Source organism: Coturnix japonica, chromosome 22 (assembly GCF_001577835.2).
Source record: "Coturnix japonica isolate 7356 chromosome 22, Coturnix japonica 2.1, whole genome shotgun sequence".
NCBI lineage: Eukaryota > Metazoa > Chordata > Aves > Galliformes > Phasianidae > Coturnix > Coturnix japonica.
The window spans coordinates 1,751,085-2,006,575 of record NC_029537.1 but is presented as its reverse complement, the minus strand read 5'-3'; the positions used below and the strand labels follow the sequence as shown (position 1 = coordinate 2,006,575).

General features: G+C 42.1%; 4 protein-coding genes and 1 long non-coding RNA gene across 18 annotated transcripts; 3 read left to right on the top strand and 2 right to left on the bottom strand.

The window, feature by feature from the left end:
* Positions 1 to 5,285: 5,285 nt before the first annotated feature.
* Positions 5,286 to 12,922, bottom strand: KCTD9 (potassium channel tetramerization domain containing 9). 2 transcript variants are annotated; one of them, XM_015882892.2, is made up of 12 exons: positions 12,826 to 12,922; positions 12,119 to 12,240; positions 11,321 to 11,364; positions 10,872 to 10,968; positions 10,350 to 10,408; positions 9,669 to 9,797; positions 9,083 to 9,150; positions 8,885 to 8,980; positions 8,477 to 8,626; positions 8,099 to 8,204; positions 7,734 to 7,867; positions 5,286 to 7,474 (listed from the first exon to the last, which is right to left on the bottom strand). In XM_015882892.2, the coding sequence occupies exons 1-12, from the start codon at positions 12,871 to 12,873 to the stop codon at positions 7,358 to 7,360; spliced, it is 1,170 nt and encodes a 389-aa protein (XP_015738378.1). In that variant the 5' UTR covers positions 12,874 to 12,922; the 3' UTR covers positions 5,286 to 7,357. The 2 variants fall into 2 exon arrangements, with proteins under 2 accessions (XP_015738378.1, XP_032304735.1); XM_032448844.1 differs by having other exon boundaries at positions 8,885 to 9,150.
* CDCA2 (cell division cycle associated 2) lies at positions 12,900 to 24,464 on the top strand. 6 transcript variants are annotated; one of them, XM_032448843.1, is made up of 14 exons: positions 12,900 to 13,004; positions 13,657 to 14,176; positions 14,405 to 14,535; positions 14,894 to 15,041; positions 15,153 to 15,388; positions 15,692 to 15,773; positions 16,273 to 16,496; positions 16,588 to 16,666; positions 17,246 to 17,301; positions 17,653 to 17,793; positions 18,520 to 18,694; positions 19,166 to 19,317; positions 19,747 to 20,628; positions 21,341 to 22,940. In XM_032448843.1, the coding sequence occupies exons 2-13, from the start codon at positions 13,837 to 13,839 to the stop codon at positions 20,590 to 20,592; spliced, it is 2,610 nt and encodes an 869-aa protein (XP_032304734.1). In that variant the 5' UTR covers positions 12,900 to 13,004; positions 13,657 to 13,836; the 3' UTR covers positions 20,593 to 20,628; positions 21,341 to 22,940. The 6 variants fall into 6 exon arrangements, with proteins under 6 accessions (XP_032304734.1, XP_015738377.1, XP_015738370.1 ...); XM_015882891.2 differs by lacking the exon at positions 12,900 to 13,004 and adding an exon at positions 13,051 to 13,152 and having other exon boundaries at positions 14,897 to 15,041; positions 21,341 to 24,464; XM_015882884.2 differs by lacking the exon at positions 12,900 to 13,004 and adding an exon at positions 13,051 to 13,152 and having other exon boundaries at positions 21,341 to 24,464.
* A 64,373-nt stretch (positions 24,465 to 88,837) lies between these two features.
* Positions 88,838 to 213,734, bottom strand: EBF2 (EBF transcription factor 2). Of its 4 annotated transcripts, none has more exons than XM_015883035.2 (16): positions 213,295 to 213,734; positions 199,818 to 199,974; positions 198,826 to 198,889; positions 198,520 to 198,575; positions 198,095 to 198,168; positions 193,447 to 193,515; positions 120,851 to 120,932; positions 111,240 to 111,357; positions 109,075 to 109,205; positions 108,437 to 108,563; positions 102,144 to 102,232; positions 101,577 to 101,642; positions 101,290 to 101,467; positions 100,737 to 100,922; positions 100,231 to 100,398; positions 88,838 to 92,482 (listed from the first exon to the last, which is right to left on the bottom strand). In XM_015883035.2, exons 1-16 carry the CDS (start codon positions 213,303 to 213,305, stop codon positions 92,451 to 92,453), a joined length of 1,608 nt encoding a protein of 535 aa, XP_015738521.1. In that variant the 5' UTR covers positions 213,306 to 213,734; the 3' UTR covers positions 88,838 to 92,450. The 4 variants fall into 4 exon arrangements, with proteins under 4 accessions (XP_015738521.1, XP_015738519.1, XP_015738520.1 ...); XM_015883033.2 differs by lacking the exon at positions 213,295 to 213,734 and adding an exon at positions 202,292 to 202,636; XM_015883034.2 differs by lacking the exon at positions 213,295 to 213,734 and adding an exon at positions 202,292 to 202,636 and having other exon boundaries at positions 88,838 to 92,382.
* LOC116654331 lies at positions 99,264 to 100,948 on the top strand. Its single transcript, XR_004309501.1, has 2 exons — positions 99,264 to 99,374; positions 100,263 to 100,948. It is a non-coding gene; the product is annotated as an uncharacterized LOC116654331 (long non-coding RNA).
* A 6,653-nt stretch (positions 213,735 to 220,387) lies between the features above and the next one.
* Positions 220,388 to 254,511, top strand: PPP2R2A (protein phosphatase 2 regulatory subunit Balpha). Of its 5 annotated transcripts, none has more exons than XM_015882970.2 (12): positions 220,388 to 220,440; positions 220,889 to 220,955; positions 222,877 to 222,940; positions 226,022 to 226,096; positions 244,803 to 244,900; positions 248,332 to 248,497; positions 248,856 to 248,968; positions 249,266 to 249,443; positions 249,710 to 249,874; positions 250,470 to 250,639; positions 251,174 to 251,265; positions 251,549 to 254,511. In XM_015882970.2, exons 1-12 carry the CDS (start codon positions 220,403 to 220,405, stop codon positions 251,826 to 251,828), a joined length of 1,506 nt encoding a protein of 501 aa, XP_015738456.1. In that variant the 5' UTR covers positions 220,388 to 220,402; the 3' UTR covers positions 251,829 to 254,511. The 5 variants fall into 5 exon arrangements, with proteins under 5 accessions (XP_015738456.1, XP_015738455.1, XP_015738458.1 ...); XM_015882969.1 differs by lacking the exon at positions 220,388 to 220,440 and adding an exon at positions 220,536 to 220,591; XM_015882972.2 differs by lacking the exons at positions 220,388 to 220,440; positions 220,889 to 220,955; positions 222,877 to 222,940 and adding an exon at positions 223,917 to 224,121.
* Positions 254,512 to 255,491: the final 980 nt, after the last annotated feature.

Here is a 255,491-nt window from a genome sequence, read left to right as displayed (position 1 = left end):
ATTTTATTCTTGGTTTGTTGTTGGCGTTGTGGATTTAAATCTTCTTTCTTCTGGCTTCTCCTTCGATCAGGCTTGCCTGTAAGCACACACCACATACTATTTTAAAAGAGAAGAAAGAACTTTGATGATGGAATTCTAAAGCCTGCTCAGATGCTAACGTATTCCTATTGAGGTCTCCGTTGGAAGGAGGATTAGAATGACATAAATCTGACCTGACGTGATCTCTCTGCCACCTGCTCATGGATCTGATAGTGCAGTATAATGTAACTGACACTTATAATAGCCCTTTTCATCCCAAAGTGCATGACCAGCTTTTACATCTGTTGAGGGGCCCATCGCCGCAGCAGCTCTTAGAGGGCAGCCCAGCAGCTGCAGAACACTCAGTTTTGGCATGAACTTACACAAAGCATCACTATGCAAAATGTCTCCGTCAACTTAAGCAGCTGGTTAAGATACCAAGGACAAGAAAGTTGTGCATGCAAAAGTGCTACAGAGTGGAACAGTTGTCCTGTTCCCATCTCTGTATACCTTAGTGCTTTCTGAATGGAAACACGAGTTCCTGTGTCACATCCTGATGGATCTGGTCTCGTATTTGTGCATCTATTGATAATGTTCCCTCGGAATTGAAAGCCCAAGGTGATTTGGGTAGAGGTGCTCAGTATATTCTTGTTTCCCTTTTATATCTCAGCTCAGTGTATCTCTGTGCTCACTACCAGCAGCTCCAGGAAGTGATGAAAGCAACCTGAAAAGTTGTTTCCATGGGCTGGTCTGTTTCCTGACACCTCCCCTCTGAGTGCATAATGCTCCCGTGTCAGCTTCAGCAATGCGTTAACATTGGAAAACCTACATCTGGAAAAGCTTTAATTTGTTTTCAGCATCATTAAACAGCTAGAAGTAAGAAGGCCACACATTTCAGGCTATACCACAGGAACAAGATATGCCAAGTAAGTGTTTGAGTGTGTATTTAGAGGTGAAAGTTACATTGTTGGGCTTCAGAAATTAATTGGAGAAGGAGTCTTTCAACTTTAGGACAACTCAGAGATATTTCCCAGTAAGTGAGGACCATCTGGGCAGGTCAAGGTGCTGCTGTATTGTTTGAAGAGCACTCTTCTGCTTGAGAGTGTTGTTTCTGTGGCAGATTGTGTGTATGTGAAGTCTCTGCTGTCACTGCATTAGAGCATCTAATGGAAAATACATTTCCCAGTCCTGGGACCTTGGGAGCAGCACTTCCATATGGCTCAATCCTTCAGCTGGCAAAGCAGTGCCTTTGAAGTTAAGCATCTGCGAATGCTGCCTACATTTGTACGAAGTACGTGCTTGACTTTATTTTGGTTTTAATTCAGTAAGTAATGACATAGTTACAGCAGGAGCATCAAGATTAATGTAGTCATATTCTTGGACATAACCAAGAGTGATGCAGAGCTGGGATTGCCACATGTGAACTAAGCTTTCCTGCCTCTTCTCCCCCACCAATCGCACCCATCCATCCCTTGCTTTCCCAGCTTGGACTGGTCTGAGATTTTCCCACAGCAATAAGAGAAAAACCACGTTACTTACCATGGTTTCCTTCAGATTGCTCAGCCTGGGATGCTGGTATGAGTCAGGGCATTCAGCCTCCTGCACTTCCCTTAGATTTTCCATTTCATTTGCAATCTGAATGGAGAATAAATGCAGCCTTCATGAAAATAGATAGTTCTCCTAAGGCAAATCTCCCCAGGTTAAAGGCAAAGTTTCCACTGCACGGTTGCATTTACCTTTTTCCTACATGCTACACATGTGCTGTAACAGCTGTAGAATGTTGGAACTGTAGTTACAAAGGAGTTCATGTGAAATATTAGAAAGCATAAGAAAAGCCATTGGTGGGCAGAACCTTTCCCATCTGCTTTGTGGTTTGAGTCCTTCAGAGAAACGCTTGCCATCGAATCCCGCACCAGCTGCCATTGCCACGTTCTCATGGAGATGGATGGATGTTACAAAGCAGCTGATCAGAAGAGCAGCTCAAACAAGGGACAGTGAAATCAGGTTTGACCTGGAATCAGACTTCTATCCTTCCTTTAGAGCAAACTACTGAAGCTTTCTGTCTGCTATGGAAGCACTGCTGTGTGTGCAAGGCTCTCAGTTGTCGCCATACCACCATTCCAGTTCCTACTTGATACAAGGTCTACACCTATATGTGTATAATACACGCACATGTGTTCAGAGACCCTGGTAAAGTCTGTCACCTCTAATGCTGCCATGTGGCTTTTTGCTTGTTTCTAGTACTGATAAGGGATCATAGCAAAAACAAGAGCTGCTTTACAGTCCTGAACCTACCTCTTGAAACGATTCCACCAGATTTTCAGCGTTCCTTTTCCCTCCTGGTTGCAGGCCATAAGACCAGTGTTGAGCCAAGCAGATTGCCACAGACATGGTAAACAGGAGAACACCAACCAAGATCTTCCCCGACTTCTCCATTCTGTGATGAGAGAACAAAGCATATATCTGACCCTGTGTCATCACAGCTCAATTTTTGTCTTACAGAATCGTCTCTGGCCTCCTGCACCCCGGTGGCACTGTGCCTACATGTGGGTCACAGCACCCTGTCAGGGCTTTAGGAACGCCTGGACCTCAAAGGTTCACTGAAAATCCCTGTTGATATATAACAGATGGGTTCAGTGTAGCCAGTTTCTATACTAAGCGCTCTTTGCAGTGCTTTCTAATGCAGGTTCCTTCCAATGCAAGCATCTGAAAGGACTGAAAAGGTGAAGTGGGTATGGTGTGCTGTTCAAGTACATTACCTGCTTGCTGAGAGAGGCTGCAGAATCGCTCCAACTCTTCCCTGCTGGAAAACGTCCTGTGAGTTGGTTTGTTGTCTCCCTTTATATCCAGCCAACCCCACCACCAAACCTTTCACAGCAGGTAACGCCACCTCATTCTATCCTACAGACTGCAATTTTGTTCTTAAAGTCGCTGTCATGTTCTAAAGAAGTAAAGCACATAATTGGAGCAGCTGGGTGTAGCTATTACCTACAGCTGTTTTCTCTTGGAGCCATAGAGGTTAAAGCTTTCCTTTTAAGAGGCTGTAAACCTGATGTTCAAACCTAACTGGCTGCTGTTGCCCCATGGAAAATACATGGTCTTTCAATGGCTTCTGGTTTTTTATAAGCAAAATGGGTTTGAATTTCTGAAGAGTGCTTTCCAGGAGTTGAAATAGATGAGGAATTCAGTTTATTCTCTGTATATCAGACCCAAAGGAAACAGACCTTCAGTGCGTAAACAAGAGGTTGGCACAAGCACGTGGCACTTTTATGCTCTTCTTTAAGCCCTTAATGCTTAAATAAAAATGGCTTTGTGTTCTGTGCTCTATAAAATGCAAAGCACTATTAAGTGGATCAAATAGACATGATTATGAGGTTGTGAGCATGCTGAGGAAGGGGCTCTCTTGCTTGAATAGGACCCTCTGTATATATGTATGTGGAGAATCCTATTCAGATGTGTATATGTATATACAGATAGGCATATGTATGGGCGTATGAAGTTAGGCATCAAAACACTTTTGGAGCTATTTTGTTCTTGAGAGGTTTTGAAGAGGTCATGGTAGACATCAGAAGTCAAAGTCAATAATTCTGATGGCAGAAATGTCTTTTTTTATCCACCTGGTCTGCACTGTTTTATGTGCAATTGGGTGTATCATGTTTAGTGGTCTTTAAACATCCTCTCTTCCTGCCCCCGTGATCTCTTCAAGATTAATGGATTAAATGTAATTTAATAATAGTTGAAGGAGGATTTAGTGACTTTAGCAAAGAGTAATTCTTCCTGCTGTAATGCTCCTACTCACAGCAAGAGGAGCCAGCAGTAGTTCAGCTGACAAACTGATCAAGCTGTGAAAATAGTGGGTTTCAGTAGGAGAAAAGTTACCTTAACGTAAGCAGATCACTTGGGAAGGGAGATTTTCTGTTTAATGACTGCTTCCTTCCATGCTCTGCATAGCAGAAAGGACACACAAGATTTTGCTTATCCTGAAAAATGGCATTTAAAGAAGGGAAGGGGCCTGTTTAGCCAGGTAATTGCACCTCTTATTAACCCACCATCTGAAGCCAAGTCTGCCAGCAGCTGTGCTTCTCAGTGGGTCTCCTTATTGCTGCTCCTGAAGCACATCAGAAGGAACCGCAGTGGTGAGCAAGCTGTTCTTGTTTTGTGTTCAACTCTGGGCCATGGTCCCAAGTTAAATTAAGGAGGTTGGAAGCTGGGGAGAAGAGACTACAACTGGTTCTGTTTGCCCACAAATACTTCTGTAGCCCCACATAATGGAAGCCAATGAAGGACTCTGATTGTGGCAGAGGTGGAGCCCACGTGGAAGGCTGATCCAAGGTCTGGGAGAGCTTCAGTCAGAAGAAATCAAAGAGTAGAGCTGGGTTTTGGACGTGACATCTCTTCAGTTGCAGCCACTGGTAAATATGGTTGGCACGGAGTCTCCAGAATTGCTCCTAGATGTCGACTTCCCATATGTCTTGTGTTTGTATTAGCAGTGTTCTATCATAGAGTTCATTAGACTGAAATCATCAGCCCTTTATTTAGACCAAAGTTGAGCACAGTGTTTTCATAAGGAAATGCTTTAGAATTCATTAAGTAACCTGGGCTAGCAGCATTTATTAGCAGCAGATCTGGAGGTTGGTGGCCCTGCCTGTGGGGTTGGAACTCAGTGATCCTTGGGACCTTTCCAACCCATTCTATCATTCTAAGTCAAGTGGGGCAGCATAGCTGCTTGCATTGCACGATGATGATCTCTGATGTGGAAAGCAGGTCAGAAACAGTACACGTATCTATGTAAACTGTGCTCAATGACTTCTGGCTCCAAGCATTTCATGGAGCAGATATGATGGGTGAGGAGAAAGCTGGTGAATGACAAGTTGAAATAAGATGAGAGAGGGCATGGTTAAAGAAGTTCTCAAGCAGAACGAATCAAGTATTGCAGAAACCCACCCCTCCTAAATCTCATTCTCTTGCTTTTCTAGCAGGTAAACTTTATTCTTGAGCATAAAAACCTTCTTCTGCTTTCTCCTATAGAGCACAAACTGCCTGTTCAAAAAGAGGGATGTCTAAACTTCTGTCTTCTCATAAAGTAAGTAACTAAGCATATACCAAGTAGTCCTTTGGAGAGAACACATACAAATCCAGGCTAAGGATTTCATGAAAGGCAAAAGTCAACTTTAGTTATAGTTTGTATACAAGGAACAGTGAATTTTATGCTCTGGCATCTTTTCTAACTTCTTGTCCTAAGTAAAATTCAAGTAAGACAAAGACACTTGTTTATTTCCCGCTTTTATTAATGCAGTTTGAATTAAGTTGGAACCTGCACGTTCTGAATGTGCCACTTCAGGCTATTCATACAGCACTGTCATAGCAAAAGAGGTACCTTAAAATCATCTGCAAATGAATGATGCCACGTGCCATGATTATTTAAAACATAGTGCTTCAGTGAAAGTTCAAATATATTTTATACACAGTGATTATGAAAATATATTTTCCCATACAATATTTTACTTCTAGCTACAAAATATGATAAAGAAAAATAATTCATCTGTTTCTCTAGCCCTAGGAATCATCATCTTCTGCAACATATACATCACTCTGTGAAAGTGATGAGGTGGGAGACAGGACTCTAAAAACCAAATCCCCTATGGATGTATTTGACCAAGGGGAGGGTGTTATCCTAGAGCCAGATTAAAGAGGCCAGGGAATCCAGAAAAGAAATCCCAATCCTGAACCACAGGGCTGTAGGATTTTGAGTCCTGGAAGTTCACATAGTATGCCTGAGTATCATCAAACCCAACTTGATAATAATCCCACACTTCTCCCCCAAACACATCACAAACTGTTCCTTAACTAACCTTTCTAGACTGATGGCAAAGCAGCATTTTCATAGCAACCACTGAGACGATAAATATGATTTCAGAGGATGGGAAGTTCTGCACTGCATCTAAGAAGGAACGCACCGAAGTAACTGGAACTCAAACCACTGCTAGCAGATCATGTTGTGTAAGTTATACGATACATCTGTTCTAAACTTCAGTAACAGCTCTATTTCTGTAGATTCAATGTTAGTTTTAACTTTGGGGTATTTTAAAGAAGCATCTGAGGTAAGAGTTCTTGATGTACCTTTTTTTGGTATAGTTTCTTCATGTGCTTTTTGATTGCGTATAAAACAAATGTTACATGAGAACTCAGCTTGATATTACAGTGGAAACAGCTTATGAGATGAAGTGCACCATCACCTTAAGAAATGCTGTCAGGATTTCTGCACTGCAGAAGTCATGTAGTTCCATATTTGCTCACATGTAAAGCAGCTGTGGAAAGGGCAGTCCACCACAAGTAAATAGGCTTTCACAGCCACTTTTAAGCAGGCCCAAAGTGGTATATGAGAGAGATCTGGCTGGGGAAAGGATTATACCCATGCGGTCAAGGATGCAGTGTACAACAGTATTTGCATAGTACGTGGAAGGGAAACAAGTGCCATTTATTCATATACTGGAGGCACGGCAGGGGAGAAAGGAGTGGATGCTGTGACAGGTGGATTGGATTTTCCTATGTACATTTAATTCCCCACCAAGAATGACTGAAAATCTACAGGTACTCCAGGCTGGGAATGAATAGGACATTTGAAAGCTTTCCTTAGCAGCTGTAATTGATAGTGCAATCATATACTAATTTAGAAAAGATGAAATAAGCAATCCCAGTTTTGAACAAGGATTGTTTTGTTATAACCAAATCTGCTGTGCATGCAGATCCCTTCAGTGGAAGAAGCTTCCACAGCACATTTTAAAAGGTAATAAAGCTGTTCTATACCTGAATCCTAACTACTACAAGGCAATATATTACCAATGATGACAGCTAACTACTGTTTTCAACCCAGAAGAGTATCTGAAAACATCCTGTGGACCTTATCTAAACAACATTTCCTTTAATGTACTGTGCATGAATGAAGAAACTAGTGTATTTACAGTTAGCCTAACTGTAAACCTGAACTTTGATGCTACTATACATGAATAACATTTTCTATTCATATTGCAGCTACAGATTTAATAAATAGAATTGCATATATTGTGCTTTATAAATTAAAATGAATTCCAAAGTGAGGCAATGCTTGTCAACAGAAAGCCACACACTTCCTCACTCTGTTCAGAGGTAGAAACAGCATCTATTTATCTATTTCTACCTCTTCAGTTAAAGCTCCCTCCCCAAGAAGCAATCAAAATAGCTTACTTAGGCACTACTGCAAATATAAGTTGTCTAATAACCAATACTTCTAACTTAAAAGGGGAGGACATGAAGAAAGTCACCATGTTTTGATTCCGTCCTCTGCAGCATATTCTTCTCCCTATCTGACGCTCTGAGACATGTGCAAAGGTGTCAGCATCTCTTCAAAAATAGCTCCTTTTACGTTAGATCCCCTCAAATTAGCTTCTTGTAGATCACAACCTGAAAGATCACAGTTCTAAAGAGTAAAAGAGATCAAGCGTTAGTTGAATACACACAGAACTTGGGGTTCAAAACCTTTAAATGCATTTATAGAAGCATACGTGGCTTCTGCATAACTTCAGTCTCTTTACTCTGTCATAATTAAACAACTACAACTAGAGTAAGACAGTGGTTGCTTTTCACAGTAACAACTGGATTTGGATTTGCTGAATGCCAGCAATCCCCAGAATTCAATCAGTTGACCATTTAGTATGTAAAAATGAATTACAACTCACTTCCAAATCAGTTCCTGCCAAAGTTGCTCCTCTAAGATTACAGTTCTTCAGTTTTGCATTTTTCAACGTTGCAACTCTGAGGTTAATTCCTGTCATTTGACTGCCTTCCATGTCAACACCTTTCAGGTTAGCACCTGGAACACAAAAGTACTGTTAGAAACATGGGATTCCAGAGGAATGCTTGTTCCGTGCTATGTAAATTGATATCTACGTGTAATGATTATACAGTTGCCATCATATATATGGCTTTTTTAATGTAAACATGAATTGCACAAAGCAGGGCTCAATCTTGTACATAACTTATGGATCTTAAAACGCATGTGGCTCAGTTTCCATGGAATACTTAATATACAAAAATCTCTTACCTTCCAAATTAGCTTTAATGCCTGATGGGTCTTCAAAATTGCACCCTTTTAGAGATGCTCCTTCTGCATTGGAACACAGCATCTTCACCCCTTGGAGGTTCGCACACTGATAGAAATAAATGCATCAGTAAAATTCATGCAAGTGCAGAACTGAATGATGCCAGTAGTCAGACTGTAGTCTTCATTTATGCTTAGGATGTGAATCTACTGAAGCATAACAGCCTTACTGTTTTGAGGCAGTGTAAGAACTCGACATCACTCCATTGGGAGAACAGGTAATTCCACACCCTCCTCCTCCCCTCTCCCCAACTTGCTCTAACTCCTCTTTCCTTAATATAACAGGTCAGCCCAAACCTTCCAAAGCCCATCAATTCTTACATCAAGTACCGATCCAGAGAGGTCAGCTCTTTCCAGGTTTGCACAGCATAAATTGGCATGGGCTAGGTTGCAGCGGCTTAGGTTAGCCATCTTGAAGTTGATATATCGAAGATCTAGTCGGGAAAGATCTGCTCCACTGAAATTGAGACCCTAAAACCAAAACCAACCCCAAAAGTTACAAAAGGCTCTGAATATAGAACACTTCAGAGCATTATTTCTGTCACACACGCAAAGATACATGCACACACAACAAAAGCACCTATTCTATTACATAAGACTAATGCAGATGCAAAGCTGTAAAGAACTGGCTTTAGTTATTCGCGTGCATCCTACATTTAAATAGAACAGCTTAACAAACTGATCTAAAAGCAGCCTGAATAGATCAAGGCAAAGTTAGCATTTCCACACCTGACATCGCAGCTCAGACTTGGTTGGGGTTGCCAGCAGGAATCGTACAAACTCTTTTCGAGATATAGGAGAGTGGTCCTCTGCTGGCTGTGAGTTCTGTTGAGAGAGTTGTTTACAAGCTAATACAGATAGGACTAAGTTATATATTGCCTGGAAGAGCAGGACATGCATATTCATGTATAAAAGCAAGCAAGTTACCTTAATAGCTATTTCTAGATGTTCAATTAATGAATCGATACCAAAAAACCTGGCTTCTTCCAAAACACCTAACAAAACAAAGCAGTTATTTGTTATTTACACAGAGCCATTAAACGAGATATCACTCTTCCCTTACTGGAGAAGGCAACATATAGCCATGCCAAGAACATAAGTTTCAGGTTAATCCAACCTTACTATCAGAGAACTGCCAATTCAACTGACTTTCCCTGTTTGTCATAACTCTCTTTTAGCTACAGTAACCAAGAGATAAACAGAGCACCTGCTGAACCTTAGGAAATGCCTATAAAATGCATGAGCTAATAGAACTGTCAGCCATTCCCATTACAATGTAATATAATGTGTAAGAGGAAAAGTCAGCTTACTTCCAGTTTAAAAGAAAAAAGAATTTCAAATATAAGTATTAAGAAATCAAATCCAGGACACTGATAATAAATTCACCATAGGAAAACATCAAACATTTAGATAAGCAGACATGAGCCCCAGTAATTCTATCACATTTACCTCAGGGCAAGGTTAGACTTTTAGAGAATATTAACTTAGGAGATGTTATACAGGTCATACCTACCTAGCAGATTGATACCATCATTTACAATGAGCTGTCCATGTCGCAAGTAGTTCAAAATAGGCTCAAAATACTCTGGGCTGCGATCAATTAGGAACGCTCCTCTGTGATCTTGCTTATTTCCCCAAGCATCTGTTGCCACAAAATACACTTAATTAAATCTGAAAGCATTTGCTTCAAGTTTCAGGTTGTTACCACCAAGGGGTTACAGGATTGAAACCTCCCACGTGAAAGGGCGTTTCTTAAAGAAAAGGAAGGAAAATAGGAGTGGAAGGGAAAATTCCCCTTACATCTAACCCCTTCCTGCTATAAATAGCTTAAACACATCTCATGACATGCCTAAGAACCATTACTAGAGTAAAAGCAGTATTAATCTGCCCTTGGTTGGTAAATACATCTCATTTGAAACAGAGTAAAATGCAACAGCCAGAAAAGTCTAAACTAGAAAAACAGACTCTATTATAAAGTATTAGCTCTGGATGGGAGTTTTAGTTTCAATGTGTGAGATAAACACTATATGAACAAAGGTTAAATAGACAACTAGAGAAAATGATCATAAGTAGTGCTTTGATGCTTTAACATACTTTTAATACTTCAACACATAAACAAGAGCTTTAACTTAATAATGCCTTTTACCTGTTTGGCTAATTTGTTAGCTTAAAGGGAGAGTTTTGAGATACTAACCTTTATCTTTAAACATGTGGGCCAGCATACTGTCAGGTTCTTTATTAACCAAAGTACTCCTAGAAAAGAAAGGCAGTGCAGTTTTATTTTTCAAGTGGAAAGTTTTGCTATAAGACCAATATGCTGGAAGGAATGCATTTCCTTGGCACACTGAAGGTAATTAACGGTGCATGATATGCATTCCAACTCTGTGCTAATTTGATTTCAGAGGAGATAAAGCACACTTCTGATCTAAGGTGTACCAAAAGTACTTCAAATAGAAAGCACTTCATTAGCTGAAATGTTCCAGGGATAAATGCAGACCTGCTCAGGCTTTTCACCACTGTCAGCACATATGTGAACTGTTTATGGTGGCAACAAATGCCTAATACTAAAAAAAGCTGCAAAAGATTTCCTACTCCACAGCAAAAGACTTTTCTTGTTCTTTCTCAAGAGCATCTAAAGTCTCAGTACCTGAACACAGCCCAGCTACTATAGCAACCTTACTGAAGGTAATTCCAGCTCAACTAGCCTCATTTTTACCGTGTGGTGGTGAAGTATCGACCTCCAACATTGAGTGTTAGCCAGTCTGTATGTGCCCCCGTTAGCTCTTCATGAGGTCTTGCATCAGTCTGAGGATCTACACAGGTGATGAGAAGACAGATGTTAGAATTGTGAACATTTCTGAATCCTCCATATGGTAACAGGTCAAAATTTACACTAAAGCAAAGCATAGAAGCATAGAATGGCTTGGGTTGGAGAGACCTCAAAGCCCACCCATCCCTTGCCACTGCCTCCCATCAAATCAGGGTGCCCAGGGTCTCATCCAGCCTGGCCTGGGGCACACACAGCTCCCCTGGACAGCAGTGTCAGGGCCTCACTACTCTCCTAACAGCTACCCTAATTATTCCTTCTTTTAGCATAAATCCATCCCCCCTTGTCCTGTTACTATCTGCCTAAGTAAACAGAAGGCTGAAGAGTTAAAGACTTACCAATGAACGGTTCCCCTTCACATACAAACAGAACATCATCATCCCTGGAAGGGGAGAGGGCAGAGGGAAGAAAAACAGGAAAAAATTGATTAAACAGCTATATGTTCATCTAAGTAACATTGGGATCCTCTCCTGATTAGTTTCAGGTATATGATAATCCGATTCCATTAGTTAGAATCAAGAATCTGATTGTTCTCTTAACTTCGCAGGTTCCAGATGACTGCAATTTTACCAGCTGCACTAGAAATGCTACCAATAGAGACTTGTATCAGCCAGGTAGGGATCACTTCTGATATTCAGCAGCTTTAATTTTATGAAATAGTTCCTTTTCTCCCCACTCTGAGGTGCTTTATGTTACATGAAGCCAAAACCATACCATAGTTTGTCTCCTTTTCAAAAATAATCTCTGGTTTTATGGTAATCACTTGTTATTCATAGAATGGCTTAGGAAGGGACCTTAAAGATCCCCAGTACCCCTGTTGTGGGCTGCTTGCCCCCCATCAGATTAGGCTGTCCAGGGCCCCACCCAGCAACATCCAACCTAGATCTCATCTTTTATTTTAAAGCCATTTCCTTCTGTCCTATTACAACATGTAAAAAGTCAGTCCCTCCTCTTGCTTGTAAACTCCCTTCCATTACTGAAAAGCTACAATGAGGTCTCCTTGGAGTCTTCTCCAAGCTAGACAAGCCAAACTCCTTCAGCCTTTCCTCACAGGAAAGATGGTCCTGCCCTTATTAAGAGCATTAACAAGCTATTAATCTCCATCCACGACTTGGCATTTATGGGATCAACCTTACCTAATCAAGGCAATATCATCGATGAGCCCACCTTTCCCATTGTAAACACTGGTTGCTTTGATCCCCAGCTTATTACTCGCCACAGACAGCAAATCTGACAGCGTGCCATATACAGCCACTACCTGCAAAGAGAAGGAAACCACATTAGGGCTGCTACCATCCCAGAGCAGCATTGGGCCTTAAAACCTGATATGCTTTTGCTATAGACATTGCTTCACAGCTTTGAGCAGAAAAAAAGGTTATTTATCAGCTACCCAACAGAAAGCACAGCACAGGAAGACCTCAGCACATCCCTAATGTGCTCAGGGCATGTTTCTATCAGCACAGCACCACTAAATGGGAGCTGAACTGCATTGAAGAGCAGTTATGCCTGTATGGGGTCTATGGGGCCCATATGGGGTTGTGGGGCCCATATGGGGTTGTGGGGCCTGTATGGGGTCTATGGGGCCCATATGGGGTTGTGGGGCCTGTATGGGGTCTATGGGGGCCTGTATGGGGGTCTATGGGTCCTATATGGCCTAGGCCCAGTGCTGCCCCATACACAGGCCTAGGCCTCAACCCGGCCCCTCAGACCCCACTACCCCAATCACGGCCACAGTAGGCAGCCCTCCAGTCCCAAAGCAAGCAGAGGAAAATAGAACAACCTCAGAAACTCACTTTCAGGTTCCCAAATCCGACCCACAGGCCTCAACCCCCCCACCCCTCACCTTCCCGTTCCGGGGACTGCCGTTAACGAACAGCGTGACCCGCCTCATACTGCCACCAAACCCGGAAGTCAGCGCTCTCTGAGCGACAGGAGCTATAACCAATCGCAGCCAAGCCGCTGGCCAATGAGAAACGCGCCTCGCAGGAGGGGCGGGGAAACAACGAGTGGGCGGAAGCAGAGGTACCAGCAGCCAATCAAAAACAGGAGTTGGGTGCTTAAAAGCAAACGCTGCTCGCGATTGGTGCGCGCTGTCACGTGGACGGCGACCGTTGCAATTCAAAATGGCGGCGCGGCGCGTAACGGTCATTGATGGCTCCGCGGTTCGAACGTGAGGGGAGAGCGGGGATGGCGGCTGAGGTGGGGGGGGGGGGGGTCTGTGGTAATGGCCCTTGTATGGCCCTTGTATGGCCCTTGTATGGCCCTTATTGCCTTAAACAGCCCGGTCCGTGGAACCTAACGCGTATTCTCGTGAGCTGCTGCTGTGGCCTGTTTCCCTGAGCTTTAATACCTGAGAGAAACCCAGTAATGCGAAAGATGTGAGAGACCTAAAGAACCCCCCCCCCCTTTCCCCTTCCCCTTTATACTATTCATACCTCAATTGCGTTTAAAACGGGCATTTAAACGCTAAATGTATATATTTACCACAAAATAAAAGCATAAGCCTGTGTTTCCTTACCCATAGCCAAGCTTCTGTGCTTCTCTTACCATAAGGCTTTCCCTATTCTTCCCCTTTCCCCCCTCCCCAAGTGGTTTTCTAGATCTGCAGTCATTTCATATCATTACAGGGCTGTTTTCCTTATCAAATGACTTAAAACTTGTCATTTTTTAACAGGGAGCTGTTGTTATTGGAGGCAAGTGAATAACTTTGTGCTTCTTCGGGCTTAAAACACGTTGTCATCAAAGGTTAGAGATGCTGTGCTGGAAGATGAAGGCAATGAGAGAAGAAATCTTGCAGTGACTGAAGAGATCCCCATTAGAAGAGTGGAAGGTTTGCAAAGTGACTGAGCCTGAAATGGCATCTGAGAAAGAGAACGTAAGCAATGGAACCAAAGGCCAAGAGCAGGAATTGTATCATGATGCTGAGAGCCATCAGTGGTCAGAATGTCCCTTAGATACTCCAAAAAGGGCTGTGGTTGGTGAAGCTGCCCAGCCTCTGAGCAGCAAAGAGAATGTTTCAGGTAGATCCGTGCCTTTGGGAGATGAGTGCTACTCAACGCCTGCAAGGCTCAAAGCAGAAGAAAAATCCTATTGCGAATTAGCAGAGAAACAGAGGAGAAAAAGTGTCGATTTTGCAACTGTAACAACTGCTGATTTTGGGATTACTCCAGAAAGCTTTGTTAATGGATCTACAGGTAAGGCAAGGCTGGAGTGATCAGAAAGGGTTGGACTGGATGATCTTGTAGGTCTTTCTGCTCATGCTGATTAATTGATTTTCTGACAGTTTTCTGAGCTGTAAAGCTATATGAGGTTGTTTCCAGAAATAACGCAAACCATTCTTTAAAGAAAAAACCCAAACCCCATTAAACCAGTGTTCTGCTGTACATCTTCATTGTTTTTTTTTCCTTCTCTCTCCATTTCAGCAAAGTCTCCAGCTGCTCTAAAGCTCAGACGAAGATCAGCCATTGGAGCAAGGGGGTCTCCAGAAAACAATACCCTCATTCAATACCTTGCCCAGCAGAAGAGCAACAGGCAAAAAGAAGCTTTAACACAGGTGAGGGTTGTTCTCAAGTGTCTAATGCATCATTTTAATTCCCTTAGGGATCAATATGTAAGTCTTCCATTTTAACACCTCCTGGCAGAAAGAGACTAGAAACCCAAGGGAAGGGGTCAGTAGAAGAAATAGCTTTGGCCTTAATTTTCTTGATTTTCCTTGGATGCTTTTGTTTTTAAATAGAGAGTTGAATGCTGGTTTTGTTTCTGTAGAGTCCAGAATCTCTTTTTTTGTCTATTTACACTTATAATAGCATTCCTTTATCTGCATTCACTGCACTTTATGCCAAAGATATAGATAACTAAAAAAAATTGCAGGTCATCTTGGAAAAAGCATCTGACACTGATTTTTCTATTAGCAGGCCAGTCCTTGTCAGTTTGCCAGGTCACTGAAGAGCAAAATGGATATCTTTCAAAGAACTTTTAAGTCAGTTCAAGAAGCTGAAGGGAAGACGGGCTTCTCTGGACTCTCACAAGCATCTACTGCTTTTCAGGAAGGTGGCTTTTGTAAGTTAATTGAGTTTAAATATTAGGTCTTCCCTTAAGCCAATAAATATGAAACACCACTAAAAATGTTTTCATTTCAGTCTTTAATTTTCATATGTTCTTGCCTTGAAGTTTTCAGCCCTGACTGTATCAGTAAAGAAGTCAGAAGTAATGTCATATCAGATCAAAGCAGGAAAAAGGTTAATTTTGCAGAAGAACTAATTGTGGGAATATATGATGAAAGTGAGCTGCCTGTCACACCACTACAAACAAGGAGTGCTTCATTAAGTGAATCCACACAGAGTGGCTCACAGCTGAGATCTGTCTTGAAGAAAACACCAGTGAAGCAACTGATGGACTGCATGAAGGTTGGTTGGTTAACTTCCATCACAGTAGAAATTGATTCATATTTTAAGATGCTTTCAGACTATTTGTATGCACTGAAGATGGTTATCGGCGGTTGTCTGTTTGTGTCATGGTTGGTTTGAAGCTTTCTTGTTATGAGAAGATCCATTTTTATGCTTTCAAGTTTTACTCAACAAATAGATTTGTTAAAGAGTTGCACTGATTGTAAACTTTGCTTTCAGAGGAAGTTATTTTCTCTTTCGATTTGAAAAAGGGCAGTCCTTAAATGAATGGTACTTAATAGATGCTATTATCACATTTGATAGGAATATTCACACAATGCTCTTCATGGAGGAGGAAGCGAATCTTTTACAGTCTCTGATCACATCTGTGAAGCACTGCAAACAGGTTTGATTCCCATTTTGTTGTGTTATTTTCTTCTGTTGTTCTATGAATTGAAGAGATTTGCGAGATCTAAAGGATATTATGGATTAGCCACCACTGAAATAGCTCTTAAGTGGTAACATACAGTGTGAAGTGGAAAATAAAGTTACCATGGGGAAAAAAATACGCTTCAGAGAATATTTAATACCAAAAATACTGATGTTGATACCAACATTACAAAAAATGGCTGTAATTCATTAGACATTACAGTTACCAGCTGCAAATTGAGAAGACCAGCTATCTCTCTAGACTTCTATTTTCTTTTTTTCTCATTTCTTGATACTATAGTATTGCTAAACTACCAATTCTTGTAGAATTGATGTGTAAAGGTTATATTTTGTTGTTTGGCTGGTGGGTGATTATTTAAGGGAATCTTAAGACCTGTAAAAAGGCCTTGAAAAGTCTCTGCTCTGTGAAAGCTCTGCTTGGAAGTCTGCTAAGCTGTCGGTGTATTTTATTGCAGTAGAGCAAAGTGAACAATACAGCCCCAAAAGGGCAAAGAAGAAAAAAGTGACTTTTGGTGAAGATCTCAGCCCGGAAATATTTGATAAAACTTTGCCTGCAAATACTCCAGTGCGCAAAGGATCAAAACCAATCTGCCGTTCAGGGTCAGAACATGACAGCCCTTTCACAAGGGCAGGGCTCACTGAAGAACCATTAGCTCAGCCGAATTTTGATTGCAGTGATGTAAGTTTTTGTTTCCTTTATAACTACAAAAACAGCTTCTTACAATCTGTGAGTGTTCAATGTATTAAGTTTTTTTTCATTTACCTTACAGGAATGTATTGAGCTTCCTCAGGAGCTACAGGAGGGCTCTGTTGTTGCAGAAAAGCTCTTACCTATTGAAAATACAAAAGGTATCCAGCTTGTGTTGTTGTCATTTAGGCAGTACATCTTGCTGTATCTGAAAATCGAGAGATGACACAATTGTGTTGGCTTTTTTTCTTTGTTCAACACAGGACATATTGCGCCCGACGTTAAATGCTCTTCCTTTCCTGTAAAGGTCATTGCAGTAGCTGCCAGTGTTTGCCTACTGTTCAGATTAACTAGATGTTATTTGAGCTTGTGTTTTTCCACACATGTGGCTGATCTAATCAGGCTTACTGCTTTAAATAACTGGGCTTACTATCTGGATTTTATGATATTGTGATTTGGATGGTTTTAAAATAGCAAGCAAAGCTATAAGAAAATAAAAAGGAGGATATTCATTTGTGTTTTTGTCTCTCAGAGAAAGCTTTGCAAGTGTTAATTAATTTGTTACTGTCTTTTATTTTCTTCTGATTTATTCTGTAATTTTTTTTATCTTGCCATGTTTGATAATCCTATGTGCATTCAGATCTAAACATGCTGTGCGTAGTGTTAAAATGCTGTGAATAATTTCCTCAAAATATGATTGACTTTTGCTGATCTAAACCAATATTCTTATTCATGTATAGAAGCAGAAACAGACAAATCAGACCTGGAAACTACTTGCTCCTCTACTAAAAGCAAGGTAAGATTATTTAATGGTTGGGTTTTGTTTTCTCTGCTCCTTCCAACAAGGATTTGTATGCTTCTTGAAGTGCATCAGAGCTTTTGCATCCTCAGATATGAGAATTATAGACATCAAGGTATATGGAAATAAATGTTAACTGTTGCAGGAACTTTCCCAACGAGTCTAGATATGAGAAGCTGGATATATATCCCTAGGCTTTCATTCATGGGATCAAGGGCTTCAGTCACTGACATGTAATTACAGAGGGATTCTTAGGGCTTTTGTACTGTGTTGCTTTTTTGAAAAAACAAACATGTACCTACACATAAACATTCACCCTAATAACTTAAAATTCCTATTCTTCAACAGTATGGCACCATTTCTGAGGGGACAGATTGTAGTATCTCAAGAGCAACTAGCACTAAGAATGCTAAAGACACTAAAAATCCAAGGAAAAATGGACCTCAGAGACCAAAGAGTGTGACTGTATCTGCTGCCAAAAAGAAGCAAGTAAGTGACAGCCCAGTGCAGCTGGTGAATACTACCCTTATTTCTTTGTCCCAGTATCTCACACAATTAGTCTTCTTTCTTGTATGTTTTCCCTGATTATTTTGCTGTTTATATTACAAATTTTCTACAGGATGTTTTTGTTTCCTGTTGCTGGCAATACTTTCCTCATCACGTCTGTCTCTTGTTTTCCTTGACTTACTATCACACCCATATTGTTAGGGCGGACTGGCAGGGCTTTCAATACATGTAGAGTAAAGAAGGTAGTTCAGAAGTGAAGGGCCCAACCCTTGAGACCTCAGGGACAGTTTATGGTTCTCTTGTCAACTGCACACAGCTGCTAATTCTTTGAACTTTCCACATTATATGTCAGTTTGCTTTAAGTGATGCTTTAAGTGAGGCCTCTGAAGTATTTGAGCTTTTTTGCATGTTGGAAAGGAAAGCACACAATCCTTTTCAAACTGGAAATATACAGTTTTAATCTGATAAACTCATTTGCTTGATTTCCTGGTTTGGTTAAGTTAAAAAACAGATCTCATTGGAGAAATAATTCTTTATATTGTAGTTTTTAGATTAACGTGAAGAGAACAGAACAAGCAGGACATAATTTGTAGGGAGATTATTATTTTCCATGAAATCCAATAATGGTGCAGATTACTTGTTGGAAAATACCACAAAGGATCCTTCTATTTGCATTGTGCTCTAATGTGGTCCTCTTGATTTCTTCAGAAAACAAAACATGCAACCTTTGGAAAAAGAAGAAAGAGAAAAGTGAAAAAGTCTTTATATGGGGAAAGAGAAACGGCTTCAAAGAAACCTCTTCTGAGTCCTATCCTTGAGATTCCAGAAGTTTTCTCTGGTGCCTCATCTCCAAATTCACCAAAGGAAATTGTACGTTTTCCAGGTAATGTGTTCTCTAGTTTCATTTTGCCTTAGTCATTCCTTTCCTTTTATTTCATAGTTATTTACTAAACTGTTGAGAGCTACCTTCAGTTCTGTGCACAGATGAAGAGCCCAGTATGCATTTTTCACTTTTAATGGCTTCTGGAATAGAATGAAGTAGAAGTAAATAACAGAGTCCAAGGTATCTAACAGATTATTAGCCTCTAGCTGCATAAATTTAACGCTTACAGGGCTCCAGTGGGAAGCTCACCACAAAAAAAGATTCTATACTTTCACTGGATACTGATAAATAGGAACATAATGTGCAGCAGCTTTCTGGGGAGATCTTTTTATAATGCTGGTAGTGTGGAATGCTTATTTAGTAGATTTCTGTTTGGTGAGTAAAATACCAGAAACTTTTTACTGTATTACTTCAGAAATTGATTTTGTACATTCACAACTGGTAACCATGTGTCATTCTTTGTATTTTTAGATCATTCCATACCCAGGGATGTTCCCAATGATGTTCAACAGGAGCAAGTGACTGAAAGGAGAGAGACAAACATCCCTGTTGTTGATGTGTATCCAAGCTCTGAAGACCTGGATATTGTGGAAGAAGGCAGTCTCAGCAATACAGTATTTCAGGTGATCTGAAGTCTGTTTCTGGTATTGATAATAAGGTTCCTGATCTACTTAATGTTAGTGCTAGAAAATAAGTCTTGTGCTTGGTTTTGTTATATTAAAAGGAAAAAAAAAAAAAAAGATTTTAGGGAAATGGGGAAAAAAAATTAAAAAATTAGCTGTTAAACACTGAAAGAGGATGCCCAGAGAGGTCATGGAATCTGCATCCTTGGAAGGAGTTATTCAGAAACTCAGCTGAGAAGGCCTCAAGCAGCATAAACTGCACCCTTCTTTGGAGCAGGTTCTTTCCAACATGTGGGGTTCTATGAATTTGGAATTTTTTTAGTTGTTTGGCTTTTAGTTTTGAGAGTGACTCAACTTAATGAGGAAATCTAGAGTGCTTGTTTAATTATCAGCTGTTTGAAACAAATTTTGTATGGGTTATTTTTGCAGTTTCCAAATGTTGCGCCAGACACAGATGATGTTCTTAATATATACGACTGTTTCCAACAAGCTGAAGAGACTGCATCATTAAAAGAGAAAACAGGAAGTGATTTCTTGATAGAACATGAGAAATTACAGGGAGATTTCCCAAGCAAGGAAGAGTGGCTAATAGGGCTGGAGTTACTGAACCAAAAGGACATTGATGGAAATGAGATGCTCCAAAGAACTGAGTGTCCGCCTACAAGGCCTTCAAGAAGGAGACCATCAAGAAGTAGGAGTGCTGTGTATATTCCTCCTATAGAAAAGTCTCATTTTGAAATGACTGGAGATGATCTTCAAGTTTCTTCTTTTGATATTGAAGAAATTTTATCTGCTCCTCAGCTAAAAAGTAACTCCTTAAAAAAGCCTTTGAGAAGAAAGTCAAGTATGTGTGGTGAAACAAGACGGGTGAGACGCAGCATGAGACTACAGAACAATGCTGAAACTGAAGGACTTGCATGGATTGAAGTAACCAATGAGATTCTGCAGAACCCTTCTCTGCTAGCACCTGCTTGTAAAACCAGGAGAAGAATAAGCACATTTGTCCCTACAGAATCTGAGAATATTCATCATAGAGAAGAAAATGTCATCCAGTTTGCAGAATCAGGGAAGGAGAACAGTGAATCTGTTCATGTTGCTGCTGGTCCTTGCAGAAGGAGGAGGAAAAGCACTTGTGAATCCATATCTCAAGAAACAAGAACTCGGTCTCAAAACAGGAAAAGGAGCATAACAAATTCGGTATATAGGAGAGACAGCAGTAACCAAGAATACTCAGAAGAAATGAATATACCTCTTCCAAACAGCATTACCACGTAGTGAGGTTTCAGCTACCTCTCTTTTTCTTAAGTGAAGGTCAGTATTAGATTCTTATATTCTCTCTTGTGAGTTCTATTTAGAAATAAGATATTAATTCTCTATTTTACTTAAATTCTTACCCACTATTTCCTTATTAGTATCCTGAGGAACTTAGAACTGATTTTGCTAGTTAAGATGAATAAAATGGTTGAATATCAGAGTTGCATGGAAGACCCAGCTTGGGCTCACAGTGTTGGTCCATAGGCAGTGATGGCAGGTAACCCAGGGATAGCTTTTTCTCCCATGATGAACTGCATTCTGACATAAGCTCTTCATTGTGGTCTACATCTTTGCTTATGTGTTTTCATACATTACCTTAATTCATACATTAGTCTAATCAAATAAAACATGAATTTCTATCAGTAGTTAAGCCACAAATGTTCTACAGTCTACCCTTCTAGCTTGAATTGTTTGACATGGTGATATTTCCCTTGTCATATATATATAAGGTCATTCCTTATAAATTATTTTTGAAACCTGTATTGCACATTTCAGAAATGCCATAAAAGAATTTAGATTTCAGGAAATAAGAAACAACCTCTGCCTCAAAGGGGAGGAGTGTAAGGCAGCAGAGCTGCTCAGTAGCTGACCTGTCATTTTAGTGTTTCAGTACTTTTGATTTGAACAGTGTAAAAATAAGAAGTGATGATTGTAGGTGCCTATTTAAGCAGTTGCTGTTGCTTTTATTTCTTATTCTGTTCTGTTTCAGCCCTGGTGAAATACCTGTGCCATCTTTCAGGAAATAGAGCTTCCTGCTGAAAGTGATCTCTTCTGTGACCTTGTTTTTACCGTAATTGAGATGGAATAAAATATTTCATGAACTTGGATGATTTTATAAAGCTTAAAAGCAAACGGAACAGTTTCATTTTTATGCATGTTTTACTTTTCTCTACAGACATCATCAGCTTTTCCTAAGAACTAAGGCAACTTGAAGGAAACTTCACTAATGAATTGCTGTTCGTTTTTTACTGCTATAGAAACATTACTGAAGTTGTCAAAACAGTCTCCTTATGTTTTATTTTGGGCTTTGTGTTTGTGTCACAATGCAATGCTTGGGCTTGGAATCGAGATGGCAACAGTTACTCGGGTTGTTTTGCTGTGATGGCAGGATGTTGGCTTACCAGGAGAGGGCACTCTGACATGAGTTTTGTGGTCATAGCTGAACTATTTAGAAGATATAATGTGTAAGTCTTTGAACAGATGCTGTGTGACATCAGAACTTAATAATAAGAGCTGCTACCATTTAACATTCAGAAATATCAAAACAACAACTAAACTAAGCACTGAAATTAGTCAGTACTAGAGAAGTGAAACACGCACTGTATGCAGGTATGACTTCGCATGTGGAAATCATATAGCACTTTAAAATACAGCAGAGATGTTAAGATCTACCTGTTAAATCACACGGTGAGGCAGAGGCAAACCTTTTGAGGCTGTGGATGTCAGAGATTGAATATCTGCCTTAAACAGACAGATCAAGCGTTGAGATATCCTGGAGGGAAAGGCAGTAAATTAGCGCGTGTGATACTAGAAAGCTTAATCTGCATAGAACCTGCTTTTCGTGGTGCTGCTGTCCTATGCATCATTCAGAGCAGCAGTGGAAGAGCATTTTCCCCTGAGGTTTCTTGGTTGAATGTGGTAAGTGCACTTCAGATGTGAAGCGTAAAGAAAATCAGAAGTAGAAGAGCCCAGGCTAAGGAGAAGAAAAACAAAGGTTGGATTTGCTTCCTGGCACTACTTGGTAAATAAAGAGTTGAATCCCATGTACTCAATGGCAGTTTGCCTGGCTTAGGTGAGGTTGGAACCTGCATAAAATAAGAGGTTACAGTAACTGGGTTTAGTCTGGAGAGGACTTGAGTGGAGACAAGTCTTCAGTTATGCAGAAGTTTGGTGGAGGTGAATGGTTGGTTCTTTGTAACTCTACCGAATGGTACAATAAATGTTTTATAATTGGGGAGCCGGGGTGAAATCTGGTTAAGCAGAAAGTAGAAGCTCCAGCACCAGAGATAGCAGATTGCCTTGGGAAGCCATGGAATCTTTATCACTGGAGGCTTTTAAGAACAGTTTAAACAAATATCAGTCTGAAATGACATACGATACTTCCTTGGGGTTAAGGATGGGGCCTGGACAGGCTCTCCCGGTCCCTTCTGGCTGTGTTTGCTGATTGTTAGAGATTAGGGTTACAAAGTGAATTGAGACTGGCTAACAGTGAAGGTCTGAGCTAGAATCTGTCATGGAATAGGGAGTAGGAGGTCTGCTGACACTGAGGGCTGTGTAGCAAGGGAATTAAGTAGGGAATTTAGGGAAGAGCACTTCAAGTAAGACTAACAAGATGGTCCCAGTATTTTAAACATTCAGCTCACATTGTGCAATTTGTTCTTAGGCAAAGCTTCTCAACAGACTCCAGCAATTGTGGAACCTACGAGTTGGTGGCTCATACTTTAGGTATGTTTTGTGCTGATTCAAGATATTTAAGTTTGTAGTTCTAGTTTTCAGCTGTTGCAGCACTACCTGGAGTAATTTTAGTGACGTTTTGCCCTGTGAGGTTAGTTTATTCACTTAATAGCACACACAGTTTTAGTAGTGACAGTCATTCAGAATCAATAGTGTGAGACTGAGCTGTTTTGGTTTAATCATTGAAGCAGCACTGAATACTAGGCTAGAATTAGAGTGGAATCTAAAGAAATCTATGGTGTTTGGCAGTCTCTTTCAGTTCTCAATTGTTCTCCCTGTTCTTCCGAAGGGAGGTTTCTTCTCTCTCTTAAGAGGGTTATTACAAAAGGCCATTTTCTGTTTCAGAGTATTAACCAGCCTTACATTTTGCACTGCATAGATATGAAATGTCTTCAAGTATGGTGACAGCCAGCACTGAGTGTATATTGCCAAGGAACTGTATTTAGCAGATTGCCACAAAACGATCATGGTCTGATTAACAGAGAACAAGTGGTAAGTCCTAGAAAGGCTGGTTGTCTTGCCAGTCCAATGTAATTATGATGTAACTAATAAGTAAGAGTTGTTATATTGGTTTTATTTACTCTGTCCTAGGAAGCACAGTCTTCATGTGTTTGTAGATAATCAGCTGACTATGCACTAGTACATCAATTTGTGTTATGTGAGTCGAGAATGCAAAGAACACATGTTTTCATAGAGTCATTTGAGTTAAAAGGGACCCTTAAAGGTCATTGAGTCCAACTCCCCTGCAATGCACAGGGACGTCTGCAGCTCCATCAGTGCTCAGAGCCCATCCCCTGACCTTGGGTGTCTCCAGGGTATCCACCACTTCTGTGAGTAACCTATGCCAGTGCCTCACTGCCTTTATTTAATACAAAACAAAAACAAATTTCCTTTAATCCATTCTAAATCTTCCCTCTTTCAGTTAGAAACCATTTCCCCTTGCCGTGTCACTGCAGACCCTGTAGTCTGTCCTCTCTTATGGCCCCTTTGGATACTGGAAGGCTGCTATCAGCTCTCCCCAGAGCCTTCTCTGCTCCATGCTGCACAGTCCCAGCTCTCAGCCTGTCCTCATAGGGGAGGTGTTTCATCCTTTCTTCAGAATATTTTAAAGTTAAAGAGTAAGCTCTTTAATATTATCCTTTCCTAGTCATTATTTTATGCCCGTATTTTGCCATATTTAAGATAAACATCAGTTACAAAAGTGAAGAGTGCTTTCAAGTTTTCTCATGTGTGATTGAACAGAATTAAAACCACTTTCACAACTTGATAGTTACCATAAGCAGGGAAAGTAAACAATGAGAACAACTTGTGCCATTTTTCTGATTTACTGGTAAGCTTCACTTTAAAGTAATTATAAATAAACCTTCACATCATTGGTTTATTTTTCTATACTTGCTTCTGACTGATTTGATAAAGTGGATATTGAAACACCTCCACGCTGCATATAAACGTTGCTATTTTATAGTCATTTAATTGTGATGACTGCGTGGTTCTTTAGAACTGTAAATTTCTGTGCTGTAGCTCTTCTTTCCAACTCCTCATCCTCTAGCACTCACTGTTCACTAAGAGCAGGGAGGTAATTAGCGATGAGCTGATCTGTGCACGAAGAAGCAAACAGAAAGGCATTGTTAGATCTGCATACAGGGAGATGGAGAGAGGAATTAAAAAATAAAGCTTAAGCACATAGGAACAGGAGTGGGCAGTGAAAGAAATTTCATCTTCAAGCTAACAGGTATGTATACAATGGAAATAGCTGTTTAAAAACAAACTGCGGTGCTTGGTTGAATATTCCTTCAGATTGCATGTTTCTAAGATTAGGAGGTAAATAGTGCAGATCACAGTTGTAACTTGCAGTAAGGTGAGGTCTAATTCTGCTGTGTCCCTGTGGAAAAGATGAAGTTGTTCCTTTAACTTATAGACAAGAAGGCTAATGTATTAGTTTTGTAATTAAGTCCTGTAAATTGTGCATAACAGAGCAATTAACTACTTTAACCAGGCTTTGCAGGGAGAAGAAGAAAAACCTATGTGCAGTGGGAATGAGGGTATGGAACATATTCCCTAACTCAAACCTGAAAAACCTGGTGTTAGTCTTGGGTTATTTCCAGTGACCCCTTGACTCCCATCTTCCTGCCCCCTGCACAGATTTGGAACTGGTCAGCCATTTTTGTTTTTGGAAGGGAGAGGAGACAGATATAATGAATGGCTTTTATTGTGCAATATTTCAAAACCTTTTTGACTGCATTCGGATGGGATGGAAAATGTTCTACCCTGTGCTGCAGCCAAAACAAACAAAACATATTCCCTAAACCTGGATGTGTGTTTCACTCAAACTGGCAGTAGTTAAAGCTCTACTCTTAAACAAGAATTCAGTTTGACAATTTTTAGGCCTTGTTCAGCTGAATGTAACAGCCAAAGAAAACACTTGGAAAAGAATTAAATAATACACATATTTACAGCTTGCAGGTGGCATTAATTTTTGCAGTTCATACTGTTTAGTTTTCTAGAATCCTTGTTGGTTGGGATATATTGTAAATGTTAAAAAATATTCTTGTCTCTTTTTTTTAAATGAGGGTTTAAAAAAAAAGAAAAGAAAGAAAATAGTCATTCTGAAGGAAAACACACTTTATGTAGCTCCCCGATGGGTGATAAATAGCTGTGATTCAAGGCTTTAAAAGTTTAGGGTCTACCAAGAAACTGAAAATTCTGCAAACATGAGACCCAGCAAACCAGCAGTAAAACCTCTTGACAGAAACCTGCTACGGACTGGCTTCCAACTCCACTAAAGTTTAGTTTAAATACCCTCTTTATGGTGGAGGCTTACTGCTGGTTTTTGGCACTGCCAGTCAGTTCAGTGAAGACCTTGCTGTGTGTTACTGAGATAATTCACGTTGTGCAATGTGTTTTACAGCTTGAGCAACCGTATTTATTATTAATAATAATAATTTCAAATTTAGACATCTATGCCCAGAGGCCTTTCAGGTATTGTAACAATGAAGAACTGAAAGCACAAACTATTAAAGCAGACACCATTCCTGGACAACACCTCCCTGCCAGCCCTGCAAACAAATCTTCCATTCTTAGCAATCCCACCCTCCAAGCAAAAATCCCTTTGAGCAAATAAAATACAAAACTCCAAAGGCTTTTAAGTAGACAAATGACCCTCATTTTCAAAATCATGATGATGAAATCATTGAAGATTACAAACAAGGTATCTCAAAGACTGGAGTTGCTAGAACTGATAGTGAGCATTCCTTGAAAGCCTTATTGATGTAGTAATTTAAATAAGCTCAGAATCAGAAGAATGAGCTTTTTGGTCCTTCTGAGGTCAGGGTTTGATTTTTATGCTGAGTTTCCATGCTTTATTTCTTTCACTTACTTGCCACTATTGTAGCATCAGGATGAAAAATATAGATCTAATATCACCGCTGCAGCAACTGAGTTGTACTGAAGGTACTTTTGAAGTCACACTTTGTTCTGCCATAAATAACTTGCCAATCTTATACAAATACTTGGACAAACAAATGTGCTCAGTGCCATGCCCAGAAGGGCAGTAATACTGAGTTTTGGTAGTAAATATTCATTAATGCAACTCTAAGTTAGTAAAGGAATTTGTATTTGAACTATGACTTGGAGATGTTCAGTGTCTTCATGTGTGCTGTTGAGAAGCATTAATCATTGATTAATGATTAATAAAAAGGTCCTTTCGCTCTCCCTTCAAGAAAAAAACTGAATACTTATGGCATGGTTGGCAAGGAAAGCTTTGTAAGGTTTATATAACCAGTAGGTAATGTACATATAGCTTAATGCTGAGCAGTACGTAATATAAGCTAGAGAATATAAACCTTAAATGTACTTTGGTCTCTTGCATCATTCCTCCTGCTTGCTTCTCACAGTAGATGAACATCTGTCATTCCTTGCTGAGTTTTCCTGTTTCACTGTGCTCTGCTGCCCCTGATTTGGAATGTGCCAAGTTGGTTTGCTGAGTGATGGTCCAAAAAGGAAAGCAATGCAGTTGGTAGCACAGAGAATATATGTATACACAAGATGCTGGCTGTTAAGCAAATGGAAGCATTGCTTCTAGCTAATGCCTGTAACATAGTGCCTCTGAGTAGAGCCACAAAAAGTTCAAGGCACAACCAGAGTTTGGGTGTTAAGTGCCTTGGGATTGCACTCTTGTATAGGAGTTAAAGCAAATGATAAGGCCACAGGCAGAATTAATTATGTGGTTTCACACTAACACACAAAACAGCCAAAGCTACAAATTGTTCCTCTTTTATTACATAGAAAACCTCTGCTCCTGAAAATGTCTTTTTTTCTTATTCCGTTAAGGATCAGCAAGAGTTAGACACTTGAGGTGGTAGTTGGAGAGAAGTCTTAAACTAAATCCTAAAACTTTCCATTTCCATATTTTTAGTGTGCTTTTCTCTGCTTTCAGTATTGACTGCAGAGCAAGTAGTATGACTGTGCCAAAAGCTGTTTAAACAATATTAAGATGTTTTCTTCAAACTTCTCCCTAGGAAGATACTCTTTTTCGAGAGGAATGTTTTCCCTAGAGCATTACATCATGAATTGGTTCAGTTCTTGGAGTAAGAAATTGGACCAAATGGTGGAGAAGGTCTCCAGGGGAAACATACTTATGCTGTTAAGTATTCCCACCAGAAAGCTTAGAAACCGCTTACATATTACCATTCTGTCCACATTTAGCCTTTCACCTTACTGCAGCTGAACAGAGGGGGTAGGGGGTGGTTAGGCTTTTTTAAAGAAACTTGAAACTTCTTTGTTTTTGTCATTACAGGATTTTATTTTTTTCCCCCTTATTGTATCTCGTGAACTGAACTCTGATAAGGGAACGTCTCGTTTTTGACTGCAGCGCTGGGTGAAGGAGCATTTGTCTCGTATGCAAACTGTTAACGAAATCTTAATTATGAAAGTTTTCTTTGGAATTAGTTTTTGTTTCAAGATTAAAATGAGTGGAACCTCTGAGAAGGGCCGGAGAATGGAGGGATGTGGGTGGATTTGTGGGAGGGCAGCCTTGCAAACAACGTCTGAGCTGCAACAGTTTTGTGTTACCTCTTGTGTATGGGATGGTTCTGCATCAAAGATGGAGGTGCTTGATACAGTTTCCTTTATCAAATGAAAATAGCATGAGGAGAAATGTGCTCCTTATATTAAGTCATGCAAGTCAATCAGTTCTACTCTGTAGAATTGTTCTTTTAAACCTGGCAAGCTTGCAGTTCTACAAAGGTCTGCATTTTGTTTTTCAGACAAATTAAGCATCCAAAATCCTACTCAAGGTGCAAGTTTGATTAGGAAACTTTCAATTTCTTCATCTTCAGTTCGTACAATTACATTTCAGGGCATGAAAATACATACTCATGTAATAAAACTCAGAAGCCAGATGTTACCAGAATAACTTCCTAAACAAACATGCCCCAGGGCAGGGCATGCTGGTGGTTCATCAGTGGCCCAAATGGTGCATGGAGCTGAGCTAGAAAGGAAAGCAATACTTCTGAGTCACGTTCCCATGGTTACTTGGGCAAAACATGTTCTGCTACCCCAGATTTGGCTGATGGACAAAAAGACAATTTTTGTATCCTGAGCCTTTTGTCAAACACCTTCAATCACTCCTTAGGAATCAAAAGGGAGCAAAAGCTTAATTAAATTTCTATCTTCCCTCTCAAATGATGTGATACCCTATAACTGGAAGGGGCTAAAGGGGAAGGTCAAGCCCTAGAAATGCTTTCTGTGTTCTCGTTTGATATCTGTGCTTTCTAAAAGACATTTTTTTCTCATTAAAACAAAACCCAACAGAATGGGCAGACTTGAGCTGTTCATAACAAGGAGGACCATTAAGCTGGTCCAGCTGCTGAGGGACTGGTAGTAAAACTGATGACTGGAAATTGGCATGGGATTGTAAAATTCTTCTGCCAAAATAGATTGGAATTACGTAATCATGTGCACACTAATTATTCTGTGAATATTATTGCTGGATTCCGGTTATGAAGTCATAGAGTAGATAATGGATGATTGGAAAAGGAGATAAACTGAAATCAATGGACACGCTTGGGTTGGCTGCAGCGTGCTCCAGGTGAGCATATATGAGCAATACTGTATTCTAATACAGAAAGGGTGTGATTTTAGCATCAGTGCTTTGCCTTGTTGTCCCAAATCTTGCTGTAAATTTAGATGACTCATTTCTGCCACATGATGAATGTAGCAAAGTTGATAACAGTGCATACTTCTGACAACAGCAATTCCCACTGCATCCAAGTAGCAGATGGGGGTATTTGGTTTGCGAGACTTATGCCATCTCTAGAGCAAGTGACAAGTCATGTTAGTGTTCTCTAGTGTGGGTGCTTCTCTGAAAGTAGATTTCAGTCCCTTGCACAGCATAAGCAGCTATGAGGTTGGAGAAGAGCTCCTGCATTTCCCCATAAAATCCTTGCAAGATAGAGATCCTACAAATGTTTCTAGTTGGAAATTATGTTCTTTTAAAGAATGTGTGTCCTTAGCAGTAATATTACCTCCAGTAATGACATTTAGGTTCTGCAGCACTTTAGTTTTAAGGCACAAACTCATTCCAATTCAACAACTGTCCTTTGCAGCAGATGCTTTTTTTCCATGTCTCCTGAATGTGCCTCGTAATGCGTCTCTTAACAATTCTGAACTGTTATGAATTTTTAGTAGGATGGTCACTTAATCTTCCTGCTGCTGTTAACAAGGAGTGAAAAGATACATTTACTTGTGCTTCCCTTCTCGGCCATTTTTTCACTGCAGAACAAACTTCTTAAAGCTGCTTGAACCAGATGATTTAGCAGTATGGCCAAATAGTCCCTGCTTGATTAAGATGGATGGTAGCTGTATTTGGAGCAATAGTAATTAAGACTCCCATGGCAAGCAAAGAAAAATAACAAATTAATAAGAGCTTATGGGGAAGCTCTTAAAATGAAAGGCATTCTTAAAATCCAGATCTCCTTTACACGAGTAAAATCTTATTAAAGCTCAAAGAGTTATTAAAAACCAAATGAATGTCACTGCATATTGTTTCTTTTTATCTTTCAATATTTGTACATTTTCCACTCTGTTTTACATGTATTAAGACTGTAGCAGAAGCACAAGACCTGAGGTTTTTCAATGCAAAATGGATGCTTTCAGTTGGATGGCAAGGTTTCTTTCAAATGAGATTAACTCTGTAGTGTATTTTAACTCTTGATCTGATACGTACTTGCATGGGACAAAATGTTCTTCTGTCTTAAGAACACTTCTACATTGCATTTTCTGCCTTGGTCAGGAATACCTTCACTGAAAATAAAGGCTGCCAGCTCTGCTCTGTCCTTGTGGTAAGTATTACAAGTGAATTCTTGACATTCTGGAGCTCTTTGATACCGGCCAGCTCACCTCATAGGTTTGTGCCTCAGTTTCTACATGTGTAAAATGAGATGTTCTCCACCTCTTGAAGGTGATGGAAAGTGTGCCAACCACTCAGGCACAACCAGTGAACTGTTGCTGCTTTTAACTATTTCTATACCAATCCTATCTGTGTGCACAGAGGTGAAGTAGTTAATATCTGATGGTCAGCAGCATTCATGTTATTGCTGTTCAGGTGTGACTGACAGGAAAAGCCCCAATGATTTAAGGGCGGTGCTGCTTTCAGAAGAGAGGTGGCTTGTTCAGCTTTTTAAAGTCCTTAAGATAATGTCTTTTATATCTATGATTGATTTATTTGATATTTATGCAGTTGGCAGTGGGATTTGAAATATAACATAAGCACTTCCTGAGATGTCAGTACTCCGATGTTAGTGGTCTGAACAAGGATGTAATTCATATCTGCAGGTGCTTACTCTGGTATCAAACACTTCAATAACATCATGCTTGTGGAATCCGGCACTCCCCAGTGTCCCATTTGTATCCTGATATGCCCACGTCTTTCCTATGTGTGTTTTTCTTTCTTAAGGAGCTCTCATTTCCTTCAATAGGATATGTTTTATTTCATCCTTTTTCCTGCATTTACTCATATTAATGTCACCGCATTCACTAGTAATAGCTCGGCTTGGAAATAACCCGTATATCCCTGAAAACACTGGGCCTGAAATTTAATGCCTGAGATACTTTATTAAGAAAGAATAGATGTTTAAGTGAAGGGAGGTAATCACTTCTTTTTGGACTCTGATTTGATCTAACTGGTTTAACGGTGCACCCAGCATGCCCAGCCTCATGGCTGTGCATTGGTTGTCCTGTTGGGCAGTGCATGAGAACCCTGGGCTTGAAAGCTTTCAGTCCATATTGTTTGAAATTGGATGCACAAAAATTAAACGCATAAAACCTTTTTTTATTCCCTGCCATTATCTTGACACAATCACAAGCACTTCTTTATTATTTTTATGGATGTGCTCATCAGCCATAGCTTTTCCCATCCCTATGGGAATTTCCCTGCCTTGAAAAGCTGAACTTCACAATATCTGGTAGGAACTGCATTTTTTTTTCCCAGCTGGTCAGCAGTGCAGCACCGGAGCCTCTTGTTAACAGTGTTCAACTTGGGGAATATTACCAGCCATAATCTGTTTGAACAGCTCACTTGGGCAACAACTTGTTCTTCATTGTAAACTCTCATAGGGGACTCATTTGGGGAATAGCAACGAACAGCAATGCTACAAAATGTAGGATCTTGCTTGCAATCCAAGCTACCCTCCTTACAAGGTGCACAGCCTGTATGTGTACATCTTACTGTAACGCCAACCTAAATTTAATGCTTGTTTGCAGCATGAAGCTAAACTTGTTATTAATCTTTAGCTGATGGAATAACCCCATGTTTAGAATGGGAAAAGACCTATTTGCTTTGATTGCCACAGCCCCTGTCTTGCAGTGTCACAGCTTTGTTGAAGCATCTTCATACTAAGCTATGTGCAGACTGGGTTGACTCGAGAGAATCCTTGCTTCATTGGGTTGACAGAAGACTGCATGCTTTGTTTTCATATTGCATTTCTAATATACATGAAGTTACAATGTATGAATTAATCCAGGAGAACTAAGCCCTGTAAGCAAGTTGCAGCTCTGTTAGGATTTTATGTCTGCCATTCATTGTTAACATTGGTAACAAAGTCAGTGCAGAGGAAGCAGCCAACTGGTTCCAAAATCCTTGGCTCCTACTTGAACAACTTCAACTTGAGCTACATAGCAGCTATGACCCAAAAGATAACTTCTCCAGCTTAATACAGTAGAAGATAATAGTGCAATTATGCTCAACGACAATATGAGTTGGTACAATGAGAGTGCCCTTATAAGATATGAGAAGCAAAATCTACTGGGGGTTATGAGATACGTAAAACCCTACAGATGGGGATTGGGAGAGGCATACAGTATGCATGTTATTTCATTCTCACAGTTTATAAATAGCAAAAATGCAATTTCCTGCTTTCATTCAGGGCAGCTGCAAGTCACTCTGGCCTGTGGAAAATAGCCTGCCCGACTCACGATTAAGCCCAAGTGCCACATGCATCTTACCTGCTTCAGCCAAAGCTGCACTTCAGCAAGCTGCTTGATCTCTCTATCTCAAATTTCCCCTTCCTTCACATCACCGTACTGCTTGGTTTTCCATTTCAAACATTCCTGCTTAGGAAATACATAAAGCTCTGCTACCAGCAGGTGGGGACAAGGAATACATAACATTTGCCCCATCGTGATGGAGGAAGAATCAAAACAGAGGAACTCATTTCATTTCCTCTCTTCAGCAAGAGGAAAAAGTCAGCACACCTCAAACATTCCTATTTTCCCCTTCCATTTACCCTCTTCTAACTCATTGTGGTTTTTTGCTGTTAGCTTGCAGGACTTCAGTTAATCTCTCGAGAAAAGCAAGCAAATATGATCTCTTGTTACTTTGTTGTTGTCTGTTCCATATAAATATACACACAAATATATAGCCTTTCAGATATCATAGAGTTTCCAAGTCTGGGATTGCTTTCCTTTCACAATTACTTGCTAAATGTGCTGAAGGCAAGCAAAGAAATAAACAAGTAGAGAAATCAGACTTTCATGACTGCCAAGGGCGTGCACTTCCTCTGTCAAGTGCTGCTCAAAAACCACACCTCAATACGGTCAATCTGTGCAAAGATTTAGCAGGCACAATGCACAGAGAGAAGGAAAACTGGGACATGCTGGCATGTCCCTCTCAGACATTTAGCAAGGTCAAAGAGCAATGCCTTATAAAGAAACATATACACGTGCATGGGAATCAATACCACAGTGATTAAATGACTGTGATGAACCCCAAATGGATTGCAAAAATATTCACAGCGCTCCCCTACACAACAGAAGTGACCGTAGCTCCAGATATGCTGAAGTTTAGAAAGCAAAATACCTCTTTCCTTGTACAAACGTTTGTGGGATCAGCCCAAACACACCTGTTTCACAAAGGAGGGGAACTGTTGAGCTGTGGGGCTGAGGAGCCACCTGTGGGGCTGATTGGGCACAGGTGCTGCTCATCAGCCCTAGTTATAACCTGCTTCCTCCTCAGCACAGGTCAGGCTGGCACTGGGTCTGCAGAGGGTAAGTTCTTTGCAAGGATTTTCTTCCTTGTTTTTGTCTTTTCTTTGGTTTTATGATCTAATAATTATAATTCTGATAGCTAAAAGTAGAAGCTGTTGTTCAGGGTGCTGTATGGGGGGTGTGCTGTTGCACCTATGCTCAGTGAATGGGGTTAAATGTTGCTTTGTGTTAAAGAAAAGTTGTAGATAACCTTGATAATGCTTGTCCTCCTCCTAGAATGGGTTCTCCTTAGTGGGTGCTGGAGTTTATTTGAGTGGTGTGGTTCTTTGTCTGATCTAACCCTAGTGCTTAATTGAATGTATTCGTTGAAGTGAGTTTCCTGATTAAAAAGCATCTGGAAAAAGGAACCTTGACTCTGGTAGTTGGGTCCTTTTCAGTTGGTTTTTCTAGGCTGTTTGGGCTCCTTTCCTTCTTGAAAGGTTGTAAAACACCTATGAAATTTCACTTAGCGTTCTGTGGAAGTTCTCACTATGAAATACTTATACCAGCTACAGTCTTGATGAACTTTGGTAGCACCTGACTGCAATCAGGAGAGCAGAGTATTGGTCTGTTTGCTCAGCGAAGGCAAAAGCAAAGCACAAAATTGGGTTTTGAAGCCCTCAGAGAGTGTATTTTTGCTTGTGCAGGATGTGCTACCTGTAAAATAACCGAAGGAAAGGCATGGCTTTAGTTTGGGGTTTAGTTTAAGAACTGCACTAATGAGGTTATTTCTTTGTGCCTTACTGGGTTTGTGATATGCTGAATTCAGGCGACCATCTTGTCTTCCTTTCTCCTTCTGTTCTGTAAGTCAACAGCTGCAAAAAGGGGTCTGGGTCTGTTATCTCTGATTAAAGACACCTGGGTGTATGCTGCCCTGATAGGGAGGGAAGCAGGTTGGTTCACATATTGCAGAGAACAAATGGGGGGGGAAGCCATTGCTAAGCAGTTACTTATATCTTGGAAGTCAAATAATTAAATAGAAAGTTCAGCACCAGGCTAATTCAATATTATGCAATTGTTAACTCTAAATATAGTCTGCAAACAGGCATTACTGTGTTCCTCTCAATTTTCTCTAAATGTAGGAAGCAGAAACCAATAAAAAAAAGGAAGCACCCTTTGTATAAAGAGAATAATTTAACTCCTTTGCTACACATTACTTAAGAAACCCCTAAAAGCCTGTGGATATCAACAGAGGGGAAGCAGAGAAGGCTTTATTTCCCAACTTGAAATCAAATGTAACTGTTCCCAGTAAATCATCTTGGAAGGCTTCAGTGCTGCTCCTAGACCTGTAGGGAAGGACTTTGAGTTTTTAGGTTCATCTATGTGGGTATAGGCAGCTCATACTTAAAGACTTTTGTATTCTTTGCAGCACCAAACACCCTGAGTAAGCTCTAACTTATATTGAATCTTATAGCAGTTGACTTCTTAACATTGCTCCTCTCTATGCTGCAATGTTTCAAACCAAAGTTGGTAGATATTTCCCTTAGGTTCACTTTATTTTCACACTGAGACATACAGGCATACACCTATGGTGGATTTTGGCAGGGTGGCTTTACCACAGTTCATACTGATGTAGAACAGTAGACACAAAATGAAACACTGAGCAGGAAGGCAGATCTAATTCTGTTCCTACCAGTGCTCTCTGTGCCATTAACAAGCATAATGTGATGCTCCTCAATGATAGCTATTTTAGTTTGGCTTCTAAAAGCTGTAGAGCTGTGTTGGTGTGATGCTTTGCTCAAACTAATTAGTTCTTATGCCTGGTAGGTATATTAGCCTGAGCAAGCTGCTGTGCTAGTGGGATTAAACTGCTTTCTGTATTGTCAGTCTACAGAACTAGTTCAGGTGTCTGTGGACAGTTGTTGTGTGATGCCACCTGGATATAACACTGATGGCACTGTGCAAGTTACTTCACCTTTTTGTTCATCTATTTTCCTTTTCACCCTTTCCCTACTTCATTCCTAGTCCTGTAACGACTTAAACACGTGCTTAGCTTTGTGCTCTACGTGTAACCCTATTGGTGTGCATAAATCTTGTGAGAATAGGACTCACACACGTGTTTTAGTGGATTTATTCAGTGTATAAACTCAAGCACATGGGTAAATGTTCATAGGATCTTGGATGCGGGGCAGGATTGTCTTTTACTGCGTGCCTGGATGGTGCAATTTACCCTAATGGAACAAACCCTGTATATAAATGAGTGCAAGGTGTCTGCCAGCACAAATCCAGTTGCCTGAGATTGCAAAGGTGGAAGTAATCTTTGAAGGTGGGGAGGGGCTGGGGGAGAATGAGAAGTTATTAAAAGCAGAAGAGATCTCAAGGAGCCCGACTTCGTTTCGTTCTTATGAAGAAGCTTTGAATACAATGGGGAAAAAGCGTTGGGAGTAATTATCCAAAATGGGTGGCATAAATCCGAGCAGAAAGTAATACATCAGTTTTAAAGCTACTCATTTCAAACTGTGAGTTAGATTTATTTGACCTGCATTTGGGAGCAAATATTAATGAAAGGGCGAAGGCAGCTTATGGCTCTTTCAGTTCTTTCATTTCCCACTAGATGTCTCCGGTGTAAAAACTAATTATGAATGTTCTTGATTTAATTTGGAAAAGAAAAAATTGGATGAGGGGTTTTTTTTATTATTATTTCTTTTTAAAGTCTTGTGTTATTGTGCAGTGTGCAGCTTAACCCTTGATCTTTCTTCAGTAACTACTTCAGCCTCAAGTATGACAAGAGGCCACTTAGAAATGATGCAGCTGATGGAATGCTTTATATAATAAAGACTTGTCCAAGTATAATGAGAATGAAACCTTTACTCCCACTGACTTTTTTGTTGGTGCCTGTAATGTGTAGCTTGTCTCTCAGCTCTAATTGTAGATATTTGGTAGTCTGTGAGGCTTCCCTTTTACAACTGTATGGCCTTGCTGTATTTGAACTGTTATCTCCTTTTGGTTTTCAAGAACAGCTTTGAGGAGAAATATTTGGGGTGAATCTGCAGAAACTGATCCTTTTGTCTCATTTGCTATTTGTTAAAATGAGTGGGGCTCTGAAGAGATAGAAACGTACCTCTATGTGACTCTCCCTGCAAAGCTGAAGCTCCAGCCTAGGAAAGAAATAGTAGAGTTCCTATTGACCTTATTCTGTTGCCTGCAGATGAGAAGTTGGAATTATGCCCAATGAGGAAATATTTGGGGTAACAGTGTTTTGTTTGGAATGGTAGAATCACTGATTTGTTCATACTTCATTTAAGAATATCATATATATATATATGTTTTATATATATAATATATATATATTTAATTTTAAATGGTGGATTTTGATGCTGCTTGGTGTTTTTAGCCCTCTGAACGTGTAGCTGCAGAGGACTGGAATGATTATTTGAAACAAGGAGCCATCTATCTCCAGACTTGATCTTTCCAAGGAAAGGGACTAGTCCCAAGTGTTGAAGTGACCACTGGCAAAGCCATTGCTGTAGACTTGCAGTTATACATGGCTTTGACACTGCATGCTTTCTCCTTATTCGTATTTTGAGTGCCAGAATCTGTTCAGATATTGGATTTTAGCCTTTAATGGTGAATTACATCTTTAGGGGTGAGCTTGCTGTACCTTGGAAATTCATTGTTGAAATGTTTTCATTAGCACAGAAGGTGCTGTAATTACTGGAGTTGTGTTATCCTTATATCCACTGTGTACAACAGAAGAAGATTTAGGCTGGGTTTACCTCTGCAAGAGTTCACGTTGGTTTCTTTCCTGCATCATTTCAGCCTTTAGTTACCCAGCAGTTCATTAATGTCAGAATCAGGGCAGGAGCTCAGATATCACCATGGCCCTTGCCAGGCCCTAGCAGGTTGGTGACAGCTCCTCTAATGGAATGCAGGGATGTACAAATTCAACAGCCATTTTACTGTCCTCTGCAGTCCCCTCTTATGCTTGGCTATGCTCTCCCAAGATAGACATGCCATTAAACACAGTGTAATCACTGGCACAGCAGGTGTATTGAGATACAGACATCTAGTAATGCTTTAAATAAAAGGCATGAGTAATAATAATAATATAAGAAAGCAAACAACAAAAAAAATCCCCCAGTGCTGCCAGTCACCATAAGAAAAGGTATCCACTGGGAAATTAATAATTGCCCTCTATGGACTACATAGCATATGCTGGCTGCAGCTTGCTGCCATTTTCATTTTAAAATGTTGAAGTTAAATTATAGCATTATAAGCCTACACACTTCAAAAACCTGTGCTTAAAGGTACACAAGCAACAAAAATCTAAACTGGGATGTCTTCATAGCACTAAGAAAAACATAAGACTTAGGGTGAATAGCAGTTGAAAACAGTGAACAAGTGATTCTTCTCCCCTTAAATGAGTCTCTCTAATAACAATGAACCACATTTCAATAGGGTTATTGATGTATCTCTTACTGCTTTATTTTGTCCTGCCCTTCGTGTTGCTGGGGTGTTTTGTCATGAGTGTTCTGCAGTTGGTTCTGTTTTAAACATCTTAAAAGTGATGGAGAATGGTTAGGAAGAACTTTGTTGTCTCATCTTAACTACTATGGAGGGAGATACAGAGCAGAAATAACACCACCAGCAGGGATCTGGCCTTGTTTTGCTTTTCTTTTCCCCCTGAAACTTGCTCCTTTTTTTCCACTTTTTCCAGTTGTTCTGCTGTTGTGTTTCAGATTGAGCTCTGCTCTTCGCTCTTGCATTTCAGTGTCATGGTAAGGTAGTCCCAGCACTCAGCACTTGCATGCTGTGCTGCTGGGAAACCAAAGGACTGTGTATGCATCTGTTCTCTCTATAGCACTTCACAGAATCCCTAAGCTTGACAGGAGTCTGTGGGCATTATTATAATTAGATAATAGAATAATTTCATATGCAATTGAAAGTGCTGCAGGGAAAGAAGAGGGGTATTTAGGAAAGTGGATTGTAATTACTTGAGCTGGAATTTGGCCAGGATACAGAGGTTAGTCTTGCAAAAAGTACCGAGGGACCTTCAATGAACACAACTAGTTAGGATCTCAGTTAGACTCCTGATTTAAAAGATGCAGCCCTCCCAGCCTGGTGCCCCCCTGTGTACTCACTTAAGACTGAATCAGAGCTACCACAAAAAGCCACAAGCAATTTATCATGATAAAGGTGAAAAGGAAATAGAGGTGACTGGGAATCATTATATTTTTTTCCCCTTTCTGCCCCTAATTGTCCTTGGCATTTATTTTTCCATTGCTGTGAAACAAAAAGTTTGATTCAATGTAAGGTAGTGTAGGAGGGAAACAAATGGTGCTGCAGGGAGCTGGGATTTTAAGTCTGGTGGTTAAAGCAATGATAATGTCTATTTAGAAACCTCAAAAAATTGGGTGCCCTTTTAAATGAAGGATGAGCACAAACCCTGTATGGCCTAATAGAAAAATCCCAGCATAAAATCTGAGCTTGAATCAAACCCAGCAGCCCAGTAATGATTCTGCTTTCAGACATGGGGAAGATGCTGGTATCATTGAGGGGGGGGGGAGGGGGTTCTGATTTGCCCTCTCTGGAAAGGACCCTTCTCATTTTCATCTTTACTGCAAGTCAAGAAGATATATACTCTCCAAATAATAGCAGTTTCCTTGTGCTGGAGTTATAGTGGCTTTGTGATACAATAAACAGCACCCTGTCATAAGTCTTGTATAAAAAATGGCCTGACATTTCTTTAAAAGTAAAGAGAAACACTGCTGCAGTGATGACCTCTATGCAAGGTCACAGATGTTTTGCATGGTGGGGGAAAACTATGGTTACATACTTATACATCAGGATATATTGCTTACTTTTCACAAAGCGTTTTCCTGAGAAATTACAGTACATTAAAAAAAGTCGGCTGAGCTCCACTCGGCCTTTTAGTGCTCCTTTTTTCAATGATACAAAGCAGAATAAATGTGGCTGGGTGGGTTTCTAATGTATCTCTCCCCCTTCACATCACTCACTTTGCACTTTAAAAAAGGAGGAAGGGGGGGAAGGAAAGGTCTTTAAATGCCTCGTGTCCCAAACTGGATGAAGTTTAGAAGAATAACAATAGAGCAGGTCTTGCAAAGGTTTTGAATGCAGTGTATGCTTGGAGAACTGCCTAAATGGATATTTATCAGGACATCTGCAGAAATTGCATTGGAGGTCTCGCCACAGTGGTTTACTTATTAGATTTCTTGTACTCGCCAGCATGTGGGAAGTCAACTGGTGGAACTTATGGCCATCATGCACTGCTAGAGCTCTGGTTTGCACAAACACCAGGTTAAAGTTTTTGAGGTTAATATCCTGCAGCAGTGCAAACTGACTTACCTGATTCAAGCGAGTTACTTCATTTGATGCTGATGGATCCGGTTGTGCGTTTGACCCCTGTATATATTGAATGCATCATCAACGAGGAACTCGCTATGGTCACAAAAAAGCATTTCCCTTAGGATGTTTTACTTTGTGGTCTGCTCCCTTGAGATGCTGTGCAGCTGGGTTCCTGCTCCTGTGTCAGCTTAGGCTGAGGGTGACAGAACTCCCTGAGCTCTGGGGGCAATGTGAAAACCTTGCTGATTTACCAGCTGAAAATGTTCCTGGACACTTTAATCACGTGGAAATACGTGTGCCAGGAATACAATCTATCCTGGCAAAGTGAGGAATCTGACTGATGAATTTAAGTTGAAATATCGGTGGCAATTCCCTTTTCAAACTGTGTAATCTTAAGCATTAGGGTAATTCAGAATCCTTGAAGGTTATTCTATATGCGGTGAGCTGAAAACTGCACTGGTTCAACAGCTGCTGTGTGAACACTTGGAGATCTCTGCAGTAAGACTAGGAACCAGATCTGAACTCAGGAGCCCTTCTTAGAAGTCAGAGCCTGGTTTGCCAAACAGACAACAGCATCTGAAAGCCAAATGAATATGGGGGAATGTTTGGGTTATTCTTCCAGCTCACTGTAGCAGTCTGGGCTCACAGTTCAAGTTCTCCCATGGAACATATGCAGCTGTAGGACCACAACACCATTGTTTTTTTGCTTCCAGTTCTCCAGCTGGTGCCTTTGGAGTAGATTCAGTGCCTCTTTATGAGTCTGCATTTGAGGAAGCGCAGTTTTGTATGTTAATTGAGGAGCATTTCTTACCCAAACAGCTCAGCACCTCAAGATGTATGACTGAGGATGCAGAAAACACAAAGACTTCTATTTCTTTTCTTCCTTCAACCACACATCAAAGCCAAGGGAGGAAACTGATTCAACAGACTTCATTTCATAGAGTAATGCCCTCTGTTAGCAGGGTTGAAAATGATCACCTCCATTGCTTGGGGACACGGTATAACGGGAAAACATTTTCCCTATTACTTCTATATTGTCCACTGGATGTTAATTTCCTTAACTGAACTTCTGTTGAAAAGACGATTGGTGTCAGATGTCAATACACTTAGTAGAGATCTGTGGGTGTTCAGTGTTTGGCTAATAGGTAGTGGTGCTGATCAGGTCATTTCAAATTAAGGTCTGTCTTTAATGGTACCATGCTGTGTGTTCCCAGCATGTCATTTGAGGGTAGTGAAGCACTCAGGAAGGGCTTCTCCAGTTTTTATGCTGGTAATCGGTGCCAGAAATGCTTTAGAAGTATCAAATAAACCACATGAGCTGATCCTGCTTAGTATTGCCAGGTAAAGAATTAGGGGCTGTGTGTGTTTGTATTCTGAGCGGAGCATGGAGTTGTAGAGCAGACGTTCCAGCAAAGATCACCAAAACTTTGCTAAATTACTGCTTTGAATTGCTGATGTTTCAGACTTGAGCATGGAACAGTGTTTGCTTCTGTAGGGAAACTGAGGCAGGCTTTTTCTGGATTGCATGGCAAGCGATGCAAATATATGAGCTGTTGTTATTGGCGGGCTGCTGAGCTCGTCCGATCTCATGATCTGAGCCAATATGTATAAATCTCAAAGGGTGGGATTAGGAATAACAACTCCTACAGGCAGAGTTCCCGGTTCCTTCTCTTGCTGTTCACTCTTGTGAACCTGTGACTCAAAAAGGGCTGCCAGGCATAAAAAGATCCTGTTTTACAGTGTTAGTCAATGTAGTCCCATGGTTTGGCATTGCATAAATCACACTGAGCACTTTCACCTCTGGGTAAACTGTAACGGGAGGGGAAGAGCCAGGAGGTAACTTGAGTCACAACTGTTAATGACAAAGGAAAACTTCTATCTGGTTTTCCAACATACATTAATTTAGTGCCTTCTCGTTGAGTGTTTGTCCCTTTACCACTGCTTGACCCATGAAATTGTAAAGCAGACCCTTTGTTTGCCATGCAGTGTAAGTGCTTAATCTGGTTTATCCTGCCTCATCCATTCCCCTTCTCTCTTTCAAACAAATTATGGGAAATCTCTACTTGATCCAAGCTGTTCTTTCACTGGATTTTTTCAGCCAACAACAAGAAAGCTCATTAGCTTTCAAGCAAACAGCTGAAGACATGGTGGGACTGGGGTTCGAAGGTTGTCTGAACTTCCTTGAGGAGGAGGATCCTCACTGCTCTGATTTTGGTTGAATGTTTTTAATCCACTAGATGGCAACAGACAGCTACTTACAGAGCTCTGTCATCACAGCAGGCACTCTCCAGTTTAGGCTCCTTCCTTTTATCTCGGTTACTTTATTTAAGGGTATAGAATACAGTGACCTTTGCTGCCTTGAACTCTATGGAGAAATGTCTGAGACATGTACAATGTGCTTCCTTTGTTTAAATAGGCACTGTCAAGGTGTTGTATGCTCTGTCATTCAAACCCCCCTGGGAAGCTCACCAGTAGAACAAATTTTCTTACAGGTATTTTATCCCCTTTGCACATGTAGGATTGTTTGGAAAGGTCTGTCATCTGATGTTTTGAGACAAAGATGCATTTCCAGCTCATCAGCAGTTTAAGATACGACCTTGGTGGATGCCTCTTTGTTCAGTCCCCACTTCCTACCTGCAAAACAGGATGAAAGTTTTGTGAAAACTCTTTAGGAGACCTGCACCATAATGTTGTTATACGAGCACCATTTCTGAGCAGATGTTGGGGTTTTAGCTTGTTTGTAAGCTTGCCTTTTTAGAAGGTTATATGCAAAGGGAGCGTAAAAACATGAATTCTGGAAAGATGTTGCAGGGTGGCGAAATGCCATAGTGGGTATTGAGGGATCAAAAGCATGAATGATATGAGAAATAGGTTCTCTGTAACTGCTCTGAAAGGTATTTATATACTGAGGGATGTACATCCTCCAAGCTGTTGTGCTTCTGTCTTCAGGTGGACTTCAGCACTGTCCTCTATAGAGCGAATGCTGCCTGTGCAATAGATCCTCTGTGTAGGCCTGAGGCCATTGCCTCTTATCCTCTACTCTACAGAAGTGTAGAATAGAAGCGATAAATTCTGCATATCATAGAATGGCTTGGGTTGGAAGGGACCCCAAGGGTCACCAAGTTCCAACCCTTATGCCACAGGCAGTGGTGGGAGGGAGGTATGAATCGTCTTGCTGTCAAAACGTCATTTACTTGTTTGAGTTTGTCCAGTCTGAAGAACTGTAGTGGTCAGAGAAAGTTATGAGGGACTCTCAAGCCTTTTAGCAATGATAGTCTGACTAGCTGGAGACCTGATGCTTCTCCAGGAGCTGCTTTGGAAGGGCTCACTCCAGACCTATGTGTATAGCACATCTTTTTTTCTATAGGGCTCTTGCTGGAAATCTAGAAGTGGATGAATATAGGTTTCTTGGCTTTTCTACCTCAGATATAATCCTTTATAGAGTTGTGACTGCTGGCTGAGTTAGGGAAGCCACCTCCTCTATCTCTAAAGAAGAATATTGTGCCTTCAGGGCCCTTAACAGATGGGTTCCAGCTTTACAACTGCACTGTCCTTGCAGAGTCTGTACATATGTTGCAATTAATGGAAGCTCACAGTAATGGTACGCTCTGAAACTGTACAGCTACACCGACATTATGAGCAAGTGTGATTTTTTTTTTTTATTTTTTTTTGGCACATACATCATCTTTTGTTGGGGTATAAAGACAAGATTCCAAGGTACCTTGAGAAAGGAAAATATGGTAACTTGTTTTCTAATGTTGTTAACCTTCCAGTTATATTGAATAGAGATAATTGTTGAGTAAGAAGCGTAGCTGCCATGCAAGTGCACAGACTGTGGCTGGAAAGTGCCACGATAGGACCAGAGCTGTACAAGTGTTGACTTCATAACCTAAACATAGAGTTTCACAGCTATGGTAAAGCTGTCCCCAATACAAAGAACTGCTCTGATAACTGCAAAATGGTTACCTTCCATTTAGCTCTGCACAAATGCTTTAAGGAAAAGAAATAAACTTGTTATGTATTTGACGCAATAATTGCTGCAAGACGAATGTGACTGTCATAAAAATACATAGAAAACATGTTAAGGTTTAGTTCCATTTTGTTTCTTTTATTCCAAATGCATGCAGCTTATAGATGAATAAGCACAGTGTATTCCTCAATAGAGCCTCATCTTTCTGTCTTAATGTGAGAAGAAATTCTTGGTTTCTTTGCTATTTTTTGAGTCTAAAGTAATTTGATTTCGCCTTTCTGTTGTATTCATGCCTGTTGCCTTCTGCTACAACTGACTCCAGGTACAAACTGCGCTTCTTTGGTGTAGTTCCAGGTGGTGGTGGTATTATAAATAGTGGTTGGAGGGACCCCAAAACTGAAGACAGGGGGTTGGTGGAGGGGGAAGCAACTATTCAACCCCCTTTTAAATAATTAAAAAGTACAAAGCAAGTGAGCAAAGGTATCAAAAGCAACCCCTTTCCATGTGGTGAACTCTCTGTAGCACTCGGTGTGAACGTGAGAACCTTAACTTGGCCCCCTGCACTGCCACACATATGGTCTCACACATAATAATGTGACATGCTGCACACTGAGAAAATATTTTGTTGAAAATATGAGTAAAGCAGCATCTTTGCTTTTCCTGGCTAATTAGTGGTGGGATATGTAGATGATTTGCTTTTCTTGGAGAGGTTTCATGTGGGGGGGGGGGAATTACCTTTGTGTTCAATATGGTAAATACAGATTTAATCCGGTCAGTTACTCAAAGGCTTTGTTTGCTTTGTTTTCTCCATGCTATTACCACCTTTGTCGGGACATGAATTATGTTCTTTGCATTTAAACAGCACGGTTACTAAGCTAGTTGTTGTCTTTTACCCTTATTTTCTGTTCTGCATCTTGTATTACAAGTGTTTTTCAGCAGGCTTGCTTAGCAATAATGCCTATTTCTAGGAAAAGAAAAGCAGTGATTTGTGAAGCCAAGAAATATACTGAATTTGAGGGTCTTTTCTTATGTTTGACATCACGTTTTGTGCTGTGAAGGTGTTTGGACTCTGAATTTAAGTGTCAGGCTCTTAGCTCAATACTAATGCACCTTTCTGGAGTCTAAGGTGGGGGATCCATGGGAAGGGTGTGGATGGCGTATTGGGTCCAACTGGTAGAGACTGTGAATGCTACCTAAGGTTCAGTAGCTCAGGAAATGCTTTGGTTGCTGAGCAGGGCAGTGACACTGTGTTCTAATAGCAATTGCACTCAGTACATCTTCTGATGCTGAGAATATGGCTGTGTCTTGAGGTCTGCCATGCTGTTTTAGGGTAGGGAGCAGGGGAGAAGCTTAGAAGGGTAGGGTGCCTTCACCTGCACAGAGCACCTTAAGATATGGAAAGCAAACTCTGTCGGTTGGGTCCAGATTTCTCCCCCATGTGCTGTATTGTCTACATGCACAGAAGGGGATTTGTTAGCATGATCATTTACCTAGGTAGCACTGAGAAGTGTGATATCGTGGAACATATGGGCTGCAATATCATGGCAGAATAGCCTGTGTGAAGGATGCAGCAGCTCAGAAAATATCCTTGCTTTTGACAGTTTAAATACATGCTGTTTATAACTGAGCGGAAGCAAAACACTTGGATTGCTATGGCTTGAAGAAAATGCTTCACTGTGTCTTGAATAGATCGCTCCCTTTTCCCCTCATTTCAGTGGCTACAAATACGAACAACAATGAAACACAGAAGTTTGTTACCCTAAAAATCATTGCTTTGGTGCAAGGGAGTAGTGATGATGATAATGAAGCTCATAGCCAAGTGAAGCTGATGAGGCACCCTTTGCTGATATGAATTTAGAGCCAACAGAAGGTCTGGTTCTGGAGGTGAGGAGCTTTTCTTTTACCATAATGCTTGTGAATGCAAGTGTACCTCACACCACAGGGTGAAGGCACTATCCTTGCACCGCAACATTCACAGCGATGCTGTGATCCAAATCCTGTTGCTTTGGAGGTTCTCCTGTTTATTTCAGTAGGGATTCGATTGCTGCTTTCTGAGCAACTAGCAAGAAACTTTCCAGCTTTAAGAGATGTGTTCTCAACTGTTTAAGGCTCTTATCCCCTATCACTGAAGTCAGTGGGCAGTGTGTATTTCCAGCGCTGCTCTGCCTGTTATTCAGCACCTATTAGCAAAGCCACAATGCAGCTGAAACAAACACTTTCTATTGTCACTTCTTTGGAGAATTTGCCTTCACATGCCTTTTGCATTATTGTTACCGACAAGCCTAAGACACTGTCTAATGTTAGTTCTGCTCATTGCTGCCAATTATAATCAGAGCTAGTCAAAATAAACAAATTAAACAAATAAACATGTCAAAACATCTCAGTCGTGGAGAAAATAAGCCAAGTCTGAACTCTATCAGTGCTGCAGTGTAACCAACGTGCTGCATATCGTAAAGCGTTCTATCGCGTTTTTCACCTTTTGTGGAGGAGAGGAAAGGAGAGGTGGGTCAGTTTAGAATTACAGTTCAGTTCTACCCTGCTAAGGAGTCTGCAACCGAAACCAAATGAAACCCAAATGTTCCCCTTCAGCTCCTTTGCCCAACATAATGATCATCTGCTGTATGTTTTAAATGGTTTTTTTAAGGATTTTTTTTTTTCCCTTTGAGTTGATTCTTTGCTGTCAGAGTGCCAAGATGCGAAATCATTGTGGTATATGGACAAGATGCAGGTGAAAATATACCAAACCTGAATATACGCTTTAATATGAAGCACGCTGATATAACGCCATCCAAAATGGTGAAGCGTGATGTGATTTTAAATTAGAAAGCACTCAGGTTGAGAAGAGAGATACACAAAATGCTTTTGTTGTGTGGAGGGGACATTTTGGCCTGGATTTGTTAAGAATCAGTGGGGTTTTATTTATTTATTTATTTTAGTGGTATGCTAACCTTAAAAACATGTTCTGAGGTTAAAGGGAAAAGCTGTCGCTTTAGACAGGTGGTTCTTGTAAAGAGGTGATCTTTTAAAGTGCAGTCTTAGCATGTCAAAGCTGACGTCTCGGCAGAGATAAAGCTATAATGCAGGTGATTGCAGGGACTCTCCTGTTGTCTGTCATAATGCTTTAAAATCTGTTTCAAAAGTTGCGTTTGGAAAGGGACTTGGTGTTTTAATACGAGACACATGCGCCAAGTATTTGTTTGGAGAAGTAGCGAGTTGGAAATGGATCCTTGAAGTGCAGGGCATGGAAACAGCGGGTTTGCAGATCTCAGCAGAGTCCTTGGTAGGGTTGGTAGCTTCATGCTGATAACCTGGTGGCTTCAGACCCACCAAATGCCATGGGTCTGAACAACTGCCTGTTGAAAATAGTTGTGACCCTACTGAGATCAGAGATAGCAGGCGTGACTTGGAGGGAGACGTCCTTAATGTAAAACTAAGAGGAGCGCCTCAACAAATGACCATTGGGATGGATGTGGCTGCTTTGTAGTCACATGCTCATCCAAAAGCAATGGTGGAAACACGCAGTGATGTTTTGCTCAGCTACAAAGCAAAACCCAAACAACTTCCTTGAGGTTGGTTCAGCCTTGAAGGGCAGTTTGAAGAGAGTGTGAGTTCCCCACAAAAATATATAGGGCTCTTAACTGCTGAGGTTCTTCCTTTTCACCCTCCCTTTTCTTCCCCCCACAATGTTTTTAATGCACATAGGGTCTGGGGAGAGGAAAGGAACAGTGTGCCTTTGAAATGTTGTTTGCTGAAGACAGTATATAGAATCTTGGTTATTAACAGCCTCTCACAAGACAGTTATTTTTGGAGTGGCCTCTGAGGAGGCAACCTCTTGGAATCGAACTCATTTATTCTGCGTTTCACTGTCCTGCCATTTCCTGCAGAGAGAGGGGAAAAGTGAAACCACATGTTTTGAGGAGCGAGCGTAGGAAACCCCACTGAAGACAAATGACTGCTCCTCTCCCCTGGCAATTAGTCAAAGCCGGGCTGCATGCCAGCCCAGGTGTTCCCGACTGTGTATAAATTTGCCAAAGAACAATGAAAATAGCATCTGATTGTGCTGACAGATTCTTCTGGTAATTTCCTGTTGTTTGGCATCTTCAGGTTACTTTCCCACAATTATGGATCCTGATGAAGTCCGGGGCCTTCAAATCCACTTTTTAACTGGAAACAAAGATAGTATGTGTGTGTATGTGTGTGCACACGCCTTGTTCTCTCAACCCCCCCAGCCTTTCCCCCTACATACCAGATGTTTTAATTTAATTTGCTTTGCAAAATACATATTTTAATGAGTCTGATTTAAGGGGGGGGGGAGGAGGAAAAAAAACTATTTGCACCTGCATCATATAGAATTTCTTGGCAGTCCCTCCGTGGCTTTTGCCAGGATTCATGCTCATTCTATCGCTTAAAACTACTACTTGGAAGGCTTTTCCTCTTGTGCCTTCCACTATCTTCTAAATCAGGGCTGCTCAAGAAACACTTGCTAATGGAACTCAGAGCCCTGAGATGGCCACGGGAGAGGCAGAGTGATTTGACAGCTCAGGATGCTGACAGCAAGGTGCTGTTAAAAGTGAGGGGCGTCTTCAGATGCCAGCCATTGTTTCTGGATCTGGGGGGAGCAATGGCTGTCCCTGAAGAGCTGCAAGTTTCATCATTTAGAAGGGGAGAGGAGAAGCAGAAGGGAAGGCAGACTGCAGAGATTTTAAACCTTCATACAATCCAGTCTGTCAGGAAGCTATAAATACTCGTTTGGGGTTTTTTAAGCAACTTGAATTTATATATATATATATATATATATATATATATATTTTTTTTTTTTTTTTCTTTGAGTTGGAACAGAGCCGGATGGGCACCAAGAGACACTTGCCCTGAGTCTGTTGTCTCATTTCTTCCCAGCATACGTTGCAAGGAGAGGGAAAGCAAAGTGTACAGGGGTGCATTGCTGCGATGCATGTGAGAAGGAGGGGGTGAATTCTGCCCAGCATTTCCTCCATCGTTCCCTGCTTTGGTGTAGTTATTCTTAGATGATCAGCTCAAAGTGCAACTCAGAGTTGTTCAGTATTTTGCACTTTGGTGATTTAATTTTACTTTATTTTTGTAGTGCAAGTGTGCAGTCCACAGAGAATTGATTTTGGTGATTTAGGATGAATAACTGTCCTTCCTTGGCTAGAGAACTTTCTACCTTTGTCTTGCCCTTAAAAAGTGGACTTTATTAATGGACTGTGTGAAGCAGAACCCAGATTAATCAACAACATCTTAACTCTTTAGAAAATATCAGTTTTCACTGAATGAACGTTTCTGCCAAGTATTTGCTTTCTCTGAAGGAAAAAGCCAATACAAATGCAATGGCAACAGACAAAGCTCAGATTCTTGTCCTGCTCTTTGGGAAGAGCAGGATATTCATTTCAGCAGGTGGAGGACCTTTTCTTTTTGCTTGAGGTAAGGGCAATGGCTAATAGGAATAGGCAAGGTTGAGGTGCTGTGGTTGTGTTTGCTATCCCCAAAGGTTCTCTACTTTTTGGCCACCAGTTTGAACCATTCCTCATGGAAACGACTTGTAAAGAGTGCTCTGTCTGTGCTGCCTGGCCCACCAGCTTTCTGTTAAACTCTTTGGCAGGGATCTGTATTTGTTCCAGAAGGTTTTTGGTTCGCATTCTGCTGACAGCCTTTGCAGGGACCATCGCAGTTCCCTCAGTGATAATGGCTGTTACCAATGGGTGTCCCATGTGGATTTCACTGAGCAGGTTAGGAAAAGGAGGGAAATAATGTTGTGAAACTCCCCCTTCACCCTCTGGTTTTCATCATAAAAAAAAATATCCTTTTCGGTGGAAATCTTCTCCCAGCTGGAGTGTCGCCTTCTGTTCAAATCCCTAAAATTAGACTGAGAGTCTTTCACTTAAGTAAATCTGTGCTGTCTGCTTGATGGTAATTATCCTTCCATAGCTGTGGCAAAGAGATGCAGGTTTGCAAAATTCTTTGAAGATGAAAATCTCTGTGCAGATCCTCTTGGTGCTCGCACGCAGCGGTAAGCAGGTAGAACACATGGGAAATGGGTTTGAAAAGCTTCTCCCCATAAGCAGAGATGTGGCTGCAGCAATGCATGAGCCACGCTGGGATTCCACCTTCCGGTGACTATTTCAGGTTTCTGGCTCTGGGGAGCTGCCAGCTCTACCTGCTCATCCTGATTCAAAGCCTACTGAAAGCAATTAGAAGCTTGTTGCTAATTAGCAATGAGATCTGAAGTGGCTCGTGCTGCCCAGGTCCTTCTGTCTGCAGGTCCCACCTTGGAGCACCTCCCTCCCATGTCTCCCAGCCCTCTGTTAGAAGCTGTGGTGGCTCTGAGGGCTTCTGTCCCTGGGAAGGCTGATCCCAATTAGTGGTCTCCCCATGTGCTTCTGTGAGATCAGGCAATAAATACTGCATGAATATGACATCTCTCTAATAGGACCTCGCTGTCTCCTAATCGATTTACAGTGAGTGAGTGACACAGAACCATCCAGCCTCCATAAATCAAGGCTGGTGTTCTAATTTCATACCGTTAATGGCATGTCAGGGGGCTCACTCCTGTCGGGCTGAGCATTGCTGGCATCGTGATTTGCAGTCTCTTGATAGTCCTATGGAGTGCTGGTAAGCTCTGCAACACGTCAGGTGTGGGAGGTCTGCCCTGTTGCTGGGACAGCTGTGCTGCTCCCACCAGCACTAGTGAGGCTCTGTATGTTTGTTTTGGGGGGGAAGTTCTTTATCTTTGCTCTGCATTTTCTCCTCTTTTTCTTTCTCTTTTTTTTCCCCCCCTTCTTCCTTTCTGTTTTGTACCCTTGGTGAGTCAGGGAGAGCTCAGATTGGATTACTGCCATTCTGATGAAGCAGTGGATAGAGGAGGTTGCTTTCTGTTCTGCATCTCCTGTAGAGCAGTTGCTTTTTGCACCCGCTGTTTCTTCTGCCTCAGTTTCCCCACTTTCTGTCTGGAGGATGTTTTTCAGGACAAGGATATTCACTCAGCACTTGTTCTGCTCTTGTATTGAGAACACATTCCATCTGAGACTTCAGTGCATCGTAGCTTATTTATTGTGTTCCAATGACTGTAAGATTCTGCCGACCTAATGAGAAGAGCTGGAATGTGGATCTGTTAGGATCTACTTCTGCTTCTTTAACAAACTTCCTATATGGCTCTAGGCAAGTCGTTATGCAGCTTTCTGCCTCAATTTCCCAATCTGTGACATAAGGACTTGGGCTCTGTCCTACAAACAGCTTTAAAATCTACAGAAGAGAGAGTTTTATTTATTTTTTTTTTTATGCCAGAGCTGAGCCCTGGTTTAGTAAAATTAAATGAAAGCATACATGTTTAGGACCTGTTCCTAGTCAGCCTCATTGGTTTCATTCTTTGGCTCTCAGCTCTAACAGTGGTGCATAATGGGTCATAAATTTGCCCCCCAGATTAACAACCCTAACAGAGTCCTTGTGAAAAGAAACCACTACAGCAGGTGGTTGGCAGGAGTTGAACCATAGACTTCGGCACCAATAGAGACTTCAGTGAATGGCGCTGAAGGCGTCGTTTTGTTAAGTGGCTGCGGAAGGGAACCCTTAAAGAATGCTTCAACCAACCCCAGCAGCTGAGGAGGTGACACGTCCTTTACAAGTATTTTACTTTCACCAACTGGGATTTTTATTCTCGTTATAAGGCGGTGAAAATGTTGCTTTCAGAATGTCCCAGGCTGCTCAAGGAATTTGATCACCCGGTTCCTAATAAAATGAATGCGACTGGAAGCCTAAACCCTTATGGATGCAGTAAAAATTAGTATTGGTGTTTTTGTTCTTTTTAGATAACAGCCTGGCTTAACTGGGAAATGGAGCTGATGGAGCTAAGTGGGGTCCTTTGCACACATAGACTTGCTGTTTTCAGAGAAGCCTCTTGGTATTAGATCATGCTTGCTGTGTAATTCTGAAAGGCATATCGGAGCTCCCCAGCAAATAGGTTGGGTAACAAAAGGTGCTGCTGCTTTTTAGTGAAGTATCTTAATAGAACCTTCATTTAAAATAATAATAATTAATTAAACTTAATATAAAATGCAGTGGAAAGATCAGACTCCTCTGCCTGTGTGTGTTAATGTTCTTCCCCTACCTTTCAACCTCAGGCCTATGACTTCTGAACACAAGCTCAAAAATTAATGTTTGGTTTTGGTTTTTCCAGCCAGTGTCTGTGTTTCTTCAAGTCAGTTATCATGTGTTGCGTGACAAATGAGCTTCTAGAACGCTGAAAGTTCTAAGAATGTTGTTTTTCTTTTTCACTGCATTCTGTCTAAGAGAATTCTCTGTTCTAAGAGAACTTTTGTTCTCTTAGCCTTGGATGGAAACCTCTTCTGCAGAAATCCATTCAGTGAGTTTCCTTAACTGAGCAGTATCTTTTAGGTGTGCCCCCTCTGATAGATATGTTCAGCCTTTGGCCAAGAGGGTCAATGTTCCCGTAAACTTGAATGGAAACTAATGGATGGGTTTGTTTTGGTCTTGTTTTGTATGCGCTGAACTCTTTTGTCTGCACTCCAGTCTGATCATAGACATCCTTTCACTACCTGGTTGTAGTATTGCATTGGTTTACTGCAGTGCTGGTTCTACCAGTACAAGTATTGGACCCCCACCAGTAAAACATGCACCATACCAATCCTGTAGAACTGAAGATCTTCAAACCCTTTCATAAGTACAGATGCTGGCCCTGTCGTGCTGGTGAAACTTGATGCTCGTTAATGATGCTCTAACTTCTTCGTTTTGCTCTTTGCTTCCATTGAGCTGACACGCTCTGCTCTGCTAAATGGGCTGAGCAGCACTGCTGTGTGCTGTCTGGCAGCTGCTGCTCATCACCCAAGTGGCAGCTGGACTTCACTTGAGCACAGAGGTTCCCTTATGTGCCGGTTCTGAAACACTTTGCGACTCCTTTAGGGATAAAAAAGATTGATGTTATTTTAATGGAAGATCTCAGAGCTCAGATTTTTTTTTTTTTCTTTTTTCCAAAGTGGGAAATAAAAAGTAAAATTCACTTTAGGTGAATCTTTTCCAGGCAGTCCAATCTGACATTTCTTAAAGGGAACTGGTTATCAGTCAAGCAGGTGTTTTTCAGTGTATTACAGTCTGGGTCCCTGAAAATCATCACTCATGACTGGAAATCTTATTCCTGTGTTTTAAATTTTCCTTCCCCCCCTCCCACCCTCCTTCAGTTTTTGAAGCTAAGCAGCCAAATGCTGGGAATTACTATTCTCTTGGAGACACGGAAGATTTTTAAATGGTTTTCATGTTTTTTGGAACAGCTGAAATTTGGCTGATCTCTTTTAGTAGGAATTCCGGGATTATTATTATTATTTCTTTCTCTTTACAGTTATGAAAAACAGGTTTGCTGTTCTGGGGGGAAGGGAGTAGGATGGCAGGATGAGGACGGTGAGGCTGGGTAGAGAAGATGAATTTATTCTGACTTTATCTTTATTTCAGCCTCCCGAGTTAAATTCAATGCTCTTTTACTGAGGCCAGCTGATTTTAATCATTTCAAGAGAACACTATTTATTAAGTGTCTGTTTCAGGCAGTGTCAAATCCTTCAGCTCCTTCTCTATTCTCCATTGTAAGCAAGAACATCGGTAGCCCAGGTGGGCTCTGAATAGCTTCAGAAAGTAGGTAGGTGAGAATCTATTTATTACTTACTGTAGATCTCAGTAGACAGGGACTCCAATTAAGGCAGGAAACTGACACACTTAGCCAACTCTTTCCAAGGAGAGGATGCAAAATGAGTGAATAAAAAATTAAGATAATCTAAACTTTTCCATGTTTTCTTAATGCAGTCTGGAACCATAATTCCTTTGTGATTCCTGTATGTCTTTCAGCATCTAAAGGGGCTGTAAGAAGGAAGGGGATGGGCTCTTTAGCAGAGTCTGTTGTGATAGGACATGGGGTAATGACTTCAAGTGGAAAGAGGGGAGATTTAGATTGGACCTAAGGAAGAAGCCTTTAACAATAAGGGTGGTGAGGTGTTGGAACTGTTTGCCCAGGGAGGTGGTGGTGCTCCATCCCTGGAGACACCCAAGGTCAGGCTGGATGGGGCTCTGGGCACCAATGGAGCTGTGGGTGTCCCTGTGTATTGCAGGGGAGTTGGACCAAATGGTCTTTAAGGGTCCTTTCCAACTCAAAAGATTCTATGAAGAAGCTTGTTTTGTAAAGCTTCAGCAAAGCACAGGTAATGATAAGTAATGGGGAAGTCCATGACCCTGCAGATAATCTTCAGGTTCATTTGGTATAGGACATTTTCTCCTTGTGCCTTGAGTAAATGAGCTTACTCTACCATAACTGCTACAAATGACACCTTTATAACTTAAGATCAACACATATTTACAGTATCTCATTTTTAGAACCACAAGTAGTTTGTAGTTATTTAACAACAGCTGTAATCAAATCTATTTCCCTCTGTCCAGAAAAGAAGCTTAAAATGTTGAAAGATAGATGACTTACTGCAGTAACAAATTATGGTCAATTTTACACAATTGAGGAGTTGCACACCTAATCCAGAGACAAAATGATAAGTCCTGCTTTCAGCCTGGAGAACTCTAATTCAACACAAGTATCATCCCAAGGTAGTTATTGAAACCTCATTTAGAAGGATTGATTGAAGTTGGCTTTTGGTGAAATATGTTATTGTTTATAGAACAGCAGATATAACTGGAATTTCAACATTTGGTGCATCTGCTTTCATGCCAAGACTGGTTGAATAGATTTTCTTTGTTTAGTGCTTGTTTCTATTGAAAATTTGATATTTTTTTTTCCATAACATTTCAACCCCTATTAAGTTACTTTGAAAACAATGCAGGAAAAAAAAGGGGGTGGGGGGAGGAAAAGAAAACCACCCATCATCAAAATTTCAAACTCTGGGTGCTTTCCAGCAAGCTGCTCTTGAATGAAAACACCATTCTGTCTTCAGTTAAATATTGGCTCTAATGTAAACATATTTGTGCATTTGGTTACACTGCAGAAATCTTTAACTGTAGGATGGGGGGGAGTGCAAAGGAAAGAATGATCATAATCATTAGCATTTATATTGCTGCTCAGTAGGAATATGTGATTGGTAAAATACAGAATGCAGCAGCTGGTAGTTGAGGAGGAAGCAAACTGAAGGTCTTTTCTGATTCTTCTTGTGGGAGACTTGCAGAACTTGGAATTATTTGCATTCCGCCTTAATGTTGGCTGAGCAATAGTGCAGTACAGAATGGTATGTATTTCTTCCTCTTAAATCCCTCCTCCAAGGAGAAATGTCTTCAATTAAAAGTAAATTTAAAGATAATGTTAAAAAAAAAAAATAAAAAATTGCTCCAAGTGCTTTCCCAGACCTGTTTTGGTGGTTTCTTTCTGCATCTGTTACTCAAATATACATTCTCTGTTTTGAAGATAAGTCTTGGACTTGGGATTTGAATGCTTTCCCAAGCTTTGAAATACCTAAAATTCAACTTTGAGTTTTTTTGCCATTAGCGGTATGCACTGATCTGGGAAATAAAGACAGAAAAAATCAGGAAAGCTGTAGAATCATAGTAACATACAATGGCTTGGGCTGGAAGGGACACCAATGGCCATAGAAAAAGCAGCATAAAATCAAAGAATGGTTTTCAAACAAATTCTGATGATTTTTGGAGACAACTTTTGATATTTGAAGTTGGTCTTGATATCATTGAGGATGCTTAAAAACACATCAGAAGTAATTTTTATAATTTGGGTAGAGTTTATCTTCATTGGAGTCATTTGAGCTACTACCATTGGGTTTGTACTGCAGCCACTTTGCTTTCTAGAATCAGGTGCAAACTGTTTTCAGGAATTCAGAGCACTTGCAATTCCCAACAGCTTCCCTAAGAGTTGAAAACAAGCCCAGTAATTTCCACTGGAAGGGTCCCCATCTGAAATCAGTTCGAGCACCACCTGCACGCTGAGGATCTGCTGGAACCCATGTAAGAGGGTCTAACGTTTGTATGCAACCTGTTTTGTCTTGTTTGAAGGGCTGGCTGGCCTGGTCCAGAAACACAGCAATCCATAAATTACTGGAACACATCATGTTGAGTGGACTTCATTGTTCACACGCATCTCCACTTGACATTTCTGCAACCTTGTGTCATCCTGTAGCATATCCTCTTCATATTAATAGCAATTTATCATTAATCCATCTGAATAATACTTTTTCTTTTTTCCAACAGAAAGAGACAGAAAACATCTGCATATTGAGTAATATTAGCTACAGTTTGTGTCTCAAGTGAGACTAACTGACAACACTCATTTATTATGACTGTGTAGGCTTAATTGGGTTGACGTAGGATTTGGACTTTGTGAAAAGAGAAGCAGTTTGAGGATCTTTTGAGAGAAAATATTTTTAGGGAGAGGAAAGAAATGGAGAAGGCTGGGGGAGGAAGGAATAAAAGGATAAATATGTAAAATAATGATGCTGAGATGTCCTGTTAAGGCCTAAACGTTTAGGAGGTGTTTTAATAATGGTGCTTAAATGAGAGATTAGTTATTAAGCCATATGGTTTGTATTACAGCTCTCATCTTTTGTTTCCTCCTTACGCTGTCAAGCATTAATGTGATTGTTTTGATTCTTAATGTCTTAATGCATCATTCCTCCCGATGCATTAGGCTAATAACTTTGGTCCTCTTAAGGGCAGTGTCGCCATTCATTACTCTTCCTGTTTTGGCTGACTGTAGAAGTTGAAATGAGGGGCTTAAAAACTATCTACATGTTCCAACATTGATGAAGCCAGCACATTGAGATCATTGAGAAAATCTGAAGTGCATTAAAGGCTGCTTATTTCCACTGTGCTGATGACATACGTGCAGTGCCTGAGCCTTCCCCTAAGGCAATTTCCAAGCTCTTCTGCTTTAAGTGAATGTGATTTGAGTTTGTTGTGCTAACTCTGGACCAGGCTCTGAGTAGCTCTATGTAAAACTTCAGCAAATGGTGCGTTGAAGCAGCTGCCCTTGTTTGGGAATGGGACTGTATCTGTATGCAGTCTTAAAACATGTCTTTTAGGTTGGCACAAGAATACCTAAGCAGAATGAATTGGGGTCTTTGGATTTAATGAAGTAACGTGTAATTTCTGGATATTCAAGAACAAATGGCTTCACTTTGGTCCACTGTGAAGACTTGGCCTTGAAGTGATAAAACTTCTTGCATTTATCAAAATGTTATTCTAATGGCAAAGCTTGATAAAGCTGAAGCATAACTTTACACTAATTGTGGTATATGTTATGTTTGATCAGGCTAAAGTAGCTCACTGGGCTGCACCACAGGTTGTTGTAGTGTAGTTATCCTGTTGGCCTGGTGACACCAGGTGAGGCAATATATCTCACACCAGTATTTATCTGAAAACATGCCTGCCTTCTGTCAAACATTGTGAAGTTTTGTAATGATATTGATTCCTTACAACTCTTACATGTGGACAATTTTGGCTTATTTTATTGAATGAAACTCAAAAGCTGATGTGGAGACAGCAGTAGTAAGCAGGGAGCTTGCTCAGATTGATTGGCTTCTTTTGTATGGATATCCTATGACTGTTTTCATCAACACACTCAGAGTGAACTATAATTTTTTTATTTTCAGTGTTCTATGCAAATTCATCATGAAAGGTTCTTTGTGTGTTCCAGATCTGAGCTACATCTATTTTTTATAATGGCCAACAGGAGAATTCAGTTCATATCCCATTGCTATACGCAGTTAAGTACATGAATTAATATTAAGATAAGTAGATATATTTTTTTTCACTCAAATGCCTGTGCCTATATATATATGTGTGTATGTATATATATACACATATATATATATGTATATATATATATAGGTAGAACATAAAGATAAAATAAACCCACACTAAATAGTTTGGGTGTTTGTATATACATTTTGGTGTCTGCTTTTCTTTCTTGGCAGAGTAGTTGAACTGGCAAGAGTATTATTTGCTCTTTATTTATTATTATTTGCTTGAACACAAATCATAAACAGTCCTAAAGAGTTGGGATAATTTTAATTCCTGTGGTTTTTGTTTTTCTCAGGGGCATTTTGACTGGTGTATTTTTTCCAATGGGGTTATTCAAATTCTCTCTTCTTAAAACATAACCTGTGATTTCAAATGGTGATAGCTTCACCTAATCTGAGCTCTGGTTCAGCCCATGTTCTGTCACAGAAATGATGCAGTGAATCATATGTGAAATCTGTAAATCACTTAGGAATCCAGTGGGATGAAAAGCGGTGCATGAATGTGAGATTATTGTCATTCCACGGTCACCCCAATTTATGCAGTAGAAATAGCAAATGCAGCAAGGTGGAAGGAAGATGAAAGGTGTGACGAGCTGTTCACAACATTAAAATGACCAGTGTCCGCTGGGGAGTCTGTTATGTATTCAACGTGTCACTGAAGCACTTGTGTGATAGGTTTGCGTTTGAGAAAGTGTCAATATGAAAGACAAGTAAACGATTTAAGTACAGGCTATACCCAGTAGTATTGTCACAGAGACTGGAATTTAAATACACAGCAGATCACACACGGTGGGAAGAGCCAGGACAGAAGCATTAGGGAGATGCAGCAAGTATGTGGGGGAAGTGTTTTCTGAGGGGAATTATCCAGATGGTTGGCTGTTAGTTTGGGTGGTGGTGTTGGTTTGTTTATTTTTTTCCTTCACAAGTTTCTGGAGTACCCATAGAAAAACTGGGTTTGTTAGATGCAGGAATGCAGCAAACTGCTAAAGGGACTGAAGATGAAGTAGTCAACCTGTTGAGTAGGAGTTGGGTCTTGGATGGATGCAACGCATTTGGCCCATCAGTTGGGTGTTCCAGTGGGTTCTTGTGCTTTAATTTTGCTCCACCAATGTTGATATTTCCTGTTGCTTGACAGAAAAAGGCTTTTTCATATAGGGCAGTGAAAGGTCTTGTAAGCTGGAGAACCCTGTGAGAGCAGGACTTAGTGCAACTTCTCTCCACCTGCATGATTTAAAACCTTCCTTCCCCAATGAGCGATGTTTCTCTGGATCAGATCCTAGATGTAGTTATTCAAAATCTGTGAAGCATGAGGGCAAAGAAATTATTAATTTTTGCCATAAGTGGAATAGTCTCTCCTTTCTGTTTTTTTCCCCAAATGAAAATAATCCAGCACATTATAATGCAATAGAAAAGTTGGCTCTGTTACCTCCAAAGTCGAGATTGGGAGCGAGGAAGTTATGTATCAGACAGCATTGACTTGTAATCAGCTCAGACTGCTCAGTATTGCAGGAAGGGAAGGGGAAAATCAGATTAAAGAGAGGAGAGGGTTAAGACAGCTCCAGAAGCACAAACTGAAGTGATAGTTTTCCAGGTGGGGATAAGGGCTTGATCTTCTCACCAGTCATCCTCACACAGTTCATCAGTTCTGCAGAGCGTGTCATTTCCCTAAAGCTCTGCACTCCTTTTCACCCACACAATTGAATCTTGCACAGGTGTGGGCAGCATGTATAGGCTTAAAGGCTTGTTTCCCCGAAAACATAGACTTGTCTGTTTAAATGAGTGCCTTCATCCTGTGAATCCTTGCTGTGTGTGAGACTTTGAGATAGTTTGCTCAAGACAATAGCATTAAGTCATCTCCCACACTGACTCTACATGGCTGAGGCCCTGGAGAGAAATGCTTCAGACTCTAGTGGCTGACGAATTAAACAACGAGGAATATATGCCAGCTCTTTCCATTTGCTTATTAATAGGTTCTGTGTCTCGCACTCCAAGGGGATTGTCCTTTCTTTTGAATTGCTAGCGGGGAGGCATTCAAGCATTCACTCAATGTAAATGGAGAAAAATGAAGAAAGAAAGGAGAGTGTTTCAGGAAAGAGTGGAGCATATCTTCAGAAATGCTAAGACTAGGGATCTGACTTTGCAGAAATACTGATACTCTTGTTTCCTGAAATTGGGTTCATGCGCTCAGCGCCTTTGAAAATCAAGCACTGATAGTCTGTGACTTGTGACTTTCTAACACCCCAACATCACAACAATTGCTTGAGATAGAAGATGATTCCAGATCTGTGTATTCATTGGGCTCTAAGGTTTGGGAAATGTCTGCAATATAATAACACTTATTTAGTTGAGCAAGCTCGGTGGGACGTTTTGTTGGGTTGTTTCCCCCAAAATGTTCAACAGTTGTATGTTCATAGAATCATAGAGTGTGGCCTCAGGTCTCCGGATGATTATTCCAACTTATTAGATAAATAGATAAACATTTAGTTTCTATTGGTTATAGCTGCAGACAAAATGTCTTTAAATCTTGAATTGCCAAGACCTGGTGTTGGCAAGTGCAGGGTTGGATCCTTTGTTTCCCATTGTGGGCTGGCACAAGACTCCTTGACAGGGTTTACAAGAAACCCTATGCAGATTTAGCCATGATGTGACAGCAGGATCATGCATAGAACTGAGCTGGGAATGTTTGAAGTGTTTTTGAGTGAGGGGTGTGATTTTTCTCTGGATATTCAAACAACTTTGTAGCACTGCTTTGCTCTCCTGTGTCTTTGTACCACTTGGTGACAGGCAATTGGTCCCATCTATTCATTTGCTGTGTTGGGCATCCGTGGGCTAAGCAAACACAAACTGGACAGACCACTCATATTGTTCTTCATATCCTACTGGTAAAATAGTGACATTCAACAAAGCAGGAAATCCAATGAGTTAATTAAGGAAGAATTGTCTATGATTTCTTCTTACCTTTTATTTCCACCCCCACCCCGTGCAAGTCTATGCAGTGGAGCAGCCTCTTGCCCCTTTGTGCCAGAATGATTAATGGTGGGACCACAATGAGGTCAATTAGCTGGGGTCGGCTTGAAGCTGAAAGGTGGAGTGTGTTTCTTTATTGAACGCTGCATTCACACTCTAAACCGTGACCTGGACTACAGTGATTTATTACAGGGGCAGTGTTTTGATCACTTACCTTCAGTACCTTACCTTGGCTTCAGAAATCAGGTTTTCACTGACAATTAAAATCTAGGTGAAGAGATCCATTCAAAAATCCCTCCAGGTAGAGGATGGGGAGAATGATGATGCTTTTTGGAACTCTCTGTAGAGAGATCAGATCACGTTCTGCCTCTGGAAGGAAAAATTTCAACCGTGGCTGAACTTTTACAGCCTTCCTCCTAACTGAGCTGAAATAGAGGAGCCAAATCTGTCCTAACAAGTTTTGAAGAGGTGCTTCAGAAAAGACTAACCCAGTATCTGTATGGTTATGTGGTAGAATGGGCAGGGAAACAGCCTATTATTTTTGGAGAGTTAAAAAAAAAACCAACACTCTCTTGTGCATATAGAAGGTATTTATTAATGAATAATGTTTGGCAGTTATGAGGCATCTTTCAACAGGATCTCGAATGTGCTATGTACACTACACTAAATGAACCTCACCTCTTGATGTAGTGAAACAAATCACTACTTTGTGCTTGTTGTAATGGTCAAACTATGTAGGTAGGTAGGTAGATAGATGCAAATGATGTAGTCTTTATGTATTTTTGATCATGAAAGCTGCTGAGCCTCCAGATTACCTTGAACAGAAGCTGCTTGTACCTTAACCTATGGCCATGCAGAACAAGTCCAAAAGCATACTTTGTCTGCAATTCATTCATTGTAATAATGAATCACAGTTTCTACCTTGTGCTTTAATCTCATTGCTTTGCAGCCAAGACGCAAGGGAGTCAAGCTTGTTTTGAGAAAGGGGGAAATGAGGCACCAGGTGAAGTGATTTTCTTTCTTTTTTTTTTTTTTTTGTAGCCTCATTAAGGTTTGGTTTCCATTTACTGCCTACTTATGATTCTCCAAACACTCAAGTACTTAATGCTCAAATACAGTATCTTTCAAAATGTCCTTGGCTGGCATTAGGTTGGGCATTCGGTCAAGGCTGCCTTTGCTGGAGCATGGAAACTTTTGTAAGTGTGGGCAGGATGAAAGCATAGAACTTAACACTACTCAGACAGAGACCCATTGTGCAAAATTTTGTGCAAAATTCTTCTGTAATTGTGTTGAAAACATCCTTAATATTTTTGCTGAAATGTTATATATATATATATATATATATATATATGTATGTATGTATTTTGCTGTGTTCCTTTTGTTTCCTTCAATCCCTTGCCCAAGTGTAATTATTAGACATGGAGAGCACCTGTTAGATAATCAGGCCATTCCCTCCCACTGATGTGGCAGCACTCCCAGCAGATTAATTTCCAGTGCATCATCCAGAGAGTTCTCAAATAGATCTTGCGACAGACAACAAGCTCTCATGGGAAAGGTATTCCATTTGTGTGGCATGGTAACTTTTCACAGCACACCGTAGTTTTGTCGGACTTCTGGTTGAAAAGGATGTGGGCATCTACTGCAGTGGATCTGAACCATTTTCTTTGTGGTCTCGTTCATTAATTATAATGAAGTGTTAGCATTTTCACGGGTCTGAAGTACCCATTGGTAAACCAATGCAGAACTACTCTTGTGTCACAGAATAGAACTAACAAGGTAATGTTAATAGCTTAAAGATGCCATTTCCTCCAGAATTTATCAAGAATGGTAGAATACCAGGCAAATTTAAGTGGGATCAAACTTGAGAGTAAAATCCTATCTATAAGCAAGCCATGCCTTTTTCTTAAGGCAAGTACAATAGCACTTTTCCCAGTATCTCCAAGATATTTAATTGTAAATTATTTCCTCTTTTAAACCTACCTTATTTTTTAAGGTAGGTTTAAACCTACCTTATTTTTTAAGGTATATTTTTAAGGCTTTTATTGTGATTGCAGAACTTTTAAAAATATTGTTATTTAAGAAAATAAAACTCTCAAACTTCACATTTTCACGTTTCCTTGTAGATTTTAGAGTAATTTATATAGCACCCTATTTTATTCCTGTAGACTGCTATTGACTCAGTGCCTATTAATTTTTACAAGACTTTCTCCATGAGGCTTTGTAAGGGAGAGACATATATTTAGTCCCTGGACTGGTAAATTTTAATGACAATTTTGCACGCTTGACTTAATTCCTATTTTTCATGTCCCAGTCGTGCATATCCCTCACCTTGTTCTTTTAGGGCTAGCTGCTTGTCTTTTGAGTCTGATCCAATAACTCACATAAGTATATAACTAGTCCCACAGATGTTAATGCAGAGTATTTTTCCAAGGCATGTTAGTCCCCAAATCCAACCAACTTTCAATGGGACTTGATTCCAAGCTGCCCTTTGCCTCCCATGTCAGCACAGTATCATGTCAGTATTTCGACACAGCCACTAAAAGACCTATAACACTGGGGAAGAAATCTCTTAGTGCTCATTCTGGAGTCCTGTGTTAAGTCCTACAGGATGCACAAGAAATAGAGCAAAAGGAAATAATTTTCTACTACTTCCCCCTACTAAAGAAAAGAAAAAAATAATTACTATCAAAATAATTACTATTAAAATAGTTATATTACTATTAAAATAGTTATATTACTATTAAAATAATTATATTACTATTAAAATAATAGTACTGCAATGGAAGACTGAATTCCTAATAACACATCAGGATGGAATTGAAGTGAAGCCCAAGTTGTTTTCATATCTCTGGTGTCATGAAGTGCTTGAGTATCAAAACACAGGCTTAGGGTCCCAGATCGGCTTCTGTAGTTGTTCTGTAAAAGTAACTGTGAGTTTCTATTTCTAAACACTCTTTGATGGTTTGCATGCTGAAATTCCCATTGGTTTCTGTTGTTGTAGGGCTGATGGACAGCAGCCCCAGTACCTGAATCTTCTTAGGATCTGACCAAGGTGCTTTCCTTCTGTTAATAGTATTATTGGAAACACTACTATAAACAGCAGTGTATGTGGATACATGTGATTTCATGGGAGCAAAACCAGCATCCTACTCTTGGAAATAAAAAGAAGACTACATAATGGTCAATATCATAATGAGTCTTCTATCTTGTAGCTTTCCTATCCAACTTCAGTGAGGATTGTCTCCTAGCCATCCAGTTCCATACAATTGCCTGCAAGTCTCATCCCTGGAATAACCTATGGAAATGATCTAATTCAAATCCTGTGGGTTTTAGAGGGGTGTTTGTATGCCTCCCTTTTGCTTTTCTCCCTGGTAATCTCCCTAAGTTTTATCCCAAAGGGAATGTGGTTGTATGTAAACCGTAGAGTCAGAGCAGGGAAATAAAAATAGGTTTAGGAATTTTCAGCAAGTATAAACTGGTTTTAACTTGCTTGAAGCCAAACAAACAAGCTGAAGATCTGCTGCTGTGTTCAGGAAGGAAAGCTTCTCCCTGTTGCACAGGAAAAAAATGATGCTTTGGCATTGCTGCTGATGGGTTTTGTTGCTTTTTGGTGGTGGTCCCCCTTTTCCAAGCAGGCTCAGTGTACCTCTGAATGTCTCTTCTGCCTTTGTCTGTGTGGGCATAGAAGCACTCCTAGGATAGCTTCTAGTGATCTCTGCATGTATACAGTGCTCTTGTTTTAATATTTAATCACTAATTGGTGTGATGATCCAGGGACAGACAAGGGAGCACTCTGACATCTGATCTCTTGAACTGATTACACGCACTTTGCACTACATGTTGTTTATCATGGTCAGGCTAATTTCCTTCACCGAGTGCTGATTTCTTACATGCAAAGAAATCTCAATTTAGGGCTTGTAAAGAGAATTTTTTTCCATTTCTGGAGGATTTCAGCGTGCATTTGGCTCTTGTTATCGACCAGATTTTCCAATAAAAGCAGGGTAAATTTGGTTGGATGAATTGAATCGAATATTCTTCTGTGCCTCCCCTCTCTCTTAAGGTTTGTTCTATATTCCCCATCTCTCTGCTTTTATTCATTCCCTTTCTGTCAGCTTTTTTCCTTCTGTTTTGTGGTAGATTCTTTAGATTTCAATGCTCCTTTCTATCTTAAAGGGAAAAAAAATCCACAACCAAATGCAAGCTGCCAATCGTAACACAAGAAGGTTTTCTTTCATTACGATGTTGATGATGATGATTATTATTATTATTTGGAAGAAGGTGGTGAAAAAGAGAGAATTTGTCATTACTGTATAATTTAAAATTGCACAGCCTACAGCCCACAAAACAGAGCATGTAATTACACACTTACTAGAGGTAACAGCAGTGCTGATAATTATTCTTTACACAGGAGAATCTCGCTGATATCCCAGAGTCGGAAAGTGGGAACTACAATATCTTTAATACCATCCTTAGAGACCCTCATAAGCAGAGGAGAAGTATGAGGAGGCACACAGGGTCCAGAGCAATATCTTCATCGCGCTGGAATGTCAGGGGCTTTAGTACAGCAGAAATCAATAGATTCAAGTACATTTATTTTTTTTTAAGGTACAATATATATATTTTTTTATGACCCTACCTAGAGAAAGTACAGCAAAGCAATGGCATGAAACAAACGTTTTTGAATGGGAGCTGTCTTGGTTAAGAAGAATAGGAAGGCTCAGATTTATTCATTTATTTATTTATTTCTAAAGCGTGTTTTGCCATGTGTTAACTGTTTCTGGGCTGCAACCTTAAACATTATTTTGGCATTAAATACCGAGTATGTTTATTTACCTCAATCATTCTTTTTTTTTTCCTTAAACACTGTTATCTCTCTGCCTCTGTCAGCATTTTTTATTATTTTTTTTCTTTGGTCTCCTTGATTTAAATAATTATAGCAGTTCAGATTTGATTTTCCATTCGGCATTTTGTTTGGAGATACTTAGTGTGAGCTAGAAAGCAATCTGATGGAGGGTTTTCTCCATCTCTGTTTTCTCAGTAGCTCATTTAAATGAGGTGTTATTTATGGGCCAAGTCTTGTTCCTTTTATTTATGCTAGGTGGTATTTGTTAGTAATTCAGTTGACTTTTAAGGAGTAAAATGATATTTAATATGGATGCGAACGGAGCAAAGTTTTCCTGTGGTTCTTCCATTTTACCTCCCAGATAATGCAGAACAGTGAGGTTTTAATCATCAATGGTAGTTATTCACATAAGGGAATTCCAAGTGAGCGTACTGTTGTACAGGTGCGTGTTATAAGAGATTTTCCATCTCTTATAATGATGGCACCAAATTTTCATGTGCTGTTGGGTCTCAATCAGACTGATAGTCTTAATGGAGTTGGAGGATCCACTGGGTTGCTCTAACTTAAGCCATCAAGTCAGGCCTGGTGCGGCTGCCCAGTGTGTCTTTGGGAGGCTCCCCTTGCTTCTGCATGGTCTCAGCTCTGCCCGATCAAATCTCTGCATTGGTGAGAATCTGGGTCATGGTCACAGGGAGTCAACGTGAGTAATAAAATACATGGAGCAGTTGAGGAGGAGTCAGGGGACATAAAGTTAATTAAAAAAAAATCTGTTCCTACCATCCCTTAATAACGAACTTAAAATGACATGAAGATCTCCAAAGTTGGTTTAAAAGGGAAACCAAATTTTACACTCCTCATCTTTAATGTAAACTGCCAGCCTTCACTTGTGTGAGAGCAGGGCTGTTTATTTTGTAAGGAACTTTCTATTATTCTTTATATTCCTTTTCCTGATCCTTTAATATGGGAGAAGTAGAATTCAAGATGAAAAATGGGCATATATCTCTTGTATGATGATGTTCCAGCTGTGCCTTCTGCTTGGGGGTTCTGAGTAAGCATCAGCATTTGGAAGTTGAGTTTGAGTTCAGGCTATGGATGCTCACATGCCAGTGCTAAGTCATTAACTGCTTTGTGCCTCAGTTTCTCCTTTGTGACCATCAATAATTTTGGTGTTGTTCACCATGAAAGTTTTGGGCTTTTTCTCTTAGAGAAAGAAACATAAATCAGATGCAAAGCGTCTCTAACCAGATCTGAATTCATAAATGATTTAACTGAACAAAACAACAGAGGAAGCCCAGCCTTGTAGCAATCAAGGCACAGATTTTAGTACTCTTCTTGAGGTTTATTAACGATGATAGATCTGAAATGAATCGGTGTAGGAACCTGGAGCTCTCTCTCTATATATGTGCTTTTATAAGTGTTGAACACCCACTGGAGTTGCTCAGATCTTGTATTCTTGGTCGTTGGCTACATTCCTTTGTTTCATAATTTGCAGGATGGGTCACAGATGAAAAGGTATTCATAGTTTCATAGTTTCGTGCGGGTTGGACTATGAGTATTGACTATGAGAGGTCTGGATGCAGCCTGTGGCTGTGCTACAGATCGCCAGGGTGACCTTGAGTAAATCACAAAGCCTCTTTGTGACTCAATACTTCATTTTCAGAACTCAGTAAATTATATTTGCTCTGATTTTTAATTTTTTTTTAAGCCAAGTTATTTAAAATACTCTGTGGGCTGTGTACATTTTTAATTTAACCTATGCCAGCATAGTGCTGAGCACAAAAGGAGAATAATTAGTAGCAGCTCACAGGTGATAAAATAATAATAATAATGGATTATTTCTCCCTCATCATTCTATAGCCTTTAAAAAAAAATCAGCTAAATTTTCGCTGCTCTACTTGTTAGAGGCCAAATTATTGTCATTAGCAAGGAAATTAAGCATCAAGGAATAGCATGGGATTCACTTATGTAACGCATAGGTCAGTGGAAGGGCCTTTTCTTCCTTTTGCTTAAAACACAAATGCAACTCTTAGTAACTCAAAATATATTTAGGTAAAATGTTGAAGCCTCTTTCAAGAAGGAGGGATGAGGGAGATTTTAAAGACAAGTACTTGCAACTCTTCCCATACAGAAGTCTTCTTGGGCACTTGGATTTGGTTTCTGTTATTGAGATCAGAGTCCCAATCTCACCTTTTCACTTGCTGATAAAGCATCACATAAGATGGGTTGGTGTCCACTTGGTTGGTGGGTGGTGCTCAGGACTGAGCGATGGGTGCATGTCCATGATGAGGATTGTGTGAGGTGTGCTCAGCCCCTCAATGGGAAACACCACTCTGGTTTTTGCCATGTGGAACTGCCCCCTCACTCTTGTTCTTCATCTCCTGGTGATGGAGCAAGAGATGGAGGCCAGAGGAGTATCACAGGCAGGAGCTGTGGCAGGTCTTTTGTCTTCACTGACTTCTTAGTGTTTCAGTCAGATAAACAGTTCCACCTTGGGTCTGTCCCTTGGTATTTATACCCACATCATCTCAGACTATCCTATCCTTCCTTCTTAGAGACTTCCATTGAAGTCAGTTGCTGAAAGTTAAGGTGCTCTTAACATTAAGGCATGTCTGCATTTATTGTGATAGCTCATCTGATGTTTCTCTTTGCTTTTTCAGCTGGAGTGTATTATTATGTTTTGTGATTCCCACGTTATATCCCTAATTATTATTATTTCACACTTCATAACATTTTGGTAACTAAAATGCTCTAGGGCCCAAAACTTGTCTATTACATTTTAGCCCAGAGGAAACTTTGCATCCAGTTCCAACTTCCATCCCCAAGTATGAATTTATATTGGAAATTCTGATGGATCCTGCTTGGGATTGGTGCAGCTCTGATAGAATATTGTAAAACACTGACTCTGTTACACATTGAGATGGGATATTTTCTCCCCCCTTCCTTCCTTTAGTGTAAATCTGTTTTCACCACAGGAGCACATGCTGTCTCTTCTGGCTACAACACTACTTACTAATTCATCAATTCATCTTTAATGAGGCCCCCTGCCAATGTTTAAATAGCATTCGGAACAAAGAAAAAGGCAACATTTCCAAAACAGCTGCTTCTCTCCTATCTTGACATATCAGCCCTTCAGAATTTCAAGTAAATTTTTCCCTGCTAAAGTTAGTAATTCACAATTTAGGTGTAGTTTTATAATTAATTATTGGCAGGATGGAGGGGGGGAAAATAGGAAGAGATAGGAATGAAATAAAGAAAAAGTAAAGTTTCCCTCAGGCTGTTATGATATATGAAACCAACATGGTTTCTCAGGATTGCACTAGAATTGCAGATATAACAGTGGGAGAAGTCTTTGCATCCAAAATCATTTGTTGTACAATGCAAGTTGGTATGAGGACATGACAGCAAAGCTTCTCTACCTGTTTCATACAGTTTTCCTATGTCAAATAGTTTAACCTTTGCCAAGTTTGAGTTGGCTTCATCAACTGCTTTTAAAAGGAATGTGTATGATTATTGGGGGATGTGGTTTAATGGGTGTAGTGGTGACAGGTTGGATGAGATGACTTTGAAGATCTTCTCCATCTTCTATGATTCTCCCTTGGTAGCTGCTATTGGTTTCTATTTTTTTCTGTGGAAAATGCTGCGTAAGATTGGGAGTCTGTGATCTTTTGTTGTACCAAATTGTGACATTAAATTCACAAGCTAAGACCCTGTCTTGGAATTAACTTGGACTTTCTGGGTGACAACTGTGATAGGAGCGCTTAAGACCAAGTGACTTGTATTCTTGGATAATTGTATTCGGTACATGCCCCTTGGAGTTGAATGTTCAGATAAAAGGGAAGGTGAGCAGTAGAAGACAGGAGAGGATTATTATTAACATCAGTTGGAGTTACGTGAGGATGAGAGCCCCAGCTGCTGCTAAATTCTCTTGCAGTTATGCCAATATCTTGGGTCTCGCTTGGTATCATTGCCACCAGAGTACTGCCTTTCTCTACAGCAGATCCTCTTAAATATCAGCATTTTAAGGGCTTCTTATGGTTGCCATTTACTAGAGACTGATACAGAGGCAGTGGTACAGACTTCTTCTATTGCTCTTTTCCCTTAAAGTTTTAGAAGAAAAACTGAAGTCAATACAATAATGAAGTATAATTCCAATATGAACAGCAAGAACATGTTCACTTCTACATAATCCTTAAACACTTTGAAACCAGAATTTGAGGAATTTAGGACAAATTTCAGTTGTATCTGCGTTTTTCAGGAACAAAAAAAAAAAGTCAGTTACAGTAATATGTGGATACACAATATACTATGCATGTGTTTCTCACTGTACAGAGTATATATCATGAGAGAGACAGTAAAAAATGCATGGGGAAGAATTTAAGTAGAAGACATGCAAGCACTGGTGCTCTGCAGTGTCCTGTTGTTCTGCAAAGAGCTCTTGAGGAGCAGAGCTCAGGATTTCAGTCTCATATTCTGTTTCAGATTGCTGTGGTGTAAACCTGGTTGGTAAATCATGGCTTAGAGCTGGCAGCTTTGCATAGTGATATTGATGGGGGGAAAAACCTGTACAGGATGGGTAAAGCTGACCCTTATCTCTGCAGCTGTGTGACTTGATATGCTCTGCAGCCTTTTCTATGGACTTTTTTCTTCTTAAATTTCTCCTCAGGTGTAAGAGGGCCTGCCTGGCTGTAAATCACTGTCAGTGTGCATGATATTGCCTCTTCAGGGTTTGATTCAGTATGTGATGCTGATCCTTCCCAACTTCAAGCAGTGGGATCTGCCGTGGCAGCCCAAGCTTCAGACTGTCAAGTTTTCTGTTCCAGTCCAATCCCCAGCACTGACCAAGGTGGTGAAAAGCACATGCCGTGTTAAAGTAAGAGGTCAGTGAGCTGCAGAGTTTCACCTAGACCTGCCATGGCAGAGCTTCCCCTTTTCTTTGACTGCAGCAGAGGACAATGTCTCCTAGACCATGAGAGATGCAGATAAATCTGTGAGTATTTTATTACTTGCATGCCATCCAACCTGCAAAATCAAATCAAATTGGCAAAAAAGTCCCACTCAGAAGAGGGTAAGTCCTATAAGAATGGAGATAATATTAAGACAAGTGTAATATGTTGCACCTAATTCTGTTTCCAAAAGGGTGCTTCTACATTAAATAGCAGCCAAAGTCCTACAGCCTCAGCATGCATATGTGCACATCCCCACACAGACTTGCCTAGAAACAACAACAAAACAAAATGAAGGCAGTTTGGAGGCATTTCCTGGGAAAAAGATTCATGCTTCTGTTTCCATGGAAGCGACAGCACATCCCAAGTGGCAGTGAGAGCTGACAGAGCGCGGCTAGGAGAGTTAAAGTGCCATCTTCTTCTTCCTAGCGGGGGAAGGTGGGGGGCAGAAGTGGGGGGGAATTGCTTTTAAAAAAGGATGCAGAAAAATGTAAAAGGACAGATGGACATATGGTTAAAATGGAAAGTCTGGAGATTGGGGCTGGCTTCAGCTCTGCCATGAACTTCCCGTGTCCCTTTGGGCGGCTCACATAAGACATCTTCCAACGCTTGCTCCAATCAATAATTGATTTCAGTGGGCACTAAATCAGAGCCTTAAGCATTCTGGACAGTGTTCAGACTGTCGTCTTTGGCATCCGAGCAGACTATGACAGTTCAAGTTCAAATTCAGCTTAGTTTGCCTGTTGATCTTCTACTCTGTTTAGGAATAAAACACTCTTTGTTTTGTGGAGCCTTTGAGCTCCTCAAGAGTAGAGTTTGTACCATGTCCCTGTTTGGATCTTTACATTAAAAAAGGTTAATTAAATCCAGTACTAGCAGCTTCAAAGAGCTTAAGATACAGCTCCTCAAAGTCTATCACTGCCTTCAGATACTTAAATTTGTCCCTTTGCTGTTTGTCTTTTTAATCTTAAATATAGCATGATGAGTTGAAGTGTTAAATAATGAGTGGAAAGGATGAGGATTTGGGGGGAAAAATGTAACTGGCTGAGAAAAGACTTTGCAATGTTCTGGGGTCATAGAGAGCAGATTGCAACAGAGTCCTTCTACCAATGAGTTTGTCATCAGTTTGGCTCAAGCTTTGCTTGTCTGCTCTTTAGACTTGACCCGTCTAAAGGCTTCTCTGCAGTTTGTTGGGTCTCCTTTAATGAACACAAGTTGGTGAGCTCAGTGCAAGGTTGGCTGATGGAGTTCTCTAGGCTGTGTTGTACTGGAGATATGACAGTATGATCTAATGGCACTGAGTAGCCTCAAAATCCAAGAAATAGAAAAAGAAATAGATCTAACTGGAACATGGGTCCATATACAGCGGGCATGGCAAATAGTTGAAGAGCTCTGGGTCGTATTATTATTTTTTTTTAATGATTTCTGGCAATGCATTACACTGAGGTAAGTGCTTTGTTTCTCCCTCAAGTGGCACTCACCTCCCTAGGGCTTCCTTATGAATGCTTGAGGAGAACGTCCGCTTGGGTTTATTTTAGTTATGTGTGTGCTATACAAGCTTTTGGCTGTCTGTGCCGAGGTTAGGTTACTGCTACTTAAAAGAAATATTTTTAATTGCATAGTATTGATTTTTCCTTTTTCTTGCTGGAGTGTATGTTCTGTTGTTGATGGATGTAGTAGAATACACGGCTGGTTTACGTGGATAGATTAGCACTGAAATAACAATACAATTGAATTAAAACCCTTTCAGTTATTTTAGGGAAAATCTGCTTATTTGTCACACAGAATTTGTCTTTTCTTTGGGTTTGTTTAATGAAATGCCCATACCAGCACTTCCCTCTTTCTCTGTCATACTTTGTGCATCACTGTAGCTCTGTGGCAATCCAGCTCAGCCATCAGTACCATGATATCATGTCTGCATCTGGAGCTGTAGCTTGTGCACTGGATTCTTCCTCCTGCTGCACACTGTGACTGTGGAGGGGGCAAGACTATGGGAGATAACCCTAAATTTTTACTACCCATTGCAAAATAAAACAAGCTGTAGAGCCCTTAGCATCCCCATGTGCACCTCAGGGGGAAAAGAGCAATTCTGCAAATGCTCAGATATAAACAGGTTAACACAGAACTGTGGAGTATAACTCTTTCCTTTATCATTACTCGTAGGTGTTATGATAATGTGCAGTTCAGAGCTGGTAAAAGACATATGCATGCATGTTGATGCAGGAGCAGGGAGTTCTAAAATTGTTTTCACATTTATATGTAAAGCAATTACCGTTGGTTTTTTTTTTCCTTTCTCTTTGCCTCATAACCTGAGAAGCGGTGCAGACATGCAGGAAGTCTTACTTTTTATTTCCCTCTAGTAGACTTGTAAAGCATGCAGCTCTGGTGTGCAGTGCAACAAGAGTCAAATGAAACCTGAAGGTTTCTTTTATGGCATTACGTGTAGCCCCATAATGCAGGCAGATACCGTCAGAGTAGGGAAAGGGCAGAGCTCACAGATCTTGTATGTATGGTGATCAATAGTCCTAATACACGTATGTTTCTCCCTACCTTGGCTGCTCTAATCTGTCATACTCGGGGCACTAGGGAATGCAGTTTAATTTCTTCACCAATTGTTACTTTGGAATCTGCTCTGTAAGACACCCTTCCCAGCCTGCGTATTCCTTCATGATGTCTAATTAATTCATTTGCAGGGTGTGTGTTTCTCTCTCGTTCTGCAAAGGTGCTAAGTCTTGTAATGAGAGGGAGAGAACCTGAACAGATTTGTTTTCACGTTCTGCATTGCAAAGCTGATTGAATCGGACCCACCAGCCCAGTGTTGGAAAAAGAGGTGTTCATGTAGACAAACAGTAGCACTATGGCAGGGTTGTGCAGTTGAGCCCTCCTTGTGCCTCACTTCTTTATCCCCAACCCCTGCAATATATGCTTGATGCTGTCGCCAGAGGTAGGCACTCTGTGACAAGCAAAATCAGGGCCTGTATGTGATTAACTTGGTAGCTAGAAGCAGGACATGCTACAGTGCTCTGTCTGCTGAAGGGAAGTGTGTGGTTTTCCACCTAGAAATGGAAACTAAGAGAAAGCTACTGGCTACACCTATCAGCCATAATTAATAACCCATTACTTGCCACCAGTCTCTGGCTCAGGTTTACACATAAGGCATTTGGCAAATTAATGTGATAGTTTACAGCCTCTGTAAGGAAGGATGGGTTACTATTGCTTGACCATTGTTTTTCTAGGTGAGAAGGAGGCTCAGAAAATCCCACCTAAAAGGTGTTGGTTGAATACAGTGGCTCTGAGATGCAGGTTCATAGCAGGCTCTGCATCTCTTAGCATTCCTTCACTGGGGAACATCGGTTATTTCTAACATATTAAAATCATTGATGCTGCTACAGCAAAGGATACGCATAGAGATAATGGTTACAAAAGCAGCTCAGAGGAAAGGGGAGGAGGCAGAAAATGGGTTGGTGGGGAAGTGTGAGGCTCTGCAGTAACTCCAGAAACTGAGTCCACGTTGTTGTCAGGGTGACAGCTTTAGAGATCCTTCCAATGAGGCAAGTCTTAAAAGCTCAAAGCTTTAAAAAAGAGGGGAAAAGGCTACTATTAACAATAAGATATTGTGGAAAAATATTTACATAGATAAAACAATTTCCTCAGTGTGTTAGGACCAGAAATAAAACCCATCTCTTGTCCTACAGCTCTCATTTATTATTCATGCTTGCCGTTTGGCTCTTTGCATGCAGAGATCTCAAAGCATTTTGCAGATGAAGATGTAAGTCGTTACCCTTATTTTATACAGGAATAGATTAGAGAGAAATGACTGCAGGACCACTTGAGACCTGGAACTCAAGCCTGACTCTCCATAGTCCCAGCCCAGTGCCTCAGCCACTGGATTCTGGAGATACCATTTTTGTTAAGGTTGGAAAACCTGATGGGATGTATTAGTGAGGAAGAAAAAGCAAGGTGGGGGGTGGAGGGGTTATTGGCAGGGAAAGAAGAAACACAGTAGTAAATTTGGAGGGGGTTTAGAACAGATGGAGAAAGTAGATCTTGGGTAAGGAGTAAGAGAAGAGATCTGTCTCTGTAACTGGAGTGGACTGATGTGATAGAAGCTGGCAGTAACAGAACTTTAAGATGCATATACTTTGGTTTTCAGTACTTGAATTTTCAGGGAGTTGGATGGGACATCCATAATTGTGTCCATTGCTTTTTCCAACCCCGTTGTAGGCATTAACCTGTAGCCATTTAATGTGCAAGAGAAGGAGGCATCTCACTATTATAGTTCTGTAATTATCTGCAGATCTCTGACCAACTTTGCACATGGGAGAATTTACACTCCAGTGCCTTATGAGTCTGCTGTTAAAATGTGACCCCTTGTCCTTGAGCTCATTTGCAAAGCACCCAACATGCACTCCATGTACCAACAATGCTGATGGTTCTGCTGTTGCATCTTTGGAACATGCACACGAGTGACAACATACCTTAAGTTTCTGGGACTTAGAAAGTCACTCTGGGCCTGGCAGAATGTTTGATTTCATTCCAGGCGAAAAGGAACAAATTGCCTTTAATGGCAGCAGCACCAGCAATAGGCCTCCCTCGCCTTTTCATGTCACTTTCAAACGCGTCGTTGATGTGTTTATGGAATTTTATTACACAGCTTGTTATGCAGCAAGAACAACCATGCCAGGTTCTTGGGGATGAGCAGGCGGAGGGGGCTAAGCTATAATAAGAACTGGTACACTCGTAGTTTTAATATCTTTTACTTCAAAGCAAGGAGTTGATGCGATCTTTCATCATCTCAGCTGTTGTTTACCAGCTTCCTACAGATGCTGTTTGAACTAACAAACCCCACATTTCCTGGTTGGAGTGAGTAATTCCCTCGGCGGTTGCAATCCGTTCACTTGGAGGCTTAGTACTCCTGATTGAATGATGCCACTAACAAGAAGGGGATAAACCATTTAAACGTTCAGTATCACCTTTCAGTCAAATAATAACTGGCCAAATTAGTTTGGCTTAGCTTCTCAGCCCTGCTCCTTATTTACTGCTCCCAGGGAAAACGACGGACGAGTCCAGGGCTGTATTTGGGGTCAATTTGCTCCATGTATCAGAAGCAGACAGACGTGTTCCTGATACAAGGACTTCTCTTTGGCGCTGATCTGTGAACACTATTTTGCTTCCTAGCTGTCTTTTAAATCAGCTGAAATCTAGAAATTACAGATGAGGAAAGAGCTGCAAGGTCATCTGTTCTGAGGAGATCAGAGCAAGTTCTTTAGTGCTTGTGATTATAGTGTGAGTATCTGTAATGGAGAAACTAACCACAGTCCCAGACAGGTTCCTTTTTTTTCCTCCTCTACCTCATCCTTTTTAATTCTTTTTATCTCTTCCACTTTTTCATCCTTTTTATTTTTTCCCCTCTCTATTCCTTTCCTTTTTTTCTTCCTTTTTTCTTCTCTTTTTCTTCTTTTTCGTTGGTCAGCCAACAATAGTAGTAATGATACAGAAGTTAATGAAACTTACAAATACACAGAAATAAGTATATTGTAATGAGAATGGGATGAGACATACATGTGCCACGCTAGCTCTGCAAGCTGACACTGTTTTCCTTTCAGCAGTTACGATGGAGCAGCGCAGGGTTTCTTTCTGTTACTTGGATCTGAAAACCCAACCGAAGTCTTTGTGTTCCTGTATGTGTGTTTACAATGGCAGCAAATTATTTAGCTCCAGAGATAACAGAAACCACCTTCTGGACAGCCAGGTAGGTTTTCACAAGCAGGGCCTCTTGTTCATCACAGGTGATAATGCACAGCTGGTGGTGGTGGCTATGCTGAAGTTTGGTAGCTGAGAGTTTGCATTATCAAAGTGTTACTGTTCTCTTTGCATCTGTTGTTAGCTGCCGTGGAAATAATTAGGAGGCATTACTTTTGGAGCAGCCTATGTAGCTATATGATTTTATGTGATGTGAATGCCATGTAGTTGTGTGATGCTCTATGGAGCATAACCATTGCTGAAGGGCCACAATTCTCCCTGGTTGTTCCAAGCATATTTCCGCTGGCCCTGCTGACTCCCCTCCTCCTTTCCTGAGCATTTATACTGAGAATTGTAAGCTCAGGAACTATTTGTACACAGCCAGATGAAATGCCCCTTTTTGGGTGCTAGCAGGTTGCAATCAATACCTCATGTTGGTAGGCTCCTGTCGCCAGCACAGTTATGCTGAACAGAGGCTTAATTGACCTGAGAAAGAGAAACGCAGCTGATTTTCAAAGCCATCAGCACACCTAGCAAGATAAACATTTTGGAGGGCAACTTCCATGTTATTTCTATGCAGAATTTCTGCCACCTCTCAGAGCAAAAGGCAAAACCACCTCATCAGACTCTCCCCTCCTCTTAATATTACCTAGTAAAAAAAAACATTCTAAGATGGAGTTCTGCTAAGAAGCAAGTATGTGGGGAAAATGATGGGGAAAGCCGTTTCAAACAGATCCAAAAATAATTTTTCCACCACTCAGGTTGCTTGGCTACTTATTCTGCAGCAGAGGCATGGGACCTTTATCAATCACAGAGCCACTTTGTCATTAAATGGCATCTGTGAGTCGCGCTGCGATTAAACTCCATGTAGGGAAATAAGGGTCTGATTCTCAGTTACACTGAGGCTCCTTTGTGCACCTACAGTGGCATAAAGCCCCCAAGACTTTATTTTGTATCAGATCTTTCATAAAATCTATTCACCCAGAGTGCTTTAGGGTTAAAATTAATTCAGTTAATGAGTTAAATAACTGCCAAGGGAGAGAGAAATTAAGAGTCATGGGCAAGGGGGAAAAGAGATGCTTCCAGCTGAGTTTAGAAGAGAGTGTGAATGAGTTGAAGGGGAAAAGAGATGCAAAGAAGATGCACCGATGGGCAAGAGCTGCAGAGGAGAAAGCTCTTATGCCCTGGGGGTCAAATTATATGAAGGAAAGAGGGCCCACTTACTGTAGGAGAAATGCTACCAATGGAAGCTGATTTAACGCATATTACAGAAGTAGTAACATATGCTGGGATTTTCTTTCAGCGTAGCTAGTTGCTATAAGGTCTGAACAGGTTACAGGTCTTCATTTAAATGATATTGTACTTCTCTGTTGTATCTTGAGATAAAAGAAATTTAAGAATCAAACTGAGCGTGTAGATTTTCCTCCAAACCATTTAATGGTTGTTTCTTATTAACCAGAAGCACAGAGCTTAGCTGGACACAGAAACATCTGGACAGGCATCTAGAAGAAGCTAGAAAAGACTCTAATCATGTTGAGCACCACATCTTGAAACTACTGGAGACAGTGAGTTTATTTATCTCTTTCATGTTATTCCTTTGCTGAAAGCTTTTAAAACTGTTAAGTAGTGGAAGTGCTGTGCCAATGACAGTCCAGATCTTGGAATGGGCTTCTTTAGCTTCTTCCACCTTAGATGGGTCAATTAATCTCTTCATCCCTAGTGCCTCTGCACCGACAAGAAGTTGTGCTAAATCAAGCTTTACGCAATTCACCGTTCCCAGCACGGTTGGACTGATGACGTTCTTTACGCTTTAAGAAGCCTTTGAGGCTCACAAACAGAAGTTTTACATTTAATAGTGTGTGGATACTCACAGCCTTGATTCATTTCCCTTGGTTTTATGTCATTGCTCTGTCATGGCTCTGTTATGGTGCAAGAAGGTGCCTTGAAAGCTTGGAGAATAGTAAAGTGAGGCCTGGCTTTGCTCAGCAGAACTTTATTCAGGGCTTTACAAGAAATTTTCAGACAAACTCATCTGACAAAAGTTGGTTTTAAATAAAATAATAAAAACCCAAGCGCCTGATTTGCGGAATGTAAATAAAACACGTCCTGGATATTCTGTTAACTGGTATATAGTCAGCCTTTGGATGACGTAAGAGGGAACTTGCCCTCGTTTAATACTCTCTGTGTGTGAAGTTTGATGCTACGTTTCAAGTTATTGGGAGCTCTTTAAAATCGAGGCAGTGAGAATGGATAGTGAGGGAGAGAGCTGTGAGCTTTATTGATTGTATCTGCACTGCATGGGGTTGAGAAGTACCTCCCTTTACGTGTGGGTGGGTTCCATGTAAAAGCCCAAAGAGGATTCCCCTGAGGCACATTTCTTCCTGAGTCCTATTTAGAAATCTGGGGGATGGATTTCTATGCATTGCAACTTTGGCTTGAAAGGGACTATGAAAGATCTCTGTGTAAGACAGACATCCATGAGGGGTTTCCTGCAGGCTCGAATTTTATGTTAGAAGAAAAGATGAGCACTTTTGTTCTAGTTGTTGTTTTCTTATGCAGTAACTACCATGGTAGCTCTTTGTCATAGTGGCTCAAGTGTTCTGCAGTGTCCACAGCTGGCTTGTTTCTAACACTAGAGCTTCCAGATGCAGAGAAAGAGAACTGTAGAGAATAAAAGAATATAAGAGATCCCTAGAAAAGGAAAGAGGAGGCTGTAAAGGAAAAGGCAGTGCCCAGGCAGCTTGTTTATATCACCTCCGAGAGCTGATGGTGTGCTTATCGCACACAGCACAAGGCTCAGTTGTCTAGACAATCATCTAATTGTCTTTACTGGGTAAGTAGCAGCCCTGGTGACATTCCAGACCTTGACCTCTGCCCTGTCCAGCGCCGAAAAAGTGCCGTGAGGAATCATGTAACGCTGGGTATTAAAGATTGTTGGAAAAGGCCATGAGGTCAGCCTACCGTGGAGTTTTAGCAACACTGCTGAATATAGCCGACTTTCTCCCCTTCCTCTTGAGGACTGGGCTTATTGTATGAGAGTGGTAGAACAGTTCCTGTGCTTAAAAGTTAGAGATAAGGCTGTGCTAGGACCACCTGGGGGCTATACTAAGATGGAGAAATATATAAAGTCTGGGGTTGCTTGGGCATATATTGTCCTTTTGACTGAGAGCTTGGTCAAACCTTGATCAACAGATATGCTTCTAAATATTGTAGCTGGACGCTGTGCCTGGAGATGCCAGAGGGGTAAACCTACAAAGAGTCTGCTTGTTAGAGCAGCAGGGCTGTATGTGTTGCAGCCTAACAGTGGTTGTGGTTCAAGGATTCAGGAGGCAGGAATCAAAGAGTGCCAGCCACTGCTGAGAACAGGACTAACCAGCTGGTGGGATGGCAAAGCCTTGAAAGCATCTGTTTGCATTAGGAAATACGTGGGACTTGAGAAAGATTTTTGTATTCAGATCTCACATCTCAAGAAAGAAACCTATGCAGAACCTTTCCTATCTGAGAATTCTCATGTCTGCTGCTGTTGAAAAACCCAACTTCTGTGCAACCCTGAATAATAACAGCTATTGTCATTGTGTGAGTTTGATCTTGTATATGAAGTATTCCAGCTAATTGCATCAGGCTTTTAAATAATGAGAAATGAGGTTTTTTGGGGGCTCCTAAATGAAGTAAATATATAGGAATTTGTACCAAACACCTCAAGTGATGCAGACTACTAAAATCAATGCAGTTATTCCAGTTTGCATCAGTTACAGATCTGACTTTGTATTTCCAGGCACGTTAAAGGTGTTAGTGTGCAAATGACTGCAAAAATTATTGCTGAAAGGTTTTTACGCTCAAAGGCAGATCAGGTATCTGGTCCAGAGAGGGTACATCCATTGCCGTTAAAGGAAATAAAGGAGAGAAAATTGTGAAGTGTTAACTGATATTTTTAGAAGCTTTATAATGACAGGTCACATTCCCAAGGACTATAAAGTGGCAAATCTAACACCCATTATTCAAGAGGGGCAAAAAGATACTGCAAGCAATTACGGTTTAACACCAGTTGTGGGAAAAATATTAGAAAGCATTTTATGAGGGTTTGGGAGTGAACAGCTTGAAAAGTGTAATTTGATTAGAGATGGCCAACGTGGGTTTTTGAAGGAGGTTTTAACTAACTTAGAATTCATGAATGGTATTGCTGGCAAGGGAGATGATGGACCTTGATTGGATGGTGTGCACTTGTGGTATGGTTTTGAAGTGGCAAACTGGGATGCTTCTCTTACGTTCATTGAGCTGTGCTGCTGAACCTATTTAAAATGTGCTTAAAAGAATGGAGTGATGAGTCCTTTCAGCCAAGTAAGGAGGTGAAAGCCAAGTTTTGTTTTGAGAAGTGAAATGGATTTGTGGGGTTTTTTTCCCTTCTACTTCCTGCTAGTTTTAAAGGCCATCACGCAGGGCAAAGGGATGGAACATGGAGGAGCTGAACTCGTGCTAAGCTGTGACCTCAGAAGTTCTGCAGCCAAAGTTCTCTCCAATGAGCTCTTCTGGGTGCACTGTGATATCTAACTGCAACTCTGATGCCTTCTTGAGGTCATTCCTAGTTCAGAACGGTGCAACTGTCAGTGGGCCTTTGCTCAGGTACACAGATCTATTTGTGTGAATGACTTTGGGGGGTAAAATGCTGATGTTCTTTGTGTTGCCTTCTAAATTGAAGGCTGAAGCTCCAAGAAATGTCTCTTGTGGTTCCCACTCTTGCCTTGGCCACTGAACCGGTGAAGCTGGCCAAGTTTTCCTGTGCTCCTGTGTGCTCTCAAACCTTCTCTGTAGTGAGCAGGTGGCTGGGACATAGCATGTCCCTGACCTCAAAGTCCTCAAGGCTTCTTCATGCTACTGAGTAAGAAAATGTTAATAATAAAATAGCTTTAAATGAAGAAACAGGGGTAACATCATATTCCTGAGCTACCAAAAAGCAGTTTAGGATCTGAAACAAGGTGCAATTTATTCTTTTACTTCAATTTCAGAATAGATTTGCTGGTTATTTCAGGGATGAGATCAGAAGTTAAGATACTAATCTGTGCTTTAGGCTAAATAATTGTTGTTTGGGTATTTTTTCCCCCAAGACATCAAGCATCATAATAACTAAATGCCTAGCACTTCTGAATTCAGGCTTTGTTGGCACGGTATTCCAAAAGTTACCTGCATTGCAGGTGTCTTGTGTATGTATGAAAGTGTATATGCTTTTTCTTACCTTATTTTTCTGGAAGCAGAGGATTTACTGTGCAAGAAGGTAGCACTGCTACCCCCCTTTAGAAGGGCTCGACTCTGAGGCCAGTAAACAGAGAAGGTAGTTTTAATGCAGATAAATAGAAAATGCTAAGTCTTGGGGGCAATGCACCAAAAGTGAGAATACATATTAAATGGAAGAGCTGCGCAGCATACTGATCAGGGAGGGGATTTAGTGGCTCTGGTGGAAAAGTCCTTCAAGCCATCATGCCATTGTACTGCTGCAGCTGGAAGAAAATACCAAAGAAATAAAGAAGAGTAGCATAGTGCAAAGCATCAGTAGGAAAGAGGAGGAAAATTACATGGATGGGCATCACGTTGTTTCATTTCTTCCTTGAGGCTTCAAAAGGATGCTCGTTCTTCATAGGAAGCAAAGTATTTGCTGTAGGAGAGAAGCCAGAAACATGGAGTATGGATTCCTCGCCTTCTCCTGGGCTTTGGAACAAAAGACAATCGTGCAGCTGATGTTATTTCACCTAGAGAAACAGGGATCAGGGACTTTCTGTGGTCAAATGGAAGGTAATTGACTCATAGGCAATATAATATGGCCTCTGTTATACTGTTAATATCTCTTAAAATGCAACTTTGCAATTTCAGATCTTCCACTTCAGTATAACAAATGTATTTCCTCTAATGCTAGAGAGTGCCCAACCCTCTGTATGGGGTAAACAGTAGATGTGTGGGGAGGAGATGTTGGTGTCTAATGACTGTATAATGTCTGTAGGACTTGTTCTGCTTAATGAGGTTGTTCTAGGGTAAAGATCTTTACATTTCAGGTGGTGAAAGATGAATCCTCATTCCTGAAAACAAAAGAGCTAATACAAAATGGAGGGAAGACTGGAGGAGGCAATGGGGAATCAATAGAGCTGCTACAGGGCTGGATTGCTTACATGGGTCAAGTCAGTTAACCTCTTTTTTTTTCCTTTTAATTTCTTTATGCTGTTATCGGTACACAAAGAATAATAAGTACCTTCCTTATAAAAATAAGCCTTGGGATGCTTCTGTGGTAGATGTCATTTTAGGTGTGGAACAACCAGTGAGGTTCAGAAATAGGGGAACAGAATGAAGTCTTGGCCTTCATTTCTGCTTCCGTGCAGATTTCTGATTGATTTCAACCAGCCTGCCCCTAAATACCTCCAACAATAGGTGCTGCTTTTGTTTTCATCTGTAGGATTCTAGTACTTGATGTGTGTTTGTTATTGTTGCCTGGATAGATTCTAATGTGAGGCTTGTTGTTTGTGTATATCCCACTCTCCTTGAGATCAGACCTTTGCCTGGACGTGATATAGCCAACCCTTGCACCAAGGAATCTGTAATGTAAGCAGATGGAACAGCTGTAAGAGAAAAGAACAAGAAACTGAGGGACATATGGCATTATTAGCCATGTGCAACAGGTCTCTTGGTGGGGTTCAGTGCGGAGCCTTTGACATTGGACTGCAGTATGTCAGCCCATGTGCTATCCACCAGGTAAAAAAGTGTAATTCTTTGTTGTGCTGAGGCACCCATTTGAGGCTTTAATAAGTGGAATATTGGAACAAGAATCCCCAAGTTCCATCTTTAGACTGAAAGGACTTTCTCAGTTTGATTGCAGGTTCTATGGGGCCAATGATTGCCTTCTGCTTTTAGTGATTATAAACACCTTAACACAATGGAGTCACGAACCGTGGCTGTCTCCCAAGGTGCTGCTCCTGTGCAAATAATGACTGCTGCATTGAATTGCCACGTCCTGCAAGGAAATGGTTGGGAGATATTGAGAAAGCATTTGCTTATGTTACTGTAAAAGCAGAACTGTTTACTCATTATATTTAAATTGGTTTGGATCATGGTGGATGAAAGTGAAACAAGATATAAGCCTGCAATGACATGCATAAATGCATAATTAAGTATATTTCCTTTCCATATGGAGGGGATTAGCTTCCTTGCCTCAGCAGGGAGTTGCTTTATTTGGTGTCTGCTTTGGTGTCCCTTTCTTTCTGACAGCTTACAGAGGTACACTGAAAGGGAATTTCACTCGCTGCCTAATGAATGTTGGAATAAGGACTTTGAGGGCATGTGGAAAAGAATAAGTGATTGCCTCAGAAAACAGAAGTTTAGGGACCTTAAGGGCTGTCCTATTATCCTGACTTCTCTTTTTGACCTTAAGTGGGCCCTATGGGATGATACTGCCCACCTTACCAAGACTTATTGCTTAGTCATAAATCGAGACAGAGAGAGAGATGTGTCTGGTAAATGCTGAAGTGTCAGCAAAAGCTCCTTAACTCGGGTTTCATAACTTGAGAAATATTTTATCACCCTTGTGAGCCAAACCTCTGAAAAATCAATGGAACTTGAGAGTTGCCTGTATTGATCTGAAAGGCTGAGCTGTATTGAAATATTCATGGCTGTATGTGTGTGTGTTTGTATATGTGTGGTTGGGGGACTGAAATGTAGGTAGGTTTCAGAGGATGAAACACACTCATTTTTCATTTAAACTAGATTAAGACTATTAGGTGAGTTGCAGGGCATATATTTAAAAGGGAATGAATTTGTCTTTAAACAAGGCTTCTGCATTCTCCTTGTTATTGTTTTCCTTAAATGACAAACTGTGAGGAGGAAGAAGTCAAGGAGATCTGATAAAATTAGCACCATGTTCTCTTGGGGATCTCCGGGCTTGCTTTGTTTGCAAAGCCAATTTGGACACTGCGTCTTTGATCTTCACTTTCAGTATTTGAGCAGGCATGTTTAGTATCACTCATTTCACAGGAGATTTGGGATCAAGTTTCTTCAACAATCTAAAAAGCAGTACATTAGAAAGGGAATTGTCTGCCAGTCGTCTTAGAATCTCAATACCCTTGATACTAATTTGATGTGATGCATTTCACCAGATGTCTACCTGAACGATGTTTTATGCCCAAGAGGTTTGTGCTACTGTAGAGTATTAAACGTGGCGTTTCTTCCAAGAGCAACTGAATGAAAAGCAACCGTAGTTTTTAATCTGCATGTAGGTGTGACAGGGTACAAATATCTGGGAGGAAAAGAGTTACGTCAGGCAGGATTCAAGAGGAGGCTACAACAGGAATCATAAGGAAAACTGCTGCCAATAGCGCTTTAAAAAGTAAGTAAACTCGCGTGAGTATTTAATGGTTTGGTATATTCGGATCAAACCCTGAGACCTCCATCTTAATTTTATTCCTTTGTAAAAGAAAAAGTCAAGAAAAAATTCCCAAACTTTCCTCTCTGAGTGAAATGAAAGGAGGAAAAAAACACAGTTGCCGTTCTTTATTTATTTGCATTCCTCAGTGGTAAACTGAATGTTTAAGCAACTGACATCAAAGATTTGATTTCTCTGAAGCTAAAAAGCCTATTAATCACAATTTTAAAGCGTTCTTTAATTACTCTGTAATAAAACGACACGCGCAGAGCGGGTAAGAAAGATTGTGTACTTTTCGAGTTCCTCGTGCTTGTTTGTGTTTCAAATCTCTCCGGAAATCCTCACTGATCCCTTTTGCTTCTGCTGCTTAATTCCATTCTACCACCACAGCTATTGTTTAGCATTGAGCTCTGTTAACCATCTGCAACTACTGAGAACTGTGGGTCTGGTTTCCCAGCCAGCCCCCAGATACTACAGCAATGGAAACCTCATCCTTGGAGAAGCTATGAAGAACTTTGCTGTCAGCCCCCAGCTGTGTTGGTGCTAGAGCCCTTTGCTTAGCAAATGGTGTATTTAAGCTGCAGGGACCATTCCCCTTGTGGAGGTTTGAAGACTATCTTGCAACGTTGAGCCTGTGTTGTGTTCTGGGAAGACCTTGAATCCCTTTCTGAACAGCAAACTGGAAGATAAAGGACCAGTAGATGGTGCTCAAGATTGCATAGCACAGGGCTTAGTCACCTAGGGCCTCCTCCTTGGCTTCAGGTTTTGGCATTGAAAGTGGCCTCTTGATGTAGGCATTGAAATGAAGAGATGAGTAAGAGACATGAAAGAGTTTAGGTTGACACTTGATGGAATGGGACATGTCAGAACTAAAGTAGCCATAGGGAAAAAAGACAAGGTAAATCTGTGTTTACTCTCTATATAAATGTTGTAAATGAAGAAGAATGAAGACTTAAGGTGACTACCAGCTCCTGCTGCTACATTAAGTGGTGGTAAAGTTTGGAGATAAGAAACAAAGCCCAAAAAGTCAGAGGCCTTACTGTAATCGAGACCATTCATTAAACCAGAAATATCAGTTGTAAGCAAGAAAACAGACTACAAAGACATGAAACCTCTCTCTGAGCAGCCTTAAAGTTATCTCTACCGGGGAAGAGATGCAGTGGTAGGTGGATGATGTCAGGAGCTCATCTGGGCTGGTGTGTGCAGTGCATGAATTGGCTGCTAGTGCAGAATTGAGCCAAGTGGTAACGTTCTGAGTTGATCTGTTTTCAGATCCAGACAGTTGTTAATGAAACAGTTGCAGTTTTGTTGACAGAACATTAATTACTTGATCTTAGGACTTGGTAATTGCGTGGGCCCCCTCTGTATACATCACTAATTACATTAGCAATTATATGGCATTTTAAAGACAAAGAAATGACTACAGCAATTGCAGTGTCATAGGGACCCTGCTGGTAAATTTCAATCAAGTTCCTACTATCTCAGCAAAGTGCTGGGATAACTCCTACAGCTGAGTCTGGCAGAAGCATCATCTGGCTGGTTGTGTTGCTGTGGCCACTTGAACTGAGCAAAGTTGGGTGCTTGACTTTCTCATCGAGTTACATACTTAGCATTGATTTAAAGCATTCTCCAAAGCCTACTTGCTATTGGAGATATTTCCTTGTACTGTTGGCTCTACTAATCCTGGATATAATTATAGTATCATAGAAAACAATGTCATTTTGTACAGTTCTGATTTGTTTTTTTATCTTAATCATGGATGCCTTTTTGAAAAGCTTAATTGTCTTTTTAAGGATCCTCCTCTTTAAATTAACAGATCAGAGAGTTACTTAAGAAGCTGACGTTCCTCTGCCTCCAGATGTTGTTGATTTATCAAAGACCTTCAAAATCAGAGCATGGGGATGGACAACACACCGTTATTATGGAATATGACAGTAAGTATATAAGGCAAAGAACCTTAATTTAAATAAGAAGCACTTTACAGTGTGTAAATAATCTAAAGAAAGACAGTCACTGCTGTCATTTCTTTTTCCTCTCCTTACCTCCCTGTGCTTTCCATCTCCTGATAACTCTGTGTGTCAGCATGAAAAATGACTGTAACGTCCTTGGGTCAGGAAGTGGTTTCATTACTTGTTTATACATTGCCCTCCACAGTGGGTATGGATTCTGAACCCCTCATACATTGTTGTCTTGTAAGCAATGAAGGTGATGCGTGCACATGGTGTGCTGTGATAGAACAAACAGGAACAGGAGAGAGAAACCCAAAGTGGGATGAGTTTCCCAAGCATATGCTGTAAACTTACCTAATAAGAAAACAGCATTCTGCATCCACCTACTATCACAGGAGAAGTAGCTGGCAATGGCCAGGCTTGTGTGTTTTTCACCATGTCTTTTTCTGTTGTTGTTGTAAACAAGAGGTACCTTAGCACAACCCCAAGGGAAGCAGGGTGGCAGATACGATTTCCCCTTATCTCTATCTATCTTCCATTGGATGGTATTTGGGTGCCTTCCATTTTGGCAGGCAGAAGTGTTGGGTTTCCCACTTCCCCACCATCTACACCAATGTTTGCTCAACGTTTCCCTGCCACAGTGCTCTGTCTGCACCCTCTGCTATGGCTGCCAGCTGTCTGTTTAATCCAGTCCTGCAAGTGGAGTTAATGAGACATTCCTCCTTAACTAACCTGGTGCGATTAAAGCTTCAGATCTTTGCACCTCAACAGCTGTGTGTTGTCACTGAGATTAAATATTTTAACTGGTCTGGCAATTCCCTTGCTGCCCTCAGTAAGTGGTTGAAGGAGTGGCTTTCGTTTCCCCATTTATTAAAGTGAAATTCAAGTTCTGACAAAAACAACCCTCTAGAAAAGACCTGTCAAGGAAAAACAAGGGTGGGAGTGAGCTTGGTTGTCTGCAAGGCTTTTCTTAACCAGGGCACTGTGTCTACAATGAGCTGCTCGTGTGCCTTTAGAGGCAGCTGATGGGAGAGATTTGGGTTTGTCACCAATATTAGGAGAAAAATTCCTTTGGTGTTAGTGATTCTGTACAAGCTAAAGGCCATTTATTTGCCTTTAGAGAAGGCCTTTTTAATGTGGCAAACATTAAATTCTTTCCAGAGCAATCTCTGGTGATGCTATCTAAGTCACTTGGGCCTGTAGGGAGCTGTACATGTGGGTTTTTTTGAGTTTAGTAGCTAATATCTTTCCTGACAGTCTTTTGCTGGGATTCTTCATGCATCTCCTTCCCCCATGCAGTGTTCTATTAGGAAACTGCTCACAGGGAATCTGCTCAGACTACAGGATGGCTCTAAAGGTGACAGTGCTAACCCATCCCTGGCAGGATATACACTGTATTGTACATCATCAGGAGGTAACAGATCAGCAGAGCACAGATCTCCAGGCTTTCATCTGCATAATAAACTTCCTTGTCTGAATCCAAAAGTAGGTCGTTGGTACAGACCAAGGCTCTTTCAGAGGAGCCGTTCGTTTTATGCTTGCAATCATCACTGAATGCACTGCTGGGAGATCACAGGGAGGAAAATAAGCTGAATCAGGTCTTAAGTAGAATGGGGCTCTGAAGAGTGTTGCACTATGGCAGTGGACAACTTTGGCATCACTGCTGGGAAGAAGGTCATCTATTAATTGCATTTATCCCTGTATGACTAATTGAAGTAAATGACCAAAAAACAAACCCACCCTGTTTTCTCTGCATTTAGTCAATAGTACCTTACAATTTCAGTTGCTTTCATGGGCATCTGCAGTAGTTTAAACACTGACACGTATTCTATCTCTTGTTAGGCAAAAAATGTCAGTAAAAAGGGGCTTTTGTCATTATATCTTTGTTTGTTTGAACCTTTTCTGTGATTTAACAGAATAAGATTAAATATTCCTGGCTTTGGTTGGCTCTCATTTCCCAAAGTTATTTCTCAGCAGTCCAGTTTCTTTGGCATTTTATCTTTTCCCCCCTGATTAAATAAAAGCCAGTTTGCCTTTCTGACCAGCATTCATAGGGAACAGAAGTTCCCTGTTTTACACGTGCTTTAGCTGGGATTCAGCAGACAGGTATAGTAAAGGGAGAGGTCAGATGAGACCATGGCTGCCTTATTTGAATACTATAACTTAGAGATGTCTCTCTTGAATTGTGGATGGGCATCCTATAGACCAGCATGAAGACTTGATTTTAAACAGCACAAAATCCTTACTTTTTTAAAGACTTATTGCAATTAACAGAGCCTCGAGTGACTCCCCAGGATAACAAAAGGTAAAGAATAAAGCAGACCGGATACTCTGAAATTAAGATAATTCCCCCCCCTTGTTTACAGTACAAAAATTTTATTTTATTACTTTTTTTTTTTTTTGTTATTAGGATAATTTAAAGTTTAAAACGGAAGTAGACGTATTCATTTTACAAACAAGATATTCTTCCATAAGTAGGACCATTAAAAACAGTAAACAAACAAACAAAAAAAGCTATCTTTACAAAAGCTCTGTGCATAGCAACTTCATACTGAATGTAACTGACAAAGCAAAAAACCCAAATCAAAAGGAAAAACCAACCAGCCAACCCCAGAACTGTACAGTAGGGAGAAATGAGGCCTTAATTTACAGAAGGGAGAAAACGGTCTTTAAAAAAAAAAAAAACAACCATGCATATTGGAAGTGTGCAAAGAAATAGGGAGAGTAAGATGCTATACCAAGATAAATAATGAAATAAAATGTACTCTTTCAAAGTTATGATAGGATTTGTAATTACCTATTGCAACACTTTCATCTTCCTAGTGGCAAAAAGGAAAGTCATTAGGGAATATTAAACAGTGATAACTAAAAGAGGACAGGTTTGCTTATTACATCGGAAAAAAATCCTTATATATATATATATTTTTTTTACATTTTCCTTTTGCTGGGTGTTCTGCCATTGCCAATGTCTTCCATTCATGTTTTTGATTGTATTTATTTACACACCTTTTCTCTTTGTAAAGCTACCAGTAACTTCTACGTTCGTTTCAATATGGGGATTTTACATGCGTGAGCAAAATCTGTATTCTAAATCATTCCTACGTTGACTTCTTTTATTCTTTTGGCTCAAGTCAAACCCCAACGTGTCACGTTGTTTGCATCCGCTCAGGCAGCCACACTTGGTTCTCATCCCATAAAGCACTGGAGGTAACTTCCCGGCGAGGTTTTCTTTTTCATTTGGGCTCACAGCTCTTCCAGCTGTGGGACTGAATGGGGCTAATGAAAGTAACTGAGATGTGAAAGGAATGTGTTTGTTAAAAAACATGAGGAACCAAGGTAGCGAGGTGCTGCCTTTCTGCCTGTGTTCTATCACATCTCATCTGGAATGTTTGCTGGGCATGGAATTTTGAGTATAATTAGGATGAAATTATTAAGTAACCTGAAGATAAAGGGGCTGGGGGGGAGCTGCTTGAAAATTTTTTAGTACATCAGAGTTGGGGGAATAAAGATGGTCTGTTGGCAGCAAGGCTGATAAGACTCTTTCATATTTCAGGAGCTCTTGGCTTCAATGCTGGTTGTGCTGCTGATCTCCAGTGGTTGCTCCTTCCTCGATGGCACAAAAGGGCATGCAAAGAACCTGCAGCGTCAATGAACTTGCAACCACAACTAACGGTGAGTTATTTTATTTAATCTTTTCTGGAATCAGACACTTTTTTAGTATCATGACTCTAACTATTTATGCTTCTTGAATTCATTATTTGCTTCATTATTCCCAGCAAATTTCTTTCTAAAGCTGCTTTAAATTGGGCCATGAGTTTTAGAAGGCAGTAAACTCTCCCTTCCCTTTCTAAAACATGAATTGAGAAGGCACCTAATGAATTCCCTCCTGAAATAGCACAGCACAGTCAGGAGTAGCACAGAACTGCTTCCCAACAAGTGGGTCGCCTTTAGTAATGATAGGAGTAGCTCAGTTCCATTGTCTTTGTAGTCCACTGGCTTTCTTGCCGTGCCGCCTTCTGATCAAGAAACACATCCTATAAACATCTGTGTATACTAAACACGTTTCTCAGAAGATGAACTGTGTGCTACACCAGACTGAGCATGCAGTCCTATGCCAAAATCCTGCCTGTTAGATGGGTGTCTATGACAGTCATACCACACACAACACCAAGCCTTAGTCACTAATTGTTGCAGCTGGCTTTGAACCACAGTTCTAGACAGAGACCTTCTAGTCTATTACTAATCCAATTTGCTCCAAATGGCCTCAGCCATTGCTGTCGCAGTTATCCAGTTCAGGACTGAACTCGAGATGGAGAACATCTTCTACCATAAACTCTTGAATCACCAAGAATACTATTTAACATATTGGTAAAACTACTGGGCATTGGACAAGTAGTTTTAGGGACCATACATTAGGGATTTACTTATCAGCAGTAAGATGTTATCATAGGAACAACTATTCGTGTGGCTGTGAATGGTGTTTTAGTAGGGAGTAAATAGCGTAGCTGACTTTTATTTTCCTCAAAAAATGGCTTTCCGACAAAATCAATTTCTTTTGAGTGGTCTCTGCTTTATCAGATAAGTTGTGATTGCTTTCCTTGCCATCTCACCTTCCAACTTCACAGAGAGAGAGAAGCAAAGGAGAACTAAACATCAGTTTTAGGCCAAAATGCAGGAAATAATCACACTGAATACTTCTACGAGCTTTAGTATACAAATGGAAAATACTTACCACTTGTAATGACTCAAGATAAAAGTGCATAAGTTATTCAAAAACATATTAACCCTTTATAAATGTGCCCTTAATATGAAATATAACTGAACATAAGGTGTTCCAACTGCACAGAAAAACAACATTTGAGAACTCTTTCTCTCCCCAGTTCATATATTGAGTGTATAAAATAAACTCAGTACTTCAGGAACACTCCAAATGGTTCAAACCCCTACATGCCACTCATTTCCCAGTAGGGTCTTTGAAACTTACCAGTTCATCTTAGTACCTGAATATCTTGATTGAAACAAAAAACAGGAGCGGGGGGAAGGCGAGGAGGGTGAAAATTTATACATGAAACAGTGTTCTGTATATCATCACGTGTAGAACAGTTTCTGATGATTTTGTTAATTGATCAGGAAGAATCCTTATGATATCCTTGCACATGAATTCACTAAGAGGGAAGAAGTGAGGAGCGACCGCAGCAGTAATAATTATACCTTAAACTTGTCACTACATTTTTGCATCATTTTTCTTCATTGTACAACTGGAGGGAAAAATCCGAAAAAGGGTTTAATTTCTACCTCTACATACAATAAGTTACAAGTTTATTTATTTAAATAATTGTAAAACATCTTACATTTTTAAAGAGGTTAAACTATAAGCAAATACACACATACACCAAAGTTCCATCACTCGTGTCAGTTTGTCCTAGAAATTCTTTCATGCTGGTACCCTGTTTTGTTGATTTTTATTTTTTCTGCATAAACTAAATCAATATCTGAAAGGCTCCATATAAAATAGAAACTTCAACTTTTTTCCCCTACAAAGTAAAACAAATTGTATCCAAAATATCGAGCTTGAATCGTTTTTGCCAATTTCTTTTTCCTTTTAATATTTTACAAATCTTAGGAAGGTTTTGTGTCTTTCAAGAAAGACTTTGCATTTCTGATCCCATTTTGCCAACCGTTGTTTATCCTCTGGCTCTTGGCTGATTCTTCCTTTGTGTTCTAGGAGTTGACGTGGTTGTGTCAGAAATATCAAACAGGTAAAAGATGCAGCCTTCTATCTTGTCCAATCCATAAAAAATGTTCCTTTTACTTCCTGGGCCTGGCTTTCCCCCAAAAAAGAGCTTGTAGTGCTATTTATTTATTTTTTCTTTTTAGTGGTCCATCACAATAAGTAGTTTTGTGCTGTAAAAGAAAAAATGGAAAAAAAGAGGAAAAAAGGGAAGAGGGAGAGGAGCAAAGCTGCCTCTTCCTTACATCGGGGGAACGACAAGACCAGTCATGGCTGAAAAAGAAGATTGACAACAATGAAATGCTGGCGTAATTTTATGGAACAAAGCTTATTTGAGCCCGTCACCCTTCTATGTGCAGTCACCTATTGCAGCAGTGCCTCTGTTTGGAGGTTAAATGATGATGCTGAAAGACCTTCAATGTTTCAAAATGTTTTTATGCTTGATTTGTGCCTCAGTGAGAAGAACCAACAACACAAGCCTGACAGTGGCCATAGAAAATGGACAATGTGCTGCTTCATTGTAGGTTCACCACAAGGCCAGGCCCGTTGTGGCTTTTAAGACAATAAAGAAGAGAATGGATTAAATGAAGCCTTCATATGTCAGTTTTCAGAAATGCCTAATAATTTTTTGTTGCTCATGTCCTGAGACTTCTTGGAAATGGACACTGAATTTTTTGGGACAGTTCTTAGGAGATTTCTCACGCTTTCTCAAGGTGAGCGCTCAAAATAATTCTCAAACAATCAGGACCAAGTGGGGTCTTTGTTTCTCACTCAACCTGCTAATTTGCTTGCAAGAAAAGGTTATGGTGTGAGTGAGGAAGGATAATGTGAAATCAAATGGGAATTTACCCAGGAAATGCTACTGGGACCTCACCACAGGATTGTGAGTGCTGATTCATTGGAGAATGACCAGAGCTGGGGTTTACTAATATAGTTTCAGTGGAAATAATGGACCAGCCTCTCTTTCTCGCTTGGTTTACCCCATATGTCTGAATCACTGTAGTCTTACCTGGCACGTTCCCAGAACACTGGGCTTATGTAAATTATTTATTAGTCACTCTCACTGCCTTTAATTGCAGTTATATTCTTCATAACTGACAACAGCAACATTTGAAGCTGCCTGGAACTGGTGCTGTTCCCAAAGGTTTTGAGGGGGTAAGTTAAGTTTATATGTATTTATATAACAAATGAGTGAGTCATATTTTCAAAGGGGCCTCAGTGTAGTGCAAGGTCCTAATCCTGTGAAGATTTACGTTCATTGAAATTTGTGGGATTATTCATGTGTTTAAAGCCCTGTCCTCTGAGAATTAATTTCACCCTTATGTTCACAGTGTTTAAAAAAAAAAAGTGCTCAGGGCAAGATCCTCAGCTAACATGACTCTTTTATTGGAGCTCTGTTGATTTTAAACAACTGTGGACATGGTCTGTGATTTAATACAATAGGAAAACAAATATTTTCATATTTTATAAGTGACCAGGGCTAAAATTTCCTGCCAATTTTGACAGCTGAAAAAGAAAGTGAAACTGAACAATCTTGAGGCAAATATCTGCTGTTCTTAATGGCCTATGAATTTAAGGGGATGCTCCTCTCGTTTTCATCACTCACTCAAACTGGAAAATGACCTTAATTTCCTGGAGGGCCAAGACACTCAAGAATTAACCACTGACCTGCCTTTCTACCCTCTAGAAAACTGGCTTTAAGCCTTGGGTTGACACCCTTGTCTGGATTCTATGGTGCTGGCTGAAGAGGTGTGAGCTCTCAGCTGCTTACCGCCATCCCCAGGTTTCCCAGCGGAGCAGTCTGTGCAAGCACTTCCTAATCTGCTTCGGGCAAAATCATCCAAGTTAGCTCAAAGAATTTAAGTTGTTTGTCTGAGGTATCCTGGCTGGGTCTTTTGCCTGAAGCAAAGAAAGCAGTGCTTGCACAGACTGTGCCTGGTCAGTCCATACGTCCAATCTCCAGTCCTGGTGTAGCCAGAGACAGTCTGCACACAGCTATTTAGATGTCTCTGCAGAGAAGCAGCAGTCCCTGTTACAGCTACCATGGTTTAATTTGAGACATGCAGAGTCTGCTGTCAGTGTAGTTTAATCTCTGCTCCTAAGGGGGTGAAGTCACACTGGCATAAGAGCCACTTCAGATACTACTCTTATCAACGTTATTATCATTCTTATAATCAAATTAAACTTTGCAGCAGATCAAAACAAGGATCAAGCCTGAGTTTCTTCCACGTGTCTTCAAAAATATTTTAGGAATGCTTGCAGTGGCAGCATTTTGTAAAGCCCCTTACAGTGAGAGAAGAGTTCATTTTCACAGTGTAATTAAAGAGGTGATGTTTAGATCCAGCAGTCCTGGACTCAGACTGCTGCCAGCAACAACAAAACTGCCATCTGCAACCCACTGCGTTATTACCCCTGGGGCTCTGATCTCTCTTTTGCCACCTTTTCCCCTGAGTAAGTCTCTCTATCCTCTCCTTTTGCCCTACCTCAAAACATTTGGCTTGTCATTGCAGGCTGTAAATGCACCTGAGTGCCGAGATACCCCTTGGAAGCTGTTAGAATGGAATCTGCCTGTGGAGAAATCGAGGTGAAACTGTAAAATAATAAGGACAGGGCAAGGAGCTTTATTGCTGCCCTGGTGTTTCATCTCAGTGTGGCAGCTTCACCTCTTTTTGGTAACAAAAAAGAAGTAGGTTGAGGACTGTTGGCTGGGATTCTCACCTGTTCTTCCCCAGCTCACATAAACGCCTTTGCTCTGTGGTTCTCTCTTTCTGCCTACCCTTATCTGTCCATTTCCACCCCACCTCCACTCCCCTTTGGGGCTGCACTGTCAAAAGCCTATTCCCAGCCTGTATCGCTTTTTATTGAATGTTTGTGAGGTTTGGATTAAGGTCTTACACTGCTAGCAAAGCTGTAATTATTTTTGCCTGTATTACTATATATTGAATCGATGTAACTTTTCAATAAAGGTGGTTCAATGCAGGACACTCCCTGATGAGTTGGGAATATAGAAACCACAGTCATTATCCCAGAGGGTGTTTTTTTTTTTTCTCTTGGAGGGAAATGGAAAAAGAATTAGAGATGAGCCTTATTGTATTAACCTTGACAGCTTGCAATTATCAACTGAAACACTTGATTAAAATTGTCACAAGGTTGGAGAATTTTTTTATAAATAAATAATCAAACATGGATAGTACCCAGATGCTATGGTGATAGGCACCTTTAATGGGTGTAATTAATAATGATCATAAGCCTATCGTACACGAATGACTCCTGAAAATGCCATCTTGCTTTGCAGTGGAAAGAAGGCTGCAGTTCATGCAACCATTTGGTAAGAACTGGGGATGGGCTCTGCACTGTGTATCAATTGTCTAGTTCTTCAGATAGCATAGGTGCTTTGGCTAAATTATTACCTGTTTTACAGACCCCACTTTCTAAAGAAGAAAGGCGTTGAGCATTTTCAGCCACCCTATACAATGTCTTGCTCTCTCATCTGGCTGTATGACTGTGTTTTCCTTTGCCAGGTATGTGATACAGAAATTAACTTGGTCTCACCCATTGAGTTGTACTGTTGTAGTTCAAGATCTCAATGTTATACTAAGTTGTAGGTGCACAAAAGGCTGCCTGAATACTGACTGTGATTTAGTTCAACATAATTAGGAACAGTGTTAAAAATCAAAATCTGTTTGCAAAGTGATATGCATTAGTTTAATTGTTAAAGAGCACAGGAACATAGAACCCCTCTGCAGTTATGTTTCCAGATGGGCTGGGAAGGGGTAGTTTTTCTACCTGTAAAGGAGAGGTCAATATTATATCTTATTTTTAGGTGATTCATAACAGTTTTGAATCTATCTTTCTATAAATAAAGGGCAGATTTTTATGTTCTCCCATTAAAAATGAAGCTCTTGTCTAGCTTGAGTAAGTTGTGACATATGATGAGCTGCTAAAATTAACATCCCGTCAAATGAAAGATAAGTAAATAAGAGGATTTTCGTTTAGCTAACAAGAAATTTTAAGTATATTTTATTTAAAAATATTTTATATTTTATTTTATTTTTTTATTTTGAAACAGTTTGTGCCTCGTGTCTCTGCCAATAAACTGCAGAGAAAACTGTACCTTATCCTTATATATCAGATTTATTCAGATGACGTATATATAGTTTTCTGATATACTGACATTATGAATATGTATCATTTATGGTCTTTAAGGTACCTAAAGCACTGTCTAGGTTCTGGAATCACTCTGACTCAGCAGTGTATCACTGAACGTTCCTAGCAAGGAAATGCCCAGTTATTATTTTTACCCAGTTATGGCTGTTAAGAGCTGGTTTAAAGTGCTGTGTTGTAAGTGTTGACTGGAGCTAAGCTTCCAAGTGGAACGGTAGGTCAGGCATTGCACTGGTAGCAATCAGGAACAGTGCTTTGTAAATGTGAGCCAGTCATTCCATCTGAATCCCACCCTCTACAAACTTCAGAGCAACTTTTCTCTCATTACCTGTTTGTACAAATGTTCAATGCAAGTGGACAAGAATCCCTCTTGTTAACACCTCTAACTTTGTCAAGACAAGATATGAATAATTAAGACCTTCAACTCAAATACCTCTTTTTACCTTAAGAAATAGTACAGATGTCCCCCTTGCTAAATGGAGGCCGTTCCTATGGGTATGAGACTTCAATACTTTTTGGGTTGGCTCAGATCCTGATGGTTAATGGAACATCTGACCTTCTGGGGCTTGCCTGCTATTCCTTGTAACTGAGCTTGCATTTTTATGTTGAGATGTGCTGAGCTGGCCAAAGGTAATCTGGGCAGTCAGCGGTCCATGCTGTTCCAGCAGTTTCCAATTTGCTTACTTTTCCCCATCAGCTGCCCTCCATCTGAGATGAGTTGATTAGGCATTTGTGTACTTATCATGCCGTGTTGCATCACGTCACATTATATCTTCCCATTGCCTTTTTTAAACTCCCTTGACATCTGACATGAATGGAGAATACAATTGTTCTGATCAGGATCACCTGCTCTCAATTTGGGGTAACATATAGAACTGAGTGGCATCCAGTATGGATTGCTGCTTGTTCTCTACCTATCATGTCCTGTAACAGTGTAAGAATGTATAGCAGATGGCAGGTGAAAGAGGTAAGCAAGAACACATGGCACAAGATGAGGTTATCTGAGGGTATTCCACAGGTCTTGGCTGAGTTGTGCAGCCAGTAGATAGGCATATCTCTCCATTTTGACTCACAATGCATTTCCCCAAGCTGTCCTATTATTTCCAGCACAAAACTGTCCCTCAAAATTACATCTTTGCATCTCTAAATGGCCAAGAATAACGGGAGTGCTAATCTGAGGACTGTTTAGACTAGTTTTTATCCACATTTAAACACTGCTGCAGTTAATGTACACAGAAGCTATATTCAAGATTTGTGCTGCTAGTTGTATGCAGACTGGCATGCCCTGAGGGGCAGGTAGTATTTCTGATACAATCTCTGCAACAGGATGTGATAAGTAAGATGGAGATTGTATCACTAGGAAACTTTTTGCCTTTCAACAATAGATGTAGCCAAAGTACAACACTGTAGATGTTACAATAAAGCTCAAAAAAATCCCTGCTGGAAAGATGTTTTTGCTCTATTATGGGTAGGGGTGCTGGGAGGTGATGTCAAAACCAATGTGTGATGTGCTTTCGGTTGGAGCCTGAATATACTTACAGCCTGTTCTTTTGCTGATGCCCATGTCAAAAATAAAGTAAAAAATATATATTAACAGTGTGCCTGTTCTTAGCTTAAATGTTACAGGGCAATGGCAAAGCAATGGAGATTAACAGCGTCCCATTGCTGCAGCACAGTAAGTCCATTCAAGAAGCCTCTTTGGGACCCTCCTGTTGACTTTCTGGCCACATCTGTCTGTCAACACTGTGGGAACATTAATTTGGATATCGGGCTGCGTGTAGCTGGATCCCTTCCCAATCATGTGCTCCTCAGCATGCATCAATTTAAGCAGTTCAGTTGGAAAGAAAAACTTTCCAATAGTTTTTGAAATAGTTAAATAGCTCTGAAAACCTGACATAATGAACCCAAGGCAGAGTGGTGTGTGAATCAACTGCTGTCTTTGCTGTGAGTCACAGCTGTAGTTTGCTGTCACAGTCTGACTGACAAGTCTCATTGTACAGGTACTGTATCTGCTGTAGGCTTATTTAAACGTCACTTGTGGCTTTATTACTGTTATTATGTAGTGTATTGCTAAAGTACAAGATTTCCTACAGTGGATTTCTATCAGTGAAAAATGCATAGATGTGAGTGCTGGGTTTTTCGTTGTAAGTTTTTATGTTATATTAAAGTTTCGTTACTAGAATCTCTTATTAACAAATAATAGATCAAATAAAACACGTCATAAACACTAAATGGCATTAATAGCACAAAACAAACTCTGTTACTTTACTTGTTTACAAAAGGGGCTAAAGAAAACTTCATGTTAAGAAGAATCTTAAGCAGATGGGACAGACATAGTAAGTTAAAGGAAGGTATAACTAAAGTTAATAAATAGTCCTATTTAAATAGGATTTAAATCTAGTCCGAACACACAGCTGCCCTTGAGAGATTTCTCTTTAGGTTATGCAGCACTATCCAACTGCTTCAAGCTAAAGAACCAAACTACTTACTAGTTACTTAGATTTTCAGATGTAAAATATATATATATAATATGTGTGTGTGTGTATATATTTTCACTATATATATATATACACTCACACACACAGTGAAATATACATTTTATATGTGTGTGTATATATATATATATATATATATATATATATATATATATATATATTCAATGTGCTCCAACATTAGCTGATAGAACTTAAAAAAACAAAACAAAAAAACCAAAGGGAACTGCAGACCAGGTAGTGATAATGACTCTTTAGAGTCCATGATTGTAGCAGTAACAAAGATAAATTTGCCTGTAAACAGTTTAGATAAACAGCCCCAGCTGTTGGGTCAACAAAGCTTCCTTTATTGTACAGACTTTAAACTTGCTTCAATTGTTTCTCTTCTCCTTTAAACAGAATAGGAAATAAAATATGTGCCCTGACAAAATGGTGTTTGTGCATTTACCTGGATGGGGCAATTTGTTTCATTAATGGGGAGATGATCTTAAAGAGGCATGAAGTTTCAGGTAATGTGGGCAGGGGAAGAAGCTGTTTCATATATATAGTAGAATTCTGCACGTTAGCTTTTAAAAATGTAATTATTTTTGTTCAACACACCTAAAATTTCCTTATTATATAAAATAATCGCAGTTTATGCAAGTCCCTGTGGCCCAGCTAAGGATTTATAATGCACCCAAATCAACAGGTGCGGTTTGTGGGATGCATTTTTAGAATTACCACTGGCTCTTGGCATGGCTGAGTTCCCAGATTTGTGGGGTTTTTTTTCTCTGATATCTCTAGTGAAGTCTGAAGGAGCCAGATGACTTCTAAGGCCCTATAAAAGCTTTCTTTTATGGAGACTTGGAGTGTATTTATGTGCTGAACCACCCCCACCCCCAGCCTGTTAAAGCAAAGAATTTAATACAGGTTTCCATTCTTATCTTAATACTCACATTTGTTTTGCAGATCACCTTTAAAAAGGCTGTAAATGTACTATAGGGCTTAATTCCCTGCATGAGCCTAAACCTTGCAGCAGGTTTCAAGACATTGGCCATTGTGTGCAGAGCTGTCTATTAACTCTGCAGGGCAGACATTTGTTTTATGAGTCCCTGCAGATTAAGGAGAAGCCATTCCTCACACAAGAGCTTGTATTTAAAAGAAGCATGGGTGAAATCCTTGGTATAAATGAGTATCTGTCCCCTGTTGTTTTAACATGAAAAAGACAAAACGTTGAGCAATGCTTTAATCCAGCTGAGTTTGGTTAAATTTTTGCTATAGAGTCCTCTAATGGTGTAATGGTCTTTCAGGTGATTATTGTATTTACCTAGGCTAACACAGTGTGCTTTGTGTATGCCAGCTGAATATTAATTGTACATTTCTTACCTCTAAACCCATTTCCATTGCCACTGGAGCAGGCGGGAGAAGGAGACCCTTGGGGTCTGATGACGGGAGCAAAGGCACTCTTCTGTTTGACAGCAGGAAAGACGGAAGAGGAGAATGGAAGGATGGAAGAAGTGCTGGAGGAGCCAACTGTTGGACTTGAAGACATTACTGCAAGAGAAGAAAAAGTTATTCCTCATCAGAGATGCAATAAGATGTTTGGTACTGTCTGTCCCAAATTGACTGTTTGAGGGAAGTCTAAGTAGAGAGGTAGTTATATTGAATAGCCAGTTCAGAAGAAGGTATGTCTAATTAGCCAAAACTGTAAGAACTGACCAATATCTCTTGTGTTTTTCAAACGAATCCCTGAGATACTAGAACACAAACTCTGAGCCTCTTAGAGAATTTTCACTGAATCTCAAAAGCTTCTTTTGAAAGATATTGCTCTATTATTTGATGCAGTAAATGAGATTAAATGGGGCCAAACCTAAAAGAATTAAATCACTTACTTCCATATGGGGATCCTGTTGGAGAGCCGTTAATGAAACCAGGGGAGCCTGGAACACCCAGGTTTGACATGGGGACGTTGCTGTAGCCATTCATGCTATTGCTGGAAGTGCTATAATTGGACTGTTGAGGTGTGGAACTGGATGAGTAACCGCGGGGTGAGATGCTGCTTGTATTACGAATGTAACCTAAAAATAAAACATACTTCATAGAACACCAAGGAATTTAGCTTAAAACTTTCTCCTGTATACAACAACAAAACCAACAATATCCAAAACAGAACCACACATCCACTTGTGATGCCGACAGTCTAAAGCAATCTTCCTGTTCTTAATGAAGCAGGTAAAGAATCAATGAATTGCAGGGGATGGAAGGGATTTCAAGTGATCGAGTCCAATCCCCTTGCTAAAGCAGGTTCCCTACAGTAGATCATACAGGTAGACATCCCAATGGGTCTGTAGTATCTCCATCGAAGATGACTTAAGACGCTACTAATAAAATTAAGATTCAACTTCTCACTGTGTGAATTAACACTGTACAACTTGCACTGCTCACCTTGGTTGTTTCCCTGTGTTGACTCTGAGATGCTGACCCCCAGCTGGCTGCCGTAGGAGTTAATACCCATCATACTGCTGTGTGCCGGGGAGCTGGACAGCGCAGGGATCTGTGCTGGATTCCGTGGTACGCTGTAAAGAGCTTCTGCAATGTCTGCAGCTCGTTTCAGAATGATGTCCTGCAGAATGAAGGGCACAAATTCAGCAAAGTGCTGGGAGAAAAGCACTGGAGTTTGTTAGAAAAATCTCATGATATCCCACTACCCCACCCAGAGCAGTTACTCTGACCTGGTTATTATGCGGCGTTCCGTACAGTGCTTCGACTAAGTCAGCAGCTCGTTTCAACAGCATTTCCTAGGGAAGGGACAGATAGATTGATATATAAAACAGCTGAAAAGGAAAGGAGTCCTGTGCAAGGAAAGGGGTGCGGTGCGGGCGGTGGACGGCAGCGGGCGGTGGCTGCGCAGCGTGCCGGGCCCGGAGCTCTCCAGCGTCCTGAAGCCTCTCAGCCATCCCGTCTCCATTCCTTTATGCTTATCATATTTAGGTTCAGAGATTTGCCAATGTGGATAAAGACAAACAGAATACGAACAGGAATTGAGAAGATACCTGCAATCAATGCACATTTTAGCAGTAAAAAAAAGTTCACAGACAGTGCTTGAGCTCAAACAGGTGAAAATTACTGGTAGTTGTAGAGTCAACATGATCAAATTGTTGTTTGGACCAACAACCAATTAGTGAATTTACGTTCACATATAATTGTCAGTAAAGGTACAATTTTCCCTCTTTATGAGTTATTTAAAGTGAAAGAGAATACTTACTGGGCTCAGTTGGAATGCTTAATAATGTCTTTACCTTAGCTAATCTTTCAGGGTCCCCAGGATGTCTTGGGATCACCTTTTGCAGTCTTTGGAAACCGTAATCTATGGTAGGTTCATTTAAAGCTGAAAGGAAAACAGAAAACAATGTCTTATATGGTTATAGGCAATGCAAACTTAAAGTCTTGAAAAGAAAGATGAGTTTCACAGCTTCTCCACTGCCACAATATCCGGTAAGTAAGTCATGGTAAAAAATAAATAAATAAACACAAAAATTCACATACTGTATTGATTATACAGTCAAAAATCAAGAGTACCATATTTGGTTATCTAATAAACACATCACCCACCCTGCATACGTTCTGCTGTCACAAACTAGGGTGCAGCTATTCATTAGACACACTAAATTCTTTAATTGTATGTGGCTATTATGCACACATAGCCACTTCACTGTAACAGTGTTAATCTCTAGTGGATAAGCCAAGATATTTTGACCCAGATCCTTAGTACAAGCTGGTGGAGCCCTAATGGTATTGTTGATAACTCCATACAACTTCAGACATAGATGATCTCTAAGGTCCCTTCCAACCTGCACAAGACTATGATACTATGATATGATATGACATGCTGATATTCTCTACTTTGAGTCTGACAGTAGTAATGTAGATTCTGATTGTTCACAATTAAAATCTGTTCGAAATTAACACAGAAACCAACATCAGCTCTTTAGAATTCTGCGTGCTCTTAGGATTTGCCTCTGATATGTTAGAATTATTAGTGTTTAGTATTAAATGTATATACATTTAGAATTTCTTTATACTTCAGAATGTGCACTGTAATGTAAACAACATGTTCATGCAATGATGCAAAGAATCCAGCTTAGAATTCCACAAACAATTTAATAAGTGACGCGTGTAACTCCTGTAGCAATATCCTCATTCAGTATAGCTTCTTTCACCTTTTTGTACCATTTTTCCTTCTTCTATCTACAATCTTATTTTTTAAAGAACTGGTGACATCAGCATGGCTGAAAAAACAGCTCATTCCATGAAATGCTAATGGCATTTACTGAGTCTCCTGAAATATTCTCACCGCCATTCAGGATAACCATTTTAAACACCGGGAGAATTAAACTATCAAGTGAGACAGGCTATTATACCAATCCAAATTCTCTGTTTATCTGTGTCTATCTTTGGTATAACAACATGAAGGTAAAAGGTCACATTCCCCACTGAGATACATTTTATATTTACTTTTTATTAAATAATTATGGCATGGCATGAAGTTTAAATATTACAGGAGATAATCAAGTGGGAATTGTGAAGAGAAAACCCAGACCTGAGAATTTAGTCTTGGCTATACTTAGAATGTCTTTGCTCTCCACTGGGAGCCATTCTGGTTTGCTTAAGGAGTTTAATAATACACATTTCAACTGCCACAGAATCTACATCCCATTTGGGAAGAGGTTTTTTTGAGGGGGTGGGGTTTTTTTGCCAATAATCCTGAGAATTATAGGCCAATTCTCTCAAGAGCCCATACATCACTGTGTGCCATTTCTCTTCTTGATTACAAGTCTAATGAGTTATGTTGCATTTTTTAGATATAAGCAAAAGCAATGCAAAATATACAAGAGTTATAGCATATACCTATATATAGTTGAATAAAATTAGCTATTAGGAATATACAGCATTCTAATTCTGGAAAAAGAAATCAGCTGTTATTCAGCAAGCATTTTTTCAAAGTATTGACATGGATATATATATATACATAATTCCATTCAGACAAATAGATATGAACAAATAATTTCTCAGCAGTGTTGAACTGTCAAAGAAGAACTCAACCATTTTTAGTTAATGCAGATATTATGCCCCTTGTCACAAAAGGTTTTCTGTACGGTTGAAGCATAGCAAAACCCCTTTGACCACTTTGGTGAATTTTTAGTCACAGTAACTTAAAAAATTGTTCATGACATGAGATAGAATATGCAAAAAAAAGAGCACTCATCTAGTAAATAAACTATATTGTTGGTTAGTTTATAGACTGCACTCTAACATAACTGTTTTAACAACAGAGTTATTACAGTCAGCAGCAGGGATAGGACTGAGTGCCCTACAGCCTGCCTGACCCAGTGTATGGTATAATGCTGCCTCTTTTATATCATTGCTTATCCCATATAAACCACACTTTCATGTTAAATACAAGTCTCCAGTTAGTTATGACTCACTGGAATATGAAAAAATTCTCTTACACTTGAACAACTCATGCCATGACATCTGTCTGCATTTGCAAAACCTGAAACAACAGCTCAGTCCCATTCATCTCAATGGGGACTAACTCAGATACCCAATGATAACAGTGCTGACATTTAAAGTATTAATTATTTCACCACACATCAAAGTACATAAGACTGGCGAAGGAGGAGAATGTTTTGAAGATCTGCACAATTTACCATGAGTGACAGCTCATTCTGATATCACAGTGATGCCCTGGGAGATGCGCGTTCTCCCCATCCGCCAGTCAAAAAAGGGCCTCAGTCAAAGCCCCTGGCAAAGTTCCATAGCTCGCCTTTGCTCTGTGATGTAGAGCAAATGCCAACAAACCCACTGTTTGCAAAGCATAAATGAGAAGAAACAAGGTATACATACTTCTAGATATATCTGGAACATAGAATGCTGAGCTAGGGAATGTATTTAATATTTAGAGCATCACACCTAAGAGCTTAACACAGAGAAAACAAAGCACCTGTTATCTTAGAGTCTTGGATTCCAACCTTGCACTGAGGACTACCATCATTCAAACCAACAGTGAAGAGATGTTTAATATTCACCCTACAGAATAAAATATTCATTTTCACACTGCTGACTACAGAAGCTCTTTGCTTATAGTCAACAACAATTTTGTGCATTGGGAAGTACTTTGCTCAGTCAGTAACATCTTTCTCATACACCACACTCCCAACACGGCAATATCTTCAATAGGCTGAAGGTGCACAGGAGCTGCTCTGTGCAAATGCTTTCAGACTGCATTAGTTGTGTTCAGGCCAAGTGAACTTGCTCTTCCAATTCCTAGAGCTCACTGTATCCTTGTAAGCATTGCTTTCCACAAGGAGATAACAAGACCTTCTCAAATCTACTTACAAGCTTTAGCAGTACCTCCTATCTTTGGTCACAGAAGGTGAACCACCACAGCCTGGGAGACCAACATATCCTACAGATTAGTTTATATTGCATTGCTCTGACAAGTTAACTCCAGGAGGATTTTTTGCTCAGCAAGGAGAATTATGTTCAAAATCTCTTTGAAATACACTTTTTTCCATGTTAGAAACTGCACGACAAAGTAAATGCAAAGCTGTGATCACACTTAAGATATGAAAGCCTACGAGATGTATCTCCAGCTGGTGTAAACTGAGGTAAGCGTTATTAAAGTCAATGGAGCTATAATGGCACTACTTACAGCAGCAGAGAATGTGAATTTGTGTAGCATTAAAGCAGAATATGAGGCTACTGCTGGATTAAAAGCAGGGAACAAATGTCCCGTTATGATAGAGAAGTAATACAGAACATGGAGGTGTATGTGTAACCTGTATTCACACCAGTTTAAAGTTCATATGGAGGATAAATATTTAATTATGGCGACTTAGAAACAGACTTAATTACCCTTGTTATACTAACTACTGATGTAAGTTGGTTCGGCGACTGCCATTTCCAGTAACAAGCCAGTCCACTAAATTTCTGCCATACTCCAGGACACTGTTAGACACCCACAGAACTGGCTTCACTCTTAGAAGGGTTTTTCATCTGGGATCTGTAGGGAAAAGTCCCCACATCACATTTTGGCAATGAGAGAAGTTTGTTGGGTGAGTTGCAGCACCCTGAATGATAGCACTTAAGAATGGAAATGCTGACAGAACCATAACTATAGCAATGCCAGCACAGCACACTTTGATAGGAGCCCATTATAAATAGACATTATAGGATGCATATGAGCTCTCATACAGCTCCGCTGTGGCATTTAGATATAAATTTCAAGGGTAAATCTAATTTTTATACTCATCTTTTTAACACTTTATCATTTTCTTCTTCAAACAGCCTGTATTGTTACTATTTAAAAATAAATAAATAAGATCAAGTATAATCAGGTCAATCATTAATATTTGATGGTATATTAAATATTGAGGGCACAGACAGAGACACACTTCACAATACTAAGATCACTGCTTTCCTGTTTCCTCATTTTAGGAAAGTATTGGTGGCCTGTTGACAAATGGATCAGCCTAGGACCTGGGAGATGTGTTCCCCTGTCTACCTTCAGCCTTCCTGCACAACCATAGGCAGTGGTTAATCTTTCTTCTTCTTCCCAAGGCAGTGCCTCATCTATAGAATGGAAGCACACGTCTGATGCAGTGAGGCCCTGATGAACCTTTCAAGGTCTGGTTTTCTATGAATAATTATCATTGCTATACCTGTGATGTGCCTATAGCCAGCTGCTCAGTAGTTTTAAACGAATTGACCCTTCGTACTTTCCATCTGAGGTTATCTCAGCACTTAATAATTATTAAGGACTTAATACAACATGACCCTGCTGGTAGTGGGGCTGCTCGTTCGTGCTGCTGTTATTAATTCTGACAGAAGTACATCTTCCCGTGCTTTCACTTTGCAGAATTTCACACTCCTCAGTCTCCTGGGTTGGATGTTAATGTATCTGCATTTCTTCAGCTTTTGCCAAGCACAGGTTGGATGTAAAGGGGATATATTTAGAGGAGAAATTCCTGTTTATAGAGGCAACCACAGTTCAAGAGAGAAGTGCTCTCATCTGCATCTCCAAGCTGCCCCATTCTCTGATGTTTTGTCAGTTAGAAGCCCTGTGACATCTACATCGCAACATAAAGCTCTAAAAGTAACAAGAAAATAATAAGCTTCAAATCTCACAAGAGAATAGATTCTCATTGCGATGCACTGGGCTACCTCCTCAATAATAGAAAATATATTGAACTTTCCTGTTCAATAGTTAATATATTTGCAGAAAGAAAATAAATAAATAAGCCACCATGTTATTTTCATAGCTAAGAAGTTGTTTTTATTGCTATTAGCAGCAGCGACCTGGGGGAATTGATTACACAGGTGAGTCTCTACCTAATAGCTGTGTTTATCATTTTTCCTGCCATGGTGGGAGAGCTGCAGGCTCTTGTACAAACAGATTGAAACGTTGCCTATTCTACCCTCACTCGGCATCTTCCATGAAGTGCTGCTTTGTAACATATGGCAGTGAGCACCCACTCACTCCTCAGAGAATGCTAACAGATATCCCTATGTCAGCAACAGCAGTAACACAGGGATAGTAGATTTAACTTTCCTCTCTTCCGCCAGCTCCTACCATACATCTTCATGTCCCTTTTAGTGGAAGCACACTAATTAATATGTCAAAGAACTGCACTACAGTCTGACTCCAATCCCCCTAGATGGTACAGGTAAGTCTTGCAATCAAGAAAGCTTCACAATAAGAAATACACTTTCATAGACAGATGCACATTTCTATATTACTTAGTTCCTAAAGCTATTTCAGCACTGGTATAATGGCACTCAGAGAACAGCCTTCACTTTGTGTTGAAGAACTGTACAACCAAGGCCTAAACAAGCCAAAAAAAAAAAGCATATGAAAACTTTATCTGTAATAATAGCTAAATAAATAATACTCCCTCTCTGAAGGTAAAAGCATCACACCTAATATTGCCCCTAAGAGCCCTTTACTGCACATGAACCAACATCTTTGGTGGCTTTGGCCAATTATTGGTCAGAAAATGCATTAGAAGAAAATGTATTTCTAAAGCTTTTGGCCAGATCCTGATCTCACAAGTCCAAGCCTAATTCCAGAACGAATCTCTTCTGTCTGAGCTGAACGTAGGGCACTAAACAAGTTGATAATCCATTTAAGAATAATAAAAAGCAAACAATTGTGCTTATTTCCTACTCAGCTCATTGGCTCCTCGCAATACAAGACACTCCTTGTCGTCTGGGATTACCTTGTAAATGAGAGGTTACCCCCAGTGAGGGAGAAGCGTAAAATAAATACTACGATAAATAAAACATCTTCTGATACATAGAGCAATTATATCATGTTACTGTACATCCAATATATGTATAGGCAAGACACATAACATAACAGCATGAGCTCTATTCTAGAAAAAATATTAACGTGTAGAAACAGTTGCTTAACACCTCTGTACAGCAACAAAGCTACCCTATACAAATGACACAACAGTTGTCAGTGGTGCTTACCAAAACAAAGAGGCTCAGAGCTTGAGCTCCTCCAGTGCAAATCACAAGCACTTACCTGTGTAAATAAACCTGCCTGGGGCGCCTTTGCAAAACTGTTTGGATTTGTATGATAATGTCACTTCAACCACTCCGGGAATGTGACGTGGAGGTGTCTGAACTCGAATGGCATGAGGTGTTATAAGCTGGGAAACAAGAAAAAGAGAGACAAAATTACACAGCTGTGTTATTCACCCTGATTACCTACACCCTCCAAATGTGCTTGATGAGTGCATTGCTTAATGCTGTGTAGGGGATGCTATCAGAAGACAAATAGGGGGAGTCCCCCAGGATTCAGTCTTAGGGAGTAAAGGGGTCCAAGATGGCTGGTTGCTCTTCAAGATGGCAGTCTTAAAGGTGCAGGAGCAGGCTGCCCCACTGAGCTACAAAATGATTTCTTTCCCCTTTACTAACTCTTCCTATGTTCACTCCCTCTTTCTTTCCTTCTATACCTTTTCTTGCCTCCAGACCCCTAGAATTACTCAGTCCTACTCTGGAAATTACTGAGCAGTTGGCCTCTGTAGTATCACAGAGCAAGTAGCTCCACAGAGTAGATTTCTATGACTTTCCTTCATGGAGTTTCATGTTGCCCATCTTACACACCACCATTTTTGTAGCATTATTGGAATGGGAAATAACAGAGGTGCTTCTACTTACCTCACTCCATACAAGCATGGTTCCAAACACCACTTGAAGCCCATCAAAGAAGTTGTCTCCAATAATGATCACCATTGCTCCTCCCGTTGTCCATCCTTCGCTTGGGCTGATTGCTTTGATGCACGGTGTGGCTGAACAAAACCAAAAGGAGAGCAGTGCATCAGATAAGGGATTTAACATGCTGCGCACAAACCCTTGCAAAAGATAAGTGCAAGCAACCTCTATGCACATTAAACAGTCCTAAGTCATACTGGGGCAAATTCCCCAGTGCTGACTGTCTAGGTGGTAACTATACAGATGGTAACAAAGATGGTAATAAACGTACAAAAGGTTATAAGCAAGAGGGAAACTCACCAGTGGTGATGCCTTCGCTGAGGAAGCTGGGGCAGCCTTCACTGAAGAGCAATCTCCTAAAGATGCTGCCTCAGTGAGGGTCAGCCCTTAAATGAGGTCTCAGAGGAGGTGGAGTCGAGCTCCAACCCTTCCGGGAGCACAGCTCCATTACTCTCACCTGTGCTCCCACAGCTGACCCAACACTTAATCAGCTGATTAATCAGTGGTTCAGGCTGTGATTACCAATCTCCCATACACTGACATAGGCCTAAGACAAGTCCCTCCAGCCAGTCACATGTGAAGGCTGCTTTTCCATTTCAGAAAGCCAAAAGAAGCAAGCAAATAATAAGTACAAATAAATGCATGTTTTCTGCCTTGCTAGTGTTAATTACTTACCTATTCATTACCGGCACTTAACACTGTGTCATTAAAGCTCTAATAGGCCAACTGTAGTGGGTGTAAAAATGAAATGCTTAAATGATCATGCAGAGGTTGTTTTTTCGTGTATGTGTGTTTTTTTTTAAGCACTTATTAGCATACGATCACATAAAAGCTAAACCCTGTGCAAAGAGACGTAGATTAAGATTTATTAGGTTTATCAATGGGTAAGAGAGATACGGAAATATCAAATGTTTCCTCCAATTCTTATCAGGAGACAATTTCTAACTATTTTCTTGGTGTTGGGGAATAGATTTTTTATTTTTTTTTCCTTCTCTCTTCCATATGTTCAAGGCCTCTGGACTATACATCCCATCAGGAACCCAATATGGTTTCCAGGCCATAACCAAAGTCAATCCATCACTCCATTCCCAATGTTGACAGGGTCAGAGGTGGAGGGGAACTTTGGCAGGGCTCCAAAAACATGAGACTCCTTTGAACAGCCAGTCAATCACATCCAATCAGTCAAGGAAAAACTGGATGGCTTCCTAGGCTAGGAATCCTGGGATTTTCCTTCTACCATTTCACTGCCCGCTGGGGGAGAATTAACACCACTCTGAATTCTTTACTGATTCAATCATTTTCTTCCAGTTCATTAATTCTTCTTATAGGTTGATATAGGGCACATTTAAGGAGTGGGGCAGCAAAACATTATAATGAAATAATATCCTAGCTTGTCTTTTCTGCTAACATCACTAGGTCTTCTCACTTTCACTAGCTGCAGGGGAGGGAAAAGTAGACACAGATAGCATTTGCTAGTAATTTGGAGTACTGTCTGCATGAGAAGGTGGAATGCATTGGTAATGAATGCATGAGAAGAGGGAGAGGAGGGGCCAACCATTCTGAAAGGTAACAGACACAAGTATTTGTAATTACTTTAATGTAGTCCAAAAACCATCCTGTAGACGGCCGTGAGCCTTGCTTAGCCAAACAAACTAAAATCAATTAGTGTCAGTTTCCTTCTGTGCATTGTTATGCTTTGCACATAGTTTGTTTAAGGGAACTAGTGACACTTTTTCATACACATCTTGTGCTGTAACAGTTCTGTTTAACTAAGATGTCACGCTGCCTAATTTGCCTGAAATCAAATCAATCCCAGCTGAAAAAGAAATCCAAATTTTAGATAATACTCAGTGTTTCTGTGTTTTCCATCTCTGCAGGACAAACTAGTAAATGAATTGGGAGGGGAGAAGGGAAACCAGCATCTTATATGCGAAGAGGGTCGTATTTTGCATGCAGTAAACACTGTTTTCCTGCCTTTTCCTTCTCTAAGCCCCCTTAGGTTCTGTAGCTCCTTCTTAGCTCTCCTCTCCTCCTGACAGCAAACAGAAATTGAAGAATGGGCAATATGCATTTGCACTCATTTGTGTACTATTCTTCATACAGCATCCTACCTTCAGAGGGGTCGAGTCTCCTTGCTCTCCGTCCGTGCTTGGAGTTGTTGTGAACAAACATGTTGTCAGACACTGCCAGCACGTGCCCATCAACATTCACTGTTGTGGATAGCACAACCTAGATGTTTTCAAAGGGAAGAAAAAGAAAGCAGGTAAACAGCTTAGTTGGATATTCAGCTTTTAATGTATTAATTATTCAGTTTAGTTAAAATCTTATTCTGTTTGTAAAATGTAATCATGTCCTGCAGGGTTTACTCCCTAACAAGAATGGGAGAAAAATATTCTCAGCCTTTGCTCTGTGCATTAATTCCATTTAACACAGCATCCTAAGGGCCATATAAAGTCCTTAATGTATAATGAACCAGCTACTACAGATGGCCCTAAATTTTGTTGCCTATGATGCGCTGTAGCATAGCTGATGGCAAAGAGGTCTATATACAGCAACCAGGAGGACAGGCTGAGAACACCGCAGCAATTTGCCCTCTGATACATACATGCAGATTCAGAGCCATCTGCTGTACTGCACACACATGCAAATGCATCTGCATCTGCTTCAGAAATAAAGGTCTCCATTGACCGAGCATAAGAGAAACTCCTACGACGTGAAAAAAGTACCTAATACGATGTCTGGTTTTTACATATACAGACTGAGTGCCTCTCAGAAAACACCTGAGCCTAAGCACCCGGAGTCAAGCACCAGATTTCAAAGCCTTGGCCTCCATGGCATCGCTGCTGGGCTCTGAAGGCATAGGAATTCTTAGAGTAATTGAATATGTTAATGAATCACACTTTTCTCTCCCTTTCAAACATAACAACCCAAACCTGTCTTTAAACCACAAACTTTAAGGAAAAAAATTAAAAAATAGAAAGAAAGAAACAATCCTGCATTTAAGCAACTGAAAAAAGACGCATCTTGTTGAAACCTCAGGGTTATGGCCATTAATTGGTGTAAATCATCTCAGCTCCACTCAGCTGCCACGCTGAAACTCACAGCTATTGAGGATCTGACCCTGGACACGTTCACGAATTTTCAGACACAGCTGTTGTGGTCCAGGTAAGAGAACAGGCTCTAATTGCTGATGAAGCAATACGCATCATACACCATAAGAAACCTTGCCCCACCAGCAGGATTCTGTGAGTTTAAAGAATACTTTTCTTTCTCGAGGCAAGTTTAATTCATTCCAAAAGGCTCTTGTCATACTGTGCTCTTATATTTCTCAAGCATTCTTGTCACAAAATGTGTTGCTTTCCGCGTGCCAACGGATTTCATCATTGCACATTTGGGTGGAGTGAGACTCCTATCCAGAGTGAACGTTTCCCGCATGACATAGCTGAACCCACTCAGATGCACTTCATTATTTTCCGTTAAACAATGGAAATAAATTTTAATCTCTCACTGGCCAGCACAGAGAGCAACTGTGGCAACAGGGGAATAGGCCTGAATTATTCCAGTGTCTGAAATATTTACGACAAGTGTTTAAATTGCAACCAAATGTAAATCAGAAGTATATCACATATATACAGTTACATTATATAATATATACATACCTGACCTCGCATACACAAGGTATGTATGTGATAAATGCACACCCACGTGCCCTCGGTATGGGTTTTTTTTATAGTATTAGCAGACTGCAGGTATGCACGTTCCCTGTTTGAAAACCCATTTGGGTGTCAATGTTGCACCAAAAAAAAGAGTCCTTTTTCAAGAGTAATAGCAAAAAAAATTGTCCTGTGTTTAGAAAATGAGTGTTGAACAGCCTCTATTCCAGCTGAAGACCTCTCTCCATGAGTGGCTCCATTTCTATTTACCTCTCCTATCTATCACAGCAGGGTCAAACCCAGTTGGCATTGCATCAGCTGGGCCCTATGGTAAATAAATGCAATCCTTAGGGATAGGAGAAAAAGCAAAGCACAGATCTGGACCAGAACTTTCTCAAAGTTTTGGACCTTCTTTGCAGTAATCTTTAAGGTACCACTGAAATTCAACACACACCTCTGTCATTGTTATTATGACACAGTAAACCAACTCGTTATCAGCGCTGTGGAGTAAGAACATGCAAGATTATGGACATAACAACTCCTGAGCTTCTCCACTTTGATTTGGTCATTTCTTCCTGGCTGATGAAGATGGCAATCCAATTGTTTTATACTGAAGATTAAAAAACAATGTTTTATGGATAAAGGGAAGAGGAATGCGCATTCCGCTCTGGTCTCTAACTCCCAGGCCCTTCCTTTTCACAAGCCAACTGCTTTCCCCCAGTGAGTATTTCCTGGGTCATGAAGGGTGACCCTTTCCATCTGGAATCAATCAGTCAACTCCTGACAACTTCCTGAAACACCTCACTCCATTTCCTGTTCTCTCCCCCTTCTCCCCTTCCCCCTGGTTTGCTTCACTCTTCAAAACTGCAGGCCACAGCAGCTTAATGTTAGAGGGTCAGACACAGTTAGACTCCAAAACACTACACAAGAACACCTTTGACCTTCAAAAATCTTTACATCTTAGCTAAACAAATCAAGGTCAACGCTTCTTACCATTACCTTGTTAACCATTTCTAGGCTTTTTTTTTTGCTTTTTTTTTTTTTTGGCCAATACCTTTCTGAACGTGTATTTATCAATAACACTTGTTCTCCTAACATCATAAAACATCCCAGGCCTTTTTGTAGACCCATGTTTAGTGCTGCTGAAAGGCAATGTGCAAACTTCTCCGGAGATTTAAGTTCTCAGGTTTGCCCACAGCATTGGCAAATTACTGACAAATGTTTGAGGGTTTTTGTTTCCAGATCTGATGGCACTACTTCTACTGTGTGGAAATTCAGCTTCTATGCCAATTCCATTTGAGATCTTCTTGCTAAAATCAGTAGTTAATGCAAAACGCAACTCTGAGGAAAGGACCTGAGAACATCAAAATATGTCAGCTAGACACTGCGTTCTGGTAATTGTAGCTTAAGGCCAGATTTGACATAGATGGCATAAATAAGATGTTTTGTTCCTAAACAGCTGCATCAACCAGTCGCCTCTGGTAGAGCTTCAGAGGACAACCACCTGAGCAAGAAACAAGGAGCAAAGTGCTCCTACAGCCACTAAACATGAGTTCCATCTACAGCAACAGCAAAGGAGGTGCGAGCTTCTCATCAGAGCTTCCATCAGTTCTCCAGAATCTCTTTGCACATCTCCAAGGGTAAAACCAGCCATGAAGCCACTGTGAAGGCTCATCACCTCCCATGACATTCAGCCAGACCAGGTTTAGCAAATGGCACTCAGGATCCCCGAGCTGGATTGCCCCTCTTCTATTTCCCTGCACAGTTCAAAGTGTTGGTATTACTTTACCTTAAAGATTACCTCTCTGACTCGGCAGTACTGACAGCACCAATCTGTCTAACAGTTCATGTTACCAGTTTTAAGACTGAAATCTTCAGCTCTGGCAGCAGCCGGTCTTCATTAATGACTGCATCCCCTGCAGAATCCCACTGAAGGGTGGGTAGTGGGGAAGGCACATTCTGCACCTACCTAGTGGTATCTTAATGAAAAGTTCAGAAATACTACAAATTCTTGGTCAGAGTCACTACAATCTTTCCTCCTCCATCTATACTTTATATTGATACTTCATTAATATAAAGTATACTCCGAATCGCATACGCACAAGGAAATACCCAGTATCTACATACGAAAGCTGCATCACTCATAGACACCTATTTAGACATATGGTACAAACATTCTAGGCACAGAGGCGTTTATTTACATGTAACATATCTCATCACTGTGTAAATGATCTCTCTCAAAAAATTCCTGTTACCATTCCAAGTGTGGAAAAAATTCTTATGACATTGTACATCTGGAAACAATATTACATTCCTGATGCACTTTCCCTTACAACTCTCTAGTCACAGCACCATGTTATTTTAACTTTTCAGAAGAATAACTACTAGGAGGATTTTAAAAATTATTAGCATTATTATTATTTTCCAGCTGGGTGGAAGAAAAGATGTCAGGCCTCATCCTGCTGTCTTCACTTGGATGGGGTTCCCATTGATGTCAATAGGCGTTTGGGTCAAGTAATACAGGAGTAGATGCTATAATATGTGTTTGCTTCATAGTTGGATTAGGAATAAGATAAACAGAGAGGAAAATGCCAGCAGCTTCTCTCTGTGCAAAACTTCCATTGGATTCTTTAGGAAATCCTCTCTAATACCATGAGCCTGCTGAAAGCTGGGAGCTGATAGGAGCTCTGCATATGGCCTTCATTTTGGGAGTGGGACCTCCTGCCATTTTAGGGGCATTGGGTAGGAGATAACTCCTGGGCCACTGCCATTCCATCTCTGCTATTACAGACAACTGAACCATTTTCAGAGAGCAGTTATGATTTATGTGCGTGTTCCTGAAGTATGGGAGCTGAGTATCCCTCCCTATTCCACATAATGCTCCAGTCCTGCACCTGTACCAATTTCATTTCCATTCTGTTTAAAATCAGTTAAACCAGTACAGTGTATTCCAGACAAGATAGTAGAGTACACTGACACAAACATATCCTTCTTTCTACCTGCAGAGTTTACCTGAGATGCAGTAGGATCTCATTTATGGTTTGCTTTAATGGATGATACACAAGTTTGGCCACCCACGGTTGCAATGGCTATTTGGCCTTCAGATCTGAGCACATTAAGCTCCTTGAGTGGTTCAGTTGCAATCAGTCCCTCCCTTACACATACAGACTCTAAAATAACATCACCTCCAGCGAAGAAATCTGTCAGCAGTAGCTGGACTGATGGTAGATGTTGCTCTCATGTTGCAATCTATAGCTGGGAAATGATTCTCTCATAACGACATTAGTCCCCGTAGTATTCATCTCTCTAACAGAGATCTCTGTCCACATCCAGATCTGACTGTGGGGGTCCTTAGCACGTTCTTTCACCATCAGTCTGAAAGTGATTTTGATTTAGACCAGTTCTGTTTTCCTCCTGCCATCCCTTTCTGTTTCTTTATGGAGAACAGCATTCCTAAGTCTCAGCACTATCCGACTGCTCCGACCCGTTTTTATTCCTTCCCAAATGATACAAGATCCTTCTGTGCTTCATACTGAGCTGAGCTGGGTGAATTCTCAAACACAGCCAGCTTGGCTCAGGTGCCTGATGATGAACTGATCCAACCACTCTGAGGTCAGGAAGGAAATCTCCCCAGGGACATACCTTGTTATTTTTCCTTTCTCTTCCTCCCTAGAGTACCTAGAGGGGAATACTTGCCAGGAAACATTCCATGCCATGATTTCTGCAGAGAACAGAGGACAGTTGCTGACCTTCCTCTTGTCTGTTACTAAAAAATGATGTTGATTCAAAGATGACCATCATTAGCTGTTCTTTTACCTTGGTCCCATCCACAACCACAGCACTGTAGGATCTGTACAATCAGCATGAATGGAAGCAGCAGAATTCCCAATCAACAGGAGGCTGATGAACACATCAGGTCTCAGCTGAAGCATTTTAGCTGAAAGTGCCTCATCTTAATTCCACAGAATTATTGTCCCCATTACACACCGGTCGTTACCATTAAGTGTCATCGGGCTTCAATCGAGTTCTCCAGGAGAAGTCCTCATTAAGTGGAGGACCATCACCATTTCTTTTTTAATTCTGTTCCTGAGAGATCACTGTACTGAGAGTACAACAGTGACAGTAATGACAACACATATGAAAGCTCAGATTTGCAGATCAGTTGAATTCAAATGGCACTGTGCTTGAGCACGTAACTTAAACATTCCTTTTCTATTGTTTGTTTCATTTTCCACCTTTCCCTTTTGCTCAGAAATGTTTTAACTGATAAATAATCAATGTTTGCTTCAGCTGAATTGACAAAAATGTGTTCATGAATGCATGTGGGCAGCCAACAAGTAACCACGAAAATATCCATTAGCAATAGAAAGATTCCCCATCTCCACTGAAATAGCCTATGAGTCACAATAAAATTACATTATTACTTGGGGGGGGAAACGTTAAAATAATGATCACATGTCCTTTAATGTCTGAGGTGCAACACATTTCAGCAGCAGAAAAATATTAGGCGTGTAAGGTCTGTAAAAGTTGAGAGATTTTCATTTCATCTGCAAAGCTCTACTTAGTATCCAAGCAAATTTCAAGCTGTGAACGTGATCACAAAGCAGCTGGTGTTGCTCTCCAAACTAAAGAATTATTCTAAAAACAAACAAAAAACAAGAAACTAAAGAAAAATCTCAACCACAACTCTTCAGGCATCTGGAGCTGTATTACATTTACAATGCAGCGTTAATGTAACCTTTCCGCCCTTTTTTCTCCCCACCCCCAATTCAGTTTAGTTTACTTATGGGTTTGTTTTTTTTTTTAAAGTGGGTGTGATATAAATGAAATCTAACATTTAATTTAGTTTAATAAACCGTAACTATGCTACAAGAGAGCTAAATCTCATACCTAGAAATACAGACTCTGAGGCCAGGATCTGGATCTCAGCTCCTTGGAACCAAACCGAGCAGCTTCACACCCATCTCTAATCAAAAGCATTGACTTGACACTCTTCCAGACATGAGTAACCATTCTTCCTTGCTTGGAGAACTCAATAAGATGTGTTGTACTGCACCATTTCCATGTCTCTTATTTATATTTCTGTCTCAACAACAAAGCCTGAGCTTTGGGTTTTCATTCCATCTCCATTAAAAAGCAGAAATGTTTTGATGAGACCCTTTCAGTTCCAGATTTCAGTAGCAATGGGAACTTGGAGACTGGGATTCTGAGTTTTTTAAAATAATAAAATCAGTAAAGCAGCCAACTGTACTGGGCTTTTTGACCTCGCTTCCACTCTGATCGTACATTCCTGGACAAACATCCATCCTTTCAAACTCAAGAAGCAATCCTGCCCATTCATTACACTCCCTGATACAAGACTTAAAAACTAAAATGAAAACAACCATGCTCACAGTGCACAAATATATACTGCTAATACTTGGAACAAGGCTTCTTTTTCCACTTAAGACTTCAAGGGTAACAGACAGACCACATACAGCAAGAATTGGGGTAAAAAAGTGTTTGCCTAAATTAAAAACAATAACGATAAAATGGAGGAGGATCCTGAAGACACAGTAGACCACTCAAGAGAGCTCTTTTTTACATCACAACCATGGAAGTTATGCTTCTACCCTTAGAAGCAACCCAGCAGACTGAAAACAAGCTCTCTCTACAGTCCGTCCTGGCTAATTTCCATCGGAACACTGAACTTTTTTACTCCCAATGCATACAATTTTAGCAATGCAACTACCTTATTGTTTTTGTAGCTTTATTCATACATTCTGAGCTCCATAGCCCAGAATCGAGCTCATCAACCAACACTTCCCATGCTGAAGGCGCCTGAACAAAGATTCTGCTTTCCCCCAAAACCTCGAGCATTTGACAGTGTGTTTCAATGGGCTCGTTCTCGTAACACCAAGACAAAGTCTTGTGAACATTCTGAGTTTCATAAGACAGATGAATGCAGAGGCTTTGCCTAATCGTGATTAACGTTGAGGTTTGAGGTTAAATCTCACAACAAAACTGGAAAGGATATGAATCCACATTGACTGCAAGTGCAAGAAGAGTTTAAGCAATCCCTGTAAAATAGAACCAGAGTTTTACTTGGCTCATTTCTTCAGGCTTGGCTGTTGTAAGGCAGAAAATCCAGATCAGGAGGAGTCTGCCCCAGCTCACTTTCGTCTCCAGTAAGCTGCTGATTTTGGTACAAAGATCAAAAGCAAGCCAATACTTCCTCATGTACAAGAGGAATGCCAGGTGGATGGGCTGAAGACATTCCACTGGCAACATGTGCATGCTGTAAAGCTCGTTTTAGTTTCACTTTTCAGTGTCCCACTGAAAATGTGAAGCTGTTTAGATTCTTAATAAAATACCTATATTGGCCGTGGAGGTGTGGAGGTCAAACAAAGAGTAAAGCTGAGAACAGAGAGAGATCTCCACCAATAATAAAAAAGAATCTAAAATCCTCATGCAATTCATCATTCACCTGCAATCTACTATTTTAGCTTCAATCACAATGTAGTGTTAGGTTTTTTTGCTCTTGTAATTCTATTATTGGTATTATGGCAATGTCCAGAATACCCCATTTGCTAACCAGGGTGCCCTTGTGCATGATTTCCTACAAACCCATAACCAAATGAAGAGCCTCTGGATCCATGCTTCATTACCCTCCACCCTCAGCCATCCTAACCATTCCTAAGATCGATTTGCACGCTCTCATTGGAGTTTTCCTCTACTCTCACTCTTTTGGCATTCATGGAAGATGATAATGGCATTTTTTTCTTGATGGAAATTACTGACTGAAATAAAAATCAGTACAAATTTGCTAAGAACAGCCACTTCTATTATTATTTCACTTTTTTATGTCTTACCATCTCCAAAAAACACAAGGAGAAGCTACAGCCTCATCAAACCACTGGTGCCAAAAAACCAAAGTTGGGTTGGATTATTACTTTTTATTTATCCCCATTGAAAACCAAAAAATAACCATTTTTGTATCTTTAGCCAACACTCCTCTGAAATTTTTGGAGCTTTCAGAGTGGATTTTTGTTTTCATCTACCCTTTTTTCTTTTTCTTTGAGAAAAACATCCCTCTGGCGAAACTGTATTCCCAGTAAAAATATAAGCCAAAATGCATCATTTAGTGGAAAGTTTGACACGGGGCTGTAAATTCCTGTGGAGTTTTTACTTTGTTTCTAAATGAGGAAACTGAGGCAACAGCCCAACAACCCACCATGAGCTGGCAGACCTCAGGATGTCACTGCCCTCTACAGACCTGATGGGTCTACAGAAAAGCCATGCATCCCCCTACAGCTAAAACCCTCTTTGTGACATGGATGGCTTGCAGTGAGGGCATGATAACAATGGCAACAAGTAGAAAAACCATTCTACCCTTTTACAGGTAGAATACTAAACTGTTAGACACGGCTGCTTAAAGATTAAAGTGTGGAAGAAGAGGGACTGCGTCAGCCTTTCCCTTCTTTGCTTCTAACCTGACACACTTCACCTCCTTCTGTGTTTTTACTAGCTGGTGTTCACAATACATCAGCGACAGCTATGATGAAACCAGTGGCAGTTTTTACTGCAAAGCAGCTGGGTCATTGTCCCCTGGGTCTTGTTGCTTTCCTGCGTGAGATCTTAAAGTGACCATCACTATTTGGGCTATTTTTAAGAAGCTGAAAGGAGAGCATGAAAGAGTTAAAAGGCAAAAGAGATGGGAAGAGAGAGTGAAGGGAAATGGGGAGATGCTTCTGTACCACGTACAGAGCTACTTTGAAAGATTCTGAGGCATCTAAGTATCACAAACACGATCCCTGCTGTGGGCAGCTGTATGTGCGAGTGCTTTGCCCGAGGGTGTCAAATCAAATATCCACTGCTGGTTGGTACAGTACATCACTTCCCCTTGGGGATTCGGAGTGGGAAAAGAGAGAGGGGAGGGGGAAAAAAAAAAGGTTTAACCACAACAAATGGAGAAAAACTTCAACAATATCTGATATGGCTTATCACAGACGGTCATCATATTTATTACGAGCAATGTAGGGGAGAGAAGAAAAAGAGAATGAAAGAGACAGCTTAATGCTGAGCCTTACCTGGAACCGCCTCATATCTCGGGGGTTTCCTGCTGTTTTCAAACAATTCTGATTGCACTTGAGAAAAAACTTTAAGAAGAATCTGTAAAGGTAAAGAATTGTGTCACTGTTATTCACCATAACAAAACGCATTGCCATGTTCTGCCTGCAAGTGATTTACATGGAGGTATATCAGCTATCCAGGACTGGGAGAACTCAGAAAAAAAATACCAACCCACACAGCCACACAAGCAAAGAAAACACACCAAAATTTAGAAAAATCAGGTGAAATGCACTCAGTGTGACTGTAATCAGCTCCAAGATGGGCTGTTAGTTGATATAAGTCAATGTAACTACTTTGATTTATGCCTGTTTCTCCACTGCATGTTTGACCACGCGATCCAAGTCTGTTCCTTTATCTCTCGGTGCATACAAGGGCTTTCTTTCGCTGTCGGAATGGATTTTCCATGAAACAATATCGAAGGATAATGTTATTGTGATAACTACAAAAACCAACAGGGCAACACTGAGGCTGATAAGCCTTGAAACAACTTAGAACATATAAAAAAACATGGAGACAAACAGAGCTCCCAGAAGAAGCTGATGAGATTTCATCTGATGATGTTTTTTGCTGTTAAGATTTCGGTAACTAAAGCAAAAAACAAAAAAAGCCCAGATTGGAAACTTACACCGATTTTGAGGGAGGATAACAAAAAGACAAATGGAAGTAATAGGTGACAGCTCATGCTGTCCAAGCAGATAAACCCATTAACATCATACAAAGTGTCCGTGCCAATTATTTTTGCCCTGTCACATATATCTATCTTCACACATTATTCTCCCATCGAGTTCAGCTTGTTGTGTGCGTAAGTTGAACCTTCAGGATGCTGACGGGCTCACCCAGCATCATGCTTTATAACACACAGATCTCACACTTCAGCAACATTAGGAGGCATTTATCAAATCTGGGTGCTCCGCAATGCTTTTCATTGGGACCCATCCCTTTATTATCTGTTTCATCCAACTATATTTGTGAATTTCCAAGGTGAAGAAGCCAACCCTACAGGAAAGATCAACACTGAGGCAAAAAAGGCAAAAAAAACCTCACAGGTTCTTCACTCTATTGTAAGTGAAAATATTTTGTGACTCCTTTCTGTGTTTCCATTTGTAGGACAAAATGAGTTTAACAGCAACAATTAAAAAGAAAAATAAACAGAGATTTTATGATAGATTTGGAAGGGAAAAGATACAGATATGAGGGGGAAAAAAGGAAAAGAAGATACAGTTGAAGAATTGGTTCGGAATACAAAGAACAACTTATTTATTTATTTCTCTTACTGAGTGCTTTCCTTAAAAGAAAAAAATCAGCTTTTGCAGTAAGTTAAAGTCCCAGGTGAGCCAGGCCTATTTCCCTTTCTGTTACTATGACAACCATTTTTTACCGCAGTCCCTAAGTCCCTTCAGAACTCACACATTCATGCCTTGAATTAGAACTTTAAAGGAGAAAGATGTATATTTCCTAGGGTTTACCAACAACAACTGCCAAAATAGTCTTCATGCAACATGCACACACACAAAAAAAGCAGAAATTCACTTCTTATTATTGCTACTTCTTTGCATCACTTATGGTGTGGTATTTCTCTTCCATCTGCCCCAAATACAAAGAAATACTGAAGGATCTGATCCATTTAAATATGGCTTGAACAAACAAAACCCTTTGCAGACCTCCCTACAACCAAACCCATGAAAACGACCCAGGGAATGTCACATACAATGACTGTCACAAAATACATCCTTCTAGCGAGCATTTGTTTGCCTTAAATCTGTCACAAACACTTTAAACATACCTAAAATGTTTATTTGCTGTGTGAGTGCACTTTGCAGATCAGTATTTTTGTCTCCACTATCCTTTCTTGGTTACAACTTACCAGTTCTGAGTGCATGGGCTGCAATGGGAGTCCAACATCCTCACTCATCCCATTGGGATCCAGGTGTTGGGAGCCCAATATCCCAACTGAATTGAGATCCAGATGTGGGGAGCCCAGTGTCTCCACTGATCCCATTGGACTCCAGATGTCAGGAGCCCAGCATTTCCCCACATCCCATTTGGCTCTAGGTGTTGGGAGCCCAGCTTCTCCCACCAACCCATCAGGATCCAGGTGTTGGGAACCCAACTTTTCCATTGGGTCCAGGCTCCCTCGGGCAGTTCTTGGGATCCCAGCCCTGGTCATTCACACTCTGAGCTGAAGTCAAACAGATCTTCATGCCTGGGAGCGCACTGCATGTATTCTATACAATAAGTTGTATCGACTCCTCACGCTAAAACTGTGACCTCTTTTATCTAAATGATCAGTAAGCAAGATTTTATCTGTAAGAACGTTTTCAGAATGAACAATATTATGCATACCAGCATGCTCAGACATTCACAGGAGAATTCCAGCCAGAAACGTTGCTCACAAACACTCCTTGTTATCCTGCCCTCTTCTTACAGATATCAAAAAATATTTGCAGATACATAAACTGCTTGTGTTGCTGAGATCTGGCTGTGCAGGGAGAAACTATAGAACGCCGCCAAACTGTGTAATGAAACCAAGGCAAGCAACTTCTGCATGGAACTCAGTGAGCCAATGGATAGCTGCTTGCTTGGGAGAAAAAATGCTAACAAAAACCCACAAGATTCACGGCTTGTCGTTGCTTTCAAGGAAAAATAAAAGATCAAATTAATCAGGGAAGTGTTTCGTTCCCTTTGTAATTTTATTTTTATATTTTTTCCCAATTCTTGTATACCTTTCTGATCAGAGAAACAAGGCAAACTAAGGGACAAAGATCAGAGCACAAAGGAGTCCAACAGAGCTCGCTGTGTCAGTGGAAGAGCTGAGGTCCCACAGCATCATGTGCTGCACCAAACCCTACAGCACAGGCAAAAGAGGTAAAGATTCTATAATAATCTGCGTTTAACAGCACTTGGGACTGAACTCTGTAACATCACGTGACAATTAATGAAATTCATATTTTCTGTTAAATATCTCTAGAATATTTGGGTGTGGATGCCCAGCCAGCGTAAATCAGAGGCATATGTTGAAATTAACGTCAATTAGATCTGCACTGATTCATCCTACTGGGTGTATTGACCATTAAAACTATGTAGAAAACAGAAACCTCCTTCTCTGGCTGCCTCCTTGGAGGAGCGAAGCATCTCAGCCCTCCCCAGTAGTTGGGAACAAATATTCAGCACCAGAGCACTCAGCCAAGATTTGTAACCAGGATCAATTTCTGCATGCAGCAAATGCAACATGTCTGGTTTAGTGGAGCTGTTGAGCACTTTAAGCTGCTGAAAATTGTGCACCTCTAAAGTACAAGGTGGGCATCAATAATCCCTCACCTCACTTCTCAAAGTGCTGCCTCAGCTTGGAGGTCGCAGCATTGGAGCAGCATCCATCCATTGTCATGCCACAGTTTCTTTAGCATATCACCGGATGTGCTGTATTTCTATTGCTCCTTTCAGAGTTTTTCCAGTCAAATTTTTAGCTGCAGCTGGGCACTCACATCAAGTATTTGGTAAGTCGTTAGATATACATATATATTTTAAGTGGTTGCATCTGGGAAAGGTATTAATATTTATTGCAGCAATAGTATAAAAATGACTTGGGGGGAGCAAAGAGAAGGGAAGGTTTAGCACTAAATGAAGCTGATTTAGGGGTAACAGGAGAATTGCAGAGAGGCTGCATTAATTTTTGTAGCCAGTTTTTGGCATGGACCTACACATACATCAAAAAATAAAAATAGTTTTTAAGAAGTTAAACAACTGCTGATTTTCATGCTCCTCAGCTGACCTTCATTCCTTCCAAAGGACAGAACCAGCTATGGGTTTAGCAGATTGCAGCCAAACAGAGGGAACATGGCATGGTCCTCCCATATATCAACACTGAAGGGCAATGAGGGAAAAGTTGAACACTTTTAAATAACCACCACAAAGAACCTCTGGCATCTCTATAGAAAGCCTGATTAGCTTCATGTGTAGATGTAAAATTAATTAAGACATGCTACAGACATTCACTTCAGTATGGGCCAGCCTTCCATCTACAGACTGATGCACTTGTCTCTGAAACACCACCTTAAAAATATTCCCTCTTCTAGGATTTCAAGGGAGCTATTTTAAAAGTTTCTGCTCCTCCTATTGGGAGTTACCACCATGCTGGGGAGTCTGGCTGATGAATCATTTAAGTGCCCCTTCTTCACTTCAGTGCAGAGACAGCTGTGTTATCTCCACAGTGCTGCAGGCCAACCTGCCCAACTGTAAAAGAAAGCGGAGTGGGAGTGCACAGACATCTCATAATGCTCAGAGTGGTGGGACAAATTCCCCTGCCAATGGAGAGAGAGAAAGGGTGAGAGCAAAGCAGTTGAAGTCTTGCATCTATCAAGCTATTCCCAATGCGATGCTGGCCCATACTGTCACTTTGTGTCCATATACCTACGTAAGGTTCTGAAACAAAGGCAACTTTAGGATGTGTAATTTGCCCCAGGGAAGTGCTTTAGCAAGGAGGTTGGATTGGATGACCTCCGAAGATCCCTTCCAACCCTCATGGTTCTGTGATTCTACATTGCTGGAACTCCACCTTTAAGGACATATATCCTCCATCTCAGCTGATTGAGAAGAACCTTAATCAAATCCTGTTGGAGTCAGAATAATGTTCCTCGTGACTTCAACATGAGTAGGCAGAGGCCCTAAAGAGCACTCCCATGTGCAAGAGAAAGCATAGGTATCTTTTAAAAAGAAAAATCCATTACTGTTTTTCAAGACCCTGCCACAGGACCTGGGACTGATTAGTTTCCCCACATGGAGACACAGCACTAGATAATGTGCCTTGTGCTTCTGCAGCATCATTCTGAGGGACTTCAGCTTCAATTAACTCATCAAGGCCCTTTGCAGCAGGTGGTGTCACTAACCACTGTACAGCAAGGAAGTTGGGATCTGGGAACTGGAAGGGAATTGCTCATCGCAGGCCTGCGGCTGGGATGTGGTCTCTTGATTCCTCCTTCTACATCTTAACTAAGCTTCCTATCCACCTCATGTGCTTTCTTAAAGTACACGTATAGAATCAAGAGATACAACTTTGTTGTAATCTCATGAGCAGCCTCTGGAGACGAGAAAAAACATCCCTTGTAAAGCAAACGCTGGTAGTCCTGTCTTGTTTGGGTTGCTGTAGAAGTTGGATTCACGACCCCAGCAATTCTATGGCACCAGAATATGCTTTTCATCAGCATGACTTATCAGCAAATCTATGACGCTACAACCTAATGAGAACAGGAAGATATTGCAGCAATCTGATGAAGTAACTGAAGTGCTTCCAAGAAGTCACAAAGTGAACTAAGATGAAAAACTGGAAGTTGTTATAAGAATATCTTTCCTCCAGTTGGACAGAACCAAGAGTGACCATGATGAACCACAAAACCTTTATTACATTGAGGGCCTGCTTCCAGCTGCACCAACACAAGTCAATTCTGAGATCAGGGTCTCCCATCGTCTCCTGGACTCATTCATGTGTGTCTTGGCACTGTGAACTCTGAGATAAGTGTGACAAAGAACCATACCCATGCCACAGTGCAACAGAGCAGAAGGCTTCACTTGGAAACTCTTCCTTCCAAAGGGACCAGATCAGATTTTGCACATTCGTTTGAAGGTTCATATTTAAAATCTATTAATTGCATTTATCTGAATTCATCATTTTGACTTTAATGACTATCACGGTAGAAGACTTCTTTATAATCTGAATATTTATCTCTGGAGTCATTCTGCTCTATTATGTCAGGGTATATTATTAGAGACCTGATGAGAAAATTTCCTACTCTTTTCAACAGTTATAGTCAATGTGGGATCAGGCACTGCACAAAGGCATTCTAAATGAACATACACCATATAATGTCTGAGAAATGACTGAGGTTATTACAATAATCCAGAGTATTTATATGATACTCCACAAACAGCAGCTAATTAATCTTCACAAAACTCCTGTGCATAAAGTGTGAACGCAGTTTAACAAATATGAAAGCCAACATATGTAGGTCAGAAGACTTTTCTGAGTTTGTCAGGGATTTGCTGTGAGAGAAGAGAGTAGAATTCAGACTATATCAGGTCCCCAGCCTGGGCCAGGAGAGCTGGCTGCTCATTTGGCACTCATTTTTCAGTAGAGCAGTAGTATCAAAAACACACACAAATATTATTCCTTCCACTCCTGCTCCAACAATTAAAAAGGACAAACACTTTCCTACCCTCCTGCCTTCATCCAAAGTAATTTATCCAGTTCTGAAAGCACCAGACTGGTTAGGCTTTTCTCCAGTGTATGCAAGAGCTCCTCAGCTGTGCATGAGATGAATGCTGAACCACCAAAGGAACTTTGCAGAGTAGGATCTCATGCTCTCACTTGCTTCTAATGAACACCATGTTCCCAAATCACTTGTGTGGTTTATTTTTTAGACTAATGCCTCAGTTATCAGGCTTACGTATTTCCTAACCTCTTTTTGCTCTTTTCTACCTAATCAGTCTCATATCCATTCTTCGTAACTTCTCTGCAACTGGGCTGGAAGAAGGTAGAGAATAAACACCATCAGTACATGCAAACCCTAAGAGAACTGAACTAAGCAATGACTTGAAGTCCCTTCCTCATAAATTTCTCTGATTCTTCCTTCTTTTCTGTTCTGCACTCAGCCCCTTACATTGCTATTACACCTTTCTCCTCGGCTCACCTCTCTGTCTGCCTCTCAGCTTCCAGGCATGGATCCCAACCCCTCTCTATGGGAACTTCTTCCTGTGCTCTGCATTCCTTTGGAACAGGAGCCTGCCAAGGTAAGGTCTGTTTCTGCAGAGGCTTGAAGAATGTAGCTCAGGAGTAACAGCACTGATGCTAGCAGAGCTGCAATAGCGAACATGAAGCTGGCTTCAAGATGTGAGGCTTTTGTATGTTCATATTTGTATTATTAATTCAAGGTGCTTTGGACCAAAATCTACAGGACTAAATATCCTTCACACTGACGGAAGTCTACATCAGAAGTTTTCTGTTTTGGCCCATCTTTATTATTAAGTCGGTATCTGATCAATCAATAACAGCACGCTCATTCCAAGATGCTTGCAATGCAAAGCATATGAGAGCATGCAGATCAGATAAGTGTAATAGAGAACAGGTGGAATTACTGTTCTTATTTTAAAAGGGAGAAAAATTCAGAAAGATGACTTTCGAATGCCTCGAGGCACCGTATTCCACAAATAAATCAGAAACAAAAAAGTTACTTATCAAAACAGCTCCATTTTGCAAATCTAATGGTCCAACATCAGGCAGGCATGAGAGCGGAACAAAATGATTATAAGGGAAGCCAACAGAGAAGCCCACCTTAAAATTACAGGGTGGCAGCACCCATCTTAAAACTGCTTCTAATTGTCATGCCAGGCAGTCCTAACCACACTTGGGTGAATAACACTCTGTGTGATGTATTAACCATAGATATGGGATTAAAGTGATCCATCTGAAGGACAGGATGCCATCAAGTGAGAGCAGTGTGCCCAGAGGCCATAGAGAAGACTACACTTGAACTCATGTCCTCTTCATAGTGCTGTGCCCAAACCACTGCACCATCACTCCAAAAATGTCCCATCTTTCTGCAGCACAGAACACGATACTTCTCACCACCCTCATCTAGTGGGTTTTTTCTTTGGAAGAGCTTAGTTTCCAACCTAATCATGTCTGAGCATAAGCTGCAATATGTCATCCAAACCCAGAACATGTCTGTAAACTCAATGTTTATACGCTGTACGTTTTCCACCTTCTGCACAATTTCCATCTCTGAAGCAGATTCTGCTCCCTCCGAACAGCAGCAGGCACACACATCCACAACTGCAATTCACGCTCATTTGGTAAATGCTCATTCTGTCTTGCAAAGTGATTCCAAGAGCTGGTGGAGAGTGCACTGCCGGTTATAGAGACAGTCATTTCTCGGCGCTGAATGCAGTTATTTGGCACGACCACATTTGCTAGAGTGAAAAAAAAATAATCTCCAAGGAGAACCTCCTTGTTTGTGTGCTCTGATGAAAACCTGACACCATTAATGAAAATAATAATTGAACTCCATGGGTTCGAATTGAAAATGAAACACAACACTAACGGCATGTTTGTAATTGCAATTATTCTCCAAAAAACCTTTGGAGGACTCCCTGCAACCTGAGCAGTTTCCCTTTTCCTTTGGGTTTCCCTTCTTCCCCTCGCACCAAAACTTTCCAGTAACTTACAAGACAATGGCTAAAAGCTGATTTATACCGTAAGATCCATATTATTCATGCCACTTGGCACACAACCAAATATCATAGCATAATGAAAAGTCAATAGGCAGGGAGGTAATAGAGCAGAGGACTGGGCTGGCGGGCTGTTGAAAGGGACGTTCTGATAATATTCCCTGGTTCATTACAGTGTCTACAGGCTCCAACTGTGCTACGCATGGCACAGTCACGTTGAGAAATTGTTGGGGGAGACAAGATGCACAAAGGACAGAAGGAAAGAAAGGCTTTTATGTTCATTTAACTGCTGAAGAAGTCAAGGCCCATGGAAGTTAAGGTGACTTACTCCATAGGTGGATTGAGCTGTTCTTTTAGCCAAGAACCACACAGCATTCCCACAGGCCCACAGTTGGGATTGCTATAGATCTACAAAAGTGCCAAGTTAACCCACGTCTAATTCTGCCAGTCATGGAATCAAAGAATCATTTGAGTTGGAAGGGACCATTAAAGGTCATCTGATCCAAATCCCCTGCAGTAAACAGGGAGAATGCTACAGACCCCAAAGCAGACAAATATGGGTATCAGGCGAGCACAAAGTTTGATCCCCACTTATTTTTCTCCATACCTGGTGAAACCTATGCCAACTTTACCTTCTGGTTCCCCTCTCCTCATTTCCCACTGCTCTCAGAACGCCTGTACCGAGCCATGCTAGGCTGAACAGTGAGCACCAATTACAACTCCAGCCTTTTTGCTGCTGATGGGTCTGCTGGTTTTTACTATTCCTGCCAGATGGTTGAGGCCAGCACATAAAAACTCTTTACCCTGCAGTTAATGTGGAACTTGATAACAACTTCCCTGTGACTCTGAGAGATCAGAAAGCCGCGCCGATGCAAACACTAGCGACGGAACCAAGGTTAGGCACCTATTTTACACCTGCCAGAGTGGATATTGCTCAGCTGAAAGCTCTCACTCATTGACTAGGTGGGGAGTATTGCCTGTCCCTAAACGGTTTTTGTATGGAATAAAAATGCATTCATTTGTTAAAGAGGCAAATTGACATCCGAGCAACTTGCCTCCATGCACATCCGTCTCCTGCCTTCTCCAAGGGTTGCTCAGCCAGCAGGTTTGCACCCGTTGTGCTTCTGGGTCTACTCACAGATGACCTTGAGCCTGAACATTGGTGTAACATTATATTCCTGTGACAGATTTATAGATTGGCAGATAGGGGTGCATTCAGAGCATTCCTTCCCTAAGACAGGACAGCATCCAATGTTTGTTAGCATCATTAAACTAAAACTGACTTTTCACCTGCTCCCATACCATATGCAGCTGCAAATTTTTAAATTAAACTATGAAGCCATGCATAAATTTACATATATTACAGACTAGCCTCTCCATTTAACATGCAAATGTACTCCAATGTTTCAGAACACCTTCTGTCGCTAATTAATTTGCTGAATTATAATTAGACTAATCCTGCATAATTAATAAGCACAGATTTTTTTTTAATTTCTAAGCAGCTTGATGAGATCATTCACTTCCTTCTATAAACTGCTAAGTAACTGTTAAAAAAAATCTGGAAAGAACATATGTGAAAAGGTATGTTTGTTGTCGCATACAAATTCAAACTAGCGGGCAAGCTTGAAGAAAGTCAAGATTAATATAGGGACATGGCTGGAGCAAAGGGATCGGCAACGCTTTATTTCCAGGGGCAAAGACCACGACTTTCCTGGTCTGTTTTATTCCTTCTGCTTTGCCCATCGGATCTTCCAAGATCATAGAGCGAGACAGAGAAGGATTACAGAGCTGTGTGCAGTGTTAGGAGATGTTATGATATTAACACACCGTTGTATATCAAAACACTCTCCTTGTACATGCTGTTTGTGGATAATCTCCTTTGATGGTATTTGGAATTGTTTTCATTTCAGCTGCCAAAACCAACGGAGATCATTCTAGCGAAACAATTAAGTGCTATTAGCACTGGATTCATTCTGTAATGATTAAAATGAAGGGTCGCGCTTTAATGTTGAAGAGCTTGGATTCAGAGAAATATGCGTGCCAATATGGTTTGTAAAATGCCTCGTGTTACACCCCCTGTACAGAGGGGCCACTCTTAATGCACAAAGCCGTGTTCCACATTCAGCAGACGGGTCCTGAGACTTCACCCGGCCACACAAGCATGCAGATAAGAGGAAGGAGCATCCCAAAATATCACGGGATATTTAGCAAATGAGAATGCAAACAGTACTACGTGGGTGTTATACGCACACACATGCATTGTTTGCAATCCTATTTGATAACTGTTGTATTTATTTGTCTACTTTTGGATACATCCTTCAGCTCCATTACCAGCATTGTTAATTAGACTCCATTCAATCCTTCTCCAAAGCAGCACACACCAACGTCACCGCGTGAAGGTTGTCACACAAAATCCAAAGCACGGCAAAATGATTTCTACACTACTGAGCTACTTTACAGCCTGCAAAGGTCTGCAGCGAACTATACAGGTGAAATACTTATCAGCCACTTCTGCCTGAAAACTCCTCCTTTTTTCTATTCTTAAAAATTGGACGAATGCCCTTTGTTCATATAAATATATCTTCTAAATTAATGAGGGTTCTGCATGCCATACATAAATAGAAAACCCAAAAGCTTACACAGGACAAGTTCCTGGCACTGGGTGCCAACCAAGCCGCTTTTTAGTATATGCTATTGGGCAGACAGAGGGAAATCTCTCCCTTTAAAAACAAACAAACAAGCAATTTTTGCCCAAGGAAGATTGGAAATGATCCTGCTGTCCTTTAGCTCAGTGTCGATCTTATCAGGAAAGATAAACACTTGCAAATGGCACGTGTTTAAAAAGGGCAAATTTAGGAGAAGAACCAGTATCTCGAAATTAAATACAGAACAATTGCAAACTTGGAATCCCAAGGAGTCCAGAAGCACAGCAATACTATGAGATGCATCTATCCTGGCAGATTACCATGGGAGTGAAGCACTCCAAACAGGGAATAGCTTCTGTGCTTTGTGTGCTTCGTTCATTCTGGACAACCCCAGTACATGTTGTTTTCCTAATGGCCACTGAATGTACCAGGCAAGAAGGGAAGCTAAAGATGAAGGCAATAAATAATATAAACAGAAAGCATTCTGTTTTCTGTCTCATTAGTCTCTATTTCTCATCTTCTCATATCCCAGCTCAGCAGAAAGGGACGATATAATGAGTTAAACAAAAATATAGACTGAAGGATTAGGTAGGTTGCTTTCTCCCTTATTTCTACCTGCACCTCATTTTAGACCGTGAATGAATTGGCCCAAAGATATCTGGGTCATAGAATAGACCCAGAAATAGAATTCATATCTCCAGAGTCACAAACATGAGCACGACACTAAAATTCTGGTTTTGTTTCAAGCTATTCCTGTTTTGCCAGAATAAGACATTTTGCATCCAATTCTAGTTCTTTGGCTGCAGATTTTGCCACAGCTGATGTTTACTCTGCATCACATGCTTTATGCAGTTCGTTATTATTTTAACTCAGGGTAAAAATGCTAGTTGGCAATGGCTGATCAATGCAGTGGTTTGATTTGAAGAAACACTCACCATTCCTGTGCCTTTCCAAGGACTAAAACATGAGGTTGAAGTGAAAAGAAATAAGGGAGAAGGGGAAATCCTTCATTCCCATCTCCACTGGGGTGATGCTCAATAGGTACCAATAGCAACAGGATTAGAGGGAAGTTGCAACAGGGATGATTCAGTTTGGACATTAAGAACAATTTCTTCTCCAACAGAGTGGTCAGGCACTGAAATGGGCTGCCAAGGGAAGTGATGGAGTCACCATCCATGGAGATGTTCAAGAAATGTTTAGGTGTGGTAGTAAGGGACATGGTTTAGAGGGGAATACTGGTGGTAGATGGTTTCATACAAAAGAAGCCACTCTAAGCCACTGCATAAAGCATCCAGAATGTCACTATTTAAAAGAAGCCTGGACTTCCATAACACATGCCACGATACCATACTTCTTTAGACTGAACACCCAGGCATCAAGATAAGGCAAGATTCAAACACTTGGCCAATTAGTTTGCTATAAACTCACAGCAGCAGCAAGTTATTTTGCCTCTGGCAAATACTTTATGCTACAGGAGAAATTGCTTCTCTTCACTCCATCCTTCTCTCTCACACAGACAACCCCAAGTTCGTGCAGCAATGTTAACAGGAGAGGAAAATTGCTTCCTGACCTTCCCAGTGATCAATTTACACCCTGAAGCATGAGATTGGTTTCATTTTAGTGTATATATGTAATACTTTTTTTCCCACATCGCTTTAGACAATGCAAAATCTGCTGCTCACTTGAATGGGTGCACATGTTTGGTTGTGTTTTGCAGGGCCTTCTTCATGATAGTTATCTGGTGACCAAGCTATTTCCAGAGTGCAGCCATAGGTGCCAGTGAATGTGACAGTGTTATTTCCCCTTGATCCATGTATATATTCATAAAGTTGCTATAGAGCTTTGTTTCCAGCTAAACAGCCTCAGAGGCTAAAGCAAAACACATTCCTGGGGCTTCTGTGAGAGATCCTGAGTGAATGTTCAGCAATTGCAGATCCTGACCTTCCACCTATGGAAGCTGAACAATGGCTGGGAAATGTACTGAAGGCAAAACCCAAACACCTTACCCCTGGGCCTCTCCCTAGGGCAGACAGAGCCCTGGTTTGGACTACATTCCCCTGAGAGGAATTGCAGAATGCTGACAGCCTGGATTCCCCACTCTCCATCCTAACCCCAGATTCCATTACACCTCTCCAGCTTAACACCATTTCCATCCAGTGCCACCAGCAGCCCCCTGTGCCTTGCCAAAGTGGTCATTCCGTTGCTGGGCTGTTTCTTTAAGCTCATCAGGGTAAGACCCCTGCAGTGCTGTGCTTTTGACTGGGCTAATGAGCCCATGGGAGGGCTCCAGATGTTGGCAGCTGTAGCAACTGAGAGCTGTATTCCTCCTTCCCTTCAAATTCCACCAGTCCCTGATCTGTGTGGATCATAGGGACAGATGGAACTCAATGTGTGCACAGGTAAAGGACTTTTCTGGAAGTAAATCCAGCCCACATTGTCTCTTGAAGACGTACAGCGCATTTCTATGCATACATGCAACACATTCCACATACTCCCAACTGCAGTCATACTCAAATGCATGCAGAGCGCAGGTTTTAAGCCCGCAGTTGGCTTACTGAATGGAAAATATTCATGTTTTGAGCCTCTGACTAACAGGGCATCGTTCCACATGCATCATCACAATGTGCTCTACTGAAAAAAATCCCTTGGCAGTCCCCAACTTCCAGACTTCCTGCCCTTGTCTCCGGTGCAATAAGAAGTTGATGCATGCAGTGAAGTCTGATTTTTTTCCCTCTCAAGTTCTACTGCAGTTGTAATTTCTGGAGAGAAGACTCAGAGCACATGCAATGTTCACCGAACGTTTTCTTCATTTATTTAATCCAGATGTTTGCATTTTAAATAATTGAAAAGCTGCTATGGCAAATAGACATCAAGGGAAGCTAATGGGAGTAGCACCGTCATTAGGAAGAACTTGTATGATGAGGCATTAGACTAAGGAGTCAGCCCTGCAATGTCAGGATGGGTTACAGGAACAGAAGAGAGCAGTTTGTTGGAAAGCATCAACCTTCAGTGTGGGACAATGATGACGCAGAGACTGCTGAGCAAGGCAGAACACAGACCTTCCATAGTGCTGAGAACCTGCAGCTTCACCCTTTGGTTGCCCTAATTTTCATCTCTGCCATTCAACTGCTCTGTATTCACTCCAACCTCTTAAAAACCAACATTGGGCACCATGAAATCAAGTCAGTGGCTGCTGAACTCTGTAGGATTTCTTACAGTTATTTCCAGTGGTTTAAATTCCTGCAGCCCTACCTCAGCTCTGTAACCTGACACAGAAGTTCAGAGTTACAATAATAATACGAACCAGGTAAAGACTTGTTGCTTGGAAGCAGCTACTGTCACAGTTATAAGAAACCATCAAACCAATGAGGCAGAAAGTCTGATCCCTGGCCAGGAGATCTTTACAAGATTAATCAGTTCCCCCAATAATAGATCTGCACCTTCTCTATTCCCCCCATCCCTTCAAAAAAATTAAATAAATCAGTCAACAGTTCAGATTAAATTCTACCCTTGCAGTAATTCACCAAACAACAACATCGTCTTTTGTTGCTTCATTAGACAGCCAGTCCAATTTGCAGGACTGTTTAGGAAAACATCCACTGTAACTCCAGAAGTAAGACACGATAAACCATTTCATCTATCCCACATAATTACTTTGTATTTATCTGTCAGGACATAAAACATGCAGGGAAAAGCAAGCAACTCTAACACACAACACAGTGCCACACAACGCTGCTCAGCTTTTAATATGATGAGTAAAGCTCATGCTCTCGGGCACCTGAGCAAAAAAAAGGGCAAACAAACAGTGCAGCTATTATTTTTGGCAATGCTTTTACCTTAGCTTTGAAAATGAGAAGAAAGACTTTGAAAACAATGAAATGAAATTGTTTTCCTAAAGGGCTTTTCCTCCACCGCGGCTCTGGATAACACTGCGGTGTGCCAGGCTGGCAAGAGGCGCTGGCTCTTGCGTAGGGACTTATGAACATTGGTCCTTCCGAATGGCAGGATTTGTTTTTACTAAGAGACTGTGCAAAAGCTTTAGAGAGGGATCAGGGCTCACTGCTCCAGTCATTAGAACAGAGCAAGAGGCTCTGACCCCTTCCTGAACCTCCAAGAATGCAACGATGAGGGGAAATTGTTCCAAAACCTGTCTTAGATCCAACAACAGTTTGGGTTTACAGATAAGTGTTCCCATCTCTGAGATTTGCAGCTCAGACACCTCAACCTCAAGCTGAAGTCACAAGTGGGAAGTGAAGTTGATCCTTCCCTGTTTATTAAGGTGTCTATAAAAGTGAATTACTGGATGATGATGGAGATGATGGGTGCATAAATATCCCGAGAATCGTCACTGAGCAGTTCAGCATGGGATGAAGTCACCAGCCTCACTCACTCCACCAATCTTCAGTTCTTTCTTACAGAGCTGAAGGACAACCTCTCCTTCCCTCTTCATATGCACTCCTATGGCTGCTCATTGACCAGCCCTTGCCAGCACTGCTCACCAGACACCAATCTTAGAGGAGGGGAAGACAAAACCCAGGCAAAAAGGACTTGGAATGAGACAGGTAACAGCAATGCATCCACAAAGACAGAGCTTCCCCCAAAAGGGAGAAGCTGTCTGAGCTGGAGAATCCTCCCGGCTGTACAACACCAATACAGACATGCAAGAGTGCATTTCTGTTTAGGGAGAGCTCAGCATACCTGCAACCTTGCAGCCGAGCCAGGGGACCCCATGCCAAGAGCCAGGAACATCTGCAGCACAGCCTAATTTTCTCCAGGTGCTGAGCATCAGCCTCTGCAGCGCCTGAAGTTTACAGCTCAGCATTCCAGACACTTTTCCCTGTATTTTCATGGCTGTTACCAGAAGAGCTCGTTTTATTACTCGGAGACACTGGATTTGTGTCTGCGTGCGTGTGTGTATGTACAGAGAGAGGCTTAGAGGGGTAAGGGGCATAAATCATTTCAAATTGCTACTGTAATAAATGTGGACGAAAGAATAAAATTTGTCACCAGACTAATATTACCATCAATGTTTTGTCTAGCTACATTCCTTCCAATTTAAAAACAGTTCAATAGCCTTTTTACCTTCAAGTAGCAGCACTTAATAAACAGTGATGGATGCTTTTTATTCCCTTTCCCCCCTTCCTCCTGTTCCAGGCTTCCCTATGTCTGTTACAAGGGGATTGTTTAGCTTGGGGGAGATGTAGATCCTCCATCCTTCTTGCATTGACATGCATCCCTCAAGGAATGACGACCATATTTAATTCATAACCCCCGTTGGCTACACAAACATACAACTTCCCATCAATTAGGCAACACAGAGACGCTGTTAAAAATCAATGAGCTTATTATTAAATATATTTTATTTTCGTGTAACAATAATAGTTATTGCCTCTCCATTGTCGGAGCTGTGCTATCGGCGGGTCAAGCCGCCCTCCAAAAAAGGACCAATTGCTTTTTGATCAGCCCGGGCGATAGCAGAGAGCATCACAGCAGCGCTGTCCTCACTGCATGGCTCCACACAGATGCTGAAGGGATAATAAAGGTGATAAGAAGTGACCAAACGGATGCTGCCTGGATAACACTGCCTGAATATACACCCCATTTCCATGGACTCACGGAACTACAACGCGCCAAACAGCCGTCACACACCAGAGCCATCGCAACGCGGATAGGCTCCTATTTGTGTTTTCACCGCGGCGTGTTTATTAGAAATTATTGGGATATTTTGACACATGCCACTACTGAGGGAGCTCCCTGCCTACAAACAGAGACGTAAAGCCTGTGCCAGCTCATGCAAAGGTGAAAAAAAGCTCCGCACACCCGCCAGAACCCACAGAGCACAGATTTTGGCAAGTACATCACATGCTGTCTGGCCACAGCTGATCTGAAGCGAGGCCCCTGTAATTATGGGAGAAGGTGGAACAGGTTTGCTGCTAATTGGAAAATTCTGCAAATGGCACCACTGAAGTAAATTGACAGTCGTTAGAATATTAGCAAAACGAGGGAACTGATTAGGAAAAAGCTCAGACGTGGACTTCTTCCTTTTCTTCCTTTCTTTCTTTCCACCCCCCACCCCCTGAATCTATCGACAAATTGATTATAAAAGCTGAGCTTAATAATAACAGCTGTTATTTGCCCTGGATGCAAATACATTTGTGCACATATATATATGTATACATACAAAGATTATATATACATCCCCCCCCACACACACACATTAAGTGCATTTCCATGTTACTCTCATCACTCTTCTGACATTAAGACAAATGCACAGAGTGTTTGCTAACTTCTAAGAAAATAAATGTCTCCCCAGCACATACACACAGATTATATGGGGAGGGGGGGGAAGCTGCCTTGAAGAACATCATCAAGAGGACTCTCCTAACGAAGCCGTCCTCACTTCATGCTTCAAACACATCTCACAAGATGCTTGTTTATGTCTTTAAACCTTTAAGTGATTTGCTCCTAGGGGGAGCAGCGTTTCTGTCGTGGATTTGTTCCTGACTGACTGCTGCTGTGAATTCTGGTAGCAACTTCTCTTTGTGTTTTAGTTGAAGCGGTGCAGGAAGCAAAGAGGGATTTGGCCACAACTTCGGCCATCCATCAACGCTTCGGTGTTTGCGCTCGGTGCTTTTCAGCTACCAGAGGTAAGGGAAAAGCAGACGTGAGGGGAAAAATAAGACATTCTAATTAGCCACACTCCCTCTGTAACTTTGCTAGGAGCCTCTCTTCTCCATACAATCCTCTGTTCAGCCTAAACAGAATGAGGGCCTGATCCTTCTGCTGGGATGACATTGGGATCTCCATCTCCTCCAAAGCCAACAGCTCCGAGCCAGGTGAAGCTCTGGGTGCTGAGCTTATCCTGGTGGCCACTGACTTTACTGGGAGAATTGCTGCTTCATTTTTCTGCTTTAAACATGCTTTGAAATTTACTCCCTTTCCCACAGACCAGTCCAAAAAGGTGATAATGGAATTTAGGCAAAGAAGCCAAAAAGAAATTCCTCCAAAATCCTCTCAAATTTACACACACACACATATATATAGATGAGATGCTATCCCTAGATTAGCGACATTTTTAAGGCCGACCAGCAGAATAACAGAATAAATACACAACTCCCAGTGAAATCCTATAGGCAGCCCAATAAGACTTCCCGCTATCAATGCAATATGATCTCCCCTCGGGGCAGCTCCCATTGAAACATTTGTTCCATTGGAATCAATACAGCCTCCAAGCGAGTTGGGGATCCCATACAATAAACCTGATAACTGCCCTACTCTGGATCATTGTATCACGGGTAGAACAAAAATCACTGCAGAGCATTCTCCAAGCCAAACGCGGAATTGATTTTAACTACAATGTCATCAGATTTGGGAGATTTCTTATATTGTATCCAGCAGCAGAAACATTTGCACCCAACCTATAATTTCACCTAGAACAATAAAGAACACAGAAGGAATTTTAACCAAGAATGAGGGGTTCGTGGGCCAGATTAGCTGATTTCAATGCACATATGCTCGTGTGCTTGGGAGAACCTCAGCTGTACCTCCAAATACAGACCCGTTGGCTTCACAGAGCAATTTCAACACAATAATATTAGCTTACATCCTGCTAAAATTCTAAAGGACTTTAGCAGTCTGTGGTTTTCTGTATATTTTTGGTGGATCTGATGAGCAGACAGCCTGCTGTTTGCACTTCCAAGTATCCATGTTTATTTTCATACATTTATTTAAACAAATCGGGAAGTCAAAATAATGCCAGCTCTAGTCTCTTCGTAGTGGTCCCTAGATGGCAAGAACACACAGCAATTCCCAGTCCTCATGCTATTTTGGCCACTTCAGCATCTAACATCCTGCCCCAAAGCCAATTCAAATCAATGGACTGATTCTCATCAGCTGCTATGGATTTTGGATCATCTCCTCCAGTGCCAAAACTTGGCTGAATGTTTTCAGCAGGAGCAGATCTGCATTCTCATAGGGCTAAGCCTGGAAACCCGTACAACATAGCATGTGGGCTGGGAACAAATAGGATTTCTTTCTAAGCTGGAAAGGAACATGAAGGTGCTTTGACTCAGGATGTTGTCTCCCTGCCTCACATTGTGGGTGCTGCCCCAATTCAGACCCACAGAAGGAATCCTCCATAGCTCCAGGTGGCACAAAGACCTCCAAACTGCCAGACCTAAGGGTGGGTGGGCTCTGACCAGTTTTAGAGGGGTAACCAACCTCTGTGCTATACAAACCTGGGTTTCCTTCCCACAGCTTTTTCTAGTTTTCGCTTTGTTTTCCATTTTTTTTGGTGTATTTCATCTCCCAGTTTTCATCCTTACAGACAATTCCGTTTCACGAAAACAAAAGGCAGGAGGAGGGGGAGAAAGGAAAGGGAGGAGGAGGAATCCCACATACACAAAAAAGAGTCCAACCCAGACAGTTTGTGCCAAATACAGTTAAGAGTGGTTGGGGAGCGTGGGAGGGGGAGGGGGAAAAAAAAAATCAAGTTACTTTCAATCAAGTGTCACACCTTTAAATAGTGGTTAAATCTTTGCATTATGCAGCTCATCCCTTTTACAACACGGGTTTCCCGTAGAGAATTCCCTGTTTACACTGGGAATTCCTCCAGGAGAGCATCAATAAAGCTGAACAGATGTCAGGGTGGAATGCCAGCGGCAGTGGCTGTTGTCAGGGGTGGTGGGGAGAGCGCTGGGGAACAATACGAGGCGGCATCTGCTGCACAAAGCCCGGCGTGTGGGTCGGGGGGCTGCCAGCACGCCGAGATCCCACCCTCTCCTTTGTCTGGGCACATTGCCTCCCTTGTTCCTGGATGACAGGGGTTGACACATGTCACCCAACCCTATCAGAAAGGCTATTTGTTTGGCTCTTGCATATGCACCAGTGTTTTTGACCTCTCCTGCTTGGAATACATTGAACAACCCTGGACAGGGAGGCTGGGGAACCTGGAGGGGAAAAAAAAACCAACCCCAACAACAATAAAAAGCCCCACAAAACTCACAGGTCCTTCCCGATACACAATTTCTTACACACTTTGTGTCTGATGTGAGGATGGCGATGCCCTTCTCCTTAATTAAAAGTGTCACTGATGAAACGTAACCACCAGCAAAACCCAGGATTTGAAATATTTCCTAAAGAGGACTTCAACCAAATATTAGGATCGAGTTTTGTGTTATAATGAATGCATCAAATGGAAGTTAGCAGTCTATAGGGGAAAAAAACCCTCAAGCCAGGCTTCAGGAGGCAGCAACAACTCCCGAGACCCATTCCAATGCAAACTATATCACAACCTCAGTGCGGGCAGGCAAGCCAAGCAAAAGCAGAATCTGAACCACAGCAAGATATTGCATGTATTCAGATCACCTGATAGCTTATGATAATTATATATATATAATTAAGCAATAGTATAAAAAAAATATATTAATTGAGTAAGGAGAGCTCATATTGGTGTTAAAAGAAGACGGGAAGAACATAGTGTACAGAGGTCCCACCCCAGATGGGTAAGTGGGCACATTTGGAGGCCCAAAATGAAATGCTGGTAAAGCCTGTTGACTTGGTCTTCAGAAATAAGAAAAATAGTAACTATTTGGTTAGCTTGTCCTCTTTATGAAGAATTAAATCTCAAATCACAGAATCACCGAGGTCGGAAAAGACCTCCAAGATCATCCAAGTACAACCATTCACCTGCCACCAATATTTCCCACTAAATCATGACCCTAAGTACAACACATAATGTTTCTTGAACACCTCCAGGGATGGTGACTCCACCACATCCCAGGTTCCATAAGTAAGAACTGAAGGAGGCAGTGCCATAAGGCCTTCATTGCCAGGTGACCCCTTGGAAGTAAACCCCCAGCTTTGGTTTGACGTTGCCAGGAATGGGGCAGAGAGCAAAGTCCAAAGGCCAGACCTGGGAACAGTCATTCCATCACTGCTCCACTCATGGCCCCAACCTTACTGCTACGCGCCAACTCACATCACAGCAGGGACTGTCAGACAGTCTGGGTTTTTTTAGCAAAAATAAAAGAAAATACGACGAGATGAGATTTTCACATCATCTTTTGTCTCCTACGAACATCCTAACTGTGAAAGGGATATTTTTTAGCAAACAGCATCTCGAGTTACAGGGCAGGAAAGCCCAATCTTTCATCTGAAGGGATTTAGGGATACGTTCCAGGCTGGCACTCTGGGCAGAGTCAAACCTTTGAACTTCTTTTTCTCCCAGTTTCTTCTCTAATTTTACAAGTCCAAGAGAGAAATCCATACATGCAGAGTTTAGGATTGATTGCAAAACAAACAAGAAATCCCACTTTTTCTTTTCCTCTCCCCCCCCCCCAATATTTATATGCTTCAGAGGTTCAGTGTTTGGGGTCTCCCCCCTTCATAACCCAAAGGTTAATTGGCCTTGCTGCTGTAAAATACTGAATCCTGATCACTTGATTAATGAGGTGTCAGAGGCCACGAGTAACCAACACTTTTTTTTTTGGAAGGAAAAACACTGACAGAAAATCTACCTTTAGAGATTTCACATTTCTCTCGCTCCTCTTCCCATCACTGCTTCAAATGCAGTTTCACTCTTCAGCATGGCCAAGAAAGAAAGAAAGAAATCCCTCCATCCAAACACCCAAAAAAGCTCTTGGTGCTGCATTTGGCCCCTGAGGATGGGATGATTCCCAGAGGAAAGCGATGAAGTTGAGTGCAGACATATAAAACCCCCACTTCACTCCCTCTGCTCCCATTTTTTGTCATTGGGATGCAGGTACAGGGATAGCTCCTCAGCTAAATGCCTCCTTTGGAGCATTTAAATAGACTCCATGCTATTTTATGTAACATACGTTTCATGTAGGTTTGCCTTACGTCAGCACTGAAAAAATATACCCATGGTAAATAGTGTTCTGCTCCCATTTGACTCCACTCAAGAGCAAGCTGATCTCTCCCTATTAGCAGCATCGATGCACTTTGTCACAATAAACCACTGTATATTATGTTTATATATGTCCTTCAGGCATGTCACAACAGTTTGGCGTTCTGAGCCGCTCTACCACTGTGTACATTAAATAGTCATGTAGTTACATTAAACAGTGGGGAGTTCACACTTCACAACCACTCAGTGTTTTAAAACAGATGTGGGCTGTCTGCTGTCAGGCTGTAATAGAAAGACTTAGGAGGATCTTGGTGAGAATTTAATCTCCGAATGATGGAGTGCTCCCCGCTCTCCTTCCACCAGCCCCAAACCCCAACTTTTGGGATAGGATGGAGAGAAAGGAAGAGTGGGAGCTGCGATCCCAATGCTGTGAGCAGAGCTGGAGCACAGAGCACTTTGTGCTGCGGAATATTTCCTTGTTGGGGGGGGGTTGGAGGGGCTGCCAGGAGTGCCCAGGGATTTACTGACAGGAGAATTTCTGACAGTTGATGGACAGATGAATTCCGTCATGGAAGCGTTAGTCGAAAGCGGCAAGGCCAGATGGAAACTCACAGCTTGTCTTTAATATTAATTTTCTCTCTCCCCCTCCTTTTTTTTTTTCCCCCTTTATTTTTTTATTTCTTTTTTTTATTATTTTTTTTTATTTTGCAGGAGATCAGAATTCCCTAATTCCCTAAAATGTTTCAATGCATCTCGAGGTATTATTTTTCCAATGCCTCAACCCACCTACTCTTAATAAGAAGTGCTCCTTTGTGTTAATGTTATTTCTTTTTCCTCTTCCCTCTCTGCCTATTCCCCTGCCTGCCCAAAAGTCAAAAGAAATCAAGGAGAAAGGGAGAAAAAAAAAAGCCACAATAAATGTGTAGAGCTCTGCAGCCGCTGAGTCTCTGCCTGGGTTAAAACACACAGAGATGAGTCATATCTCAGCCCCACGTAATATTTAAGAGATGCAGATGAATCCATCAAAGCCAGCACGGTTTGGCTGCGGTGACACAGAACCAAACCCACACCTGAAAGGCACGAGGAACCAGGAAGGAAGACCTAATGACATCAGCTGTATTTCGAGAGGAAAAAGCAGAGGAATGGGAGCGCAGCGGTGTGTCACGTTGCAGAGGTTTCCAGCAGCTGCTCAGAGAAGACTCTTATGATAAAACCAATTATTTTGTGCTGTGACAGAGAAACCAGCCCAAAGTCGCACATTTGTAGCCTTTTTTTCCTTATTTTTTTGTAAGCAATCCCATCTGAACGTCTCTGTTCCTAAATCGAAACTGACCCCCAAAAACCTACAGTGATCCCTTAAAAAAAAGAAAGAAAACAGCTTAATTTCCCCCAATATCCACTGGTGAAATGGATGAAAATAGACAGATATGGTTATGCAGGAAAATAATATCGATGCTACCATCCTCCTATTCAAAAGTCCTATATTCAGCTGGGAATAAACCATATGGTTCCATCATAATTTAACACGTAGGATCCTATGGATATTTACTCTGCAGAATTCCAAGAGGGAAGGAAGAAATATTTTTCCCAGCGACTCTCATGAATTCAACCCACAAAATTAACGAGACAGAACTCAACGATATGCAAATAGATTTGAAAGCCCCACAGAAAGGGCCTCCATCCCCAGGTAACTCAAAGGACAACTCTCAGCGTTGCTAACAAAAGGAGCTCAGCCTGGGCTTTGCCATCTTAGGGAGATTTCTTTGATAACAGTGTTGCTCCAAACTCGCTGCATATTAACAGGCTCCAAGATGATTATTTCACATTGAAATTAGAACATATGCATGTTTGGTCTATTTGTTTTCTTCTCAATCTTGGTTATGTGCAAACATTTGCAATGCAAGATGATTGATGTGCAGTATGAAGCCCTGCTGTAATCGCAGTAATTAAACATTTGGCCAAACTGCTAAAATCAGGGGGGTACATTGCAGTTTAGGGGAAGAACAGAACGGCGCTGCCTGCTGCACGCACACTCACTTCCAGAGAGCAATTTTAAGCACAGCTCAAACAGGAGTAATTGTTCGCATAGAACTTCAGATCCCTGTCACCAGAATTGCAGCCTGCACATTACAATCCATAACTGGGGAAACGTGCAAGGATCACACGTATGCGATGCAAGAAACAGTTATTCCAATGTAATGTAAGCACCGTGCCGAGGCAAAGGCATTCTTGCACATCTGACCCATGATTGTTTCATCATGCATGCAATAGCTCTGCATTTTTGCAAGCCAGACCCCTCCTACGTGCACTGGCTGCGGCTCCTCATCCCAATTCTGCACCCGCTGACAATGCACTCCGAATCCAAGAGCTCTGCAAACCTTCACGAACTTACACTGAGAGTCTAAGGGAACAAAACAAGCTAGAAAAGAAAACACAACCATCTCAACTGGATGGGGACCAAGGAGCAGCTCAGACTGCAATATCACATCCCAACGCCCATGACTGTGAATCTGGAATTGCATCCAAACCTCGTGGCTCAGACATACCCTTACTCACAGCTGCAGTTTTTGCATAGTTTTACACAAAAACAGCACCATTAGCCACCCACACAGGTCAGGAAGTCCTCTCAACCTCATTAGCAAATCTGTTCCTATTTTTGAGGCTGGAAAAGTACCATCTTCCTTCCCCAGCCCCTGCCCCATCAATCTCCCCAGCTTAGGCAAACTTAAAGGTGAAGGTATAAATATGCATCCATGTAATTCTGCACAAAAATTGGTGGGGACTAACCCTTCCTTCACTGCTAATAGAGCACAAGCATTGAGAACCTCAGCTAGAGGTGACCCCACTGGGTTACAACACTTATCCTGCAGGCAAAAAGCAACCAGAGGTGTTTAAATCAGTTACCTGGGATGTCTCTCCCAAACCAATGAATGAGTTAAATGGGAATCACACCCAGGTTGTCCTTCCCTCAGAGCCAGCTCTCACCCACAAGCTAAATCAGAGCTAAGCCTGCATGCTAACATCTGCAGTTTTAAGGCTGAGACCAATTGTGTCACAGTCAGAATTTCACGTGTCTTGGATAACAGAGTGAGGATCTCAGCTGTGGAAACATTTCTGATCCTGGTTGGTGACATCACCTTTGAGTCACTGATATAGATACCATGCAGCATTCACTTTGCATCCTAAAGTGACTGCTTCTCAACAAACCACTGCTTCTTTGTCAGCAAAAGGTTTTTTATCATCATGCAATGGTTGATTAAGGCACATACCCTCACCTCCAGCAGTGGAACACCATGTTAGTGCATTATGGGGCTCTCAGTTCAAACCTTTAGGCTTGCACAAGGTTTTATGGTCGATCTACATATCTCCTTTTGCTGCAGGGCAAGGAGCTGGCCCTATTATACTGCCATGCTGAGTTCTTTCCATGGGTGCTGCATTGCAGAGGTGGCTACATTCTGCACATGTATACATTATGGGAACTGAAATACAGCCTTGCAATTGAAAGGTTCTCCATGCCGCAACAAACATACCAGTATGCACCAGACAGACCTTCTGATGATCTTAAACGTCTTTTCCAAGGTAATGATTCTATGACACCAACCTTCTGCATCTTTGCAAGGTAAACAGGAGCTTTACCCCCCCAAGACCATTAAGAGCCTAGCTTTGAAACTAGGAATCCTATGCCAAATTACAAAGAACCCACAGGTGCAAGCATTATATAGAGCTGAAGGAGATAAGCCCATGTCTGAGCATACAGGATGGGGAGGAGCAAAGCACAAAGCATCACCCCAACCAACTACTGCAGTGCTGAGCTGTGCAAAGGTGTACTGCTGAAAAGCAACAGGTTGAACCTTCCCATGCAAAACTCTGCTCCAGCTGCAAGAAATTCCCTATCTCTACCTCTGCAAGCCCCCCTAAGTCCCAGGCTCCACCACTGCCTCTCCTGCCCCAGCATGTGGAGCTCAGCATCGCTTCATGCTGCCCTATGAGCAGGGGAAGAGGTGATGAGTTCAGGCTCCCGACGTGGTGACAGCGCTGTCCGTGTGTACGTCTCACCGCCACGCATCTGGTCAGCATTTACAGGGGGCTGTGCTGGTAGTTTTACAGCTGTTTAGGCATGTAAGTAGCATCTATACTTAAAAGACTCCAGAAGGGAAGGGTGGGGGGGAAAGGGGGTGAGGGATGAAGTAGAAATGGAAAGATAGAAAAAGGAAGGTGGCCAGATGCTGCTTTAAAAGCAAGGATAACAATCCCTTTCATGACCAGGATTTGTGCCCCTTTTTTAAATGTATTCTGTTCTGTAGTTTATTGCTTTGTTTATTAACATCATCCGTGATTTGACATAGGAAAAGGCAAGAGCTCTCAGCAAATATCTAGGCCACCCAACAAAGACTTCATAGAGGAGTCTGATGGAGTTCAGCTGCAAAATCCTTAGCATTGCCATCCATTTACAGTTGCATTTGAATTTGTTGGCCAAACCCTTGAAACTTGGGGAGTAAGGACAGAGAATAAACAGTGCTTTGCAGGGCTGCCCCTATGCAGAGACATGTAATCAATATAACACCTTATTCTAACAGGCCAGGGGGCCTCAAATTTGCACAGGAGTTGGGCACACAGAAGTTGCCAAGCACCTTCATGGTAAATTCTATAAGAACCCATTAATGGAGAGCCAAATCCATGTGAATGCTGAGCCTGGGAAGGGGTTGTTATTGCAGGATGGGAAGGTTTCTCCACCCTCCATTTCCTAGTTTTAGAGTTCTCTAGGGTTTGGGGATGATGGTTCTGGCAGAGCAAAGTAGTAAACTTCATAATAGACAATAACATAAGAAAAAATAGTTATTTCTTTAGTTTTTGTTGTTGTTGTTTTGTTGTTGTTGTTGTTTTTAATGATAATAATACCCCTAAAATATAAAGGAGATGTTGTGCAACCACTGCTTGTGGTTAAGAGCAAAACAACAGCTGTGAAAAAGCACTACAGATTCCTTCAAGAGTTTAAAAGACAATAAAGAGTTTCTGGACTCCAAACATTTTATATTGGAGCAAACTATCAAATGATACTCGGACACCAGAGCACCCCTTATTCTCTGTCTTATTTATCCAGAATCAAATGTCCAAGTCCTAAAATGCTGCAATTAGAATAAAATAGCAAAGAAGCCTACAATGATTTACCTAATTGCTGAAAATTAAATTAAAGTGATATGAAGATTTGATTTATTATTGTCTTCTTAAGCCTGTTGCTTCCGTTAAACTCCATCATCTCTGCCTTTTGTTCAACCTCTGCGTGTCTTCTCCTTCCACACAGGTCTTGTAAGCATCACAACAGTGCATGAAGTGAGCTTTACATTGAACTCAGAAGGAAAATAACCAGCAGGTTATCCACCTGAATGCTTAATCCATCAGTGAGTGTCATCCTTTGCAACTGCCTTGGGTTGGCTCCCAGTGAAGAAACAATTTCATCTGGACAGGCTTTTCAAAATCCAACAGGGCACGGTGCACACTAAGTTAGAGGGTCTAACAGTATGGATCCATAACCAACATGTGAATGGGCCAAATACAACTCAAAGGCCACCATTCATTTTTGCTGATGTTTTCAGAGAGCTGTAGCTCTGAGCTGGCTCTCCTACTTAGCACACAGTGCACAAGACAGGGATCAAGAGAGAAACAGGCCCTCCAGAAACCTGCCATGACACTGTAATACACATTTAAATAAGTTTAGGGCATGAGATGTGAATTCCAAGTAGGCAGGGGGGACCACATGGACACAGTTTCATCCCCATCCCACAGCTATAACTCTATGAGCACAATACTGACAGACTACTGCACAACAGACAAAACGTGTAGATCCAGATCCTACTTTGAGCTCTGCTACAGCCTATGAGAACATTTGGCAACTGTCAGAGAGCATCTCTCTTGTTTTATATGCTCAAATCAGTAGGAGACCAATGGCTAAATGCCTTCAGAGCTCGCAGTGTTTTGGTTTACCGAGTGTGCAGCAGTGCAACACGAATGGCAGGACTTCCCTCTGTCACTGCAGCAATCTGAAGCCAGATGTATAGAGGAGCACTCAGAAGCCATTGCAATGTGGGCCATAAAAGGACTTTAGGGAAAGAATACAAAAGCATTACTCATCAGATGAACTGCAGAAACGGAAACAAAACTGCAATTAGCCTGCCCAACTGCAGGGAAAAATGGGTTCATATTCACAACAGTTTAAGTAAATAAGCCTGCTTTGTAATTAGAAAGAACATACCCACTGTCAATTGCCATAGTGTGGCTTTATTTAAATGATACGTGATAAATTTTGATTGCGTGGCCATATGCTGGATTTAGGCATAGACACTACACAGAAAACAGGCAGAGAGGAGCAAAAAATAACCGAGAAAAACAGAGACAGCAAAAAGCTTGTAAATGAGACTGGGACATCCTGCTACCTCTACAGGGATCCCAGAAGCAGAAACACTGTCGTTCCTGCAGTGACATCACCTTCTCTTCCTAAAGATACTGCAAGAGGAGAAGCGAGCAGCTCCTCTGGCCACAGCACACCTGGATGCTGCAGCTGCATGGTCCAAAAGAACACGGGGCAAGAGCAAGTTTATAGGCAGCAAGGTGCTGCTCTCCCTGCAGAGCACAGCAATGCAAACACAACCCAGACCTGCTGTTCTCTGCACACCCCAAGACAAATTACTTCAGAAAACCACCAAACATGAAGGCACCTACTTGCAGCATCATTTCTCCTCCATTTTCTCTTTTTTCCTTGTCTTTATTCCAATCCCCCCTCCCCCCCACCCCCGAGTCAATCCCCCTACATTCTACATCTGCACTTTATTCAATGAACACATCTGCATTCTTTCTCTCTGTTTTTGGCCAGAAACTCTATCCAACCTTTATCACTGACACCTCTCTGCAGTTTCAAATTCCAACCTTGTGCCAAATCCCCATTTCCTGCTGCTTAATTTCCATTCATTTACTCTTGTTTTTGCTTCTTCTGCCATTCCCAGCATGGACCAGCTCCAACCCAGCTTCTTCTAATTTTTTAAGGAAGGCTCCCTATTGAGTGCTATTGGAACTTGATCCTCTGCTCCAAGCCAATGGCTGGCTATTGTTTATACTACCTAACAACAGTTGCCAATATGACTGCTTTTTTCCTTTTCTTTATTTCACTCTTTAAGTGTATATCCTAAGACCCAGGAGAACTCCTCTCCACATATGGTGACCCATTAGGTCTGGTTTTATTATTACTTCTGCAGAATCTGAAGTAGCCTCTTTTATGTGTGTATATGTGTATATATGTATGTATGTATGCTTGTATATACATATATATTTTATATATATGTATATAATATATACATATTTTTATATATGTATTTTATATACAAATGTATATAAAATTCAAAAGAAGAATTTAAAAAAAAGCCTGTGGTGTCTTCTTTTTACATGTGCCAGTTAATCTGGCTCTGTTCCTACCTGTGGAATAAACTGGGATTAAGATATTAAGATTGTGGTCATCCTCCTAGCGATTCAACAAGAGTTATGTTTCATGCAGGTGAAACCCAAAAGCTACAGCAGAACTTGAGCCCTCGCTGCAGCTGCTGCAAGCACAGGAACTTTCCAGGTTCTAAATTACACAGAACTATTCAGGTGGGTTTTGGTGCTCTCACCCTACGCAGAGGGAAGCTACCAATAGATGAGCAGAGGAGCATGTTAAGGATTGCAATACCCACCTTAGCTGCTGGGAAAGCTCAGGATATTCTCCAGATCAACTGTCTTACCCTCACTAAAGGCTTCTCCCTTAGGAAAAGAACCTAAGTGTTCTATTCCACTCCTACAGGAGCTGATCATTCCACAAACACCCTTATTCAAGGGCTCTTTAAACCTCAACCAATGCTCACAGCAGCTCTGCTTGCACCCAGGCTGCCTTTTCCTCTCCAAAATAAGTCCTGCACGTGTTGGGTAACAGCAGCATTAACAGCAGCCTTCTACTCCTTCCCTGCTGGTGTCACTCAGCTTCACCATCTCCATTCCCATTATTTTTGGCACCTTCTCCCTTCCTAGATTTTGGTCTTTCTCCTTTAACTGAAGGACTGGAGATCTGGGATTTGGTGTCAATTAAGCATTATAATTCAAGTATCTGAACTTCATCCTGGACAGCAGAAGCCCTAATTCTGAGGATGCTCAGAGGCAGCACCATGTATGAACCTTTGGTGGGAGCTGACCATATTCTGCAGTTGGCAAAACCAGACCCCACTGTCCCCCACAAAGCTTCTCACTTGGCCTCAATGTGAGAGAATACAAGAGGGTTCAAGCAATGCCTACAATAAAAACACATCCAGACACAGATGAAAATATCAGGCCCATGGTGTGAGGGTGCCCAAAACGTGCTCCAACACTTTCCCTTGTCCCTGGCTTGCACGGCAATGGTGTTATATCTCAGGTTTTCAAAGCGAGTTTGCCTCCTTGTAAGGTTTTATGAGACAGATGTGTTGCACACTTGGCTGGGCTGCATTCTCCTCTTATTTAATTATCCTGTTCAAAGTTTTAGAAGCAGCACGCTCCTTTGCAATGTCGGTCTCGTTTCAGTGTTTCCTAGCAGCCTCGTGACTCACAGCTCCTTCCCACTCTACCCAAGGACAACGACCCTCTGTTCAATGTTCCTCATGACCAAGTCCTCTTGCTGCAGTCAAGAGACACCATAACATAAAACTTCACTCTCCCTATGCCAAATAAACTCCATCAAGGTGAGTGAAAGTCTTTCACTGCCATCAGTGGCCTTTGGACTTCATCTTTTGAGCCATACGTTAAGCCTCAAGTAGCCTCCCTAGGAGCCAACTGTTACACGACCAAGACAGGTCAATGCTAAGCAATCAAAGCCATAAACATGCCTTCAGATTTTGCACTATGTTTCAGCCTTGATCAACTGAAGAACGTCATATAGCAAAGGAAAAAGCAAACATTAAAGCAAAGGCAGTAATGGAGGTCTCAAGTTTTGACAGGCTCAGATTATGCCATCACTTCTGAGATACAGAAGCATCTGTAAAGTAGCAAAATAGCTGATAAACACACTCTTACCCCATGTTAATTAACACACAGGTAATGTATGATCCTAGCAAAGGTGATGCAATTTTGCTATGAATGAATTCCAAGTCTGAATAAAGTCTCATCTCTACTGTTATCCTGACCTGCCAGTACGTGCAGACATTCAACCCAAGTTTCTCTACACTCGGGATTTACTCTGCCACTTCAAATTCATGCATCTGTCTCCCATTTATTTTTATGAAGATATTCTTCTCGGTTTAGAACATTCCACAAACATGAGGGATTTTCTCTAACCCCATTCTTAATATTTCTTACTCATGCTTCATTTGTTACACAGCACGGCTGGGTTCGGAGCAAACCCCACCCCAGGAGCAGATATTTCCCCATTGCACACTCCTTTGAGGTGCTGGATGCAAACACAACCACTGCCAAGTTGTTCAGCCAGTGCCTGATATCACACAGCAACAACCAGGTAGGGAGAAGAAAAGTGACCACATATTGACGTGACAAATATTATAGTGATTTACTGAGAAATTAATGGGATACATAAACTGGTGTGTCCTACAACAAGGAACCTTAAAGAAATCAAAACGAGTCTGAATCAGTGCAATTATACCATGTTTTTTTCATCAGAAGACTCTAACACAGAAGAAGGAAAAGCGATAAAGGCGGTGCATAATTATTACTGTTGAATATTTTGTGGTTCTTACCTGTGCAATGGTCCCCAATGGCCTCAAAAACATAAAATACCATCCTAACAATCCATAGTATTTTAACAATACAAATATATGTGTTCACAGCAAAGGTGGACGGAGTGCTGAGCAGCCTGGCGGTTGGCAAATCAGCCATGGCAAGAGGTTGGAACCTGATGACCCTTGAGGTCCCTTCCAACCCAAGCCACTCTATGATTCAATAGGAATAAGAGCTTTGATCTTAAAACGAGATTGTTTTTAACTCTAAAACAAACAGAAACTCCATTTTAAGTCAACCTGAAATTTCAGCTTCTTGCTACTCCATTCCTGAAATTTTTCACGTGGGACCTCAAGCACATTAACTGACAAACCCTTAACGACAGTCTTTTCCAAACAGTTGCGTTCTGCTTAATGTAACAACCGTAAACCAAATCAGAAAACTTTGCTGTCAGATGGGAAACAGACCGAAGAGAATGAGACTTGCACAAGAGAATCTGCAGCAGATTTAACAAATGACTCAGACCTTCCACACCCTTTCATTTACCCACAAAAAGCCAACCGTTTCCCTGTAAACCTTGTGCAGGATGATATACGAAGACCAAAACAGCAGGTATCGAGATTTTGGCAAAGACTCAGCCAGTTTGAGAAGCCGTCACTGTTGGCTACGGGGCTTCGTAGTTACAGATGTTGGATTATTTACTCAGAGGCAGATAACTGACACATCCTGAAGTCAACGCTTTACCCAAACACAACCTGAAGGACTGGATTTTGTCCTTAACACGGAGCTGCTGTGACAGACCCGACTGACCACTTCATACCTCAGTTTCCCCATTAGAAAAATAAATAAATACATAAAAATCCAAGAGGTAATGCGCTCATAACAGAGGTTGGGATTTCAGGGCTCTGCGCTAATCCTAGCGCTGCCGCTGCCCCGCTGTGAAATCCTAAGGAAGTTGTTTCACATGCCGATGTGGTTTCTGGGCTCAGCACCCCGTGTTTATACAATCTGGTTTGAATGCAAACCTTCCCTGGCAGGAGATGTGTCTGGTGATGGGAGCAGTACCCGACAGCAGCTCAGGCTTTGGGCACAACTAAAACACTGCTGAAAAGTTTGCAGACAAGGGAGCAAAAGGGTAAGGATCCAAACACTGAGCGTAATAACTGTCCTAAACCCAGGCACAGAGATGTCACATATTTGCTTGATGACATATCGGTCAGTACAAATCCCATTCTGTAAGAGCCCTCTCACTTATGACATCACCCCAGAGGTATTTGTATGCTTGCAGGGCAGGCCCTGCTCTGCTCCCCTCCTGGCAGCTCTGCCCCTAAATCTCACCGAGGATCCAAAATAGAGGCATCAGTGCAGTACATATCCCCCCTTGCTTCTAAACCCCTCTTTAAAGCTCAGAAAGGAAACAGCTTTCAGCTCACCACAGCACACGACTGCAACACGGGATGTTTTTCCAGCTCACTGATATTTCATAAATACCATTTGTTGTCATGTGGTTAAATTAAAAACTCAGGATATCAAACATCAAACAGTATGTTAATGTCAAGTATGCTTGAATAAATACTAAAGAGTTCAACTGACTGAAATATGTGCACTACTAGCTAATTAAGAAAGAAGCAGGTGTGAAAAAAAAACCTAATTCAAGCAATTTTTTTTTATATAATTAATAATGTTTACTTGTAGTTCCCCTTATAATAAGGCTCCAGTTTAACCTCCAGAGAATTCCTAGCTGTAATCCAGCGTTTTAAAGAATAATAATTGAAGGCGACGTTGTTAAAAAGCAGATTGGTTTTCAGACCTGAGTAATCTGCCCAGTGTTACGAGCAGGGAGGGGTTTTGTTTTATTACTGATGAAGATTTGTGACCATTGGATCTGTTACCAAATGATCCCAGCAAATATGAAACCCAACGGAGCCCAGCGTCCATCACATCAATACCTTGCAGGGATGGGAGAAGGAGTGGAGATGGGGAGGGAGGTGGGTTGATGGGATGGCTGCAGAAATGATTGGCACAACAAACAGTGAGATAAGGCGATTTCCTAATTCTGAGGCTGCATTTTCTGGTGGGTCTGAAACTTCTCGGAGGAGCAGCGCCTTTATGACATTATAGTCCAGTTTTACACTGGCAAGCAAGAAATAAATGAAAAACAATGGTAAGGTTTTTATGTGGATGCTTTTGGCAGCAAACGTGCGGCCAATCAACTGCTCCAAAACTGTATTTAACGTGGAATTTCTTTCCAAGAAGGCAAATGGAAGTAAAGGAGGAGAAAATGGCTACAGATGTAAAAACAGACCTGGGATATTTCATTGACATGACATATCTACTGCATTTAATTAAAAGAAGAATGTATGGGAACAATGCATCCTACTCAATCCGGGCTGGGGGAACAAAATAGGACTGGATTAGATAGGACAACTCCAATCCCCAGAGAGATTCCCGTATTTAATGGGAGCGCCACATGTTTGATATGTAGGGAAGCAAGTGGGTGTTCCTGGATTTGATCCACTATTCATCATAATACCGCAGCCTTGTTCATTCCCAGTGAGGAGGCTTAAAACCATGAAACCATATGTAGAATATTAAAAATCATTTAAAGCTAAAACGAACATTATGAAACCATGCGCTCCGGTTGAGGCTTCAGTCCAACAGCCCTCCGAGTGCTCACTGTTCCTGTTGATATTGGTTCAGGGAGCAAACGAAATCACACGCACACATGGGCGCACACACACATACACACACACCCCTTCGGTGCAGACGATGGCTGTGTGCTAACACTGCAGCGAGCTCGTTATCAATAATTGATGGGGCTTTAATACCTACAGCATCAGAGCTTTAATTTATAATTAAAGATCAGAAACTCCAGCTCTATTTTTCCCCTCCTACTATTTGGTGTTTTGACTTTCTTCTTCTTTTTTCTGACGTTAAATTGTTTCTCAGACACAGTCAATAACTTCACTATATTCTCATTGCCATTGAATTAATCATAGCTCTGCCCTAACCACATGGAATTTAATTTCCCATAAGAGAAATGTTTACTTTGGTTTACTTTGTTGGAACTCAACGTACTTATACAGTCTATAAAGATTTACTGTAACATATTTTGTTAAGCAACATTAAAGCCTGTGCTGACAGATCTTGTCTTACATTACTTCACTTACATTCAGACCCTTAATGCTTTTGCTGTACACCAGTGCAGCACTAAGGCAGCAGAACTCCCTTAGATATGCATGTTTCAGAAGTCCACAAAACACAAAAATCTTGGGGCCGTATTTTGCCTCCAGTTTATTTGTGGTCAACTGCTCTGTACTTTGCATTAATTTCTACTACTGTCATTATAACCATTGGGATGAATGAACACCATGAACAGAGGAAAAGAATTCTAATTTCTTGCTACACATTCATTTGATCTAAACTGATTGCATAGGAGAAGCTAAAGGAAGTTTCAACTAAGGATTACTTCCCATTAAAAAGTCCAAGGACAGGATTTGGAAAGTTTGAGGCTTGTATGACAGAATAGCTTAGGTTGGAAATGGATGGACCTTAAAAACCATCCAGTTTCAACCCTGCTAAGGGCTGGTTGCCCCCCAGCAGATCCAGTTGCCCAGAGCCCCAACCTACCTGGCCATGAGGGATGGGGCATTGACAATTCTGTATGCAACATAGCTTAACTGTATGCTCATTCCTCCATGCCTCAGTTTCCCTCTCACCTCCACATGTGCATGCCCTCAGCAGGGTTTGATCATGGAGCTGGCACAGGTAGTGCTGGGGACAAAAGCACCTTACACCTTATGAGCATCATGTCCTGGCTGAATCCCTGCCCTCCAATACTTCAGTGCACTGGCAGCTTCTGTGCTGTAAGTGCCACTGAAGCCCATGGGAATCTTGATAGATCTGTGCCAGGGAATACTGGATTTGAGATCTCAGAAGCAGAAAATTCCCATAAATATCCAAGCACTGGAAAGCAGAACTACACATATACATTAGGCGGTCCCATGACAGACTGCATTCAAACATGTTTTTCAATGTTCAGCAACAAGAACTAAAATATTTACTGTAGCACTGAGCAAATTTGGGTAGGGAATTCCACGTGGTGCTGACAGGCTTTCTCCAAAGATTCAGCACATCCCATCTGCTGGAAGTGGGGACTTTATCATCCTGGTCTGCCCTTCTCTAGGTCACGCTGTCCCCAGATCCAAGCTGCCCAAAGGATGTGGGGGGGAAAACTATGGAAAGCAGCACGATTGTGTTTGGTTCTGGTGAAATCAGACCTACTGCTGGCTGCGGATGTGAATTGAGCTCACATGCATACGCACATGGATGGGGGTGGGAGTTGGCAGCTGGGTGGAGGAGAGAGGAAAAAGTGATTTTTTAAACTATATTTATTAAATCACTGCTGAGAACAGAGGGGGAAAGAAGAGCCTGGGAATCTGCAGCTGAGGCTCAGCTGGTGAGAAGACAAAGGGAGACCACAGTGTGTGTGTGCACCACAGGAAAGTCATGTAAAAAAAAAAAAAAACAACAAATATCCCCAAATTTTCACGTTTCACCTCTAAGAAATGATTTGCCTTAAAGAGACAGTACAGGAATCAACCAGACAGCGTAACTTTCAGATTCTACCTTACAAATTCCTTGCAGAAAAGCAGCACATGGGATGTCCCACCCGTTTCAAACAGGACAACTCCCTTTAATTAGCTTTTGCAGTACTTGTTACCTAGGAACATGTTAATACAGCACTTAGTATATACATGGGAGCAGATGCCTGCAGGCACTGTGGCAAGGACCACAAGTCCTTTTCTCCAGGGACTGTGCCCAGTGCAATCGAGCCATTACCTCAACACAACCATTTTCCTTCCTGCTGTTAACCAAGACCCCAGGGAGAGATGCCAAAACCTCAATCCGCATCCCACCCAGCTACCAACAAGGCATGGGAAGAGCAGCATTCCCTTCAAGGAAAAAATCCTGGCTTTCCAATGGGCACCTGGATGCTAACAATTGGGATCACAAAAGTGCAATACCTCAGCATCGCACCAGGTGGCTTCCAAAATCTGCTCCAGATATTCCCTGGGTCCAATGACATGCCGGGTTGTGGCTTCTTGCAGCTCAAGCTTCCATTCCAAGCATGCAAATGCTGATGAGGCAGAGGAATGCTTGAACACTGCAAGGTGTGATGGCAAAGCCATCGCCCTTTGGCTTCCTTGCTTATAAAGGAGAACAGAAGCAGCAATCCCACAGAAAATCCCTTCAGCAGAACATCACTCTTTAAGGATATATTGAGGGCAGCACTTTAACATTCCACTTTTCACACGTCATTTCTCTCTTTGGTCATTATACGCATTTACAGGTGGAATGCAACCATAACGAGCACTTCTGCATAGAGCACAGTTTACTTCTTACTCGATGCTGAGTTGCAAGTATGATGATATTTTTTCCCAGATTTTTTTTTAACCTGCAGAATTTGCCACTATTTATTCCTTTCCCCTTTAAGGTGAAACTTCCCCTTTTCCCCCCTTATTTTGTGCAAACAATTTGGGCCCAGACATACGAGCCTGAGACGCACAGCCCGACTGCAGGAAAACAACCCGCAATGGGACTCTCCACTCCTTCCCCCCATCTGCCTCAGCCTTCTGGGAACAGGAGCCTCTCAAAGCACCACAGAAGCAGGTGCGGGTGTATTTTAAGCAACAGAAAAATCAGTTTAATTAAACTCTCCTCGGACTTGCAAACGGCGAGTGTTGCTTTCCTTTCCCCAATAAAACAGCCCACAACAAACAGAGCTTGCTCCTGGGTCAGCTCACCCCGGTTTCACACCTCTGGAAGAAAGAAAACGCTGCTCAAACAGGGAGGGCTGGTGACAGCATTGCTCTTATTGGTAAAGAGAACACCTGAAGTTCTGCACTATGGGGAGAGAAATGCTGTGATTCTTATGGGTGGGAAGCTGAGACCACGGTGGCTCTGGGTACCGATTTATGGACCCAGAATGGTACGGTAGGAAAGTCCAGAAGGAGCAGTTCACAAAGCAAATTATTGCAAGGAAATGGAGGGTGGGGGTTTAAATCGCTCACAAAAACTGCTAAGTTCATGTATGTCACACTAAGTGGAGATTCATGAACCAAAAAACCCTCCTGTTCTATTCAGCACTGCCTGTCAGCCAACACACACACACTGCAATGGTGAAGTCTGCTGTGATGTTTGCAGTGAAAACTTGCTGAATTTAATTATACATCTGGATTTAAGAGTTTCATTTGCAAAGCCATAAACAGATAACAGAGCCACTTTCCTTCCCAGGTTCTCCCCTTTTTCTACTTGGGTTTAGGGGTAAAAATTCAGCATTTCTCAACTCCCCTTTGTTTCAAGCAACTGAAAAAACAGCTTTAGTCTCCAACGCTGCTCAAGCCAAAACTTTTTTACCACATTTCTCCCTCGACAAAACCCTACAAAAAGTTAAATAGCACAAAACAGTTTTGAATAGGGGTAAATGTCTGCCCTGATAAAACACAGGAAGCTGGAAGTCAAGACTGATAGTACCAAATTCAGGCTCTCACAAACACTAAAAGGCAAAGACAAAAATGGTATGAGCTGTAAATAACATCTGCCAAAGCGACTCGTCTTTAGGATCAACCCTGCTTGTACGTGGATGGGAACGCAAGCACAAACATCATTCTACTCCTGTTATTTAAATGCTGTTTTGTGTACTTAATTCTTACCTGGTTCATAAAGCAGATAATTTACACCAGGGACCGGTGCCATATCAAGAGGGAGCGCGTTAACGAAGCACCTTTATTAAGTGTTCCTTATTTACCTGGAAGACCAGAAAACCAGCAGCGAGGTGTTTGGTCTCTCAGGTAAACACAAGTTCAGTCTGCAGGAATTTAAACACCTTTTTAAAAGGCTCCTTTGGTAAAATACTGCATAGACACGACGTGGTTATTTCTCCAATGGAGCACGATAAGCCCGGTTTTTCTCTCTGTTGGGTCTCCTCGCATTGTTTGGATGATGTTAAAGCAGCTGGAAGCCAGAAGCAGATGTGATTTACACCTTCAGAGTGGTGTAAAGGGATCGTGGTAATGGGAGAAACCCTTTGCCTTTCCTGTGTGCCTTAAAATACCACCACTCCTCTGGCAACCTCCGTGTCGTTTTACCCTCAAGTAGCAACCTTTAGTTAATAAAAATGATTCCTGTTTCAAGTGGGAAAGGCAGTGAGAGAACAGGATCTCCTGCACCCAGTGCTTGTGTTTTAAAACTCTATTGTTTGTGTTCATTGATTTCTTCAGTTAATTAAGGACTGGGGGTTTTCTCCATGTCTCACTGATTGCACCTCATTACGGAACAGCGTCTTACAAACAAAAACCCGACATCCTCCATAGCAAAACCATTCACATGAACACACACTGTATGTCCTCTGCAAGATACACCGAGATCCTCTAATGAAGTCACACCAAGAATGCTGGCACTTGCTTTGCAAACAGACCGTATGCTGAGGTAGCGCTGTCCTTTATAAGAGAAAAGCATTCAGGTTCCTGCAAAAAATCAGGTCTCAGTTCCTCTAAGAAGCTTTTTTTCTTGTCTCCTCCCATAGACAAAGCAAGGCAAACACAATCAAAAAATGATTTCTTAAGCCTGATATTAAGTTTTACTCTCAAAGTCCACACGTAGCGTTACATATCACACATCAGAAAACAGGAGGGGATATCTGTGCAGCTCATAATAGAAAGGGCAGGTGCGTTGAGAGCACGGATGGGGAGTGATGAAAAACACAACCAAACCCCAAAGAGGCACATTGTATAAACTTTCAATCAAATACACCCTTCTCTCCTCAAAAGGGGATAGAAAAAAAGAGAAATCTTGGCTCGCTAACTGAAATCTTAAACTGTTGACTAAACTTTCTGTGAGTCGTACGCTCACCATACACATTTCTGGATACTGGCAAAAAATAATAATCTGGAAGTGCTTATAAATCCTAAATTGCGACATCAGTCACAAACAGCTAGTCTGCAATCAGCTCTGTTATTGTACGGGCTCGGGCTGTGCTTTACTACGCCGAACAATGCTTGGGAATTCGGAGAATCAAGTGTATGATCCATAACCTCCTATGCGTCCAAATGAAGAAAAAAACTGTTGCCAAGGAAACACCCAAATATCAGAATTGAAATATAGCTTGGCCCTTAACGAGCCCAAAAGGAGCTGTAGGAAGTTTACTCAAGTTCAGCGGAGATTCTGGCTAAATGTGGGGAAGACATTATTAAAAGAGATCCCAGCTCCGTGGCGGAGGCTGGAGAAGAAACACGATGCAGTTTTGCAATGTAACTGTGTTTAAAATCTTCTATTACATTTTTTTCTTCTCCTGGGACAACTGCAAACACCCTAAATACCATAAAAAGGGGGAACGTTACCGAAAGGATGTGAAAAAAAAAGGGAAAACACACATTTGGTGTAGAAAACAAAACAAAAAGAAGGAAAACTTGTAACATTTTCACAACAATGCAACCTTAAAAAAGAAAGAAAGACATAAAGAAAAAAAAAAGGTACAGTTTTCCAAGAACTGCATTTTTCTGACATCTTGTGCATATTGAGGTCCGTAGAGACTTCACATTTTCCACACTCAGCACTTTGAGGGTCAGGGAGGTCAAGGTACCAGTATTCCCGGTGGGTCGCTGGTAGTTCATCCAGAACAATCGCGCTCTCGCCCGGTCCTCCCCCCTCGTTACCAACTGACACCGGGGTAGAGAAATAACCACAGCACCAGGAGTGAGAAATCCAAGAGATTAATCTGAGCTGCGTCTCTTTGAGTGGTTTCTTTTCAGACCCACTTCCATCAAAAAATACAAATGGAAGTTGTGACCGATCCCCACCTGAAAGAAGCCCCATCCCCAGGAGCTCAGCAGAACCTCCAGCTCTGAGGGATGAATTGCTCTATTTCTTACAGCTTTATCTGATGGAAAATTAGGAAATCCTATAAGTACTGTAAGTCTGTTTTCTCAACCGTCCCTTCATACCTTAACTATGAATCCAACTACAATCAGTTTCCATCCTCTAATACATATATTTGGGCGTTCCATCAATGTTATCAACAGCTAATTACATTCTATACCATAGACACTCCACCTGACCCATCCCTGTCTGAAAGAACATTCAGCCCTGTGTGCAAAATAAGGGAGAAGAGGAACCAAATGCACACGCGTGTTTTTCTATTCACCTACATAACAATTTTCACGACGCGTTCGATAAGAATTCCCAATGGAGCCAAAAAGAGCCACCAACCCCTCGTTATCTCCTTCATGTCAATGTTGATTTTCAGAAGAAAAGATAAAATATTAACAATAATAAATAACAATAATAAATAAAAATTACATTAAATTAACAATAATAAAAGTAAATAAAATTAACATAAAATAAAAAATATATAACATTTTTTTTAAAAATAGAAATGGGTGCTGCTGCATTAAATCTGTGATTCTTAAGTATTCTCAAACTAATACCCAACTGAAAAAACAGCCATGTGCACATCAACAATATTAATTAGGAGTCACTTCTGACTCGTTCTTCCTGGTCCTAATGAAGAAGCTGCTTCTCTGAAGGTAAATGACACCGCATCACATGCTTCATTAAATAAATTGATATTTTATATTGTTTCTGAATAGGATGTGGTTAAAATTGTTAAATCGTTATTGAATACAGTTCTTAAAAACCACATACAGTTTTTCCATGTTCTTTCCCCACTTCAGAATCAAACTCAGGACCGTTGAGCCAATTTGGCAATCTCCCACTGTAGGCTGCTATTAAACACTATTCAAGTGCTAAGCTTTCTGACTTTCATAAAGGTTTGTAGGCCCCAATAGATGCCGAATGGCAATTTGACATCTTTAGAAGCACTCATAACATTCTGGGCAACAGACTTAGGAAAATGACATCAAGAAGGAGTTTGCTGAAAAAATATACAGTCTACTTTCAGCTGAGTGCAGTATTTGGGTCTGATTCCTCATGTTTTCTTTTATTTATTAGTTATTCTGATCTATTTTTCCACTGCTTGGGAATTGCAAGGTTTTGTACGGTTAAATAAAATAATAATAATAATAAAGTTTACAGGAAAGGAATATATTAATTATCACGTTAAATATCCTCCCTGAAAACATAAGGCCTGATTTCTAGTTCTATAGCAATAAGAAACACGGTTTTAAGAAGAAAGAAGGAACAAAAAAGAAAAGATGGTTGTTGCATTCTCTGCAGCTACTGTAAATATTTTATGAACGGATACCTCAGAGCAAGGTATCGACAAAAATTCCCTATAATTACTGGTCTAACACACTGGGTGAGGATTTGGACTTTGCCACAAGACCTTAATGCAAAGGACCTGTCGACATCAGCTTGTTGAGCCATTAAGAGGATTTCTTTGGGTGCCACCTTTTAAACTCGAGTATTAAGCCACAGCTTCTGGTAAATTTACCCCATGGTAAGCAATTCCAGATGAGCTCCAGTGACAGGCTTCAGTCTCAAGGTACTTATTCACTGCACATTAAAATCTCGTGTTCCCAGGACTGGGTTGTTTTTTGACTGATATCCAATTAGGGAATAGGGAAAAAGAGGCACTTCCAAGGCTGGAGTAGAACAAAGTAAGGCAGAGCAGTACCAAACTGACAGTCACCATCACAGCCAGCTCTTTCTGTTTACTAACAAGATAGGCTGGGAAGGGTTTGGGTTGAAAACAGAATAACTCAGGTACTCTTAAACAGCCACAGAGTAGAGCAGGATTGGGATTTCAGTCATGTAACCACTTCAGAACAAGCTATGCAAAATACTTGTATGTACTGAGCATTGAACTTCTAGTCCATTTCGGATCTTTCTTACCAATCCATACATTAAATTCTATCAGCAGAGAAACTCAGCAACCCAAACACTCACTAATGATGGAAAGCACTGTAATAATCATTTCATAGATTAGAAAGCTAAAGTTTCCAGAAGTGACATGAATAACCCTAAGTCAAAGTACAGAGTTGAAACCAGGCCACACAAGCATTAAATTTTAAATTAAGGCAGAAAATAACTCTTCTCTTCCTCTTCCCCACCGAATAAAATTGCCAGTCCCATCAAACCAAGTACACACCTCTGACAAATAACAGATCCCAGTGCCTTATGGCATCTTCATAGAGCCACGAATGGTTTGAGTTGGAAGCAGCCATTAAAGGCCATCTGGTCCAACACCCTGCAGTGAACAGGGACAGCCACAGCTCCATCAATGCTCAGAGCTTTGTCCAGCCTGACTCTGGGTATCTCAAGGGATGAGGCCACTAGGCAACCAGTTCCTGTACTTTACTAGCTGCATCATCATCAACTTCTTCCTTATATCCAGTCTAAATCTCCCCTCTTTTAGTTTGAAACCATTTCCCTTTGTCCTATGACAACAAACCCTGCTAAAGAGTCTGCCTCCCTTTTCTTTTTAACTCCCCCATGACCAGCTTGGGCATTGACTAAGGAGGAAGCAAACTGGGATGCTGAGCAGAAAGAAGGAACAGGTGTAAACGTGTACCTTCCCTCTCCCTCCCATTCACCTGCCCTTCTCTCTCCATAAAGAGAAAGTTTGATACAGACAGACAGACGTGCCAGAGAGAAACCAAGACACATTTGCTCGAAGCTAAACAAGAATCAGGCCTGCAGGAACATTAAAGCACACAAAGCAGAGCTCCTTTTTAGCAACAGCAGCAGGCCGCATTTCCTTTTTATGACTGCTAAATGCCTGGCTTTCTCCCTGAGCAATTTACAGTGCAGCCACATGTCAAGAAGGCTGGTGGGAACCAAGATGCTCCAAGTTACTGAAAATAGATCAGGGATTCTACTGACAGATGCCTTTGGTATTTGCCTGGCTAATTTGCTTTTATTATGGTAAAGAAGGTTGCTGTTAAATGCTTGCTGTCTCCTTCGCATTTATAATGATGGAGAAGCTGCTATAGGTGTTTGTAGAACTGTGTCTACCTTTGTAATAGTGGGGGATCTTATCCTTGTTTGTATTACACTACTTTGATCATGGTAGGGGTGAATGTTTTTAATCCTATGTCACTTGAATTACTGTCTACAAGTAACACATTTGCATGAAGCCTTTTGTATTCAGCTGCTTTCATTAGGCAGTAAAGTTGCTGCACATATCTCCTGCTCATACTTAAAGCTTTCTACATCCATAGACCATTCCCAACAAGAATTCAAACCTTTGCAAATATTTGCAAAGCACTGGTAGAAATTTACGTGCAGTTGGCAATATGCTGCACAAACAACGGCTGTCCACAGGGTTTCCTATTCAAACTCATAAGCTAACATGCTGAGGAAGAAAGGAGGAAGAGGAAGTCAACCCATGCAGTATCAAGATGGCAGGGTGGCTCATCACAGAGGTTGGTGTTAAAGGTTATTGTGATAAAGAAGCTGAAAGAACTTTTCAGAGTTCCCATGGGTGTTTAAAAGCTGGGAACGGGAAACAAGGAGAGAAAAAGCCAATGGAGACTGCTGAAATGGATAACAGCAGTGAGTGGTAAGAAACAGCACTGGATGCAGTAAAAGGGCATGGTGAAATGGAAGAGGCACTGCAAAGGAGTCGTATAGAACCAGGAATGGTTTTCAAACCCAGAATGATGCAAAGTTACGGTGAAAAGTTAAATTCACCAAAAATAATGAGGATAAAGATTATGCAGAGGGGAACTGTTGGAGATCATCGCTTCTAACAAGTTCAACCACATAGCAGGTGGAATCAACAAGCAGCCAAACAACCAAATCCATTTGCTCTTACACCCTGCTGGGAGGCAGAGAAAGTCTCTTAATCTGTATTTAACAGATGGAGAAAACTAAGTCAAAGATTCAGCCCTCTCTTTCTCTCTCCCAAGTCACAAACTGAGCTGAGACTGAGTCACAGCAGACCTGTCCCCTTATTTTCTTTCCTTGAACACAATGCATGACCCTCGGTGAAACACAGAGTCCTGATTTCCAGATTTCTTCTGTACCAGTGCAACAACAGGACCCCAGAACTACAGGTACCAGCTTACATCCCAGCACAACCCATGACAGTAGAGCTAAGCACGTGTCTTACGTGTCTGCAGGATCAAGGCTCAGCCAGTAATTGCCCAATTTCACAAATACTGCTGTACATGTTAATCAATAGGAAAACCCCAATGCATTACAAGTGTTAGACACGCTACCTCCTTCATCTGAGGTAAAAATCTCTTAATGGTCTCAAAGTCTCAATTCCCTACAGACGTTTGGAGTGCTCTGCCTGATCGCAGCCATGCCTGCATCGCCCTGCACTGCAAAGGAGGCTCAAGCCATCACAACATGCAAAGCTTTTGACAAAAGGGCTTTGCAGCATCATTTTACATCACCTTTGAGGTTTCAGAGCTCATTGAGAGCAGGTCTTGCTCTCATTTAAGGGGGAGGAAAGTGGTTAAGTTTTCAGGGGACAGATCCAGCTAAGAACATTCAAATGGTATGGCAAGGCAAGCACAAAACTAAGAAAAAGGTCTACCTACCAACATGCTGAACCCAAACTTGTTCTGTCCAACAACCCACCCCTCAGAAGATGGGATCAGCAATAGGAAAACATCATCGACATGGCACAAACTGCCCTCAGAGCTAAAAGAAAACCTGACGTCAAATGTGAAGCAAACCCAAGGCTTGTATCCCAAGCTCGGAGACAGAGGCATAGCACCCTGCATTCACACAGCTGCACACTGATAGCAAAGGAGATGCTGGTGTGTCTGCAGGAGGTTACTCAGACCTGGCCCTACATCTCGCATTGCCATTCATCACAGACAGTTATTTTCACAGCAGTAAAGAGAGCACGTCAATATTTGGCCTGAAGGTGACAGTGCAAAGCCCACTGACTTCAGCTAGCCGCAAGACACCTCATGGCTACGTTATTACTGTTTGCAATGCATGAGGTGTAGGAGTGAAAGCCAGGGAGCTGCCTGGATGGGGCATTTGGCCACAGACTCCACAAATCACTGGATAGCTGAAGCAGATACACATATATACACCATTTCTTCTCAAAATCAGAGATGTCCTTCCCCCTAAAAATCCCTTCTGAACACTGAAGTTGCCATTTCCCTTCCTCCCCATGACCAAACCCTCACCCTACTGATGGCACATTTGCAGGGTATGGCCCTTCCCTGATGTTCTCATACAAATGTTAAACATTTATGGGTCCTCTCGCTTTACACTATGGTGAACCGTCCTTCAGCCAAAGAAAAAGGGAAGGATAACTAAATCTATGGAGCAGAAATGCCACAACAGAAAAAGAGAAGGAAGTAGATTTATTTACGCAAAGCTTTGTTTATACTTTAAAAAACCAACAACAAATGCAAACACCATCCTCTGATGGAAACTGCGGTTAAAGTCATGGAAGTGGATACTTCACCCACAAAAAGAAAGCAGGGGTGTACACTTGTTTGTGTGCCTGATTAGAAGAAAAATTACAGCTATGAGTAATGTGCACTGATACGTGCTAAGTAAAAGCAAAACCCTCATTTCCTCCTCTGCATTGAAATAAAGTCAGACGCTCCCAGTCCCTGGGGTGCCACCCCCATGGACCACCAAAAGAAAGCAGAACAAAGGAGGCTCACTTAGACCTTGTTCAAGGAAAATATCTTGTTTACAGATCATCAGGATTCTGAGAGGAAGGCAGCAGCTGAAAAAAAAGAAATCTATGTGTCCTGAGGAGTGGTGGAGGGGGAGATGTTTGTTTCTGTGGTCTTGCTTTGCAGGCAAGAATGGGGTAAGGGAGGAGAAGGAAAATTCAGACAACTTCATCCAGCAAACGCAATCAGAGAGGCTGCTCATAATGTTGCTAAAAAGAAGAAAATATTAACATTTCACCAGTTCCCCTCGTGGCCTCCCTTGCTCCTCCTCCACCATCAAAAATTCATAAAGGGAATCAGCATTCTTTACCGAATGGGTCCCTGAGGTGCCATAGACCTTGTTGGAGAGAAAGGCTATAAATATCGAATTATACACCTCATGGGAAGAAAGGGTTGAAGATTCAGCTTCAAACCCACTGCGCTGTTCCCAGGGGAACTCCCTCCAGACTCAAGGTCCAGCAGGGCAAGGAAATGGGTCAAGTGTGTCAATTTTGGGATCGCCGACCTTTGGCACCTCTAATGATGCCCACAGTCCACCTCCTTGACGTCCTGCTGCCCCACTACACCCTCACATTTCCAAAGTTTCTTCAGGTATGAAATAAATAATGGAGTCAAGGAGCACAGGAAGGGTGTGCTGAAGGCTTTGGCCCATGGAAGTGGGCACAGCGTGCAACTTATCACATCCCCTTCACTCATCTCTACACTGCTGCAATACAGTAGAACTAAGGGACAACCACATTCTTGCCACCAAGTCCTCTGCATAGGTTTTATTCTGAAGCCCACATTATCTGACCACTCAGTGCCTAAAACCAAGCAGCAACTATTTTCAACACCCAACCTAGATGGATGTTAAGCAGTTATAAAGCTAAATAAACCTTTTCTTTTTATATGCAGGAGGTTGGAATTGTTGCGTAGAGCTCAGCAATCAGCATCTCCGCAATCTGTCCTCTCTCTGCATTCTTCCCATCTCTGGCTCATGCTGGTGGTAGCAATAGCTGCCCACCTCCACCAGAAAAAGGAAAGCAAACTGCTGGCCACAGGCCATGCCTAGGGCACAACAACTTGTATCACTGCAGTAAATCACATCTTTGGGTATTTTTAGGAAAATAAGGGTGAAGTATCTTCAAGTAGCACCAGTAGGAGCAGGAATTGCTTTGCCTCCGATGGAAACGCAGTTACTTATGGAGCAGAATGCATTTAAAACAGGTTAGGTCATACCACAGAGAACAGATGTTATTCAGTAACCTCATAAGGAATTATAGGTAGGAAAACGCAGTGACCCAGTTCCTGAATTGGGATCTGGCTAGGGCATCAGTGCCAACATTTCCTCTTCCAAAACAAACCATCGTAAGATGGCAATGCCACAATGTATTTTCAGCATAAAACAAAAATAAAACAGGGCTTAGCAAAATGTGGTTCCCTGGAAATATATGGAAAAAAAAAAACAACAGTCTACACAAAATCTGTCTTCCACCAACCCAACCACTCAATACTAACCTAAGTCATCAAGACTAACAAGCAGCAGCCTTTTATCAATGCAATACATAAATATAAGCATGAATGTGTTTAAAAACGAATGAAAGTCTGTGTTTGTTACTCTAAAATCTTCTGCAGTGCAGCTCTCCTCCTGTGAACTGATTTTCCCTTGAGCAGAAAAAGTTCTGAGCCCCCAGACAAAGTATTCCTGTGCTGCTGGAAGGAAATTTGCCTCTATATTGGGGTTTGTTGGGTTACAGGAGGGCAGACTTGACTTCCCAAGAAAGATGAATTCCAATTATAGAGGTAAAAATCATTCTAAGCCCCCAAGAAATATACTGAGCTAGAAAGGGCTTCTTGCCCTCGCAGCCCTCCATCCCCAATTTGGACAGGCTGTCTCATTAGATTCCACTGAAACCTCTCAGCTAGGCTGGCTCATATATGAGTATAAATCCCATTTATCCCCTGCCTCGAGGGAAACCGGGTTCCTTTGGATAAGCAGGGTTAGAAGAGATGGGAATAGCAAGGCTCCCAGCATAGAAAAGGCCATGGTCCAGGTCTCCACCCCTGAGACCCGGTACAGAGAAGACCAAAAGACTCTGCTGACTAGCCAGATTTTTAAGGGACTCTGCTCTAAGGAGGAAAAGAATTTGAGGGCACAAAGACTTGTACACACACAGTGATCCCAAGGATTCAGCTAAAAAAATCTGTTAACCCCCTTGCTTCCAATTTTAGTGAAACACTGAGGAAAATCAGATGACATCTGGTCCTGTTGTAAGCTGTTTATTCCCAAAGTAGGCACAAGAGATGCTGTAGGCAGACAAATAGATTGTCTCACCTCAAGGCTACCCCTAGCGACCTCTCATCGTTCTCAGACCACCAGTAATACCTTACCTACTTCAGTAGCAACTACTACCTTTATGCATTCTCACTCACAGCCACGAATCCACAGCTTGGCACCTAGTAAGAGCTAAAAGACTCTCATTTGCTTATAACCTCACCATCTCTCCTAGGTAATGGGAATAGAGCACACTTAGGGTACATTGCTCCATTTGGAATACACGACTACTTGACAAGACCAAACTTTCAATCTTCTCATGCCAACGTTATTTCTCTCCCGCGATGTCATTTGCAGAATGGTCCCGTTGAAAACTGTACTACATGCCTCCAGTTTTGCCAAGTCAAACCAATGTAGAGCATTGGAACAACAGTATTCACCCAAGGATTGTGGAGAGCTTCTCTTATCATTTGTTTTGCCTGCAATAAGAGCCCCATTTCAAGAACAACATTTACGTAAACTCATGTTGCCGTGGACAATTCATAACTGCCCTGTTTTCTTCTCTGTTGCTTGTAACACTTCCCATGTTGCATTTTCAGACTGTCATTAAATGTCCTTTTTATTGCTCCCTCATTGTACGTACCTGAGTATTAACCAGGGCTTTGAGATTTACAGCCTATTTTAAACTCAGATAACGATGTTTAATTTGTTATTGGCTGCGTAAAGGTTAACAAAGAAATAACTCAAACTATTAGCAAAGGAATAACGCATTACGACAGGGCAATTAAGAGCTATATCTGGCACTGCATGAAAAGATTGATCTCATTTCAAATGGAGCCTGATGATCTGGATTCACACCTCATGAAGCATGAGGGTGGCCTGGAAGCTCATCCCTTACCTACTTTACCTATCACCAAGTTGGTTTTCAGCAAGGATCTTGTATGAGTAAAACACTGACAGCCAAGCACTCCCAACTCCACCTGTATGATTGGAAATAAGCTTCTTGCTTGGTTCAGTTCAGACTGCTTGCTCCCTTTTTTGAGGCTTACCTCTCCCAAAGCACAGCTGGGAGCGTGCAATAAGCAGCACTAACCTGGGCTGCCTGCCTTGCTTGGCTGAAACACATCTTCAGCAGCACGGCGAGCTCAGCCTCTGCCCATAACAGAGCAAGATGCAGGAATGCATCTCATACCACCTCCACAGTGAAAAAGAGGCACCATCTGAAATTAATGTACCAGAAACGAACACAAATCAAAGGCCTAAGCGAGAAGACTTCAAATTGATTTTATAGTACCGCTGAAACTGTAGCCTAAGGTCTTGCTTTTAAATGGCACAATTATGGACCTCTGCTCTGTTGGGTTTTGTCGTTGTGGGGATTTTGGTGGCGGTGGTGTTTATTGCATTCAAAGTTGTTGCACACTTACAATTGTTCTCATGTAGTTAAATCCCTTTTTTTTCCTTATTCAGGCTGTTGGGCAATAGCCGGAAACACTTTTTGGAAGAGTTGAGGAGAGGTTATTGGATGTGGGCCCAATGCTTTTGGAAAAACAGAGAAGAAAATATGCAAAATTCATGGAAGAAAGACAAGCAGATGCTTCTTGAAAAGATGGTTTTATTCTTGTGTCAACAAATTAGTACTTGAGCAGCCAAAAAGCCCACACAGAGGTAACACAAGCAAACGTGTCCTTAAGACATACAAGAGAAAACACAAACACTCCCTGTAGGATCTACACTAGCAGGCACACCACTAAGACCCTACTTAGCAATGCACTTGAGACCAATTCCTATAAACTTTGGACCAAGGCTGTGGAAAGGCCGGGTATATAAAGCAAAGCCAGGCTTGAACTTCTGCAGCTGATCCATACGTTTGAACAAATCCATGCATTTAGAAGCAATTCCAAGCCACCTTCCACAGGGTCGAAAAAGCTTTGGCTTGAAGAACACTCACTTCGCTTATTTCAATACTTATTCAACACTGCAGTCAGGAGCTATTTCATTTAGTCTTCCCTCACAACTGTGTGAATGGACCTTCAAGTGATATAAAATGGAATGCAACCTCCACAACTCTATTTCCACCAAACACAGGGTCTAATTTTCTTTTCTTAAATCCCTTTATTCATTTTATTTTCCTACCTGCAAGCCCCATTTTTGTATCTTCTCTGACACCTCCGCCCTAGTTTTACATTTCCTGGCTCAAGATTTTCACAAACATCCGGGTTGGATGCTTTTCATGTATGATTTTAATGTCAGTTCTATGCAATCCTATTAAGCTCTATGGAACCTTCCCATCCTACACACCCATCGACTTTCTTGCTTTTTTCACCCCCTCTCCTCCTAACTCTTACCACATGTTGTAAAGGCCAGGCATGAATCAGACAAAGCTCCTTAAGCAGCAGGGAGGGGAGGAAGGAGGTAAGCAGGGTTCCTTTATCAGCTAAAAGAGGGGCAATTTCCCTGACTGTCCATTCCATATTCCACTGCCACATCCCATAGCACCAGAAAATGGCAGCGATGCAGCTACACCCATTAAATAAAAGTCCTGCCAAGAGGCTGAAAACTGAGGGCCAACAAGAAGCTCATAAAAGCAGCCCAAATAAAATTCAGAACTTGCTCACTTATTGGCCAGTAAATTTCTAGTGGGTCGTGTCCTAAATGACAAACAGCTGATAGGTTTAGATGCATGAAGATTAAGGACGAGGAATGTCTTACAATACCAACTGGGAAGGAATGCCAGAGGCCAACTACCCCTCAAACGACGCTAATTCATTCTGTCTTTTCTTGAGGTGTTTACATTTGATTTAATATCTTTATTTGCTAGAAGCATAATAGAGTACGTTCCTACTTCACACTAAGCATTACTTTCTTATTTCTTCATGCTACCTTGTCATCTATTTCCATTTTTACAATGTTCCCTCTCGGATGAAACCCACAGTGCATTATGAAACAGGCGTCTATCAAAAGCTTCAGGCTAGAAAGGATTTTTGTCCCACTCATTTATTTTCCCCCCCACGCATAAATGTGCTTCAACTTTCAGACACACTTTTGAGCTACACCTTCATATGTTTGTTATATTCATATATATATTCATATATATTCCATATATGAAGTTATTGGCCTCTAATTTCAACCAACATTTAGCCCATTCAAGTCAGCACGACTGAAGCAAATGGGCAGCTCCAAGGCTCACAGGTTAAGTGCAAATAATGATTTTTGGATTATGAGATGTAATTCAGGTGATCTTACCACAGTGGTCAGAAAATCCCCAGGAAATAGAATCATCTGGATGGATTTCCTGCAGAGCCAGCTCGAGTATCTCTGCATTGTATTTGCAAGCACTAATGGATCCAGGAGGACTTACTATATTAGTTGTGTACCACACAGAAGACACAGAGCAGGCTTAGGTCCAAACACTGCACTGTCATGTCCTGCCAACCCTGTATCCAAGGCAGTATGTCCTTTCTGATCTGGAAGAGCTGGAAATTATGATGCAGAAGTACATGAAGCTCTGCCTGGAACCAGTGCAGACGGGTAAGCAATGTGTTTAACTCTGCTTCCAGCTCATTGCAATCCCTGGCCCAGCAGGGTTTGCGAGCTCTGTGCTAATGGAACAGCTTATGAACAACCCAGATAACCTCCCTCCCAGATCCGAGAAAGAACCACAGACAGTTCTATATCAAAAAGACAAACTGCCAATGCCTTGATTAAAGGAAAGCACAAAACATGACACTGAAACGCATCCAGCAGCAGGAGCTGCTCCAACAACTGGCTCTGCTGTGTACTGTGATCCTCCCTGAGGCTGCAGGAAAGAGCACAAAAAAGGGTGGTTTTTTTTTTGCTGCTTCTAGGACATCGGTGCTTAAAAAATATATATCTATCTATTGATGAACTACTTTGTCATTGTTAACAGCATTGCTGACAAACTCACAGCAGGCCCACTGAGAGGAAGACAGCGGCACGTCTACTGAATGCCTCTTGTAGCTGAGACATGTGCTCTGAATTAGGCAAGGTGTGTAAATTATGACAGCCGGAGCTCTTCAGAGAGTGCCCAGGTCTGAAGGAGCCCGGCTCACTTTTGTTGTTGCTGCTGCATTCCCCCCTGGTTCCTCTCTCAAAAGAAACCTTGGCTCCTTGGAGAGAGAATTAACGGGCTCCAGCTCCTCAAGTGTCATTTGACAGAAATAAAATTGAAATGCTAGAAAGAAACTCCGGTTTCCTTTCTTTCTTGCATTCATTATTTTATTCTCTTTAACTACAGAGAGCCTCAGAGGAGAAACAACAACTGCTGTGGGTTGGGGTGGGGGTGGGGGGGGGAGGAGAAAGGATGAGATAGGCAACCAAAATACATGGTTTGCTTGATAGAAAACCATGCTGTGAAAGCAGCAGCCTGGGAAGAGCTCATCTGCAACACAGACCACCAGGTGGGTCCAAGGATGCCCCTACCAGCACAGCGTCACTCATTGTCACATCACCATCATCACTGGAAGGGCATTGGATTATTCTACTTTCAGTCTAAAAACATAACACTGGAAGACTCCTGGAAAGACTGGCAGCCCAGAGAAGGAACCCAGGTTGCAACACAGCAGTGAAGAATCAGGCTTAAACCCAAACTTCTTGTCACAAAGACCTTCAGGATGAGAGCTTTCCTTGAACGCCCAACACAGACCATACATTCCAATGGCACACATCAAAGCCCAAATTGCAGATGAACATTGGCCACTTTAGACCTTTCAAAAGCAAAACCCATTTAACCTAATTCAAGGGTGGCAAATATAAAGGTTCTTCATTAGGATGTCCTGAAAGCAGCACACAGCCACTCATTAAATAAAATAGACTTTACAGATCATTTTTTAAATGCTATAGAAGATGCTAATAAAACTCATTGGAGAAACGCTGCTAATCAATCCCACCCCATCTCCCACAGTTTTGTCTATTTTCTTGTCTGTGGATCTCAAGACCTTTTCAGATACTCTCCCAAAAAAGATCTGAAACTGTTATCACAGTTATCTCCATTATTAGTTATGCTCCTTCCAGGAAATATTCTGACCTCAAGTACTGTAATACAAACGCTCATCATCATCCAAGCATTTCTTGGCAGGGAAAAAAGCGTTGTGTTGGGGTTTTTTCTTTCCTTCCAATAATTGAAAATACACTTTCCAGTCTCAAGAGCTTCTTGTTAAGAAAGGAAACTTTGCATAAAGAGTCTAAAAATTAATGGTTACAAACAAGCAGCAACCAACTTTGCAATCACTGCTAATTACTATAATTACAACGCACTTGAAGTTTGCCCCCACAGCAGCCCAACTATAAGGATATTATTTCTTGAAAAGACTTAATGAAAGGTTTAACAAAACAAAACATCATTTCCTCTTTCTGTTGAGCTAGACCTCATGTTTTTCTGGCTCTGGAAATATTTGTGCCTCTGTTCCTTTCAGTGTAGCAGTGTGTGGGAGGACCGGGGGGGGGTTTTGTGTGCAGCACTATAATCACGGTCATTCAGTCCCATTCTGCTGCGCCGCTCAGAAATGTCCTCATTTTGAAATAATTAGTCTTTTATTGCAGGGAAAATTAACCAAATGAAACTTTATCAGCTGTTTAATTAATACTCAGCTTGCCAGTGCTTTTTGCCAGAGAGCATTGTGTTGGACTTGTTCATCCCTTTGCTACTGTGAGCAGTGAGCTCCAAGCGCCAGCTCATATCCAGCGAGGTATATCAGCTCACACTGAGAACCCCCTTAGAGGAGGAGAGAAGGAGATGATGTGTAGCTGAGGGGCTAACACGCATCAATTGACACTGCTGCCATCAAACCCACTGATTCACCTTCTGAAGGATTCCCCCCTCCTGCAGTCAGCCCTTGGACATCACTGGAGTAACAAGGACCTGAAGATCTCCTCAAACCAGTGACTCAGATGCAGAGCTCTCCTTCCAATATGGCATCATCTTATTTACAACCTTCACTGTTCCTGGCTCGAATACATCAGGTACACCCACCTGGGAACACTGAGTCATTCCTCCTTTGGGATGGAAGTACAGAGCACTAAGGTCTGACAGCAGAGAGGTCTGAACCAGCCCTGATGCACATCCCCTGCTTCCCAGGCACATCCAGATTTGGGGGGGAAGGGGAGGGGGTGACTTCTTACAGCAGGAGGTCACAGTGCATTCACATCCTTCCTTCTGAAATCATATCCTGCCTTCCCTGACACAACAGATGGGCTACGGCATTCCTACCTGCTCACCAGCCCCCAGTAACATCCCCCAGCACATTTCCAGTGGCTTCCTATGCTCACTGCAGCTTTCAGCCCTGGGACTACCGTTGTGGTTTACCAACCTCAAGCATGCCATGAAACCAGATCAAGTTTTTCATATGTTCAAATTGCAATTAAAAAATAATAACTTCCACGTTGTTTTTATTTCACATCTTATTTTGTTAACTGAATGCTTCCAACTGAACACAATCAACATTGGTATTGCAAATGGAGCAAAGACCTTTATTAAATATCAGGGTAAGATCAGAAGGGAAGTTGTATGAGATATGAAGGTGAAGCTGAACTATTCCTTGCTTCTCCTCATTGAGTTACTCCAAAACCTCCCCTGCTAAACAGTGACCAGGACTCCCATCTTTTCAGAGAGCATGGCCACAGGATTAATCCTATTAACAGTCAGACTTACGGCGTTTACCCATGATGGTTCTTACTGAATCAATCTGCACTGCAGCCACCTCAATGCTAAGAGGAAAAACACAGAAACTGACACCAGAAATGCTGCAATGCCAAGTAACTGGTCAAGTGGGCTTGTGCAGGAGGAGGCCAAGCAGCAGCTTCACAGGGGGAGCTGAAAAGAGCTCGGCTCAGCACTTCTTGCTGGCACTGGTTCATGAATCACAAGAAGGCTGCTGAGAACCAGCACTGAATATTATTGGCATTACACAGAAGGGAGCTGGGGGTAGAGAGAGGGTTAGAAAGAGAAATGGGAATGAGAGCCTATTCAACAGATGGGTTATATGTGCAAAGGGGAGAAAAGTCATCAGGCAGGGATTCCTCAATGAGAGTGGTCAAAATAAAGGGCCAAGAGATAGAACTTAGCAATCCAAAGCCCTTATAGAGAGCCCCAAAAGGCAGCACAGCACATGGGTATGATGACATCCAACTCACCAGGGCTGCTACAGAAGGTGAAGGGAAATGCAATATCACTATTGTCTAGCCATAACTCCATAAACACAACCCGACTTCACAAATTCTTGAAGGAAAGGGGGGGGAGGATGGAAAAAAAAAGCAAGTGCCTGCTGTTATTGGTCTAATGAGCTAACTCTGAAATATGAGCTAAAGACAGCTCCCTAGCGGCTGCTGACTACTCCACAAACTGAGAGGAAACCTCCTTCAGAGTCCATCAGTGCAAAGCGTTGCTGACAGCTTGGGACTACACAACACACAGATTTATTTCACAGACAGGAATTTAGCACCCTGAGCTGGCCTCCTGCTTAGCAGAGAAGGTGTTAAAATGCAACCACGCAGAGCCTCCCCCCATTTTCTTCCCTGACCCCCCCCCCCCAACTCCACTCCTCCCATCCCCCAAACAAAGCATCCATTGGGTCACCTGCTCCAGGCTGCAGAACAGCACCAGATTTCCCCCTTTTCAATGCACCACCCCCCCAGAAAAAAATAATTACACAGCAGTAACCCAGGAAGGAAAGCAGCAGCCAAACAGCTGCTCCTGGTGCCAACCGAGTTCAGCTGCAAGAGCCTCCAAAACTCCTAAATATTTTGCATGACCTTTCCTCTTACAAATTAATTTGCTTCCAGACGGCAGTCAGTTCCTTCTGTACCTGACGGCTCCAAATGGCTGAATTCATCCAAAAAGGTTTAAAAGGAGGAAAAACGGAGATACTACTGAACTGGAGGGATTTCTTCCTTCTTTAAACTCTGGTTTCAGCTTTTAAAATAAGCCATTTTTTATTACCTTTCCCCCACACACACACAATTTGCTTTTTATAAATCAGAAAAGGATCTGCAGTTGTCCCATCATTTCAGTTTAGTATAGTAATGTTAAGTAATTGGGGCTTGAAAAACAAAATCAGGTCAAACTTCTCACTGGAGGCTCTCACACACATTTATACGTTCATATGGAGAAATTTCATTGCTATAAATGCAATTGTAGACACTCTGATAGATCCCCAAAAACTCCAGGACTCTTTATACAGCTGGCAGCGCAGCTATTGCTGATTCAATATACAAACTGTGCCCGCTCACACATCATGCTCCTGTTTTTAAGGAAACAAAGAGCCCTAGTGGCTATCTGCCTGATTGGGAAGAAGGGAGGGAATAATTCAGGTTATATTTCTCCATCAGCCTGCTGGCTTGCACACAAAGCACTGAAGCAATTACAGCGGCCAGAACAGTAGATGAGAGATTTAGCAAACATCATTAATGTTATTATTCACTTCCTTCATTTCTTTCTTCTTTCATTCCCAGAGACATCACACTGTGGACACAACGCATGGTGAATGCAACTGCCATTGAACTTGGACACCAGCCTGCATGGGAAGCAAGGACCAAGATGATATATTAATAAAATACAGTGAGAGATCCCTTAGTTGGGCCACACCAGGTGACTAAATGGAGATAGAAAGCCCTAACTTCTACAATACCATGATTCCATTGACAGATCAGCCACAAAACTGAAGATTCAGAAAGATCCCATAAGTGCAGCTTACCATCAATGTTTAAATTCTCTTTGGACACCAGCAGAAGCTTGCTTACACTGACTTCATCCCTTCTCCTGGAAAGAACTCACTCCTGTTGTGTATCTTTAGACTAGGTGATGATTTGGCTCTAAATCCTTAAATTCAAAAGCAACAGGTTAGAAAAGACACTGCTGCCACAAGACCCCAAGAGCCGCTGCTCTCAGTAACCTGAATTCACTGCCGTCTTCTGCAGTTAACTGCTAGACTTGGATTCCAATTCCCTTTATAAACTCATAGGCAACACTGAAAATCTCAGTCTAAACACTGGTAGCATCTCCTCACATCCCAGCACAACCATGCTCTGTATTAACCAGAGTGCTCTACAGCAATGAAGTTTATTTGCATGCCAAGGTGAAATGATGAAGTGCAAGATTTTGGCACAGAGGAGGAGATCAGATAATGACAACACCCTGCATAATGCAGGATATGGTTTCCATTTTAAATGCAGCTATTTGTTTATTCTCTCCTCCACCCGCTCACAAGTACAAGAGGCTGTAGATATAAGTGTGATATAAGGAGTTGAACACCAGGGGTAAAGCTGCTCAGTGCTCAAGGTTTAGCTTAGATAAGCATCCAGCTGAAGCCTGTGAGTCTGAAAAACCAGATAGGAAATCTCCTCGATATAGACTCTCTTCCCATATTAATTGGATCTATACAGATTGGCCTTTCCCGTTTCTCAAAGCACATTTCCAGTCATTCAGCTATAGTGCTTCATTCACTAAGTGGCTTCTTGTTATCAAAAGAGCTCAGTCTGAGCACCGGGTCACCGGCACAGACAAAAGCTCAAAACCAAATTCAACCACAGAGATCAGAGGGACAAACAGCAACACTTTACTACCAGGATGTTCAGACCAGATCCTACTCACACACACTGAGAGCAATGAACTGAGGCAATCAGCAAACGCTGGATCCACTGCACCAGCAGAGGGAGTGAATCAACGTGCTCTGCTTTGCCTTCTTTAAACCTAATCCTTCCCTTTCACTCCATGTAATAAGCCCTCTGGATTCCTCCTCCTCTTCCCTATCACAGACAAACCTGGAAATGTAACCAAAGCCCAATGCAGGCTTCAGGGGAGGGGAAATGTTCACCAGCCAGAGGTTCAGCTTTCTCCCTTCCTGTTGTCTCCTATCATCAAGCAATTGAAAGCAGCACTGCTGTGTTTTGAGTTCTACCATTCAACCCTCTCCTCCATCCTCCCCCCAGTACTGGGACACTTCAATATGAGAACCTTATTTTCTTCTTAGAGTTACTTGTTTCACCAATAACGCACATCTTTCCTTCTTATCTATGGCTTAAGAAACATTTCCAATGGGAATTCCTTAGTGTGTTATTCTTCTGACTCCCTGTTGGCTTCTTCAGCCCTATTTCCAAAACAGAGAATGGAAAACATCCAGAACAATCCATAGTATAAATCAGAAGGAGGCTGCATATTTGGACTTTTCAGTCCAAATGAAGTATTTCTCAGAATTAAAGTTTTCTAGCATAGGATTTAGATTTGTGTATTTTGCATGCACCCACCTGCAGTATCCAAGGAAAGCAAACACCCTTTAATCTCCCTTGAAAAGGAAACTATATATATGTATATAAACATAAGTACAGGCACATACACACACACAAAAGTAATTCAAAACACTGCCACTGCTTTTTCTTTATGCACTCCCATGGAAACCCTCTTAGTGGCTTAAACATTTCTTTAGCAACAGCTCATGGAAACTCATTCATATGGATTTGATATCACGTAGAAGCTGTAAGAGGTAGAACCCCAAGACATTGGAGACAGCAGCCAATGCTGAGACCCCCCCCAAAAAATGAAATGTTATGCTCAATTTCTCCTGTCTGATGGTCCTGTTGATGATCTTGTTATCTTATTCCAGATCTTTCCATTCCCATTAACTGGGACCAACATCTCTTCTGGGTTCCAGTATGTCCCCCTCTCTTTACTGGTCTGAAGAACACCAGTAAGGTCTATTGCAGAAAGGCCCAGAACAATCAAATTAGAAACAATTAATCACATATATTTTTCTTTCCTTTTTAAGCCACCCTTTCACTGCGCCCAGCAAGACACGATCTTCCTACAATCGCTTCTCTTTGCCAAGGGCAATGCTGCCTCTTGATAATACAGTCCTTGCGTGCACCTACAGAAGTAAGAGAGATGCAAGGGAATTGGGGAGTTGGAGGGAGATGGTTTCAAACCAAACGAAGCACCATGCAGAGCAGGGAGGGGTGAGATCAGAAAAAACATCTCTTCTCTGATCCATACTATAGATCTTGCCTGCCAGTTTCCCACATACATATAAGTCCCCCTTATGTCAGCACTGTATATCAATGGGGAAATAAAATAAAATAAAATAAAATAAAATAAAATAAAATAAAATAAAATAAAATAAAATAAAATAAAATAAAATAAAATAAAATAAAATAATCAGCAGCAAGGAGCCACCTCATTTATTATAGGCAGTACAGACAGATTAGGAAGGTCCACTGGGCTGGACACCATATATGTTGGCTGCAAGATGGCTTTTGACCCTGAAAGCCTAACCACCAGGCAGGCAGAGCAGCAAGACCTTCCTCATGTGAAGTTTAAATTATAAGGTGTTAGGAATAGTCATTTCACTTCCATCGTCTTTACCAATTAAAGCTGAGTGTTCAATGAGGTCAGGTTGCCCTTTAATTTTGATTTGTTTGTTCCCCATCCACACGTTAACTCCAAAAATTGATTTTAAAAAATGAAAATGATTGTTACAATTTGCTTAGCTTAATACAGAGTAAGACCGAGCTCCCCTCATGGACGCCACTGCAAGTGGCAACACAGCCTGACCCTTACTTATAATCCCCTGTAAATTCACCCAAAAAGTCATGAACTACATAATATTAGTTCTTACAGACTGACATATTTCCCTGATCTTTCATGAGCCACATGGGGAAACAGTTTTCGCCTGATCTGAATGAAGAAGAAAAACAGTGATCCTAATCAACCGTTTACCCTTAGTGGCTTCCCTAAACAAATCTGGGAAAGAGCTTAAAGGCTTGGGAATATCCTCGACCCTGCTTGATGCACTGTAATAACCCTACCTAATTATACTGATATAAAAACTAATTGGAAAGATAGCAAATGTCAGGGTAAGATGCAAATTGTAGGGTGTTAATTGCTGAACAGGTGCTGGAATAGAATTAAATGAGCATCTTGATTAGGAGAGTGGAAAAAACAAATGTGGACCCCGAAATCAAGTTGGCCACGTGAATTATTTAGCAGCCTCTTCGTACCAGCAAAAGGTCATGTTGATGTGACCTCTGCTTTGTGATGGGTGGGCTGGCAAAACAATAGTGAACTCCAGGAGAAAACATGGCTTAGGAAAGAGATGAGACTCTATAACATAGGGAATTTTCTATGGATAAGCTGCTTCTACTGGTGGACTTCACAGTGGGTAACGCTAGTGGGAAGTTGTCCATAAGGATGACAGCAATGATACAGAGCCACTATTTCTATTGCTACAGGAGGCCCCAACATGGGCTCGACCAAAGGCAGAAAGCTGGGTTTTGTGTTTGCACAGCACTTAACAGGATTCTCATCCACAACCAGAAGTTCCTCAGTGACTCTACTACAGCAGTAAATTATTGCTCACGGAGGTCCTCAAAAACCATCTCATGTTTCAGCTGCCACCCAATGACCAGCAAACAGACACGATCAAATAACACCAATTAGTACCAGCAGTCTAGAAATATGAGATCCTATCATTAGCGGTTACAGTTGGGGCATAGAATCATTTTCATGAAGCACTTAAGGCAGCTTCAGTTTATTTTAATCTAAGGCCATATTTTTGGGGTGAAAAAAATCAGAATTATCAGAATTTTGCTACAGCAGAAGGAGGTTTTTAATAGATAAAATCTTTATTTCTTCTTTAAAATGGTTGTGATAGAACCTACTACAGTGTATTTTTTGGGGGGGAAAGAACTGAAAGTCAGTTTTCTTTTAAAATTGAAGATATTTCAGTGCTTATTTAGCTAGTTCTATCAGCTTCTTCTCAATATATCACGTTTGTTCAAACAACAGAGTGGCAGGGAGAAAGGGGACTCCTTCCATCAAGATCACATAATAAATATATGTATCTCAATGGACAACAGTGACAACTGTGTTGTTTTAAGAGCATTTTGAGACTGCTCTACAGCCAGACTCCAGTCCAGTAGGCACTGTATAAAATCAAAGCATAAGAAGCCCTGCAATGCAGAGCTTCCAATCTAAACACAGAAGATGGAGAAGGAACGACTGAAATGCAAGAAAATGGGCCAACTGGCCAGGCAGGCTTAAAGCATTCACAGCCTGAAAGGGAGCTGAAAATCAGTGTAAACAAGAGCCCAGCTTAAATCTTTTAATACTTCCAAACCACAAAGAAGTCATAGCATAAAACCTGGATTTTAGGTTTTGCCACATATTAGCATTTTCTCTCCTTTTAGGAAGCACGTTTCTAAATGCTGATGTAACACACTGTACCACACTCATCTCCAGACTCTTTCTTCATCAAATACATCTCTCCTGCTAATCCAATTTTGTTGAAGATCCAAGCACAGAGGCTCATAGAGATAACGCTTCCATGATCACTCTGACACCAAGTAATGGATGGAGGTAAGGCAGCACTGAGAACACAACCACCTGGGCTTACAGAGGGATGAGCTGAGCATCCCTTTTCCCCACCCAAACCTCAGAATACCCCATAAGGATACCCACAACAGTGTTGAGTTTGCAGCAAGAAAAGCATGCTTAAAACTGAAAACTTCAACTTATGACACTAAGGCCTGTAGCTCCCTTTGTATCCGGGGGGATATGATTACACCATGGGTGACAGGAGAACAGAGCGGGTGCTGTGTTTTAAGGCTCAGTCTCAAGGGATAAAGCCACCAATTCATTATCTGCACACAGTCCTTCTTGGGGCCTTCACTGCTGGAGGAGGCAGCTGCCAATCACCTTCCATTCTGCAGACTTTTATTTAGTGTGGGTTAAAAGCAGCTACAGGGAGAAACAGACTCAGTTAATTTTTCCAGTTCAGGTCCATGTCTTGGCAGGGAAGGGCTGCAACTGAAATCAAGTTGTTTCTCCACTGACTTCAGCTTTAAGTACTGCTCAGGACTGCTGTCGATATGCAAGGTGCATTTGAAATGTTGTGTCTGAGAGCACAAAGAGGAATACAGGCTCTATTTACTTAGGGTTAAGCTAAACACAATCTTGGTAACCTGTTAAAGTCTGTACATGGGTGGGATCACAGCTGTGCTTCGAGCTATTCCATGCAGCTACATAGAACTACCACATTAAAAAACCACCTTATGTTGTTCTTTGCCAGTGCTCTTACTGTCCCAAAACAGCTCTAGCTTCCTTATAGACAGAAAATAATACACTCAGAAATACAGGAGATACTTAAATACACACATTAAACCTTGCAGAGAAGGAAAACTTTACCCCCATCTAACACTGAAGGTAATTTTAATAAGAGACCTCAGACCAAAAGTAGAAGAGTACCACTGAGCTCTTAAAAACGCATTAGGAAGCAAAGAAATGTTTAAATGAAGGTTGAAGTAGTAACTCATTTAAATCCCCTTGATGAGCATATAAGCTATATGTGTGTATATATATATGTGTGTAAAATAGATATACATATATATATATATATATATATATATGTAAAATAGAATGCTTAGGTTTATATTTCCTTCCCACATGCCAGCACGTATCTTGGCCAACCAGTCTCCAGGCCATTGAGAGGATGCTTCTAAAACATGCACCATACATACTCAGCACTACAAGCAGCCTTAGCTGATAGAACCCACCCCAGCTGAATGACATTACAGAACCCATGCTGCTCTAAAGCCAGCTCTGATCTCTGCAAATAGGGAACACTGAAATGATGTCTGCCTTGCTCTGAGAGCAAAAGAGCCATCCAATATAAGAGTATGGAAAAGGACAGTTTTGCATCTCTTTGCCTGCTCAATAAAAAACAACACGGAAGCTACAGAACTAAACACAGGAGGAATGCAGTTGTTTCATCCATCAGACAAATGGTTAAGTTTGCTGCTTCTGAAGGGCAGCTCTGATTTCAGCAAGTTATCGGGCAGGGCTGTCGTCCCGCTTGTGTTGCTTGGCTAAATAGGAAGAAGCAGGGACTGAAAGCACTGAAGTAAAGCTAGAAAATGAGAGAAGCAGATGTCCTGAAGGAATGCTGGGAAATGCTTGAGATAAAGGGGGAAGAAAAAAAAATAACCCCTTTAACAAAAACATCCCAGAGGATTTTATTTTAGGGGTGTTTTTATTTTGGAGGTTCTATGTCAACAAGTGACACTGACACAACACTGTATGCTTTCCTCCCCGCTTTAGTAGAGGAATTCTGACTGACCAGACATTTTGTCAGCATCAAGTAGAATGATTTACACACCAGCATGGGTGATTATTTCCCTCCCAGGTACTGAATGCCCATGTTCTTAATGAGAATGGAGACATGAGAATAGAGACATAAGAAAGCATCATCATCTATGTGGATATTCATACCCAAATTCAGTATCTAGCACAGTCTACTTTGACATCCCACTGAAATCTCTAGCAGCAAAGAATTCAAGGATCAGTTGAAGCTGTCTATAGGAGCTTAAGACAGCCCCAGCTATGGGGCATAGGAAGGCAGCAGATCCCCTCAGTGTTACCTGCTATCCAGAGCAACACCCAGGTGCTTTCTTGTCTCAGATTTACTCAAATGTGAGATTCCTAAGTCTGGCTCTTAAAAAGGGAAACTGAACACTGTGACTTCTCAAAAGTTTCCAAACACAAACCAAGCCAGGAGCTCAGAGGGGGGTTTTCCACGGCTCCATTTCTCACTTCAGGATTGATTTTCAACAGGATGTTTGTGTGCGTGCTTCTTGATTTTGATGCTAACAAATACCAAGCACTAATTGCTTTGCTAAATCAGGACCCGTCTGCTGAAAAAAAAAAACTTTTTCTCTTTTAAAATCATAAGAAAACTTAACCGCATCCCTTCAAAAATAATTCAATCCAATTTGCATTGGCATCAGCAATCCCAGCTTCGAGTCCAATCTCTTTATGGCATCAGCTCATTTCATCTGCTCAACGTGTATTGGCTTTCAGCTGCTTTAACCACCTCCACAATTACACTCCCTGTGCCACTTCCTTTCAAACACTCGGTGATCTTTCTGTAAGATTTGGCTTTTTGAAAAGCAGCCGTCCCTTGCGCAACTGTGCTCTTGCAACATAGCTCAGGGGTACAGAGCCATAAGAGCAAGGCAATTATTTCCTTCCTTTCTGATACAAGCCTCCTGCACAGAGCTCCCAAGATCAAGACAAGAACCCAGAGGGAAAATATGGTAGCGGAAAACTTTTCCCCTGGAGCAAAGAAACAGACCTAACTAGAGCAAGTGAGCGCCTGCAACAATCAGACTGGAGGAGAAGAAAGCAGCTCGGCGGTGCAGGCAGCAGCAACAATGGAAAGCACAAGCATGCAGAACTGATAGCACGTCCTGGGGAGAAGGTGGGCGACTTCTCAGAGGGCAGCATCAGAATAAAAGGGAAAGATCCAAGGAGTCACTTCCTTGCAGTCTAAAGAACCTGAATGCTGAAGGGACTTGCGGCAATTGAGGATATGATTTTCGCTTGCTCGAGATTCACGTTTCCAATGAGAATACTTACTCTATGCTTTCTTTTTTCTTTAAGGGAAGGAAAATCCACAGAGCAGGGATTTCTGCCTTCATGCACAAAAACTGAGCGGAGGAAAAAGGGCTCCACATTGCAGAGGCTGCATAGCTGGAGTTGCTCTGCTCACTGATCACTCCAGGCCACGCAGGTACAAGGTTAGGATGCTATAACCCAGACCCTTAGAGCCCAGACATCCTAGAACAGAAACAGGTTAGGGCCATTCCTTCCATTTTGCTGAAGGATCTTAAGTAAACAGAGCAATAGGATCCAGACAAAGTCAAAAAGAGGACCCTGGACTACTGCTTTTCTTTCCTGGAAGAGCAAACTTCAGTCTTCATAGGGTTTTGTTTTCCTTTTTTGGTTTCTCATATGAGAGAAATCCCAAAAATATCCCATAAATAGGAATCCCTGCTGCTGCGTGTGCTGGAATAAATAAAAGATCCCTTAGGCACGAGAAATGCCATCATCTGGTGGGATCAGCTTCATGCCATCTTCTGTCAGGTGTGACAGTGCTTGATTGCTCACAAGAGGGGCAAGTGATTAAAAGGCACCACAGAGCAATCCGTCCCCATTTTGTTTTATTCTATTTTGCCAAAACAGCCTTTGTAAGAAAGGCAGAAATTCACGCAAGGAAAGAGCAACCCTCTTTGCCTAATAGGTTCGCAGCCACCGAGACTCAAATAAGCTGACTGCTTAAAAACAACTCCAGAGCCACAGTAAAAGATAGAAAATTATTGCTTCCTGTCATGGCCAAATATTAAACACAGCGCACACCTAATGGCTCTATCACTCCCCAGGGAAGAAGCTTTATGAACAATAAAATCCCAGCAGACTCGCACTGTTTGGACTTAGAAGCCTCATTATAGGCTCACTGATCCAATACAATTTACAAGCTCAATGGACTCCACTTGAAGGAAAAGCCACCAAACATGAAGTTATAAATGGAACGCCCATGGAGCTCTTTATTTGGGAAGGAAATTAGCAGAGAAGATAAGAGGGGGGGGGAAAAAGGGGAGGGAAAGGGTTAGACGACAGCAGCACATTAGCAATCCAAATCAAAGAAGAGAGAAATGCAGATCACACAGAGTGGAAGTGCTTATTTGGCCCAATCTGGAATATACAAAAGTTGGATCCCACACCTCAGTGTGTCACGGAGATCTCTACCCTTCACTGGGTACATCACACAGGGACTTAACCTCTTTAAGATCACGATCCCAGCTCCAACTGATTTGAGTTTCAGTGACATACCACAATACCTTCAGCCTACTCCTTTCTTTCTTATATGTGCTTCGGGTGATGCTCTGAGTAGGAAAGACAGTTTTTCATGCATTAACAGATGCGATACATTCACTGGGAGGCCTTCTTCAGACAGGGAGGACACACTTGGGAGAGGCTGAAATCTTTGCATGTTGGCAGGGTAGAAAAATAGATGAGATCTCACCAGAAACAGATGGTGAGAGAAGCACACAAGGAAGGAATGGGCAGTAACAAAAGGCTCAAAAGGGAGGAAAGAGGCAGGAACAAAAAGAGCCAGGGCCGATGAAGTGACAAGTCCATAAAATCAGGTCTAGACAGAGGCCAAGGAGTGGAAAGGTGATAGGGAAGACCATTTCAGGTCATAAATACAGGGGATGCTTTCATTAAGATGCAGATACTCTTGAAGTATTGGCACATTCAGTGGGGAGTGCAGACAGATCCAGGGAACGCAGACATTTCAACAAACTGAACTAGAGAGATCCCACATCACACATCCAGAATTTCTCTTGTGCTGCTTGTACAGTGCGTTTATCATCAGCTCCTATTCCCAGAGGTACTTTAGTTCATGGGAAACTTACTCCATTCCCCTCTCCAGTGCTACCAAACCCATTGATTCTAATGGCTCCTCACACTACCTCATCCGTCCTTCTGAGACCTCTTATTATCAGCTGGCTGTGCAGCCATTTAACCTCCCCACTTGCTGTTTGCATCTGCACAGAACAGATTTCTCCTGATTTCAGTGGTAAAGCTTCCATTTAAAGGAGAACAAAGAATTTTCCACACCACGTTTTAACTTTTCCAAGTCAAGATTTAACCCCCCCCCCAGTACCACCACTGTTCTTTATCTTAGCTGAAGCCCAATCAGACCACTGAGATTAGGATTCATCCATGCTTGCTATCCAAATACACTAAAACATGAAGCTCATCTGATCTAGAGCCACTGAAACCCTTTGGGTTTTGCTTTCACCAGTCTTATTTTCTTAAGGCTTCCAGGCAGCAGCAGCAATAATCAGATTATTTATTTAAATTATGTTATTGCATGTCTAAGCTCAGACCTAAGCTATTCACCTTGTGGATCTCAAACCAGAACACGTGCTAAGACTGGAATACTCCCACCCATCACATACTCTCCACAATCCCCTTTTTCTAGCAGCACATTTCCCTCCAGCACATCCCAAAAGGCTCAGGACAGAACAGCAATGCAATGACAGCTTACTGAGGAAAAACCTAGCGGAAAAGAGGTTCCAGTTCTGTAAGCTTCCTAATGAATCTGTGCTTGAAATCAGCAGCGATTTACACTGATCTGATTTATTGCTGGCTTGGATTCAACAGCAGTAACCTTCAGCCCAGGTAGCTGCAACCAACAGGCTGGAGGTAAGGCAACTCAAAGCACTCCAGTATAACCTCTGCCTTAATAGCAACAGCTCCCATGACCAAGTATTTACACACAATTATCAGCATGTGTATCCTTATGTTATTAGCCTGGGTTGGCTGGTAGAGACTAAGTGAACATCCAGAAAAATACAGGCAGCCCACCATGCACCGAGAGGGGGAAAAAGAAGCAGAACCCAGGGTTTCCATAGCCCAAACTCATGCCTTGACCACAAGTCAATCCTTTACTCCAAGAGCTCTTTATGTTTTTGGCTCATCAGTCTCCTGGAAGAATCTGTTGGCTGTCTACAGTGAAGAAATAAAGCAGCACAAGCTGACCATCAGTTTGCTCAGTTTACAAGCCAAAGTGGCAGCACACATTAAAGATGTCAGAATCCTTTGGATGGCAAACTTCTAAGAAAATTTTTAGTCAGCCAAAAAGAAGAAGGGAGGGAGAGAGGGGGAACAAAAAGTTAATCACTAGGAGAACCACTTGTTAAATGGAAATGGCCAGCACAGAGCACTGAGTTACCGACTCCCCACAAACATCCAGTCTACTAAAAAATTCATAAAGAGACAGATGGCACAACAGCAGCTCTTTGCAGGAGAGCAGGGTTTAGCAGTGAACAAAGGACTTTGACTCCTTAGGACAAGAGGAGCGATCACTGTGGGTTTTGGAGGCTTGGAAGGGGGGATTGGTGCATGTGGGGAGCTGAGAGGGGCTGCATCTATCTGTGCCTCCTACTTTCACTCCATAGCAGCAGGTTGGAGACATTTATTCTACTCTGGCAGGCATACAAGGAGGAAGGAGAATAGAATACAAGCGATCCAACATTGCTGTGTATTGGAAACGCTCCTTGCGGTAGAAATCAGAGGGAAAGAATTAAGACAAAATAAAAGAGCCCTCCTATTTGCATAGCCAGGCAGCTGCTGGCACTTGACATTAATGGGGAAACTGAGGCACAGGGTTGTGCAGTTTGCTTGAAATGATGGGACAGTTGTGTCAGTGGGAATTTGATATAATGGTTCATACAGTTCTGCCTTTAAGCATTATCTTTTCCCTTAAGGGTATCTCCTAAAGACCTTTTTGGATGATTGACATAAAGAGGCAAAAAGAGGAAAAGCAAAAGCCTGTACTTTTTTCAAGTTCAGGAAAATGGGAATGACAATGAAAGCCAAGCTGTAGGGTGGGCAGGGGATCACAATGCAAGAAGACATAGAGCCCAGTGCTATGAATGTGGACATTTCACACAGAGCACTTCAACACACAGCATGAAAACTACGGTGGCATAGTCAGAATATTTATACGCCTGGCAAGGGATGTATTTCCTAAAGTGAGTTTTAGTGCTTGTGAAATGTGCCAGACAGGCAGCCTGGGAGAGTTCAGCCCTCTGTTTATCTGTACAGCAGGTAGAGCCTGAGTATCAGCAGGGAAGAAAACCTCCATCCGTGCTGCCCCGTTTCCATGCTGAAGGGACAGACCCCCATGCTACAAGAACGTAATCCAGTCTCTGTGGCTTCTTATAGAGATGCTAACAAGCATACCAGCTGCGTTCATGGTTTGGGGTATTTCTTTAAAAATGGTAATAAAGATCTAAATATTTACAGCATGAGACAGCTGACCAATCCTGTAGTTCCCCATCTACCAAATCCACTGTGCCAAGGGCTCAGCTGGTGCACATCCATACCAGGCTGCCAACCCAGCTGCAGGTCTGGCCCCATGCCTCCACCCACTGGCTAGTGCATGTCTCAACCCAAGGTACAGCCCAGCAGCTCACCTTAATCCCATCCATCACATCAGCCCTCACCCCTCAATTGCAATAAGCAGAAACAAAAACCACCTGATACTCCACAGGGCAATTAGGAGACGTGTGAGTAAACTTCAGCAGGGAATAGAACCCAGCATCTTATTCCAGAAGCATATCTGACCTGAATGACCTCCCTCCACCAGTTCAAAGACAGTGCAGAACCCCAGAGCCTTCATGCAGTACAGCACAGAGCTCACACTCATGTGTTGCAGCACTGCTCCAAGTAATTCCACTGTATTAACAGAAAAGGCTGTCCTGAGCCAATTACATTCCATTGTTTCAAGTGAATTAACTTTTTTTTTTCTTAATTAAGTAGAAATTTCTCTTGACAATTTATCTATTATTAGAAGAAAAAGTAATAATAAGCAAATAAACCTGATCAACCAAAAAAAGCCACCCAGTTCTCTCCAGTACCCTGGAGGCTGTAAGTCAATGGTGGCTCCTGTAAATGAGAAAAAACACTGTGAACGAAAAGCAGACAAAATAACCTCTTCTATAGAACTTAAATCTGAAGGAAACAAAGTGTTAATAAACATGGATATCTAATTTGCATTTGATGGGTGGGCAGTTCACATCCATACCCGTACAACTCACCTGAAATAACAGAAAATCTGCAATGAAAAGAGAAATTCATTTGCAGTATTCCTGGCCTCTTCATCATGCAACCAAATTCCCTTTCATTTGCATCACAGGGGGAAAAACAGCAAATTAAATGACTATGAGTGTGACAAAATATAGCTTCCATTTGGGAAGTATCATATAGAAATGAATTACCCTTCGACGTCCCTCTCAACTACACCCCATCCACTTCATATCACTGCCTATAAATTCAGAGAGAAACGGTAGCAGGCAAAGATCAAATTGATTGCCACGAATGATGAGATGCGTTGAGAACTGTTGAAATGTTGGCTTAGTTGGGAAATACTGGTGGTAGGAGGATGGTTGGACTGGATGACCTTGGAGGTCCCTTCCCAATCATGGTGATTCTATGAGAAGAACCACTTCAGCCATAAGGAAAACAAACTGTAGTCCCAAAATTATGACTATCATAGATATTAATTTCCAAAACAAAGTAGAAAAAAATATAGGAATTCATTGGGAATTCACCACTAGGATTCACTGAGGGAACACACAAGAACCAGTTGGTGAATTTTGACCTCCTATGTAAAATTCCAAGCTTGTTCTGACATTTTGAGATGTGGCTGTGGCTCCTAAGATCTAAAAAAGTTGCAGCCCATATTTTGGGAACATTTTTGGACTAAAGATCCCTCGTTATTTTCCTGCATGTGTTCCAGTGGTCCTCCCAATCCGAGGTTCCAGTGCCAGAACATCTGCAGTAGCAGCATGGGAGGATCTGAACTGAGTCAGTGCAGAGGTGGCGGTGGGAGCCTGACCTGAGTTAGACTGGAATTCTGGATCAGAAGATGATTGCAGGAACACAGATACCGCAGTGCATCTCAAAGACAGCTGCCAGCAGGAGAGGGCACGTGGCAAATGTCATTGGGGGAAGCTCCATTTCATATAATGTAAAGCATTCGTTTCCAAGAGCAAAGGAAAATACATAACTGCAAGGGCCTTAGGATCTAAATCTAGTCTGAGGAGCAAAGGTCGCTGCAGAAATGTTTTATTCAGCATGAAAACTTTTGGAATTCATTCAAAGAGTAGGGGAAAAAAACCCAACAGCAGGGCTGAGTGTTTTATACTTAACTGAACTATTTCTTCCTTCCTAAAGAGGGACACAGCTCCCATGGTTTGGCAAACACAACCGAGTTGTGTCTCCCTGCAGCAAGGAGCAGGTGAGCCAGCACAGCACTGGTCTCTAAAAACACAATAAGTGAGGAAAAGAGAAACCAATAAAGGGGAAAAAACGTGATAAATATGATGCTTTAAATCATCACAGGGTGATTATAACCTGCACTGATGTGGTGCCTTAGCCCAGCGAAGGTTGTACTGTGCATCTCTAGCACGGACAGAAGGGCCCTGTCCTTTGCTGTATAAGGAACCTGCATGCCCCACTACTTTTACAATAGAGCAGCTTGGAGATTAGCAATTAACAACCTGGTGACCTCCCGAATCCTATTTGTAGGCTGCTGCCTTTGTGAGAGCTGCAAAACAATCTCTGAACTCACACAGGCCTAAGCTCTACGTCATTCACGAACTAGGTTCCATCTTCACTCCCACACTTTAGGACAGCCCTCTGTTGTAGTTTTGAAGATGCTGGTGCTTTCTGGAGCAGGTTTCAACCACACAGGTCCCCTCACACAGATAGAATCACCATGTTTCATATCTACAGGTCTCCAGTCCCCACACAAAGCATCAGATCCCACATTTTGAATGGGAACAGACAGCTCTGGCTCAAGATGACAAGCTCAGATGGTGGTAGGATCTACCTCCATTGTGGTTAACGCCCAAACCCATACACCAGGCCTTTGCCCTAAGCCATGCTGCTTCTCCAGCAGTGAGACAAGCTTCACAGAATTCAGACTTCAAATGGGAAGATTCCCAAGTGCAGACTCATATCAGATTCAGTCTTGATGTACCTTTAAGACAGCCTAAAGTTTGCTGGAAAACTCATATGATAACATCACCTTGATCTTTCCTGTCTGCTATTAGTTGGTCCCACCACCACCCCCCATTCACAGACAGTTGAGTTGGCTGGTGTCAGCTTTGGCCCAACCACAACAATAATGTACAAAAATAAAAGGAAAACAGTGGAGCACAGGAGTGGGAGCAGCTCCATCACAGCACCAAACCACTCACATTAACTCCCCACTGAAAAAGTGAAGGCAATGATTGTAGAACTTCCTTCAATCCAGCTTGACCATTCTGGATGCCAGGACAAATTCATAATAAATATTATGACAAATAACACCAAAAACTGCAAGTAAAAACCAGGCCTGGACCTGGAACTAAGTCATATATGAAGTTGTTGCATATAAAATCACTCACAATCCTCACACCATCTGTTTTAATCCTTGCTAGCGTGTTACATGTCTGCCTTTACCCCTTCCTTCCTAACTGCGTTTCTTGGGGAATATTGTTATGCTGTGAAAGAATGCTATGGAAGCTGCCAGGCTGCTCTGAGCTTTATCCTCTCTATGATCCGTTTGGATCACATGGCTGGTGAGCAGGAAATACTCCAGATACGTACACAGAATACTTAATTGCAACAAAACTGGTGCAATATGGAACGTAACCGAGAAAACTGAACTCCATTTTGTCTAAGCCCAGGTAGACCAAAGATAACCAGGTTTTAACAATAACAAATCTCAGGTATCTCCAAACAGCAGACAGTGACAGAACCATCAGTCTAAACACACAACCCTTCAGGAATCACTCTGAGGAATAATAATAAGGAATCCTTTCCTACCTGTCGATGATCACGGGGTCTGATGGAGTCTCGTTTCTGTTGCCACAACTTTTCTTCTCGCAGCACCGACTAAAGAGAGAAAGAAAACCAAGACTGAAAGACCACTACGACATCTGCTAAGCAAAGCAATGAGCTCCAAGTCTCCTCCAAGAAGCTTTGGGACTCAGCGTATAACTGGAAGAGCAACTGAGAGAATTCTGGCTATAATTATTGAGAAGGGCTACAAGAAATGAGTGTCCAAACCCCAGTTGGTTTTGGCTAGAGCTTGTTCACTGTGATTCTGTGAAATCGGGATAAAATATGAAAAAGCAGCTTTTCTTTTACTTGAATATTCAACCCTAAATACTTAAAATAAGCACTCAGACCAACAAAAAAACCCACACCTATTTGGGGTATGAAAACCATTCAAGTGGGAGTGTTTTCTCCATGAGTTACAATGCAGCAGGATCTTCCCATTCACACACTGGGATCACCTGGCACGATGAGATCCAACAGAGCCCTGTGAACAGCAGCTTTAACCATTCCAACATCACTACACGTTCCCTGTGCCTCAAACCTGCGCTTACTTGTTGATGCCAGTCCTTTTAAAATAAAAGGAGATGCTAAATATTTAAAAATCCCTGGGGCAGACCCTGGAGCTGCTGTAAATTGTCATAGCTCCATCGGCTTCAGCGCACCTACGGTAATTCACACTAGCTAAGAGTATCTCCAATCCCTCCTCCTCTCAACTTGGTTTTATTTAAGTGCATCTTTAATACCGTTCACAGCCAAATGTTTGCTTATATAGAACTGCCTCTTATTTTGTGTGTGCGTGCTAAAAAGACAGCAGAAAACGGTAGCACGGAGGAACATAAATTTGCCATGCACTTTTGACATGCCCAGTATTAAAACGCATTGGAAATCACACCGGGAACAAAACGCCTTTTGGTTTCTGTGCTGTTGCACCAATAGAACAAGAGAAAGTATTTCCAAAAAATATTGAGTTCAACTTGGTGTTTTTTTGTTAGCAGACATTTCCTCTGTCTGCAGCAATACTACATGAGGCATCCTTTAGCCATGGAACTTACGCAGATGGTCGTAACAAAAGTATATTTGATCGCCCCTACACCACAGCATTGTCTGGACAGAATAAACCAGCAGCACATTTGTCCATCTCATCCCCCTATGCCATGTGTTGGCATAGTGTTTAGGATGAATTATGTGAGATCAGAGTGCAACGGGGCTGAGTTCTGTATGTACATCTTGTTTTATTGCATAGCTGGCACGGTTAGGAACTATACATTTAGTAACACTTCAAATTCCTTCTTTCTAAAACAGCGGTTTATGGCTAAAGTGCTCCAAATATTTTGCATGTATCTACATTCTTATCACTGTCCTAATAGCAGATCTTTGCTACATTGCTACCCTCGGGCCATCCATACTTTTGGAATCACAACAAACACGAAGACACAGAGAAGTTGTTCCTTTCCCAGTGATGGACAAGTTTAGAGGTCCATCAGAGCCCTTCATGAGGACTAAGGAAGTTTTGGCCTGAAGTACCTCTCAGATCTTTGAATCCCCATCTCCAAATGTTTCATTGCTGAACCCAACTCCTAACAGCTCCGTGAGGTTTGTTTTACATGTGCTGCCTAACAGAATTGATTTCTTCCCATTTCAGTCAATGGCAAAAATCCCAAATCCAGGATCAAGCCTACAGTATTATCCTGGAATGAATTATTGGTGAAATCATGCCAACATTTCAGCTTCTGCTTTAGGGACATACCTTTAGAGGTGCTCACTTCCTTAAAACAAGAATATTAAGGGCCATAGATTTCTTTCCATTGCAGAGCTTTCCTATTTCACTTCCTTCTATGGTTTGCAGTACCAACAGCCCCGAAAACAAAACTACAAGCAAATGCAGAACCCAAAAAGCTCTTGCAGACAGCACCGGACCCACAAACCCCATAGGGTTCACATCAGAGGCGAACTTACATCCTTTCACCCCTCTCACCACCCCCCCAAATAAAAATGCTTTTAAAATTCAACCCTCAACTTCCCAACCCAACAACCCCCCCCACCCAAAAAAAAAGAAGAAATCTGTCTCTAATTTCAAACTCAAATAAGCTCGCAGCATGGTGGCCTTTGTTTTGTTTTCTTCTCCCCAACTCCTCCCTGCAATTGCATAACAAAAGTGTCTAAATTCACACCATCTGGCCGATAAAGCCACGGGCCCCAGCGGCCGCCTGGCCCAGCTGATTAGAGCTGCTGTCTGCTCCGAGCCTTGTGGCGAAAGTCACAGCTGTGGGGCTCGCCTGCGCTCAATGCAGCTCTGTTATTAGCCAGCTGTAGACCCTGAGACTACTTCTGTTCGAATTATAATACCTTTTAACCCTCTGAGCATTGAGGGCGTAAGGAGGGTTTGCCGGTTTCCTCTGGGTTGGTAATTGGGAGAAGAAATGAAAAGGACAGAGGGGGAAAAAAAAAAAGTTATTCTGGGAGAGGAGAGCTTTAACTTTGATTTCTATCCACTGTGCGTTTGGGAGGGATGCACCAATAGGATCCACTCCCATTGGGTTGTAAGAACCCAAATGGAAGGGGGGGGAATAAAACCACCTTCAGATCAGCAAATAAATAAGTAATAAAACCTCTCCCTCTCGTGGAAAGCGCTAATTATTGGGAGCTGAGAGCTTAACTTTCAATGGGTATGAAATGGGTATGACAGATCGTATCGATATTGAGACAACGGCGCTGCTCAGCACACGTCTGTCACTGAGTGGGAGATGTGGAGCTTCGGATGCACTCATCTCTATCCAGCAAATATATATATCTGTGTGGTGAATATGTATAAAAAAACATGAAAAAATACCCCCAAAAAAGAGCCTGCCTTCAACTAGCAAAGATAGGAAGGAGGGGAGCAGGCAGCCAGACAGACCCTTCTTTATAAAAACAGTAGGCATCAATTTGGACAGCAGAGCGGGTACAGTGCATTAAATTTTTATATACTGTTACGATTGCAAACCGAACTGGGGCTTTAAAAATTGATGCTGCCACTTAAGCAGCACACAATGAGGAACGTTTGATTATCGCACTTAAAAAGGAAGAAAATAAAATGTCAAGTTTAACTCGAGTGGGATCCGTTCCCTGGGTGTTATTCAAAGTGATGGGCGTGAGGCCTCTCTGGGATGCGCAGCGTCCCGCTATAGGAAAACAAGGCCTTTAAAAATGGAACGTCTTGATGAGGATATAAAAACACTGAATGAGGAGTGTTTCGTGTGGAAAGGACGTCCCCGAGTTGTAATTCTTCCTTGGCTAATTGAGCAAGCTGGAGAGTTGAGTATAATCTGAATGACAGTTTGTGGTTTAGGATGCTGCCTATCAAGACCTGGATATGCTTCCAGGCACCAGCACAGGTCAGGTGTGTAAAGAGGTGAACATCTTTTCACACTTGGAAATCATAGAGAAGAAGCGTGGAAGGAAAACAAACTCCTTTTAAAGAATGGGATGGCGTCAGCTGAGATATTTAAGTTCTGGAACAGAACCTCTCTTCGAAGAGGAGAAGCAGATAAAGACCAAATGTGCCAACTTGTTTTGATAGCATAGAAACCCAGCTGGACAACTCTATTCCTTCTCTGTCACTCACCCATCACAAAGTGGATTTTCACAAGCAGTGAAAGCATATGTGTACAAAAGTGCATACAAATGCGTGTACAAGTTCTCAGTGTGCCAGAAGTCAATGCACAACCAATAGATCTTTGCTGCTGCATCTACAGGTCTTTGTAGAGCACACACTGTGTGTATCTCACAGTGTTTGCACACACGTGTGATTGCTGATGGAGAGTAACAACATTCATTATCTTAAACAGCGGGAGCAAAACCAACACTGTGCTTTTATGTGATTCTTATTCTACTTAACCAATGCATCAACTACTCTCTAAGCACCGAGAAAGTCTCTGAACAAGAAGTCTGTCCAAATACGTTGCTATTACCACACTATTAATAGCCACTGATAAAAAAATAGCCTGTTAAAAAAATAAATAATAAAGGCTATTAATATCTCTGATAGTCAGGAGGCTGTTTTACAACGTGGCCACCAGCAGCACACAGAGCAGTGACCTCACCACCCCCACCAACGCCATCCATCCATCACAAGGCGTCTTCAATGCAGGTCAGGATCAGTTTTGCTTTTCATTTCACATAAGAACAGTCTGTGCACGATTTAATACGTTTTAATATAAGGATGTTGACCGTTTGCATTGTTATATTTATTGGGGAAAAAAAAATCTAATGATGTGAGAACGGGATAAGTAACGAGTTACCATGGAAGCATGATGTACATACATAAGGTATGTGCAGCTTCAGGGTTATACAAATGATATTAAAAACATCCTCATGTCACCCTCTAAATTATAACATTAAAAAAGATCCAATTTTCATGTGTAATTAAAAGATAGAAACCCTTTAAGTATGACTTACAAAGTATAGGAAGGATTTGGGTTTTGGTTTGGAAGCTTTTTTGCCTGGATGGATTGTTTTGGGGAAGGAAAACAACTAAACAAGATTAAAGAATGTTGATCATGTTAATTTAATAAATTAAAATCACTCAAATGAAAAGCTTGAAAGGCCATTTCAGCATCTACGTAACCACCAGCCGCGAACAAAAGCATCTTACCTGCACATGACTTCATGAGTGAGCAGCACTCTGCACATCTCGGGATTCTTGTTCTGTCCTTCATAAGTTATGGGCTACAAAAACAAAGACAAGGGGTCAGTGGGCACCACCTGGGCATCCCTTCATTCTGATCACAGCCAAATTGGTGGTGAAGGGGGTTTTTTCCCCCTTATTTTTCACCGTGGTTTACAAATGGACGCGTTCCCCAAAAGCCCTTTGGAAGAGGGAGGGCAGCTTATATAGAAATATTGGATAGGACCTTATAATGCATAGACAGGAAAAATAAATAAAAAATTAAAAAGAACGACATAAAAACACAAAAGTTTTATTAGCAACTAAAACACAAACGAGACAAAACCGAACAAGAGGAAGAATTAGGCGAAGAGCACGGATAAATGGGACGGGTGTATTTGAGCCACGCTCACCTGCTTGGTGACAGAATCAATGAGTCTGACATACAGATCCTGTTCAGTCCTGACACCTACAGCAAGAGAGGAGCGATTAATGCCGACGCATCTCTCCGTACGCAGCAGCACTTTAACAGTGCCCTATTACACACAGCTTGGTTTCATTGCCTATAGTGCTCTCCCCAAAGCTCACCCCAACAATGAAGGGATGCTAAGGAAGGGAACCCCAATGGATTTCCACTGCCCTTTAGAAATCACAGCAGCAGTGCCTAGAAATCCCACCCGGGTTCATCGCCTGCGGGAGGAGCAGCAGAGCGCACTCACCGTTGCTGTACAGGAGCTGCAGTTTGTAATGCGTGCCGTTGTTGGTCTTTTCATTGCCTTGCTCCTGAAAAAGGAATCAAAACTCAACTCTCCAAGAACTTAAATGGGCACGTTACAAATGTGAGAGCCGATCATTGCGATGGGAGCCACAAAGTGCATTAAAATGGTGAATTGAGTGATGGGGATAAATTCACCTTCCCACTAATCCAGGAGAAACTACAAAACACCGCTGACATCGCTTTCTGTGGGAGTTCAAGAACTTCTTTTCCTCTCTTAGTCACTATTCTGCTCTCAAGGCAATACAGCATGCAGCGAACAGGGACGTTTTGAGGCAGTTAACATCGAGCAGATTGATAGCAGAAACGCATGGTGGTTTTTCTTGCTTTAAATGTGTTCCATTACTTTGCAGCGCTGTCACTGCTGATACTTATTTCCTGCAGGTTACGTTATAGTGTTTGCTCACAGGATTTCCCCCCCTTCATTCCCTAAAAGATTCCCATCTCTGAGCACATTTTCCAATCGCAATAATCTTTTACACAACTCAGAAAAGCAGCCGTAAAAACAACAGCATGAAGCAACGCAAAACACTTCACGTGTGGATCCAAAGCACAAAAGCAAATGCTTTTCCAGCCCTGCCACTGACTGACTGTGGAGCCTTGAGAAGCAAACAGCTCAGTAGATGATAGGATGTAATTCAGGCCACATCCTGCTCCTGTTGGGGAACTAATAAAACTTGGCCGATCCGGTGGATTTAACCAAAATAATAAAAGATGATTTTTTATTATCCACCCTCTTCTCCCCAATGATTTTATTTCTTTTTATTCTATTAATAATGTAGGAAACCCCTGTTGTGCTGTTGGTGCTTGAAAGCTTTGCAGCCCCAGCAGCCCTTCCAAACACCTGAACCCTTCACCGAGAGCGGGCTGTGCGGCACCGGGTGGTACAACAGGTATTTAATCTAAAGGAAGAAAAAGAAAGATAAGCAGCCTTACTTTATCGTTTTCTACAAAGTCCACAAAAGCTGTCCTCTCTATTTCCACGGGCTGCCCTTGTCTGTCGTAGAGAGCCAGAACGAAGTGAAAGAAATTGGATTTCCTCAAGTTGGAGGGTGGCTGCTTTTCAAAGTGCGCTCTGGACAGAGCTACGCCGCTGTGGAGGAAACACACGGGACAGGGGGTGAGCGGAGGGACAAAGAGATCGTGCAAAGCAATAAACAGAAGGGGAAGAGGAGCTCAGGGGGAGCCCCGGAGCGCTCGGCAGTGCGGGATGCCCGGCGAGGTGATAACAGCCGCTCCACTGCGGCTCAGAGGCAGCGCCGGGAAAGAGCTCTGCCCCATTCGGTGCCATCGGGGCTCACACATCTTCGAGCATCCGAGCTGTGCTCGGAGGACAAAATAATTTGCAAGAAAAAAATAACTTAAATAATTGCTGGACACAATAGTTGTTTTCCTGCCTTTCCTCTACCTGTTTATTTTTCGTCTGGCTGCAATAGTAGTTTTCCTGCCTCTACCCTTTTCCTCTACCCCTTCCTTTCTCTCTAGATGCAATAGCTGTTCTCCTGCCTCCTCTACCCGTTTGCCTCCCGGCTGTCATATTTCTGCCCCCCGAAGTGGGAAGTACAGACAGCACAGCGCTTCCAGGCGCTCTGATGGCCGCACATCCCACCCTCGTTTGCTTCTCCTGCTGAATACAAACGAACTGAAAGCGGTTCCTACGAGCGGACCGACCGCCTGAGGACACCCCGGTGAGAGGCAGCCCGTTCCGGGCACATCGTCTGCTTCCCTCAGCAGCGAAGTTTGTCGCGAAGTCTTTAATGACCGACCTCGCACTGCTGCTCGGCTCTTCGGATTTAAACAGAGGGGATCTGGGTTTATTTGTCCCTTCCCCTCATCTTCCCCACCGACCGCAGAAAAAGCGGCGATTTTTCCCAGCTTGGGATGCTGGAAACGCTTCTGTGTCTCTGCAGCACCCCGAGCCGCGTTTGGCAGCGAGAAGTTACACCTCCATCCCCAAAACAGGGAGCAAAGGGGTGCAGAGCAGCACCGAACATACGGGTTAAATCTAACAGCCAGACAAGCCCGGAGTCAGAACTGTTCAATTTTCAGCCCCCGGAGCTGTGCTGGCAAAAATCACTCAACTCTTTCGCAGAACTACAGCTGTTTCCCTGCGTTTTCCATTGCCAATAAGGTACGGTGTGAACTCACCGCATCCGCCACAACTGCACCCACTTTAGGGCTTTGATTTCTCGGTTCGTTACCGCTCCCAATAATAACCCAGCGCTACTTCTCCCCCCCTCCCCTCCCTCTCCCCCCAACCCCGTGCGACCGCTGCCACGAATTGGAAGCTCCAAAGGAACCGTTTCCTTTTGCTTTCGCTTTCCCCGGCAATAAACGTCTTATCACCCCCCCTACCCCCCCCTTCCCGTCACACCGTTTATTAAACCATCTATCGACATTCACAAAACTCCGATAAACTCCTCCCATGGTGTACGGAGAAACTCGCTCACGGATCGGGCCGTGGCTGGACTGTTTCTGTAAGGTCCCCCCTCTCTCGTTTTGGTGTCCCAATCTGCTGCTCCATGTGCCCTTTGCTTTGCCTCTATATAAAATAAAACCCAACGTACTCGGAGGGCTGATTCAACCTTCCCATCCCGGTGTATATGTACCCAAAGAGTGATGAGAGAAATATATATTAGTTAAAGGAGTTTCTATCATCTCATCCTAAAAGGGAAAAGAGCAGAGCAGCGGTCCTACACCAGCTTGGCTGAGGAGAGGATTAAAAAAATAAATTGAAATAAATAGGAATAAGGTGGCGCGGGGGGGGGATGATGCTAAATACTAAACGAACCAAAATTGCAAATAATTAAACGACAAAAACCAAGAGCCAAAGCCCAGGCGGGGTGCGAGCAGTGGGAACACGGCATGCCACGCTGTTACCCCCTGCCCGCATCTATGGGTTAACATTTCGCCGGCGCTCACGGTAGCGACTTGAATTAAGTAAAACAAGATGGGATGAAGGGTGAGGGAAAGGGAGGGGGGGGGAAGATCGGCGTTTGAGTTGATTTTTTAAACTTTGGCTGCTTCTATTCTGCTGTACGGCTCGGGAAGTGGGAAAGAGTCGTTGGTATCGCTAGAAGGAGCGATTCCTTCCGACAAGGCTCTTGTGTAGAGGGGGGGAAAAAGAAGGATGGGGGGGGGGAGCCGATGTCTGCTGTCAGACCCTGCAGTGGATATGAGGAGTCGCGATGCTCTGCTGTGTCCCCATCTCTGCCTGCACTGCCCTGAACCCTCATTGAGAAGTCCGGGGAGGGAAGTGGGGGGGTGAGGGGACAGAAAGGGAGAAAATCAATTTGATATCAAATGCAAATAAGAGGGGGGAAAGAAACGGCTGCTGGTAAAAGGAGGGGGGATAAAGGAAAAGAAATAAAAAGAGAGGGAAGAAAGAGGAGAAAACCGCTCCCGGTTACCTTTGTGCTGCTACATTTGCATCCACAACCCCAACGTTTCTGACCCAGGACCTGACGGAATCCATCTCAGAACCCAGAGTTTTGTCTTTCAGAATCGGTCCTCTTCCCAAAGTATCTTGGATCCCAAACATTTAAGAAGTCTATTCCAAATAGCAACAGTTTCCTTCGATTGGGGGGGTGTAGGGAGGGGGGGGGAAGGGGGGGGAAATCAGGGAGGAGGGGAAGAAAAAAAATACGCAGCTCCTGAAAATTGACACACACAAATCCCGGGCAAGCGGAGAACTTCAGCTTTGAAACCAACTTCAGCTTTAAGTGCTACGTGTGTTTGAGTGCCTTCAAATGGGGGGGGGAGGGCTGGGGGGGGGGAGAGGAAGGGTGATGGGGGGGGTGGGGGTGAAGTTTCTCCTCTGGCAAAGTGAGTTAAGCCGATTCGGTCTCTCTTGGCATCGTCATCTTCCAAACGCAGGGAGCCGCATCCACAAACCGAGGGCCGTTAGAAGGGATCACCTGTTTCGAGAAAGGCACTGAGAGAAGAAGGGTTGATCGCTGCCTAATCCGGAAGGAGAAGAGGGAAAAAAAAAAAAAAGCAATAACAACAATAACAAAAAAGGCTCGGGATGATTTGGGGGAAGAAAAAGAAGGAACGGAGAGACGGAGGTTGATGACACCGCGCCGGGAAGAGCCGCTGCTTCCCCACCCCGTCACCATGAATGGGTTACACAGCCCGGAGCGGGCGCGCCGGGAAAGGGGGGAGGAGCCTGTATCCATATAAGGGCTTTTTATTTCCATACAACGCTCAGATTGGAGGATTGAAGGTAATTCTGAACCTCTCGGTTACGGTCCCGAACAAGCCCCGGTGCGGGGCGACACCGCCGCGTCCCAGCCGGGACCCGCAGCGCCCCGCAGGACCTCCCCCGTCCGGCCTCGTAAAACACGCAGCTGATCGCTTCCAGGCGCTATATTTGAAAGCAACACAATCACGTACCACGATACACTCAAAGGAGGCTCTGAGTGAGGGGATGGGGGCACGACAGGCCGCCCCACCCGCAGCACTAACAGCGGACGGGGCTGTCAACTCGAGCCTGAACCACCCTCCGTTAAACCAACGTGGAAAACATCCCTTGGTAAAGGAAAAAGCGAAGTTATCCCGGCCGGCTGCACAGCGGGCCGCTGTGGTTTTATTTTATAAAGCCATTTGGGCTCGTTGCTGTTTTCCTTCTGTGTTCTGATCCGGGCATAGATCTGCCTCCGAAATCCATATAACACCAACGCGAAAACAGATTTCAAGACAATGAATGCAAATCTGTGCTCAGAGACCATCTGCCAGATGAGGGAATCAGATGTTCGGTAGTTAAAGGGACAGAGCGAGGATTTCCTCCGCTCATTATGCGCAGCTCCTCACTCCAACCCGCTTTATTTTATAACGGGATGAGATTCAGACCGAAATTCAAGCTGTGTTTTCAGCTCCTGTTTCCACTCCCATCTCGCAGAGCCACCTTTCTAATACGTGTCAGACCGATACAGCTTATGTGACATTTGAGACGGTTCTCCTAAAAGAAATTACCCCCAAATCCTCCCCCACAAAAGTCTTCCGATAAGCTTTATATAGAAATGCGTCCTTAATTCAAACCCGAAGCCGGGATTGAATTATTCTGTCCACATGAGTGACAGATACGGCAGGAGATGAACCCATCCATCCCACATATCTCTGTTAAGGAGGTTTACTACCAAACCCATCGGCGTTCAATGAGCGATTCGAGCAGGGCAGCGAACGGGGCATTACTGAATAAAAGCAGCAGTTCGGGGCTGCGATCAGAATCGGAACCGCACCTCAATGCTCCGAGGTTAAAACTTAAAGAGGGTGATCTACTCAAAGGTATAAGAGAATAAGCGTACAACGTGAAGGGACGGGGACTTTTTGTTCCCACTCCAGGCACGGGTCCGATCCCTCGGTTTAATGTCTCCTTTTTGTACCAGGAGCGTTTTTTGGCTGTGTCACCCCCATCGTTTCCCCATCAGTTCCTAAAGCCGGAGCGTGGATGGGAAGGGATGGCGGTGGAATTCCCACTCGAGCGAACCTTGGTTGATTTATTCATAAGGAGAAAGTGTTTTCCTAAGAGCCGAAGTCCCGATACAGCCGAGTCTGCCACTGTACCGCGTTAGAGGCGCTCCGATCGGATTGAAGGCAGCTGCTTATTCAGTCCCAGTGAGATGCTCAGGGAAGCCCGGTGGGTTCCGGGACCGTGCCAGCTTTGGGGACAATGGAGACTCGTGTGCCGTGGCCCCGGGGGGAGCGATGCTTTTAGGGATTCATAGCAGGTCAGGGGGCAGCGGAGGGGGTCAGAGGAGACTTGCTCCCCTCGCCCCAAACAGCTGCCACCAGAATTCGGCACTTGAGGGATAAACGAGCAGAACCGTTCCCCGCTGGTTCAGCGGGGCTGTGGCCGTGGGGCAGCCCGGGATCCCTACACATTGCCCGCGGGATGGGGAGGGGTCGTGGGTTCAGCCCCACACCGGGGAGATGGAGCGATCCCGGAGGGGAGAGGGAATTCTCTCCCCTCCTTCCTAAAACTTTCTCTTCTTTGCAATGTATGTCAATAAAGCAGCACTTAAGCACTTCTAAAGCCTGAAACTCCGGGTCTGGAATCCCTGAAATCCCTACTTCGAGCAGCCGGTTTAGGCACAGTTTGCAGAAAGCACAACCCTCAATTTCTCCCGATGCAAGTTCTGCAAGCGAAATCAGCGCTGACATCGGTGCAGCCGCTGTTGAGGTCGCTGCGGTTGAGTCCGTTCCAGCGGCAAGCGACAGGTAAACGGCACCAAGGACTGAGGGATGGAGGAGAGCATCGGCTTGGAGGGGAAGAAGGAGGGGAAGGAGGAGGGCAGGGGGGAACAAACCGAAAGCTTTTCTTAAATAGACGAAAGCCTCGAGCAGCCCCAACTCCGCCGGGTACACAACTCGCTCCAAAGAGAATTTAGAGGCAGAAAGAAGAGCGTGTGCGAGGCTCGGGGAGGGCAGCCCGGCAGCAGCGACGCAACTCGGAGGGGGGGGGGGGAAGAACGGAGCTACTCAACCCCCCCATGGGAGAACCCCAACCCCACTTCGGGAATCGCTCAGACCGCTTTTCTTCCTCATCTTAAGGAGGAAATAAAAGCGGCTGTTCAGTGAGCGCTGATCGTTTCCTTGCGGAGGAGCAGCTCGTCTCGGTGCCGCACAGCGGGACAGGTGAGCGTGTTTAATGCGGTAAAGCGAGACACCCGCCCTCCTCGAAAGGTTTTAGGCACCAGAATCAACTTTCACAACGCCTTGGGAACTCCCAAGAGGAAGGAAAGTATTATCTTCAGTGTATACGCAAGTCCTAGAACGCATAACCTTAAAACTGCTGTTATTTCCTCCCACTCTTACGGGCAAAAAGTGAAGAAGGCAAGTCAGGCTACGGCCAATAAAGGCACTGAGATGGAAGCACTTCGTTCTCGCTCTTGAATTCGTGATAATTCAGCATCCCTTCAGATGTCCCAAGGGAACAAATCGTAGGTTAAAATTATCAATGTCAGAGGGGAAAGGATAATTCCTCTTTCCTTCTTCACCCGACAATCTCAGCGAGTTTCATTCCTGTTGACAAACACTTCATATTTAAGCCTTTCTTAAAGCAAGCTGCTCGCATGCAAACACGCTCCCGTGGTTTTGAAAGCAAACAACGGTATTTGAGAAACGAAGAGCTCCCCGAAAATAACTTCCCGGAGCCCAAAGGCAGAGCCAACATCGCAATAAGAGCACACGGTAACGAGAAGCAATAGGAGGCTGCGATGCTGACTCGGGTCTTAAGGGCATGGGGCACTCAGCACTCGCACACAGCTCTGCTTTGCACGGCTGCTCCGATTCAACGTAACCCTCGTTTAAAGGGTGGCCCGTTTCATTTAAATAGGAATGTTTGGAGCAAGGAGAGCCTATTGAAGTGCTCGATACAGGTTTAAAGCAGCGCAGGTGCACGCAACAAAATCCTAAATGCAGCCTGGGCTCTTAACTGGGAATGCTGCGTGCAAGACAGGGGGGTAAAAATGCATTGCTGAGGGCTACATCTATTCTAGAACCTTTTGTTTGCTATAACTTCTGCTTTATCTCAGAAGCAGAGCACTTGATTTGATGGCTGGAAAAAGTTGCATCTCCAAATATAGGATTGCTCTCTTCCCTGTGCTATTTGGAAGCATCTAGAAAGAAGGTTTCACAGCTGTCAGATCCTGAGCTGTACCTGCTCCCTCCCCTTGGGTCATAAAGGTGACGCCAACCAGAGCCAACTCTCCCTGCTGCCCAGTGCAAGAAGTGTCACATCTATAAGCACCAAACAAAATGCTTTCCAACTTACAAATGCATAAGTAAGCATTTAATAACTTCTCCTTTCCCAAATAGAAAACACTGTAACCGCCACATCCTCCTTCGAGCCCCCCATTCATTCCATTAAGTAGGTGCTTTCCTCACTACAACAGAAAAGCACATCTGCTAGGTTTTACATCCAGCTTTTTAAGATACTTTTACTGCCTTTTGCTTAACGTGGCTCTTGGAACACGTTAGCAAAGAATATTTTACCATCGGGAGTGTATGTTCCATTTTAGTTTATAATGCAGACTTAGAAGCCTCAGCACTGAGTTTGTTTTCCTAAGCACACAGAGCCTCAAACCAACAAGTACATTGGGGAAGAACACTTCAGGTGGGTCTATATTTGTGCTGGAAGTCTCCCTCAGCTTATGGAAAACAATTGAGTTCAGCTTTCAATGTGTCTGAGGATGTCAATTACCAACATTGAACTTCAAATGCAACAAGCAAAGTTTGGGTTATCACAGCCTTTATAGTCCCACCATACACACACTTTGTGACACAGCTCCAGCTGGGAAATGCATCCTCCATAAGAAACCAGACAAATGTAGACACAATGAGGAGCAGAATCACATCCACTCACTAACATGAGCCTAAAACAGTCCCCAGTCCTACCAACATTCTTATCCTTAACCTATATTAGCCACCAGAATGGTCTTACAAGAATTACTTGACGATATACACATGCTTAACCATCTGTACAAGGCCTCCCTTTTATTTCTTGACTCAATTCTGTCTTAAACAGGTGTCTAATTTCAATCACATGAATACTCAGGTTGAAGCCATGCCATAGGGACACTCTGCCTACTGACTTTAAGCCCCTCGTTGGATGATAATTTGATTTTTCCCACTGTTTCAAAACATGAAGAACTGTGAACACAACTTTTTCTTTTTGTAGAATCTGAGCCATTGAGTGGGAAAACTCACTTATCAAGATTCTGAATCTGGTTGGAGGTTATTGGTGCTGCCATCATACAAATTACCAGGATGGAGAAGATCTCTCTTGGGGATGGTCAATAATCAAAACATCTGCCTCCCACTCCTCCTTTTAAAGCATCTGGTACTTGAAGCTAAGATATAACATACAAGAAGCTTAATCTAATCTGACTAGTCCTATGTTCTTTCCATAAGGCAAGAAGGAAGTAGTTAGAAGCTCAGTATATCATAATTAGAGCTTCACAACCTTGGAGAGACAGCTCTGCTCTTCTCTGAAGTGTATTTAATAATCTGAAGAGCGTTGCAGTGTTGTTTTTATTCTTGATTTGGTGGAACTGAACCATTGCACTCCTGGCTCCATGAACCTCACTGGACTCCTCCCTCAATGATCAACAGCTGCTGGTCTGCGTGACCAGATTCTGATCCTGCAAATGTTTGCTCTTTAACACAGGCAATGAGGCTGAGGATCCATAGCACCAATGGTTCACAATAGATTTCCACAGGGTGAGACCCCCACAACACTGAGCTTCCATTTTTTTAGTTCACCCCTAAATTATTAGGGCTCCATCCCAGACCCTTCCTAAGGGAAGGAGAAATCCACCGTGAGTTTTATGCCTTCTGTGCTATTCAATTCCCATTCACCATCTGAACTGTTTCTTTCATCACTACTTCTTCAGTATTCATTTTTAGAGTAAATAGAGATGCTTTGAAATTTACACGTACCTAAATGGCTCTGCTACTTAAAAGCATCTGGGCATCATTACATTTCCATCATCAGTATTAGTTAGATGGGGAAAAAATAATGTTTTACTAAATAACCTGATACTATTCCTACTAAAGTGCATTGCTAATATACTTGAAATGAAAGGCTGTACCACATGCCCCCTGCAACCAAGCTGAGATACTGCAACAGAAGGAAAGAATATCCTTTAACTTTGTGCCTGACAGATATATCATATCCAAACATAACTTTAACTGCAGCTTCTCAAGCATGTTTTCCATAAGCAGAGACTCACAACAGCAAAGATGAAGCCTGAGGACAAATAAAGTCCATATGCACTGTAAAAGATGATGGACCCAAGGCTGATGGGTAATGGGTACAGATAAGGCTTTTCTGAAGGCATTCTAGGGGAATACCCAAATATAATATCAGCCCACATTAAGAAATCAAATTCAGATTAGCTGGTATCTGATAAGAGCAGAAGCCAGATTAGATTCTCACTGGTGAAGGATCATTGTCAGCATGCCACAAAAAGGCACCATTAAAACAATCAGAGTCAGGCTGTGCAGCAAGTAGAGATGCCCAAAGTAGAGATGCCCAGTGTAGATTTCAATGTGAGCCATGAGATTTTAACATGTAATGAGCCTTGAAATCAACTCAGGCATGTTTTTCTCAATAGATCAGAGAATAAGAACTGTCCCATTGGCCACAGTTCATCAGATATCTCTGCTGGGGACAGCCCTTCCAAGGCAGGCTATTCTGGTTTTATAGTCATTGCACATCAGTTGGATAATACCAGGCAATAGGGGGGAATAGCAGGTGAGAACGGGAATGGAAGAAAACCAGTTTTCCACATGCATCCTCCCCTGGTACTGAGCTACTGGAGAAAGCAGTACAGTCAGTCACTCCAAGTCCACAGCATGTCCAAGGTAATAGAACTGATGAATGGGTTCATAGTGGTTCAGAAGAGCACCCCAAGCAGACAAAGCTTTGCCATCCACATGTATTAGTTGGCTTTAGAGAAGGAAAACACACACTTGTTTTCAAGAGCATGTGTTGCAAGCATCTGAAGGGTAGAATATGTTGGAGCATATGGCATATAATTTCTTTCTCCATTCATAATCTGCAGCAAGACAGCAAAAATCAGTTCTACTAAGTACAGGCTCCAGCTTTCATTTGAAAACATTTCTAGTGCGATGTCCTTCCAGCAGGCCTGCTTAAGCATCATCTAAACAGACTATTATCAAAGTAGCTGGATGTTTTCATGGCAATGGAAGGGCTATGGAATTTGCTTATAATACATCCATGCCATACAGCTTTAAGACTCTCCTGCTTGCTACTTCCATTGCTGGCTTGCAAGTACAAACAGTATGGGATGGTACCAGCAGTGTACTCTGCTTATGTGACGCTCTAGTGGCTGCTGTTTAATACAGATGGAATATAAAGCTCCTTCACTGCACTGCTCACAGACTGAACTTCTCAAGAGACCAAGAGATAAGAAAGCAGAGGCACCCAAAAGGAGAACCAAGAGAAGATACAACTTCACCCACATTATGGCATGAAGTCACTCTGACCTGCATTTTCTCAATACAACAATGAAGATCACCTTCTAATCAAGAAAGATAATTCTTAAGATGGTAATCATTTCCCTTTAGTAAGTCTAAGGAGTCTGGAAGGCAACTTTCTCCTCAGTAGCTGATAAAATGATATAGAAGTGAGTGTGTACACAAAAGGGGTGAGCCCTCACCATTATCAGAGTCAAGGTGCTGACAAACATGCTGATAAGGGAGTAGTTTTGATAGGAGAAAGGCTCTAAAAGAAGCAATGGGGGGGTCTTGGATAAAGATTTGGACTGCTGGGGGAACAGGAAGCTGAGTAGTTGAACTGACGACTTGAGATCATCACAACAGCAGCACTTCCAACAGTGGGAAGCACATGAGAAGCTGGCAGCAGAACCTCAACCCTTTGGGTAGAAAGGCAAAAGGCAGATCTACAGAGTACAATTCCAGTGTAGGTCTGGAGGATGAAGTGACATGAGTCCATAGGTCAAGAGAAAAGGCTCATCAACTGCACAGTTCATTAACAATTAAAGTATTACAAGGGCTCTCCAATTACTTGAAAAGAAAAGGGATGATAGTGAGTCAGGCATTACATACACGCACTGATTTAAGAGGCTGAACAGTAGGTGGCAGTGGGGGAAATAGAAGGATGATTTATTTACTCAATTTACAGTTTGGAAAAAGAGGTTTATAGAAGTTCAGCCACTCGTCTGAAATTACACAGGAAACCAGGAATTCTGCCCTATTTTACCTGTTCTCCAACTAGAACCTTATTCAGTCTTCTTGTAGGGTAGCACATAAAACCAACCTGCAGCAGAAGCCGCTGCTCTGCATGTCGTTTACCTGTGCAATGCCACCATCTTGTGGTCTGCACAACCACAGCACCACCAGCATCTTCATTTCTTTGACAGCAAGCAAAGCTAATGAACCTTCTTTCCTAATGAACGCTCTTTTGCTGTTTGCTTTTGAAGGAGATTTGTATCGCACTGTCAGGCCTGATACCCAAGCACCAATCCAAAGGAGCTCCTCACAATGAGGAATTATCATCTGGATTAAACCCAACTTCTGGTGCAAGCACAGAATGCATCAGGAACAACTCACAGCAATAAATTGAGGATCAATAACCTCAGGTCCCACTAGCAAGTTATTCCATAGCATAAAGCACGCCCATCTCCTTACTCCCTACCTATTAAATGAGCATAAGGTGCATTTGCAACATGGCTGAAGATCCACAGATGACAAGCAAAAATGAAAAGCAGATAATAGAAAAATTCTCATGTTTGGCCACAGTGGAAAAGAGTGACTCCTCCTTGGAAAAATTCAGCTCGACTCCAACCAGGAAAAGTTTATCTGAAACTGCCATGAAATAAAAATACTTCAGATAACTGCTACTGATAGAATCAAGACATCCTGTATGACATCAAGCCAGGCTGTTTTCCAGGATACCAGCACACAGAAGCATTTACAACAATTCTCCCCTTCAGTGACCAACACAAAGCAGGTTCAGAATAACATTAGAGCCAAGAATACACCTTCCAAAACCCAGACATTGACAGTCTGCAGTGTCCTCCTTAGAGGCTGAATTATATCCTCCATCTGCACCACCACTCTTTGCATGCTACCTTGCTGGCTTTGCACTTGTTTCTATCAGGCAATTCTGCACTCCAGCTTCCATTTGCCAAATAATCACAAGCCCCAGAGTTTTACATCACAGTCAAACTCTTTCCAAAAATATCAGAAGCTGCTTTTCTCCTCTTTCCACCTTTCTGCTTCTCTCAGGCCCACGTGGAGCTGATGAGAGCGAGATAACAAAGGCTGTGATCTAAGGGGAAGGATGATGGAATGATTTATTACTGAATCAGCCATTTTAGAACTGCTCTTATTTCCTCCAAAGCTGATCAAGACACGTTAAGATTTCAGAACTAGAAACATGAACTACTTTATCAAATGCAACCCTCAACCTGCCCCCACAGCAGCTTCAAAATACACTCAAATGTATTGGTTAAGTCTTGCCAGCATCCCAGGTCAGAAGCAGATGCTCTGAAGATCAGAAAACAGTAGGACCATAAGTTTTGCACACCACAGAAGTGAGCCCAGGCCTCAGCACACAGCTGTGTGCAATACACAAGGAATGAGATAAGCACAACATGTGCTCCAGGTGCATTGCTTACACTTAATGTGGAGAGGCATGTGCTGCTGCTTCTTACTGAGATCAAGAAATAGATCCCCATTATGGCAGTCCTTCAGGCAGTCCTTGCAGCAAGCATGAAATAAACATTTTTATACCTCAAAAATAAGGCTAAGACTCAAAGTATGACATAACACATCTACTGCATTCATGGCAAGAGGAAAACAACATAAGCATATTTTTTCACATCACTTAACAAAAGCAAGTCTATAAAGCCAAGGGTTTCAAGTCCAGTTTCAAGTCCAGTCTCACCCACAGCAATTAGCAATGCTTTTTAAGGTAACAACCCACACTGCTGATTGCTGAGCCTTGTCTTACGAGCATCACCTGAGTATTCAGACCTTTGCTCCCTGCTCAGCTCTCATTACTCTGCTACACAACAGCACTGCCATCGTTAACACCAGATTGGATTTTTATGTGTTCCTCCACATTGCCTCCTTTGCTTTGTATAACAGCCCTGAGCAGGGCAAGCAGCACAGCTGCCCAATCACAGTGTGCTAAGCAGCTAATCCAGGACACCTGGAACAGCTTTCAGGACTAAGGCCACGCTAAGTATTACCCATCCTTACATTTCCATTCTCCATACAACTCCATACAACAACCCCTTTCTGTTAGGCAGGTGCTATGACCCTTCCATGTTAGGCTAAGGCTTGGAACCACCCTAAAACAACATGCTTTCTCCCAGCCTAGAGCTAGAAAGAGGGAAAAAAAGAACACAAGAACTCACAGAAAAATAACTTTGGAACAATAGAATATTAGTTTAAACTGAAGCAGATAAAAAGATAAAGCCTATAGGTAGGCCCATAGCCAGTGTACTTCCACCCCTCCCCTTTAAAAGCATCTTACACGTGTCTTATTCAGCAAAGAAAGAGCAAAATAGACAAAAAACAAGATAAATGTAAAGAAAATCAGAATATTTGTAGACATTTATGGATAAATTCCTCTTTTTCTAGAGGTCTCAGGCCTGCATGAGCAACCAAAGCCTACAGCACATTCTCCCACCATTTTACTGTCAGGTTGATTATAACAAACCCAAGTCAAGTAGCAACAACAACACCATGAAAATAAGAGCAAAAGCATCACTACTGCAAAGAGTAATAATAGGTAAATAAAGGGGCCAAGCCCTTTCTCACACTGTTATGAAAGCCCAAAGCAGCACCAAACCAAACTCAACAACTACAACAAGAAAACCACCATCATATCACCATAAAATAAATTGATTCTTACCAGATACGCATCTTCACAAGAAGGATTTCTAGGAGAGAAAAGCACTGCCAGCAAGTAGAGCCATGTGGCAGAGGGGCTTTATATCAAGAGTCCAAGTGAGCTTGCAAAGTTCTAGAAGGTTCTGCTTGTGCCTCTGGGCTGTCCCAGGGTTCTCATTAAGAGATCATTAAGGGCACCTGTGGGGGCTCACACCTGTAAGGACTCATTCCTTCCTCCCCTTAAACTGAACAGACAAAAAAATTGAATGTACTGCTCAGATTTCTATTGGAATTCTCTGTTCTGTGTGTGAGGTCAGGAAGTGGGGAGGACAAGGTCTGCTTTTCTATGAGGAAGAAGCCTGTGCTGGCACAGCTTTGCTCCTGGGTTTCAGTGTTCACTGCCTGCTGCTCCCCTCAGTGCTTTCATAGAGTCATTGGGTTGAAAAGGACCACAGTGACCATCTGCTTTCAACCCCCAGCTGTGTGCAGGGTCATCAACCCCCTGCTGTGTGCACCAGCCCAGGCTGCACAGAGCTACATGCAGCCTGGCTTTGAATGCCTGCATGGATGGGGCATCCACAGCCTCCATGAGCAACCAACTCCATGTGTTGCTAATGGGGCAGAGCAGCTGTAAGGCTGAAAGGAGGTGCTGGTGAGGTGAGGATCGTCCTCTGCTCCCAGTAACAGCAATAGGATGTTGCAATAAAGATGTGATGGCCTTAAGTTGCACCAGGGGAGGCTCAGTTGGATATTAAGAAGGAATAGTACTATATTTATATATATAGTATATTTCTTAATATATATATGTATTAAGAAAGAATACTATACCACTATAATACTATACCACTAATAGTGGTCAGGCACTAGTATAGGCTACCCAAGGAGGTGATGGAATCCCCGTTCTTGGGGGACAGCATCGACCCACAGAGCAACACCCCACAGCAGTCACCCAAAGCAAATCCATTCATTACACATGTGCAGAAGTCAGATTGATCCTTGAAGAACTTAATTTTCCCTGACATCTTCCACACCTCTGTGAGGAAAGATGGGGGGCTGGAAGTGCTGCCCAGCTCTGTCTGATGTTTTCACAGCACTTACCACCATAGGGCGGTGGGGTTTTTTTATGCTGAGGCCTCCAGGTGCCACCGTCAAGTAAAAATATTGTCTTAAGGACCAATTTCCGGAAACAATTTCAATTTCAAAACTAATTTATTTGAAAGGAAGAGAATTTGAGCTCCCTTCACGTTTAGATTAACTGAGACCCCGTAACAAATGCGTGGTTTTATCTGCAGATCAATGGTGCACATTCAGATCCTGTTTTCACAGCTGCAGAAGCATTTTGTTGGGCTGCAAAAGGTCGGGTTTGGGATATTTTCCATAGGTGGCAGCATTACTGCATTTCCTACTGCAATACAGCACTGATAGATAAACCCCCTAATGGGAAAAACCTTGGAGGAATTAATTACTTTCCTATGGAGGCTGTCACCCAGCACAGGCAGCAATGTGGACATAGAGGATGGATTAAAGGAAGGTTTAGGTTGGATCTGGGAACTCCTGAACATTCCTCATTGTCCCTGATAGATATTGGACAGATAAAGATGGGGAGGAAGGGGAGTATTTAAATTGTGATCTTTCATCTCTTTGGAAGATAAACAATCAGTGGATGTATTTTCTTGCATGTCTAATAGGAGAGGATAATGCTACACTGCCATTTTTATGGGTTAGAAGGTCTCACAGGACCTGAGGCAGCAAAGTAACATGTCTTTCCTCAGCTGAAAACGTGACACAGTGCAGTTATATAAAACATTTCCCACCTAAAATTGAAAGGGTAGCAATAAAATAGCAGCTGAGTCATTCACCCAGCTCTGATTTGGAAGTTAAACCAGCAATGTAATTAATACAGAAACCTACCTGAAGCACAAGAACTACCGAGATCAGTCTTGATCCTGAAAGGTGCAAACATCATGGGAATCAAGATGGTGTTTTAAACCAGTTGAAAGCTTGTTTTGAGTTTCAGCACTGCAAGCCCTGTCATGTGTCCAAAGGTCCATTTGCTTGGCAGTATATTGCTCTGAATTTTGTGGTTACTGCACAGCTGCACTGGTAAACTTGAGGAAAAGGCATCACCTACATTTCCAAGTTGTGACTTTAGGAATGTGCATTCTGCTGTGTTCAAAGCTCCTTTAGCCATCTATCCTTTCACATTAGTGAGTAAATTTAAAGGTAAGGGGTTATGGAGCCTATTCCAAAGACGCCCCACCAGTAACATGTTCTGACCTCCCCAAAGCTGGGGCTGGTTTTTGTTACCCTTACAGCTGCTCTCACCAAGCAACCTTCATCAGACTTCTCTTTTTGGCATGGAACTCTCCCTTTCACCACTAATTAGGTGAGTAAATGCAATTACAGGCCCATGGAGCACACTTTCTATGACCAGCTGTAGACAGCTGGTGCAATTTGGCTGTACTGGCAGGCACAGGTCTGTGCTGTGGCTGCCTGCAGGTGGAGATAAGGGAAGGAAATTCTGGGTGCTGCTCCCCAACACGAGCACACAAACAGCACAACTTTTGCCTGCAGGCAAAGCTGCATTGTCCCACTGTGATATACACAGTGGTAGAAGAAGACTCCATTGCTGAGCTTGCTGGGTCTCTGCTTAACTAGACTCGCATGTGCATGGGATTCAGGATTCCTGCTTATCCTCTCACCTCTTGTATTTAAGATACTGGGAAAGAAATACCCCAAAGGAAGCTGCCTGTTATCCCGCTGCTGCTGTTCCACATTTGCTTCATCTGTTTCATCTTTTGCTTCCCTTTCCTGACGGGTTTTATCCTAAAAAACATAGAGAAAAACACAGGTGTACAAACAAATATTTTAGAAGAAGACAAGACATTCCCTGTTCTACAAGCCACGTTAGCTCATCATTCATCAACCATGACCTAGAGTGGAAATTGTCCAGTATTTATGACCTCCCGTCTCAAATTCCCCCAGCAGCCTCATACAGCTCCCACCCTGTCCACACACTGAGTGCCAGCATTGGGTTCATCAAGGACAAATACCCAGAGCTGCCCCGAAGAACTTGGAAGTATTCTTGGCTCTGAGCATTAACTGAAATGCCACATACCATTGTGAACATATAAATGGGAGGGACCTGACCTCTACGAGTTATTTTTGGGGACTCAAAACAGGTTTCAGTGAAAGGGAAAGAGCAAAGAGGTTCCCATTTGAAGCATTTAAGAGAATTTTGTCCAGTTCTCTCCAAAAATCAAAACGTTTGGATTCTAATTGTAGCATAAACTTCATGCTCTTCCCCTGCTCCTCTCTGCTCCAACCAACACTCCCTCTTTTCAAAACAAGCCTACAAATTGATGTTCCTATTTCCGGATGGTCTGTGTTAAACATCCCCCACCCCCAGGGCATGGGAATCTCACTCAGCACAGCCCACTCGTGCCATGAAGGGCAGCCAATGATGTCACATCGATGGGTGCTCCGTGAGGTGGGCAACATCCAGGGAATGGCAACGAATTGATTTCTGTTCTCCTCAACAGGTTGGAAACTGCATTGAGCCCACAATGAATTGTTCTATCGAGTCCACGCGTGGAACTTAATTAACGATTTAATTAAGCAATGAATGGACGCCGTTGTTAGCAAAACGTGATATGGGTCATGGCGTGCAGCCTTCCTCCCCTTTGCTGCCCCTCCTCCAGGCGTCCACTCAAGTTTTATCTCCACAACAAAACAGAAGCCTCTCTTTGTTCCAGCTGCAACACTGGCGTCATTGACAGAGTACTCATGTGTCCAAAAATAACCAAAGCTGGTGCCCATTGGAGCCATCCAGCATCATGTCCTCGTGCTTGGCACATCCCTTGAAATCCTACACCTTCTCAGATGGGAGTATAAAGAAATAGATAAATCAAGATTGTGACTCCTTGTACACACTTAAAGGGACAAAGGCTTTCTTTTCTTCCAGATGTTTCATGTTCTTAAAGTGCTTGTGGTCCCTGCATCTCTTTGCCACTGTTGTTCATAGAGTTATTTTTCTACCCTACCAAGGGTGTTTGCTTTCTACCTTGCATTTCCCAAGCCATTTTCTCTGCTATTTTTATGATTGTCTTCTGCAGTTGTTCTGACGCTGCACTGAATCTTAACCCAACCCACGTTCTGCACAGAAATCAGAGGGAACTTCAACCCTTCCTTAGCAAGGAATAATTACTGTCACTCACGAAGCATTGAGAGGCACAGAAAGAAGCCAGGATCCTTAACATTAGGGGCAGTCAGAGGATCCAAACACACCAACCTTGCAAAACGTTGTCCCTGCTTTTAGTAAGAGATCAGACCATTTGCTTCAGTCATGCAACACGAATGTGCAACAGAACAGGGAACAAAACCCAGCTCCTGTGAGTTCCTCGCCAGCCTTCTAATTTGGAGCACACCTTTGATTTTGATAGAGAAAAGAAGTGTAGAATGAGCCCATTTTTGATCTGTGCTGTAATGCTATTTGCTGCTGAACCGATTTCAAAACCTACCCTTTAAATAGCTGCTTTTCAGTGCTATCCAAAGCAGCCCCTACCCTGATACAACCTGCAAATGAAGGAAAGCACCTTCTGTTTCAAGAAGGCTGCCTTTTAATACAGTAAAATAATGTAATAAATAATAATAAATATAATTCCTGGGTGTGCAGATTGAGAGGGGTTTTGTTAAGATGAAATTTCACTCAAATCCTTATTTTTTTTTAATTGGAGGGGGAAAACTTTCCAGCACTGAATGCACAGAAGTATCATTTTGTTGTTCAGATTTGCCTGGAGAACAGCTCTCTTTTAAAGAGCATCTCTCATTTACCTTATAGGCAGTCTCTTATAACTTTCTGTGGTTATAATAAACATGTAATATGGCAAACTGGCTGTTTCCAACCTTGCAATTCTCCGCCTCGGAGTTACTCAGCCTTGGATTCAATGTCACCAACAGGGGGCAAGTAGGGGAGGCTCTGCACACAGCAAGAGCTGCAAAAAGCAGTTCTGCAAGCAGAGCTATTTGGCATGTCTGATCCCTGAGCCTTACTGCTGGGTTCTCTGGGATGGAGGAGGATGCAAGCTTGGATTAAAGCTTTAGCCACATAAGAAGCATTGTGACACGTCTTTGCCTGGATGGATTCTCTCAAGTTTAATGAGGTCCACACTCAAATCAATCTGTCTGCCTATCAGCTTTCCTTGAAATCTGTAGGCAGTGGGATTTCACTGAAGCATCCATTCCTATGAGACCACATTGGAATCAGGCACTGAGTCAAAAGCTACTGTGGGGAAGTGAACAAACATGGAATCATAGAATAGGTTGGGTTGGAAGGGACCTTGAAGATCATCTCATTCCAACCCCTTGCTATAGGCAGGGACACCTCCCACCAGACCAGGCTTCTCACAGCCCCATCCAGACTAGATGTGAATGCCTCCAGGGAGGGGGCACCCACAGCCTCTCTGAACAACATGTTCCTGTGTTTCACCACCTTCACAGTAAAGAATTTCTTTCTAATATCCAGTGTACCCCGTTCCATTTTAAACCCATTTCCCCTCATCCTGTCAAACAAGCCTCATTCTGGTTTTACCAAAGGAGAGAATGAGAGGAGATAAGGTTTGGCACTGGGGCGAAACGCAGCCACGCTGTGTGCTAAGGGCAGCAGAGCAATGCCTGAGCACAAATCACTCTGGACAATGGCTATTGGTGGGGCTACATTTCCTTATATCCTGGGTAAATCATCTGCTTTGCATTGTTACGAGCAAGAAAAACAAAGGCTGTTTTGGGCCCCCAAAGGTCCCTGGAGCTCAGAGCAGAGTAAGGAAACAACCTCAAGCATGAAGCCGAGTTGCTTTCAAGCCCATGCACCACGAGCTCTTTTTAAAGCACGTTATAAATGTTTTAACTGAAAGGCTGCTCCTAGAAGCTCGTGAAGTGCTATCATCCTCAGTTCATTTCCAAGGCAAAAATAAAATAGGGGCAGAAAGCTTTTGCTCGAGGTCTCCAAGGGAATCAACAACACAGCAAGGATTAGAACTAAGGATTTCCTGTCCAATCTGCAAACCACACCTCTCTCCTGTTTACACTGCTAACTTATTCCCTAGCAGAAAAGCCATGTGAATGGAACAATTCAGTCTGCTATTTCAGCCTCCCTTCCTTCCCTTCTCAGTTCATTCCTGGCAATACCTTCAGACTTTTACAAACCTGCAACCAGAACTGTGTGACAAAGCAAAGCAAAGCAGAGCAAAGCAAAGGATGCTTCCTAACAGTTTCAGCTCCAAAGAGTTGAATTTCTTTATGTCTTCCTGTGATTCCAGGACATCAGTTTGTCCATAGCCCCTCACTTCCATCAGTGGCACAATGAGACACCAAAAGCACGAGGCTTCAGTAGAGGTGAGGATCAAGAGCAAGGATGCTCCAGTTCAAAGTCTTCAAGGGCATTTGATCCCAGATTGATTCAATTATCTCTTCCCACAACCCGTGGTCTTTAAGGATCTCTTTTCATATCAGCTGGCTTTCATATATGTTTTATTAACAGCTTCAGTGATATACACAGGTTAACTACAGCACTCAAACTAAGACTTCTATTTACTCACGCCTTTTGAAGTAAACCTGTGTGGGTGTAATTATTCCAACACACAGCAAAGGATAATAGCTTGTTAATTAATGCATATAGGAACATCGCTTCGGGAGGGATCTAAAATAGAAGATACTGAACCTCACTATTAAACCTAACAGGGAAATCCCATAGACAGCAATGTTTGTAACACACTTGCTTTAGCTTCCTGCTTTTGTTAAGGGGATTTGTTTCATAGAGGTTTCTGAGGCTATTACTTACATCACCTATTTAAGTTTATTAGTAAGGACTGAGCAATTCTGTTCCCTCAACACCACTGCAACCCTCCACCCAAAATAAACACTTCAGCATATAGGTCAGGAGGTTTAGAGGTTAAAAAAAATAGATTGAAAAAAGGAAAGAAACATAAAACAATGCAATGGCCTTCAGGTTTCTTGTCTCAGCTCCTCCCCTTCCTGCCTTGTGCCTCATTAAGGTGGTGGTGAGCAAAGCCTTTCTTACCTGGGAGCTGCTTTGTGCTTCTGGGTGATGCAGCAGATTCTCAGTTAAGTCTATGCACAAAGTGGTGTTTTCCCTGGAAACTGTGTTTTTGTAAGGATTACTTTATTGCTGTGCTCATTCTGTCTACCTTAACAGATTCCAAGCTTGAGGATCGTTAACCATCTTTCTTCTAGCAGCCAAGCTAATAGTTTTTGAGTCCTATGTGTTTGGATTTATCTGCTTGGGAACATCTTCAGAAGAGGTACGAAGAAAGTGTATTTTCAGGCTGAAGGATGGAGATTCTCTGCATCAGCAGTGAAAACTGGAGCTGGGAAGGACTATGGCAGCTCTGCCCTTGGGCACAGAGCAGCTCTGCTGAGAGTATTCCCAGTAGGGAAAGGTCTTTTCTTTGCATTGCAGTCAGGTGTGCAACTGCTCTTATCAGACTAAAGCGCTTCCTGAATATCTCGCTTTGTGTTTCTTGGTGCTTGGTTTAATGTCTCTGTTTTGCTCTGCTCTTCTTTTCTTGTTTACGTGGTCTGTTTTCTGCTGCTAACAGGTTTCAGAGCTCTGGGTTAAGATCAAATCACCCTGAGGTGGAAGATTTGAAGCTGAAGAGGTTCCAGGTGATCCTGAACTACATGCTTTGTTAATCCCTCCTAATAGATGATAAGGACTAGGCCTCCTTCAGGTGCATCCCCTATCTTGCCCTGTAGCCGTGCTTTCAGTTTCAAGCTCATTTCCCATCGTAAGTCCTTTATTTTGTGGTCAGATTCATCTTCCCATAGCAGTAACCACAGCCAATCAAAACCTAGTGAGAAAATTAAAGATGGTAAGAATGCAACTTTTGTATGGATGTCAAGTTAGCCATCTCTTTTATTAGTCTTTATAATTAGAAGATACTGAGATGCCTCCTACCCTCGCAAACAAGCCCTCCTAATTAAAACACACTTGTTTTGCTGCCCACTACTTCCAGGGCCATTTTTCCTCCCCAGAAGCCCTGCTTTCCTTGCATTCTTGCCTTCAATTCTTCACTCTTGAAAAACGAATCTCCTGCCAAAATTCAGGTGTCCAAATCCTCTACAAATTGGGCTTAAATAATCCATTAAACCAGTATTTTGCAAATGGTGGTTTCAGGCATTATAACCTAAACCTGCTCTAAACAGATCAAGTTCAGAGCTGGTTTTAAACCGGTCTTGCAAACTACAACTTTAATGAGTGCATGAAATTCTTTCCAAGTCTAATTAGTCTTTCAGCTTGCTTGAACCAGACCAAAGTCAAGGAAGAAAAGCCTTTGTGATTCCTGAAAGAGAAAGCTGAGGCTTCCCCTTGTTATAGCAGAGCTTTAATCCAATAACGTTGACGCTTTGGAGATGGCATGAGCCGCTTGCTTATCACAAAGCAGGGGCTGCCTGACCTCTTGTGAGCATGAACCTCCACCTGGTAGTATTAAAGGCAGGGCACAGTTTTGATAATGGCTGTTAATTAAGTGGCTTCATGCGTAGAGGCATGAAATGAAGAAACCCCTTTTGCTGAGATACTTAGTGCTCAGGCCATACGAAGCCCCAAAGATCGTGCTGCAGGAATGAATCGCATCGCCCTGATGTTAACTTGCAGTGAACCCAGCTATTACTCAATTCCAGCGATAACTTTGGTGATGATTACTCCTTTTATTCCTAATATGAGCTGTTGTAATTCATTATAGTCTTGTCTAATGGGTCAAATTGCTAGGAAAGCCAAGCAGATACGAAATGGACGGGTGACCCCAAGAGTTCCTGGGGCTGTAGTTGTTTGATCAGCGATTTGATATGAATGTGTAGCTTTTAATTGGCCATTGGTCACATTTTGGTTTCAAGGGTCCTCTGTATGTGCTTATAAACCTCTGTATGTGCTTACAAACTTCCAAGCAGAGCTGCAAAATGCTGCTGTTAATGTGCCCCAGCCATTAATGCTATCGTGAATGTGTGTCTGTCTGAATTAGCAAGCGAGCAAAGGCTGTGATTCCCAAGATGTCTTACTAATTACTGTGGCTGTGATTTAATGTTAATTATTTATTATACTCCGTTATGTTCTATAGCTCAGTTAGCTCAAAACAAAAACCTGAAACGTTTGGAATTACGATCCTTCGTTCTGGCAGCGTGATATTAAGTCTTTTATAAGAAGGACTTTGTTCTAATTATAAGGTATGTGCTAAAGCTTCGTTAATTTATATTACAGTGCTAATTGCAAGTCCTTTGCAACAACGCCCGTTCTGCTACAAGGGCCAAGTTCTGTAGTAGTAATACAGAATGCAATGGGGCTTCGCTTGGAACTGTTCCCTTCTGTGTAGGGGTGAGGATGGCTTTAAGGCATCCTGAAGCACGAGGGATGGCAGCTTCTGTGCCAGGTCTGGAGTACAGTGAATACACAGATCTGTAGAGTTGAGTGCATTTGATCCTGAGTTCTGGAAGACGTGGGCCATGTGTTAAGGGAAGGCTCTGAGCACCATGATAGTCCAGGAGGAGCTCTTGGTTGTGAATGCTTTCCAACATACTTGCTTCTCTCCAGGTTTCTGCATTGCTCTCAAAATGGACTAAGCAAAATATGTGGCTCCAGATATTCCCAAACTTAGGTGAGTTGAAAGAACACCCGTTTACATGCTGCGTTCCCAACATTGCTTTTTCTTCCCAAGAACTGTTTGATTTGTATGCGTGGCCTTAGAGGGATGCATTGATAAAGATGCTTTTCTCCTGCAAGCTGGACTGGTTCTGGGTTTCTGATGTGCACCACAGAATGACCCGGGTTGGAAGGGACCTCAAAGATCATGTAGTTCCAACCCCCCCTGCCTGGCAGGGCCACCAAACATACACCTTTACTAGATCAGATTGCCCATGGCCCCATCCAACCTGGCCTTGAACACCTCTAAGGACGGGGCATCCACAACCTCCCTGGGCAGCCTGTTCCAGGGCCTAACCACTGTCCTAGTAAAGAACTTCCCACTAACATCCAACCTAAATCTTCCCTCTTTTAACTTAAAACCATTTCCCCGTGTCCTGCTATTGTCAGCAAAGGGGGAGCTTCTTTAGGGATGCTCAATGGGCTCAAATCCAGACAGGCTGTGGGTGCTTTGTATCTGGAGGTATTCAAGGCAAGGTTGGATGGGCAACCTGGGCTAATAGATTTGGAGGTTCATGGCCCTGCTTGGCAGCATTGGCACAGATATCTGTGAACTGATGAGGTTATGATTGAGATTGGGGGGTTGGAACTACATGATCCTTAAGGTCCCTTCCAACCCGGGTCATTCTGGGATCTTAAATAGACGGTGGTGAAGTGATGGCTGCAGTGCTGTGTGTTAATTACGGGACAGGTGGGTGTAGGGGGATCTGCGAAGTGGAAGGCGGATAAAAATGGCTCCGAGCTGGGAAGGGCAATGATTTCCTGGGTGAAATCAGAGCCTGAAAGTAAAGATGGGATGGAGAATAGGAATGAATGAGCGAAGCACACGGACATACACTACGGAAGCCGCCTTGTACCGCCCCGCCCCATTCCGCCCCCACCGCCCCCCTCCGGGTGATGTCAGCCCCATCTCGCCCGGCGCCATTTTGAAAGTAGAGCTGCCTTGAGGGGGGGGGGTGGGCCGGAACGAGGAGCGGATCGGGGGCAGCCCCAGGAGCGGAGCTCGGCCGCACCCCCGCCACCATCCGCCGCCATCCGCCCCCCGCGGCCGCCCCGAGCGCGGCACCGGCGGCACCGCCGCGTAGCGCCGAGCCCGACCGACACGCAGCGGCCGCTCTCGCGAGCCCAACATGGCAGGTAAGGGGTAGGGGCGGCTGCTGCTGCTGCTGCGGGGTGGAGGGGGGCGCAGGTGGGGCTGCTGCCCCCGGGGTGGGGGCGGTCTGGGCTGTAGACGGTGGAGCCGCCCCCGGGTTGGGGAGCGCCTGGTCGGTCTCCAGCTTCAGCAGTCGGCCCTGCGTGAAAATGGCACGAGGGGAGCGCCGGGCATGGAGGGGGATGGGGGGAGATTGGGAAGTTACCCCCGAGCGATGGGGGGTCCCCGCAGCTTTATAAATGAGGGGCTGTAATTAGGGAACACGGGCTTTTCGGTGCGTCCCTTCTCGTCGCTTTCCATCTTGCATCCCGGAGCTTTGCTCGTGCAATGAGGGATTCTCTTCTTCCTCCTTCTTCCTCCTCACTTTTCCTGGCAGGCTGCTTTTAGGAACGCGTTCCTTCTCCTGCAGGTTGCATCGCCCTTCCAGCGGGTTTGTGCTGGGCTTCCCCCCCCCCCTCCAATCTCCTCCTTCCTCTTTTTTTGTTGTTTTCTTAAAAATAAATGGAGAAAACGGCACGGTTGGACGTAGCCGTTTGGAAGGCGGCCTTTCGCCATCATGCATGGAGGGCAGTGATTGATTTCTCTTTCCAAGCCCGTCACCTTTTTAGCAGCAGGCACCATGGCAGCGTGGAATGACGGAGGAAGAGGGTTGGAGAGGAGGAGGAGGAGAGCGGGTTGTGTGGGGGTGGGGGGCTCTTTGGGGGGGTATTTTTGCAGTTCCATCGTTGCTTAAAGGCGTTTTGGCATCTCTGGCATTGCTGAGTGCTGTTGGAGCCCTCACCAGGTCCAGCTGTGTGCTTTGCTTTGCTGTAATCCTTCAGGAAGGAAAGCAGAGCGAGCTGCAAGCACTCATGGGTTACATTCAGCACCCCCACAGAAGCCCTGGGTTGTATTTGGGCTTCAGGTTCCCACCTCTTTATCTCCTTCCATCCTTCCCATGGATGGGTATAGGAGAGGGGTGCAGTCCCTTCTACATGTTGAGAACGGCAGCAGCCCTTTGGATTAACATATCGCTGCCATCTGTTGCTCATCCCGCTTGAAACCGCGTCGAGGGAAAGTTCCATTTTGACATTGGCTTTGCCCTAAAATGAAAAGGCCGGACCACAAATAGTGAGGCAGCAGGGCAGGCCCGTGTCAGCCCCTTCCTGTATGTCCTCAGCCCGGCGGTGATTTGCTCACAAGTCGATGTAAAAGAGAAATGGGTGGTGGTTTTCTTTTTGTGCCGTGTTTTGGTTCGGGGTTTCAAATGAATCGCCGCCTCCCGCCGGGGCAGGGATGTTCCTCAAGTTTTCTCTCCGCTCTGTGTTTTATGGTATTACAGCTCATTGCTTCCTATCGCTGCTTTGCTTTTCTACTTGGATTTGCTGCTTTGCTTTTTATTCACCTCTATTTTTAAGCTGATAATTGCTTTCGTTCCTGGTAGAATTATTTCCTTTAGCCTTCAGTATTTAAGTTCAGCTCGGGGGGCTTTTGGAAAGGGAGGGAATGAATGGCACGCTTGGTTTCTCTCTATTGAAATATTCTGCACATTCAGAGCTTTTTCTGCTTCCCAACCAGGTTTTGTGTGTGCTGGGAGAGAGGGCTTTGATTTCTAAAGTGGGAAGCAGCTCTGTGTGTAATAAGATGCTTTGGGGTTTGGTGCCAGCAGTACGAGCCCCATGAGCTGCTCCCATCCACTTCTGCCGCTAACGCTGCTTTGGTGGACGCCAGCAAAGTGCTGAGGACAAAAACAATATCTGTAAAGGGAAAAGGTGGGGAGGGGTGGCTGTGCCGACCTCGCTGCTGCTGAGGAAGTGGGTGTGCGCGGTGTTGTCTGAAAGCTTCGAGTCGGCGGCTCCTGTTGCGGTGGGGGGTCTCATTTTTTGTATTGTGTTTTTTTTTCAGGAGCTGGAGGAGGAAATGACGTTCAGTGGTGTTTTTCTCAGGTGAAAGGCGCTGTGGATGATGATGTAGCAGAAGGTAAGAGAGATCTTTCAGATTATCCTTTTTCCCCTGGCTTCTTATAGCTGCTCTTTGATTAAGATCTTCCCAATCTCAAACATAAGGGCCCAAGTCACATATGTGCATTCAGGGCATTCGATTCAGGATCAGGCTACACCAGCAGGGTTCTCTTCGTGCTTTGAAGGACTCCATTCAGCCTTCAGGAGTGTCCACCTGTAGTTGTCTTCCCTAACAGTTCAGGTTCCCCATCACTCAGCTTTTGCTGTTCCTAACCTGGACCGTGATCCTTGCATCCCACAGGGAAGTGGTGTAGCAGTTAATTAATATTGGTGTTCTTTGATGATCCAAGCATTTGATAGAGTGATTATTTTTCCTCAGTCTTCCCAACTTCTGTTAACCAGAGGAGGATGAAATCAAAGTATTTGTGTCTGCTTGCTTACCTCAAAGCTGGAGGGGGAGTTGTGTGTTAGAAACAACATGGAAATTGCATATTATGACATATATATAACACCACAGCAGTGCTGGCAGTGACAAATGTCATCTCTTACAATCAGAAGCAGCCATCTTAGTGACTACAAGAAATGTGCTTGCTCTTATTTGCTTGGCCATCCTTGGAGGAGTCCTGCGTGCTGTTTGGGTAGTCGTGGTGGTGGGCAACACTTCTGCTTTTCCCTTTGCTTTGAGATAGTTATGGACTTGTAAATGCATTTGGCCACAGGTTCCTGTTGGCATGGTATGACCTGTAAGATCAGGAGTTGGTTACTCTTTTGCTCTGGCTTGCCGACAAGTGAGATGAACGTTGGGTTTAGAAGAGCAATAGCTGCAGTTCCCTTTATTTCCCCATTCGATGTGTGATCGAGATGAACTTGAGGCAGAAAACAAGAGTCTGATTTTATATATTGGCTGCAACACGTGGCAAACAAGGAGCTTTAAAATGCTGCTGTCGCTTTGTGAGCTGAAGGATGGACTTTGGAAGCAAGAAAACAACTTTATTTTAAAGCTTATTTTAGGAGCTTTTGAGGAAGTATATTTTAAGGCATGAGCTGTGAACTACTGTTAAAAGTAGTAAATATTTCCTTTGATCGAGTTTAAATTCTCTAACCTTTATTTTTAATTGCACGTCAAGCTAAATCCTCAAGGTGCAAATTTTGGGAAGAATTACGGTTGTGTGGCAGATGCTTGCAAATAATTCTTCATTAAAACAGACACGTTGACTGCGTGTAATAGCAATGAGCTACGGGTAGTGGCTTTTATGGGGATGTGGAAAGGCAGGAGTCAGGAAGCAGTTTGTCCTTAGCTGCTGTAGGGCCTTCTGCTTTGCACCATGAGGGGTGACTCCCCAAAGCCTCACTGTACTGCAGGATATCTGATGTGTGTCTGCATCCTGGGATGGGGTCTCAGAGGTGGGGTTATAGTTGGTTGTAATGGATCTTTAGGAGCTCTTCTGAGCTCTTCCTGGTTATTTGGGTCTCAGGTTGCTTGTTGAAGTTTGTAGGAAGCCAGCTGTTGTAACTGTAATGCAGTTTTACCTTCCATGCAATGTTTGGAGTTCCTACTATGCTTTATACATTGAAAAGGTTAATGATGTATCAAGCTAAAACTTCAACCTTTTCCTTTTCTAAGTTAGGTTTCTGGCTTTAAGTTAGACTTGCTTGAATAAGATGAAGCCTCGTGGAATTAGAACAGCAGTTTTGCATGCTTCTGGTCCTCCTTCAGAATACCAGCAGACAAATTGTCAGTGGCTCTGAGTCTGCTGTGGCCTTTTTCCCACCCCACTGTCTGCTTTCTTCTGGCAAGCTCCATGGCCAAACCTTAAGAAAACGGTGCTGTCTGAAACTTCAATGGTCCTTTAGCCAATGTGGTCTGCAAGCTAATGAGTGTGGGCTCTGCTTGCCCGATGAGTGAGGGCAGTGCCAGTTTGCTGAGGGTAGTACCAGGGTTGGAAGGAGTTTCCCTGCCTGTTTTCTTCCTGTTCTCAATAGAATGTTAGGATGTTTAAATAGAAAAGTTAACGTAAGTTAACATAAACTGGGGAGTGTCAATCAAGAAAACTGCATCTACTTAATTGCAGCAAGCAGTGGAGTTTAACCCAGTGGTCTCCCTGAAACGTTGCCTAGAAATAAGTGAATGGAGAGCAGTGCTTCTTATAATACAGTGATAATAGCAAGTTAATAAAGTTTGTGAAGAATGTTGCTATTTCAGCTTCCAGCACATCTGATTCAGGTGTGAGTACAGCAGTGGGAGCACCTACAGCTCTTCAGGTGCTTTGGTCACAGTGGATCCTTCTGAGTTGGTGTTTGATGGCTGAAGCACAAACTATCATGAGACACTTGTTAATTTTCTGGCTTTACAGTGTGGTAGGTGGATGTGACGGTGTTTCTTTGAGAGATGGTGAGGATGGAAGGAAAAGAAAGGGGAAGCCGTTACTAAAGCCTGTTGAATGAAGACAGAAGTGGGGCCTTCCTGTGCCGCTCTGCTTTGGCAAAGGCTTGGCAGCTGGAAGGGGTATGGTTCCATGAGGAGCAGTGAAGAGGATGTGCCTCTCAGTGCATATGGATCATGGCTTCTGCTCTCTGCTTCTCAAACAGCAGATTCTTTGCTCCACAGAAGCCTTCCTCGTTTCTCTGCTTTGTTTGTCTTGCTGAAGCTCAGTCCTACAGCAGATGCACTCATCTTGTCCTGGTTCTGGATCTTCCAGAGCTGATAGAACACGAGATGAGGCAGAACTGTTCTGGTGGTGAGAGCAGTGATTGTTCTCAGATCAGTGTCAGGGTGTTCAAAGCACCTGTAATGCGTGAGGTCGTCCCCTTTGGTTCCATCACTGCAGGTAAGTCAGAAGTGCTCAAAAGGAGACACTGCCGTATTTTATTAGAAGGTTCCTTTGTGGGAATGGCTGCAGGAAAAAACAGGAGATTTTTCTGCTGTTTCTTTGTCATGTAGTTTGTTTTTGTTCTTCTGTTAAGTTCTCTAAGGTACAGTAATGATGGCAGCTCTGGTTGGAAACAACTTAGGAACTGTAAGTTTAGACTGCCTGAAAACTGAACGCTGGCTTAATGGAATGAGTTCATACTTCAGAACAAATTAAGTCAAATTTGTTTAATTACTTGGCAGAGGGAAAAGAGTCAAGCTGCTCTATCTAAATGTTCTTTCAAGTGTAATCCAAAGATACGTAAAAGTCTGATAGTCTCCATCCAAGGCTGGAAGCCAGGAACTTAAGTCCTAAGCTTTGGCCCTGAGTGATTCCACATCTCTTTGACAAGTTGTTTAACTCCTTGGTGCCCCTGCAGGAGTTATGGGTGCTGCTGGCTCTGATGCTGTGCACTGTTCTATGCTTCTTTGTTAATCTGTCACTTCATTTGTGTTTCTTTATAGTCACAACGGTGCTGCAGTCTGTTGCAGTTGGTGACGTGATGAACAGATGAAATCTCTTATGTTTCTGTCCCTGGACATGTTGCATGGGGTCAGAGATAAGAACAAGGCTCTGCATTTCTCTTGTTTGTGAATGTTTTCTCTGTTTGATTCTAGGTACGTTAGAACTTTCAGATGTAGTTTTGTGTTTATTTTTGGCTGACTTCAAAATTGCAGAGCAGCTGTGGGCGCTTATTGCTTCAGTTTGCCTTCAGTACACCAAAATAGCTGCCATTAACAGTGAGGAAAACTGAAGTCAGGAATGAGAACTGCTATAAAAGAGCAGTTCAGCACCTTGTGAAGTTCACTGTCTTCTCTTGCCTTATCAGAAAACTTTCTCTTAGTCAAGTCACATCTGTTAGCACTGGAAGTTAGAGCTGCAGAACCTCTGTGTATAAAGAGGATGGCTGTGACCTGCCTTGCTGTGGTGTGTCCTGTACTGTTGGCTTAGCTGCTAACTGACCTCTGGATAGAAGGATGTTGCTGGGATCACATGAGAAGGAGGGCTTCTACCCAGCTGAGCTTGTGGGCAGCAGTCACAGAAGAAACACAATAGTGTTGTTATAGAAGCAGTGGTTAGGCTTTTCTGTAATGGGCACTGATGCAGTAGGAGGCAAAGCGGTTAATGATCAGGCCATCACACAGGGGTTATACAAAGGAGTGCAGCTCTGCTGTCTGGGGGTGCCCTGCTGGATTACAGCTCATGATCAGCTCTGTAGCTTTGAATTTGAAAGGTGCATCCTAAAGCTTCTGTTTTGGTTACTCGTGCCCTCACAGCGGGCTTCTGTGATGGCTGTAGCTATATAGAATGTGTGCAGGAGAGAGCTAAAATCAGGAGAGCTTCTGGCAGATGCAGCACTGATGTAAGAGTTAAGAGCTGGGTGTTCCTAGCTTTGCTGTTTGCCTTTCTTTTTTCCCCTGCTGTCTTCTGACTTGCCTATTTAGGCCATGGCTACATGTTTGGCAGCGTTTCTGCTTGAAGAGGCACTCCTTCCCACTTTGCTGGCACCAGCATTCATGTAACTGCACAATGAACTCGCCTGGGAAGCTGATCCAGCTGAAAAATGCTTCAAATTGTGCTTTTGACTGGATTCTTTCTCAGCTGAACTGAACCCTGCTCTGGTTCTCAATGCTGTTTGCTTGTGACAGCGTAGTGTGAAGAGATCAAGAAGCTCAAGGAAGAGGAGTAACTCTGGAAGAGAGTCAGTATCCTTATAGGATTTTAAGTCCAGTCAGTACAAGACGCTGATCTTCAAGTGCTGTGCTGCTACAAATGGTAAACTAAATGAACAAAAAGGGACTTAGAATTTTGCTGTTTGTGATGTGCTTTGTGCTGTTTGAAGGCCAGCAATAAATATATGAAATACCACTGCTGTGGTAGAGATCCCAGGCTGGTATTTTAGTTCAGTCTGATACAATAGGTGGGTGGTGGGTGTGCAGACAGTGACAGTGCAGTGAGAGGGAGATGAAGATGTGCCTGAAGGGCTGGGGGTGCAGAACTGCCTGGTGTGGAGAGAGGGACACACCAGTGGTCAAGCTGCTTTGCACTGAGTGCACACCCAGCAACACACGTGTGCAATGCCATCATCACTGGGGTGTCAGTTCTGCTGCAGAACAGCATTACTGGTATTCATAAAACAGATATTTTTCCTCCAGCATCTGCACAAGCAGTGTGTGAAAAGAGAAGCCGTGCTCGACTTGTTCGGCATTGTCATTAGCTTTGTTGTTTGGTTGTTTTCTCAAGCTGTCTTGTTATCAGTATGGTTTAGTTTCTCCTAGAAAAGAATAGCAGTTAATTGGGAGCTGGATTACTTACTGATTGCTTTACAGTAAAGCACTTTAGATAATCTAACAAATGATAATCTTCTCTTACTGTGTCTCATCGCTCTTAATATGATTTGAAAAACTGATCCTTTGTTTGGGGTTTTTTCCTTCATCTAAATTAATGTATTGTCTTATGTGTAGATGCTGTAGAAAGAGGCTGCCCTGCATGCAGTTAAACCTTCAGTGTCCTGTATCACCCCCAGAGAAAACATCAGTTAGTGATGGCACCAGAATCAGGGTTGGCTTTAAGGGTATTTTCCAGACCTTTCTTTGATTCATAATAAACAGTACCATAAATACTTACAAGTATTTGTAGTACAGAGAGCAACCAAGACATCAGGGGTTGTTATTAGTATATGTTGATAGCGTTACTAAAGGTGATTACTGGAGGTTTCTGTGTGTGGCTGTGATTTGGTTACAGAAATAGAAGTAGCTGTGAGCTTTTCTCTTCCAACTTCTCGTGCTTTTGGTAAGCACTGGAGGAGAAATTATTAACGTGGTCAGACATCCTTTGGACAAATGTATTTTCCTCCCAGCAATCCACAAGTGATAGCACCATTAAGGAGCTCGGCCTATTGGGGTCATGTGTTCACCCCTCTGGCAGATAGGCTTACATCTAATTGTGGAGGGAAAAGAAAATCAGGGTCAGGAAGAGAGGATTTAAGAGTTGTGTTGTAAGAGAATGCATTCTGCATACCTGGGAAGTCCATCTCTATGTGGATATGTTTCCCTTTGTGCTTTTGGCTGTCGTGCCTTGTATTGCAGCTCTGGGAATTGAGTGCTGTCCAGGCACACGGTTTATGCTGCGTGGCTTTGAAAAGCTGAGGAAATAGAACTGTGTATATTTGACAAAATCAATTCATTAAAATATATTCCTTTTAACTGTGATCATGATTTTGACAGACTCTGAGAGTTGCTGGACCTTCTCCTTATGAAACTGAAATCCAGGTAGTGTTTGGTGCATCACGTATGGGGTCACTTAGAATGATTAATCTTGAGCTCATTTGTATTGAAATGTGGCCTGGGAATGGGATGAATAGTTAGCCCTAATGCTCTATGAATCCTCACCTCCAGGCTCACTGTCATAGAGGTGGCAGCTGCTTCTGGAGGCTGAAGCATGCATTCCATATGGGAACATCTTCATTCTACAGCAGCCCCTTTTGGAAGGATTAACTTGGTGCTGTTTGTGGATGTGTGCTGTGCTTAACCCAGTAGTTTTGTCTCTGGCAAAGAGAAGCAGGCAGCATTTCAGTACCAGAACGTTGCATGGTGCACGTGTCACTGCTGGTTCCCTGGAGCCTGATGTGAGGAAGCTCATCCCAAACCTGGGGATACCACACCTGCTTGCTTGTATAACATCGCCATCCCTCTGCTGTTCCTGAAAATCTCTGAGCTAAATTGTTGTCTATGACTGTGCTCTGAGGTCACCTCTGTTCTGTTACTCAGTGTTCCTGTGCGAGGATTAAGCGTGGTGATTGGGGGGAGGGTGGAAAATGATGGAATAGGAGTACAGCCCATATAGGAGGACTTCTGGCTTCACCTGCCCTCCTTGCTGGCTGTTGTCTCTATGAGGAAGTCAGCAAGGGAAGATCATATGCACAGCCCTCCTCTGCCTTATAACCTTTCTGTGTATGTGTTGAGATCCTTTTTTAAGAAGCCTTACTAAAAAGTAGAAGTTGTTTGGTGCCATATAATTCCTGTTCTTTTGAACCAGCTCCTCATGCTCATTGCCTGGCATTCACCTGCATGTTTGCCTCCCTTGCCGGCCATAATGGAAGGGGGGGAGGGTGGTTTTCTTATTATCTTGCCTTTATTCTCCTTCCTTGGTGGGATGCAGTGGACATGTCTGATGGGCAGAGGTTTCTTGCATTCTGCAGTGTGATACTTGAAGATGAAAAGCCATAGGAATTCATGGCCTTGGCTTTTTTTCCCTGAAATAAAAGCTTTGGTCAAACAATGCATGGGAATAGCTCGAAACAGCACGATAGTTTCCAGGAATTGCTTGCTGCTAAACAAAAATGCCATCCAGGCTGCAGAGTTCCAGTAGCCCCTTCTGAAAAGCACTGTCAGCTCCTGATATTTTCCTAACATGCTGCAAACTTGCTGTGTGTGTTCTGTAATGGCTTCAGCAAAGAGAAAATCGGGATACTCCCATGTTCTTCACCGTGGCATTCTCAGTGACAAATCAAGAAGGGCATTGCCCAGAGGCTTCTGTTATATCCAAGCAGAACAATAGCGTGGCATGTTATTTCCAAATATATTGTTATTTGCAAACAGAGAACGAACCGCTGGCTTTTCTGTGCTCTGCAGCCTATTGAAATTCTGGCTGCGATTCCAGCAGACTTTTTTCCATAAATAGCTCTGCACTACTTCGGAACACAAACAAGCTCCTGAAAATATCTGAAGTAAGGTCTTCCGAGGGGACTGCTTGGCTTGTGTTGGAGGCTGGTGCTGCGGTGTGGGTGCTGTGATGGAGGTGAGGAATGGATGCCTCCATGGATTGTGAGCAGGGGCTCAGAACAATGCAAGGACATAGAGCTCATTGAGCAGATCCAGAGGAGGGACAATAAGATGATAAGAAGGCTGGAGCACCTCTCATATGAAGAAAGGTTGAGGGATCTGGGTTTGTTTAGCTTGGAGAAGGCTGCGGGGAGGCCTCATTGTGGCCTTCCAGTACTTGAATCAAAAAAACCCAATTACACCATCAAATGCCATGGAGTAAGTAAATACGGCATGAAGTAGAAACAATTGATTCTTTCTAAGAGCAGCCACCTAAATTAAAGGATCCTTTTAACATTTTGTGCTGAATGGGTATTTGGTTATGTGAATTAATACGTAGATCGCTTTGTAGTGCAGATCTGAGTGAACATAGCCTTGGATAAGTAACATAAGGGCAATTTGGTGCAGGCGTGTTCTGTTCTAATTGGTGCAAGCTGTCTTGAGTAAGATACCTTCTTGTGTTGAGGAGAAGCTTCTAAACCATCTTAGCTTGGAGAGGTGAGTAAATAGTTCAGTGATTCACCTGGTTCACAGGGCTGCTGTCCCCCTAGGCCTGTTGCTACTAAATATTTTAACAAGCAGAGAACTTCATTTAAATGGAGTCAAAGAGCTTGAATGTGAGCTCAGCCCTTGTGAAATCTGTGCTCTGAGCAGTGTGCTCTGCGGTGTTACACTCAGTCCCTGCTTATCAAACCTGTTTATCAGCCGTCATCACAGAATGAGGGTGGAACCATAGAAGAGGGCTGGGAAGGCTTTGGGAGCTTGTTAGTGCCACCTTTAATGCAAAGCTTCCAGCTTCCAATGTTACTGCTTAGTAAAAAGCCTTCATCTAGGGATAGTGTACAGCCTGGGAAGCGCGTGCTTAAAGCGTAGCCTCCCATATTGAATGATGCTTTTTCATAATGTTTAACATCATGTGGTGAAGGAGCGTGTAAGGTTTATACGTGGGAATTGCATGCTGGTCTTGGATAGAAATTAGCCCAAGTACCCATGGAGTTCCTGCAGGAGTGGGGGCTTGGTGCTGTTGATTGGATATGACTTAATGGGAGGAGCAGCTTAGCTGCTGACACTTCTATCTTTTTTAGGACCTAGATGGTATTTGAGTGTAAGACATTTCGAGAACATTCTTCGTTCCTCCCAGGCATATTGAGAACAGTTCCCAAAGAAAGCTAAAGTATAAATAAAACAGCTTGGCAATACAGTGAAACACTTCTGCCACAAGGAGTAATTAGCCTGTTCTTGGAAAAGGGATGCGCTGCCAGCATGTTATCTTTATCTCTGCAGAAATAAAGCTTCAGTAACACTAATTCTTTTAAAAGATGTTGGGGAATCCTGATGTTAGTTTTAACATGAGTGTCAGTGTTGTTCTACATTAGAAACACAGAGTGCTGGTTGAAGCAGGACTTATGCTGGGGGAGCTGCATGTGTAACAGTGCAGCTGAGCTCTGGGGCTGCAGGTTTTCCATCATGAATGCACAAGGATCATTGCTGCTTGGGTTCATTTAGTTCCCTTATCATTAACTAAAGCCTGATCTGCTTGTGGTTGTATAAAGGACAGAAACGACAAGAAACTGTAAATTCTGTGTGATACAGATATAACTTAACCCTTCTGTCATCATCTTCCAGGAAAGCATCTCATAAATCTGTGTAGGTTTTGTTAGCTAAATAGGGTTTCAGTACTAGAAATGTAACCAGCGTGGGCTGGTTGTTATTGCTTGGTCCAATTACCCTCTTTAAAGGACTTGTGTGTGCTGGGAAGGTGCAGTGCCTGTAATACTGAACACGTGGAACAACAAGGTGCAAAATGGAGGCGGCCCTGTGCTTTCTTGTGCCACTTAGTCATTGCTTTAGATGCTTTTTAGATGCTTCCTCAGTAGTAGGGATGCACTGTAGGCACAGAGAATGGTAGCACTTCCAGCTCCTCCTTTCCAGCAAACCATGAGCTTTGTGTTTTACTGGGCTTGCATTCTAGCTCAGGTTTCACTTAGGGTTAAAAAAAGACTTTTTCAAGTGCTGTGCAGCAGCACCGAGGAACGTGTGTTTATTCCACTTATTTTTGGTGTGTAAACCAGTCAGAGTTTAGTTATTTGAGTGTTCTGGGCTGTTACAAACTGCTTTGTGTGTGGGTTGCACTGTTGCCATAATGGCAGCCACTATCATTTCTTGTATCAGTTCTGTGGTGTTTGGGTTTGTTTTATCTGCATCTAACAGGGGAAGTTAATTTGTCTGGGTTAAGTGTGACTGTTGTATGCTGAGACAGTAGTGAGGAGCTATGTACCAAAGCCACATATCCAAAATGTTATCCTGATCATCCCAGCCCTGCCAGGAGAGGAGCTTCCCTTCAGTGGGTTGGGATTGGTGCATGTCCTACTAGGAGGCCCAGTTGGCTTTTTCACTTTGTATACCTCCAAGCAGATGCAAACTTGACAGGCTGGAAGCTCTCAGCAGCTGGATTTTGTGACTTGGAAAGCAACCCCCCCCCCCCAGAAGCTTTCATGTTGAGCAGCTGGTTGGTATTTAGATATGCTGAAATGTTGATTTTTGCCATTGGTTACTCTTCTGTTGGAAGGCAGAATGGTGCTGCTGGTTGAAGAAAGCTTGTGGGCCGACCTGAGCTGCTTCTTGGGAACGTGTTATTGCAGTAGCTGTACAGAACAGGCCCAAGGAGAAAAGGTGACCTTTAACTGCTTGTTCCTAATTGTGAATAAATATTGTAGTTCCACGAGCGATGGGATTATTCACCCGCCTTTCTAAGGTTATTTAAGACGGGTACCAGGAGTGGGTCTGGATTTGTGCCACTTGTGCCTCTTCTGTTTATGATATTAATAAACCGGTGTCAAATGTCCTGGGAACGGGTGATGAGGGTTGAAAGACCTTTGTTTCAGCCAACAATAGACCTGAATTAGTGTGAATAGGAAAAGCAAATAGGCACTTCCTGGCGTATTTTAAGGAATACTGGACTCAAGCTTTTCTCCTAGCAAAATGTCCTATGTGTATGTATGGTAGTCTTTCTAAATGCATTTGCTGAGCTAATAATGTAACATAGAGTCTCTAGAAAGGTTTTCTTTCCCTTCAGTTTAAGGTTCGGGGATCACAGGGGTAGATCAGCTCAGGTGTGTGCAGAAGGTGGAAGGTGGGGATATGTCCATGCATGTGTTCTGAAAGGAGCTGCAGTAATGTCCTTTCTCATGGTTTAAAAATAGAAAGTAATTAATCAGGGTGATGAGGGTTAATGGTTTCTACCCGGAAACCAAACAGCTTTGCATTTGTTTATGTTGAGAGAACATTCTTCTATCTGCTGTTGTTATGAGTTCAGTAAGAGAAGATTTTCACAGTAATTTTTGCAGCTCTTATTCACCAGGTCCATAGTGGGTCGATCAACTTTTAAATCAAGCCTTAAAAGTTCTTTCCCAAAGCTTGTATTAATTTGAATGTGAATGCTTTAACTCATTTCACAGAGATGAAAGTTTTAATGTCATTTTCAGTGGTAAGAAGCACTGAGTGATTCATCAGTGCTGCTGCACATCCATCCCACCTGTTTTCAAGCCTGCTTTGACTTTGTCCTGTTTTCCCTCTGCCACCACAAGGGCCTTGGAGCTGTGTGTGCTGGAGACACTGAATTTCCTTCTATAGGCGGAGAGGAAGCCAGTGGGCTGAGGTTTAAATATGTTTCCTTTCTATCTCATTCTTACTTCTAGGGAGCTGTTGTTGGAAGTGTAAACTCACTGTACAGGTGGACAGAAATGCATTTCACTTAATGGCATCCTACAAATCCAGCAGTGTGCTCTGGAGATGGGGTTGTTCTCCTTCTTGCCTCCATCAAATAATTGAGATACGTGGTGGAGCATTCAAAAGTGTGAGGTGATGGTAATGCCTCTCTGCGGTGTCTTCTGTATCTGTAGAAGTCATTGCTGTTGCAGCAGGCCTGTTGGTTGGGATCTTGCCTCATCTGAAGGTGGGACATAAAGGAAATGAGTGATAACTGCTGGGGAAACACTGAGTGAATGGGGTTGTGGATGCTCGTAAATGTTAACCCACAAACAGCAACAGCTCAGTGAGGCACAACGGTTGTTTATGGCACAGAAGTAATAAAGCAGTCAGTGTGCCTCTCCCTGTTCAGCTTGAGTTGTATTGAACACTGGGTGGGCTTTCTGTGAAGTGCCTTTAAACAAGGGTAGTTTGAAAACAGCAGTATAAGGAATCTGAAGGAGATGGTTTCCAAGATGGAAGTCATTGTTCTGTTTTTGCTTTTACCTTGTTAAAACATTTCACCTGTATATTCAGCTCTTATTCCATTTCACAAGTAGTACTTTTATAAAGGGACTTGAGATTTAATTCTACTTCCATTCTGTTTTCTGCAGTTTTAATGTCATCGCTATTGCTTTGCAGACAGGAGCAGCTGCTTTTGTGCAGAGCAGATGGACTCGGGGTTGTTTTTCTCTCTGGTTGTTGAGCTTAGTAAAACTATCCCAGAATTATTAGCCATACATCAAACCAGTGCCAACAAGGTTCAAGTTCATCTTGCTGTCATTGCAGTGGGAGGGGATCTGCTTAATGAGGAGGGGTCCAGCCTTTGTTTTAGGGAGCTGGGTAGGAATTTAAAGGTAAAATAGGTGATTACAGTGAGTAAATCAGGCAGGCTTTCAAATCCAAAGTCAAACATGTAATTAAACTGGGACTTGTCTGTTATGTAGAGTGTGTTATTTATTTTTTTCCCTTCAAAGATTGGGGTGGTTGGAAAGAGGAGAAGAAATGGAGAAGTTGGGGAGGGGGAAGCTTTTTACTGATGATGATATGCTTATTATTTGGAGCATAACAGGGCCTGGAGAGCTAGGAGATATACCAGAGTTTTGGAGGCCAACAAAACCAGCTTGGTTGTCTGTTGGGGATCATAGGAACTCCCCTCCCCTCTGTGTTAGGGTGCTTTGTGTGTTCTTTGTGTTGCAGGCTGGTACTTAGGAGGGACCAACCATCTGGCTCTTGCATTGATGGCACCACAGTGAAAAGCTTGGCCACAAAAGGCAACCCCTTTCTTTCCTTGTCTGGTATATATTTCCATCCCCATGTTTCTCAAAGAATAATATATTTTTAATGTCCTTTCCTAGCAAAGAGAAGATCTTTTTAAAGGCAGTGTGGGATGACTCCTGAGAAGTACTTTGGGCAGTCAGATGCCTTCCCCTGGCTGCCTTTGCTTTTGTTGCCTGGTCACTTCTGAGAGACGTGATGAGTGTGGAGAATCACTCTTGAAAGTGAATGAAGAAAAGGGAAATGAAGTCAATAGTAAAAATGGTCATGGTAACTTTACAGAATCCTGGGGTTCCCTTCCCCCTCTGCACACATAAATTAGGGATGAGGCTGGAATGCAGAGGGTGTTCTTTTTTATACTGTCAGTACTAAACTGCTTGTCATTTGGTTCTGTGCTTTTCCTGGTGCATGTAGTTGTGTTGGGAGCTTTCTTCTCCATAAATACGTTATTGTAACTTTCTTTAATTTTATTACACAGCTTTCCCATTCACTTTGAGATGAACACTTTACTATCTAGCTTCAGATACATAACAGACAATAAATTAGGACTCTTGATAAGCATGATAATAACACTTGGTTAGAAAGTGCCAAACCATTCAAGGCACCTTTAGTATTAATCTTAACAGTCGCTTTCTTAGTGTTCCCATTCCAGATGGTTTCTGAAGCATCCTTGGGTTGATCAGTTGATATTTAGTTGGATCAAAAACAGATTTGACGATACGTAAGGTTGGCAAACTGAGGTCACGGCCTGCACATCTGGTTACCAAGTTGTCTTTTTACTCCTTAGGACAAGAGTTGCAACCTGTAAGCAATCCGCTGTGGAAAATTCCCAAAGCAATACTTGGAGCCACTGGGAAGGTGTATAAACAATGAAGGAGCAGCAAAACACATTTCAATACTACAATTCTTTGTTCAGTCCTTGGAAACATCAGGAGATCGCTCCACTTGTGTAAACACCCCCATTTACTTGCTGGCTGCTGGGGCAGCAGATCAATGTGATTCCAAAAACTTGCACAGAAACCTTCCAGGTCTGCTGGAATAAAGGCGCTCTTTGTTGGCTGCAGTGATTGACTTGCTGCTGTAGAGTAGGTGACACGTTTTGCCTACCAAGCATGTTTTATAAGCAGAGTTTATAAAAAGTTCACGGTACATTAAAATAGATAGCCTCTTCTGTGCTAATAAAACAGCTTTTACTCTATTATTGGAAACATTTTTATATGGAATTGTTTTTTAGGCTCACGATGGGCTTTCTGGAACCTAAATCATTGAGTTAAAGGATCTTTTGCTTGTTTGAATTGGTGAAGCTGTTTCATTGTCTTGTTCTGCAGGTAAAACATCAGCCAAAAAAAAAAAGACATCTTAGGAAGTTTGCTCATAGTTTTGAATTATTCTTCAGCATTCAGATACCTTCATTGAAAAGCATGGGGGGCCTCCCAAGTGTGAGAGGGGTTTTTGGTCTCTGTCACTGAGTTTCTGGTTTCAAACATTGCTTTCCTTTGAAGCAGAGGGAAGAAGCAGCATTTCTGATGTCAGATACATTTCTTCACCAATTTTAGAACAATGTGTTCTGCCTATTTTCATTTAAACTGGTCATCTTTCATAAGCTTCAGTTTTTCAAGTGATCTGAATTGTGCCTGACAGCTCTACCTTTCTGCACTGGGTCTTGGAGTTGGGTTATTTGAGAGTTTAAGGGACTTTTTGCTACTCAAACCCAGACTGAGCAGTTTCTCTTTTGGCACTTCAGCTTTGGCACATGAGCATGAGGGCGGCTGCAAGAAGAGCAAGATTCATGTCCTGTTAATGAGACAAATGCAACTTGTACTCTTCAAGCTTTATGTACATTTATAGCAGAATGAAATTTGTTAATGTTAATTATAAAAGGGAGTGTTTCTTAAGAATTGGAGGGTTTTATGCCTTAGTAATCATTGTGGTATTGGTTCCACTTGTAAACAATTTTCAAACGAGGACTTTTTGGTTTGAGATGGAGGCAACCTCAGCTCCCACCTTTTAATAATGGGCAGGATTTTGGTTCTGTTCTTGTTCCATATCTGCCTTATTTTATTCCATTTTTTGGCCTTTAAGTGCTTGTATTTACCCAGTCCCAGTGTACTGCAGTTCCCTCTGAATTCATGTGTTACAGCACTAAGCATTCATTCCTGTTGTTTTCTTGTAAGGTGAATTGCCCAAAATAGCAGAAGTTGGTGTAACAAATATTGAGTAAAGATTCTGAACCCACAATTGCTGTCATCCCCTAGGGAACAAATCAGGCTTGTATTGAGTGGCTGCATTCTGCCCATGGATAACATAGCAAGAGGTGTCTGCTGCTGGTAAGGACTGCTTGGGGGCTTCTGGCATGGCTCCCTTTGACACGGCAAGTTGTGAACATGTGGTTTAACCATTAGCCGAACTTGGAGGTGGATGTCTTAGCTGGAGAGCTCCATGTTCTTGTCTCTGCATCTCTGAAAGGAAACTACAAAGCTATTCCTTCTGAGACAAGTGTTGTCTGTGCCTTGTGGTAGTTACAGTTTTATTGGAACACTTCAAGTGAAGATGCATCACTGATGCCATACATAAAAGCTTAGAGCTGGCTGTAAAACATAAAGGTGATGTGCAAAAGAAAAGTAACTTTGGAAGCAGCTGCAAGAAATCAGCTTATAGGAGCTGCATCAGGGGGAAAAAAATCAGGTTTTGAGCACTCATGAGAAAGCAGACTCTGTCCTGCCACTGTGTGGCAGTAGGTGGGGGGACCAGAAGCCTTCTTAAGCTTCTGTAGTGTGCTTAAGAGTGCTGGCTGAGTTTGGCAGTAGTGCGTAACTTCGTGTGAGTCTCTTAACATACAGTGCTGATGGAGCTGTGTCGTATGGGAGTGTGGTTATCAGATAAGGTTGTGGTGGTTTGATCTCTTTGATGGTCTGGTATTTGAAGGGGAGGGCGTTAAGGTGACATCCACAGTGAACATGGAATGCATCTGTTACCTAAAGCCATTGATGTTAGCAGTGCTGGGGCACCACATGCATTTGCTCCCTCGGGTGTTTCCCCCCTGGAGCTGTTTGTGTCGGGATCATGTAAATGCTCCTGGGCAGTGAGAGCAGCCCTCTGTGTTTGCACGACTCCCACCTAGAGACAGCAACAAAAAACAGCATCGCAGCAGGGAGGAGGCAGGGAGCAGGCAGTGTGATCTGGACACGCTCTGCCCATTGCAGCATCGAAAGACTAAAGGCAGCCCTATACGTAGCTGTCATGGGAATTACTGTTACCGTTTGGAAAGCAAAGGATAACATTGATTTTATCTGGCAACAAGGGTGTTAATACAGATGAAAACACACGGGCGAATCGGTGCGCTGCGGAAGATGAAATGCTTCCCCTGTCAATTCTCAAACACTATTAAATCCGCCCAGTTCAACACCAGTGCCTTGATGTCTGTCTCTGTCTTTGAGCAAGGTATGGGAATACAATAGCCTTAACGGTGAGTTATTGGATTTAAAATGCATGATCGGTTGCTTTGCTCTTCAGCTCTGACTTTGGATAAATATGCATCTCAGCCTTGCTGTGGGACTGCTGTAAGGCAGCCTTCTTCTGCCTCCTTCCTTAGCACATTTGTTTTGTCCTTGGAGAAGGAGCAGCCCAAGCTTAAAGGCACATAGAATTCAGTAGGTGTGTCTCGAGCTTAGAAAATTACTTTTCCTGTTGCAATTGCTGATAAAAGGAATGCATTTTTCCTGAACTAAATACTACATTTAGTCCAAGTCCTTGCAGATATCTTTTACATGGAACTGATAGCAGGAGTCATGTCAGCACTCTGAGCCCGCTGTGCTTTTTGGAGGGCAGGGGATGTGAACATTGGAAGTTTTGCTGCTGGAGGTTTGTGAGCCTACAGACAAAGTAAGAGTTGCATCAACTTGCAGATCACTGATCTCAAGCTTGGATGATCACGAAATAAATGCGAAAGGTGCATTTAAACTCCCTGGCTGATCTTGCTGTAGATTGTAAGGCTTCAAACTTGAGGCTTTTGACCTTGCAAAACTTTCTAGTAAATTATATCAGAAAAGTGGCGTGGTGAATATGTTTGTGGATGTATGTGCTAGTTTTCAAAGAGAACTTCTGTTCTCCTTCTGTGTGCATACTTAAACTGATGGTAAAGTGCTGGATGATCAGTTTTAAGTTGGCAGTGTTGTTTCTGAATGCTTTTCAGAATGGTCATTGTTTGTAAACTTGTCTGTATTAAGAGGTGAGTTATTTTTCCTGATGTAATTGATGGCGTCCTTAAGGTCTCCTCCTGTCAGAGGATCACAGCAAAGAGGTTTGTGTTGTGTGGTATAGTCAAAATTAGATTGGCTTGCACTTCTTTCTGCATGCTGGCCACATGTGGAAGGTAGATGCTAAATAGCGCATCTTCGTTTAAGTGCTGTGCAGTCTCAGGTCTTACAGGTGTGAGAAACCACTTCTTGTTCACAAGTATGTGAATGAATGGACCAGGTAGCAGTAGGCAGAAAAAGCACATGCTGATGTGCACTCAGATCAAGTGATCTGGATCTCAGTTTACCTACACACAAGTTTGTTCTTAACACAGTGCTCTTGAGAAAGTTCAGCCTGTTTGTTTCAGCAATGCCACATAATTGTGGCAGTGAAGATAGGCTCCCATCTGTGCCTTGTGATGTGGCACGCTGTGCTGTGTATTAGCAAACACAGCTGAGCTTCATGCCAAGCTTCTGACTCTGCATCTTTTACCTTGGAGGATTGTGCAGTGGGGTTTGGCCTGCTTGTCTGGGCTGCGTTTGCTTTGTGCAGTTCCCAGACAGATACACAGGGTGCTTGAAGCTGCTGTGTAATGCAGTTATTAAAGAACAGCTTGCTGATGTCCTCAGAGGCCACCGCCCGTGTGTTTAAGGCAGCCGGAAAATGATGTAAGTTATATTTAGTTATTAAATAAGAGGAAAATTTGACATGTTTCACTTCTTCAACGTTCTGCCTTAAGATCTATGAGCAGATACAGAACTTCTTTTTTAAGGATGAAACACAGGATGAAGAAAATGTCCAGTAGGGAAGATGGATCCATTGCTTGTCTGTCACAGACTGGCATGGAAGTGCAACAGCCTGAATTGCATGTGTAAAATCCTTAAGTACCTCCTTCTGCAGAAAGCTGGGTATGTGTAGTTTAATGCAGTGCAGTGGCAGCCTGATGTTGTTCAAAAGATGGCCTGGGTTCTGATTCTAGCATTGGAAAATATTGCGGAGTGTGAGTGTGTTTGAGGGCACAAGTTGTTGTGATTGAGCTGGAACGTTGTCCATAATCCTTCAATCTTTTTGCTTTACAAACAAGATGAATGTTATACATGGACAAAAGAAGTCACATCTATCTGCTGTTTAATTTTAGCACTCTGCGTAAAAATAGGTGGTAATGTAAAGCTTGCTCATCCAGAAAAGGTATTCAGGTTTTTGAGTCATTGTGTTAAACTTAGATCCTACTCTTGCTGCTTGTCCCACATCCCTGCGTTCCTTACGTGCTCAGGTCTGACTGTCTCCAGCCTGAGAGCTTCTCCCTGCAGCTCTCACAAGTCCTCAATAAAAAAAAGCAGTCAGATGGGAGTTGATTGTGTTCCATTCCTTTATGAGAATGGAGGAAATGCAGCAATACCTGCATGCACACATTCTCACTGGTGTTGCAGTACGTACTGAAAATCAGTTTCTTTACTTGCATTACTTTCCTAGTAGAAAAACAGCTCTGAGAAGTAACTACGTAAATCCTGAACTCTCACTGATGTGGTAATTGAGTTTCTAATGTAGAACTTCTACAAGTAGCTTCTGTGTGTTTAAAGGAGTTCCTTGTATTTCATACTTCAGTTGCTTTATTCACATAGATTGCTGTTATTTTTTAACTTATAGTCACAGCTTTCTTCACTATTTGTTACACAGAGGCATGATTAACTTGTGGGCTTTATTTTCTCCCTTTATTTTCTTCCCTACACAGCGGATATAATTTCTACGGTAGAATTTAACCATTCTGGGGAGTTGTTAGCAACAGGAGACAAAGGAGGGCGAGTCGTCATCTTTCAACAGGAGCAGGAGGTGAGTGCTTAATTAAAGTAAATGTGATGTTTACCTCTGTTTCCATTCACTCTTTCTAAAGGAAAGGTGTGTGCTTTTATAGGCTGCCTCATAGAAAGTGTATGCTTGTGTAATAAGTGATGGAAAGGTAGTGAAATTTAAGAGTAAAGGAATTAAAGCTGTGACAGTGTTCGCAGTGAGTTGAATTTTAAGGTTGTGGCCTTCAGCTATGGTTTAGACATTGTTTAAAGTAGTGGGGGAAGGAAAGGGAGGACACATGAAGACCTTGGGAGGTTGAAATTCATCACCTTACAGTGCTCTGCTTGGCTGTGATTATTATTTCAGATTGCACTGTAGATGGGGAAATAATAATTGCCCTTAGATGTATTTGTAGCTGTGACCTAAGACATCCTTTTCTGTTTTTATTAACAATGTAATTAACCAACATTTTCTCCTCAGAAGGTATTTGTGGGTGGGTCTGCATTATTCTTTCTGAATATAAACACTATGGGTTGCTGCACTCAATGCATTTAATTCTGTTTATATGCTGTAAATATACTGACTACAGCTTTTTATCCCCCCTGTGAGATATGCTTTCTCTGATGCATCCCATCTCTGCATCAGGTACAGAATTCCTCCATCTCTTCTTTTAGAGTGTAAGCTTGTTTCTTTACACATGTACTTAAATAGCTTTCAGATCTTTATGCTCAAGTGTTCTGAGACCCGAGTTAGAAAGTAATGTCCAGCACAGACTTGCTTCTATTTCTCAGCAAAGTAGTGCAAAACCAATTTGTTATTACCTGATCTTTGGATATAACAGCTCTGGCATCTCTCTACTACTGGAAGTTAGATACAAGTGCTAAAATAAGCAATCAGTATTTGCATATGAGTATTAATAAGGTCTGCTGTTAATCTACCTGAGAAAGCAGTCTGCTTTTATCAATAGAGATGACTAAATAATTTTTCCTCTACTTATTTTTGTGTGGAAATGTTAGAAGGCAAGTTTGAAGTTAGATTTTGTGTTGCCAAGTTTATGCAGTGAATAGCTGAGCTAATACTAAACTTAGAGAGGAAAAAAGCTCAGCTAAAAATGGAATCAATGTAGTTATCTCTTGTATGTGAAAAATGACATTTTAAGAAGAAGAATTGAAAACAAGGGGAAAAAAACAACCAACATTAAAAAACCAACCAAGCAAAAGCTTTCCCAATACAGGGAGCTGTAACTTACCTGCTTTATATTGCAGGAGTAAGGGCATGTTTCCATCTTATACTCGTTCTCTTGGTCTTTGTAGGGTTCTAGTGACAACTCTTGTGATGCCAGGAAAGGGTCTCCACTCTTATCTTAAAAGTGGGAAAGCTGAGATGGGGGAGTGTTTGATTCGAAGTCTGTAATTAGAAGCTGACCTGATGAGAATTTACTGAAGGGTAGAAGAGAAGAAGGCACTTTAACTAAGGCATTCTGTCATCTCACTGTCTGGAAAGGTCATGCTGGTACTTCTTTCCTTATTGTTTCATGCAATTACAATGTAAAATCCATGGTTCCCCCAGAGCGAGCTCTCTGCTGCAGGTATGCAGGCAGTTGGAATGCAGTGACTTGTCTAATAAATCACTTTGGTCAGTTGGTGCCATCTAGTGGGGTACTCCTGGCTGACTGATCTCTCTGAACATTGGCCAGAGCTTGTGATGAGCACAGCACGTGGGTTGTCCTCACTGTGTGCTTTGTAGGCAGGCATAAACTCTTGGGTTTTTAGTTTGCATGTGTACTTTACAAATCCTTTTACCTGAAAGTACATTAAGGCTGAAGGAGCTGACTGGCCAGGACAAGTTGTATCTAAGACTGTCTACTAGGCTGTGGTTTTAAGTCTTTTGGTTGGATTTAAGTACCACCTCTCATCAGAATGCACTGCAAACCACGTATACAGGAAGACAACCTCTGAAAACACAAGCTCTTGAGTTTCACAGCCTTGTGCAACTTCACCCACTGCTGAGCTGCTGCCATCTCTGGGCTGGAATGTGGCAGCCCTTCTGTGTAGTGAAGCAAGTGACTTTACATAACTCAGAGGCAGGAAATGAATGCTGTATCTAATTGAAACTGAAGGCGGAATTTGCGTAGGCAGCCTGCAATTGCCGAAATAGGAATTTCACATGAGGCACTTGGGCCAACACCTCTTCTTGTTTTGATTTTTTTAAGAGTGCCATGAGACGATCTGTTGGTTTAAATTTTGCTTTTAATCCCAAGGATGGATTTCATGCATTGCTGATTCTACATATTCTAGTTCTGTAGAGTTTTAACAGAATACACGAGAAGTCTGTGCAAGGGTAAATCATGACGGTAAGTATAGAATTGAAGAAAAGGTCTCTGAGTCATGGCCAGCGCTCCCCAAAGCTCAGCAGACTGACTTCAGAAGTTGCCCATTGAATGCAGTGACCCTGCTTAATTTGTTAGGTCTAACTGAAACTTGGAACGCAAGTTTCTTCTGTTCTCTAGGGTGGGAAAGCCAGTATAGTTGATAGGTGTGGTACAATATTTTAGTGCCAAGTCCTACTTCTAAGGCATTTTTTCCATTATTATTATTTTTTTCCTTCCCCCCCTAATAAGCACATTGGAAAAAAATGAACAATTCCTGCCAACCATTTTAGGTAGGGGTGTGAAACAAGAGACAGCATTGCAAGGAATATGGCAAATGTGGACTAGCTGGGATCTTATGGAGATGCGTGTTTTAGTGACGCGTTAAGGGATTAAATGAATGGATGGTCATGAGATGCACAGGAGAAGTCTCTAGTCAAGAAGATCTCATAGGAAAGGCATCTGACGGTGCAACCTCTTGAAAGGGGTGGAACAGGAAGGATTCCAGTTCAGTCACCCATTGGAGGAAATGTTAGGTCCCATTCTTGCAGTGCAGTATTAGAGCTATAAAGCCCTGTCTGAAACACAGCTTTTAGAAGGATGAAGGATTTTTTTCAAGCTTGGAGTTTTTTCAGTGTTCCAAACAGTCCCACCATCCTTAACAGGCCAGCTGCAGCTGTGACTTGTACTAGCAAAGATGTATTCATGAGAGAGCTGAATGTAGCACTGAATAGATTTGCTTCACAAGTAGCTGTGTTTCTGTTGAGGAAATATCCGCCTTAAACAAAAGGTGGGAAAATTAATGATGAGGGAGTGGTAGACTTCTTGTCTTCAATCAAAACTGAAGTTCTTGCAGTAGAGATGATCCACCTTTAGTCTGATCTGCAGGCTTGTTAAAATAAGGCCAACTTTACACCAAAGGATCCTTGCACCAAATGTGGTGTTGACGGTGGTGGAGTGTAGAAGTCTCATCCAGCTTATGTGTTAATTAGCAGTTTGCCTGTGTATGTTGCTGCATAAATATCTAGTTCTGGCTTCTCTCTACAGCCTTGCAAAGCATTTTGTATGTTGCATACCTACCTTGATCATTTAATTCTCTTTTTAGAACAAAACCCAGTCTCACAGTAGGGGAGAATACAATGTTTACAGTACCTTCCAGAGCCATGAACCTGAGTTTGACTACTTGAAAAGTTTAGAAATTGAAGAAAAAATCAACAAAATTAGGTGGTTACCCCAGAAAAATGCTGCTCAATTTTTATTGTCTACAAATGGTAAGCGATGACTTTAATATTTGCATAACCTGTTGTTGCATGGGTTGGCTGTTAGGGTGCGAGTACTTCCATGAGTCATTCATAATAATCTAAACTGAAACTTGCTCTAACTTTGTTAAAAGAACAAACTGTGGAGGAGGTCTCGTTAATGCTTCTTATCCTGTCTTGTTTTCTTTGTGTAATCTTGAGATGAAGCAAAACGTGTATCTAAATGAATTCCTTATCTCCAAGTATTTTTTTTGTCTTTTTGGTACGTGTAGGTGGTCTTGTTTGAAGGCTTTGTGTTAAAGTGAATCAGCCGTGAAGACCAGTGTCATGGCTAGAGCTTTGATTTGCAACTGTGGCTGTTTAATTTCAGATAAAACAATAAAGTTATGGAAAATCAGTGAAAGGGACAAAAGACCTGAGGGCTATAACTTAAAGGAAGAAGATGGACGGTATAGGGATCCTACTACAGTTACAACACTACGGGTGAGTGGTTCCCTGCATGAATTTGGCCATCACTGTTTCCATTTGGGGCCACGTGAACGTGCATTTGAGAGGTGTTGTCTTTCCTGAGCTCACGTGGCTCAGGGAGTGAGTGCCCCATCACACGGTTCACGTTCTCTGTGATGCTCCAGGTATTGTCTGCTGGAACTCTTATTTCTGTGCCTGCTGTTCTGCAGACACAGTTGAATAATGATTTAATGAGCTTTAGAGTATTGAAGGACTGTGCTAATGCCTACATTACATTCACAATTCAAACTTTGATTGCTATGTATTTTGCAGGTGCCAGTATTTAGGCCCATGGACCTCATGGTTGAAGCTAGTCCACGAAGAATATTTGCCAATGCTCACACGTATCACATCAATTCCATCTCCATTAATAGTGATTATGAAACGTACCTGTCCGCAGATGACCTGCGGATTAATTTGTGGCACCTAGAAATTACGGACAGAAGTTTTAGTATCTTTTTTGCATTGTTTTGTATGGCATATGTGTTTAAAACAAAAAAGTTTTATATTTCATGAGACGTGTTTGTGTAGCATGGCTTTGGCTTCCAAGTGTTGTCCTGCTCCCAGATTTCAAGCATTATCTTCCTTTTGTATTTTTGTTGGCTTGTTTTAGTTCTGTTTGGCTGTTTCAGATGTATTTTGATGAATTGTTGAATGCCTTTAAACTGAAAAATATGTTGTGGAAACCGGAGGAAATTCCTTAACAAAATGGTTTAGATATTGTAGATATTAAGCCAGCCAACATGGAAGAGCTGACGGAGGTGATAACAGCTGCAGAGTTCCACCCAAACAGCTGTAATACATTTGTATACAGCAGCAGTAAAGGAACGATTCGTCTGTGTGATATGAGAGCATCAGCACTCTGTGACAGGCATTCAAAATGTAAGTTCTGGCCTGTATTTATCTTTTGTGGACTGTGGTATCTTGCTGCTAGATGAAACGAAGCACTCACTAAGTATGTATTAAAGCAGGGAGTAGCATTAAAATACTGAGTGATATATTTTTAGATAGGATTGCTGTGGTATCTTTGGTAGATAGAAAACTAAAAATCTAATTGAGTCTTAAAATTAGATTCCTATTTAGTAGAATAAAAGTAGTGAATAGAATTATTAGCAACTTAAGTCCAGACAGCAGGGCGAGGAATAATTTCCTGCAGACTTGATGAGTATTGGAGCTGCTGAATTGTTTGTTCTGCATATGAATCCAGAAATCTCGTGTGTGAATGAAGCCTCCAAATACTCCCAAGCAGTTGGCTTGCTTAGAAGTTAACCTTGATTTGCAATGACAACGAAACATTTCACAGTATTTCCAGGTATAGCAATTACACAAAACCTTTGAAAAAGGGTTTTATAATACATAAGGTATTATAGCGCAACATGGAAAGTGTATTGTGCTTAAAATAACCTAAATTGGGTGTTATTTTGTATTGGTAATATAGAAGCTTACCTCTTGAAATGCCTGCTTTACTTCTTTGCAGTGTTTGAAGAACCAGAAGATCCTAGCAACAGATCGTTTTTCTCTGAAATCATCTCTTCCATATCCGATGTCAAATTTAGCCATAGCGGTCGTTACATGATGACTAGAGATTATCTGTCAGTGAAGATCTGGGATTTAAATATGGAGAACAGACCTGTGGAAACATACCAGGTATTTGGCTGAAATATTGATGGACACTTGATGGTCTTATTCCTAGTCCTGATGTAGCTGTTAGATGTATCTGTAAGTGACTACGGCCAGACAGAACATCAGTGAGATGAGTGGGTTTCACACACATTAATGGATTTTGCTATTTGCAGGCTGATGGCAGAACCTCAAACCATGTTTTGGTGTGAAAGTGTCCCTCTTATACATTGGAAATATGGGAAGGGAAATTTCCAGCTGTGAGGTAGCTCATCTCTTTTAGCCTTCAGTTGATTTCACAGTGTCCTGTTATTTCCTGGAGTACTTGGAGGTAAAACCTTTGCTTTGTAGAAAAAGTTTTTAGCTAGAACTGACACTTGTTGAATTTCCAAGCTACTTTTGTAAGAAAACTTTTGAAGGGATCCTCTTCATCATCCATAGAAAGGCGATGGGTCACCAAAACGGGACTTCTAGGAAGCAGCCAGGTTTGCCAGATGCTATTCTAGAGGTTATTTTACAGGTATGTCATGCTCAATATTAATTGTTCTAACTTTTTCCCAGGTGCATGAATACCTCAGAAGTAAACTTTGTTCACTGTATGAAAACGATTGCATTTTTGACAAATTTGAATGCTGCTGGAATGGATCAGACAGGTGAGTGCAATGTTTCTCTATATGTTTGCAAGGCTTCACAAGTTGGTATTGAAACAGGCAGACAGCCTGAAGCCTCTAATGTATTTTGCTTTTATTCCTGGATTGGCTTGGATGCTATTCTTATAATTGCTGTCCAGGTATTTGAGATAAATAGACTTTAACATGTGTGTTATAAGTGACACAGTAGCATGAGGTTATTGGGAATTGCCTTAGTTAAGCAGATGAAGAATTGGAATGATCTTCAATGGAACTTTTCCTTCTTTTCCTCTGCCCTTCTCTGCAGCATTGTCATGACAGGATCCTACAACAACTTCTTCAGAATGTTTGACAGAAACACAAAACGAGACATCACCTTGGAGGCATCACGGGAAAACAACAAACCCCGCACGGTTCTGAAGCCACGTAAAGTGTGCGCGAGTGGTAAGAGAAAGAAGGATGAAATTAGTGTTGACAGCCTAGACTTCAACAAGAAGATTCTACACACGGCCTGGCATCCTAAGGAAAACATCATTGCTGTAGCTACTACAAACAACTTGTATATATTTCAAGACAAAATGAATTAGGGTTGGCATTCCTAACTGAAGAGTCCACTTCCTGCATAGTTGAAATAGTTGAATCTAGCATTTGTACCTGTAAACGAAAGAGAATGAGAGGTCCATTATGGCACCCCTTTCCAGTGTTTAAAAATGTGCCATATGACAACACACTTTTATAGCTACATGGAGAAAGCTCTGCTGATGTGTCACTGAGTTCTCCATGTCTGCTAGCCATTTAGGTGAGGATAGGGCACTTTTTAATATAAATGACTACTTGCACCATCTTGCCTAATGGACTAGATTGGACTGTATCAACATCGGTTTACTCCACTTTTTATGCCTTCCATTGTGATGACGTCAAACACAGGGAAAGCCTTCAATCATGCTATGGGATTTAATTGTGTAACCTCATTACTGTATCATTTGTGGCCCCCTTTTTTTATTAAATACAGCTCATTCTTGCTGTGGCTTGTAGCATTCCTCCTTCTGGCTTCCTGGACTCCCCCTTTCCCTTTCGTCCCCCTCCACCTAACCCTGGTGGTGGTGTATAGAGGAAAAGAAAAAAAAACAAAAAACCACAAAATAAAGCACATGAGATGGGTCCGTTTGGGGTCAGTGGTAAAGGGGGTCTGTGTTGCAACAAATGTTTTAATAAACAGTTGACTGTAATCACTCCTTGCCATGTCTGGCACCAAAAAAAAAAAAAAAAGAAAAGCGAAAATAAGGAGAAAAAAAAACAAACAAACTACTGAATAAAAGTGACAAAGAATGGAGAATCTGTTTTCTTTTTTTAATCTACCTCTTTATACAAATACTCTGTGTTTTACCTTAGATGCATGAAAATAAAATGATGTTTTTTGTAATGATTTTAACCAGTATTAATTATTTTTAATGGGAATGAAGAGAGGGAGGGATTTCACAAGTATTTGCATTCATTCATGAATGACAATAATACCAGCCTTAGGATGTGTTGACCACTTTCATTTCAAAACCATGAACTACTGTCAGATTTTGCCATTATCTGAACAGACCAGGTACTGTTCCAGTATCCCTAAAAGCTCTTTTTTTCCCCTTAAACTACTGCTTAAGCTGGAACAGGAATAGAATCTGCAGGTTTAAAATCTACTCTACGGGACTCACTTTTTAATGTTTCGTTTCATCCCGGTTTCTTTAATGCCTTGTTTTAGGATACAATACCTTTAATGCCTTGTTTAGAGTACAAAGTCCCCTGTGGTTTTTTAACGAGTTGTTTGAATTCTTGTCTAGCAGTATGATGTAATGTAGTTCAAAATAACAAGTGATTACATAGATAACTTACTACACTGCATTCTGAGATGCTCTATTTTCTGTATTTTATTGCTATCGGTAACTGAATGGAAATGTAGTTTTACCATGCAAGTGTTTCTTCTGGCTTTTGGCTTTGCAAAGTTATTGCACTTCCAGAAATGTTAAATGGTGCAATGATCAGAAAATACGTGGAGTACAGAAGCTGCATGAAATAAGTGTTCATAGCTATTTGAGAGATTTAAACTCTTCAGCAAATAAGGCTTATCCAAAGATGAACTAGATACTGATGCTTTATAAGGCTCATGAGTTTTTACCTCCAGATATTTATGCTAATTGTGCTTTTAGGTTTACTCTTCCTTCAGGGAGGTGTTCAAAATGAAGCTTAAAGTCGTAGTGAACTCACCTTGACTTGGAGGACTTTCACTTTTCGGTTACCTAGATTTAAATTATTTCTATGGCTTAGTTATAGATGGTTATGATAACGCCTCTATTATTTGATCAACTGAGATACTGTTTCTGCTGTAAAATTATGGCTGGATTAGAGATTGTTAACAAGACTACACTTGCGACCATACTTTAATTTCTTTAAGTCCTTGTGCAGTGGTTTGAAAATGTAAAGATGATAATATTAGATCTGGTTCTCTTAAATACAGTATTTGTCTTGTAACATGCATGCCTGACCATGAGCCTTTGTAAGGATTTTACCATATTTCACCTGTTAGCCTTGGTTTTGGTTTTTTTATTAATTTTCTTTTTAACAAAGAATAAGTGCCCCAGGAACAGCAGCTGTTTTCCAGTGGGTGAATAATACTAAATAGCAGTTAAGGAAGCTCGTTGGTTGTTGTCCATAGAGGTGTTTCATGGGATCAGGCCCAACGTTTATTCATTACCTTATCACAAGAGCAATGAGGAAATCAGGCACTACTTCAGCAACAGAGCTGATAAAAATAAATCATCTCCGTTTTGCAGAGAAGGTTTAATTGTTATTCTGGGAGTATCGAGGTTTGTGAGAGCAAGATTGCTGCTTTTACATGAGTATCTGTATATCCTGAATGGTGCACTGAATACACGAAGAGCTGCACAGACACAGCAGTGGGGTTGCAAAGACAGAAGCAAACAGGTAGATTTCACATAGATGAACGTGCAGCCTTCTAGCAATACTAACTCAAGCAGAACTGCCTCTTGGACCTCAGCTGTGCTTGTTGGGTTTCAGGACTTTTAAAGCTAGTCTTGGGAAATACTTTTGTTTTCAAGCAGTAGCGGTGATCTCTGGCATGATGTCGCTTGAGGTTTAACCTATCCTCAACAAAACCAGCTACTGACTTTGGTGTCATGCTATCCAACTAGATACTTCTCGAAACACACTGTCCATTGACATATGCTGTAAATCTTATATTTTATTAATAAAAGTATGCATAGAATACATCTTGTCAGGTTGCTTTTTATCTTTCTTCCCATCCCTTTTCTCTACTTACAGGCGTTTTTGAAATTACTCATCCTTCTTACTGCATGTTGAGTAGTACACCTTCTTGCTAGGTTCTGTGTTGTTATTTCTGGGTCTTAGCCTGGAGAGCTTGCCAGACAGGGTGGGTGGGTGTTAAGGCAATCCTGCCCTCCTCCATCATGTACAGTTAGATGAAAGCAGCTGCTCTGTTCTAGTGCTTTCTCTCCGTTCCCAGTGCAACCAGTGCAGCTGTTCAGTTCTCAACCCTTAAATACTGAACTGAACACGGAAGTTCTGATCCCTTCCCTACTGTCCATCTTGAAGACTTTGATACTACCACATAACTCACAGCTGCCACTTTGGTAGTTAATATTTGCAGAGCGGCAACCTTACTTCAGACCAGTGATACTGCCAGCAAATTCATTTGCAGCCTGTTATTATCTGACTGGTACAGGGCTGAGGTGCAGACAAGCTCTGTGGCTGAGGTCCCTTTGCTGCTTTTTTGGTGAGGAGTAGCTAACGCCATCAGATGTGCTGAATGTGGCAACATCCTACTTCTTTCTCAATGTTCTGTTGGGGCAGGGCTGTCGATTCCACTCAGTTGTCCTAAATTTAAATATATTTCTCCTTTTTTTCTCAGCCTACCTTGGAAATGCTGGAGTTGATGAGCAGATATTGGTACCTTTGTCCTCCTGGAGAGTGGCTGCTGCCTGTTGGAAGGCTGATTTATTGTTCCCTGCTCTGGAATTAGGCAGTCAGAGGGGTGACATAGCTAGAAGCAGTAGTTTCCTGTGCACTGGATTTTGTGTCTTCATCTCTGGCATTCCCGCCATAACTTCTGACTTAGACTGAGGTGTTTCCTTTTGCCCTTTCCCACATAATTAGCAGTTGCAAGCTGGACTATTGATGTAGAGAATTGAGGTGGGGAGAGGTGTGCTGGGACTGAGGTTGCTGTGTAA

Bases quoted from the DNA above. Each gene is read 5' to 3' on its own strand.
- KCTD9 (XM_032448844.1), bottom strand. From the start codon at position 12,873: ATGAGGCGGGTCACGCTGTTCGTTAACGGCAGTCCCCGGAACGGGAAG. The intron at 12,241-12,825 runs GTGAGGGGTGGG...TTCTCTTTGCAG, and splicing joins GCAGTCCCCGGAACGGGAAG to GTAGTGGCTGTATATGGCAC. The intron at 8,205-8,476 runs GTAAGAATTGAT...TATTTCTATCAG, and splicing joins TCTCTGGATCGGTACTTGAT to TGTGCGAACCTCCAAGGGGT.
- CDCA2 (XM_015882884.2), top strand. From the start codon at position 13,837: ATGGCATCTGAGAAAGAGAACGTAAGCAATGGAACCAAAGGCCAAGAG. The intron at 16,497-16,587 runs GTAAGTTTTTGT...TTTACCTTACAG, and splicing joins CGAATTTTGATTGCAGTGAT to GAATGTATTGAGCTTCCTCA. The intron at 18,695-19,165 runs GTAATGTGTTCT...TTGTATTTTTAG, and splicing joins GGAAATTGTACGTTTTCCAG to ATCATTCCATACCCAGGGAT.
- EBF2 (XM_032448886.1), bottom strand. From the start codon at position 202,422: ATGTTTGGGATCCAAGATACTTTGGGAAGAGGACCGATTCTGAAAGAC. The intron at 198,890-199,817 runs GTAAGGCTGCTT...TTCCTTTTTCAG, and splicing joins ACTTTGTAGAAAACGATAAA to GAGCAAGGCAATGAAAAGAC. The intron at 111,358-120,850 runs GTAAGGCTCAGC...GAAAACATCTAG, and splicing joins GAGATATGAGGCGGTTCCAG to GTTGTGCTATCCACAACAGT.
- PPP2R2A (XM_015882969.1), top strand. From the start codon at position 220,551: ATGTGTTTGGATTTATCTGCTTGGGAACATCTTCAGAAGAG. The intron at 249,875-250,469 runs GTAAGTTCTGGC...ACTTCTTTGCAG, and splicing joins CTGTGACAGGCATTCAAAAT to TGTTTGAAGAACCAGAAGAT. The intron at 251,266-251,548 runs GTGAGTGCAATG...CCTTCTCTGCAG, and splicing joins TGCTGGAATGGATCAGACAG to CATTGTCATGACAGGATCCT.